The sequence below is a fragment of the Aulonocara sp. 'chitande type north' Nkhata Bay genome, linkage group LG20 (genome assembly GCF_057382095.1).
Source record: "Aulonocara sp. 'chitande type north' Nkhata Bay isolate Kocher_YH1m ecotype deep benthic linkage group LG20, A_spYH_male_GT1.1, whole genome shotgun sequence".
In the NCBI taxonomy this organism is placed as follows: domain Eukaryota; kingdom Metazoa; phylum Chordata; class Actinopteri; order Cichliformes; family Cichlidae; genus Aulonocara; species Aulonocara sp. 'chitande type north' Nkhata Bay.
In genome coordinates, this window is record NC_141363.1 from 25770587 (window position 1) to 26046143 (window position 275557).

At 40.2% G+C, this 275557-nt stretch overlaps 21 protein-coding genes, 2 long non-coding RNA genes and 1 pseudogene across 33 annotated transcripts; 7 read left to right on the top strand and 17 right to left on the bottom strand.

Annotated features, from left to right (window-relative positions):
* Nucleotides 1-12219: 12219 nt before the first annotated feature.
* Nucleotides 12220-23744, top strand: kcng1 (potassium voltage-gated channel, subfamily G, member 1). 2 transcript variants are annotated; one of them, XM_086277043.1, is made up of 4 exons: nucleotides 12220-12349; nucleotides 13303-13436; nucleotides 19183-20019; nucleotides 22185-23744. In XM_086277043.1, the coding sequence occupies exons 3-4, from the start codon at nucleotides 19237-19239 to the stop codon at nucleotides 22962-22964; spliced, it is 1563 nt and encodes a 520-aa protein (XP_086133169.1). In that variant the 5' UTR covers nucleotides 12220-12349; nucleotides 13303-13436; nucleotides 19183-19236; the 3' UTR covers nucleotides 22965-23744. The 2 variants fall into 2 exon arrangements, with proteins under 2 accessions (XP_086133169.1, XP_086133170.1); XM_086277044.1 differs by lacking the exon at nucleotides 12220-12349 and having other exon boundaries at nucleotides 12828-13436.
* Nucleotides 23745-26382: 2638 nt separating this feature from the next.
* src (SRC proto-oncogene, non-receptor tyrosine kinase) lies at nucleotides 26383-56603 on the top strand. Of its 4 annotated transcripts, XM_086276485.1 has the most exons (14): nucleotides 26383-26793; nucleotides 44825-45086; nucleotides 45205-45304; nucleotides 45983-46000; nucleotides 47032-47130; nucleotides 48046-48072; nucleotides 48254-48357; nucleotides 50211-50360; nucleotides 50538-50693; nucleotides 51560-51739; nucleotides 52106-52182; nucleotides 52265-52418; nucleotides 52701-52832; nucleotides 54088-56603. In XM_086276485.1, the coding sequence occupies exons 2-14, from the start codon at nucleotides 44834-44836 to the stop codon at nucleotides 54294-54296; spliced, it is 1659 nt and encodes a 552-aa protein (XP_086132611.1). In that variant the 5' UTR covers nucleotides 26383-26793; nucleotides 44825-44833; the 3' UTR covers nucleotides 54297-56603. The 4 variants fall into 4 exon arrangements, with proteins under 4 accessions (XP_086132611.1, XP_086132609.1, XP_086132608.1 ...); XM_086276483.1 differs by lacking the exons at nucleotides 26383-26793; nucleotides 48046-48072; XM_086276482.1 differs by lacking the exons at nucleotides 26383-26793; nucleotides 45983-46000.
* A 1862-nt stretch (nucleotides 56604-58465) lies between these two features.
* On the top strand, nucleotides 58466-81585 carry mical1 (microtubule associated monooxygenase, calponin and LIM domain containing 1). Of its 2 annotated transcripts, XM_086277196.1 has the most exons (25): nucleotides 58466-58619; nucleotides 59124-59202; nucleotides 62270-62577; nucleotides 63436-63643; nucleotides 64089-64196; nucleotides 64375-64470; nucleotides 64665-64820; nucleotides 65524-65624; nucleotides 65894-66151; nucleotides 67120-67235; nucleotides 67899-68025; nucleotides 68338-68416; nucleotides 68582-68729; nucleotides 68847-69037; nucleotides 70158-70264; nucleotides 70582-70644; nucleotides 70763-70994; nucleotides 71654-71715; nucleotides 75445-76258; nucleotides 76346-76455; nucleotides 76540-76653; nucleotides 77402-77495; nucleotides 78527-78620; nucleotides 78888-78961; nucleotides 80255-81585. In XM_086277196.1, exons 3-25 carry the CDS (start codon nucleotides 62320-62322, stop codon nucleotides 80446-80448), a joined length of 3804 nt encoding a protein of 1267 aa, XP_086133322.1. In that variant the 5' UTR covers nucleotides 58466-58619; nucleotides 59124-59202; nucleotides 62270-62319; the 3' UTR covers nucleotides 80449-81585. The 2 variants fall into 2 exon arrangements, with proteins under 2 accessions (XP_086133322.1, XP_086133321.1); XM_086277195.1 differs by having other exon boundaries at nucleotides 75445-76455.
* Nucleotides 64090-66083, bottom strand: LOC147305720 (uncharacterized). The gene is made up of 4 exons (XR_015126600.1): nucleotides 65713-66083; nucleotides 65476-65580; nucleotides 64653-64839; nucleotides 64090-64464 (listed from the first exon to the last, which is right to left on the bottom strand). It is a non-coding gene; the product is annotated as an uncharacterized LOC147305720 (long non-coding RNA).
* A 5599-nt stretch (nucleotides 81586-87184) lies between the features above and the next one.
* On the top strand, nucleotides 87185-98446 carry camk1gb (calcium/calmodulin-dependent protein kinase IGb). Its single transcript, XM_086276896.1, has 13 exons — nucleotides 87185-87343; nucleotides 89227-89338; nucleotides 92598-92723; nucleotides 92905-92979; nucleotides 93076-93214; nucleotides 94600-94723; nucleotides 94863-94938; nucleotides 95139-95251; nucleotides 95339-95417; nucleotides 96400-96487; nucleotides 96855-97204; nucleotides 97292-97390; nucleotides 97526-98446. Exons 1-12 carry the CDS (start codon nucleotides 87220-87222, stop codon nucleotides 97347-97349), a joined length of 1464 nt encoding a protein of 487 aa, XP_086133022.1. The 5' UTR covers nucleotides 87185-87219; the 3' UTR covers nucleotides 97350-97390; nucleotides 97526-98446.
* Nucleotides 98447-101066: 2620 nt separating this feature from the next.
* Nucleotides 101067-101998, top strand: g0s2 (G0/G1 switch 2). The gene is made up of 2 exons (XM_086277333.1): nucleotides 101067-101197; nucleotides 101328-101998. The coding sequence occupies exon 2, from the start codon at nucleotides 101346-101348 to the stop codon at nucleotides 101697-101699; it is 354 nt and encodes a 117-aa protein (XP_086133459.1). The 5' UTR covers nucleotides 101067-101197; nucleotides 101328-101345; the 3' UTR covers nucleotides 101700-101998.
* Nucleotides 101999-102362: 364 nt separating this feature from the next.
* On the top strand, nucleotides 102363-108149 carry taf8 (TAF8 RNA polymerase II, TATA box binding protein (TBP)-associated factor). Its single transcript, XM_086278455.1, has 8 exons — nucleotides 102363-102522; nucleotides 104276-104435; nucleotides 104724-104822; nucleotides 104908-104970; nucleotides 105076-105200; nucleotides 105314-105461; nucleotides 105573-105715; nucleotides 107382-108149. Exons 1-8 carry the CDS (start codon nucleotides 102475-102477, stop codon nucleotides 107520-107522), a joined length of 927 nt encoding a protein of 308 aa, XP_086134581.1. The 5' UTR covers nucleotides 102363-102474; the 3' UTR covers nucleotides 107523-108149.
* LOC147305724 (ciliary microtubule-associated protein 3) lies at nucleotides 105090-113511 on the bottom strand. The gene is made up of 5 exons (XM_086278456.1): nucleotides 113231-113511; nucleotides 111843-111941; nucleotides 108539-108672; nucleotides 108342-108459; nucleotides 105090-108047 (listed from the first exon to the last, which is right to left on the bottom strand). The coding sequence occupies exons 1-5, from the start codon at nucleotides 113378-113380 to the stop codon at nucleotides 107982-107984; spliced, it is 567 nt and encodes a 188-aa protein (XP_086134582.1). The 5' UTR covers nucleotides 113381-113511; the 3' UTR covers nucleotides 105090-107981.
* Nucleotides 113512-113878: 367 nt separating this feature from the next.
* On the bottom strand, nucleotides 113879-119849 carry LOC147305725 (V-type proton ATPase subunit S1-like). Its single transcript, XM_086278453.1, has 10 exons — nucleotides 119440-119849; nucleotides 118261-118381; nucleotides 117361-117435; nucleotides 117074-117267; nucleotides 116943-116980; nucleotides 116718-116803; nucleotides 116394-116620; nucleotides 116236-116271; nucleotides 114936-115173; nucleotides 113879-114828 (listed from the first exon to the last, which is right to left on the bottom strand). Exons 1-10 carry the CDS (start codon nucleotides 119556-119558, stop codon nucleotides 114616-114618), a joined length of 1347 nt encoding a protein of 448 aa, XP_086134579.1. The 5' UTR covers nucleotides 119559-119849; the 3' UTR covers nucleotides 113879-114615.
* Nucleotides 119850-121162: 1313 nt separating this feature from the next.
* gdi1 (GDP dissociation inhibitor 1) lies at nucleotides 121163-129580 on the top strand. The gene is made up of 11 exons (XM_086278454.1): nucleotides 121163-121466; nucleotides 122431-122538; nucleotides 122717-122816; nucleotides 123580-123714; nucleotides 123800-123998; nucleotides 124178-124309; nucleotides 124412-124511; nucleotides 124657-124828; nucleotides 125481-125625; nucleotides 125744-125798; nucleotides 126786-129580. The coding sequence occupies exons 1-11, from the start codon at nucleotides 121422-121424 to the stop codon at nucleotides 126936-126938; spliced, it is 1344 nt and encodes a 447-aa protein (XP_086134580.1). The 5' UTR covers nucleotides 121163-121421; the 3' UTR covers nucleotides 126939-129580.
* On the bottom strand, nucleotides 127803-140817 carry itih6 (inter-alpha-trypsin inhibitor heavy chain family member 6). 2 transcript variants are annotated; one of them, XM_086278452.1, is made up of 17 exons: nucleotides 140514-140817; nucleotides 139770-139805; nucleotides 138895-139049; nucleotides 137111-137221; nucleotides 136708-136958; nucleotides 136319-136488; nucleotides 136103-136219; nucleotides 135805-135976; nucleotides 134108-135682; nucleotides 133930-133962; nucleotides 132687-132704; nucleotides 132528-132575; nucleotides 132417-132437; nucleotides 132235-132279; nucleotides 132031-132144; nucleotides 131566-131949; nucleotides 127803-130421 (listed from the first exon to the last, which is right to left on the bottom strand). In XM_086278452.1, the coding sequence occupies exons 1-17, from the start codon at nucleotides 140631-140633 to the stop codon at nucleotides 130159-130161; spliced, it is 3633 nt and encodes a 1210-aa protein (XP_086134578.1). In that variant the 5' UTR covers nucleotides 140634-140817; the 3' UTR covers nucleotides 127803-130158. The 2 variants fall into 2 exon arrangements, with proteins under 2 accessions (XP_086134578.1, XP_086134576.1); XM_086278450.1 differs by having other exon boundaries at nucleotides 132235-132330.
* Nucleotides 140818-141087: 270 nt separating this feature from the next.
* pfkfb1 (6-phosphofructo-2-kinase/fructose-2,6-biphosphatase 1) lies at nucleotides 141088-153081 on the bottom strand. 3 transcript variants are annotated; one of them, XM_086277490.1, is made up of 14 exons: nucleotides 152944-153081; nucleotides 146641-146766; nucleotides 146456-146552; nucleotides 146155-146221; nucleotides 145959-146033; nucleotides 145164-145220; nucleotides 144928-145049; nucleotides 144623-144830; nucleotides 144291-144437; nucleotides 143610-143714; nucleotides 142528-142657; nucleotides 142347-142409; nucleotides 142187-142251; nucleotides 141088-141880 (listed from the first exon to the last, which is right to left on the bottom strand). In XM_086277490.1, exons 1-14 carry the CDS (start codon nucleotides 152993-152995, stop codon nucleotides 141821-141823), a joined length of 1374 nt encoding a protein of 457 aa, XP_086133616.1. In that variant the 5' UTR covers nucleotides 152996-153081; the 3' UTR covers nucleotides 141088-141820. The 3 variants fall into 3 exon arrangements, with proteins under 3 accessions (XP_086133616.1, XP_086133615.1, XP_086133617.1); XM_086277489.1 differs by lacking the exon at nucleotides 152944-153081 and adding an exon at nucleotides 147888-148277; XM_086277491.1 differs by lacking the exon at nucleotides 152944-153081 and adding an exon at nucleotides 147352-147876 and having other exon boundaries at nucleotides 141089-141880.
* A 2093-nt stretch (nucleotides 153082-155174) lies between these two features.
* Nucleotides 155175-169354, bottom strand: LOC147305729 (UDP-glucuronosyltransferase 1-2-like; annotated as a pseudogene).
* A 5381-nt stretch (nucleotides 169355-174735) lies between these two features.
* LOC147305730 (P2Y purinoceptor 1-like) lies at nucleotides 174736-178434 on the bottom strand. The gene has a single exon (XM_086276950.1). The coding sequence runs from the start codon at nucleotides 178396-178398 to the stop codon at nucleotides 177436-177438; it is 963 nt and encodes a 320-aa protein (XP_086133076.1). The 5' UTR covers nucleotides 178399-178434; the 3' UTR covers nucleotides 174736-177435.
* Nucleotides 178435-183254: 4820 nt separating this feature from the next.
* Nucleotides 183255-185326, bottom strand: LOC147305731 (uncharacterized). Its single transcript, XR_015126552.1, has 3 exons — nucleotides 185275-185326; nucleotides 184926-185130; nucleotides 183255-183380 (listed from the first exon to the last, which is right to left on the bottom strand). It is a non-coding gene; the product is annotated as an uncharacterized LOC147305731 (long non-coding RNA).
* Nucleotides 185327-189126: 3800 nt separating this feature from the next.
* On the bottom strand, nucleotides 189127-193027 carry LOC147305732 (P2Y purinoceptor 1-like). The gene has a single exon (XM_086277058.1). The coding sequence runs from the start codon at nucleotides 191272-191274 to the stop codon at nucleotides 190240-190242; it is 1035 nt and encodes a 344-aa protein (XP_086133184.1). The 5' UTR covers nucleotides 191275-193027; the 3' UTR covers nucleotides 189127-190239.
* Nucleotides 193028-196637: 3610 nt separating this feature from the next.
* Nucleotides 196638-198445, bottom strand: LOC147305733 (P2Y purinoceptor 1-like). The gene has a single exon (XM_086277245.1). It carries the CDS (start codon nucleotides 198385-198387, stop codon nucleotides 197374-197376), a length of 1014 nt encoding a protein of 337 aa, XP_086133371.1. The 5' UTR covers nucleotides 198388-198445; the 3' UTR covers nucleotides 196638-197373.
* A 13467-nt stretch (nucleotides 198446-211912) lies between these two features.
* Nucleotides 211913-213001, bottom strand: LOC147305734 (P2Y purinoceptor 1-like). Its single transcript, XM_086277282.1, has one exon. It carries the CDS (start codon nucleotides 212974-212976, stop codon nucleotides 211996-211998), a length of 981 nt encoding a protein of 326 aa, XP_086133408.1. The 5' UTR covers nucleotides 212977-213001; the 3' UTR covers nucleotides 211913-211995.
* A 1397-nt stretch (nucleotides 213002-214398) lies between these two features.
* LOC147305735 (P2Y purinoceptor 1-like) lies at nucleotides 214399-216422 on the bottom strand. Its single transcript, XM_086277190.1, has one exon. It carries the CDS (start codon nucleotides 216306-216308, stop codon nucleotides 215307-215309), a length of 1002 nt encoding a protein of 333 aa, XP_086133316.1. The 5' UTR covers nucleotides 216309-216422; the 3' UTR covers nucleotides 214399-215306.
* Nucleotides 216423-218702: 2280 nt separating this feature from the next.
* On the bottom strand, nucleotides 218703-220219 carry LOC147305736 (P2Y purinoceptor 1-like). Its single transcript, XM_086277254.1, has one exon. The coding sequence runs from the start codon at nucleotides 220217-220219 to the stop codon at nucleotides 219197-219199; it is 1023 nt and encodes a 340-aa protein (XP_086133380.1). The 3' UTR covers nucleotides 218703-219196.
* Nucleotides 220220-228570: 8351 nt separating this feature from the next.
* Nucleotides 228571-229648, bottom strand: LOC147305737 (P2Y purinoceptor 1-like). Its single transcript, XM_086277244.1, has one exon. The coding sequence runs from the start codon at nucleotides 229624-229626 to the stop codon at nucleotides 228634-228636; it is 993 nt and encodes a 330-aa protein (XP_086133370.1). The 5' UTR covers nucleotides 229627-229648; the 3' UTR covers nucleotides 228571-228633.
* Nucleotides 229649-233117: 3469 nt separating this feature from the next.
* Nucleotides 233118-234459, bottom strand: LOC147305738 (P2Y purinoceptor 1-like). Its single transcript, XM_086277208.1, has one exon. The coding sequence runs from the start codon at nucleotides 234413-234415 to the stop codon at nucleotides 233462-233464; it is 954 nt and encodes a 317-aa protein (XP_086133334.1). The 5' UTR covers nucleotides 234416-234459; the 3' UTR covers nucleotides 233118-233461.
* Nucleotides 234460-246745: 12286 nt separating this feature from the next.
* On the bottom strand, nucleotides 246746-248265 carry LOC147305739 (P2Y purinoceptor 1-like). The gene has a single exon (XM_086277180.1). It carries the CDS (start codon nucleotides 248219-248221, stop codon nucleotides 247259-247261), a length of 963 nt encoding a protein of 320 aa, XP_086133306.1. The 5' UTR covers nucleotides 248222-248265; the 3' UTR covers nucleotides 246746-247258.
* Nucleotides 248266-251731: 3466 nt separating this feature from the next.
* On the bottom strand, nucleotides 251732-265151 carry ccn5 (cellular communication network factor 5). Of its 3 annotated transcripts, XM_086277968.1 has the most exons (7): nucleotides 265000-265137; nucleotides 259333-259498; nucleotides 258786-259140; nucleotides 257703-257919; nucleotides 257016-257264; nucleotides 253866-254107; nucleotides 251732-253102 (listed from the first exon to the last, which is right to left on the bottom strand). In XM_086277968.1, exons 3-7 carry the CDS (start codon nucleotides 258846-258848, stop codon nucleotides 252815-252817), a joined length of 1059 nt encoding a protein of 352 aa, XP_086134094.1. In that variant the 5' UTR covers nucleotides 258849-259140; nucleotides 259333-259498; nucleotides 265000-265137; the 3' UTR covers nucleotides 251732-252814. The 3 variants fall into 3 exon arrangements, with proteins under 3 accessions (XP_086134094.1, XP_086134095.1, XP_086134096.1); XM_086277969.1 differs by having other exon boundaries at nucleotides 258786-259498; XM_086277970.1 differs by lacking the exons at nucleotides 258786-259140; nucleotides 259333-259498 and having other exon boundaries at nucleotides 265000-265151.
* Between the last annotated feature and the right edge of the window lie 10406 nt (nucleotides 265152-275557).

Below are 275557 nucleotides of genomic sequence, written 5' to 3' on the forward strand. Positions count from 1 at the left end.
CAATGTCGGGAAGCATGGTTCATTAGTGTTATTAGTTCCGAATGGGGTTTTCCATCTGTAACACGACATGAAAAATGTCTACATCTGGCAGTTTTATCCAATTTATGGTATTGTAGAATTAGTTTAGGTTTTTCAGGGGACAACAAAATCGCACTGATGATGGAGAGATTTCAAAAACTCACAAAAAACCCGTGTGTCAAATATGATACACTTGGCGTTACAGGGATTAAAATCTGGCTTGCTGCAATAATCTTGTAATAATTTTTGCAGTTGTGGAACACTTGACAATTATCTCTAATAGGGCCATATATTCTAACATTTCCTCATAATTTACTTCACTGGAAACAGTTTTAGCATAAACAGTACTGTATACACAGTTCTGATGTTTCTTTCTGTATATTAGCCCACTAATGGCATTGCATTAACAGAAGTTCCAGTGCTAGCATTAGCCTTCTAGGGGACTAGGGGAATTATGGATAAGGTTATGCGGGTCACACTGAACATTTATTCTCTGGAGAGGAGAATAATTCTCTGGGAAGAGAAAAAACAGTTCGTCCGCAGCAAAAATGCAGCTAATAACACAGTGATGAAAGCAGAAATCATTATTCTGTTACAACAAACGCATCATCTCGGGTTAATCATTTGCTTGGCTTTGACACTTTGCTATTATTGGTGCCCAATTGTGAGCTCCTGACTTATGGCCATGTGTGCTGCCAATACAGAGGCTATGACAGAACCATGGTGTCTGTGTTTTCGACTCTGTGTTATGTGAAGGCGTGATATAATCGCACTCTGTCATCAAACAGCTGCAGCTAGCTCCCCAGTGCTGGATTCTTACATATCCTCACAGTGTCATGTCGGTTTTATAAGGTCTTGTGAATTCTGGGCAATTTATTTTAAAATGTGTATTATTGCTAATACAAAAGCTTCAAACACAAAGAATAAAGTTATATTACAATTGCGATCTCACAGTGAAGCTGTAATGAATTCCTAACACGATTCTTTTGTTGTTTTTCTTCTGTCGTTTCACAGATTTCTTTGACAAAAAAAGCATTTCTACATTTAAAAAATTAACTGAACTTAATACCAATCTAATAATTCTGTTATCACACAGCGACTTTACTCCTGCATGACTACAGAAGGAATAAATAATAACTGGAAGTCAGCAGAGCTAATCTATGATTTGTAAGCAATATTTTCACTTTTCAAACTGACTTCAAGGTGAGTGTGTTCCCATTTACAGACATATTTGTTTAACACATAATCACCAAGCTTATCTTTAATTAAACAAAAGTCATTCAGTAGTTCAGATGGTGTTTTTCTAACCTGTCACAATCCATAGCTTTTCTCAGTTTTATAATTAGAAATGAAATAATGCTTTATGTTACTGCATGGTACTTACGGGGAAAATGATTAATTTAATTTGTAAAATTAATCTGAAACAAATCTAATCTGAGAGAAATTACCCTACTTACTGGACTCGCAGAGGGTTTGCAGATCTTTAATTAGGCACTTAGATTTAATTATTCCTAGAGGTACTGTGCTGTGTATCAGGTACATATACACTCAGTTGCCAGTAGGTACAGTTTAGACCCACTTTTGCCTTCACAACCACGTAATTCTTTGTGGCATAATTTTAACAAGGTGCTACAAATATTTCTGAGAGTTTTGGTCCATATTGATAGGACAGTCACACAGTTGCTGCAGATTTGTCAGCTGCATGTCCATGATGTGATTGTCCCATAGAGATACATTGACTGTGGAGGGCATTTGAGTGCAATGACATGTTGCATTATACTGGTGGAGACAGCCATCAAAAGATTTGTATAGTTAGGTCAGAAAGGTATGGACATGATTTGTAACAATACTCAGGTAGGCTACTTTATGCTTAGTTGCTACTAAAGTTGCATCAAAGTGTGCCAAGAACCAACAACCTGAGCCACTGATGCAAGCCAGGATGGAACCATGTCTCAGCAGAAACACTCAGGACAGGCAATGTTTTTCCAAACCTCTATTGTCCAGTTCTGGTGAGCCCTTGTGAACTGTAATCACAGTTTTCCAGTCATACTTGACAGGAGTGGCACCCGGTGTGGTCTTCTGTTGCTCTAGCCCAGTGTTTCCCAACCACTGTGCCGTGGCACATAGGTGTGCTGTGAGAAATGGTCAGGTGTGCCATTGAAGATTATTTGGTTCCACCTGATTAGTAATCTAAGCGAGAAGTGTGAGTAATGGGCAGAACAATTACCTTCTCTTCTACTAGAGGGCAGTACAACTACCTGCTCTAATTAAATGGATTGCCAACTGCCAGTAAAACAAAAGAAGACGCAGAAGAAATTACATAATAGTCATGCTGGGAGTGAGACAACGCAGTACGTAATAGCAATGGATAAATATTTGAAAAGAAAAAGTAGTCAGTCTGACCTGGTCCTGGAGAAAATTCTGACTGAGATGAAGGCCCTAGCATGAGTCGTGGTCAGAAGAAAGCAAATAATACTGGGGGTATACTGGGGACAAACAGAGCCAATTCCACTATACCTGGTGCGTGCCAAAAGGTCAATATCCTTTTTGTGACATTTCTTGTTTGGTGGTGTGCCGTGTGATCTTTCTAATGTGATGGGCTAGAGCAAACACTGCTCTAGCCCATCTGCTTCACGGTTTGATCTATGTGTTCAAAGATGCTCTGCATAGTTGCTTGTAAGTAGTGATTACTTTTTCCTTTCTCAGCTTAAAGCAGTTTAGCCATTCCCCTCTGACATCTGGCAACAACAAGGCATTTTCACAAATAAAACTGCTGCTCGCTGGTTATTTCCCCCTTCTTCAGACGATTCTCTGTAAACTTTAGCGAACTCCCAGTAAATCCACGCTTTCCAAAATATTACAGCAGCATATTTAGCATCCTTCATTTGGATGTTTGGTTTGAACGTCAGCAGGTCATCTTGACCAAATCTACACATTTAAATGTAAATGTATGAGTTCCATCCATGTGATGATCAAATATGTGCGTGAACAAATATTGAACGAATAAATAATAATAATAAAGTGGCTCAATGAGTCTTTGACAGGGCTTCAAGTGGGTTAGAGTCATCCAACTGTCATGTTCAGCTTGAGCAGGTTGTTCTCTCCCCTGACTGACAGAAGACGTCTCACTTTGGACTTTCAGTAAGATTTGCGCTGCAATACTCCCCTATCAGCCCGCCAAGTGAAAAGTGACATGTAAATTGCATATCAAATTTACCACTGCAGAATGTGAGGGTTACATGGCAGCTGTTAATCAGTGGAGGTTATAAAGTGATATGATGTACGGATGTATTTTTCTGTGAAGGGGAGATGGTTTCACTTTGAGCAGTGTGTGACTTGAATTTAAAAATCAATGTTTATACCAAAGGCAGCACTAAGAGAGTAGTTTTCCCGTCTCACTGCACATGCTCGTTCTGTTTATTTTAAATTTGTTAGCTTACCATCCTTCTGCTACCAAAAGTCTTCAAATGCCACGATCCCGTCATTGATTTTCCTCTGAAGACATGATCAAAGAGACTCAGAAGAAACTGTTAAACTTCCTCTTTTCACCTTCACAGGTCTGTTTACCTGGCTAAGAAAATGTCTAGCGTTGGTGAGAGGACACAAAGGTCTGCTTAGTCATACTGAGAGACTAAAGAGCAGGGGCAATGCTTCCAACTGTGGGAGGTTTCTGTGCTTTAAAAGTATTCCTCTAAATTCTTTGCAAAAAATCCATTTACAGATATCCTGTCTAATGGTCAGTGTCTAATAAAATGTGCTTCTTCAGCTTTTAAACCCTGTGCATCAGTGTGTTATTATATACTCAATGCAAAGTGATACAAGGTTATGTTCCTATGATTTCTAAGAGCCATGTACACATATTGGACTTTCCATGAGAATTGTGCACTCCTTACACTTAGTTGCATAATAAGAGGCTTTTGTTTCCTCTGTTTCAGGTCCTGGTTAATGGCCTGTGTCGTTTGAGAAAGGAAATGACGAGCTTGCTGCTTGGGAAACTATATGAGCTGGTTCACTACTTTATTTTGTGAAGCTCCCTGCTTTGTTATGCTATGAAGCCAGGCACAAAAATGTTCAGTACTGTCACTGAGAAATAAGAAAAAAATATATATACTAGAATTCATGTATAAAATGAGAGAAAATTGTTGCGCATAAATGTTTTTTCATTAGAGTAATTATGCTCATGTGGGGGTAATGTGTTAAAAAGCTCCCTCCCCTTTCAATTCTTTAACTTCTTCACTTCTATTTGGTACATGGGGATCAGTCAGGCCCGGGAGCCGCCGTCAGTTCCTGCAAAAAATTAAAAATGATAAAGCTAATAGTCAGGGCTGGGTCAGGTCATCGTAAACCTCTCTGTAGTTGTGCTGAAAGCCTGCAGTGCTGTGGGATGTGCTTAGTCCTTTCCTCGTGTGCTCTACACTCTAATTGAGAGAGAGTTGCGATAACTGCCATAGTGTTGTCATGAGACATGCTTCCAACTGAAGTGCATTAGTTTCTAATCATGATCCTTACACCAGCATGCCATCACATCGATTTAAGACCATATTTATTTGTTTATTTCTTTTCTACTCTCTGTAATGTGTGCTTCCACAATGACTAGCTAGTAAATGATTAATGATGTTTAATAAAAAGTGGTCCTCGTATAATGTGGTTCCAAGAGCTGAGCTTATCTTTACTCTGTGGTTGAGATCATTTAAAACTTTGAAAAGTATTGTGTTCACTTTGGAAAGCAATTAATCTCACTTTTGTTTCAGTCGGAGATGTTCTTGTGGTTTCTTCGCTTCCAATCTAATCTTTCTATTAAAAAAGCAATAAAACTGGAGGCAGGGGTCCATCTGTCAAGGTGTTTATAATGTTGAATACGGGCGTTGGAATAACGATATCTGATACGATGCAAAGTGTAAAATTACATAACTGTCAGTCTACTAGAGATATTTTCAATCACATACGTAAATTAACGCTGCGATCCTTAACTGCAGAATCTGGAGAGGTGTTTATAGTCAGGTGTGAGTCGGGCGAGAGGTTGTCAGAGGTTGTTTTAACATATCCAATAGGTTGATAATACTTTTCCGCTGCTCAAGATAATTTAAAACCATGCACTTGAATCTGATAAATGATCATATTTTTACCACCAACCTCGGTGTGCTCTGGCTGCTTTTAAGCCTTTTAAGCCCACTGTGTGCTCACCAGAGTCTTTGTTATCCTGCTTAATAGAGCATTACTTTGAGAGGAAGCTGTTCAAGCTGAGCTCAAATTTTAGAAACTATCCAAACTATTTTACTCAACAGATGGACCATTACATCTGCCAAAAAAGGGTTTGAAATAAATCCTTGGGTTATTTTGAAACATGCAGTTTTTAGAGCATCCAGGTTGATGATTTTATATGTTATGGACTCGAGCAAACCCGTGCAGAAAGATGGTGTGTTTTAATGCAGTTATCTGAAAAATTATATGGCTTACTGTGTGGTCATTTTAGCTTTTATATCTTACGTTATGTGTATATTGTTTCTTTTTCAATTCCTTTCTCTCTGTTATATTTAGCTTATCTGTTGTCTTGTTTTAAAAGGTCTGTTTGTGAAGATGGATGACTCACCTTCCACAAACCACATGTACCAAAGCAGCCGTCAGCAGGGCTAACACAGAGAAACAGACAACCATTCGCACTTCTATGGGCAATTTAGAGTCATCAATTAACTTAACCCCGCTAACTGCATGTCTTTGGGCTGAGGGAGGAGTCTGAAGTACTACACAGGCCCAGATGGTAGATTTAAACCCAGGTGGAGTCAGTGTTTTAACAGAAGTTATAATAATTGCTTGCAAGTTAGCTTAAATAAATACTAATTAATAGGCAGTTCAATTCCCATATTGATCAGTAGCGTCTTGTGTAACCAAAGGTGCTTACAATGTGCAGCCATTAGTGGAAGACTGCATGTTTTTTACATGTAAAAACCATTAACAGTGCATTGTTTGAAAAAACTGTGTGACCCATTAGCTGTGGAAAGTAGGCTGGGGTCACAGAGACCTCCCACACATTTACACACTGTCATAAATTGTGTTCATACTCGTCCACCCTGTGACAGCTGGCCCTGGTCTATTGTATATTAATTTTCCTCTCTCTTCTTTTGTTTCAGCACATACTGAGGTCATCTTTACCATTTTCTCACACTCAAAGAAGTTACAATATTGACACTTGTGCTGCCAAGTTGCAAAGACTTATGAGTGATCTCAGTCAAACAGACACAGCTGCGATTCTTTGGTGGCGAAATCACATTTTGGACTGCTTTTTGTCAAATCCTGAAAATTATCCATCTGTTTATAAGCTACTGTCCATGCAATTATCAACAGAGAATATTTATTACATAAAATATGTTACGTCAAGTAGTAGAAATACACTGTGACTTGTGATTTCATTGAATCAAACATACGTTTGTAAAACTAAAGATTTAGTCAGTGGATCCCAGCCATTTTGGCTTGCACTAATCAGGTTGCAGTTGTTGTGGTTTCACCAAAGATATACTGTTGAAACTGTTAACACTCACTAAACTTCTAAGATTTATAAGATTAATTTCAATAATTCTTGAGACCTCAAAAAACTGTAATAACTCTACAGCCCAACAGATTTATCGTGTGTGCTCTCAGCAAGGCCCAAATATTGTGAACTACTGCATTAAGATATTTACATTAAGTATTTAAAAAATAGTGGCTTCATATATTAGCATATGTATGCATGAAGGCACAAAGTCTGTGTGCCTTCATATATTAGCATATGTATGCATGAAGGCACAAAGTCTGTGTGCCGATGTTAATGCTACAGATTGTTGGTGACTTTTCCACACTTATGCATCCTCAGCAAACACTGACCAGACGCCTTTACTTTACGTGGTAGTTCCTAAACACTTCCTCTTTGCAGTTATACAACTTACAAAAATTGGGGAGAGAAGATGTTTCAGGAGCTGACCTACTGCAGTGAGGACTCTTTCAAAGGACTAATACACGGCAGACTGCATTTACAGGTGATTGATTTGATACACTTGCAGCAAGGGGGCTGAACAAAGTTGAAGGTATTCCCCAATATATTTATCCATATAGTGTATATTATTTATATTTAGTCTTGAAGAACAATATTTTAGTCCTAATGTGACACATTTTTACCTTAAAATTCTTCCTAGAAGACATGGATTTTTTTTTAGCTTTCTTTTGTTGGCAAATGTTGTTAAATGATCTGAATATTTCTTTCAATAATGTAACCACTGCGGCAGATTGTATCTCACCTTGTTGCACTGGCTTCATAAACCTTCAGGCTAATTCTTCCAGAGAAACGTTCTTATCCCGCCACAACAGGTCAACTAATGAGAAAATTAGACGACCGCTCTCATTTATCTCACCTACTCGCATTCAGTATCTTAAATTATGCAAGGCTGGATAGATCATACAGAGCATTATTATGAGAAGCCCAAACAGTAATACCTCGAGTATGTTGCAATTTAGTCAAAACTGGTAATAACCAGAGATAATGAGTGTGATTCTCATTAGCTTCAAGGCCTTTGTCGAACTCAAACTGCAGAGGATTTTTTAAATTAGTGTCACCAGGACCGCTACATGACCAGCATCAACTATTTGAAAGGACTGTTTAAAAAAAGCAAAGCCATTTTGGGTACTCTGTTGGCAATGAAAAGGGAAAGAGCGGCTGTTGAAACAATGCAGTTGTGCGAGTAAGACGGCTTGTTTGTTTTGTTTGAATGGAAATAAAGATCTTTCATGTTCAAAGAATGCCTCCCACAGAGTATCTTTTCCTCTTTTTCCCTTCATAGTTGAAACTGTCGAGCCAAACAGTGGCCGAAAGGCTTTTAGTACCCTGTAGCAGTTCAATGTTAAAATGCCCGTGGATAAATGCAGAGACGCTTGGACACATTTAAATAATTACCAGCAGGCTTTATTCTTTAGAACCACAAGCTTTTATAAAATCGATATTTAACTCTTGAAACGTAGTGGCTCCATCTTCACAGTTATTGTGGGTACGAATCAATTCTTATGTGCCGGGCAGTCTGAGTGATCGTGTCCTTGAGGTCAATTAGCCTTGAGGGAAATAATGAGTGTGGTGCCCCAGCTTTACCCTGCTGCTTAAGACCACTGCGGCCACACTTTAAAGACATTATTCACAAAGCATCATTTCATAGCTGTGAGTAAGAAAAACTTCCTGACTTGACAGAAAGCGCTGAGTTTATTTCACTTTGCAGAGTAATCAGAACTTTGGAGTGCTTTTCACATCAACCACTTTTGCCAAAGACTCATCCTAATTAGAAGTGCAATGTCGGATGTCTAAGATAGAAAGGGAAGATGCTACCTGAACTTCAGTTCCAGTAGATGTATAAACATAAAACTGCAGAAGTCTCACATACATCACCAACATCAGGAAATGAATGAAGGTAAATATGCAAAGCATGATGATAGATAGACAAACTGACTGAAATGGGATTCTCAATCATGCTGGTGCCATTAATGTGTTTTGGAACAAATAACATGGCTCGCTGTGAGGAACAGACTGTAGAATAATTTTCTGCTTCAGTTTTGTTGAGTGAACTTCTAATATCTCTTTTTCTACTCAGCTTTAATTAGCAGATGTGCGTCTGCCTACAACAATTTTCTCTAAAAATGAAAGTGAGACGCTGCACTGATTAAAACCTTTGAAGATAAATTAAACATGCATAAAATTGTGACAAGATGTGAAGTGATAATGCCTGATACTGTACTTGTCAGTTTTAACATGCGCATACACTTAAAATAGCACATGCAAGTTTGGAAGTACAAAATTTGAGACACAGCATGCCATTTGGGTGTAGCTTTAATACTGTGCAAGAAAGTGATTAATTTCCTCACATGTACCCAGCCTAAAAGGTCCCTTTTATATTTTATCATGTGTGGTATCTAATGATCCTATGATACTATCAGGAAGTCACTATTCATTATCTGTAAAAATTTGGAGATAAAGTTGCCTTTGAGGTCTGCATTTTATTTTTAGGTACTTTTAGGGGTTCAGAGTGTCTTCAATGAAGGGTGGAAATTCAACCCTTAAATCAGTAAACCAAGGTGAAAATAATAATCATTGAGAGAAGTGATGAAGAGGTGTAATTTCAGAGAGTACATAAATTCTCAACAAAAAGGTTAAAAGTGTATCAGCAATTAGCAATCAGCAATCAGCAAGTGAACACCTGTAGACACAATCACTGCCAGTGCTGGCTTGATGAAAACACTTCACTAAACATCCAGTTTAAGCATCCAATTCTTGTTTTATTTAGCTCTTATTGTATCATATTTGGATGATGTTCCATACTAAGTCACCCGGTGCCTGCTGCTCATATGTATGAGAAAGCACAGTGTGTCTCAATCCTAATATACTTTGATTAATAATTAATAATTGCAAATCCAACAAAGGTGGATTTGTTGCTACTGTGATTTCAGAATCTATTTAGGCCCCTTGTTTGAGCGCTGCAGCATAGCTGGAGCTCTCCTAGCACCCATAAACTGGCCCACTCAAGTGTCAAGCCAATATCTGCATATATTAAGACTTAGTCATAAAAAACAACAGGCTGTCTTTAATGGGAAAATAAAATGCTCTGCAGACAAAGACTGCAACACACACATATTTTTAGCAGCATAGCCCTAAAGGTGACCGTGTTAGTCTGTTAATGACGTAAGCATCTGTGCCAAATAGATCCAACAGAATAAATGTTCATTTTTGAAGAAACACAGCTTTTTCTACGCTGGATGATTTTCTCTATGCTTTGACTTGGGTCAGTTTTATAGAATTCATTCGCTAAGTTTTATAAAATAAAATAAAATAGCTGTGTATGACTAGTGATGGAAAAAATACAGGTAAATGAGGATGAATCAGAGACTCTTTAGGTAGGTCTCAAGGCTTAAGGCACCAGATTCACTCCTTTGTAAACTCTTGCATACTTGTAAACTTGTAAACTATGTAAAGCCACAAAACATACGAGTGAATGATAGATGTTGATATCTGCGAGATTTAGATAACTAAAAGCAGACTAAAGTCTGAAAAGGGGTTCAAACATTTATTACCAGTAAAGATTGCTGTAATGCTGCTTTCCTGGATTTACAAAAGCAGGTGTTAAAAATCCCCCAGTGAAACTATAAAATGTTCTTCCAGCACTGCTCGACATACTTGTAATGGATTTTTATATGACTGGCTTAGTTTCCTCCATTGTTGACAATGTCACTGAATAAACACTCAGTCAAACAAATGTCTCCTCACTATACTGAGAGTCAATTTTAAATCACATTCATTCATTGCGGTCTGCTTATTTTAAAATCTAGTGTCATTATTCCTTTTTATTCCTTCTTCTTTGATTCCTTTTAGCTGTACTACCTTCTCCGTTTTGTGTTTTTAGTTGACCTTTTTTTAGTGTGGGTAACACCCTTGCTCCTGTCATGTATGATCTGCCTTTTTTTGCAAACACATTTAGACCATGCATCTTGTTTGGAATTTGCTTAATCAATAAACCTGACATTCTTCATACAGGGAGTGCAGAATTATTAGGCAAGTTGTATTTTTGAGGAATAATTTTATTATTGAACAACAACCATGTTCTCAATGAACCCAAAAAACTCATTAATATCAAAGCTGAATGTTTTTGGAAGTAGTTTTTAGTTTGTTTTTAGTTTTAGCTATTTTAGGGGGATATCTGTGTGTGCAGGTGACTATTACTGTGCATAATTATTAGGCAACTTAATAAAAAACAAATATATACCCATTTCAATTATTTATTTTTACCAGTGAAACCAATATAACATCTCCACATAACACACAATACTCTGGTTTGCTACGGTGGATTGGTTCTGTGTAAACTGACGTGCAGTCTGGATTGCAACAGCGCACAGAGATGATAATCATTTAACCTTGTTTGTTTGTTTTGAGAGGAGACATATCTCTTATGCCCCTCAGTATGAGATCGGCATTGTAGAAGGCGAGGTTATTATGAGGATATTATGATTTTTTTGGCCACAGGGATTTCTGGCTCTTTTTCTTTCTAGGAAATGTTGTGAGTGTGTTATTTCCATTCCAGGACTGTATCACAATCTTTAGTTGCCTTCAGTCACCCATCTAACAGCAGCTCTAACAACTCTATTCTGAGACACAATAGCTCACAGGAATTACACCTGACCCTTTTCCTTCCAATATGTCTTTTTGAATAAAACATACTGAGCGCAACCATAAAATAATAGTACTTTTTACACACTGCAGTCACACACCGCTGACTGAGGAACAAAATTGGACTCTTACATACAAAAAAATGTGCACATTTTTTTTTTTTTCACCATTATGGGGTCATAACAGAACCGAAGGGGGAATAATATGCTGAGATTGACTTGTCACATGTGGATATATCTTTACTTCTGCAGTTTCCATTTAAGTAGATAAATAAGGGATAATAGGTTTTGTGATCATTCTCAGTGGAGGTACCATATAGCAGAACTAAATAAATCAGAATGGATTGATTTTATGTTGTTTACTCTTTTGGATTTCATTTCCTCAGTCTCTTTGTTTATTATTTTTACAGATTTATTGATGATGTTTGGCTTTCACTTCTGGTGGTTATATGCTGCTAAAACTTGGCATTATCATCCAAAGGCAATTCAAAACAAGTATTTATTTAAGAAAAAAAAATAAAGGAAAATTGCATATATACATTTGCTCCGGTTGCAATGAACATTCTCAGTATGAGCCATGCGTTCCACCTCATCATCATACTTCATGTTAACATTTCCCACCACTTGTCTAAAATTGGACACCCTGGTGAGTGTGAGCCAGCCTACAACCGGCCCTCCCCTCCTCCCTCAGCCAAGTAACCCACTGGACAAATATAAACCTTTGTGTGAGTCTACAATCAAAAGACAGTGATTATTCTCATTTTAAAGGTGAAGGGGAAGTACGGCTCTTTCTAGATGGTGGTTGCCATGGATTTCTCTCAAAAGGTTTTGGTATAATGGCACATCCCACTTCTGATGTCAGCGCTCGAGGAAGGGGAGGAAGAAGGATTCGAGAGAGAAAGCGAGAGTCGAGGGAAAAGGAAAGGGAAGGAGGGAACGAGGGAGGGAGGGCGAGAGGAGGGGAGGCAGCCTGTTGCTCATGATTATCAAATAGCGTTCTCGTACTCCACAAGCCCAGTGCCTTTGCATAGATGGACCAGAGTTGAAGGAGGTAGCAGCAGTGCCTGAAAATACACTTCACATTTTCCCTCATGTACATTCTTCTCATCGCCTTCAGGCTTCTTCAGCAAACTAACAGCTGCAGAGGAACTGATTTGAGAGCGCAGTGAGTATGGATTTTTTTGTTTACATGTTTTTAAACTTAATGCTTGTTGTATAGAAAAAAACAAACAATACTCCTTAGTTGTAAGTGACACTTTGGGAGTTTTTCTCATTCGTGCGTTCAGTGTTTAAATTCCAAATCATGTATGTAAATAGCTGCTTCCTCAGGCTTGATATTATAACTGTGTGCGCCATGTGCCTACCTGTTAGTGTTTTCGTAGGTCACACTGATGTGCTGTCAGTATTTCTTTTAAAGTAACTTGAAGGGTGCATCAGCAGTGTCAGTTGTAATCAGACTGAGCTAATTAATGGTTTCCTGTGAGGTCCACTTTTCATTGAACGAGGAATTATCTGTCTCGAACAGATGACCGAGACTTGCATGCCCGATGTGCTGCATGTACGCCATGGTAACAAGGGTGCAGCAGCATGACACTGTATGATGTGTAAACATTTACTGAGACAGGGTTCGATGCAGAGACAGATTTTGTCTGGCATGCTCTCTGAGGAGGGACATATATTTGATATATATATACATTATCTTTGCAGTGTCCTTTGAAATGAAAAACACTTTTCAAAATCTAATTTTAAACTGAAAATTGATGCAAGGGAAACTTTTGAACGTGGGAACAACTTCAAGTCCTCAAACAGCGTATCACAGCTTATGTTTCTGTCAGTGAACCCATATGAGATCAGTTCAAACACAGCACATGGTTTCATTCTGAAGATGATTTTAGATAATGGCCCATAATGTGATTAGAGTCCGCAATGCAAATCCCTCTTTGGAGACCTTGGAGCAGTGATATATGATATGTAATCCATCATCCTCTCTCCCTCCACCAGGTAATTGTGACTCTAATGAGATGAACTAATGACTTTTCCTATTCTAATAACTAATAGTGGCTCTCTGATTCTACTCCACAAAAAAGATCCATAAAGTAATTATAGTATGCTTCTCAGGTGCTTTTATGTTTAAGGTGCTTGAGAGACATCTCCTGATCTGCTGTTTCCCTGAGCACCAGTGGGTACCCAAAGAAATCTGCAGCCAGGGCTCGGACTCAATACAAATTGGGCGATGGATGTGCTTTGAAAGTGTAAGTAAGAAAAAGTCCTCGTCTTTCCTTCTGAAGTCTTTTATCTGCACAGACTTGGATGTGAATTTAGTCCATCTTCTAAAACCCTTGGCTCTTTCATGTTCTGATTTGACCGTTTAGGTTTTTAACCAGTTCAAGCTGTGGTAAAATGTAAAAATACAACTAACTTAACCAACACACAGATGTGGTGTCCTTTGACAAGAAAGCTTTTATTTTCTACACTCAGCACTGACCATCAAGTGTCTAATTTCCCACTTAAAGGACAACTGTTAGTTTACAGTCCATTTATACCATCTCATCAGCTTATTTTAAGTTGAGTTGAGTTCTTCTTTTTTCCTTGCTGAGCTTTTAAGCGACTGGTGCGAGCACCTTCTGTCACTTCAGCCTGCAGGGACTTGCGCTGCGCCCTAGTGCAGAGGTCTTTTGAAACACTCTGTCCAAAGTGACAGACAGTCGGATCTTCTCTGCAGTGAGGTTGTGATGCCTGCACACATGCTCGCTGTCTTTTATCTGCTGCTTGTGAAAAACACATTATTTACACAGCCCTGAAAGATTAGGTGGTCAGATGATTGCAGCTCGACAGGAAAAGGGCAGCAAGAGATGAAAAGTGAGTATCGGTTAATGCACGCAAACGATGCAGAGAACTTAATGTTATGCAATCTTTATATAATCAAGTTAGATGAGCACTCGCAAATGGTGAGAGTGTGCAATCATCCACTCAGGAAAATTCCTGAGATGAAAAAGAAAAACACATGCTGTCGTTATACATCGGATGTGAGTGATGGGTGTAATGTTGAGGTGTTTTGTGTGCTGACTAAATATTGTGTGTCACAGTTTGTCAGGGATCAGAGGACGGGAAGTGTTGAGGCATGATATGGAGCAGTGAGGTAGAAGCCTAGAGAGTCGGTGGGCCGGCTCAGATCGTGTCTGGGGAATAGAGCCCTTTAAAAAGGAAGGACGGGCAGAGGACAGATTGGAAAATAAACTGTGGACAGAAAATGACAGAGGTGTGATGTTTCTCATTTGCTCTTTGTTACACGACATTTTATTCCAAGCGAGACATGAAGAAGTACTTGAATTGCATTTCAATAATTGACTTTTAAGCTTTTAAAACGACATTTTTATAAAATGAAAGGTGGTTTATTTTACAGATACATTTCATTCTGTTGCTGCTTTTCACTCCAGTTGAATTGAACAGTGAACAGGATGAAAAAGAGTAGCCATTAGTGCTGAGATAGCTCATTACTGAAACATATTATCTGCACAGAATACTTCTGTACCTCAGAAGTAGAGAGCAGCGCACTGTGGTGGACCACAGACAGAGTTGGGGAGACATTTATTGCCCTGGAGCTATACTGTAGCTTCTTCCAGGGTTCTCGGCATGCATTAATACCACCCACATCCAACAAAAAAGAAACACTTTTGTTTACAACTATTCCTGCTTGAATTACTGTAAGGAAAGGTCTTCGGGGTAGGATTGCTTCTGGCATGCCTGACTGTTTCAGTGTTTAACCAGATTTCAGAGAGAGAGAGAGAGAGACAGTTGGGTCTTGGCAGCTCTTGCGGTCCATTTCTGGAAACACCATCCTCTTATAGTCCATTAGAGAACAGTGAGCTGTTAAGGGAATAGGAGCAGAAGTGGTTGTTGGGGAGAACAAAAGGAACATTGTGTGGTTTAAATGGTCATTAAGCCTGAGAGGACATGACTGACATGACTTCATTGTCAGGTGACATGCGCTTTTCTGGAACATCTCTATAGAGAGCATTTATTTTACAGCACGTTATTGCTTTAAATATGGTTGAGGGGCTACATGCAAGAAAATAAGACCGAACTCTACAGCTGCCACTGGAAAGCTTAGAGGTTTCGATTTTCATCAGAAACACTGACAAAAATCCGATACTCATCAAATTACCATGTGTCTGTATTTCACAGAATGAGTCAAGCTGAATTGCAAATCTTTGATTCAGAGACAGATTGGTAAAATCTGTCTTACACAGCACTTCCAGCAATATGGAGATATGCAGCAATAAATAGTCATCGCTAAGTAAACTATTTGTATCTCTTTGCGGGCACAAACACATAGACACTCTTCAGATGTTCATTTTTACTATTAAATTTGAATATGAACCACCCATACTGAACAAAATTCTTTAACACATGCCTCTGCAGGCAGGTAAAAAGAAAATAACAGACAGATCTCAACAGTTACAACACATTTCCTTATTTTTAAAAGCTTATAATTTTTTTAAATTGCTCTTTGATCTTGTGGTCATGATCACTAGTGGGCTCTTTAAAATGATCTCAGTCAATATTGGTGGTATTAAAAGTCTCCAAAGACTCTTGAGGAGGGAACCATGGGAAATGCATGCACAATACTGTCAGGCAACTGAGACTCACAACCCAGTGACTCACCAGGCAATCTGGAGAACATGCCCTGTGGCTTAGCTGTGATAACGCTGGCACAGAAAGAGGCCAGACCTCAGCCGATCTGGTGGGGAGAACAGCCTTCGCTGTCTTTGCAGCGTTTCATCTCTCCTTCTCCTTCTAGACTTTGTCCCCCAGAGGAAACATCAGAGGCGCAACATTGCACGGAAAGGAAAACAAAACAAAACAAGAGTTTAAAAAAATGCTCCTGTGACTGCGGAGATGGAAAAGCACAATCGGTTTAAAGGCAAAGTGAGAAATCAAACAGCCTCAAGGGGTTAAGTGTGATTTAATCTAGTAGGAGAGTGGCGTAGGCTTGTGCACATCCACACCGGCGATGCATTGTAGGCGTATTGATAACCTCCACCGCATGGAGGGAGAGTGTGAGAAGAATCGAAAAGGAGGGATTTTGCCTTTTTTGAAAATTTATTTTCATTCTTGTGTTTGGCTTTTGTTTAATGGTACTACTGTTTATTTTGCAGGCAGCGTTTATATTTAAGAAAAGTGGGAAGCGATTGAATGTGAATCTGCTGATGGCCTGCATGATTTCCCTGACTGCACTGGGGTTTTGTTATGATCTGACCTCAGGGGCATTCCACATGTGACGAGTCCAATAAAGCCAAAAATCTATATTATCAGGAAGTTAATGCAACAAGGCAGAGCACTGGAGGGAAAAGCTTCGGGCGGGTTTGCTCTGATTTCAGGGGTGAAAGATGGTGCTGACTGTAATCAGTGGCTCACACAGGCTGACAATGCAGGTGCCTAATAACCATTCAGTTGACACATTCACATCCCCATTTTAGAATCCTTACTCAGAATTTGGCCAAGCAGCAATCCAGGCACTGACATTTTAATTTCTAACTGGCTAACCTGCCTCCCCCTAAATCACTGTAATTGATTAAATTAGTTTGGACAGAGGCCACAAGGCCGTCACTGCACTGGTGATAAAGTGGTGATAAAGTGGTAAACATTTTCCAGTTCCTTCTCTTTCTTATTGCAATATAGTGCTGCTCCTCTTCTCGTGCTCGTCTCTTGTTCTGCCGAAGAGTCTTTGGTAAATGTGCATAAGCTGGCACTCGGAACAGCCTGCATAACTGTGTGATTGCACGTTAGTACACACACACCTCAACCGACACCTAACTGCGTTTTAAAGCCTCCCGCTCTAAATGTGAGAGGGCCAGAAATAGCACAGACGGATTATTAAGTGTGTTTGAAAACAGCCTCTTCAGTATCTGTAGGATAACAGTTACATCAGTGAATTACTGAGTCAGTACAGCATCACTGGGTGACAAATCTTTATACAAAAATGTGAGGAGTTAAATAGTTGCCCACATAAATGTATACTGTTAAGAGTTTAACATTTAATCATGATCTGTTACCTCAGTCAAAAGAAACTAATGCCTCATTGTTATTTGCCCTCCTTTTCAAATTGAAGTAACAGTACGACTTTGGGGTAAATACATGGAATCAAGTCTTGAAATGGGGACACAGTTAGTCAGGCTCATTCCAAAGTTACATAAATCCACATATTGTCCCCCAAAGCTTAGTTTATTCCACTCAAAACATATGACAAGTTAAACTGTTGTCGCCAAAGCATTGTTTCCCCTTCTTTGTCTCCTCATATTAAGTAAAGTTGAACAGTGCCTCTCTGTCACTCCATAATTAACACAGAAACCTCAGAGTGGTATCAGTTTTGCCATTAAACTGAGGACAAATTCTATTTTAAAACGTATAATACAGTAAATACAATCTCATGTAGCAAAGCAGGGTTGAATTTCTGTTTATGTCCACCAGATATCTTTGCCCCCTAGTGGCCATTCATTGGCTAATACAGCTTACCTCTCCAGCGTTGGGAGTTTGCATCTTGCGGCTTTATAGCAGGGCGGATTCACCGAGACCAGTGTGTGTGATCGAGCCAGACACTGGAAGGAGATATCTGCAAATATCGTTCAACGACCAGAATACTATTGTTATGTTTGAATGAGTGGAAATAAACAGTATGCAAATTAACCTACAGCAATATGTAAATGTCACCTCAGTTCATTCTCTTGTAAAGTTATGCAATTGACTATACTAAACATTTACCTCAAGGCAGAGCAACAGCAATAAATATTATCATTGTCATCATCATCATACTTTCTTTACTTATTGTTGTTGTAACAATATTCCTTGAGGTTCATGTTTAGTACATTAGATAAGGAAGCAAACAGAAGCAATAATATCAAGTTAAAATAGGTAAATTAGTAAAAAAAGAAAAGAAAAATATTTGCTGTAACATTAAAGTAGTAATAAGGAAAGTAGGAAAACGCTAATAAAATCTAAACTTTTTCCAATGGCGCTGTTCTAAAAGGGACTAGATACTAAACTAGAGTGCACTATGACAAAATAAATGTTGAAAGACATTTTTAAATTAAGGCCTTATAAAACCCAGAAAGACTTTATTTACAAATGCCTACAGCTGCAGATTCCTGTAAACCCTGAGGCACAGTGCTCTGCGGCGCATAGTTAATAAAAGCTACTGCTTCATGACTTCAGTGCGGCTCAAACTTCAGCCTGAGGCTCGAACAAGCAGGAAACACCATCCAAGTGCGGAAACGCGCATATTTTAATCTATTTAATCATCACACGTTTAAAAAGAAGAATATTAAGGTTTTATTACAAGTCAGTGTGACATATTTAATGGAAGTAATGTTAATGAAAACAGTCTTCTAGGATTTCACTAATATGTTTACACATATTAATATTATGCTCGGTGGAGTTTCCCCGCTGTAGCTTTACAATAGCTGAAAAGTGTGTTGGTGGTAATGTTTCACGCAGCTTTCTTGCTTTCATTTCTACAGTGAGTGGGCTGTTCTGCAGGCAGAGATTGTTTACATATCACTCTGCTTTTCTTATAATTTCACGTATCCATTTGAATCATAATGCAAACAGTCCGAGTGCCTCCTGCTGCAGTAAAGTGCATTGTGATGGTATTCATTTAGTAAGAGTGTACTGCTCAGTATGTTGGCAGGTGAATTGAAGTACTTCTCACAGTGATATGATGATTTTAACTGACCTGGACACCATGACTTTTTTGTCTCAAGCTTCCTTATAATTGAACCTCATAACTTTGTCTGTTGTTTGCATTTTACTCTTTATCAAATAATAATGGACTTTTCTTTCTCTGCGTGTATTACTAGTCTGTGTAATACTGCTGACTGTACCTTGGTCAGGACTCTGTTGCTAAAGAGATTTTTAAACTTTGCTTTTTAATTAGTTTGGCCGATTGTGTCAAACCTGCACTGGTGCACTAACTTCAGACTCTCTATTGTTTCTGTGAAGGTGACAGTGTGTTGATGGGAGGTTGAGCACAGGGATGTGAGCGGACCGGTAAAGATGACCCTGCTGGCGGGTGACGGCTCTGACTATGACTACAGTGCCCTGAGCTGTGCCTCTGATAACTCCCTCAACCCTCCCCTCCCACAAGAGAAGGAGGCTCACAAGGGAGCCTTCTATAAAAGGGCGCAGCCTGCCCCTGAGCTCAGCACCATCCACGATAACACACTCCTGTCCAGTGCCCGTAAACTCCATGCCATTATCAACGTGGGTGGCCTGCGCTACCAGCTGCCTTGGACCACCTTAGAGGACTTCCCCTTGTCACGTCTGGGCCAGCTGCACCTCTGCAGCAGCTTCGATGAGATTATGCGCATCTGTGATGACTATGATGTCACACACAACGAGTTCTTCTTTGACCGCAGCCCCTGTGCCTTCCGTAACATCCTGACCTTTCTGCGGGCGGGCAAACTGCGGTCCCTCAGGGAGATGTGCGCCCTCTCCTTCAGAGAGGAGCTGCTGTACTGGGGGGTTCCAGAGGAGAGCCTGGAGTGGTGCTGTCGCAGGCGTCTGCTGCAGCGCATGGAGGAGTTTGAAGCCATGGAGAGAGCAGAGGAGGAGGAAGAACTCCTGGAGGATCTGCTGGATTCAGACAGTGGCCACAGGGGACGCGCGGCTGAATCTAGACTCAGTCGGTGCATGGCTAAGCTGAGGGACATGGTGGAGAGGCCTCACTCTGGCCTCCCAGGGAAGATCTTTGCCTGTTTGTCCGTGCTGTTTGTCACCATCACTGCCATCAACTTATCCATCAGCACCATGCCGGCCATGAGGGAGGAGGAGGAGTTGGTAAGTAGAAACGTGGTGTTTGACACAGCACATGAAGATTAAAAATGATATAAAAAAGAAGAGGTTGTAAGGCTACAAAAGCAAAACAAAACGTATGGTTTCTGTGAGGTACAGTTGGGACAACAACAGGTTTTGTCCCAAAGCTTCTGAGGCTCTTACAGCTGATAAATGTGGTTAATATTGTTATGATATCCAATTTTTTCAAAATAGCTGCCCAGAAGACTCAATTTCCAGTGTCTAAAATTAAAGAACTGCTTAGCTATGGTTAAATTAATAATTAACCAATTATCTAAATGAAGACAGAAGAAGCAGAAAAGTAACTTGTGCCTAAATATAGTTCATTTTTGAAGTATTTGTATTAATAAGGAAAAAATGAGAATATCACAAACTTTGCAAATCGAGTCATTTCATTCTAAATTTGACAAACATTTCAAATATAAGAATTCATTTTGAAACCAATATAGTTAAAACAGTTCACCAAAACTTGTACTCTGTTTTAATTTCATTTCTATTTATATATTTTTAATTCATTTTAATGTATTTGTCATTAAAACTGCTTTGCACAGCCACAATACATAAAGAGATGCCACCATACTGACAATGAATATGTGAACCCAGCAGGTTTATGTCGTTTTTTCTATCCATTCTTTTTAAACTGATGTATCCAAAGGGAAAAAAAGAGGTTATGTGCTTTACAAAAACCCCTCAGCCATTAAAGAAAATGCTAATAATGTCATGTCATTTTAAAACCTCATTCCAGTAAGAGAAGGAAGGCTGCTGAGAGAGCCACAATTTTTTCCCCAGATTAGAATAAATGTTTGAAGACGTCTCAGGCTGCTTTCATGAAATGCTTCCATTATTATGTCTGACTTCAATCACAAACATAATTAGCACCCCAGCCTTTTTAGTCAAATCAAAGGAAAATTGAATATCTGAGCCACACACGTAATCTTCTCGCAGAGTAAAGTGCAAACAGGTTGTGAATTAATTAATTGATTTGTCGTGAAAGCTTTTGTGAAAATTAAAAAAGCAGGCTTTTGATAGAAGTGCAGATTGACTGCAAACTCTTTGATTTCCACTGTGGGGGAAAAAGTTTGTGTTGTTTTTTTCTTTCTTTCTGTTTTAAGTTGTTCAGATAATCAAGTGCAGATACAGTAATTGTGGGAAATGGGTGGAGTGCAAAACGTTCGCTCCTGTACAGTGAGACATTAGCTCAGGAGTGAGGGAACTCCAGGCCTCGAGGGCCGGTGTCCTGCAGGTTTTAGATGTGTCCTTGATCCAGCACAGCTGATTCAAATGGTTAAATTACCTCCTCAACATGTCCTGAAGTTCTCCAGAGGCCTGGTAATGAACTAATCAAGTGATTGAGGTGTGTTGAGCCAGGGTGAGATCTAAAACCTGCAGGACACCGGCCCTCGAGGCCTGGAGTTGGCCACCCCTGCATTAGCTGCAGATGAGTTAAACATCACCTCTGTCACACTGTTAAACCAATAACTGCCTAAGAAAACGGGGGAGGGGAAAAAAAGAAAAACAAAATTGAAAAAGGAAATGAAAAGCTGCTTGTTGTCTGATTTAGTCACTGATATATTCATCTGACACCCTTGCACTGTATTCTCACTTGAGAGTCTGAATTCATTTGTTTTTAAAATAAAGTGCCAATGATCTCATTCTAACAGCTCCTCAACAAGACGACAAAGCCTTGCATTAAAAGTACACAAGTGTTTCAGGTTATCTGGAGTTTTCAGGTGGTCAGGCCACTTCCTCCTCTGTGGGAGTATGTTTCATAATAATGATATTATTCCCTGATATGGACTGCATTCAGCGGCTATTGCAGTATGTGCTTTTAAATGCTTTGAACCATATTTCAACCACGCACTGAATCATGAAGAAAAATACACTGCTTCTGGAAGTGTGGCGGTATCGTTTTAGACGCTTTGACCTAAGATTTACTGCCTAATGACATTACTTTTTCCCCCATAACCAAAACTGGTGGTTTGATCTGTAATGAGCAATTATTTTTATTTTTTCATTGTCTTGGCTGCCGTGCTGAGGGCTGCAGAGTCCTACCACTGTTTAGCGTTTGAATTTCACACTGAGGTGGCTCCCTCTAGTGATTCGACCTCATCTACATGCTGGTGACCACATTTTGTTTCTTTCCTAAACAGGGGACCTGTTCCCAGATGTGCTATAATATCTTCATTGTGGAGACTGTGTGTGTAGCCTGGTTCTCCCTGGAGTTCACCCTGCGCTTCATCCAAGATCGCAGCAAGCTGACCTTCCTCAGACAGCCCCTGAACCTGATTGATGTGGTAGCAATCCTGCCGTACTACATTACACTAGTGGTGGACAGCACTTCCAAAGGAGAGAAGAGGCTGGGCTCAGGCAACACCTACTTGGACAAAGTGGGCTTGGTGCTGCGTGTGCTGAGGGCCCTGCGTATCCTCTACGTGATGCGGTTAGCTCGCCATTCCCTGGGCCTGCAAACTCTAGGCCTGACAGCACGCCGCTGCACACGGGAGTTTGGACTGCTACTCCTTTTCCTGTGTGTGGCGATCGCACTATACTCCCCCCTGCTGTACTTGATTGAGAATGAAATGGCCACCACACAGGAATTCACAAGCATCCCTGCTACCTACTGGTGGGCTGTCATCACCATGACAACAGTGGGCTATGGGGATATGGTGCCAAGGAGCATCCCGGGTCAGGTGGTGGCTCTGAGCAGCATCCTAAGTGGCATCCTCCTCATGGCCTTTCCCGTCACCTCCATCTTCCACACATTCTCACGCTCCTACGTGGAGCTGAAGCAGGAGCAGCAGAGGCTCCTGCAGAGGAGGACACACTTTCTACTGCGGAGCCGCATGGCCGGGCTAGGCAGCAACCTGTCCTTAGAGAGCGACATGCTCTTTCCTATTGGGTCGTCTGACATGAGAGAAATGGATGACTGAGACTGCAGGACAACTGAGGACATGAGAGAGTGGGTCTAGAATAGAAACCAAGGATGAAGGAGGTAACGCATGGGATTGAATGTGTAACTAAGACAGGAAGAGAGGCTGACATTCGATGGATTGGCTGGTTGAAAGGGGCGTCAAAAAGTGAGACACAGCAGCTTGATTTGTAGCAGTGTACACTTAAAGAAAATGATGAAGAGATGAGAGAGAAATAAGAACAGCAAAAAAGGATCTCTTTATTAAGCGCATATAAGAGCAAACATAAGTCCAGCTGACAAAAAAGACAAAATACGCATAAACCTCGAGCTTACCGGTGACCTGTAGTGTTAAAACAGTCATATTCTAAAACGTGTTTATGAACAGAAGACATGCCTGAAGAGCACAGTCACAGCTTCACATCATTCAACAACATTGTGATGTTTTTTTTAATCTCTGGTTTCAGTGGATTTGGTGATGTTGTGTGCTCTCGGGACAGTGCCAGTTAACTGAAGATGCTTTTTGCTTTTGTTAAGTCCCAAAGATATAAATTCCTTCCCAACTACAATGTGACCCTTGATCAACTCATTATTTTCTAACTGCTTTGAAAACATTGAAACTTATGTTGGGGTTCCTTAATAATACTGTGGCACAGCCAGCATCTACACATCACTTATGATGTCCTAACTGTCCTTCTTCTACACTTTGGGGTTCATATGCAATTTTTGAACACGTTCTGGAAACAGCATTATTGTGCTTGTAATTACTGCATTTGCTGTGCATAGCTGTTTATAAACTATATCTCACTTTAAATTGGATTTGAGTGGAATCTCTCCTTTTTTCTGTTGATGATTCATTGATGCCTCTTGTTTTAACTTCAACTTTTCACTTTAGAAACAGGGAAAGGAAACTGTTTTACTAAACTGATGCCTAAAGACATCATCCATGGGAACCAGACTCTCTTGGTGAGCTTCTCTTTCCAGACTGTATCAGTTATATTGTTATAAATTGATATTTCATTCTCATCTATTCGGTTACTGATGGTTTACACCAGTGGTTTTCAAACTGTGGGCCATAGGCAGTTTCACTGCAGGTGGCATGTGGACGATTAGGGTAAATCAACCCCTTCTCACTCCCAAAGCGTAACATTTTACGCTAGGTGACAAATCGTCACCATATTACGTTTTCGGCTACCCACCACGTTCCTAAATGACGACCTCGGAAAAAGAGGAAATATGAGAACCGTCTGGACTGAACCTACACATGTTCGCTCTTTTTCTTCAAATCGCTTAGAAACACGCTATTTAACATCATTAAAGTCCTGGTTAAGGTCAGGAATAAGGTTATGGTCAGGGCTAGGGATAAGGTTAGGTTTAGGGCTGGAATACAGGGCTGGAACGTCTACTACCGCGGGAGCGTCATTGCACTGGATTCCAGCAATAACCCGCCGCGTACCATAAGAACGCCGAAGGTCTCCTTTCGCGTTCCTCAGGAACGCCGCGGGACGTGACAAAACGTCGACATGTTACGCCTCGGGAGTGAGAACGCTCTGGGTAAATATATGCAATGACAGCATTGAAAATATTGTGATGCTAAATTTATTATTTATTTAGTATTGACTCTCCAATAATACATACAGGAAAAAAAACCAACAATCAAATGACCCCCTCTGAGCAAGCACTTTGGCGACAGTGGGAAAGATTCCCTTTTAACAGGAAGAAACCTCCGGCAGAACCAGGCTTAGGGAGGGGCGGGGCCATCTGCTGCGATCGGTTGGGGTGAGAGAAGGAAGACAGGATAAAAGACATGCTGTGGAAAAGAAACATAGATTAATGACAAGTATAATTCAATGCAGAGAGATCTATTGACTCATAGTGTGTGAGAAAGGTGACTGAAGAAGAAATACTCAGTGCATCATGGGAATCCCCCAGCTGTCTACACCTATTGCAGAATAACTAAGGGAGGATTCAGGGTCACCTGATCCAGCCCTAACTATATGCTTTAGCAAAAAGAAACGCTTTAAGCCTAATGTTAAAAGTAGAGATAGTGTCTGTCTCCTGAAACCAAACTGGAAGCTGGCTCCACAGAAGAGGGGCCTGAAAACGGAAGGCTCTCCCTCCCATTCTACTTTTAAATACTCTTGGAACAAGTCTGCCATGTCAGAGCGAAATGCTCTAATGGGGGTACTGACATAAATGCAGTGATGAAACGCCAAGAGGTACAAGGCAGTGATGGACTGTCTGAAGTATTCTAATTAAGTATTTGTCTGTTATATTTATGCGCTTCCTTTTCACCTAATTAATACAGTAATACCTGTCTCTGCAAATTATACTTCTTGCTACATTATAGCCGTCTTACAGCTAGATACATTCTTTATTAATATTTTTCATACAAAATCTACAGATTACAAAATAGAAGAGAAAAAAGGCAGGGCAGTAGCTGCACACTAACCAAGGGCTGTATTTGGAACACCTATACATCTGGTGCAGTTCGACAACAGTTTGGTTGGTTGCATTCAATGCACTCGATCGCTAAAGTGGTTCTAATAAGGTGTTTAGTACGTGCATAACATAGGTTTAAGTAAATTTACCTCGACATCACTCATCTAAAATGCTGGCAAAAAGCCATACATGTCATGCATGCAAGTTTTTAAATTGCCAACTCGCTACATGTGCAGGAAAGGAGGAAAATCATAAACGGTTTCCTTCCCTCTCCGTATAAGAAGAAAGATTACAGGATACTTCTGGGACAAGCCAGCATGTTTGCTTGTATGCGTTTTATTTTTTTAATCGTAGGGGCATTGTTAGTACTTGTAGGTAAACTGAAGTACTTCTTTCCTCAGAGTTTAATGTGTAAAGTTGACAGAAGCCTCCAATTCTGCAGCAGCTGCTTCGATTTAGAAATGCTGCTTCATGGCCAGCAGGTGGCAGCATTGTGTCATCAAATAGAAACATCACAAGCAAGCCTGATCTTTGATTTTCACGCTAACAAAGAGAATAATCAAAATCGAAAATTAGACTACCTCGCATTCTAGTTCAGTGATATTAGGGATTATTTCATGATGTCAGATTAAAAAAAAATTCAAACAATTTTTAAGGATCTAAATTTATATTATAGTTAAAATATCTCCATGTTTTTAGGTCAGCCTTTGAAACTTTACATGGAAAATTCAGCAGTATTTGTGTGCAGGGTATGATTTAATGGTGTGAAGTTGGCTCACATCACAAAACGTAACATGTGTCATAGGCTAAACAGTCTCAACCGCCAAGAGCAGGACGAGTAATTGTACAACGAACCGCGTTTGAACCTGCACTACTCAGGTGAGGTGGGGCTTCTATGACATGCCATTCACGCCAATCGGGCAAATCCACAGTGCAAAAACCCTCCCACCAATCAGAGCTTTCACGATGCGGTGAAGTCTCCTCCCTTTCTTGCCTCAAGCACATCCCAGTGTTTTGGTCATGATTTGGTGTTTTTGCTCAGCCTTGTCGCAAACCGGGGGTTTCTGTTACGCGCAAAGCTCGGAGTTTTTAATCAGGGACGTTCCGGTGCTTTTCTTCATTTAGACCGTGTCAGTGAAAAATGTTTCCACAGCTTCAAAGGCTTTCCCCGTCATGACTTCACCGGGCGCTCCCTCCAGTTGAATGGGATCCCTCCTCATCGCCTCTGTGTCACTCGCTTTGGCACCGACTCTCTCTTCAGCTGCCCGTCTTCTCCAAAGCCCCAGTTTTAGGAATCAGTGAAGCTTTTTAGTGTATATCATCAGTTCATTAATGCTTTGATGCCAAATCCTCCGGTCTGATCGACAGAAGAGCGACGCCGTTAAATCTCCGGTAGCCTGCGCTTCACGGTGAGTAAAGCCAACTTGTTGTTTTAGTCGCTTGACAGGCGGACAGACAGGGATTAATAAAAAATGAATGAGCAGTTGGAGCTCAGCCGTGCATCAAATAAGTACAGACAAAGCTTCACTCTTTGGGGCATTAAAACAAACAAACATCTCTAATCTAAATTTACACTCAGCATCTTATTCAGCGTATATTTTTGTAAACAAGTGCTCCTGTTAATGGTGACCAGCAGCTGGTAGTTTTCGCACCTTGTAATAAATTAAACCACGTTGCATCCACACCAGTCTGAAAGTTTATCATCACAGTTTTTCTTGAATAACTAAACTACACGAGGTGTGAGGAGTCTCTCCTCTGCTGTACGTGGCTTCAGGAAATAATCACACCACACCTTTTAGTTGCACATCCTTGATTTTAGGGCCATGGGAGTTTACACAAGTGAAACTTACTGTCTTTTGCTCCAGTTGATTTATTTATATGAAAGCTGAAATGAGTTTAGATTCATTACATATATGTGTGTATGTATGTATAGTAGGATTTTGCTTGTTCACTCGTCATGACACATATTTTCCCTCTCAAATTCCCCCACACAGTTTAAAGACATGACTGTCATATGCTTAGGATTAGTCTCTCCCACTCAACATGACTCAAAAGGTCTAAATATTGACTCTGTTGTGGTGTAGTAGCTAATAACTGAAAAACTAGGTGTGCATATTTCAAAGTTATTGTACAATCTGTAACATAACGTTGAAAGCCATGCCCCTGAGAAGTTGTAGTTTCAGTCCATAATGTTTAACATTGTGATTAGTCATTGGCTTGCATTTAGTGTACACATCAGTCCCGACTCTCGGCCAATGGCTAGGATCTGCTAACCTAGCCTTTGTGTCAAAAATTAAAACCGATTTAGTGTCTAGACGAGATTTTCTTGCAGACACTTAAATATTGGTCTCTCAGTTCCTGCAAGACGTCACCGTGCGGCATATGTGTTATCATGGCTGTTGAGATATGACAGCTGGCACAGCCCTTGTGCTCTCCACACACACACAGTTAAACCTGCTGTACCACTATTGCAGTGTGTTGTCGCAGCTTTTTGGTCTGCCTAAGATCGCAATATTGTATATAAACATTCAGCTTATTTTCTTTCTCTCACTCTAATCCTTTCTGAAACCTCAAACATTTCTCGGGAGACATATTTCAGTGACATGCGTGGAGGTTTAATGATAATAAAATTGCTGTTACATTTGATTATCAGTAGTGCATTAGACTAATCCTCTACAGATTTTCTAGTGTTTTTTTCCCTCCCATGTCTGTGTGTGTGTGTGTCTATGTGCGTGAATGTTTAGTCTTTTCCTGAAAGCATTAAAATGCTTGGCAGCAGGCAGAAAGAACATATTATTTCCCATGTGTTCAATATAAGTTGATCCAGCAACACGCAAGCTGATGCTCGAGATGAAGCAGGGCATGCTTGATCATTTCTGTTAACCACTATCTTCTCTCCTCATAAGTGTTTTCAGCTAATGTAAATACGGGTCAGATGTTGCCATTTTCACTATTATTAGCATGCTTCCTGCAACCAGTGAGTGAGAAGTGTTTCTCAAAGTGGTACGAGATGGTCCATTGTGATTTCTAACTGCCAGATTTCAGGCTCTGCAGAGGGGACCTAATGCTCCTTGGAATCCCATGAATGTCTTCAGTGAAAGCCATAGATGTTTATGTCAACTCCAATGAGACTAGTGGAAACTGGCTCTTGAGGCTGAAATTCCTGCTAATTGGCAACGTGGATGTGGACTGGCCGCTTTGTTCCCTCTTATACTGGAGTGGTTTGTCTGTCAGGGTGATGCACTGCGCCTGGCATCAATGAACTGCTTGTTTCTGCAGCTATCCAGACTGGGAGAATCAGCGTCTTTAAGACAAGTTGCTTCCACTTTCAAAAATGCCTTTGTGCACCTATTCATAGAGAAGGAAGGAAAGCGATTTGGGGTGGTCTGCAGAGAGAAACTGTTTCTCAGGAGTTTCAGCTAAGCGTTTTGTTAGTGATGTGTGTATTTGTCTCTGCCTTTAACTGCACTGAAGCAAAGTGAGCAGTGGCAGTAAACAGCTTTCACTCTAGCTGGCAGTTTGCTGAGTTCATCATTTGATCTAGCTCATGTCCCACTTTCCTTTAGGTCAGATGAGGATTAATTGGCAGTGAGCTCTGAGGACATATTGTAATTAGATTTTTTAAAGGATTTGCCTTTTGTGTATATTTATTGGTGTAGCTACATTAAAGCGGTATAATTATAATGTTAAATATCAAAACATAATTGCACACACAGAGCTTAAGCACAAAGTTGTTATATATTATAAATAAACTGATGTCAGTATTGGCATTTATATCAGTTCTTCCCACACATCGGCTTATTCATTAGGCGGGTCGCCAGAGAATATTTTAGTGCTGATTTTTAAATTTTTGTTTACTGTTTTGATCTATCTAACAGAATTGGACCAACCAAACTCATTTTACCAGTGGACAATCTTGATTTTTATTTCTAAAGCGCAGTCATCGCAAACCAATCGAGAGTTATTAGCAGTAATAATAATAATAATAATAATAATATGAATTGTGTAAATCTTTATGTTGTGCAATTTTTGAAGCCTTAAAAGAAAGCGAATTATCAAGAAACATAATAAATAATTAATAAATGAATAATTTACCCTTTCCAATAAGACTATAAATTACATACAGTGCTTAATAAATTTATTAGTCCAAGGGAAAGCGTTTTAATCTAAATGATATTTTGTAATACTAAAATATAATATAGTTATTGTTGTATGAAATAAATTTTCAATTTTAAGGTTTTACCAAAAAACAAACAAACAGTAAAGCACCTCTTTTATATTAAGATACCAAACTGTATTTTAATTTTCTTTGTTACTATATATTTTTTCTTCTTTCTTTCCAATTACAAGTTTCAAAATGTGAAAGCAAAAGTACCATAGAAAGCCATATTACTGTTATGTTCAACTGCTTTCTCAATTAAAGAAAAAAAAATACCATATTGCAGTTGTTTACTTGCATTCCTGAACAGGAAAATGTGTTATAGTGGTTGAGTGATTGATTAATTTCAGCCGGCTCAAAATGGTTATAAAGCATGAATTCAGTTGGTGACTTGCCTAATAAATAACTAATTTTTAGCTTTAAACAAGTTTTTGATAGTTTGCTTGTTTTTAATGAAAAGTGGTTTCATAAATCCGTTAACCACTGTAGTTTTAACTAAAGAATGAATGAATGAAAGCCGGAATCTCTTGAAATCCAGATTTTTTACCCTCTAAACATTTCTGTGGGCATAGGCCTAAAAAGTGTATAATCAGTGAGGCACTAATTAAAAAGAAGAAGCATAACTGTCCAGAGAACCAGAGATGAAAAAAGAATCTAAATGATCTGGGGCTTCAGTAGTAATAGGAGTAGTAGTGTGGCTGCGCTTTGCTAAAACAACATACTATTCCCCTTTGGCTTTTGAGTACTTAACAAACAAAACACTTGTCTGATGCCAGTGTCAACCCCTCTTCGGTTTGCCAACGAGATACGCGAAGCACTCCAAAAAGAGAGAAAGCGGGAAAGACTGTATCTGTGAAAAGGGGGCATGAAATTTGTGATGGCTTCCTGCTGACAAAAGCCTTTGAATTTTTCATGTTGCAGATACTAAACTTCTGTTGCTCTAGCCCAGATTTGTTGCTAATTAGTGCCCAGCCACATTCAAGGGCATACGGTTGAGCATGGGAATGCCAGTGCCACCTGTTCTCTCGTTCTCCCTGTCTTACATCACTCCCACCCTGTCACATGCTGTCTGTCTCTCTCTGTTTGGGCTTTGTGTACCATTGGCATAGTTTTGAATCCTTAACTGTAAGTCTACTTTTCATCTACTCCGTACGGTGTCACTGCTTGAATTAGTGTCTGCAGAGGAAATGCGGGTCACCGTGTATACACCAATAAAACATGAAGTTACAAAGCTGTCCAGTTCACCCAGTAAAAGCACTTGAATAATAAAGATGAAGAACTGAAGTGCTCTGACATATCCCTTCAAGGCTTCACTCAGAGGGGTCTGTGCTTGCTGGCCGTCTGAATGAAGTATCTGATAGTGGTTTGATACAGACAAACAGAGGAGGGTTTGTATCCTCCCAGGATCGTTGGCCACTTCCTGCCCCTGTGCTCTGGGAATTAGCCAGGGTGACACAGGCCACGCATCTTCTCTCAATCCACCCACTGTTGCCTCTGTGGAAAAGCGATCACTCTCACACCCTCATTCCCATCGCTCCGTTCGCATTTCTTGTGACAGGAAAAGCGTCTTTGGCATTTAAAAAGATGCCTCTCTGTGTAGCTTTGTGTAGGCGCAGCTGTGCGAGCCCGGTCAGGCTGATGAGATGCTGGGAAGAGCGCACGCTGCTCTCCCCTCCCTCAAAACGTGAGGCTGTCCATCCTCTGAGAATCACCGCCACATATGTCGACATGGGAGTTTTTACACAGATCGTGTTCCGGCAGGGAGCACAGACCATGTCAGAATCAACCTCTGGACCAGGCAAATCTTATAATCTCACCAAAACCAGATAACAGGAGCATGCGTGGAATTTGTGGAGCAAAGCTGCACTAAGGGATGAGGGTACTCAATATGATTTGTGATCCTTTCAGTGAGTCGTGTCAGGCAATGAAAAGCAAAATCCGGATGAAGAGAAATTTGCTTGAATGAAGTGTTACTGTGTTCACGACAGCTGTGTCACTACTCAAATGACTCAGTTGCGACAGAAACGACCGGGCCATGCCGGGTCATATCCTGGGGTCTTGGTTTGACTAAATCTGTTTTTTATGTTTTACAGAACCAGCTGATATAATTGGTAAATCATTTCACCATATAATTACTGGTTGCAGTTTAGATGTTGTTTCTTTGTTGCAAGTAAAAACAGGTAACGAAACTGAAATATATCAGTGTGTGGTTGCTAAACAATACTGATGACTCAGGGATTATTTTCCCAAATGATGTGATTTCTCAGTTTTAAATTTGGCTTTTTGGCTCATCGCCTGCTTTGGACTAAAATCTCTGCATCCACTGACATTTCAGAATATGTTCACAATCCACTGTGTTTATGGCAGTTTTGGATCATGAAACATGACTTCATCATCATTTTTTTTCCTTTTTACTCATCTCTAATGTAAAATATGACTCCAGTCATAGTCACAGAGATAGCAGGAATTGCTGCACCTCGTCTTTCCTGCCTCTTTCCTCTGGTTTCACTCCTGTCTGTTGTTAGGTGAGTCAGACATCTTCCTCTTCCTCAGCAGAGGCAGCTTAGTGGCCCAACCCATCTGTAGCTTATGAAACCTCCAACTGCACCATCAACTCAGTGCTCTTTACTGATTGCCTCGCAAACTGTGTCTCAGTCTCTGCTTCACCACCCCACAGAGTAACATTTGAATATTGAAATCAGGGCCTACTGAACAAAGGCTGGTTTAAAAGAGTTGGAGGAAATCACTTCAGTGTTGGGGGCCTCGTCCTCCAATCTGTTATGGAAATGTCATGGCAGGGAGCAGTTATGTTTTGATGATGAAATGTGACATGGGTACATTTGAATATTTTAATGCTTCTGCATCTCTGATGCTTTTATTTGTCTATCTCCAAGGAAGCAGTGCTCAACACTGGGCTCTTTGTGTCTTGGTTTCAGTTTGAATTCAAAGCCAAAGCAGCTATAGAAATGTAGACTGAGCATGCTTTAGTTATGCTGGGTGTGCACAGAAGTGCATAACTTTAGCTATAGCCCTATCTATTTGAAATATTCAGCTTTATCACTGAAGACAACCTAATAATGGAGGCGTATCAGCTGATTATCAGCTACAGCGTGGCATTCTTAGCATACATTTATTTCTGTTGACACAATAAGAAGTCTGGGGGTGTTTTTCGTGTGTGTGTTGCGACCTTGAATTGCATTCCTGTTCTTTAATCGTGTGAAAAATTCCTGCGTGAAGCTGCCGTTTCTTACCCCGAGAGGCAGTGGAGGGAAACTTTTGGAGTGGATGTTATGCGTGGCTGAGGGAAACTTGTGCTTTTGAACATCTAGGAAGAGACAGTGTCTCTACCTGCTCCCAATAAATTCCTGATTTGGGTTGTGTGAGCAGGAGAGCAGTTCAAACTCGTCTTGTCCTCCTCTCTGCATTCCTTAGCCATGACTGAACTCAGTCACTCTGCTGCAACAAACCTCAGATGGTAAAATGCACATCTAGCGCACTTCTTCCTGCATTAAACAGTGTAAAACAGTACATATATACGGTGCATGTTCCCTCCTGGTGAATCAGGAGCTGCAGGGATTTCTTAGTGCCTGGCTGTGCAGATGAGAAGTTAAACGGTAGAAGCCCTCGAAAAGCCTTAGCTTACTGAAGCGTGAGGCACATGGGAGTTTCTGTGGAAACTGAGAAGATCAAATACCTCCTCTTTGAAATGTGATGAGATGAGGTGAATTTAAGGTTTGCTATCACAGCAGTGGAGTCAACTGTAGGCGACATATTCTGAAGCAGTAAAACACATCCTATGTGATACTGCAGAAGGCTTTCTGATCCTGTATCTGTAGTGTCTTTGTTGTCTTTGGACCCCTCCGTTTTCTCATGTCAAATATGTTCCTCAACCGCTTTGAGCTCACTACCAGTTCAGCAGTGTTTTAGAAAAACATTGTTTTTTCCACCTCACGTGACATGTGCCTGACACATCAGTGGAAATGAAATCCTTTATTTCCACCATTTCTTGAGGGATTGGAGAAAGAATAGAGGATAGAGTGGGAGAAGGGAGATAGACCAAGTGTAAGGGAGTAAGATGGGGATGGGAAGTGGGGGTGGGGGGTTCAATGCCCTTGAGGATTATCTTTCTCTTCTCCTCCCTTCCTCTTTCTCCTCCATTTCTTGTTTGAACACATGACCGCAGCTCATCAATCTCAGTTCGCATAATGACCATATTTAGATGAGAGCTGCACGATATGAAGCTGATGTTGGAGTAAGTCCCAGAAGCCACGCAACCTGGACGTTTGTCAGCGGAGGTACCTCATATTGCAACAATACAGTAGTAAACCAGTCTATTCTTGGCATTTAATATGCCACAGTGGAACAGCGCTCTGCCTCTCACACCGTCAACACAAGTGAACACCCTCAGGGGTCTTAAATGCAGTCGCAGTACTGTGCATGCCACAAATGCCTCAGATCTCATAGTTGTTCAGGAGCCGCCGCTGTTTCGTTTTGATCCTCATCTGTATTCATCACCGGTGACACAGAACGGCCAAAAACAGTCTTTGAGGTTCAGCTGCTTGCGATGTTCCACTTAAAATCTCCTCCTCATAAACATAAACCTGCAAATGTTGAAACTGTGAAATGCTAACTATGGGTTAATGTGCTGGAATATATTTGCTGTTTTGCAACAAACATGATGAGCTAAGCAGAGGGAATTGCAGTAATGACATCGCTCTGTCTCGATTCAGCTGGGCCCCCGTCACACCCAGACTGGGGAGGTTAGTCACAGGTCTCAGGCAAATCAGGTGTAAGAAAGGTGATACTTCTTTTTACTAGTTCTGCACTAGGAAGGCTACATTCAAGTTACTCTGTTGAGAGAGATATTTAAGAAACTTGGAGTAGAAAGAGGGCATGATTTACTGAATAATTATTGAAATACATAGACTTCCACAGATTTGGTACAGGTAAGCTCTTACCTGATGGAGTTATACTGTAAGTAAGAACACAAATGTCAGATACAGCTTGATTTGACTTCTACATACTACATGTAGGTCCCTAACTGTGTGGTGCGCTAGTGAGAAGATGCACTGATAATTTATAGCTAGTCATGTGTTTTCATGTGTTTTCATGTCTCTTCCTGCGCGCTCTGCCTTAGCCTAAACCAGTAGTTAGAACATATCCAAAGCAGACCAAATCCTGCAGGGTAGGAAATTACTCTGGGTTTATGTGCTAAAATGGTTATAATGTGAACACATAATGGTTTGAAGTTTAGCGTCGATATGAAATATGTCCAAGAGCGACGTGGCTACGTCTCTGATTTTAATGACAGTGCTAGCTGTGGAAGTAGGAAGTGTTGGGCTCAAGACATAATGTAGGGAATGAATGGTGGAGCTGGTTTTTCATGAGTGAACAGAAGGATGGAAAGAAGGAACTGGAAACAAGTGAAAAAAAGTCTCCTTAGAGTTTACTTATCTTACTGGTTCTATTGGAGGAATAGTTCAGTATAATTGAAGAGACTTACCTTCTTCACTGGGTCGATCCTACTGCCCTATTTACTCCTGCCAGGTCCTCTACAGTAATGTCTTCTAAATAGTTTTTCAAGAAAAGTACTTTACAACTTGAATTTGTCAAAGTCACAGTTAAGCCATGAAATACTGCTGCATGTAATCTACCTAGAAAACAGGTTGTTGCTTTTACATTTAAGTTTGTATGCATATGAAACATTTAATATATTTCTACATCCTTAGTAAGTAGCTCTCCCTCTTTGTTACTTTGCAACCTTTGCAAAAGGCAACAGATCGCTCATGTAAAATGGCCCAGATATTTTCTTTTTGAGTTTCAATCCCAAAATAATTTGATATATGTCATACTCAGATTAGGAGCAGGGGATAAACAAAAATCCTTGAACCTGCAGTTGCTGCCAGCAGTGTTTGTTGTTTGGAAGTGGACAAAAATTCCTCTGTAAGCACGGGGTTTAAGACAGAGTGGCCAGCTGCTCGACTCCATGAGCCCAGAGATGTCAAGGCCAGGTTGGCTGTGGTGTTTGGCAGCAAAAGGTGATCTGCAGGTTGCTTTGATAACAAAGAAAAAAGCAACAACAACAAATAAAAACCCACTGCAGAGAAATACACACACACACACATACACATACATTTTCACACAGTGAAAGGGATAAGAGCTCACAGCCTCTGATCCTATTATAGAAGCCAGAGCACTGCATGCTCCTAAGAGGCAGGGAATATGGGTAAACAGGGTGTTTTTCTGTTTTTTTCTTGTGGGAATCGCCCTGTGCTATAACTGAAAACACGACAATGGGAATAATTTCTCCAGGTGATCTCACCATCTTTCTCTGAGCCACTTTTTCTTTCACACTCATCTCTCTCTTTCTCCTTTTATAATGCTTTCAGGAAGTGACACATCCCACGTAATTTGGCGAGATGGAGCCTCTGCTAATCTTACCTTTCTCTCTGTCAGATAGGCACGCTGCGCTCTCTGAGTGTTTTGGCCTAGAAAGTGCCTGCGCGTAGCTATCCTACATCTGTGCAGTTTGTTGGTTTGAGGAATGCTTGGAATTGCCTCCATGGCAACGTTTGTGTGTGTATGTGGAGCAGTAAATATTGACTTCATCACCTCCCCATCCTTGTGTCTGTCCGTGGCAGGAGCACAGCGTGGGTGGGTGGGTTGGGGGGGGTTTGGTACACACTTTATCCAGGACTCAGCAAAGTCCTGATATGGGGAGGGTGGTGTTTACCTTCAGATATCCAAACATGGTGAAGCTTTCTGGCTTTGAGTGGTTCACAGTTTGATAAAGGACGTATTCTTTGCTATGTCACTCTATTTTAGCTCAGTAATAATCAGCCTAATGAATAACGAAATGTGAAGCCTGGGCAAACGCAGATACAAACCTGTGCAGGGGTAGTACTGCTGTGCAAACATGTCCAATATGCCATTTCCTCTATTCGTGTTTGTTTAAAGAGAGGGGAAACAAGGTGACATGAAGCTACACCCAGTGTTTGTTCAGCACCAGGAAGCAGCTCACCTGTATATGATGAGTGTAAACTGTTCTCTCTGCTCTGAGTTCAGGTTTTTAGTATTTTTCCCACAGCAGATGGATTTGTTGGGACAGGATACGAGAGCTTGGAGGAATAGCGGCAGCCGCAGCCGAAGTAGTGGTTTGACCGGTTTATCCTGTCTTGTCATTGCAGCACTCGTGCTGTTTGTAGGCCCCAGATGGAATGTCCTCACTGCATTTGATGAATACGATTAGGGAATAGATGTTGATAATCTGGAGAGAACAAGCAGGCTTGGATTATGCTAGAGTTGGCGACTGGTGACGCAGAAGCCAAAGCCTCCCTACTTTTCCCTCCATAGTAATTACATAGAGAGCATTAAGATGAAGGAATACACCAGGCAGGCTGACATTAGGATCACATGCTTTCGCTCACACAGGCATATTCTCTTTGCGTGCACACATGCTTCCTAACCCCTGTACTTCTGTTCACTCTCCATTCAAATGAGCCATATTCTTTAAAAGCAAGAAACCTTGACTTTATCAGCAGCCTCTTCAGCGTGCAGGGATGTTTTTCCACTGTAGCGCGATCAAATAGAAAACCCCTTTGGAACGATGTTGCAGCTGGTCAAGTGTGAGCTTGTTAGCACAGTTCTGATTTTAACTGAGTACAGCCTGGTCACACATCCACTTCAATTCATGTGATCAGACCACTCACGCACAAAACCCCACTTTAACGGGTGGTGTCTGTTTATGCAAATGCAATAACAACATGATGTTATCTTCCTGCCTGCAGTCTGGCAGCTGTTGTTCACTCAGTGGACTTTTATTGGAGGCCTACAGATAATAAATGTCACTATGCCTCTCTTATATCATATGTCCCATTTTCCAGCATTGTGCCTGCATTCAGGATTGTAACAACTCAGCATAAATCTTGTTTTTTGATCTGTAGTTTAAATATACATTTTAACTGATAAAGGTCTCAGGGTGTAAATACAGAGGGAACTCACTATCATCACTCTTTATCAGCATCACTACAATGTTAGCAAACATCAGCCTGAGGGGGACCATCTTGCTATTTGGAGCCAATGGGGTGATAATGAAACTTTCACTCGATGGTGTGACACAAACTGCAAAAGGACACAGAGGGGGCCCAGAGGGGCCCCGGAAGAGGCCTGACCGAGCAACAGGCACCAGGCCCCGCCAAGTAGTCACCGGGATTGAGCTGGTACATACCTGAGCGCCCAGCCCTGGCCGCCAAGAACCATCAACGCACCGACCCCTGAGGGCATCAACTTTTACTTTGAAGGTGAACCTTTTCACCTTTACCAGTTTCATCATACCAAGAAGCAACTTTCCGCAGCTACTGTATTTTTCTGACCATAAGGCGCACCGGATTATAAGGCGCATTAAGCAAAACAAGCATTAGCATTCATCCTCCAGCTTCACTGTTTATGTTATGCTAACATAGCTGTGTCGCTAGCGATCATGTAGCACATCATTATATACCAGCTAGCCCAATTTCAGTAACCCTACAAACGTCACTGCTGTTTAGTTTTCTGTCTTCGTTTACGTTGGAAGTGACAACAGAACTGTACGTTTTAATTTATTCAGAAATCCCTCTTTCAGAACATGCTATATCATTTTTAGGTGGAAACTAGCAAGCTAAATTCCTGCTAACTTCTAACTCTGTTAAATTTAATAAATTCTGTTTTCATGTCACTATGCCTGGATGTTAAACTTAATTGTTACACCTGGAAAAGCAGCAACACTGATCATTTTATTACAGATGAAAGAATTTAGATAGTTTTTCAACTCGGAGGGACGGAGTTTTGGACCCAGAATACTCTGCGAGGCTCCTGACGACAGTAGCCGTAATGCTCCGGCAATCGATCAAGTCGTGCGGCTTCATAGCTTAGCAAAGTCGTACTAAAACACTTTTTGACAGATTTTTGAGCACCGTTTCGAGGTCAGTAAGCATAACCAGAATTCATACATAAGGCGCACGAGATTATAAGGCGCACTATCGATTTCTGAGATAATGAAAGGATTTTAAATGCGCCTTACAGGGAGTGCAGAATTATCAGGCAAATGAGTATTTTGTCCACATCATCCTCTTCATGCATGTCGTCTTACTCCAAGCTGTATAGGCTCGAAAGCCTACTACCAATTAAGCATATTAGGTGATGTGCATCTCTGTAATGAGAAGGGGTGTGGTCTAATGACATCAACACCCTATATCAGGTGTGCATAATTATTAGGCAACTTCCTTTCCTTTGGCAAAATGGGTCAAAAGAAGGACTTGACAGGCTCAGAAAAGTCAAAAATAGTGAGATATCTTGCAGAGGGATGCAGCAGTCTCAAAATTGCAAAGCTTCTGAAGCGTGATCATCGAACAATCAAGCGTTTCATTCAAAATAGTCAACAGGGTCACAAGAAGCGTGTGGAAAAACCAAGGTGCAAAATAACTGCCCATGAACTGAGAAAAGTCAAGCGTGCAGCCCCCAAGATGCCACTTGCCACCAGTTTGGCCATATTTCAGAGCTGCAACATCACTGGAGTGCCCAAAAGCACAAGGTGTGCAATACTCAGAGACATGGCCAAGGTAAGAAAGGCTGAAAGACGACCACCACTGAACAAGACACACAAGCTGAAACGTCAAGACTGGGCCAAGAAATATCTCAAGACTGGTTTTTCTAAGGTTTTATGGACTGATGAAATGAGAGTGAGTCTTGATGGGCCAGATGGATGGGCCCGTGGCTGGATTGGTAAAGGGCAGAGAGCTCCAGTCCGACTCAGACGCCAGCAAGGTGGAGGTGGAGTACTGGTTTGGGCTGGTATCATCAAAGATGAGCTTGTGGGGCCTTTTCGGGTTGAGGATGGAGTCAAGCTCAACTCCCAGTCCTACTGCCAGTTTCTGGAAGACACCTTCTTCAAGCAGTGGTACAGGAAGAAGTCTGCATCCTTCAAGAAAAACATGATTTTCATGCAGGACAATGCTCCATCACACGCGTCCAAGTACTCCACAGCGTGGCTGGCAAGAAAGGGTATAAAAGAAGAAAAACTAATGACATGGCCTCCTTGTTCACCTGATCTGAACCCCATTGAGAACCTGTGGTCCATCATCAAATGTGAGATTTACAAGGAGGGAAAACAGTACACCTCTCTGAACAGTGTCTGGGAGGCTGTGGTTGCTGCTGCACGCAATGTTGATGGTGAACAGATCAAAACACTGACAGAATCCATGGATGGCAGGCTTTTGAGTGTCCTTGCAAAGAAAGGTGGCTATATTGGTCGCTGATTTGTTTTTGTTTTGTTTTTGAATGTCAGAAATGTATATTTGTGAATGTGGAGATGTTATATTGGTTTCACTGGTAAAAATAAATAATTGAAATGGGTATATATTTGTTTTTTGTTAAGTTGCCTAATAATTATGCACAGTAATAGTCACCTGCACACACAGATATCCCCCTAAAATAGCTAAAACTAAAAACAAACTAAAAACTACTTCCAAAAACATTCAGCTTTGATATTAATGAGTTTTTTGGGTTCATTGAGAACATGGTTGTTGTTCAATAAAAAATCTATTCCTCAAAAATACAACTTGCCTAATAATTCTGCACTCCCTGTATAGTGCCGAAAATACGGTACTTGCCAACCTGTCGAGGAAAACATATTTCTCCCAAGCAACTGACCTGTGTGACCTTTTAGAATTTGAGAATTGTCCTTAATGGGACCACCAACAGGAAAACATCCTCAACTAACATCTCTCTTTTTTTGTGGTAACTCCAATCAAATGGGAGAGAATTCCAGTATCAACAGTGTGTCTTTGTTCCAGGCTGTAAGCATGTTTATTTCTGCACTACCATCTTAACATGGAAGTCTGTAACAACTGACACATTTGGAGCCAGTCTCGGGAGGCCACAAAAGGAACTGTTCTTGGCGCTTACAAATTAATTTTTCAGGCCCGAAGGTTTACAGAGCGATTAAAACAAGAAATTAAATTACTCTTGACATACAGTAGTTTGCATGTATCATCCACAATGTCCTTAATGAAGTGATTAATTTTAAGCTTTGGTTACACATCAGTTCATGTTTTTTTCAGCTTATTTACCTCAGGCGTGATAATGAAATTACATGGCCATTAATGCATAAAGAGTAAATAAAAGCATGTCTGTGATGCCAGTAAAACTGTTGAAAGCTCTGCAGCAAATCCCATATTGTTTGGCCTCAATATTCATCATCAAAGTTGAATAGAGAGAAAGAACATGTTACTAATAATACATTCACAGCAATAACTTAAATGTGACCTTTAACCTGGGCGGGCTATATGAAACACAGCTCTTTCCAATAAGGGTGACTGTCATAACTTGTCCAATCATGTATTAGATGCCAGGCCGACAGGAACAAGTCTCCTGAGACAGATATGAGGGGTCTACTGCAGTTGTCATGGTAAGATACAAGCCCTTACATGCTTCTTCACAGAACCATAGTTTCACGATCTGACTCAGTATTACTTGGAGTTTTCTTCAGTTTCATACTGGGAAAACCCTCATTAAACTCACATACAGAAGATCTTAAGCTAGCTTGTTCAATTTTGATGTTCGTGACTGTTTGATCCTTCCCAAAAGATGAAAAGGCTTTTTTTTAAAGGGCCAGAGCACGACAGGCTGTGTTGTTGGTGAAATGGACTAGTACCATGACAAAGACTTGTGCGGTGAATGAACGACACATCTTTTTATTTGGATGAGAGGATACCATTCAGAAATTGTAATTGTTCTCGTTTCACAATAAATGATAAAGAAAGCGGAACAGGGATAGACAGTATCCTGTTCTGGTTGGGGTAGCAGAAACCCCAGCAGCAATATTAAAAGACTATACCCATTTACCAAAAGCTCAGGAGACTTGAAGGATTTGGAATTCATTGCCAGATCTTATGCATAATTAAGCAAACCCCCCTCCCACCAACCCAGCCACACCCCCTGCCTTGCTGGAGAGATTTTCATGCAGCCATGCCTCAGACAGTTGGTGCTTATTACAGTACCTCAGCGCATTTAGGCTTTTGTTATCATTAACTACTGCAGATAGTACACGTGGAGACATGATTCCACTTACTCTGCTGCAAATGATGACAATGTTTGGCTTCATGACTTCCTTCATTTCCATATTGCCTAATGGCTGTTAGAGCTAAAACACGCTAGGATCTGGCAACCAGAAAGCCACAGGCCACAGGCTGTTTCTGTGCCTTGTTTATGCTGCCTGCTGTGAGTTGACAAAAGATGGCTTTGTTGGAAACTGAGTGTGAAGGGAAAAAAAATGAGACTCTATTAATGCTCCGTTTCATGTTTACTTGATTGAGTCTTCCTTTCCAGGGAGGTTTTAGTGTATTTGTCTGTGTCTAGGACACTGTTGGCCAAAGGAACTGAATTCTATTCAGTCTTGAAATTTGCGAAAGGTCTTAATGGCTCTTTTTAATTTGTTCACTTCATCAGATTCTATGCTGCTGCTGCTGAACCCTAAAAGCATAATTACTGAGTCAGTAAAATTCACCCGTGTTTACCAAAGTTTCTCCACAAAATTTGTTATTTAAATGCCATCTGATTGATCCTATTAAGGCAGCGTCCCTTAAGAATAAGCGTCTTGCGTGTGGAATTGGGAAGCCTCTTACAAGACTGACGACTGCAGATCAGAGAGGTCTCTGCTCTGCCTCAAACAGCTTATTAACCATGCAAACAGTCTGCTGGGGGAGAGCACAGAACACACAAAGAGCAGCTCCCTGAGCCACCCGGCATCTTTGTGTCTACTCTCTTGTGTCTGTGTTTTTGTGTTAACCTGCAACCCATGCAACCCCCCCTCCACCCCTTAATGCAGACATACCCAGGGGGTAGACTTATCGACTCTTCGGCCCCACTGCCCCTCATCCCTTTCTCCTCCCTCCTCCCATTTCACGATGATAACACCCCCCCCCCCAAAAAAAAATCAACCCCATGTTATGTTCACCTCCCTTTCATTTTTTCTCCTTATAATGCCTTTACATATTTTTTTGTATTAAATCAACCCTGGATGAGCTCATATGTGCACTTGCACATATGGCCACAGGCATCTTCTAAACTGTATACAAACTACAAACACAGAAATAACTTCCACATCTCCTTTTGTCACCTCTGCTTCTCCTCTCCTGGCGGAGGGGCAAAATAAGAGACAAGAACCAGCTTTGCAACTTCATTTCCTTATCTTGCATAGTGAACTCAGTCCTTTTATAGTAAGATATTTTCCACCATATGTCATCATTCATAGCTTTGAGTGGCTGCTATCCAACGTTTTGTAGCTGGCTTTGTTTTTGCATTCGCTTGTTAACAACAGTGGGCTGTGTATTGGCTGAGTTGAGCAGATTCACAGCCACCTAAATAACAGAGGTCAGGCAGGCCAAATAACTCGACACTATCCAAATGCACTTTTACCCTTATCTGCTTATCAGAAGTGTTTCCAAGCCATCCCACCTTAGTGTCTTTTCTAAATTAACATTTCTTAGCAGATCGCCTGTGGCTATGTCTATCCATGATAGCAGTCCTTAAATTATTCTGGGCTTAGTGTAAGGATTTCCCTGCACTAAGCTGTGGTTAGAGTTCATGAACCTCCTCAGGTGGGGGAGCTTCAGAAATAAAAACTAAGCAGCAATCCAAAATTGGCCTCCTCTGTTCTCATCTTCTTAGTGCAGTTTCTCAGTTTTGTAATTTATTGACAACTTGAACACCATCAGCACTGATGAGTGATCTGCTATGTGTAAGATGCACTAGTTTATCATTTTACCAAAAATCATCATATTTTAAATGTATCAGTTATAACTGGTAACTGGCTGTTCAGACTTAGTTATCCATTTCTGTGTTGTTCAAGTTAGCTTGCGCAGCACGATGGACCCCAACGCAGTCTGAGGGCCAGAGGACGATCACCTGCACTGTAATAACAGTATTATTTATTTACTTATTTATTTGTTTGTTTGTTTTGATAATTGTTCAGTTTTCTTGGGCATTTTACTTTGCCAAGTGGTCAGATTATCCGACTTGCTAAATAGCGATATCGTCTCCTGTTGTGATATGTCATTGCATTTAGTGTATGCAGACCAACACCTCACAGGGCCACACTGGGTTAGGACAAACACTGTTGTGGTGTACAAAATAGGTTTGCAACTAAAAATGATTTGTGTGTACTTTGTGTTTGGGCGGGTTTTAAATTAAAGAATCAGTCAATCAGAAAATTATCATCTGAGTCAGCTCTATTGTACATTTGTTTTTGTTTTTCCTGGTAACAGCTTTTACAACTCTGACATGCCCACAGGTCTAGTTTCTGAAAACAGCAGGACGCTGCTGAAAGCAAACATGCTTTGATTAACCAGAGTGCACAGTGCAGCATTTAGCAGCCTGAGAGATAACTGTATATTGGACTTACTAACACATTCAATGCAAAACACTATGGGTAATAATGCTTCTATAGCTTGTTTCAGTTAAAAGAAAATCATTTGTGTTTTTTGGTGTTTATATTATTTTAATATCTTATTTTTCTTTTGTTAAAGGTACTGAAAAGTACTCATGACAGCTGTCAGTGCTCAAACTTGCCCGCTCAGTAGTGACTAAATGCTGTAAATCCTCACATTTAAATGCTAAAACTCCTGAATGTGGGCATTACTTTAGCCACACTCACGTAATGGCTCTAAATTATTACCATAATTGATGTTTACCAATCTTCTGTCGATCGTTTACTTACTCAGCACTGCTGTTGAAATGAAGGACTTTTTCATTCCCCCTCAACAAGACATGAACGTGAGTTTTGACGCAATGGGAATGCCACCTCAAAATGCTTCAGCCTTTCTCTGGAATTATTCTGCTTCTGACACATGTTCATGCTTGCATGTGTGACATAACTGCTGTCTGTGTTCATGCTGCTGGTGGGAGTGGGGTAAAGTGGATCTCGTGTCTGTGTTGAAACCGAAGAGTGGCAGCTGCTCCAACGTCTGCTGGAGATGTTTTGCTTCTTGTGGTCCGTGTGACACCGTGTCTCTGTGGGTTTAATAGTAGTCTCCGGTCCGTCTCTGGTTTCTGCATCTGGCTTTGTGGCAGTCAGAGGAATTTTTCCAGAGAATGTATTCTAAGAAGATCACATAAGAAAGCAAGTCTATTTGATGCCAAATTATAGTGTAATTTTTCTATTACAGTGCCTGGAAATTCAATTTGAATTAAGTTTATTCTTAATCTGCTGTCTCACAGAGTTTTCTCTGTCTTTGAATGCACAACAGGCCTTGGCTATGGGGGGATCCAAGAGCAAGTCCAAGGATGTAGGCCAACGAACACGCAGCCTCGATGGCAACCTCAGCTCGGGTGGAGGGGCTGGCGGCCACCACCTCAACTCCACTCAACAGTCCTTAACACCAAACCGCAGCCCTACTGTGGATGCAGGTCTCAGTGGGAATCAGTCAATGGCTAATACTGCAGAGCTAACGCTCTTTGGAGGAGTGGACAATAACAGTGTCACCTCTTCAAACTGCATAGCACGAGCAGGTGAGAACCTTCGCTGAGAGCTTTCAGTTTTACAGTTACCACCTTGTTGTGCTGGCTATTTAAACTGTGCACTCTGTATGCTTCACTTTATCAAAACCCACACTTTATCGTCTCACAGGAGGGGTGACGACCTTTGTGGCATTATACGATTATGAATCTCGAACAGCCACAGATCTGTCTTTTAGGAAGGGCGAACGGCTCCAGATAGTAAACAATACGTAAGTAAAACATTCACACTCCTTCTCTGTCGTCTTTTGGCATAAGTTATTGCTCACCGTCTGGTTACTGTGCTCTCCAAAATTGATGTCACTTGTCTACTGAAGACTTCTGTCTTTACAGTCAAGGGAAACATTTCCTATTCCCTATACTGTTGTTGTTTTTTTAAGTACAGGCTTGCTCTTTGACTCAATAGCTATGCAGTGAACCATATAGTGTAGTCATGCACCCCCATTGCTGCCTGCCTACTGACAAATTACTGACCAAGAAGGCAGTTTGGAACAATAGTGGATTATCATTGACCCGCTAAGCCAGAGATCTGGCCCATTAATGGGTCAAGGATACTAAGAATGCTCGAACCAATTCTAAGACTTGTTAATGTAAGTGTCAGATAGGCTTGTCCTAGTTTTCTGTTTGGTCAGGTTCACTGGATTAGTAAAGCTATGCATAGTTTTTTCTCTCCCTGGCCTCATTACTGTGCCTCATTCAATACACAGTAGTTCAAGTAGTTTAGGTTCAAAGCTTTATCATATGTGCTGTGCTGAAGTCTGTTTGTTCTGCGTACTTTGCTATTCTGCCACTGCTCATAATATGCTCTCTGTATTTCTCCAACGCTCTTCTTTTTCACCATTTCATCTCTCTTTCCCATTTCTCCTTCACAAACCATCACATTTTGATAGGAGGAAGGTGAACTGCAGGTTTGTGAAGCTTCTCTACGACTGTGTTTAAATCAACCATTTGTGAGCCTGTGTTCTTTGTATCACATGAAGCATATGTGAAACTGATGCCTCTGCCCTCGCCCCGTAGCAGTTGGTTGAAAGCCTTGCAGCACTATCAATGGGAGGCAAATAATCAAAGCAAATAAACATATTGCTTTAAAATTTGACTTGTGAATATAGTGCTGCAAAGCTTCAACAGCTCAACCTCTCGTAAAGTGTAGCCTTCATGCACCATCAGTCTGCCTTTTGCAATATCCATATGTTTCTATAATTACTAGGGATGGGAATCACAAGAATATCATCCCCTGTTGTGATATGGCATGAGTACACTGACAGTAAACATCAGCATTTTTATTAAAGCGTGCAAAGGGTCTAGATGGAGTCCCTTTGCCAGTTTGACTTACCAGAATCACTGCTTCATTTACCGCAACTAATTATGGATCATATCAAATGAAAGAGGGTGAAGGGAACAGAAGTTAACTAACATGTGCTGATGGAAAAGAAACTCTCAGAGGGGAAACTAGCCGGGGGAAAGCAAATCAGAGAACTAATTAACTGAACCGACACGTTATTATATAATAATATTAATTGAATAAGGATGATAATACATACCCACACTGACACCACAGTGGTGTACATAATTGCTGCATTTTGTCATTTCAGGGATATCTTTTCCTCACTTACAGATATCAGGATGTATTGTAGGCGCATAGATCATGTTGCTGTTGTGTGCAGTAAATTATGATATTATCATTTTGTTAGTTACAGCGATTCCCAACCATAGTAATTGCATAACAGAAAAAGAACCTGGGCTGACTTTCATCAAGCTTCTCCAAGAGCCAAGAGCTGAAATACTACAGCTATTGCAGCAGTTACTAAAATTGCAAAACAAACTCTATCCTTTCATTTATGGTCTGAGACACTTGATAAACAGCCCGAAAATTCACATTTGTGTTTTGGACTTGTGATGAGCCTTGGTAAAGCTGTGTGTTATCATTTCGTCTGTGCAGAGAAGGGGACTGGTGGCTGGCGCGCTCCCTGACCACCGGAGAGAGCGGTTATATCCCCAGCAATTATGTGGCTCCATCTGACTCCATCCAAGCAGAAGAGTAAACCCCTTTATTTTTTTTCTCTCTCTCTCTCCCTCTCGATGTGACACTTATCTGTCTTTCACCAAGTGCATGGAAAGATTAACCCTCAAACTTTGTGTTCTTTGGAGCTTTCAGTATTATTACTTTTATTGTGAATTAGAAATTTGACCTTAAAGGAATAGTTTTACATTTTGGGAGGTAATTTTATTTCTTTTTTTTTGCTGATAGCTATGTAAAATTAGCACCAAAGCTACAGCGAGTTCACAACAGCTAGCCAGGTTCTCACTAAAAGTAGTGAAATACATGAACCTAACCATTTCAAAGCGACTACTGCTACATATTATTAGTTTGAAGTAATGAGGTCAGTGTATGTGGAAAATAATACTTCAGCCAAATGCTTAGGCTTCTAAATACTTGATTTCAGACAGTCTCTTATACTCTGTGCTCCGTGTAAAGGTGGATGTCTATTATATGGTCATATCAGGCACACGGCTCTGGCTGTGAGGGCAGAAGCACCACCAAATAGTCAAGTCCAAGAATGCTGGAAATGAGTGTCACAGATCCCATTTAAAGCTCACTATGAGGCTACGAAAGTAGTAGCAACTGAGCAAAAGGACTAGAAAGAGCATAAAAATTGGGCTTGCTGGCAAGTGAACTTTGTTACTATTTGACTGTATTTGCCTCTGTTACCAGTCTTTAAGGTAAGCTAAACTAAGTGAGTGTCTTTGTAATGTAACACTGACTTGATCTTGGGCTTGATGCTGGGATGAAAGTCATTACACCGAAATCTTAAACTATCCATTCAACTCGCTGTAGCTCAGAAACCACTTTCTCTGCTAAACCTCTCATGCTAACCTGCTTGCTTACAATAAAACTCACAAACTAACTTTTTGTAACAACTTCGTTTCTCACCTTTGCCTCTTTCTCCATCAGTCATCTCAAACTGGCTCTAGAGTCCAGGTAAGCAGCTGTTGCACTGTAGGCACTTGTATGCACTGCATCTGGAATAACCGAAACCTTCTGAGACTATAAGCGAGTTCAGCCTCGATTTCCCATTCCCTCTCTTTCTCCCACTCATATCTCCTTCCCCTCACCAATCTGCTCCCTTGTGTCCCATGTGTTGTGTCTTGACCTCAACCAGGTGGTACTTTGGCAAAATCACACGCCGCGATTCTGAGAGGCTGCTGCTGAGTTTAGAGAACAGGAGAGGGACTTTCCTGGTGCGAGAGAGTGAAACCACCAAGGGTAAGTTGAATCACAATTGAAACTGGAATACGGTGAAGTATCTGAATGACTTAGTTAATTTGTTCTCTAATCAGAAACTCCCTGTAACTACTATTTTGGCATTGATCATCAGACTGTTCGTTAAATATATCTGGTCTTGGTCGTAAAGTAGCTCTAAAAATGAAAGCTGTGCCAGCATCTACAACATTACTTTCCTTACTTCCTTACTCAATCGTATTTAAACATCACCTAGATATCCTTTTTAGATTTTCTAAAGTGTAGTTTGTGTACAAACTGATCCCTTAATCTGTTAAAAAAACTTTGAACAAACAAAAACATTATTGCTTCTGGAAATTGTAAGAAAGCTATAAAAGGTAATTCACCACAAGCAAGAATCAAGAGATCATGTGTTATCCCACTGATTTAGCTGATCTTCCCACTAACTCATCCACAACACAGTTTTAAAGGGATATGATTTGCATGTAGATATACATCAGTGTCGGATTGTTTTGTTTTTTTAATATATTTTGAATAAAAGTGTACTGAACTGAAAACACAGAATCATACAATATTAATATTTAATGTGCTGTAGGAGAGTTTCTGATTGGAGCTCTATTGTAGGTGGAAACACCATCAACATCTGTTAGTTTGCAGTGCAGTGTTTCCAGTTTTTAGTCATACAATAACTAGTTGAGGTGTTTCAGGCATGCAAGCTGTGTACATGTACTTTTTGTTAAGACAAGGAAAAAGTTAAAAGCTTGCCTGCATTTTTTTAGGATCTGTGATTGTTTTTCTGATTTTAAAAAGTGTTTTTTCAAAGCACACTCATTCCTATCGAACAAAACTACTCCTGAATCAGTGACTTCTGATATCCTTCAAACACCAGCCCTCGGCTTTCTCACAAGTTTTCCTTTATGACAGAGTATGAGAAAGAGTAATTGTAAATGTAAAACTTTTAGGGCCTGGGCATGTAGATTTTTATTTTTAAAACCAGTCTACCAGGGAACTTTTTTTAAAAATCTCAGAAACATAGTGTGCAGTTATTTTTACACCTCTTCGTGTATCTTTCTATGAACTTGTAAAATGTTCAGATTTCAAAATGAATTTTCTGTTCTGTGACATATCAGACTAAAAAGGCACCGAGGAGAAGAAAGCAAATTCTTTCTACAGTAAGGCAAGCCTCCGTGCTGCTCACTGTGCTCCCCGCTGTGCCGTGTCAGTCATGTGGCAACGTGGGTACAGAAGAGAAACAAATCAGGCAGATGGGAAAAGGTTGGATGTGATGCCTGTGGGACTCAGTGTAGAGAGATGGTTCTGATAGGAAGCTACTCTGATGCTGCTGCTGCTGCTGCTGCAGCAGTAAAATAGTCTCTTCGGGCTCAGTCAGTTGTGTGTATATGTCGTGTGTACACACTGGTACATTACAGGATTACTGTTATGGAGCAGATATATGGAATCTGGAGAGACTGAGAAAAGATTGAAGGTAGGGAGAGATAGGCAGAAGGGGAGTAGGTGGGTGAGCTGGAGCAGAGGCGAAATACTGGGTGAGTGAGTGAGACAGAATTAGGTCATTGTGGAGCTGAGGCTATACAACCACAGGCCATATTGCCCAGTTCAAAAATAAAGAGAAAGGCTAGGCATCGCCTTGGGCCAAATCTGTGATTCAGACTGTTTTTTGGTTGACCAGCACTGCCCTCTGGTGTTGCAATGAACACACTGCCCACAAAAATGGACTCTTCATTCTGAATGGCAAATGTTCTGTTACTTTCCACCAGGTGATTTAAAAGAAAGAACACAGATTTAACATCATTCGATGAATCAATGCTATCAATGTCTTTGCTACTTTGTGTTAATTGGTTATCATTTTCCCCCAGGTGCCTACTGTTTGTCTGTATTGGATTATGACAACACAAAAGGGTTAAATGTGAAGCACTACAAGATCAGGAAGCTGGACAGTGGAGGCTTCTACATCACGTCACGCACCCAGTTCAACTCCCTACAGCAGCTTGTCAATCATTACCGCAGTGAGTTCAGTGCAGACAAAATGCTTTTTAGCTTCCCCAACAGAGTCTTTAGTAATTACACAAATGAGCAGAGCGGCTCTAATATTCATTCACTTATTCTTTTAGTTAAACCTTTCCTGTGTTTCCTGCCCATTATTTGCTTTACCACTGACCAGCTTCACAATCTTCCCTCCCCAGAGCATGCTGATGGATTGTGTCACAGCCTAACAGACATATGTCCTGTACTGAAGCCTCAGACTCAGGGCTTAGCAAAGGACGCCTGGGAGATCCCGAGAGAGTCTCTCCGTCTTGACATAAAGCTTGGACAGGGCTGCTTCGGCGAAGTCTGGATGGGTGAGTCAGGCTTTATTCCTTTAATGGATATTCAGTTATTTTCTCTGGTCACAGCTATTGTAAGACCAAAGTGCATAAATTATTTTAGCGCTGCATGACTGAAAAATTGCACAGCTATAACTATTACTGCTGTAACTGATAGCTGATTCTGATTAGAATATTATTGCATGATCACTGTTGATGCCAGGGAAAATAAAATGCCAAACGTTTTAGAAATTTGGCCAATATGCCCTTTAAATATGCCGACGTCACTTCTGGAACATTTTCAGTGTGGCTGCTTTTTTCAAATTGTTCAGTAGATCTTTGTTTCTGTCGCTTTGCATTTTTTCCACTACAGTGTGCAATGAATCTTCTCCAGTGTATGAAAACAATGACCTGTCAGTTAGAATTTCATTTTGGGAACGTGGATGAACTGACAGGGAGGCAAATTAAGTGTAATGGAGGTTGGTGCTGGTGCGACCACAAAGCTCTTGTGTTTTCAGGCACACCCAGGTATGCTCAGGTCATACCTACTGACTGTCCTCCCACAAATGTCTTAAGGCATAACAGTAGAAATCAGCAATCATTTGTCTTTCCCTTTGGGGCAAATTCATAGTGAAAAAACAGGAGTCTTCCATTTGCTTGAGCTCTGACTAATTACTGGAAACTACCAGTAATTAGCTTTTAAGCAGAAATGTTTTGTTGTCAGAAAAGGATGGTCATGGAGCAACATTTAAAAAAGCAACCATATACAAGACTGTCCAGAGGTGCATTAGAAAATTATTTAACACTTAAATGACTTCAGTTTTAATGGGGGAAAGCTGGAGTTGAATTAAGTTCTAACAATCAATACTAATGTTATACTAATAACATTTGTTTTTAATCAGGAACATGGAACGGTACAACGCAGGTGGCGATTAAGACCCTGAAGCCCAGCACCATGTCCCCAGAGGCCTTCCTGCAGGAGGCTCAGGTCATGAAGAAACTGAGACATGAAAAGCTGGTTCAGCTTTACGCTGTGGTGTCTGAGGAGCCGATTTACATCGTCACAGAGTACATGGGCCAAGGTCAGCGTGGGGTCCTCACTTGGCCACATTTAAATATTTTTTCAGAGTACATTTTTTCATTTGTAAATGTAAATAAACATGTGTTGTACTTAAAATATTATTTGATTATGACTCATCGAAATCATATTTCTAAGTCTAATTAAAAGATGGACACGTCTTAAAAAAGGGGATGTGATTAAGCAGAAACAGCCAAAAATTGAGCTAAACTATGATGTGTTTACTGCCTGGGAAAAAAGAAAGTTCTAGACAATGAATTTATTTATAAATAAACATCATTTCTGCATACATTTTTTTCAAAATTTAAAATGAATTTCAGGAATTTTATAATCACAGTGGTGATTAACTTATTCTAATCCGCACTAACAGGTAGCCTACTGGACTTTCTGAAAGGGGACATGGGTAAGATGCTTCGCCTTCCCCAGCTGGTGGACATGGCCTCACAGGTCAGTGCAAATAATATCACGTTTTATTATTTAATTGTTTGTTACTTTTCTGTTATAAAACAGAGATTTGCCCCTTTCTTAGATTGCTTCAGGGATGGCTTATGTCGAGAGGATGAACTATGTGCACCGTGATCTAAGAGCTGCTAACATCCTGGTGGGAGATAACCTGGTTTGCAAAGTGGCTGACTTTGGTTTGGCTCGCCTCATAGAGGATAACGAATATACTGCCAGGCAAGGTAAAAGCATAAGTGTAAAAAAGACAGCATTTATTTTATCATGCTGTTTCTCGATGTGACACAGTAGCCTTTCTCTCTTTTTCTAACACCAGGCCAAATATAGAGTATTTCAAAGGCATCACATATCTAGTTGGATTTTGTTTCTTCACTTTTGTGTAAGGAATCAGTGATTTTGTGATGTCACAGCTGTTGAACAGCAGGAAGCTCTGCCAGTTGGTTTTTTGTTTCAGCCTGTTTACAATGATCTAATTTCAGCCTCCTGATAAACTTGTTCTTTTGCAGGTGCCAAGTTTCCCATCAAGTGGACGGCCCCTGAGGCTGCGCTGTATGGCCGCTTTACCATTAAATCAGATGTATGGTCATTTGGGATCCTACTGACTGAACTGGCTACTAAAGGCCGAGTCCCATACCCAGGCAAGTATAGATAATTTTGTTTAAGGCTTTATTATGGTTGAAGGAATTTGAACCTCAAAACTTAATGCTTAAAGGAAATGTATGTTTATTTTTTCCCTGTGAGAGACTAAATAACACATAAAAAAATCAATCCTAAAGGTCATTTGAGATCTAAAACCACTGGTGGGCAGATAATCCCAGATTATAAACCCACAGTAGGGGTGTCAACCTTTGGAGGTTGTTCTGAGGATCATTAACCCACTATTGGTCATTTGACCTGGATAACCTACACAGACTGTGCATTTCCTAAATTTGGTAACTGTAACATTTTTGGCTTTTCAAAAATATTCACAACCCCTTTTTAAAAAAAAGGTCATCCTGTTTTTAGTAACTCTCAGGAGTCCTTCTGTTTATGAAGTATGTCAGTTTCGTGGTCTCTTCATAGTCAGTGTTTGCTGAAGGACCAGCCACAGCTTTCAAAATGCTGTTAAAGAATGGAGAAAGCCTGCATTTGTTTATGATGTGATTGAATTCATATGTGGGTTATATCCGAGGCCTTTGTTGACTATCTAGTCAGAATGGAAAACTCCCACCAGCTCATCCTTAATAGTACTAGCCCTAACCAGATTCTTGAAAGTGGTCATCTGCATCAGTTAGCCCACCTACCACGTCCATCAAGAGTCAGTCTTAGTTTATATTTATTTTTATTATTATTATTTTTTGGCTCGCTCCTAATGCTTCATTGTATCAATCTTATTGATTTGTGGTCGTGTTTCAGCGTTCCAGTTCTTGAATATCGTGGCACCAGAGAATAATGGGTTTCTGATAGTCTTGTGTTTTTATAAAAAATGGGAAGACTGTAGAGTTTGGCTGCTTCACAATAAAAATAAAAAGTGTAACCACTAGGGGGCATCAGTTAGCATGCACTCAGAAAGGTTTCTGACTGAGTGACCTGAAAGATTTGCAAGACAGCCATAATAAGAGCTGGTTGACTTCTCTAAATGCTCTGTGACATCATACAAATATGAAAAAGTTACAAATTTTGTGTCTTAAGAGTAAGTGCTGCTGTAATGTCAGCCCTTAGGAGTTTTATTAATAACTCAGTGAAAGAAAATAATTGTAAAATATGCATAAAAATAATAAAAAGATCAGAATACACACTTACCTAATAATTCTGTATTCTGTGTATAGCATAAAGATGTCTTACTTAGTACTCCAACTATGGATATAGTTTTTCAGCTGCATACCTTTCATAATGCTTTATTTTCTCTACCAGGTATGGTGAACCGGGAGGTGTTAGACCAGGTGGAGCGTGGTTATAGGATGCCGTGTCCAGCAGAGTGCCCCGAATCCCTTCATGAGCTGATGCTGAGCTGCTGGAGGAAGGAACCTGAGGAGAGGCCAACTTTCGAGTACCTGCAGGGCTTCCTGGAGGATTACTTTACCTCCACAGAGCCTCAGTACCAGCCAGGAGAGAACCTGTAACCAAGCTGGCAACATATCTGTGCACACAGTATGGATGTGCATAACTGAGCATGTGCATCGTCTTTAAAGTGCATGGATAATTGTGTATGGGGCGGTTGTGTTTTTTGGGGGTTTTTTTGTCCAATGGGGCAAAGAACTGACACATATTTGGGTACAATCATTGATTCTGAGTGACATCAAACCAATCAGCAAAATCCAGTCTTTCCAAAGTCTCTCCAACATTTCCAGTTTGAGAGACTGTTTTCAAGGTATGGTATTATTTTTCAACAACCCAAAACAGGCAAAGAGGTGTGTCTGCCTTTTATGTGTTTGTAAGGTGTCCTAATAAGCCTTCCTCGTGGGTTCTTCCTATGTTATTTCTCCTGACTGATCTTATAATTATCACCATCAATTACACAACATGGCCTACAAGACAGCATATCAGTCAAACATGGGTGGGTGTCCAGAGAGTTAAGTTTATTGGTTACAACAGGATGTCTCTTTTCGCCACATTTTCTTTGGGATCCCCTTCGAAACGCACACGCTCAGACGCCGTCTTCCATTTTTCTGCTCAAGAAGCATCTATGTGGTACCAACATCAAATTTTAAGATATTATCGATCTCTTTAAAAAGAATTTGCTATTATACCTGGATTAACTGGAAATTTTCTATGGTAATACTTCAGTTTTTAGCACCACACTTCCCCTGTGCAACATTGAGGCTTGTTTCTGGATTGCTGTGAGATTTTGTGATGTGAAAGTCTCTTTCACCAGCTGGACTAATTGAGTTATTGCTGTGACCAACATACAGCTCAATGCAAAGAAGAAAAGAGGCCGTCCCTGTCTCTATTTGCTAATTGTGACTTTTCTTAATCTATAAAGATAAATGGCTACTGATCACTAAAGATCATCTCAGGATGGAGAAAACAAGAATTCTTCTGTGAGGATTTTTGTGCCAATGAAAAATGTCTTTTTTACTCTCTTCTACTGTGTAAAAGTGTATTTTAATACTCCGGACTTTTCTTACAATGAAGCTTGTGTTATCTAAACAGAGGTTATGCTGTTCTGTTCTTCTTAAAGGATAATCCACTGTTTGTGAGATCCTGCATCTGTGTACACTTTTGGATCACAATTGGATCACCAGCATGCATTTTAATCTGTAGATTTACTTTCAAGCATTCGCATTAAAATCAGGTGAATGTCCCCGCGCAGTTCTCAACTTCATGGATATGAAGACGATTTTTAACCAGCAGTAGTATTTCACTAATGAGTGCAAGTTTTCGGACAATGTTACACTGGAGATATTGTCATTGTGTTCTTATTGAATATGATAAACGAGCAGCAGTATGGTTATGCCTCCCTGATGCCTATAGGAGGCAGACTACAATGCTTTCCCAGGACCACGGTGGCAGGTATAACAAAAAAAAATTGGCTTCTTGAAACCTAATTGTAAATATTCTTAATGATAATATTTGTATATATCTTTATAATTTATTACTTTAAAGAATAACCCAATTGTTTATTTTGCTTTCTGGTACTTTTCTGGGTTACATAACATCTTAAAGTATAAGATTAATCATAGTTGCAACACTTCTGAGCACAGGTATGTTTCTTGTGCACGTATTTCTGTGAAACCTTTCTCAGTTGAACATTAACGTGCCAGTTGTTTCTCGCCACATACTGATAATCTACCAGCATCGATGCTTCCCATAATACAATCAATACCACAATGTTTACATCGTGATGACCTTTAGATCATTTTGATGCTGCTATACAGGCTGAGAAATTAGCAGGTAATCGCGTGTCATTCTTGTCAGACATATTGCTTTCATGAATCTGTTTGACAGTGTTGTGCTGCCACCTTCTGTTGTTCCTCGAGTGGGCTCTCCAGCCGGGATTTCCCAAAGCACTGCTGGTTAAGGCTGAGTAACTCCACGCAAAAGGATGATGCAGCTGCCATGAATAGGAGCTTGATATCTGTGTTACATCTGCTGTGTTGCACGGATAAAGAATGCAATGGCCTGCAGGTGTAGTTGGGTTGTTTGCATCGTTCCCTTTTCCTGCTGTCTCATTGAATGTTTGAGCAAAAGTATGGATAAAGTGCATGAAAAAGATCATATAGTCAGTATGCAGCCTTGCTAATAAGCCAAGGACATTTCCTGTGGGGTTCTGTGGGTCTCCTTTCTGGCTATGCAGATATTTTAAAATCAGTGATATTCCTATATATACTCTTTTTCTACTGTATCCAATGGGAATTTTCTCATAAATAACTCTTTGTTAAATCCTACTGATTACTGTTCAAATTTGAATAAAATTTGTATACTGCCTATGACACGCGCTTTTGTTTATTAACTGAACAAATGCTTCTTTAAAAAAGAAAGAAAAACACTCACACAAAGCAGTAATGTACACAAAATACTTGATTAACCTTTTCTAAGACACAAAGGTAATCTTCCATTGACCTAGAAAAAGATTTGAAAGCATATTTATAGCGACATGCAACGAACAGTAGTGTCAATTTTTTTTATCTACATATAAATAGTCTAATTACAAGACTTTTGCATAGTCTTTATTTCTTCATATTTTGTTTCCAAGGAGCCACATTTTTTCTTAATTTTTAAAGTGCTTTTAAGCAATAGTTCTTTCAAAGTTTTTCTCTGCATATCTTGTCTGGTTTTTCACTCATTTTCAGTCTAGTCCTTGTACCTGAATATTTTAAGAGGAATGTTTTTTTGTTTATTGTGCCACTTAACAATGAGCTGAATCATTCAAGCCTAAAATAGACGCCTAACTCACGGGATGAACCGGTATTGTGTCTACACATAACAACTTGACAGCTAACCAAAATTGTATCTTTAGGCATTTTGTTAGTAGATTCCTGTCACAAGAGCACGTAACTTGTTCCCATTTGTTTAATTGAATCAATGAAAAAATACCAAAGATAATACAGTTTGACAGGCATAAATTTTTTTGAACCAGCAATGTGATTCCTGAAGATTTTTAGCAAAAAAAAGAAAAAGAAAAAAAAAAGGCATATCTCAGTATGGTGTACAGTCTGTCTGTACAAAAGGTGAATGGTATCTAAAAGTCATGTCCTTAAGAAACTGGAAAAATCCCAGCAAAGAACTGACACTGGACCTGAGATATGCATTTCGCCCTTCAGTGCTTCCATCTACTGTCCACTGAATCCTCATCAAAAACATGTCTTACAGATGCATTTCAACCAGTGGTGTTGGGGATCTTCTCAAAATTGTTAGAAATCTGTCATCTAGTCTGATTGGCAGTGGCTTCATTGTTTCAGCTGGAAAATGATCCCAAACCTGGATTCAACAACAAATAATGGAAGATTATCAGCCTTTGATTGGCCTCCAAAGGGCTCAGACCTCAACACTACTGAAGTACTAGGGGGTCATCTTGATAGACAACAAAACATCTATTTATGAGCTTTGAATGTCCTTCAAGAAGCCAAGAGAATTATTCCTAATGACTACTTAAATAAACTACAAGACAGCTTGCCTGAGAGAGTTCAGGAGAGTTAATCAATAAAGGTGGTCATACTAAATACCAAACAAGTCACAGTGCACCATGGACAGGTCGCCAGTCAGATGTAGGGCTAACAGATAGAGTCAAATAATTAAGTAAAATAATTTGATAGATATAGCACAAGAAGCTTATTTCGCCTGCTCCCGTATACATACGGAATGAGAATGCATATTTATTCCGTATGCATACGGATTCCTGTCGCAGTCGCCAAGATCTTTCGAGTATTTTATATATGGGGGACTATGTAGCCTACATTATCCGTGCCATTATGAAGTAATGGTAGAAGTTGTAATTAATGTATTTTCAAGTGTCCTTTTATTTGTTTCTTTTCCCTTGTAAAAGAGAATAAAGTAGGAGTAGAAAGTTGGAAATATTCAAGTTAAATAAATTGAGTCCAAGTTCTTCTTTGACATTAAACATTGTTTCACGATATGGTTGCTCTATGCATTTTCTTAACGTGTAAAACCCACTGATGACATGTTTCACAAGTATAATTGGATTATTATTATTATTGTTGTTGTTATTATTATTATGGCAGTATTAACATGAATACTGAGCTGTGATCACAGAACGTGTCGTCCGCGTGCATCGCCTCACAGCTCGTCACGTGGGGCTCGCGCTGTGTGTAGCTTTACAGAATGTCCCGGAAGAGGCTCCACTAGTGTAGTGCGGGCGCGAGGTGCAGGTGAGGCAGTCCACGTCCCTTACCTGTAACCAAAGGAGAAAAAAAAAACGAAAAAATGGGAGCGACAGCATGGACACAGTTTCAAGGAAACCCGCTTCTAGGTCGACCTCAGAGCTGGTAATGTAATGTTGTATATTGTGCCTGTATTTTCCCCCCTCTCGATCTCTGAGGCGGGTACTTTTTCTATAAGTTTTCAAGTTTATTGATTGATTGTGTAGGTCATTACGTGCTGCTGTCTGAAGCGTATCTTTTAAAATTCTCTTCCATCATAAAACACCCAATTAAATCATTTAGTTTTTATGATGCAGCTCTATAAGATATATTTTCTCTGAACTTAAGTCAGCTCCTGTTTCAGGGTGCAGTTTGCAATCTGGTTGCTTGCATACAGTAACATGTTGGGACTGCATCCTGCTTTGGCATAGCAGAACGCGATCAGTGCCACGCCTGCTCATTTAACAGTTTCCTATGATTGTGAGATCATAAGTATTAAAAAAAAAATGCCAGCACAAAGTCTAGATACGTGTCCAGGAAATAATCTCTCTGTTTCCTCTCACGTCTTCTTCGCGTTACTCATTCTCCTTTCTCTTTCTCTTCTTTTATGTCCTTCTGTAAACCTGCCAGGCTGGACAAGAGAATATGATCCATCCACGAGTCAGCGTTGCTGCCAAACAAAGTGCACAGAGCTTACACGTTAAATAAGGTGGGTCAATCCACTCGAATCCAATCCACTGGCAGTGAGTGAAATTAGGTCAAATTACCTTTCAGTCCTGTTATTTTCTGTCTGATCATGCTGTCAGCAACAACATTCCTGAGAAGACTTGCTTCTTGCCTAGAATTGCTTAACAGAAGTCAGATGATGATGGTGGTGGTTGTGTGTTGTCTTACCTTTGTCACAGATGACACTTCTTTTCGCGTGGCCATTCTTAAACTTGTATTTTAGTGTGAGAATATTTTCTTTTTTAACATTGCAACACTTACAAAAAGGAAATATGTCTGTGGGCTTGTGGTTTCAGCTGTGCAGTTTTACATGTTTAAGAAGGGAAAAAAAAGAACATGACAACAGATTATAAAAACAGCAGCCTCCCTGAGAATTAGATCAAAGTATCAAGTCGGCCGTGTGAGCTATTTTAAGTTTTTAGATTTGACAGTTTATTTTGTCTTCAAAGAGTACCTCACTCTTCTTAAATGTTCTGTTTTTAATGGGAGGAGTGGTTCACTTCATAGCCTGCTTGGAGACAAATAATCACCAAGTCATATGTGTCTGCTATATATAGCCTGTAGCTGTGTATTCTTGTCAGTTCAATTCAGTTATATTTATATAGCGCCAAATTACAACAACACTCAACTCAAGGAACTTAATATTGTATAAGCACTTGATTACAGTGGGAAAGGAATGTCTCCTTTTATAAAGGTAGAAACCTTCAACAGAACCAGGCTCAGGGAGGGGCGGCCATCTGCTACGACCGGTTGGCGGTGAGGGCAGGGAGACAGGAAAAAAGACACGCTGAGAAAAAGAGCCAGAGATTAACTATAACTAATGATTAAACACTGACTGGTGTGTAAATACACAGAGAGTGAAACACACAGGGTATTATATACACATATATGGTCGATAGCTGTATATAATAAAATAAGATAAGATGATATAAGGTGTAATTGGAAAATTCCTGCGTTAAAGCCGCCAAAATATTACATAAAGTACTAAGGTTTAATAAATCATAGAAAATAGAAAATAAAGTTAAAATCTACATAAAATGCAAAAAGGGTAAAAATAATAAATATTTCTAAACTATGTAACAAGTTAAACATTCGAGTATTAAAGTAAAAATATACCGTTAGATATTTTAGTTGAACAAGAGCTGTTTTTGTTTTTTTCATTTGCATTGTGCCTTTTTCGTTGACGCTAGTGTTTTGCATCTCCATGGAGGTTTATCTAACACACCAACACAACTGTTTATCTTTGTGTTTATGGCAGGTTGTGATATCTCTTTAGTGACTGAAAACTGTCCTGCACAGTAACAAGCATTAAGTCAATAAACAGAATAAGAGGAGTGATTTATTTAAAATTTTTTAGCATCTTGTCATATGGACGCAAAAGCTGCCTCGTTTTGATGCCCATTTTCAGGAAACTGTAGTAAAATGTGAGGACGGGAATGTTGGCCTCAGGAAAAGCTAAAATGCAGTTGTGTTCACACGCATACGGGGGCAGTCATGCAAAGCATGCAGGTGTACTCTCTATAATGAAAGACTTTGTCTCAGGTGGAGGGCAAGAGCTGACAACTTTACAGAAGAGAAGCGTAAATACCAGTAAATGGTACAGTGATAGTTACAGGAAATGTCAGCCTCACACTTTTGGTGTCATCTGCATTTTCTTCAGCTTGCTGTTAGGAAAGCGTTAACTTGTGGTAAATTTTCAGAATTCACCTTTCAAACATTGTATTTGTTGCTTAAGGATGCTGTTGACTTAAAAGATTAGCATGTTGCTAGGAGTGCCACTAATTTTAGGTTAGTCAACAATCTTTGCCAACATTGGGTAAATGTTGACCGAGAATATATGAGCTCATAGCTCCTATTTTAAACCAAATATTTCCCACAATGAGACATGCATTGTTTAGGAGTTTACTGTTCCTTTTAACATTCTTTTGTTCTACACACATCGTAGAGGCTTCATCTGATAGACACTAGGGTCAGATGGTGTTGAAAACCTATAGCTGTACTCTTTGTACTCACTGTTACATCTGCAGTAATATAGTACAGAAATGTGGTTTCCGTGTTCTTAGTTAGGTCCTCCCCTCACAGGCCCATATTCACGCAACGCTGTGCATGACTTGCAACCAGAGATGTAAGGTTGAAAAAAGATCCACGGGCATATTTCTTTAATTGCTAAGATTCTTCAGAAGTCAAAATCTAGGCCATTATCGTTCTCTTATATTCGATTTATGTTTCATCTTCTCTTGTTGGTCACTTTTCTTTGAACCATATGACATCACTGAAGCATGTCTGTCCTAAAAAGAAATAGTTGTATATAACTTGGTTTTGCCAGGGTTAGGACAAAAGAATTACCAGCAGACCAAACACAGGAAACGTGCTTGAAATGCCAGATTGTTAATGTGAGTTTGTTGTCTACTGCCTTTCCTTTTCCCATACTTTATTTGATCATATTATAAAATATCTTTGGACTTTGAACTGTTAGGCAGACAAAGCAAGATCTTCGGAGTAGGCCCTGCCCACCATGTGTTTTTAACTACCCGTCATCAATTAATAGCAAAAGAATCAACAGATTAGCTGAGTATAACATTACATATTAATTTTCACCCCTTTTGTTTACTGAAAAGTAAGCATATAAAACATGTGTTTTAGCCACATGTTTCTATTACACTGTGTCCTCTTTCTTACAAGCAAGTAAATTTCCTGAGACTGCATGTGAGAATGACACATCAGCTGTGGGCGGGCTGTTTGGTTGTAAAAAGAAAGATAGAGAGAGCCACAGGGGCCCCATGGAGGAAGTTAGTAATGACTCAGCCAACCAGGTGACATAAAGCCATCAGTGTTCAAACATCTGGACTATAATTAAGCGCACACGAGGAGGGAAATTCCCACAACAAGGCATGTAGGAGTTTTACATAACTGGACCACCTCTAAACATTACAGCAACAAAGGCTGTAAACAGTGGGAAAACGTTTGATCATTTACATGAACCTATCCCGAGGAGGTGTTACTTCCAGGTAGGAAAAGATGATGTCACGATATAATTTCTTCTTTCACAGCTACCCAACCCAGTGACCAAAAGGAACTGGTCTTCTTGACATCCTCAGCTATGGCGAGCCAAGGTCCTGTCAACCCTTCACATGCTACGTTTGACCTCTTTGTCCAAGCCCAGACCTGTAAGGATGTAAAGCACCATTTCACTCAGCTCTGCAGGCAGCTGGAGATCGATCCGGAGGATTTCGGGAGCTTCTACGCAAAGTTAAAAGAAAGACTGAACTACTGGAAGGCCAAAGCTTTGTGGACCAAGCTTGATAAAAGAGCTTCTCATGAAGATTATCAGCAAGGAAAGGTCTGCACTAAAAACAAGGTACAGACAACTAAAGGTCATTTATTGTCATTTTCAAAAGTTAAAAGATTTTGATGTAAGAAGTTGAGATTGTGGTTCTACTACTTGCATGATAGAGATTCCTCTTTAATCGCAGCTACATTAAAAGAGTTAAATCACGTCTCGTAGCTTTTCCTGAGATTGGATCGTGTCACAGAATCTTCATTAGTAGAGGAAGTTTATCCATTTATGTCGTGGCTCATTATAGAAAGTTAAAATTCGACTCGAGTAGGTTAAATTTGCAAGAGCGTTTGCAACATGTGGATCATTAATCGATTAGGTTAGGCCATGAGTACTGCTGTCCACGAAGACTTTCTGGCATTTTATGACATTTATCTTTCTCAACTTTGTGTATTTTAATCTTCATTGAATGCTTTTTTGATGCATTTATTTTAGTCAGAACATAAACGTATCAACCTGTGATAATAATGGTGTTTCCTTACTTTTATAGAAAACATTCTATGCCTAAAACTATAACAAAAAAAGTTGTTAAAAAGATCATACAGATTATCTATAAGTGCTTTTTCCTTTCCAAGAACCTTTGCTGCACTTGCGGATCGATAACTGCAGCCATCAAACTACAATTTATTTTCAATTCAGATGTCATATTTGATTGTGGGCTGTGACTCTGTGGGTTTTTTGCATCTCTTCCCTTTAATTTCTTGTTAAATGTTTGCCCTTTATATATAATTCATGACACTCTCACAGTCATCAAATGGCTTTATACTAATTGTCCTTCAAGAGCAGCTTAAAATCGTTCTCGTTTGTCCTCACCTTTTGCTTTAAAAATGTTTTATTATCGCGTCCATGCTGAGGGTTTGCTGATTTCCTCTCTCCTAGTGCCTCGTGCTGGGTGCTGGTCCATGTGGCCTGAGAGTGGCCATTGAACTGTCCCTGCTGGGGGCTCAGGTGGTGTTGCTGGAGAAGCGGGAGACATTCTCCAGAAACAATGTTCTCCATCTGTGGCCCTACACCATCTATGACCTCCGCGAGCTCGGAGCCAAAAAGTTCTATGGCAAATTCTGCTCTGGCTCTCTGGATCACATCAGTGAGTGCCTCAGTCAGTTATTGGAGTGAGAGTCTATATATAAAACCGTTTTGAGCCAGTCTGAAATGAATTAAATAAACTCACTGCATTATCATTGTTTATGGGGCTCCCATACTTTTAGTATTACATGATACAATCTCAAATTTCAACCGTGTAGTTGTTTTTTTCACTTAATCGTTGCTAATCAAACAAAATGGGCTCTCAGATTCACAATTTCTGTATTTTTCTGTCATTCATGTTTTATGGCTTTATTACCTTTAAGTTCTGGTAGGTCAGCACGAGCAAATTTCAGACATCACATTACTGAATTTCCTTAACAGAAGAGTTTTTAAAGAGAGAATTGCAATATTAGCAACCATTTTTAATCTGTGCACGACTGATAGTATTTGTAGCATTTTGGTTATGCTACACACACATTTCTCATGACACCCACATATATTTTTAGGCATCCGTCAGCTGCAGTTGATTCTATTGAAGGTGGCACTCCTCCTCGGGGTAGAGGTGCACACTGGAGTGGAGTTCCAGGGTTTGATTGAGCCCTCAGGAGAAAATGGTATGTGCGTTTAACAACCATCCTCATCATCCTCCCTATTAAGTTTGCTTGCTTTATCCACTGTTGTTGTTGTTTCTCAAAACTGGAAATATTCATAGACCACCAACATGTAAAGCAGTAAACTTGTGATGAAATCCGCTGAGGTGCAGAACATAAAAGTTTGATGTGTTTCTGACAGGTTGGATGGCAAAACTGCAGCCCCGGTCTCATCCTGCCGCAGCCTTCCAGTTTGATGTCTTCATCTCTGCTGGGGGAGGCAGGTTTGTCCCTGATGGTGAGACAAATACTTATGCATGCTTGAATACTTTCATTTCCCACTGATGCAACAAGGGCTACTAAGCAATTTCACAAGGCCTAGTTGATACACATAGTTATTACGCACAATCCAAATTTACCCCAGCAGTCTTTTTCAAAATGTAGCATTTCATCAGCTAAGTTTCCTGTTTTTCTTCTTACCCAAACTCTCAGGGTTCAAGCACAAAGAGCTGCGAGGAAAACTGGCGATCGGCATCACGGCCAATTTCATCAACAGACACACAGCTGCTGAGACCCAAGTAGAGGAGATCAGTGGTGTAGCCCGCATCTATAACCAGAAGTTTTTCCAAGAGCTACTCAATGAGACTGGTAGGCATCCCTGTGACATCTGCAGTGATGTTTGGCAAAAAAAGAGGCAGACATCTTAATTTGCAGTGAAGCAGCTGTCTGCTCTTATTTATAGTATAATGTTTAAAAATTAAAGCAAGAAAAGAGAAAATCGCTGGCTTCGGATTAACTTGTTTTACTCCGCAGCGTTCACTAAGCTGAGTCACTGAACCAGAATATTTTTAATAACAACATGAGTGCTTTTATTTTCATTTAATTTTTCCTTTGTCGCGCCTTGCTGAATGCAAGCCTCAAGGCATGAAATAAATGTTCACACTGCTGCTTCGGGTTCAGCGTGAAGTGTGAAACAAACAGCAGTGCTGTTAATCTGCGTTTCAAACCTCATCTAATTTCCTGTCAGATTGTTAACTATTGGTTAACCTGCCTGAATCCTCTGAGCTAATTTATATCTACTGCACTTTCATATCAGTGAAACGCTTTAGAGGAACTGAACTGTGTTTGCTGTGCTCACACCCCTTTGAATGACTGTCTAATCAATCCACACTGACTTTCCCTGTGTAGGCCAATAAGCTCTCACATTTTCAAAGTGGTTAAACCAAAAGAGAATAGCAAACATTCTATTGAGAGAAATATGGCACTGAGAGAAACTGCAGAAATGCTTTTGCTTTCAGCTTACCTCATTCAACCTCTCCTCCATACTTTCTCTCTCCATTCTCCGTTCCAGGTATTGATTTGGAGAATATTGTCTACTACAAAGACGACACCCACTACTTTGTCATGACTGCCAAAAAGAAGAGCTTGTTAAAGAAAGGGGTCATTAAACAGGTGAGAATAACACATCTATTACTGAGGAAAAGTGTGATTCTTATTGGCACGAGCTCTATCTCTGGCCAGTAAAGAAAAAGAAACAAACCACGTAGATGACACAGCCCTGCTGCTGCTTCAATGTAGCGACACTAAAAACTGTCAGTCATCTCTTCTTTCTCTGCTGCCTGGCCCCTCAGCTAATGCGGAAAACCAAGTGTAAGACATGTCATCTGTGTAAGTGAAGGTGCCAGAAGTCGTCCGATACACTTCTCCCTCTATATCTGCAGGATCATAATGATGCAGAACAGCTGCTGGCCCCTGCAAATGTGGATTACGAGGCTTTGTGCAACTATGCGTGTGATGCTGCCGACTTCTCCACTGGCGGCCGACTGCCTGACCTCCAGTTTGCTCAGAATCACGCCGGCCAGCGGGATGTGGCGATGTTCGACTTCACCTGCATGCACCGTGCTGAGAATGCCTCGCTGGTCAAGGAGAGGAGAGGGAAGAAGTTGTTAATTGGTCTTGTTGGAGACTGCCTAGTGGAGGTAGGGAGCAGCAATTTGGGGTCTTTTCCCTTAATTCATATTCTTAACAATGCTAGATAACTGTGGGACAGAATATTGTATTGAATTATATTATGCTGCTTCCTAATGCCATACAGTTAATGAAACACTGGAACTAAAATAAATAAAAGTAACCTCTAGTTAACTTGCAGAAAATTGCAAGGCAATTGGAGACATCAAAGAATCAAAGAACCAAATTGGTGAATTAACACATCAATAAAAGCATCTTATTAAGCTCATTTTCACAACAGTTATTTGAATTTTGGGATTTTACAAGAGAAGTTTTGCATCATTCACGATTTAAAACAAGTAGTTTTAGCTCCTCTTCCTTTAAGGCCGCCCTTTGTTTGAGCCAACTTTTTAATTGGATGCCCTTCACAAAATTTTAAACAGCAGATTTTTGGGGTTGTGGCCAGAGATGTCCTCATATTAGTGATATCCAGTCTCACTGACATCATCAGGGTCTGATTTAGAAACAGACTACTTTATCAATCCTTGAGGAAATTAGTTTTTTTTTATTTATACCTAGCGTGGGGAAAGAAATGCATGAAACTATGTGTTTAGATGAGCATGAAGCAATTATTTTTACACACACTTGCCCCACAATTTTAACAACAGTGTTGACCATATAACGATTATAATGGTGCGTGAGTGCGCTGACTCTGACACTAAAAATTAGCACCGTCATTTTTAGTGCTTTAGCAAGCTGATGTTTTTGCAGGAAGCACAGTCTAACGTGTCTACTCACCCTGCGTCTGCCTGACTAGATAAGCCTCTGCATGAAGTTTTCTCAAAATAAGGTTGACAGGATGTTTCATTTTACACCACACAGGCTTTTACGGTTAACATATTTCTGTGGTTGATGACACGGCATACTCCATTTACTATTAATTAATTGATAAAGTGACATTTTTTGTTACAAAGTGACATTAAGTGCGTGTTCTCTGCAGCCTTTCTGGCCTCTGGGTACAGGCATCGCTCGTGGGTTCTTTGCTGCTTTCGATGCAGCATGGATGGTCAGGAGCTGGGGTAATGGGGTCCCACATCTCAAAGTCCTGGCTGAGCGGTAAGTACATTTTATACAGCTAATAATCTGCACACGGTTTTATTTCATGATCTCACATTTTGAGATTAGATTTGCTAATGTAGTTGCTGCCAGCTTGTTTACTTCTTACACTGAATGTTTATTAAAAGAAAGCTTTACTTTTTGTTTCCTTACAGCAAAGACTACAGTTCTAATATTAATGTAATTTTTGTCACAGGGAAATTACGTTAAACTTTTAAAGGAATACATCACATTGACTGAAAACTACTGAATGAAGTAGAGAAATGTCGCACTAGAATTTGTCAGCCTGCCTGTGGGTCTCATCCTCAGCAACACTACCCATCCTGACATAATCAGCGTGATGGATAGTTGTTCTGATTGCATAAGCATTATTATTATTTCAGCAGGAGTCCTTGATGTGACCAAAATAAAACAATTAGGCTTTTAGTGATAAATGTTCGTGTGGATTTTAAAACTTGAATTACATAATAAAGGAACTTTTAGCTTATTTCCTCATAAAATACCATCCTTTGGCAACAAAGTGTTAAAAAAATAAGGGTGTGTACCTGCAGATCAGCTAAAAATGGACAATGTCAGAGGCAGTTAACCAGTAATTATCCCTTACTTGCAATATACTACAGTTGTTGATTGTTTTTGGTTTTATTTGTCTTTACAAATATGCAGTGAAAGCCTCTACCAGCTCCTGTCCCAAACAACACCAGAGAACACCAGCAAAAAGTATGCTGCTTACAGCATCGACCCCAGAACACGGTACCAAAGAGTTAACTTGTCCTCCATCCAGACCCATCAGGTTAGTGGTGTTATCTTTTATTTAGTCAACAGAGATTGAAATAAAGCTTTTAAGAAATAAAGATTTCTTAAAGCCTTCATCCTAAAGTTCATTTAGGGAGGCAGAAAACAGTCTAGTACCTTCTTCAAGTGCTCTTCAAAGCAAAGCTGTGTTAAGAAATGAAACGTGAAAATTGATGAGAGCAGTTTATCAGACCTCGGCTTCTAGTCAATGCATCTGCTGTGTTAAACAAATAGATCTATGTGAACTAAACAGGTTAAACGTTGATTTATTGACTCCATCTTCTTTGTATGTACCGGTCACTCAACTTAGGTGCAGCACCTGTACGATGTTGAAAAAACTCATCCGTCGTTCAAGAAACAAAAGGAGAGTTCACTTCACATGCGTCAAGGTCAGCGACTCCTTTAGCGGTTATTCTGGTTATTCTGGTTATTCTTTCCTGGTCTTGCTAAATGAACCGGGAAACACGATTGCGATTAGCATTGGCATGAAATATGCAACTGCAAAAGCTATTAGAGGTTTCTCTGATTTATTGTCTGGTTTATTGCTGTCCCAGATTCAGCTGGCGGTTCTGAGGAGCTATTGAAATGGTGTCAGAAACACACTGCTGGTTATAAAAATGTGAATGTAAAAGACTTTACACGGTCCTGGAGGTCCGGTTTGGCTCTGTGTGCTCTGATCCACCACTTCAGACCTGACCTCATGTGAGTTCCTGCTTAGTTTTTGTTCGGCAGTACAAGAGTGCTTTGATTTTCTAATCAATCAATCATTATCTAATCAATGTAACAAACCGTCTTTGCTGTTTTCTCATTCCTTCCAAGTGATATGTCCTCCCTGGATGAGTCTAATTGTGTTCACAACAACCAACTGGCCTTCAGTATCCTGGAGAAGGAGCTGGGCATCCCCCCTGTCATGTCTCCCAACAGCCTGGCTAACACTGATCACATAGACAAGTTGACCATGGTTCTTTACCTCACCCAGATCCAAAGCGGTTTCGCTTTACCAAAAAAAGGTGAAAGTTTTAGAATAAAGAAATCAATCAACCCACATTCATACACACACACACACACACACATACAAAACTATGACATTTATCATCTATGCAAATATTAAGAAAGTCAAATTTAATCAGTGCATTTGCAAAATTCCACAGTCCATCGAACGTCTCTTTAAATATAAGCTTATATTTTATAAATATATATATATATATATATATATATATATATATATATATATATATATATATATATATATGTATATGTAGTATATATTAGTAGCTATTAGTGACAGCAATATCAGTCTTACATAACTCTGTTGCCTAGACACAGCGCAGCATTAGAATCACCTTAAAAGGTTCAGGTGTCCTCCCACTGAAAAATGTTCAAGAAACGTTCAAATCAGTGCTACCCCTTTAAGAAGCATATTACCCAGAATTCATTTGGCTTAAGTGGCTAGTGCTGTGCTCAGAGCCAGCCTCTACTGGTTGTGCTGCTCTCCTGCACTTGAGCCAGCCCAGCAGCAGACAGATCAGTCATCGTGTAGAGCTGACTTATCGGGGGTCTGATGTGAGCAGCGCCTCTAGAAGGGGTTCTGCTTTTCCTGCGCTGAAGGAAGGGTTTCCCCTGGCTTTTTGTAGAGGTACACGTACAGTTTCTTTTTTCAGTATGTGGACTTATTCAGTGTAGATGTGAGCTCAGCCTTTGGAGGTACTGAATGAGCTGAGGTGGGTGTGATATACTCTGTGATGCTGTGCTTGTGCTCCGCTGACTGATGTGCAGACAGCAGGGAGCTGTCAGTCTTGGGTAACCTTATCTGAATGATGAAAGAGTGGGGGTGATAGTCAGAACTGCAGCTGAAGAGTTTTTTTTATGTAGATTGACAAGTTAAATCCAACTGCTGCTTGATGTGACGCCACTGAAAATTCAACTAAGACTGATTTGTCATATTTCTGATAGAGACAATTTTTAAAACGGTGCCCTAAGAATATACTGGGCAGCTGTATTGAAGAGCTGCAAGTAGGCCAACACTCACATTCAGGTGTCTTTATATTAGCATTCTAGTCTAATTTAAGATGATTTTGCTGTGTGTCCCTCTTTGACATTTTGCATTTTTGTATTTTCTGTTGGCAACAGAGCCCACAGGCTTCCAGCCATCGTCCAAGTCTCTGTCTTTCTCCCGGACACAGTCAGCTGTCTTTTTCCTGAGCAAGCTGAAGCACAACTCTCTGCAAAGACGTAAGGTACGCCCACTGAGCCTTGAGTTCACTGTTTACACAGCACGGAGGAATCTTTGATAAAGATATTTTCAAACACACTAGCTTGTTGGCTGGAGTTCACTCCGGGGCCTTCGGTCTGTGTTCTCGAGCTGTTGGTGACTCACATGTCTGCTTTGTCTGGGATTCCTGTTTGTGATGACAAGATGTTAGATGTTAATTCAGAGGAAGTGGCTTTTGCTGTTCTACTCCTTGATATTGTTTAATCATGTTTGTTTTGCAACTGTTCTCGATATCCTCAACAAAATCAGGTCATGTGGTAGTTTATTTTATTTTCTCTGCAGGAAAAGCTGGCAGCTAACAAACAAGCCACTGGAACAGCGACAAGAATGGGAGATGAGGACAGTGTGAGTGTGATTCAACAACTCGTGCTGGACTATGCAAGCTTTCTGCATGATACTGATCTTTAAAAACCATCGTGCTCTGTTGTTAAATCTCAGTCTGCTGTCTGACCTTTTTCCTCAGACATTAGCATCTCCCGTCTCCTCTGAGCTCGATCCTGTCGCCGAGGTGGCTCCTGAGCCGGATACTCCTGCGCTGATGACAAACAGTGAGGAGTGTTACTTCTGTGGTGAAAGGGTTTATCTGCTGGAGCGAATCAGTGCTGAGGGAAAGTTCTTCCATCGGACCTGCTTCACCTGCGCTCGATGCAACATCACACTTAGGCTAGGAGGATACACCTTTGACCAGGATACAGGTGACTCCTAGTTGCTGAATTTATACATGTCTATATTTTGACTATACTCAAGTTTTCAACTATATCCATATCTGTCGCTCTACCTATAGGTGTATATACCATCTTAGCTAAAACCACAGATTAACATCTTATTCTTCACTCTACAGCAACTATCATTATAAAGTGTTGTTTTTTTTCTCTCAAAGCTGTTATAGAATCAAATATTAGATATCCGCCCCACGCTGACTGAAGCTTCGAGTATTTGCTGGTGATTACTGTCAAAGAGGCAGCTTTCGTCCATATCTGGTCTAACTCCTTCGCTTTTGTTGTCTTTTTGCCTATCTAGCACTCCTCCGTGAAACTGCTTGATGCTGTATTATTGTGTATAAAGTGCTTATATCTATGTTTTCAACAGCTCTTGCATCAGTACTGTGATTGTTCTCTCAAAGCCAAGATCAGATTTTGCTCCTATAAGTGAATCACCGCTTAATTATTTATATGTATAATTAATCATTTGCGCTGAGACCCTTTTCAAAGGGGTCTGTACTCAGACTAAAAGGAGATGAATAATTTAAGAAAGCAGCAGGGGTTTCCCTCTTTAGCGTTCACTTGTCTCTAAATTTCAACTTTTCTTGTTTTGTTTTTTTAACATTTTTTTTTTATCTCTGATTTCTCCACAGGGAAATTTTACTGTGAGCTACACTCTGAAGAGCTGGCAAATGGGCCTGCAACATCTTGTGAGGTGGGTCACTGAAGAGAACTGATGTAAACCATGCTGTTGCTTGCTGCTGATGACTCCAGACACCATGTTGAGTCCTCTTATTCATTATGCTCTTGTTACACAATCTTCAGTTGCATCATCTTTCTGGCTGACGGGTTCTGTGTCAGCAGGACTCGCTTGATTGCGGAGAAACATCTAATGAGAATATTTGTTTCCAAACATACAGTTAGAGCCCAGTAATCATGATAACAACAAAACAAGTTTACAATACATAAAATCATTAGAAACACAGATTTGTATGACAGGTGGAAGGTAATCATAATGAGTATGCCAATTTATAGAGGTGCATTTTGAGACAGGATTTGAAAGCAGAGGGAGAGTCTATGTTATGGATCTCTGGTGGGAGGGAAGCCACGGGTCGGCCAGAGCAGCTGAAGGCTCTAGATCCCATGGTAGTCATGTGGATGGATGCCACAGTGAGATGGATAGAAGAAAAAGACTTGAGAGTGAATGGTAATGGACTGGTTCTTATATAGCGCTTTTCTACTCTCCTGGAGTACTCAAAGCACTATACAACACGCCGCACACACCCATTCACACAAGCACTATTATCCATACGGTGAGTGCTTTCTAACTATCATTCATAAGCATTCATACTCTGATGGATGTATCAGAGAGCAAGTCGGGGTTAGTATCTTGCCCAAGGATATCTGGCATGCAAACTGGGGGAGCCAGGGATCGAACCACCAACCTTCCGATCAGCAGCTAACCTGCTCTACCTCCTGAGCTACAGCCACTCCAAAGCTTACAGCACCTGGTATTCCCAGGCGGGCTCCCATCCGAGAAATCAGAGGTAAAAAAAAAAAAAAAATGCTTAGCTTCCGAGATCAGACGAGATCGGGCGTGCTCAGGGTGGTATGGCCGTAAGCCGTAAGAGTGCGAATGGGTTTGTTGATGTGCAGAGGCTCATAGAGGTACTGTGAAGAAAGGTTAAGAATGGCATTAAAACTGAGGAACAGAATATTGAAATTAGTGCAATATTTAACTTGAGCGCTGCTGAAGGACAGGTGTGATGTGACCAACGGACTGAATTCTGGTGATGATGCAAGCAGCAGAGTTACGGATCAGTTCAAGGATGATAACAACAATATCCTATAAACAATAAGAGGAAGACCAAAGAGACAGGACTCGGAGTAATCAGTGAGAGATATAGCCAAGGTGTGAATTAGGACAGGAATACCGTTCGGTGTGAAAGATGGATGGAGACAATCAATGTCATGAGGATGGAGTGACACTACTGATGTGAGCTTGGAAGGAAAGTGTGCTGTCAAGGATGACACACAGACTCTTAATCTGGGAATGGGAGAGAGAGAAACTGAGGAGGTGTCAATGGTGGTGTTGGTGCGAATGAGGAGAACATCAGTTTCATCACTGTTCAGTTTGAGAAAGTTGGGGGAGAACTGGATTTTCCTAGAAGCTAACACAGATGGATGTGGGTGGGACAGCAAAGGAGTATTTGGTGGACAGATAGAGCTGGTGTCATCAGCATAACCTGGAAATTGATATTGAATTTATGGAAGATATGGCCAAGATGAGGGAGATAAATAGACGAGGCCCTAGGACAAATCCCTGAGGAACACTAGAAGTATTTAGAAATGGGTGGGATTTGAAGTGAGGCCAGAGAGAGAGAGAGAGAGGATTGAAACCAGTTTAAAGAGGTGTCAGTGATTCTAATAGAGACTAGAATTTTAAATACACTAGACTAAAAGTTATTGACATTGTTGGGGTCTGCTGCAGGCTTCTAAAGTATAGATGTTACTGCCGCTGGTTTAAGAGAAAAGTGTACAATAACAGAGGTAAGGGGGGAACGCATGGTGACAGTCATTATGGTGAGCAGGGTTTATTCAAGACAGCAGGAAGATGATTTCATTTACTGGTAGATGGCTTTGATTTTTCAACAACAGAGGTACGTTTCAAACAAGTGAACAGGAGGGAGGGGCTGAGGGAACTTGTAGATACAAATTTTAAGAAGGGTTACTTGTTAGTTGCTGGTGAATCTTATTTGGGCTTTTTTTTTTTTTACATATTTCATTTTTAGCTATGTGATGAAGATAAGCTTAGTGCAGACACAGTTTTAATTCAAGGTCATTTGCATCCAAATTGGACGAAGCGTTTAAGAATTACAGCCTATATGTAGCCTTGTGTTTTAGATTTAATTTAGTTTTTTTCCAAGAGGCCAAACCTAATTGTATCATTCACTCAGAAGCTGTTTTGTGGACAGTTATAAGATATTCCAAGTGTAGTATTTGGATTTTGAGGCAACGGCTGTAAACCCACAACATGAGTTCAAAGGTACTCTCCATGCAAAAGAAGCGGCCTATCCTTAATTTGCAAATCAAAACAAAGCATCAAAGAGATAGCGGGAATGTTAGGAGTGGACAAATGAACTAGCACTTTCAACAACATAAAAAGCTAAAAAATCTAGTCCATTGACCATAGGGCTGTATGATTTTAGGATCATGGGGATTTAGTCATGAGAGAAAAAGCAGTGTTCATCACAAGCTGCAAAGTGGTGATAAAATCACCTGAAAAGCCAGACCAGCTCCTGAATAGCATTGTTTGGACAGCTGAAGGGTAGGTTAACCTGTGCCAGTGTGATGGGAAGAAAAAAAGTATGGAGACATCATAAATTGCTCATAATCCAAAGTAAAACTGTGTAGGCAGTGTGATCCATGCATGGATGGCTTCTAAAAGCTCTGAGTCACTAGCATTTATTAATGATAAATGACAGAGTGACAGATGACAGAAGCAGCAGGAGGAAATCTGAAGCATACAGTACAATACTGCCTGCTCACATTCAGCCAGATGCAGAAAAGTGGAGTGGACTACATTACTAAAGAAGTGGATTATTCTATAATAGCCAATGGAAATGCCTAATCTCAACCAAACTGCACGTACATTTCTTTCATTTCATTTTCCTGTCTCGCAAGATAGAACTAGGGGGGCATGCACACAATTGAACTAAAGACAGTCCTAATATTTCATGTAACATCACATTAAATATATACATTTATATATATTTAAAAATGGCTGCAGTCACTCAACAGTTGATGCAATATTTTTGTTAATCCTTTTAATTACCGTAAATCCTGGACTACAGGCCGCACCGGATTTTAAGCCGTAAGGCGTTTCACCTGTAATATGAGATATTTACACAGAAATGCTACACGTGAGTATTTTTAATCCGTAAGGTAACATAAACATGGTAACATAAACGTTATGGTAACATAGAAAAATACATACTGCAAATGCTTTTTTTTCCTCGAACAGCGCCTGTAACACGGCTACCTTTAAGTATATGTACGTATCAGTAACACACAAATTACATTGCTTATGGTTTTTTTACAGAACAATGCACAAACAACATTACAACGTCTCTTAACAACCGATAAAAATATATACACTACTTATCATTTTGATTGGTCTACTGTTACCAGGCAAAATGTTTTTGGCGGCATGAAACAAAATGTGCATTAGCCGCAGTCAGTGTTCACAGTGTGGGAAAAAGTAGCGGCTTATGACCCGAAAACTACTGTACATCTGAGTTATTGAAACTACAATTGCATCTTCTTTCATTTCAAATCTCTAAAATAATTTGTTAATATATAGTTAAATAAACTTAACTAATTTGTATATAGTCTGTGGGCTAATTTAAATTAAACATGTTTTTCATGCTTTTTATCAATTTAGGAAAGCAAAGGAACTCAGAGAGAGACAGAAGAAGGAAACGGAGTTTCCAGTGATGAATATACTCCATCGCCGTCAGATGAGGAGTATGAAAACACCCTGGACTGTGGTCCTCCTACTCACACACAATCACAAACATCTGAAGAAAAGGACCACCGCATATATGAGTCAAAAGAAGACTCCCAAGAACCACTTGTATCAAAAACTCCCACAGACCATCCACCTAAATCTGAGGTAGCAGCAGCCATTAAGGAGGCGGAGGAGACAAAAAAAATGACTCCGTGTCCAGTTCCAAAGCCCCGTCGCTCTCGGCAGACTACTCCCAGCCATCAGCCCTCTCCCCCAGTAGCAAAGCCTCGCACAGTCCACCTCATCAGCCTCACCGTCCCAGAAGAACCTTCATCTCCGACTCCCACAGAGGAGGGCTCTAAAGCAAGACCAGACTCCCGTCCTAAACAGTCACTGCGGAAGCTTCAGTTGACCGCTGAGGAAAAAACCCAGCTGGTGAATCTTCACAGCTTCAGCGCAGACTCGGATTCAGAAACCCATGGCGGATCCTCCTCCTGCTCCTCTTCCTCAGCTAATGCAGGGCCTCCTAAAACAGAGGGCCTGGATGGGCAAGAAGAGGAGGGCTACTGGAGTGGGAGCACTGCTGGGCAAATGCGGGAGAAGAGGAATCGACGCTGCTTCAGAAGAAAAGAGATGCCAAGTGGGCAGGCCAGAGTGCGATCAAAGTTTTCTCCGTGGAATCTCTCTTCACCAAGGATCAGCAGAGACACCCGGCTGAGTGTCCACGTTAATCAGCCGGGGAGAGTGGGTAAGCTGGCAACTCATCTCTTTGGTTTTAGCTCAATCTGGAGTCATCCAGGCTTATTGCAACACTTACTCTTACTTTTTCCCACAGAAACAACATTCAGACATGTCCACCACACCTCAGAAGAGGGCGTCGAAGGAGATGAGGACGATGATGATGAGGACGATGATGAACAAGACATTGACTTGTTTGATGACCAAGTAAGGATATCGGTAGAGTTCATTTGTTTCAGTTTTTCAGGGGGAGGATATTTTGCACTAACTGTACTATTACTTTACCTCTAGTTTCAGAGTGTGCCATCAGACCCCGTGGAGGCAGAGAAGCTGGAGTTTAAGAAGATGAAGACGTTGGAGCGGCGAGCCAGGATGAGTGAATTACAGCGATTCCGCAAAGCTCAGGTGAGTGATCTAAAACTCATTCCTGGTCCGTTTTTCTACAACTTCACTTAGTGGGGCAATGAATATGCACATAATTATATATTATTATTATTATTATACAATATTGTAATTTATGTCATTTCTAAGATATGTTTTTATCATCTGTAAAGTTATGTGAATCCATGCTTACTAGTCATTTTTGCTGCAGCCAGTCATACAGTTTGCATAAAATTGAAATCCAGTAAATGCAAACACATGCAAATCACAACACAGCTAGCAGTTGGCAATCTATAGTGGAGACAAATTCATCAGCCTGTAATCAGCTGTTAATTCCACCTAAAATGTTAAGAGAAACAAATTTTTGCAGAAAATTGTTCTTAATATTAAAGAAAGTTTGCAGATGAGTCACCGTGTTGGTTTACGTTTAAAATTCAGAAGCAGACAGCCCATTCATCTGCTTCAGAGGCATTCATCCAATCAGGTGCGCCTCAGTGTTTGCACAGTTATTAGAGTATGCAGGAGAGGGAGTGTACTTGTCAATCATCTGTCTTCACACCCCATCGAGCAATGCCACGAAGCTGGGTGAACCCTTGAGTGTAACTCATCCATATCCATTTTACAAGAATTGGCTCAATTGCATGTTTTTTTTTTTTTTTATATATCTGCCCTATATGGAATTCAGATTTGTCACCAAAGCCTATTTCAAGAAATTAAAGCAATTTCATTAAAATATTTGTCAAGATGTACTTTTTGATTTTGTGTTTCACAGTCTATCCAGAGAAGACTGGAGGAGATTGAGGTGACCTACAAAGACCTGGAGGACAAAGGTGTGACTCTGGAGCGGACACTGCGAGGAGAGGCTGGTAAGATCAGATCTTCTTTTTTTATACATATTTAAAGAACTTGGGGTGTATTGTTCTATATCTCTGGACATTTGCGATGGAAAAAAAGCTTATTTTGGAAGTATAAAGTCATTCTAAAAGTGTATGCTTCCACATAAATAAAGATTCATAGTTGAGGAAGATCGATAAATTTGAAATTGTTTGTGGGAATGATGTGTGTCCTCTGGACTAAAGAGGAGAGTCAAACATCCAGTTTGTTAGCAGCTTTCACTTTAAAAGCATGCCTCTCTAATGGTATGTTCTCTATGGAATTAGCAGCTCGCACATCCGGAAAGACGGCATCAGTACTGAAAGTTGTCTATGCATGTTGCATGCTTTAGCATGAGAATGTGCTGTTGTGAGCTTTTACGACAGCTTTTACAACAACATAGCTTTGTAGTAGAAGAGTCCAGGTGCTGAACTGGTCTGCCTGCAGTCTAGAGCTCTCACCAGCTGAAAACATTCGGCACATGATGACACAAAAATATGAGATAGAAGACCCAGGACTGTTGAACAGCTAGAATCTGTATTTTCAATCGACTTTTTAGCAGTATTTTATACGAACCAAGTGCACAAACTGAGATTACTGAGATTTGTAACACACCATTTACTTCAAACTACGGCGATATTTAACACTAAACAAACCAGCAGGTCTGATTATCTGCCCTTGATATAAAAATGAACTGACTGCATCTCTGTTTAGAAAGCCGTGAAACTTTTGTAAACCACACGTATGAGCGCTATTTGGGGATTGCATTCCTATGCTATTTTGGTCTGTTTAGTAAATCTAGCCCTAAATTTGTAGGTCAGCTGAATTCTTTTTATTACAGCCTCTTGGAATCCTTATACAAGTTAGCATGTGGGCTTGTAGACAAACACTCACATGGGTGCTGTGTCAGATGCTGCAAATAAATCTGGTTCCTCCTCACCACTTTATTGAGAACCCACTCCACCCAAAAAAAACACATCTTCCTGTTTTCTTAAAGAAAATATGCACCATTTTTTCCTTGCAGAACGCAGCGGTTCTCCTGATATGATCGAACAGTGGATCCAGCTCGTTCATGAAAAGAATGCATTGGTTTCCGAGGAGTCTGAACTCATGGTGGCGTAAGTCTGCAGCCTCACTGGTTCATTCTTTATTTCATGGAGTAAAAGTTTGTCTAGTCATACAAGTAATACAACAGAGCATCTGTATACAAGTGACATGGTAGACGGAGCAGATCTCACATCAAAACACTGCGGTGACTGGCTGACCTCACAATGCTAAAAGCCAGTCTTTTTTTTTTACAGTGAAATGTCGTTTGTTGTCGGTCCTCATGATAACATACAGCGTTACTACTGACAGGACTCAGCTGATGCTTGTTTCTCTTGCAGGTCTCGACAGCTGGAACTCGAAGACAAGCAGAGCATGTTGGAGCTGGAGCTCAGGAAATACATGGAGATAAATGGTGTGTACTTTGGTGTGCACACAGAAAGACTTGTAACTAAAAGTGTCTTTGATGTAGTTAAAGGGAGGAGCCTAACTTCTAAACAGGCACCAGGCCGAGCAAGGCCCGTACTGCAGTGCATGTTTGTCCTACTAATGAGCACATCAATGCTTTCTTTGTCTTTGCCACGTTTGTTGTTGTCCCATTAACTCAGTTCTGCATATAGCAATGTCCTGCATTTTGTAGGACACTATACACTACTGGACCATGTTTTTTCTTTTACTAAATTACATATCATATGATTATTTATTGACCATAATTTCTTCCAGCATTAATGCCACTAAACTAGTTACTTACGCCCGTTCATAATGTTTCCCCTGGGGTTTCCAGGTAGTGTATTGTGCAGTAAAACAAATTTTGACCATTTTCTGCAAACAAATAACTGAATATAAGAATATATGAATATGCAGAATCTTTTGGCAAGAGATAAGACTTCTGGCACCAGAAGCATTCGGCTTCTGTTTTTAGTCTAATCACATTTAGTCAGGTTTTGGTTGCATGGAGGTAAACAGTCCATTTAAAGAGCAAAAAAACAGGGATGCACATGCCAAAATGCAGTCCCATAATCATCATCTATTACCTGATGAGAATTTTTAAATATATTACAATTAATTAACACAGACTGGTGCACTGAGCAGGAAGTTCATATTAGCCTTTATTTCCAGAAAACATCAAACAAAGGTCAAAGAGTCCCCGGTTTGGCCCAAACAGGCCACAGATTGCCTTTGAAGCACTTTCAACAGTGCAATAATGGGCTCAGCATTTCGAGTCAGACATATCAAGTAGATAATTTCCAGTCTGCTTAAGCTTTAATTAGATTTAGGTGAAATGTATGGAATGTGTTCTTCCACTGAAAGAGGGCAATGAATAGATATTTAGTTGGAAATGTTTTCTCCTCATGGCAAGTATGGACAGGAGAGGAATAACTGAAGGGACTATAAAAAAGTACAAACCTTGGCCTTGGCAATCTAACTGTTTGAAAGTTTGAAATGACTCACTAAGGGGCCTTTTGCTTCTATGGAAAAATAAAAATACATTCCTGGCAAGTCTGGCAGCCTTTCTACTCAGAAAGGTTTTTGCATCATAGTCAGCAGATGTTGGGAAGGGAGGGGTACAGTACCAATTATCCATTTTTTCCCCCTAATTAGTGAGAGGACGAGAGTTTACTTGCAAGAACCACTATTCAGCTTAGACTTGATGTTTGTGTCTGTTATTAATTAGAATTGGGTGTGTGCATATGTTTTCGTTTTCCAGATAAGACATCAGAGCAGCAGGCAGAAGAAGAGCGAATCCTTCAGGAGATGATCGAAGTGGTGGACATGAGGGACTCTCTGGTATCGTTTCTGGACGAGAAGAGGCAGAAGGAAATAAGCGAGGAGCAAGAAGCTTTCTGCATCATGGAGGCCAAACGGCAATCAAAGGGAGGATCTCAGGTTCACTGGGCGTAGGGTGAACCTGCATGTCCCGCGCTGGTGATTATTTCACATCTTCTGTGTGTGAGACTCGCTGCTTTCAGACTTGAAACCTGAAATGTACATTTGAAAAGCCAAAGATGATCGAGCTTCGTTATGGAAAGTAACACACCACAAGCACTCAGTCAGGGGATAGGATTTAGTTCAGGCTTGTGAGTCCGGAGGCTCAGAGAGTGTCAGTTGCAATCCACCCCCTAGAGGGAGACATAAGCCTGGAGATCTGAGTCTTTCAGTTGACATGCCCAGAGTCTGTGCAGCTAAAGTCTGCCTGCCATATTGGGGTCATAGCAACATAGCCGCATAGGAAAAATTTTCTTTAGTGTATACTGAACTATTGAACATCTATCACACAAATGATGATCAGTGACCAGCCTGGGACTTGGCCTTATTTACTGTCAGATATGTGACTTTAGCACTGAGCCAAGATAGAGCAGTATGAAATCACAGTGGCTGGAAAGCTGCTGTACCTGACTTTGTCTCCTTAGAGATAGTTCTAGGCTGATAATACAGGACAGCTGGTGTTTTTGAAAATAGATGTTCATGTTGATTTTACTTGTTTCATCATGGGGAGTGCTACTGTACACAAACACATGATATCCTAATTCTATCTTTAGTATTTGTATTACATAAATGTGATGGGATTGTAAAGAAAAAAAAGAAAAACTAAGTGACATTTAAACATTACAAATATTCAAACTTTGTTTTTCATTTCTTTTTGTCGATGTTGATGTTTTGTAGCACTTACAGCTGTTCACCGTGTCCTGTCCTGCAAGCACATTGGATAGTTAATCTCAGGGGTTGATTGTTCAGTCCTTTCGGGTCAGAGTTAGTTTTCCAGTGATAGTCTTGAAAAGTTGGCTGCACTTTATTAGTGGATGTAGTTAATTCGGGGTAATTGGGGGGGGCAAATATGGACAGATTTATCTATTTATAAAAACCAATATTTATTATTTGTAGGTATTCCTGTCATTGTGCAGGATGAATGGCCAAAATCTAAACAAAGACCGTTTCTTGTATAAGTGAAAAGGAGCCTTATTTAGTCATTGTCCTGCTGCCATTTTGTGCTATCTGGACAGCCATTCACAGCATATCAAATAAAGTACATGCACTTTGTCGTTTTTGTTTATTTATGCATTTAGTCTTATATTGAAGCACTGTGCAGTATAACTAATACTAACTCATAATATGTAAGGTGTTGCCATAAAGGCTTGACCTCGCCTGTTATTCTAATTGCTATCCTGTAGGGCAGCGGTCCCCAACCCCCGGGCCACGGACCGGAGTCATTTGGTACCGGGCCGTGAGACTCGGGTGTGAAATGTATGATTTTCAGGGTTTTTATCGGTTTTTAAGCGTTATTTTGTTATCGTTTTTTCGTTAACTCGGTTTGAATGGATCTTTTCACGTGTGTTATGAATAAATCTTCTTTTTTTCGGTACCGATACTAGTTTTATTTTGTTTTATTTATCCACGAAACCTTGAAGGCCGGTCCGTGAAAATATATTGTTGGGCACAAACCGGTCCGTGGTGCAAAAAAGGTTGGGGACCGCTGCTCTAGGGTGCATACTTGGCCTTGATTAAGATTTAAGTAGTGAAGACGCTCCTTCCTATTAAGGTCCACAAGTCAGTAAAATAAAATGCAGCGAAAGTCCCAAATCGTAATTTTATTGAAACGAATAAATAAATATAATCACCTAAACTATCAGAAGAACTTGGAAGTGCAGGGAAACCTTAGTCAGTGTGAGCAACAACCAGCTTTGCAGCGTCACATTCATGTCTAACAAGTACATTTTAAGGTCTTCTTTCCTTAAAAAAGTGTTTATGGGCAACATCAAGTCAGATATAAATGAAGGTTGTTACTGAGTTAATTAACAAGTGCGCGTTTGTTTGCTAACGGAATATTTATCAGACCTTGTGATCTCACGGAGGAAGTGCGGAGGATGAACACAATGTCAGATGTTTTGAATTGATACATAAAAGTGAATAATTGCAGCTCATCATCATCATTACAGGTATACTGCCCACATTTTTTACAGTGAAGATCATGTTAACAATATGCATTATGTAATACTTTTCACAAAGAAACATCTTTTTTTGGAGTAGTTACATAAAGCAAATAATTGCTTTCTGTAAATTTGAGTGCAAATGTCACACACGGGTCGCTAGTTTTCTGCAAGCACTCACTTGTATTTAATCTAAGGTTATGTAAGCACTTAATATATTAAGCAATGATTAAAATAACTTGCAAAACACTTTACTCATGCTTGTTTGGATTCAAATCCTGGTAACATTTGCTGGATCTTTTTAAGATGTATCTGCTTATATGACTTTTTCCCACATGGGAGCTGTGTAAATATAGCTCTGAGCACAGATTCCTTGATCCATTTATTGTAATCCCATTGACCATTAATTTAGCTGCAATGGATCTTAAGCGCCTGAGGTGGTGTAAGGTACTTTGTTGCACCTGTGAAGAGAATGGGGAGCTTTGTTTTACATCCCTTTAATGACATAGTCTTGGATAATCCCTGTTGCGGGGATTAAAAAGTTCACACTGAATGATGTAAGGCGACATGAGTCGCTGTTTTATCAGTCTTTGTCAACAACTACTGCATAATGTGTTGGGAATTGAAAAGCTACTGAAAAGTATCACAATTAAAAGTATTTTATGAAATTTATTTCAGAATTTGTTGTTGCAGGTAAATGATAATGATGGTAATATCCGAGTAAATGAGCTGGGAACAATTTAATCAGATTCGTGCTTCTTCCTTCTTTTTTGTATTTGAAGATGGTTTTACAGAAGATGTACATTCCTGCAGTCTTTATTTCCCGGTGACCATTGCAATTCACTTAATGTAGATGATGTTTAGATCATGCTTTAAAACGCCCTTCAAAGATCTATCTTAGGGGTCTATCTCACTTGAAGAAGAACTTTGGTGAGGGAACTGAGTAACAGAAAACAATGCAAGAATTCCAAAATACACCTGCTAACCTTGAAAATGAACATTTATGCAAAGACCAAATGGATGAGCATAATTTTCTGCAATTATTATCAGAATATTTGATTTTTCCTGCAACCCTTTCATGCATGAATTATGACAACCTCAATAGGATTTCTTTCTTAAGTATTTTTATTCATCTTTAGGCATGACAAAAAGATTTTTGAACTTCACTTTTTTAAACATGGACTTTTCAAAGAGGTTTTTACATGTCTACTTAGGTGGACAACACACATTTTGACTGAATTTGGTATGAAGTGACACATCAGTGTCCAGTGTCGTGGTTTATGTGCAAGTATACCATCAACACTGGCACAAATACAAGAAAACAGCCTTTGAGTCATGACCACTATGCGTGAAAGGGTTAATGCAATGAATTAACTTGTTAAGTTTCCTGTCCTTTCTCTGTGTATAATGTATCCATTAGCAATGTTCCAATTGATTTGCATATTAATTTACCATATCAGGATATATTGATTTTCATATTTTGTGCAGTAGGATCCAAGAGAGAGTGGGGCCCAATCCAACTGACTTTAGGCAGTAGGGTACACCCTGGAGAGATTATTTGTTAATATAGGGCTAACACAGAGTAACAAACAACTATTCACGACCAGTTTGGGATAATCAATCAAGCTTGCATGCATGACTGTTGGAAAGGTGCAAGCAGCTGGAATGAACTTGTCAGGCACAGGAAGAATATGCAGACTCTACACAGGAAGCAGCAGTGAGTCAGCATATTCACATTCACATGTGTTGCCAATTCTTAAGACTAGCCTGGTAAACTTGACATATTTGAGGCTTGAATAAAAGTAAAAATGTATATTTGCAAATATTTAAAGCTCTGTAAACACCGATTAAGGTGGACACTGAGCAACCTATTATACAGAAATGTGCCCCACAGTAAACTTAATATGAGCCTAATTTTTATTTATAACTGCTCCTCATATTAAACTCTGCCAAAGTGAGTCAAAACATCGTCCTTCAACTCATTCTTAACATGTTTTCCTACTTTCTTTTTTTCTTCTGGATCTGTAGGATATCAACGAGACAGGATATCCCTACTACAGAGATTTCTGGCACAGAGTTCCACCCACCTGCTGCTCAAATCTTTTGTTTGAGCTGGCTTAAAGGAAAGGTGGCCTCTAGGGGAGAGCAGCGAAAACAGTTTGTTTCAAACAGAGGATTAACTGCACCAAAGCCCAGTATGAGATAATAAGGATTATTTTCACATGTGAATTGTCCAAAGCTACACGAATACAAGTCCAAGAATAAAACATATTGAGCTGAAAATGAACAGAATAGGTCCACTTAAAAAATAAATAAATCTAGTCCAGTTAGTCAGTTGGAATATATAGGGTTTAAAGAATATTAAGAGATAAATCCTTGGTTGTACTGAAAACTGCCTGGCATTTAAAACTATTTTTCTGTGTAGCTCATCTCCGTGGTGAAATAACTCTAGCCTAGCAACTGTGCTAATTATGTGGAGTGATCTGTCATCAAACGTGACACTTCCATCATGAAAGGGCCTTTTTACTGCTGACCTATGTGCCTTCTCTTCTGATTAAAGAAGACGTCAACTATTTGTCATTCTTAAAAAAAAATCATCTGAAATGGAATGTGACCATGGCATCATTTTGAACTGGTAACCATGACAACAAGGCCAATTTTAATAGTCTCTGCTGCAGCACATTACAAATGTGCAGGTAGTCAAATCGATTAATTTTCTCCTGGCAGGTTAATATTGCAGATTTGGATGGCAGATAAAATCCTGCAGGATTTATCTTTAGGTTATGTCTGCATTTCTTTATTTATCAGAAAGGACTCATAGATTATAAAGGTTATTAAAGCTGAACTGGTTTGTTCTGTCTGCTAGGAAGCCTTTAGCTTAGCTAGGCTGTTTGTGAATAATTAACCTTTTGCATTTCACAAACACTGGAGTGAATACATGAGCAGCAGAGGCCTGCAGTATTATTAGTGTGACCTGTCTGTTGTCATTGCATTTCGTATGGTTCCTTCTGTGGAGGGTTACATGAGCACCTAATGCAGATTAATGCATAAACCTGTTAAGGGATGCCTCCTCAGGCTACAGATTATAATGCAACACTGTCACAGCCTGATGGTGCACTGTGGTTTCAAGCAGTTGGTAGCCAGGTGTAAAATATCTTCAACCTTCAAAAAAGCTGGGACACATTTTACAATGTAAATGAGAATGCAATGATTTGAAAACCTCATAAACCCATATTATATTTGCAATAGAAAATAGGAAACAGATTAAATGTTTAAAGTGAGAAAATGCGTCATTACAAAAACATACAATCATTTTGGAAAAGATGGTAGCAACACAGCTCCGAAAAGTTGGGAAATAACTAATTTATCACTCTCTAGCATCGCCTCTTCTTTTAACAACAGTCTGTGAACTGAGGAGACGTCTGCTGGCTGGACTCCGGGGCATTTGCCCCATACGTGTCCAATACATTCTAGCTATTGATCAATCCTAGATCTGCTTTGTTATATTTTCAATTTCATAATGTTCAAAATGCTTTCAATTCGGTGAAAGATCTGGACTGCAGAAAGCCCAGATCAGCACCTGGATTCTTCAACTTCAAAGCCTTGCTGTTGTAATAGATGTAGTATGCTTTTTAGGATTGTCTTGCTGAAGTGTGTAAGGCCTCGCTTATAAGAGACATTGTAAGGATGGGAGCATATGTTACTCTAAAATCTCTGCATCCCTTTCAGCATTATTGGGATGCCGATTCTACTAATGCACCCCCTATGTCATCAGAAGTGCAGACTTTTGAACTGAGTACTGATCAAAAACCCAGATGGTCCCTCGCGTCTTCAGTCCAGAGGATGCACTGTCCAGGTTTTACTGTAAATATTTCAAATTTAGATGTGTCTGAGCACAGAACTGTTTTCCACGTTGCTTCAGTCTGGATCAGGTTCACATATGGCTTCTTCTTTAACCTGAATTTCCCGTTGGCATGGTGATAAACAGCCTTGTTTCAGACAGATGTCAGATAAATGAGGGGTATTTTCATAATGCAAACCTGCTCTAGAGTCCAAGAATGAAAATATGAAGATGGAGCACAATAGGTCCACTTTAATTAATCATTAATATTTTACAGGTAGACAAAATGTTTTGAAATGTTAGCTCTACATCCAATTGAATTATTATCTAATTTTGCAGACAAAACTTTAATTTTGACAGGTCACTCATACACCAGGATATTATTTATTACACTGGCAGTAACTTATTTTAATTTAATATTGCTAATTAATTAAATCGTTAACCAATGTATAACTAATGTATATACTAATATTTAGTTTGTTGCTGAAGTCTTTCCTCTTCATTGGTGTCACAGAGCTGCAGAAAATCCACTTTCATTCAGCATTTAAACACAACATTAAAAAGACTCTGCATAACAACCATAACCTGTGTATAAAGCTTTTATAAATTGTCATATTTTTTTTTTTTAATTATTTTATATTGAGCATCATCAAAAATTAGTCGTCATATATTTTAAAATACAGCCTACTTGCTTGTCGTGAGCACGGCGTGGGCTGTTTTACATGAATCGTGCTGTTTTACAATAGGAGGCCGTTTCTACGCAGGAAGCGCAGTTTTCTATAAAACCTGAAACTGTGTGGAAAGATGTGATGCAGCGGCGGCAGCAGCGAGTGCACCAGCCTCAACTGTGCCACAAGTCTCAATGAGCACCTGTGAGACTCTCCGCCCCTCCCATCGACTATCTTCATGGATGTAATCTCCGACTTAACAACAGGTACTTGTAAGGTCCCAGATAAAGTAATCTCCCCAGACCTCGCTGAGCTTTTGGCAGGAGAGTCAGAGCAGAGCTCCAACCGCGCAAAGTCTCTAGGTAAGTCTCAGTCAGCGTGCTGATGAATGAACCTCTTCTTTATTAAATTAACTATACGTCTTCAGATGTCTCACACTACAGTAATTAAATCTAAAGAGCTGCAGATTGGAGATTTTTTCCGGCCTAGGATGAGGCAGAGGACCAGTGATGTGTAATTTATATTCTGCGCGTAAATTGGGTAGTTTTTAAACGTCCTGCATCTTGAATAGATCTGTCTTGAGTACATTTATGTGTGTATATTCAGAAGTGTTTCTGCTCAGGCGTGGCAGATGTGTGCTTCAAGCTTGATCTGAATATCTGATCATCCGCCTGTTTGCCGCAGAGTGATCTTTCCACGGATGCCGCAGCGAACTTGGTTCAGCTGTTGGTATGATGCACGATGCTGTATCGCGAGGCACCGCACGGGACATATCTGCTGTCATTTACTGACAGAGGAGCCTGTCTCCGTGCTGCAAGTCACGTCATTTATCGGTGTACCTATGCGTGAGATAACGTGGATTTTCTCTCCCACCTTTTTTTTTTTTTTTTTGCACGATGGCAGAAACGTGTGGCTGAGCTTTAAGCGTGAAGTTGATGAATAAATGACAAAGATAAGGTGAAAGTTTTCGTAAAGGGAACCGGATGTATTAAAATGTAAATCACTGATGCAGGTTTTGACTTTGCAAATTAGGTTTTGCGTGGCTGACTGTGGTTTTGGATCCCCCTGCTGAGTTTTATGTTGTGATCTGTGCTGTTAAAACAACAACACACGCTCAGGATGAAAAGAAGTACTGCAGGGGAGGAGTAAACAACAGGAAACCCCTTTCATATCAGATCCTCTGTGCTCATCACTGTCTACATATGTATTTATGTATATAAATCTGGACACTGGATTATTAGAATAAATATGTTTCTGAGCTTTAGGTTTTGGTAAATTTGCATATGCACTGAATTGAAACTGTTTTTTCTGCTTTATTTATTCATATAATTTATGTTTTTATACCACTGTCAGCAGATACCACTTTAGCAATAGTATACTTAATTAATTAAGATATATTGTCACATTTAAAATAATTTGTTCTAGGCTGTTCTAAGTTTTTTTTAGTTTTTTTTTTTTTTTTTACCTGTGATGGTGTCAGGTATACAGATCAGGAGTTAATCCATTATATAAGAGAAAAGGGGGCAGGAAATCAGACTGAGTAACTTGTCCTTCTAAAGTGTTCCTAATCCTCCTCAGTACATTGAGTTCTACTCAACAAGTCATTCTTGTTTTAGATGCTCATCATTTGAGAAAATACAATCATTTTTCTCATTATACTGAATATATTCCTGAGCTGCAAGGTATTTTCTTTTCTAAAAAGTTTCATTTACAACAGTTATAAAGGTTAATTTCTTTTTCAAATGATTTTTTTTTTTATGTCAGGAAACAAAAGTGACACACTAGTCTCACATTTCATTCCCATTTGCTTTTAGATTGTGTATCAGCCTTGTTGATACACAGCTTTATGATACAGCATCATGTGGTGCTGATGTGGGCCAAGCCCGGCATAGCTTTACACCTCCCTGTGTGCTAGTTACAGCGCGGATTAGTGCGCTAACCTTTTGTCAGCCAGACAGAGACCGGCTGACAAAAGCAGTCTCACCGGCTGCTCCCACCTGTAGACAGTCTGAGCAGCTCAGCAGACGCGTCAACCTTCATAGCTGCTTTGTTAGGACTTTTCAATAATCCCAGATGACTTTTTTGTTTACATTTACAATGACGAGGAAGCCTGTACACTGAGCCTGGATGGTTTTTGTTTGTTGCAGTTGTATGCAAATAAACTAAGGAAACAAGGGCAATGTGGATCTTTTCCTTTGAGTGACATCTATTCTTCTGTCTTTTGCTTTTCCTTAACATCAAAAAGAATTCCCTGGCAAAGCACCTGCAGACATGGGTCGTCAAGAGGCCGACTATGTGTGGAAGAAGAACACTGAAAACATCCAAGAGGTTTTTGACTTCATGGAAGAGTTGGGATCGTAAGTATCATTTAACTCACTGTAAGATGACTTTGATTAAAGTTTAAAAAATGTTTAAGTAACTGAACAGTTTTTTGCTTCCCTGGCGAATGCTTTGCACCATTAGATGGTTTATTTTACTGATACTGATGTGAACTGCAGTGGCTGGCATGATAATAGCCATCAGCATGCTGTTTGAATTAGAGGACAGATTACTGATTTGATTGGATTAACATGCTAAGGCTTACTGTACTTAAGTATTGGCAGCAAGATGCTCTAACTGTTAGACAACTAGGCTGATTTTCCAGAGGGATCCAGGCTTTGGCATCAGTGCAGCAGTTCATTCACAATTTTTTTTTGTAATTTTTTAAATTTGCTAATCATTGCTTTTTAGTTTTTATATGCAAACAAAACAGAGGAAAATGTAAATATTTGATTATAAATCTGGCACAAATAATAAGACAGTAGAATCGTTATTGAGGTCAGGGGTTCTCGAAGTTTTCATGACTGAGTGCCAACATATGATGGAGACTTGCACAGGAAAAATGTGATAATGTGATAACGTGATATTCTGTGCCGGGTTTAAACAATTAGTGAAGTGACTTTAAATGAAAAAAAGCAGCAGTATTTATCAAAGTTAGGACAGTTTAATTTTCTATGAAGGGAAGAACAGAGCTGGAATTAATGAGAAGTGCTTCCAAGAACCGCTGGCACATTTGCAATTAAAAAATAAAAACTAAATAAGAATCCACCTAATGTTATTGCTTTCTAACGTCTAACTTTGTGCTGTACACATTCAGTCGACACTCGCTCACCTGCGCTCACCTAATTTTTGTCACGGCGGTGATAAAAACCAGTGGCAGTGTTGAGTATTTTGCAATAGACTGGAGAACTACTGGTGAGAGACTAACATTAAATCATGATGTAAGCTAGAGTGCTGCCAGAGTGAGAAAATAGAGCTTACTGTGCTGAGGGCTGAAGAGGCTGCCAAGAGGTTTTATCTAACACATCATCAATGATTGGACTGTGAAGGAGGCAACACCCTCCTGAGCAAAGAGCGTTATCTAATTTGGTTCAGTTCAGTTCTGTTGGTCTACAGCAATTACTTTTATTCCCCCCAAACAATTTGAACACCCAAGAGTTTCACGTAAAAGTGGGAAAACAAATTTTAAAATTACTTGTAATGCGGTTATTTCTGTGGCACCTCCCCTAGAAGAGAAGACAGATTGGATTACTGCTGTCTGAGCCACCCAGTAAGTTTGCTTTCGGTGAACTCTCTGAATGATGCCTATTCCCGGGTGAACATTTTCGTTTTTTTGTGTTCTGTCACAATAAAAGCAAGAGACTCCAGAAGGGACTGGAGATTTTGCAGTCTTTCCCACTGGGCCTCATCAGACATTGTGTAAACAGCATCCTAATGGTTTCCTGGAAATAGGGACTGAGTTTATTCGGGGTTAAGAAGAACCACCAGAGTGCATTGAAAAGCAGTGCGATTTTAGTCTGTACTGAATTCTAAGCACTCAGATTCACACAGTCGGGTGAATTCTTGCAATTTCTGATCGCTCCTAATCTTTTTGATCATGGTTGTTGCTTAGCTTTCATTTTCAGGTCTTGACCGGCAATTTTTCTTGAAAGTCAAAGTATTTTTTTCAAGTAGGTCCTTGGAACAAAAATCAAAGCAATTCAGGGAAAGTAGTGCTATAATGGGAAAGGGACAGCTTGTTCCTGACTGCCAAACTGAGCTGGAATTAGAGTTTATATGAACGTGGGAAAAGTGGTCTGCCGATAGTTCTTGACACCTGCCTGTGACCTGACCTACACATGGTCCGTTGCTGACCTTCTGTGCCTGGAGCCTGCCACCGTTTCCTTTGCGTCAGGGATAAAGCACCTAATCCACCCAGTAGAACAACTATTCCCAGACAACGCTGAAGATAGCATGGACACAGGAGCACAGCGCACAATAATAAGCCCCTGACATGTGAATTGTTAAGTCACAGAGGTCCTTACAAGAGCTTAATTAAACCCTTTGATATTGCTATTTCTGCCCTGAGTTGATTTTAAATTAGATGGTCTCTAAGAAGTCCGTATCAGAAAGTTTCCTTTCCTAAATGATGTAATACGACAGGGAGAAAAAAACAAAGTCATTATTGACGGTTACACAACAGAAGCCTTTAAAGTCTTTAAATGCAATTATGGACTAAATGTTTTTCTGGTGATCTTGTTTATACAGTAAATTAGAATCAAAACCTGTATGCGCAGTTAGCTTAGCTCGACTTTTACAGCTTTAGTATTTATCTATACAAAAATACATATGGTTTATGGAAGGCTCCACACTATTCACAGTCTCTGCAAATTCAGCTGCTTATCTCAGTTTCCAAACTAAGCACAGCTAACCAGCTCTTTATCATTTATTCAACATAAACCATTTGCTCACGTTTACAGCAACCTTCAACTTGACGTTGCCCACCAGAGACGCTTGTGAGAATGCATGTATGTAGATGTATCATGTCAAACTGGACATAAATAAATATGCCAACCTCATAGTACAGTAAGTGAGTATGAGTCAATATGAGCCAGTATAATCAGTATGAATCAGTATATCCGATTGTACTCCTGAGAACAGCACAGGTGAATACACAGCTAGAGAGTAGGTGTTTGCATGCTCAATCCAGGGAGCTTAGTCACCTAAACCAAGCAGAATGTTCCAGTACTGAGAACACATCTGTGTGAAGTAATGTGAGAGAGGACATCTTTGTCTGACGTTTATGTTCTTAAAAAGAAAAACAAACAAAATAATGGAAATGAATGTTCCAGTCTCATCTCCTAACTCTGCAGGAAGAAAACAGCCTATTTCCCAATGTCCTACTAACCCTGCAGCACTTCCTCATTCAGGAAATGGGACTTGCATTATTATATTTTAAATCATAAAGAAAATAAAAATAGGATGTGTCATTAATTAAAAAATAATGTGTTTAAAACATGAGCCCTTCAAATAAAAGTTGGCTGAAAACCAATAACATTTAATGTATGCACAAATTGAGAAACTGAAAGAAGCAATAGCTTCTCCCAGTTGCACGAGAGCAATATAAAAGTAGACACACAGGAGTCCAATGTTCTGTGTTGTTAATGTGCCCATGTTTTATTAACAACAGCCCTCTAGTAATAAGCGAGAAGGCTTATTTCCCCTTACCAAGGGAGACTTTGTGTGTTGTTTCAAAGCAATCAGTGAAGGCATCATCAGTAATGTATTTTCAATATGTGTTTATGTGTTAATGAGCAGTGGGGCATTCTCAGAGGTTTACATGGTGAAGGAGAAGAAGACGGGAAAAAATTTCGCCATGAAGTGTGTGAAAAGGAAACAGAAGAGGGATCTGAATCTGGAGAATGAGATCGCTGTGCTGCGAAGGTAATTCACATGTGAATTTTTATGAGCCTCCAGCTTTCATCTCTCAGACGTGAGCACAGGAGGAGGATTGCCATTGATGTCGGGTTTTTTTGGATGTTGTTTGGGTTGAAAGTATGTGGAACTTTGTGATAGGTATAAAAGCAATGTCATAATGAAAGCATCATGTTATTTTTTCAAACAGAATTAAACATGAGAACGTTGTGGGGCTGGAGGATTTCTATGAAAGTCGAACGCATTACTATCTTGTCATGCAGCTGTGAGTATTCCAGATTTTGTGTCCAATATTATCAAATTATCACCATAAAAGGAAAAGGAGCATATAGTTTTAATGCTGGCGGTGGCTCTGTACCAGGGTTTCAGGCGGTGAGCTATTTGACCGTATCCTGGATCGGGGGGTGTACTCAGAGAAGGATGCCAGCAGAGTGATTCAGCAGGTGCTGGAGGCCGTCAGCTATCTGCACCAAAACGGAATAGTGCATCGGGACCTGAAGGTATGGCTGATAATATCCCAAACACTAGTGAAATATATGGTTTTTCTCCTTTACATCACATTTGACTCATTTGTATCATGCTTACTCCTTAAACCCGAGGGTACATTAGATAGAAAGATAGACAACATACAGTATTATAAAGAAAAGCCCAACAATTTGCCTTCTTGACGAAGCACTTTGCAGCATAATGGAGACCTCAGGGGGAAATTGGTTGGGATAAGGTGACAGAGAAAAGGGAAAAGATGTCCATGGAGAGATGAAAAATGATATGGTGTTTGGCTGGCTGATGGGACTTTTAACATCAGGAACATTTAGCTTTAAAGACAGATATATACACTCAGAGGAAAGAAACAATAATGTGCAATAGCAGGATCTAAATGAATGATATACATGTGGAGGAGACATTCTCCTTACATCATGGGAAATCCTCCAGCAGCCTGAGTCTTTAGCCGCAGGAGAGAGGATTTCTGAAGGCTCTGCCTGCCATTGTAGTTTCTAAACTGGAGGAACCACAATTAAACCTGCTCTCTGACAGCAGTTCTAAAGTGGGACAATATGCTACTATGAGGACTTTAAGACATGTTGAAGCAAAACCAATTCAGTGCTTCACAGGGAGCCAATGAAAAGAATCTAATATGGGCAAATGAAGAGAATCATTTTAGCTACTAACTCCATTGTGTGGCTCAGCTGGAGACTGCTGCAGCCGTTAGGTAACAAGAAATTACAATAGTCCAGCCTAGAAATAATAAATGGCCTGATTAGTTTCTCAGTGTCACTCTGAGACACAGTATTATGCAGGTGAAAGAGGGCCCTCCTGGAGACTTTTTATGTGCTTGGAACTGAGGTACTGGCATTCATAGAAACTATCTGGTAAGATGGTGTGTTAGAACCGTAAAAGGTAATGAATTACTGGATCTATAACTATCAGCTTATTGATGGAACAGCCTGGCAGAGCCATTGTGACTTATCCATCTGGTAATTATCCATACCTGAATATCATTTACAGGGTCATATGTTGAAGGGGTTTTTAATTCTTAGCTCATCAGAAAAACTAACTTAACCTTTGAGAGAAATTCTTAGAGAAATAATTTGACATAGTTGACATTATTTAGCATACAACTAAAGAGCGGTTTTACCTTTGCAAAACAGTAGGTACCCCAAAGCTCAACTGTTACTTGAAGTCCAGACCTCATTAATCATATAGATAATACTGCTTTGATTTTTTCCCCCTCTTGCTTTGGCTTAATTTACAATATTATCACTTTGACAGAAAGTAAGATATTAAGAATTTGTTCCACCACAGGTGAAATAACTATTTGAGAAGTTCTTCATTGAGGACATCAGTGTGTGAACAGCTCTCGTCCCTGCTTTTTTCCCTTGTGCAGCCCGAGAACATCCTGTACTACAGCCAGGAGGAAAACTCCAAGATCATGATCAGTGATTTCGGCCTGTCGAAGATGGTAGACAATGGCATCATGTCGACAGCCTGTGGCACCCCAGGATATGTTGGTAAGAAAACATGTCATTCTAGAGGAATAATCTCACACTCGCTGAGTTAGACCCTCAGAGTGGGTCATACTGCATGTTACCGATGCTTCACGAGCTTTTGAGCAATCACTGATATAGCTTTAAAATTTTCTCTAACCAGCTCCTGAAGTTTTGGCACAGAAGCCCTACAGCAACGCCGTTGACTGCTGGTCTATCGGAGTCATCACCTACATCCTGTAAGTAGAAAGCTATTCACCACCTGCTCCAGATTTTTCTCTTAGTAACAAGACGATCAGATTAAAGGCCCCAGCTGTGTCTTATGCAATGACACAGTTACCTATATACAGAAAAATGGAGCACATTGAGTCCACGCATGTACCATGTAGGGGATTTTTTTCACAGATGCTAAATGTTTGTATTTATTTGGTTTTTTCAGACTTTGCGGTTACCCCCCTTTTTATGAAGAAAGTGAGTCACGGCTCTTCTCCAAGATCATGAAGGCACAGTATGAGTTTGACTCACCATTCTGGGACGACATCTCTGAATCCGGTAATTACACTGAAAGATGGCACACACCGACTGTGTTTCTAATCAGCGTTGTCTAAGCTCTAATGTATCTATTGTTTTTTTCTGCAGCCAAGGATTTTATTCGTAACATGATGCAGAAGAATCCCAAGATGCGCTACACTACAGACCTAGCGCTCAGACATCCATGGTGACTACCACTCATACACTACACTTGTATTATGGAAACTTATTATGCTCCTTTCACCCATGTTGACATTTTTTGGACTTTTTGGCATTATTTATAGTTTACTGTAATCCTTTTTTATCTGACAATCAGTTCATTCACAGTCTTCAACAAGACAATTTAGCATTTTCTCTCTTTTTATCAGATCCTCTATCACATTAGGGACATTTGCTCTCACTGACATGACCCAATGCCAAAAGCAGACAAAAAAACAGCATTTAAACCTCATTATTTGAGATTCTGATTATATTTAATATGAAAACCCACCCCAAAAGTTGATTCTGTTCATTAGGACGTAGCGTTTTTTACAGTGGGAGAAATGTTTCATTTGCCTAATGACTGAAATTAGCACCATTGAAGGAACAATGGGCTGGGAGTTCAGTTCCTTGATCATTAATATGCAAATTCTAATGAGCATTGATCAAAGACCACTGATCAATGGCCATGAGTACCATTTGCAGAGAGTTGGGGAATGGCTGCAATCAAACCTGCAGTCCGCTGAAACTGAAGACATCACTGAAGACGCTACGTCCAGATAAACAGAATCAACTTTTGGGGATTTACTTTCCTGGATGATTGAGCATGCATCAAGACATGAAAACCCACCATTGTACCAGTATAGTTGTGACAAAACAATAATTACATATTATCTTTTATTAATGACTCCCTTTTTGTAATATAAGTACATATTTTGTGCAGTATAGTAGCATGTCTCGAGCAAAATTCACAACTGTCACTGAATTATTACGTTGTAACAGTTAATGTGTAATAGTCCATAAAATGTCATCTAAGCCTGATCATAAAATAACTTTCTACAATTAACATTTTAGTGGCACTGCACACAGGAGGCATCAATCTTCCTGCCCAGCACCAGTTACAAATGCATTCAGAATTAATCTCTACCTAAAATAAATTTAAGCTTTCTGTGCCGTCATTCGTTTTCCAGGATTATTGGGAAGACAGCTCGGAGCCAGGACATCTACTATTCCGTCAGCGTTCAGATTCAAAAGAACTTTGCCAAGTCCAAGTGGAAGGTTAGTCTGCACGGATTTCTTGGCTTCAGTGTGGTAACCTTACTGAAGACCTGCAGTTTATAGTAGATTAATCGGGTGCCAACCTAAATCCTTCCTGGCCAGGGAGACTTTAATAAGATACTGTTTAGTAATCGAGGGCACTAAGGGCTGATGTAGTGCATACACTGCCTAGGAAATCAAATGCACTTGGCTGCTCAGTGGTAAAAAAGAAGAAGAAAAGATCCTAAAATATGAATCTATAATTTATCAATCAATGATAAATGAACAAGACATTTCATTTAATGTCTACTCAATATCACCATATATAAGGACATCTAAAGTGAAGCTAGGCTATTTTTCAACCTCTTTTTTATATTCGCTTTTACAGCAAGCCTACAATGCTGCTGTTGCCATCAACCACATGAAGAAGCTGCAGCTGGCCCACTCAGAGCAGGTCCTGAGGCAGGCCAGCATCCCAGACATCAGGGTCATCGACGTGTCCTCCCCAACGAAAAACCGGAAACATCTTGATCCAGACAAGGTTGAGCCCAAGGTGCCAGAGGTCAACGGGAGTGTGCAGGGGACACATCACATGTCCTTGCCCACAAGCCATGTTGAACTAAAGAGCCACTGCCACCCACTGAAGACCAGTCAGAGCCATTGCAGTGCACAACACGCACCTACAATAGCTGAACAGGGAAAGCATGTGTACCACTCAGAGCCTGCCAACCTGAATGGGTTTGTAGCTGTTTTATATCAAATTGTGACCTTTGACCTTTTGAGTTTATAATATGGCTGACTAAAACATTTCTCTTTTGCTTTTAGATACGGTAAAAAAAACAATAATAGCAAGACCATAACTGGTGTTTGTGCCATCATGTGAAAGCTGCACAGAGTTTACATGGAAATAAAACATTTTACCTGGTAGGTACACTTAAAGCATGTGGATATAATGAACAAATACATTAAACTGTTTTTAAATTACACTTTTATTATTAAACTACAGTTTAATGGTGAAAAATGTATTTCTCACCCTGAATGTATTTCTGCCCTCTACAGGTCAGTGTTGCTGTTTTGACCCAGCATACAGCTGGTTTGCGTCAGCAGCTCCCAGGTACTGAGAACGACAAGTGGTTGATTCAAGCGGTGTGGGAGATCCACAGTCTGTGTGGAGCATTTTATTTTGGAGAGAGTGCCTAGGAAGCTTCCCCAAAACCACACCAAAGTACACAAACCACAACGAAACTCACACGCTCAGATGCACGAGTCTCATTTTTAACCAGAACATTTTTGACAGTATTCAACAGAACTGTGTGATCTAGGACGGAAAGCAATGGATTAAATGGGCTCATCTCTAGCCGGGCTTTGCATGAATATCCATGTTGTTTATGGTGACGATGTTCCTGACCACTGGTTTTTGATGGGGCAGAAGTCAGATCATCCGAACACTTTGTGTTCATGGTTCCATGCTTAAAATAATACACACAATGACGTCAATGACAATTATTGTACTTGAAGAAAACCGCATGCTTACTGCATCCAATAAGCCATACTGATGTAATTTAATATGGTAAAGTTGTCTCATATTTTTGTTACTTTCTTTAAGTTAATTGTTTCGCTAATTTATTTTTTTAATTATTTGCTTCTTTTTTTAAAAAATAAAATAAAATAGAGCAGATCAAATTCAAATTTGAAATAAAAATATATATAACAATGTATATTTAAACAAACCTATCATTAACAGTGTAAATGCCACAAGTATATTCATTAAATGCCATAAACCTACTAGAACTTTTACATTCAGGTAAAGTCTATTGTTAGAAATGTTTATTCACTTATTGTAAGCGGTTTACTTTGGGCAGTCTGCTGTTTGTCTTGGTATGTGCTTTGTAATGATGGATTTAACATATATTCATGTTATATATGTATTATGCTGGGAATCCTGTATACTCAAAAATAAAGGATCTGCATTTGTTTTGCTGTGGTTGTTTTACCTTCACTCCTGGTAAACAAATTAATGGTAGACTTTGCAAAATTAAATTAAGCTATTGCCAGTACATACACTAGCTAATCAATCACAGTATAATCAGCAGGCAGCTCAATGCATGGTCAAGATGAGAATACAAAGCAAGGTGATTTGCAGTAAGTTACTTTGAACGTAGCATTGTTGCTTGTGCCAGATGAGTTGGTCTGCATATTTTACAAAATACTGATCCTTTTTAGCACATTTAGCACCACATTGAATCCTGAAGCTGATGGGCTACAGCAGCAGAAGGCCACACTGGATCCCTGCCAGGTAGGCAACAGGAAACTCCGGCTACAGTTTGAACAGGCTTTGTTCAGACGTGTTTACTTTCTAATAATAGATTTTTTCTTCTTCTTGTTAATTTCTGCAACTTTCTGCAAACTTGCATGTTATTAAGCATCACCCTAATATAAATACACCATATTTGGGACTCATTTAACCTGAGCTGGTAACCTCAGTTAATCTAACCAGCAAGCCAATTAGCAGGCTGTACTTCTGTACTTCAGCCTTTCCAGCACAGTCAGGATTACAAGGAGCAGCGTACTTAGAACAGCACGTTCCAGACGGAGTAAATTAAGCCAAGTAAGCCAACAGATACAAAACATGTCTTTGTGACCAGGTTTAAACAGCTTTTATTATAAGATGTGAATAGGAGTCAAAAGCTGAGAAATGTATGTTGACTTAAAGGGTGCTTTAGATTATTATTCATTTCACCCCATTTATGAATTTCCTGCAAACACTGTGTTACAGGTAAAACACTCACTATTAAAATCTCTGAAATAAAAAAGTCACCGTGTGTGTAATTTTCCTTTCACATATAAACATTTTAAATACTGTGGATCTAAACTCCTTCTCCCCTTAGCTCCTGTTGAAAGAGTTTTCACATCCACATTTGTCATAAAACTTCCCCCTCAACCACAGCATGGTGCCTTGGTGAAGTCCAGAATAGAGACAGACTGTTCATTTCAAGCAGAAGTGACAAAAAAATGGAGCAAAGGTCTCCAAACAGTCTCAACATTTTCCCAGCAGAGGCAAACATAAATGCCCAGAGCTGAGTTGCTCAAAGAGGAACATTATTGACTGCGTAATTATTGCGTTATTACCTGCAATATTTTAGGCAACTCTGTAATCCAAAAGTGGACAAACGGGGTGAAAGGTTGTCCCTGGATTAGCTATGAAGAGTGGAATCAGTGTGGATACTTTTTAGCATTTTCTCCTGTATTTTACTCTGACCTGATGTATTAGTATGAAATTCTTTACATAGAATCTTCACCTCCATTTTCAGTTCAAAATCTCAAAGTACTGAAAAAATAATGCTTTATCAAATCAAATCAAATCACTTTTATTGTCACATCACATGTGCAGGTACATTGGTACAGCACATGTGAGTGAAATTCTTGTGTGCGAGCTTCACAAGCAACAGAGTTGTGCAAAATACAAGAATGGCTACATCTGAAACTAATAAATATATGTACAATATATAATAGTATATGCATTTCTGGATGTGTATACTAAATATTTTTCTACGTGTGTGTGTGTGTGTGTGTGTGTGTGTGTGTGTGTGTGTGTGTGTGTGTGTACACATAGTTTACAAATTAAATAGAGTAAACAATTAATAAAATATATAAAAATATACAGAGTTGAGACATTACTTTAATGTAATGTCATGAGTAATCTGTATAACTGCTGCATTTTACTTAGAGAATTATATTAATATGCAATGTGACAGTTACAAAACTAATAATAAGTGTAACTTATTTGGTCACTACCAGCACAGCTAAAAGTCAAACTGGATAAAATGTTAAGCACGATTCATCTGGTGTACAGATGTTGAAGCAATGTGTGGTTGTCATTTTCACTCAGTGATGATGTCTCTGTGACAAAGATCAGACACATTTCCCAACTCGCTACTCTTCTCTCATGCAGCAGGGAACTGGTTCAAAGTGCAGAGAGTTTGAGACACGTACACACGCATGTACTGTCAGCATTTTGGACAGATTTAGGTACAGGAGCAGAGCAGCTCAGGACAGCATGATTTGGGGGATTCTATCGACCCTTATCTTCTAATGAGGCTTATCTATTGCTGTTCAATAGGGGGTATTCCATGTGTAACCAATACTGTTGTCAGACAATAACTATTAACCAATAAATGGGGCTGGCTTTCCACAGCCTAGCATACTCTTATTGGACACTAATGAAGCTCTCCTGATAAAGATCAATATGCATGGTAACAAAGCACAAACCCAGGACTGTTGTTGTTCAGTGGTCCGTAACATGTTAACTGTCTGAATGTTAACATCCTTTATTTATTTATTTTTAACTTTTCTTAAACAGTGCCTGTGTGTGCTTGAAGAAGTTAATGAGTACCAACTAATGTTGCAAAGCATTACTTACTGTCAGAACAATATAATGTTTACTGCATGAACTGCACATGCAGAGTTCAGGCAACATGTCACATCACATGCATTTCATCACATACAGGGATTGGATGTGTCTGCCCTTTTACCCAAACAAGTTCTAATCTCCAACAAAACAATTGGAGTACAAGTGGCCTCATGAATATGCATTGTGTCCCCAGTGTGGGCGTTAACCTGGCCCTGCTTGGGTTTAAATATGCAGGCTCTGCCTTTGCCTCTGCCTGCAAAGCCTGATTACTCAGAACGCACAGAAAAAGAGAATAAGAGAGTTTGTGCGTGTGCTTCGACGTAAGTATTATTCTCTTTTTTTGTGGATAGTAGAATTTTTGCATTTTAATTAAATGGATTAGTTGTCAGGAGTAAATCTTTGTTCTCTTTACAGAATATCTGGTTACAATTGTTCCTTTTCTTTTAACAGACTCATCGACAACACAATATGGAAAACTTTGGCGAGATCATCCCATTTGCTAAAGAAATGCTGACACAGAGGCCCAGCCGGAGCATGCTGAAGATCTACATGCTCGGCTCTACTCTGGCAATGCTTGGCATGGTCGGGGGACTGGTAGAGATGGCTTTCCTGCCCTTTGTGGAGAGAGATACTGAGGAGGATGAACCAGCAGAGCTTATCATCCTGAAGAAGAAGGAGAAGAAGCAGGTGCTGAAGCCACACACTGCCTCTGCTGATAGTGAAGTTGCTGATGTGGTGGATACAGTAATGCCCGAGGAAAAAGCCAAATATCTTTTGACTTCAAGGCGGAGAAGCTCAGCCAACCGCTTACATGCTTCTTAAAGAAACTTTCTCCTCTTCACATAAATGGACACTAGAGATGATGGTAATGTTGGTGAATCAAGTCATTGTGCGGAAATGGCCCATTCATTATTTCAAAAATTGGTTAAATGTGCAGTTTGCTCCTGTTGACTGGGTAAAAAATGAGATGAGATACAGTGAAGACTGCGGGTTACAGTAACGTTGGCTGCTGGGCAGCAGATATTTGTGAATGTGATGTGATAGATGTGATGTAAAAGTGGAATGTGTGTGATTAAATTTGTTTTGCACCCAAATAAAAATATATTTTTTTCTCCAAACAATTGTCTCAGACCATGACTTTAATATAATCTGTGGGGTAGGTTACTTCAAAGAGCGGACCTCATGTTATAATTAGCAAAAAGAGAGAAAATGTAACTAAAAAGATGCAACTGATCTTTTAATCTCATTTTTCTTCATTTAATGCAATAATTTTAGAACTATGACTGGAAAATATATTTTAAAAAGTATCACAAATACCCTTTTCCAAGTACTTATTTTGTATTACAAATAACTAAAAGCCTGTTATATTAATTTTACAGCAGAGGATTTTCACAAATTAGAAGCAAGTTGAAGCAGGTGTAATTTTACAGATGAACACTCGGGGGCGACAGACAAACAACGTGTGTGATACGATCGTGATACGGCGGAAATAACGTCATACAGTCGTGCCGTGTTTACCAACGGCGGCTAAACGGTGTTCGGAGAGATACAAATATAAATCTGCTCAAAACAACGAGGAGATTTCCAATAACTGCAGATGGCGGATCCTGCGGTGGCGTCGGGAGGCCCTCTGAATGCGGGAGCGGTAAGAAATGTTTTTTGGGTCACGGAGAGGAGGCGGATGTAGCATGTAGAGCCGGATTCACGGTGCATGGCTAACAGTCAGACTGCACTGAAGTCCTAATTCGATTTAACAACTTTAAATAAATATGATTTAGTCCGGTGAAAGCTTGAAATACGTTTTTATAGACTATAAGGTGGGTTAACTTTATCTATGTCAGTGCTTACCCTGTCTGAATAAATGTTTGTGTCCTTACAGTGACAGGAAGAGGTACGTTTCACATGTTCTTTAGTCTTAACATATGGGCACATCCTCATCTAAATTACAGGTGTGAACAAATAGAGTCTATACCAATATCACAAACACTAAATTTAGGGAGAATGAAGGGTTTAGCAACACTTCTTGTATTTTTCATCGATATTTGGGGTAGACCAACAAACCGTTCGAGCGGTTCCCATCTGTCTGCTAACTACAAGGGATGGCTACTAATAATATTTTAGACAAGGTCAGTTTATTTATGTAGCACCTTTATTATTAATAATAAAGTGGCACAACCATTCAGTACGGTTTAGTTTTATTTATATAGTGCCAATTCACAGCAACACCCCCCCCCCCCCCCCCCCCTTAAGGCGCTCTATATTATAGACAAAAAACCCTACAATAATACAAAGAAATCCAACAGTCAGACCACCCCTAGGCAGCTTTAATGTTTGTCTGTTTTGTTTGGCCTATAAAGTATAAATCGTGCCTATTTGGATCTAAAAATGCTGGCGGAAAAAAAACGAAAATTCAAAAAAATGTTTGATCTTTGTTGATATCCCTGACGTTTACATGAGCTAACCATGCCACTACGTCTGGATTCAAAATGTTGAGGACAGTCCAGTTTGTTTGTTTGTTGTTTTTTCCCCCAATAAATACAGCAGCAGATTTTAAACGTGTTTTCTGTCCACATGGTTGGGGAAGGTTCAGTGAGCATTTGCAGTATGTGTTATCACTTTGACTCAGAACTGTTGCAGGGTCTCCAGTGTAATCAATGGAGTGAGCGTTGCAGTTTGGAGCTGCTTTAGTACCTCAGGGACAATGCAGCTTGCTGCAGTGGCAAAAATTAAATCTCTCAATTACACAAATATATCTTACAGAAACATGTCCACCATCCTAAGCTCACTAAGAACTGGATGATGAATTAGAACAATACATTTTAATATTAACATAAAATTAATCATTATAGAATTGATTCAGATAAACAAAACGTCTTTTTAAATCACCCAGAGCCCAAATATTCTCCCACTTTCACCACCGGCACTGGGAATGTTTAATATGTCTGTTCAGTAAGGACTCTTGAGAAATGTTTGTGAAATGTAGAAAATATGACGATTTTGTAGGTTTAATGGCTCCTTGCCACTATATTTGTTAAAAGTCACATTTATTTCTAACATTATAGTAATAGCCCTCATAACCGTAGTGTATGTGCACATTGTTGGCATATTGGTGTGCCCACCAAGCAAAGGGAATAACATACACTGTGTGGTAAATTTGCAAGGCTTGGGTCATTACTCTCTGTTTGTTTTACTTCAAATTACAAAAGCTAATGTCCATGTGCCCCTTAGCTGTAAGTCAATTAAAGATTCTGGAACCATGTGTCTGTTTATTTAGCCTTTTAAAGAATCCTTTAGTCCCAAGTGTGTTGTGACTATAGTGAGATATTTTTCTCATAAAGACAACAGCATGTCTATGTATTTCTGTTGTATACCCTTATTCACATTTATTTTACTTCCAGCGAGGAAGTGCTGGTAAAGCAACTTCTAGCCCTGCAGAAAACTACCTTCTGGCACGCCGTCGCACTCTGCAGGTCGTTGTCAGCGCCCTGTTGACTGAGAGTGGCTTCGAGAGTGCGGAGAAGGCAGCTGTGGAAACCCTAACTGAGATGTTGCAGAGCTGTATGTATGATTTTTAAGTGTACACCATCCACTGGGAAAGCTGTAAATCTTTAAGTGCCACTTTTACAATATATATCTGAACACCAGTGCAAGTACACCTCACTTTATTTAACCTACTTTCTTAAATAAACACCAATGGGAATAATTTTGGTTGAAGTTGGTGAAAAAAAGCTGAGAAACTGACATAACTGAGCCCCTGTAGACTATTTTCAGAGCAGACGTTTCTTGAATTTGCAGTTGGTTGTTGATTCATGTTTACAGAACTGATTCTTTTTTCTCTGTTTTTAGATATTACTGAAATAGGTCGATGTGCCAAAGCATACTGTGAACACACAGCCAGGAGCGTCCCGACACTGTCAGACACAGTGGTCACGCTTATTGAAATGGGTAAGACCTCCTATAACACATATGGATTAAACGTTGCTAAGGGAACACAATACTGATTCGATTTATTCTGCTTGTGTCATTAAAGGTTTCAATGTTGATACTTTGCCCATATATGCTAAAAGATCACAAAGGATGGTCATAACTGCCCGTAAGTAGGAACTCAGCTCTCCATTATTAGTATTAAAATGAATGACTTGAGACCTTTTGATCCAGTGGTTTTAGATGTGAAAAATGTTTTATTTTTTAATTTCAGCTCCAGTGACAAATGCTCCTGTGACTCCCAAAGCGCTGTCAGCTGGACAGAAGCGCACACATCCAGCCCACATCCCCAGCCACTTCCCAGAATTCCCCGACCCTCACACGTATATCAAAACACCTGTGAGTCAGAACTTTTCCACTTCATCATGGAGATCCCTAGAAAGCTGGATTGTGTATTATAGAAGTAGAACTGTGCTAAAAAGTAAGCCACTTAAGAGTTTTTCTTCCTGTAGACTTTCAGAGAACCCGTGTCAGACTACCAAGTGGTGAGAGAGAAAGCAGCAACTCAGAGGAGAGACGTGGAACGAGCACTTACACGCTTCATTGCCAAGACTGGAGAAACTCAAAGCCTATTCAAAGATGACATCACTACCTTCCCATGTGAGTGATTCTCAGTAAGCTGATCTTTATTTAAAGCCAGATTATGTCTTGTGATTACTGAATGAAGCATGCTGCATTTTCACGAGTTCTGCTTCCTGTGATTGTCATCAGTAATTGCAGCGCAGCCGAGCACCATCCCATATCTCAGTGCCCTCCTGCCCTCAGAGCTGGAACTGCAGGCTCTGGAGGAGACGGACTCCTCTGAGCAGGATGACCAGACTGATGGCGAGAACACAGCAGGAAACGCCATTACTGTAAGTCTCCATGTCCGGGACCTGGTGTGCCATAGGTGTATATAGTATATATGGTATAAACAGAAATTGTAAAGCAAATTAATATCTTCTTGGGATATTTCACAAAATCCTGAATCTTTGTTAAATTAAAATTGTATCACACATTGAAATTTTAAGGAACAGAAAAAAAAATTGCTGCTGCTGGCAGGCGTACAGAATCATCTGATCTCTAAATGTTTGTGGATCTTCTCTTACTGTTACTGTAGTGACAGGGAAAGATCTGTTGCAGATTAGCCTGAACAAATTTAAGTGAGAATCTGATCTATTTCATTACCGTGATAACAGAATTCCAGGGTCATTTTTTTCAGTATTAAGCTCCATTAGTTGCACAGGGTTATCAGATTTTCAGAGAGAATATTGGTCTCAGTACAGATGCTCAAGTATATTAGCAAACACGTGGGAGAAGTTTCTCAGAAAACCAGTAGATTTTCTTAGGAACTGAAAGCTACTCAAGCCTTCCATAAACTTTAATAATGGAGCTTTTGTGAACATTTATTTGAGCTAATTTCGAAGTAAAAAGAGGCTTTATGAAACTGAAGTAATTTCAACCTAGGGGTTTTGATGTCATAGTGCATTTCCATGTTCTGGTTGAGTTCTGTTGCCATCAAGACATCACACAATTTAAAGTAATTGTTTTAAAATGGGAGAGTTTTGTTTATGCTGAAAATGTATACTTGAAAGTTGATATCATCCTCATATTTACCCTTTAAATTGGACCTATAATGCTTCTTGTTTATTTTCTACCCTGTCTGTTACAATGGCGGATGCTCATATTAAAGAAGTTTCAAACAAAGATTCAGCACAGGTGATCTGTGAGCCAAAAGCCTGAGCTTTTTCGCTCACAGGGTCTTGGCTCTGTATGATGGTGAGAGAGATGTAAGAGTGGATATCCTTAACAGAGCACATAGCTCTGGCTGTGAGCACAGAAGCCCCAGCCATCTGCAGTTTGTTTAGGAGGTGCTGCCAAATTTAAGGTGGCTGGATTTTTCTGGGGATTGATTTGCTTGAATTTAGGAGGGCATACAAAGAGTCCAGTAAAAGATTAATAAGGATTATTTTGAATGTTGTGCATAACAGCCCCCCTTTAAATGTGAAAATACAGCCAAGGAACAGCTCAGCTTAACAGAGTGACTAGAAATGGGATGAATTAGCTAGCAGCTAAACTATTAAAATAAAGCTAATGCACTTCTGAAGCTAGGAAACGTGCTTCATTCATTTAATACATACCAAAAAATTAAACAAACAAATAATGTTTCATGCTCTAATTACTTATCATTAGTATCCTGGTTAATGCTGGAAATCAAACTTTCATTACTTTGATTTCAATGAATTCATAATTGTGTAAATTACTTTCAGTGTGTTGATAGGGTACCCGTGTGTCCATATTGCAATCATTATGTTCAGCTAAGCTAATCACATCTAAAGTGGCATTTATACATCTGCATGAAGCCCACACCCAGAGCTACATCATAACAGGTTGCATCCAACCCTAACTTAACTCTGATTCAAGTTTTCTATTTACCATGTAGTTATACGTTGGTACCTATGCCAACAGTTAGCAAGAAGTTTCCCAGAATGCCCTTCAAATATACCACTGCTAATATTGTTTTACATTTCCATCATTCAGGATGATCCAGGAGCTGACAAAGAGAATTCCATGCTTCCTCCCAGCGGCGTAGTTCCATCCACCAAGGCTAGCGAGGACAATGTAATCGACAATCCGTACCTCCGGCCGGTCAAGAAACCCAAAGTAAGGAGGAAGAAATGAGAAGGGACGAAAGTTAAAGAAACAGACTCATATCTGCTCCAGTCTTTGGTGCTTACAACAGTCCAGTCAGTGATTCCCTGCACAGGGGAAGTGGCCCGGGGTTGAAACCCGCTGCGTGAGCTGAGACCAGCGACTGCTTTGCCTCAGCAGCGGGACCAGTACTGCAGACTGACTTCCACAGAAGATGGCTTTTTTTTTTGTTGTGTTAAGTGTCACCTTTTCAGCTGTTTAAAAATCTGTCCTACATTATTTTGTAAGCAACATCTTTATGTAACATACAGGTCACATAGGAATTCTGTCATTTTGTAATTAAAGGAAATTAAGTTTCTTTTAAAAAAGAAAAAAAAACCTTACATGTTCATATTTTGTTTATATTTTAAGGGGAAAGACAAAAAACAAAAAACGACATCTTCTTGCTTCGCCAGTGTCATGATAGGTTTCCATGTAAGACCTTCAGGGTTAATAGTACAAACTCAGGTAGGCCACTCTGTTCCTCTGTTTAAGGTACTCCTTTTCACTGGCAAGCTGTGGGAGGAAAATAAAATATGTATATCACTATTTTTTTGGTGCAGCAACATGTAGTTTTGTACAGGTATAGGTGACGAGCACACCTAATATTACACCAAATTAAAGGCTAACAGGCTTACAGTTAGTGAGTTTATCTGAGTAATCGTGCATAGAATCAGCACATCTACAGAGAGACAACATTTCTGATACTAGAGAGATATCTGTGGTCTTTATGTATAAGCTGGCTGTGCCTTTTAAGTTTTTGTAACAGCAAAATTAAGGCCATGAAATTTCTCAACTTGCTTCGCTCACCTTCACCCTGAGTGACTTCTTGCCTATTTGAGGCAGGCTGGACCAGTCTGGTCTCCCAAAGCACATGGGCCAGCTCACTTTCCTGTTTGTCACTCTGTCGTGGGCATACGTCCCAGGGCTGTGTCACAAAATAACATCTGTCAGCTCAGTTTAGCACCGTAACATTTCTGCCACGTGTCAGTTTCTCTCTGTCTCACCCTGGACTCCTCTCAGATGTACATGGTGTGGTTTTGAACCTCTGTGCTTTTGAGCTGAAAGCTATTTTGCCAGGAGGAGAGACCCTAGAACCACTTTGATCCTGCTGGTACTGCCACGGTGAAGGGGTCACTGCCTGGTGATCAGAAGGATTATAAAGATCTTGTATTAAGCATTACATATTAAAAAGCCAGTAGCAGGTTTATACTTGCACAGAAAATGTTTTGACAACCCCCCCAACAAGTAGAATACAGCGACTTCTAACTATGTGACTTAATTTGGTTTTAATTTCACCAGATAGCTGACAGAGTAATGAAGATTTATTGCCAATACTGTAAGCAGACCAGTCATGCTAATGTAAACAGTCATAGAGCAAAGGCCCATTAAGAACCAGGAAAAGATTTCATTTTCACATCAACAACTTTATATTAAGTGAAGGGCCACTTTTATTCTTTCATACCCCACAACTTTAGCTAACTTTAACTGTGTAAAAAAAGATGAAAATTGCAAGCATAAAATACTTCCATGATAAAATTCCCAGCTTTACAGTATTTTTTAAGCATGTTTACATCCTGGAACTCATCTGAATCACTGAACCTCTTGTGTCCTCTCAGTCCTTTTCGAAGCATTTGAAAAAAACCCCCATAAAACATGGTTTGTCCAACATGTTTATACTTAATTTTAGGTGAGCAAAGTTCCAGTCTTCTGTTAGTCTGTTACTTAACACTAATTACAAAGTATATGTCTTTGCAAAGCACCTGTCCTGTCTGTTTGCTAATGACAGTTGATAAATTAGTACTCTACTCACTCATCCTAATTATCAATGGTGTAAAATTTGGATGAAGTCCTCTTATGAGGCCTTGAGCTGGGCATTTTTGCCACCTTGGTGTTTTCATATCAGATGTGATAACCGAGGAGTGGATTTAACTGTAAAACCACAAACTCATCACAAATTGAACTTAAGCTCTTTTCTGACTCTTGGAATGATCTTATTTTGAAAAACTGACTTAATCTTCTGTTCAATATAATCAGAAACTAGTGCACGAGTTCCCAAAGTTAACAGGAAAGTGTTTACTAAGGATGCAGAGCAAGGTGGCCAAAGGCCAATTTCTATCCAACTGGAAGTCCTTTTCCAGCCACAGAGGTCAGACCTGGAAGCTCCCTCCATCTTTTATACATTCTATCGTCCTAGTATCATTTTTGCTTCAAAAACCCCCAATATATTTAAAAATTACAATACCATGATAACAACTAAAAAACCTTTAAGAAACCGCTGGGCAATATGAAGATGTCCTAAGATAGTCACTTCATGGCAACATGGAAATAAATGTAGAGGTTTGGGCTAAACTGTCGTAATATATCAAAATCTGAATCTTAAAAAAGACTGAACTCATGAGAGGATTTCCAAAGAAGAAATCAAGGGAGCAGTAGAGTGGCTTTCTCACAGGCTTCTCTTTTTGCAAACCAACTTATGTTTGTAACCACTCCTGCTGGCCTTAGAAATGACACAAATTTCAGACACTTATGCAGTGGAGCTAGTTTCAAGTCCTGGAGGCATTGACCATTGTAAATACAGGCGAAGGCTGTAAGTACAGTGGGGCAAAAAAGTATTTAGTCAGCCACCGATTGTGCAAGTTCCCCCACCTAAAATGATGACAGAGGTCAGTAATTTGCACCAGAGGTACACTTCAACTGTGAGAGACAGAATGTGAAAAAAAAAAAAATCCATGAATCCACATGGTAGGATTTGTAAAGAATTTTTTCGTAAATCAGGGTGGAAAATAAGTATTTGGTCAATAACAAAAATACAACTCAATACTTTGTAACATAACCTTTGTTGGCAATAACAGAAGTCAAACGTTCACTATAGGTCTTTACCAGGTTTGCACACACAGTAGCTGGTATTTTGGCCCATTCCTCCATGCAGATCTTCTCGAGAGCAGTGATGTTTTGGGGCTGTCGCCGAGCAACACGGACTTTCAACTCCCGCCACAGATTTTCTATGGGGTTGAGGTCTGGAGACTGGCTAGGCCACTCCAGGACTTTCAAATGCTTCTTACGGAGCCACTCCTTTGTTGCCCGGGCGGTGTGTTTTGGATCATTGTCATGTTGGAAGACACAGCCTCGTTTCATCTTCAAAGTTCTCACTGATGGAAGGAGGTTTTGGCTCAAAATCTCACGATACATGGCCCCATTCATTCTGTCCTTAACACGGATCAGTCGTCCTGTCCCCTTGGCAGAAAAACAGCCCCATAGCATGATGTTTCCACCCCCATGCTTCACAGTAGGTATGGTGTTCTTGGGATGCAACTCAGTATTCTTCTTCCTCCAAACACGACGAGTTGAGTTTATACCAAAAAGTTCTACTTTGGTTTCATCTGACCACATGACATTCTCCCAATCCTCTGCTGTATCATCCATGTGCTCTCTGGCAAACTTCAGACGGGCCTGGACATGCACTGGCTTCAGCAGCGGAACACGTCTGGCACTGCGGGATTTGATTCCCTGCCGTTGTAGTGTGTTACTGATGGTGACCTTTGTTACTTTGGTCCCAGCTCTCTGCAGGTCATTCACCAGGTCCCCCCGTGTGGTTCTGGGATCTTTGCTCACCGTTCTCATGATCATTTTGACCCCACGGGATGAGATCTTGCGTGGAGCCCCAGATCCAGGGAGATTATCAGTGGTCTTGTATGTCTTCCATTTTCTGATGATTGCTCCCACAGTTGATTTTTTCACACCAAGCTGCTTGCCTATTGTAGATTCACTCTTCCCAGTCTGGTGCAGGTCTACAATACTTTTCCTGGTGTCCTTCGAAAGCTCTTTGGTCTTGGCCATGGCGGAGTTTGGAGTCTGACTGTTTGAGGCTGTGGACAGGTGTCTTTTATACAGATGATGAGTTCAAACAGGTGCCATTCATACAGGTAACGAGTGGGGGACAGAAAAGCTTCTTACAGAAGACGTTACAGGTCTGTGAGAGCCAGAGATTTTCCTTGTTTGAGGTGATCAAATACTTATTTTCCACCCTAATTTACGAATAAATTCTTTACAAATCCTACCATGTGGATTCATGGATTTTTCTTTCACATTCTGTCTCTCACAGTTGAAGTGTACCTCTGGTGCAAATTACTGACCTCTGTCATCATTTTAGGTGGGGGAACTTGCACAATCGGTGGCTGACTAAATACTTTTTTGCCCCACTGTAGACAGTCCAAGTGGAACGACCCTTAGGCTGATATACAGTAAGGCTGTTAATACACTTCTTAATGTGCTCTCAGTATAACAGGAAACTTCTTTGTGTAAACGCACCTTGTTACAAGGCGGAAAGCGCACAGCAGTCCTTGCAGAGAGACTATATCCTTTCTTACTCCCAGGTGTCTTCTGTATGTCATAAAGTATGGTGCCAAACTGTGATAGAAAGGGCAAGTTTATTAATGGAAAATACAAGAGAGAGGTAAAGAGGAGAGTGCAGGCAAGGTGGAGCAGGTTGATTTGTAACAGAAGGAAAGCAGCAAAGTTGAAAGGCCAGGTTTACAACGTGGTAGTGAGACCTGCTACAATGTGTGGTTTGGAGAAGGTGGAAACAAAGTTAAAAGGGGCAAGGCTGAGGTGAGACAGGATGTTGAATGTGAAGCACAAGACAGGAGAAAAACAGGAAGACCACAGAGCAGCTTCATGAATGTAGTAAAGGAGGATATGAGGAGGGTCTGTGTGACAGAAGAGGATATTAATATTGGGTCAGATGGATACTTAAAGGGTGCAGCCGTTAAAGGAAGAGGAAGCAGATGTTAATGAGCAAGGCAAACTATCAACAAACATTTAGAAGCACTACTTTACAAAACAAGTATGTAAATAATTATTCTGAATATACCATTCATTCACCAAAAGTCAGCCGAAAAATCAAACCTCGCAGCTGGCCTGCATCTCAATGCACTTACTGTAGCTGACTTATTTTAAAGCATCACCTAAATTAACTTTAACGGTCACGTGGACATAAAAACTGCATGCATAGAAAGAAAGGGGAAAAATATGTAAAACAACTTGTGAAAGTACCCAGTGGCGGCCCTAGCCTGTTTGGCGCCCTGGGCGAACACTCCCTCTACCCCCCCCCCCCCCCCACCCCCCCACCCACCCCACACACAAACAGACAAAACATATTATATATATTGTTTGTTTACTTGCACTGCTGTAACTGGGGCCTCGTCGTCTCGTCTCTCTATATACTGGACTGTAGCGGAGATGACAATAAAGTTTACTTTGACTTCAGCAGCAAGCAGGTGCACCGAGGGCTCTCGCACTCACTTTTCTATAGAATTTCGAAAAAACATCGGTGCAAATTATAAGTCTGTATCATAATGTCTGGTGTTTTCGTGTTTGTTTTTATTTTGTTTTATTTTGCGAGTTGGTAGATGCTGCTCCAGCTGGTCAGAGAATCCCCCGCCCTCTCCTCTCTGCGCCGCAAGCAGCAGGCGCACCTCGCAAACGGAGGGCGCCCTTACTCCCAGGAAATGGGCGACAGAAAACCGATCGGTGCCTATGCCATTCCCAATATGCGTTGGCTGACGTCGGGGCAGCATGAGTACGAGCATTTATTTATTTATTTTTTTTGCCGATGCCCGTGATGCCGCCCCGGGCAACCGCCCGTATCTAAAACCGCTACTGAAAGTACCCCTTGACTCTTTCTCTCTCACACAAACCTCGTGGTTGTCATAGCTTCCCGGGCCGACATGTGGCGGTCCCTGTTGTGACATTTGGTTTCCCAGCCGGTCTGGCGCGTAATGGAGAGGAAACAGCCTCCTCTCCAGTGAGCTCCCAAAACATACTCTCTGAGCAGGAGCGGTCAGCATCGTTGAAGCAAACGTTTGGTAACGTAACGAAAACCCAAGTAGGAGGAAAAATACTGCTAGCTACTTTCTAGCTGTCCAACACCTCTGACCGTCGTAGCGTTTCTGCTTGCTGTAACTATGGCAACCGAGCAGCATATCCTGTTCAACGCTGATTGGTCAACTTTATTAAAGCTCCCACATTTCGATAGGCTTAAATTTACATTATGCGTGGCGGATAGCTTGTATTTATGCTTGATCAAGAGTTGGGAAAACTGCACTCAGTTAATACACATCATTTTTTCATCCCAGCGATTTATGCAAAACATTGAACCTCTCTCGTTTTATGAATTTGCATATCTAAATTTCAAGACGCTTCCCCACTTAAGTAGCGATGCCCATCCTGTCGTACAGAAACATCCGCTTTACCCTGCATTTAGTTTGCAAGTATCTTTCAGCCTGTATATGACCTCAAAATAATGAAATAAAACAACTGCAACTGAGGGGCCCACAACTTCAGAATTACTTAGGAATTTATAGATTTATTTGCAATTAAACAAATCATATTGTACTTCATTGCAAATGCACGTCAATATTTTTTTTTGAAAACAAGGCACTGTTATTAAAATAGCTGATAACCCAGAAGCAAAGGGTAAACCTTAAAGGCAAATGAAGTCCTTTTATACAAATAAATTACTTGCCAAGAAAAATGGCAACACTGATATCCAATGTTAAGCCATGACAAGTGGCCACAGAACTGAATCCAAGGTATGTTATTGGGAAAAACAGCAGCACTACACAACACATCACAAATGATCATTTATATACACAGGCACTTCTTTCATTAACAGTAGTTTTTAAATTACAGTTAGGCCAGTGAAATTAAAATAAAAAATTAAGAACTGAGGTCTGAAACGGTCCTACAGCATTTAGCGATCACATTCGTATTGGCAAGGAAGTCATTCCATGATATGTGTGAAAATTATTTTAGTAAAAATACTAGCTGTATCTGGCACACGCTCTAAAATAATAGTCATTAAAAATACACTCTGGAACCTGTAAAATATGGCAATATGACGTGGAATGTGCCAAAATAACTGTGGAAGGACTCAAAAGAAACATACATTAAAGAAAAAGACCCAAAAACACAAAAGCTAGAAGGCAAAGGGATACTTTCTTTGATCAACAAAGGGGCACTCAAAAACTGAGGAGTGGATGTTCTTACTTTTTTTTTTTTTTTTTTTAAGTAAAAAAGTGATTTACTCTGACTGAGGCACTGAAATTGATGGGCCTTTGGGGTCATCGAACCGATCCATGGTGTTAATCTGCATGATCATGTGCAGACCGTACACTAAAATTAGCAGCGTAAGGAGCACAGTCACCAGTCCCATCCAAATTGCTGGGGTGAAGAAGCTTGCACAGTCACTGGCGTAGGAGAAGTTTGTGCTGTTGGCCAACCCAAAGCCCTGAATCTGTATAAAAAACAGAAAACAATTATTTAAGAAACCCTTCATCAACACACCTCTTCATGCATTGGTGTTTGACTTTAAAATTAGCAAATGCGGCACTATATTTGTACCTGGAAGTCGATAAAATTTAGCCTCCATTGAGATGAATTTGTGTCTGTTGTGTTTGTGTGGAGCAGGATATCTCCGAAGTTGGCGACAGACTGGCAATGAAAGGAATACTCTGCGGGAGCATAGATGTCACGGCTCGCGATGTAAGATGCACTGAGGTTAGCGTACTGCAGCTCAACTGCATCCAGGGAGAACCATTCTCGTGCAGAGACATTATAGAAACGCTTGCTCATTGAAAAACTGGAGATCAGCAAGAGAAGGATGGTCAGAAAGCGTATCAGTGTAAAAAGCACAATCACTGTTTAACTATTCTTTCCAAAATAGTTGTTCTAAACTCTTACATATCCGTGAAGGATTTTAAAATAAACTGATGCTAGCAGTGATATTAAAAATATAGTATATTACATTACATGGAAATAATATCTCTACTGCAGAGATTGAGAAAGTTATTTTTGCCTTTTTAGAAAACAAGAAAACTTTGTTTTTGAAAAAGAGAACTGTCTTCAAATGGAAGCCGTGATTTCAGGAATTTCAACAAAATACTTCATTTTTTGAAATGCGTTCTTACTAAGAATTAAACAGGAAGATCCCATTTATCACTTAAACATAAATCCACATTAATTTAGCAACCCTATTTATAAAAATGCCTCAAGATGATCATTTCATGAACTCTGTTGTGTGATAAGAAAGCTGTAAAAACAGTAAATTGCTTAATACTTGCACAAAGGCTTGTCCTCCTAGTTGTGTAAGTTTCTATGTTGAAACTAGACAGAAAATAGTCCTTGAGCTAAAATGTCCATAGTGACAACCCCCACTGCTCACTGCTTCCAAGATGTGTGCAAAATAAAAATAACTAAAATGCATCAGCTACAAACAAAGTGAACCAAATGACCAGCTGTTGACTCCAAGATTTTAAATGTCAGGTAAATGTCATTTTGTGTTTCAATTGTAGAACAAAGTGATCTCTTAGAGAAAGCAAAGCAACAGAACGCCTCATTCATGCCAGCACTGTGCTGCACCCATTAGTACACACTGTCACTCACAAACTTCTTTTTAAACAGGGTGTGGGCAGAAGCAGCAGCGGCTCAGCTAGATTTAAAGCCACACACACTGAAAGAACCGGTTTGGAAAAGCAGGTGTGTAGAGCATGATATCTAAACAGTAAATACAAATACATAGAAATACTATTGCTGTGGTACATTGAGCACAAAATTGAAAAGCACATCCTGGGGACATGTTAGAGTTATTAACTAATTGAAAAGGTACAATATTGAATCTTTAATAAGCAACTTTTTGCCTTACCTTAATCTAAAGCCTGATTGGTAACTAAGCACAAGCCTGAAATGAGAAAAAAATAAAACATGCAACTGATTATTTCTCTTTAAATAACAAAAAAAAAAAAAACCTAAACTCATCACAGGCTGGATATTGCTTTGGGAAATAATGAAAGGCCACTTTACCGTGAGGTACTGCCATTACACAGTGATCCAACAAAGGAAGGTACATCCTGAGCAAGGTCGATCCATGGTGAGCTCGGACTCAGTCTGACAGTGAGATTTTGAGCCCACAGCATTATGCAGGGACCACCAGATACATTAAACATGATGGGAGGCTTAACTTCAGGTCCATCTGCTTGTAGCAAGGACCGACCCACTGGCTGATCAGAAATCGGGGTTTCTGAAATCACCTGCAAAGTTATCAAAATGTTGTTCATTCTCAAAAAATACCCAAACATTGAGAATGTGTTATAATGTGGCACGTTTTGACTAATTTTAAAAACATACTCGTGATGGCTGGAATCCTGTGTATATTGCAGTGTATGGGATGTTTTTTGCTTTCATTGAACTCAGAACTTTTCCAATAATTTCATCTGTTGACAGCAAAATGCATTCAAATTATACACAAATCAAAATATAACATATAATGCTGACTACAATTATACATGTTTGTAATTGTAAATGTCATATACAGTTATAAATGTTTTTAATCCTCAGCACTTAAAAACATACCATTCTCATGTAGGACTTCCTTGCATGACTTCTGTAAGCTACAAAACAATTTAAAAATAATAGACTTTAAGTATTAATTAAAAACAGATAACTGATTATTCAATATAACTTTGAACAAAACAAAATCTCACCTGCTACAATAAGGAAGATTGATGAGCAGGAGGTTGCTGACAGACGTTTTGATAGTCAGATGTGAGAGAGTGTCTGCATCGACGAGCACAGGCGAAACACCGAGCTTCTCCTGCAGCAGAGCTGCCATGTTAAAGGAACCAGACCACTCCAAGGCAGGCAGTGTCACTTTTGAGGTAGAAGACTGCATTGCATCCTGAAAAGGATCAAGTGGGCACAATTATCAGTCTGTTTGTCTAGGAAAAAACTATATTAATTTTGGACTAACATATAGTTTATAAAAACATACCTCAATGTTTTTAAAGGCACTATCCTCCTTATTCCCAAATACGCCACCAAAGACTGTGAAGTCATCTTTGCTTAACTAAATACAAAAAAGGAAATAATTCTTGAATTCAGGAAGACTTTAATAACTAAAACATTTACCAGTCCCATTAACTCACGAGCAATTAATTTAGCAGCTAAATTGACTGAATGCCATTCATAATCAGACATTATTTTAACGGAATTCTTTTTTAATGGCTCAGTTTGTATTTATCATTCTTAAAAAAAAATACAGCCTGTACAAATTACATTAATTTGGACAATTATTATCTGCTACTTCTTTCATTTTCTTTGTTTCAGTAATACTAGGAAAAACTACATTTCAAATCTTAATGTCTGTTTGAGTGACTTGTTGTGTGTATGCATGACAGTATGCTAGTGTGCCAAAATATGAGTGAACTGGCGGCTCCACGATACCTCAATTGACAACAAACTGGAATGAAATCATTGTCACGTTCATACTTTTCACGCAAGCTACATCTAAAGGAATATCTTGTTTGTGCTTGTGTAGTTGATTAAAAGTCATAGAGGATTTACAATGACAATTTCATGACGATTACAGTCACGATTAAAAATATCACATGGGAAAATATAAATATATGGCTCAGTCACAACACTGAGTGTTCACCACCACCACAAAAAAGACCCAATGTATCACAGAGGAACAGAGAAATGGGAAGTGATGCCAAAACTCACTGTCACACCACACTGTTGCAGTGTCACATGGGAATGCAGTACAACTACCCCATTTTGCACAACTTGCATATAAAATGACTAGCTTTCAAATCAACAAATGGTGAACAATTTAGTGACATAAACATATTCATTACAGGGCCAGAATCTAGTTTATGTGTCAGGTACTGACCTTGTCCTGCAAGAACAGCAGCACAGTGTGGGAGCCAGAGCTGAAGGCAGAGGTGAGGTAGGCACTCAGCTGCTCATAAGATGCTATATGACCAGCTGTAGGTGAGGCCAGTGGTGGCAAGCTAAACATAAAGAAAAAAAAAAAAAAGATGAATTGTGATATTAAGTGGTTCAGTTGCACTGACACATTTTTTGAAAATGCTGAAAATCCCAGCGGCTTTTATTATGGCTTTATGTACTTCATTTTTAAAAGTAATAGTAATAGCATTTAAAAGTAAATGCTCAACTGAGAGCAAAGCTGTAGTGTGTCATTCATTTTTAAAAGAGACCCATTAGTCAATCAAATGAATCCTTTGAGTAGGCCCAAACAAACCTGTGTTTCCTGTAAAGCTGGCACATATATAAGAAATGTCTAAATAACAACAACAAAAATAAAAATAACGAATCGGATATTCATCCTATCATCAAAGAAAACTATTTTGGTATATCAACCTTGCTTTGTCCTCCACACCACCTCATACAGTAGTATACTTCCACATTTTAAACTCCTGTGTGCATCATCATAAGGAAGTGCAGTACCCTAGCAAAAGTCACTGTCTGTAGTGTAAATGTGTTTGATGTTACAGCTTACTTTGCTTTTTGCAGATGAAGATCAACAACAACAGAATAAACATATCTACTAGTGCTAAAGAGCGTCAGGTTAGGGGTTAAATCAGGGAGACTCGTTACTTCTATGGGTTATTTCAAAATTAAGAAATAAAAGGATGGCCATTATGAACAAATTGTAACAAAACGCACAAGCAAATCTCTACAATTTATGTGTAAATACTCCTCTATATATTTAGCATCTAGACTTTAAACGATTGGTGTTTGCTAGGTTTGCTGTAAATTTAAGTTAATTTGTAAATTTGTGTAGTAACCTGTAAATTGTAAATGCTATAAATCTTTTTCTGTCATTTAATGGTCGGGAATTGCACAGCTACAAGCATTTCACCCCCATGTCATACTGTGTATGGTTGTGTGTGTGTGTGTGTGACAAATAAAATTTGAATTTGAATTTGAATAGGTTGGGCAGCAAAGTAGCTAGAAGAGTTAGCATTCGAGTTAGCATACAAGATAACTTTGCCGGTAGTTAAAGTGAGTTTTGCTGAATGAATAAGTAAGAAAAACTAAATATTACCGTTCACTGGACCACATAAGAAAAGGCACTTGAGACGTGGCGCTCCCCAAGGCGAAAAAAGGGGCGAAAAGTAGAATATAAAGACCCATTAACCGAGTGGAGCTCCTCGAACCTGCCATTTTCGTTTAGACTTTTCCGTAACTCTATGCTCACGTGACCCCCACCACCTGACAGTCATGTGCTGAAGAGATGACTTCCTGCTTGTTTCATTCAGCCCGAACAGCCCGCAGCAGCTGCTGACACCAATGACACACTACAGCTTTGCTCTCAGTTGAGCATTTCCAGGAGAGAAACCGCTACAGTACCACCAGCTGACCACATTGCTTAGCAGAACAACTGATTCTTTAAAGTATGGTGTGCGTGTGTTTGTGTGTGCATGTGTGTGCGTTTAAACAAATACGGCAGTCTTCCATTATTACTTCATTTATATTCATATTTTCTTTTTTTTCACACTTTCATTTAGGGCGTAGACTAATTATCCAAGATACTCTTAAGCGTTTAAGAGTTAAAGTGTTAAATTCCCTCTTTGTTTCATGTCCTAACAATTACATATAAGTAATTAAGTAAATAATAAATAGATAAATAAATCAGTCTAAACATTTATTTAATTGAAAAGCCACTCCTCAAAAAAAATAAAAAAACAACAACAATCCAACAACCCTCTATGAGCAAACACTTGATGTCAATGGGAAGGAAAAACTCCCTTTAAACAGGAAGAAATCTCCAAGAGAACCAGGCTCAGAGAGGGGCAGCTGTGTGCTGCAATGGGTTGGGGTGATGGGAGAAAGCCAGGACAAAAGATTCATTGTGGAAGTGAGCCTGAGATGAATAATTACTAATAATTAAATAAACAGTAGCCTAATAACAGTTATGTTAATGCTGTAGTTACTTATCATTTTACCTGTCCCAAAAAGCATAATTATGCTAACATCTTACTGCTGAACTCCTATGTGATATTATCAAATGTAAGGCATATATAAACCTCAGCATCACGGTAACATAAAAAGGACAATATATTAATCATTCAGTGATCATGACTGCATAATTAACTCTGTATAACAAATACTTTTACTTTAGCTACTTGGGACTGTAGGTAGCGTTTCACAGCCAAAACAGACTACTTAAATAGGAATGTGACATTTACTTAAAAAAGAGGCCTAAATGCTTGTTTAGCCACTTTGCAGAAAGGTTATCCAAATCTTTTGCAGCACTGCTTTTCTTGTAACACCGTCTTTATTGGGAGACAGGGCTGCAGAAAAGACACTTTTCTTTAATAATATTTAAATCCGATCAAACATTACGACCCCCTGCCATACTCCTGGTCCCCCACCCCACACCCCTGTACCACCCCGTTAAAAAGAAAGAAAGAAGAAAAGCTTGGAAACACCCCTGCTGTAAAGGCCTAGTGCGTGCGCTCAGTCAGTGAAAGCAACTCCCATCCACACAGCTGTAGCAGCGGAAGGATATCGCTGCCTTCATCCACGCAACGCTGCGCCTACAACTGGGAAGGAAAGATAGAATAAGAAATTAGAGAACACAAACATTGTGGTTTCAAAATGGCCAAAAACAAAAGCCAAACTCCACAACAGCACAGCCCGTGTGCAAAATAAACAATCGCCAAAGCCGGCTCAAAGCGGCGTCTCTCGCTTTGCAGCTTGAGTCCATTGTGTGGCAGGATGGGAAATAGGGAAGGAGGATGCGCACTATTTGCCGACGCGCAGTGACATTGTTCTAGACTGCTCCACGATCAGGGCCATCTTTGGTCGTCCTCGCCGGTGACAGTGTGGACTGTGTATTCCATTGGCCATTTATACCCAATGATTAATAAATAATATTTTACTTTGAAGAGCAATTTAAAGGACCTGTGCAGAGACAGTGAGAGACAGTTACCCGGTTTGTGGACTAACCAATTTTATTTGCTTTCAATACCCTTCATTTCTCAAGGCAAAAAGAGGGCGAGACGGGAGAGGCGGTGAGACAACATGGATGAGGAATATGATGTGATCGTTTTGGGCACCGGACTCACAGTGAGTAGTCAAGCTTCGTTTTGTCTGCACAGAAACACACCGAATTGATTCTGTCAGCTTCCCAAAGGATGGTTTTAGCCAGATCAGTGGCCCGATATCCTCTATCCTAGCCAAAGAGTGGAAGCCCCTTGCTTCCCGGCGTGCGTGTCACATTAGAAATTTATCACAAGAGATGCGCTTTGGAAATAAACCGCACCAGCTGATCTGCTTGTACACGACGAGAAGAAAATAGTTCCTCGACCGGGAGTTGTTTGCTTTCCAGAGTCACAGCCGGCTCAGTGTTGTGTTACACCCAGCAGCATCTTTTAGGCGTAACCCTACAGTGTGTCATGGTCCTCTTTGCATAGGCAGGCCTCCATCCTGAGGTTGGCGCAGGCCTGAGCTCCGGTTTATTAAATGACAGAGCTTTTCACTGCTGCCACTATCGCCGCACTTTCCTTTCACTCATCACACCCTCTGCGGCAGAAGTGCGCTTTCTGTGCTATTCTCCCAGCTCTTTGCAGACACGGAAGCGGATATTCTGGTAGTTTTATAAATGGAATCAAATACAACGATGCATATCCACACAATTTTTCTTTTTTATGTAATACATTTTTAATTACATTATTGTTATTATTATTATTAGTATTAGTATTATTATTATCGTAGCTACGTTGTTAAGACGATGCAATCACGCATGCGTACATCTTTTCCACTGTCCCCCGCATCCTTCTGTCAGAACCTCCTTACTTCAGTGTCTAAACTAAGCAGCGTGCCTATCTCTAATCATATGCTAAGGTCTAGACCAAAATACTAGAAACATTTCTCATCTTGACAACTTAAACTACACCCCTCAATGAATGATTCAACACATCTCTAAAACACTGGAGCCTTGACAGGAGAAGGATTTATTATAGGGCTGTTTTATACCTAAGAGTTATTGATGTGATTGATGTGTTGGATAAATAAATCCGTTTTCGTGCAGGAATGCATTCTGTCTGGGATCATGTCCGTGAATGGCAAGAAGGTTCTGCACATGGACCGAAACCCCTACTACGGTGGGGAGAGCTCTTCCATTACCCCCCTGGAGGAGGTAAGGACTTCTGGGATCTATAAAACCAATCAATAAACTTTTAATGTTTCTCAGTATATCTCATTTTACTTCAAGTCCCATCTGTCACCCTTTTACTGTCTTCATTTGCTAACTGCTTTATTATCTGTAAAGCCTCAGATTCGATGGGCCTCACAGGCTTTCCTTTCCTTTTCCACAGCTGTACAAGCGCTTCAGTCTGCCAGATACCCCACCTGAGTCAATGGGCAGAGGACGTGACTGGAACGTTGACCTCATACCCAAGTTTCTCATGGCCAACGGTTAGAATCCTGTTGCTAATTATATAAAGAAATGCCATAAAAGTTAGCACGTGATAAGTACACAAGAGCCAAAGGGCTTTTCAGACTATTCAACAGGGTAATTCTGGAGCTTAATACTGTGACTGCAAAATGCTTTAATTCTTCAAGGTTGGTCACACACTAACTGCTTGTTTAGGTGACTCTGGAGACCTGGCAATGTAACCTATTTAAGTGGCCAACACCTTTGCCAGCATTAATGCTTGTGGGTGGTGTTTTACCATGTCCTGGTGTTTTATAAGCAGTGCCATTCGTGACAGGAACAAATAAAATGCTGGGACTTTTTTTCTCTCCTGGCCTTTAATCTTTGTTCCAATCAGTATTTTTTCAGAGGCCATCATATTTGTCCATGAAGTTTTTCCACTTTTTTGTGCATTTCCTCATATTTATTCTAGTAATTTTCAAAATCCCCCACCAGGAATCTGATGACATTTCTGAGTTCTTACATTAAGACGGTGGCTGTTGTCCTCTTAGTGATCCATTCAAAAACTAGGGTAAAAAAGTAGCTGGAAATGCATAGGAGGAATCGACCAGACTAAGCAGGCGAAATACAATAGCTGTGGGATTTGTTAACGCGACATATAGTTATATTTCCTGTGAGGTGCGCGTCATGTTACAGCATGTTATGTTGTAGGCTTTCAAGGGATTTGTGGTTATGTTGTATATGTAGTGTGGATTTAACACAGAGCCTGTAAGATGTTGCGTGTGTTTGCCTCCCTGATTGCAGGTCAGCTTGTAAAGATGCTGCTATACACAGAAGTGACACGGTATCTGGACTTTAAAGTAGTGGAAGGCAGCTTTGTCTACAAAGGAGGAAAGATCTACAAGGTGCCATCAACTGAGACTGAGGCACTAGCTTCAAGTAAGTCACCTGAATGTTGTCTCATTACGTTTTGCACGCGATGACGTCGACAGTAGAGTGCTGAAACCTCGGTTTGAATTCACAGATCTGATGGGAATGTTTGAAAAGAGGAGGTTTCGAAAGTTTTTAGTCTTTGTGGCCAATTTTGATGAGAATGACCCCAAGACCTTTGAGGGCGTGGACCCTAAAACCACAACGATGAGGGACGTTTACAAGAAGTTTGACCTCGGTCAGGATGTCATTGACTTCACTGGCCACGCCCTGGCCCTCTACAGGACAGATGAGTAAGAACAACATCACCCATCATCAACCGTTTAATTGTTTATTTCTGCTTAATGTCACAGTTGCATGCTTTCAAATATGAGTCACAGATGTTCTTATCAGGGAATACCAAGGGTTTATTGTTATTATGTGCTTAAACAGATACCAATGGGGTTCTCACATTGCTTTTGCTCCACTTCAGCTATCTTGATGTTCCTTGTTTGGAGACGATCAACCGTATCAAACTCTACAGTGAATCACTGGCACGGTATGGCAAGAGCCCTTATCTCTACCCCCTCTATGGTCTGGGAGAACTGCCACAGGGCTTTGCCAGGTATTTTAACTTAAATTAAACTTCTGATATTTATGATGGAGTCTGTCATAACTATCAAAACCACTCCTCGAGTTAACGGATCATACTCGTTTGTAATCTTAGGTTGAGTGCAATCTATGGAGGAACCTACATGCTGAACAAACCTGTGGATGAGATCGTGATGGAAGGTGGTAAAGTGATTGGAGTAAAGTCTGAGGGCGAGGTAAAGCAGATTCTGCCTTATTGTCCACAGCTACACAAGTTTAACAGTATCATTACAAATTTTAAAGTGGTTACGCCTAAGGTTTATTCAGCCAAATACACTTAGCAAGCAGACTCACATCATTACTGTCTCGTTCCCACTGCAGGTGGCTCGTTGTAAGCAGCTCATTTGCGACCCTAGTTACATCCCAGACCGTGTCCGTAAAGCGGGTCAGGTGATCCGTGTGATCTGCATCCTCAGCCATCCCATCAAAAACACTAATGATGCCAACTCCTGTCAGATCATCATTCCTCAGAATCAGGTTAATCGCAACTCAGGTGAGCAATATTTTCTATATTCAATATTTCTGCTTTTTATTCTTCAAAGAAATGGTGCAGATTTAGTCCCCTACAGATTAAATTTAGATTATTTTTTAACATCCCTAATCAATAAACATCAGACTCCATGTTAAATGTGACAAACTAGAAGTGATGAGCTCTGCAGTTGCCCTTAGCTCCATGGTGCCTTTTAGCACCTTTCTGCTAATAGTTTCAGTTGTACTGTTTTGATTTACTATCACTGTTACTCACCTGATTTAAACAGTAAAGTTGGAAAAAATAAAAGAAGGAAGGAAAATAAGCACTATAGACAACTTGCTTGACAACAAGAAGAAGAAAGACAATTTAAAAAAGTAACTTGTGCATATACTGGAGCAACCCTGAGATTTTTTTTTTGTTAAAAAGTTATGGAAACAAAAGCAAAGCTAAAGGAAATGAGATATGAGACACACAGCAGGTGGCTAGAAACATGACTCCAGATGAATGCTTATATAAACAGGCAACTGTTTACTCAACTGGGACGATAACGTGTCAGTGTGTATACAGCTCGTTCCTGCTGCCTCCAAGTGGACAAAAACGTCAATTAATCCAGCTTGAAGTTAACTCTTGATTTAACCATCTCTTCCTGTTAACTCCTTTGTCTGTTCTTTAGACATCTATGTGTGCATGATCTCCTATGCTCACAACGTGGCGGCCCAGGGGAAGTACATCGCTATTGTCAGCACCACAGTGGAAACCAGTGAACCTGAGAATGAAATTGAGCCAGCTCTGGAGCTGCTGGAGCCCATCGACCAAAAGTGAGTCCCACATTTTACTTCTTGCTTATTCAAATTCATGTATGTTTTTAGTTACATTGGGGGGGGGGGGGGGGGGGTGCATATATAACTGGGATAAATCACATTTTTTTCCCCACAGGTTTGTGGCTATTAGCGACCTTTATGAGCCCACAGATGATGGTACTGAGAGCCAGGTGAGACATTTTTTCCAAGGGTAACATCCAGAAAAAATATTGTATTTTACAATATAACAAATTAATATGCTGGCACAACTAATACGGCTGAGTTGAAGGGTCAGTTGACCAGTTTGTTGCAAAGAAATGTTGTACTAGATAGGTAATTATCATTCTATCATAGACTGTCCATAGAAGATGGCTGTAGTGATGATCTAGTGATGTCACTTGTATCGTGATCTCCTTTTTGGAAGCTTCAATTTTATGGGCAACAGCTGGCCCGCTTGGTTATTTTGGACCCATAAATGGGTTGCTAACCAAACTTGGGTTAACAAGTTTGGTTAGCAAGAGGCACCCATAAACTATGAGTACATAAAATAGATGCAGACACCTGCTAATTAGTGCTAAGTTCCATACAGAATGATAGAATTCACTCACCAAATGCATAGCGCTTTTAATACAGTTAAATGCAAGATATTTGACAGTTAATTGTTTTTAAAATAGCCCAAAAGACCTTAAATAAAGCCCAGATTTGTTTCTGCTCTAAAATGTTAGAATAGGAGGCTGTGGGGATTGACTCACTTTTGAAGCCAGCTTGTATGTGCATGTGAGGCGTTTAGGTGCCAGCTTGAAATTTTAGCTGCAAGCATCAGACTGCTCTAAACAATCAGATTCAGAGTTTTTTTCCCCTCTTGCCTCTGTATAATGTTACTATGAGTGGATATCCCTAATATGTTCATATTAGACACAGAGCTGTGTTGTGTTTAAACCCTCTGTTTTCAGTCATTTACAAAGCTTTGTTAGGAGATGGGAGATAGATCTGCTTGTTTCAAACAGATAAACTGTGCAGGTGCACAGAGGCCTGGTATGACAATAAATAAGGATCATGCAAAGCTACTTTTGTATATTTTTGAATAAAAATGTGAAGCTGGAAATGAGCACTGCAGCCTCACAGACCTGCTAGCAATGCTGTAAAATCTAACTCTTGTTATTGAACTCTTTCCTCAGATCTTCGCATCAAGGTCCTACGATGCCACCACTCACTTCGAGACCACTTGCAATGACATCAAGGACATCTACAAACGTACAACCGGGAGCGACTTTGACTTTGAAAACATGAAACGCAAACAGAACGATGTGTTTGGGGAGGATGAGCAGTGAGCTAGAGAGGGGGGCTTCTGAGAGAGGGCAAGGCTGGGAAAGGAGGTGGATGCAAAACTGGAGGCAACGGGGCTTTCAGTAGAGGGCCGGGGCTGCCTAAACAGTGCTTTAAAAGCAAAATGGGTAAAATGTGAGAGTGGTGGAGAGGGTGTGCGTCTGAGCCTCTGAGCCCGTCTTCAGCCGTTTGCCTCCACCTCCTCGCGTCGCTCTCTCTCGCCCTCTCTTGGCACGCATTCAGACACATAAATGCTCACAGACACACACATACACGCTTTTCAAATGCTCACATTCCCTTTCTCTGTCACTGAAAAGCAGGGTTGATATGGTTTTTCATTCCATTGTAGAATTTACAGTATAATCATGTCTTAACTATTATCATTAGAGGTGAATTTATTACTTGTTGTTGGCAATTTCCAAAGCATTTCATTCCTCCTGTAACATCGTTCTCCTCATATCAGAGGTTGGGTCGATGGAAGGTTGATGGCACCGAGAGGTCTCAACAGATAGCTCTGACATGAGAGATGTGTAACGGCTTAGTGTAGAATCCTCTGGAAGGGTCACCTCCAGTGGACGTGCATGCATCTTTTACACACAGTAGTATTGTACATAGATTCAAATGACACTGCGGTATGAAGGCTGGACCATTCCACGCATCACTCCTGTCAACCCTGCTTTCACTTTTCTCTTACTTGGTCTTTTACCTGTGTTTCTTCAATAGATGCCGCTCATTTTGGCAAAATCTGTTGGTCGGGCAAAAACAGAAAAAAAACAAAACAAAAAAAATGTGATGAAAAGTTACATATAAATGGGCTGTTCTGTCAGCTGATAGTGCTCACTTTGCAATGCTGTTGTGTTTCCTGTGCTAGCAGGCAAGCTAATCAGTGGCTACTAACTGTCAACCCTTCCCTCCTGAAAAAGAAAAACACAAAAAAAGTTTCTTTGTTTATCTCTGTTGTGTGATGTCACTTTTGAATTTGAATAGTTTACTTTCTAACATTTTAAATTATTGAAGAGTTTTATTTCTATATGCTTGGTGCACATTTCACTGGCTGAAGTTATGAAGTTTACAGAGCAGAGGATGAAACCGTGGTCTTCGAGTTGAACATTTACAAGAAAAAGGGAACATTGGGGCAAAAAGGCATGGTGAGGATTTGTCTTGTGTTAGGTGAGGGTTTCTGTGAAGAGATCTGGAAGATTTTTGAAATGGTGAAGGATAAGAATGTATGTGAGGAGATTGTTGTCTTGGCGAAGTTTCACTTGCGGGGGAAGAGAGTGAAGACTGAAATTTCGGCTCTCAGTGGAAGCACCAGATTGTGTCTTGGTTGTTTCAACCCTTGTGTTTGTCATTGAGATAAGTCATTACCCTTGGGATTAAAACTCAGAAAAAAATTGTAGTGTGACATAGAGGGAAAAGCAAGAAATTTTCAAAAGACTGTAGCATAGCATAAGTATGAAACCACAGTTCCAAGTGCCGCCCCATGAGAGTGAACCAAGATGCTTTTATTTGGTTGTAGCCTTAATTTTGGGTCTAATTCAAATGTTTGGACCCATTCAAAACATTGACTGCTTTGTTTTTACTAACATGTAGTGGGAGGCCAGTCTTGTGCCAAAACTGGTGATTCTGTTATTGGCAAAGCTCGCTGACATTAAAAGTTTGGTGGTGTATGTTGCTCTGCAGAGCTGGCTGAACACTATAGAGAGGATGCTGTTTCCTACCGAGGCAGAGGTGTTATTGTACACCTGAGACAGTTCCTCATATCTCTACAGTGCACACTCGCAGTCAGATTGATCTGTGGCTTGGCTCGTTATGGATCAAAACAAACACGAGATGCTACGATCCATTTTACTTTACTGAAAACTGAAGCGGTTCCATTTCACTTTATCCACCGCGACCAACCCCTTGACAACTCTAAACAAAGTTATCGCGTCTGGGGTGTTGACGTGTCTTATCTTTGAGCTCTATTTATTTGAATTTCGCTGACGTATCGTGGAAGGGTTTACGTCAAATGCTGAATATGCTATGCTAATAGTTTACGTTCTGATGATAAAATGGATTTAAAACGTTATGCACACCGATTTCTTTTGTTTGTTTATTTGCTGTGTCATGTGTTATGTTTACCTAATTTAGTGATCATTCCAGTGTTGCATCAGGATTTAATGATTTTTAGCATTCCTAAGAAACAGGTTTTGATGGAGGGACAACAGCAGCAGTCAGTCATAGATCTGGAGTCAAAATCGATACAGCTGTGTGTTCGCACTGTGCGTCATTTAACATTGTGTGTGCTCTTCATCCTGGAAACACATTATCTGGTGATAACTGGAATACTGTTTACTTCTTGAACATAGATATATCTGAAGCCCCCCACCCACCCTTCCTCAGCATCAGATACTATCCTCTTTTTTATTTATTGAAAACAAAAGCCTCATGTGTGGTTGTACTGTTTAGTATGGCCTTTGAAAACCACTATTGACAAATATCCCTTGAAATTGACAAAAGAAATAGACTGAGTAGTAGAAAACTTACTGTCCTTGTTTGATCACTAGTATGTGAACAATGCCTAATGTCTTGTGTAACAAATAAAATGAATTAAACTATGAATGAAATGACAGAAAAATAAAAAGCACATGGCAAACCTGGAAAAGGCTGATTTGTGTTGCTTATTAAAGATGCAATGCTGACACGGGAAGTTTATCTATACACAAATACATACATTAATGTTTTATATACACTTGTACTAAAAATACAACTTATTGAATTACACTATGAGTACAAGTAATTCTGAAAGATAGCTTTTGACTATCAAAAATTCAATCATAAAATATAAGAATAATCTGATAAACAACTTGTAAACAGGGTTGTTTTGCAAGACATTTTGGAGCATGCGCAAACTGCTGCAGCAACCATTGGATATTTTGTAGTTGCCATGCGACCAGGAGTACATTGCGTCTCTGTCATAGATACGAAGCTTGAATCTGGTTCAAATTCAGTGGTGGAGATGGAACAAGGGCACCATTCAATCCTTTGCTGTATTTACTTCTTTACAGGAAACTTTTCTTTGCAGTCTGTAATCTGTCCCACCCTTCCAGAAAGCCATTCAGGCAACTAACCCAGTTGGATCCCAGCTTTGGTTCATCCTTTTGTGATAACCTATCCACATTACCTGCTGTGACTTGAGCTGTGCAGCAAACAGACAACATGGTGGAAATGACTCGGCTAGAATTACACATGATTCACCACGTAGCTCTCATACGAATGACCCAGTAGTCTCTCTATCTCTGTCTTGGGCACCACCCAGCAGCTGCTTCGGTGGCGTTTTTGCACCGAGTCCTTCAGCGTCTTGTCTTGCAGGGTAACTGGCATTTGCTCTGATCCCCACCTCAGGATCCCTCTGGCCAGAATTTGTTCCTTCTTAACTCGATGAAGACCTTCATCCACGTAGTCTTTCACCACTGTTATATTAATGTCAGCGCGTTGAAACTGGCCTGCAGATGGATAAAGGACAGAAATGATGAGAAGTAACAACTTAAACTCACTTCCTGTATTCATCTATAAATTTGAGGTATCCGATTATTATTTTTTGACACTTGATTGAGTAAATAAGCACGTTTGATTGCTCTATTTATCATTTACATTTAACACTAAGATCATAGACTGTACATAAAAGATGGAAAGTGTCTTCGAGTCTAAAAAGTAAGGCCTTCTGTAGTGTGCTACATTCTTTTGTTAAAAGTTTTAAAATCCATGTGTACAAGAGATTGTTTACATAATGCTTGTTTGGTATATTACAAAACAGTCATCATCACATCAAGTACTGGAGTTGGCTGACAAGTCAGTACAGTATGAATATGCAGCAGCCCCCATTTACACTGTCAGGTCCACTACATTATTAATGATGCATCATACTTCAAAAAACTATGATGATGAAATGCTTTAAATGGTAAAATAGTCAAATAAAATAGTAAAAATGGTCAACAACAGGCTTCAAAGTAATGGTAATAGTGGCTACATAATCTTTTATATAGAGTCTATGATTAAGCAAAGAGACATACTAACCCCAAATCCCATTAGCTCCTTAGACTACCTTAACCTGGATGACTGAGAACCTACGCTGACACTTACGGTTGCGATGGGATTTAAACATTTGTAGCATTAGTTAGCTGATGTTTAGGTTGGCAATGGTAGAAATTAGAAAGGTTGTACATTAAACTGTTGACAGTGAGGTTTGCAGGTTTTTTTCTAGTAATCAGATCAGGAAGGAGATATTGATCCTGAATATTTTTGTTTATTTGCTATTTATTTTTTTATTACATTCAAGGGAACTATTGGCTGAGATGAAACATCTTCCAGAAAACTAAAGAAGTCCAGTTGTCTTCTTTTTTTAAGCTAGTAAGACTGAATACAACAACTCTCTTTCTATAACTGATATCACATCTAAAGAAATGAAAATTGAATGTCGTGGCCAGCTTTCTTTTAAACCACTGGGCACAGTAGCCAACAGTGTAGTATTTAAAATGGTTTTGTAAGTGGGAGCTTTTTATCTGCAATTAAGTATTTTAAGTGTTTTATGCCATATGTACCAAAACAAAACAACATATTCATTTTCAGTGGAAGCTTCAGTGTACGCACCCAGAAGGCCTTGGGTGGAGTCAGAAAGCCCTCGCCCATCTATGATGTAAAAGCCCAGGTGAGCCAACTGCAGGTAGCTTGGATGTTTATAATGATGGAACAGGACCAGGAACTGCACGCCCTCTGCCAGCTCGATCCAGCAGCTCTGGTGGTTGTCCACAGTAACAGTCACGCCTTGCCTCGTCACTGATCCCTGCTGATTGATGGGAAGCGTATCCCGCCCTTCACCTTCCAAAACTACAGCGTCCAGCGTGAGTGTGATCATGATGTCACCAGAGTTGCCCGTGACCGCGGAGATTGTGAGCTGGTCAAAGTAGTTTCGCAAACGGTCTTCAACACCATCTTTGGAGGGAGCCCCCATTAGGTGGCCATCTACAATGATATCTTGAAGAGAAAGGAGACATATGTAGACGTTTAAACACCAAAATTACAGTGTCAGATTATAGATCTTATTGCTCTGCATACTTCTCTCTGGGTCTTCCAGCAGTCTGAGGACATCATTAGCCCTGCCATCTACTGTGAAACACAGGTTTTGGTGAAGCTTTGCTAGCTGGACCACAAAATGAGGATCTCCATCAACTGCAAAAGATAATATTTAGTATATACATTAACTACTGAAATTAGTTTAAGGGCCTACTAAAGAGAAAATAAATAAAATGTTGACTCAACCTGATGAGGAGAATCCCCTGATGGCTCCCATTTTGGGTTGAGGCTCTAAAAACACAAGACATTCAGCTAAAGGACAATCCTCCTCACTCCCAAGCACTGAAACCAATGACAGGACTGTATTGCAAGCAGCATCTTTACAGTTAATGACTTTATATGCAGCTTTTGCATTCTCAAATACTCACCAAAAGTGTCAGTAATATACCCTGAAAATAAGTCAGACATGTATTGTAAAGAAACATTTCAGGTCGTAAGTGAGAGTAGAGTATTGCTTCCAATATACATTGAAAACTTACAGTTATCTTGATCGTCATCGTAATCATATTCATAGGTTGCATCATAGTCTGAGAAATGGAAACAATGTATGAAAAGCAGGTTCACTTCACACTGCACTGCTCACCAAAGGAGCTGATTTTAGAAATAACAGAATATAATGATTTAATCATGATGCTTACCTTTCACCAGGTCAATATCTATTTAATAGAAAAGATGTGCAAATTATTACTGATTTATATTCTGATATATATAGTTGTCATGGTGTATTTTAACAGCTAGATAATGTTACTGAATCTAAGAACTGTGTACAGTATTTTAAAATGCAAATTTATCATTTTAAAATATATATAACACAATTTTGAAAAGCATTTGATTAATTTCCTCTTATGTTGTTTTTATAGTTTTATAGTTTAATTTTATTTTATTTACTGTTATATTGTTTATATTTCCATTTCCTGTGTTGTAAAGCACTTTGTGATTTTTTATCTGTGAAAAGCGCTATATAAATAAATTTTACTTACTTACTTACAATTATAAAATATGTTGTTTTTGCTTCAACACTGAAAATAAAACATTTCTTTAATTCTTTAAAGCGAACATTTCCACCAGAGAATAATTTCCCCTCCAATGTTGTCAGATGCTTTAATTTCCAGAGACAATTTTATGAAGGGGAACTATTATGCTCAATTATCACTTTCTATTTTTTTTCATCCTATTTGTCCATCCCTCCTTCTTTGTCTTTGGATGAACTCGGTCAAAGTGAGGCATTTTCTTATTTTTCAAAATTTCCTGCTTTCGATAATACAGGAAAAATGTACAACAACACAACAACATCAGCTGAGTTCTTCAGTGACCTGCAGTAAGCTGAGCTTCCTTTGCCATACTGAACCAGGAAATTGGTCCTGATATGAAATAAAGATACCCAAAGAGTGATCAGGATGTCCGCATTTAGCATATCTGACCACTACAGTATGTTCACTATGTACAAGAGCTTCATTTTGGTTTTTTTATTAAACTTGTCCATAATCTCGAGTGTGTCCTAACTTTTTAGTCCTGCCCACTTGCAGTGAACCCTTCTGTTTTTGAGGTGCTGCCAGTCAAGTTTTTTTTTTTTTTTTTTGCCTTTAATTAAAGCGTGTATTAACAGATTTCAGATGGCAGATAAATTAAAGAGCTATGTCAAGGTCCAGTATAAGATGAACAGGAATTATTCTAAACTTAGACTTATGTTAACCTACTCTAGAATCCAAGAATAAAAGTACAGGGCACTACAATAGGTCCCCTTTAAGTAAATTCTATTCTTGTATATGATATAACTATTACTACTAGCTCCAGTATAAACAGGTACAAATCTATACAAATATATACAAATAGCGCTTTGACTAACAAAGCGTTTGTTATAGAGAGGAAATCCAGTTTTACCTCGTCTTTGAATTTGAATGGAAGAAGAGACATCTAGTGGAGAGACAATAAACAGTTCAATAAATGATAAACAAACAGTCTACTCCTCATCATCCACCTTATAACTCCCAGGTTGCAAAAAAAGCTTTGACTGTGAATTAAGCTCAGCACACAACAGATGAGACGAGGTGTAACCTACCCAGAAGCTGTGCTGCCTCCCACAGTTGTTCCCCATCTGTTACGCCAGGCATGGGAGCAAAGGTAGCTGACACTAGGGTGGCAATCCTCAGGTCTGTGTCAACATTTGATTTTGTGTTGCTGTTTTCCACTGCTGGAGCTGGAGCTGGAGTGGGAGAGGTTAGTGTAGATGACAAGTGAGTGAGGGAAGGAGTGCTTTCGGACAGGTGAGCATATGGAGCAGACGATGTGCTGTTCTCTGCTCTTAGAGTCACTTTGACAGGAGGGAGAGCTGTCCGTGCTGTACTGGGTAGGGGGGCAGGGTTAGTTCTGACTGAACTTAGTGGTGGTGAGAGACTGGTGGTGAATGTCAGCATAGGGGTGGTTGTAGGAGTATTTGGTTTCTTGGCATTGGGCAGGGGAGTGGAGACCTTTCCAGGTGCAGGAGGTGGTGCTGTTTTTAAAATCTTTAGCAGAGAAGTGGGTATCTTTCCAGCTGGAGGAGGAGGAGACGTTTTCAGGCCATTATGGGAAGGAGTGAGCTTTTTAGCAGAGAATGGTGCAGGGGCTGTTTTCATAGAGCTCGGACTTGAGGTTGTAGCTGCTTTTTTGGATGATGTAACCACTGATGTTTTGGGGGGTTTTAGGGTATTTGGAGGTGACTTAGGCAGGCCTGGATTTAACTTCTTATGCTTAAGGTTAGGTGGTGAGCCGGACTTCTTTGCTACACCAGCAGCTGACATTTTGGTTGTAGCTGTAGTTGTTGCTGTTGTGGTTATAGTGGCAGCTGTGGTGGGTTCTGGAGTGGTTGGACTTTGAGTTGCTTCATCTTCATCTGGCTTAACTACAACTAAAGAAGTGACTGGTGTAACAAAGTTATATTTAAGGGAGAGGTTGGTTGCTTTATCTGTTAGCAACTTTTGAGTTGCAGGATCAGTAGAATTCAGTTTAGCCAGTAGAAGCTCTTTGATAGTGAAATATGCCCAGAGGCGATGAACAAAGCTGGATATCCCTTCTAAATCTCCCGAACACTCAAGTGAATCTGTTGTCCCATTTTCTTGGGAAATAAACACGTCGTTCTCCAGCTTCATTTGCTGCTTTGAATCTATAGCTGAGACTAGCACCTTTAAATCTTTGACCCCGGTCTTAACTCTCCCAGTCACAACCAACTCAGATCCTTGGAAGTAGTTTGGAAAAAGGGAGCGGGTGACATCAAATGCTTGATCATCCAGATAAGACAGCTGTATGTCTGATAACAAAGGGCTAGCTACTTCATCATAGAAGTCCTTAAGCTGCAAGGCTGCATCTGCATCTTCATACACCATCCGGGCTACACCTCGGTTTTCCAGAGCCAGGCGTTTGAGAAGCAGGAAGTCTGCATCATCTCCAAAGGCAAGGCCAAACAGAGAGGCCGAGCCCAAAGCCTTCTTGGCATTACTGAGGATAGTCTCACTGGATGTGACTCCAATGGTTGCTTCCCCATCAGTGAGGAAAATCACCAGAGGAACACGATGAGATGAGGTGCGTCTGGAAGAGCCAGAGGATGGAGGATTGACAAGCTGGGCAGCTGAGAGCAGAGCTGCATTAATATTGGTCCCTGACACAAAGGAGTGGAAAAAGGAGAGAATTAGTTGAAGGCACAAGTTTAACAATCAGCTGATGCAATGATTCAAATTGTGTACAGTGCAGCAGTTCAGTCAGTATCAGTTTTGGACTCACATCCTTCTGCTATAATCCTCTTCACAAACTCTTTGGCTTCCCATACATTCTGCCGAGTTGCCCGCACTGTTTTGCCTTTTTTCCAAGTGTGAACCTTGTCCGAGAAGGTGATGATGTTGAAGTGGTCTCCCTCTCTAAGGTCCCCAAGGATGGTGCTCATAGCTTGCTTTGTCTACTGACAGAAATTCTTGGAATTATTTACAGAAAACCGACGTTGCTGTCATATGTGAGCAAGTTTCTTCATCTTAAGACACTTAATACAGGTCTAGCTATCCAAATGAGCCTTTGTCCACTTTACCTGCTTTATCTTATTGCCTATCATTGAGCTACTGACATCAATGACAAATATAACATCCTTAGGAACCACAGGAAGTCCCCTAGGTGCAAAGTAATGCACAAAGTAGCCATCATACACCTGACAGTGAGTGAGAAAAGAGATTGTTAAAAGCAACCTTTGCTTCTATCGGTATTACATGTTTATAGTGTGACAAAGTCAGGAATGAAAGGTGCTGACCTGAACATCACCTATGAGGTCTTTTAGATCCACATCATACTGGATGATGAAATCAGCATTAAGACCATTGGAAGAAATGCTCTTCTGTTGATTTAGAGTCGGAGTGTAGCGGACCCGAGCACACTCGGGACTCTGCTCGACATGAGTAGAGGCAGGGGCATCGGCATTAGCTGTGGGAAACATGCCATGAGGTTGGACTCAAAACCAATAGAAGAGAATTTACAAAATTTCCATCAAAGTAAGTAGACTTATTTGCATTTTTCTCACCAACCATTTAAGAATATACCATCCCTGTGTGGTATGAAATTACAGCCAGCAAAAACAAGACATTATGTTAAGTCAAATAATGCACATGTAAATATTCTGATGGCTAACCGTTCAGATTTTACCTTGAGCTGGGGTGTTGGTGACCGCTTGGCTTGTCCTAAGAGGAAGGACCTTAAGAAAACTGATGCCTGTCCTCTCTCTTATGCAGACATCTAATGTGAGGTTCTGGACAAGTTGACCGGGCCTCAGACCCAGAGTGAGCTCATAGCGGCCGAGCCGACGCTGTAACAGCTCCTCGTACGTCAGGAAGAAGGACACCCTAGCCCCTGATGGCACACTCACTGCAACACGAAACTTCTCAATTTCCCTCTCTCTGCAAAACCACAAATGTAACATTTGCAAAGTTGTATTTCTGTAAATATAGTATGATACTGCAAACATGAAAAAACTACCCCCCCAAAACAAAACATAATATTCTGCAGTTATCAAAGGTGGTAAAAAGTTCCAATTTTCCCTAAGACTGACTTGGTAGCGACAAGTCCTGCTGTTTTTCCTTGCTTCTTAGCTGTGTCGTACATTTTCCTGGCAGCAGCCCTTTCCTTCACCTGGGCCACATACACCTTGCCGCTGGAAGTGCTGATGGGAAAAGGAAAGAAGAAATACCTCTCTGTGTGACACACACGGGGATGTTAAACATGATTTGTTTTACTTTACACATCGTATTTCCACAGAAATTACAAAGCTGCCACACAAACTTGTATACATATCGAGTTCATACAACATGAAAAGGAGGTGAAGGTTATAAACAGGAAGAGTGGAAAAGAGTAATTTTCGTGTAAAAATAACAATAATGGAGCGAGAGAGCTCACAAGCTGATGATCCTCCAGGGGAGTGCCACTGTGTGCTACACCCAGCTAAATCCCAACCAAAACCAGCGCTCAAAAATGAGATTAAATTCACACAGTGCACTTTCTAGGCATCGTGACCACTGCTGGCACGTGACAAGGTGCTAAATTAAGGTCAGGTCCACAGAACAAATATATCCAAAGGGAAAAAAACATCAAGAGCTAACTAAAATAAACCCGCAGCCTTGAAGCGGGTCTTGTTTGAAAAGCAGAGCAGAATGGCATGAGAGAGCAGAGTGGAAAATGAAGGTGCTTATATTTATATGTGTGGCTGGCTGAGAGGGTGAAGGAACGGCTGTACGTCAGTGATCTACACATAGAGTTCTTAGTGTTGGAAGCCGAAATGCCAAAGAACTAACGCAATACATATACCACAACTTTTTTCCTCTGGGTATTTAGTGACATACAGGCAGTCTTATGAGTTCTGAATGTCTGTGTGAAAACATTTATGAATGTACGCAAGTCTGTGTGTGACAAGGAGTGAGAGAGAAATGTCAAGAATTATGGGTGCAAGAAGCTGTACGAGCTCCAAACTCACACATACTTAAAAAATTCAAGTCTAAATCCTCCTGTGTACACACACACACACACACACACACACACACACACACACACACACACACACGGACAGCTGATGTAAGTGTGTGTCTATGCAGCATATCTGAACTGGCAAGGTGCCTTAGTAAACTGTATGGGGGAGAAAGGGGAACTGGGCAAACTCCTATTAACTTTTGGACTTGGGTTTACAAAGCTTGGCATTCATGTACCCTCAGGTTCCTTCTCCTCCTGACCTGCTTCCGCTCCCAAATTCAACTCCGGGCTTGCTGTTTGGCCTGCAGTGTTGACTTATTTGTCTTGTTTATATTTAGCATTTTTAAAGGAGAGCGGTTTTGAAACCTCTCGGTCATAAAATTATGCATCTACTCCAGACCAGAATTCTAGTTTCCTAGAGCAAAAATGATCTACACGTACTAATTTCTACTAATTTGTCTCAAGTTTTACTTTATGATTCAGGCCACCAATGAAAACGATTACTTTTGTTCATTTCAATTTGCGTTATTTCTCAATTGTGAGATACTCTACATATTTATATTGATACTGCTTTTTTTCTATTATTTGTATCTTGTCTTCTCTCTATATAGCAGACAAAAAGCGTTTTTTTTCTTGTCCACTCTATAATGTGGGACTTAGTAGCTATGCATTATTATATTTTAATCAATATACAGTGAACACTACTGGAAGACAGTTATTCAAAAGAGTGAGACACAGATTGGGTGCTGTTTCAGGCTTTTAAAGTAAGAGCAAACAAGTAGAGAAGAAGAAAAGGAAACAGAAAGAACACAGGCACACTAACAAAGAAATGATACCATAGGTAGCAGACTTGATAATACTGGGCCGACTTACATGGTGAAGTTAGAGATGAAAGCAGAGGAGGGCAGGTCCACCTCAAAGGCAGCCTCCTTAGTTATTGGGAGCTGGTTCCACACTGAACTCTGGACTGTAGTAACAGCATAGCGGGACACCACTGAACACTTAACAAGGTAGTCTGTCACCTTCAGCTGGAGACATAAAAAATAAGTGAATAACTTAAAGGTTGGAGAAGAAAGCAGCAAACTGAAGGATTTACAGGAGATTCTCGTCACATAGGAGCAAAGCCCTGTTTTACTGTAAAAATACAAGACGTCAATCAAATCAACTGACTGCAAAAATAGAAATAAAAATAAATAAATTACAGTTTACTGTAGATTTGCCACCTGTATGAATCTTTCCCAGTTGCCACATGCATATGAACTTACTGTCAATGTGGTATCCTTGTTTTTCTTTTTTTATATATTACTGATTCTCCTGCATCAAGCCAGTGAAACAACACAAAGCAGTTCCCTGCAGGGTGTCTGTGCCCTCCTGTTGTTTACTTAGGGACTGCTGGCGCCTACTGAGACCAATCTGGTTAATGCTGGCCACATTAGTGCAGGACAAGGCGACAGGCAGGGGGCAGAGACAGCCACATCAGGCTTCCACCTCAGCGGTATTTAGGAAAGCTGTGGTTTGCCCAAGAATTACTGTATGTTACCAGGGAACTGCTACAGACTGAAGTAACCTGAAGGAAAAATCCCCAGTGGAGTTACTGAAGATATCCTGAGAGGCAGTGGTGGTTGACTGTGAAGCTTGTTGTTCAGTTCAGGTTGTGCAACCAACAGAACAGAATGAAATCTGCACAGCTGTTAGAGCCACAGAACAGCCATTACTTAGCACTATTACAAAAAAATGCACAGACTTACCACTGGTTTTGTTGGTTTGCTTTGACGTTTTGCTCTCTGGAAAAGAAACAAGGCACCACATAAAAAAACAAAAAACAAACCACACTGGTATTTCAAGTGCATTTAGGAAATGGCACATTTTGTAAGTGTAACAAGAGATTCTTGGTTCAATAACTTGTCCAAAATGTCCCATTTTTGAATCAATCTGTACAATCTTCCTGTGTGAGGGTTGGGTCAAGATTGAGTGTCATAACAGTTTGAATCAAAGTCATTCATGAATGGAGGGGAAGTGGAACTGGAAATAAATGCTTTCACTGTATGCAGGCCCGGGCCAGGGTTGCACTGTTCGGTGTCCAATGTTAATTCAATACACTAGTCATTGCTGTGTCAATACATTACCAAATATCCTGTGTATTGGTGCGAAGTTAGCATAAACAAATAGTAAGTGTGGAAACCCCCTAAAGAGAAAGTTACGCAACATTAATTATACGGGTTACAGAAAAATAGGACTATATAATAAGATCTTTTTTGGTAATCTTATTATATAGTTCTCCATTGTGCAAACTTTCACTTTAGGAAATATAGCTTTAATAAATTTTAAATATTTCGCAAAGGGTTGACTGAGATTTACTGGATTTAGATGCATGTTTGTGCGTTTAAAATGCATTAAATATAAAGCTCTGCGTCATTAATATTGTCCTAATGCAATAGGGATGATATTTCAGAAAGCAGCATTAACTGTGTAATAAAAAACCAAAATCTTACCTGTAAATTAATATTCGTGCTAACTTTTGCGTCATAATCCTCTGATAATCCCTCTCGCATGTACAAAGTGAAGAAGACTAGAACACAGGGAACCTTTAAAAACATTTTGCCCTTAATCATTTGGACTTGGTGCTGAAAAATAAGGAAATCGTCCAGTGGTCTCACGCTGACTGAAGCAAGCAGAGCACACGCCTAATTTTTACACTTTTTGCAGTGGGCAGTCCACCCCCTCTCTCGCGTCACCTAAACTGCGGCTTTGATATTGACATAAAAATACATTCAGAAAGGAGCCAAACATCCGTGAGGTGTTGTGGAAGAAAAAATGCCAAAGAGAGTGAAGTTCATTTAGAAACCTGCACGACTTTTCACGGAAAAGGAGGAGGCCGCTTCCAGCATGCATTCATATATACTGGAAACTTTGGGGACTTAACGAGAACTTCAGGAAAACACCAAAACAGTCTCCCCTCCCCAGCTTCTCCGTAACAGCGCTCCTTAAAATAATCACAGTCGTATTTTTTTCTAATTACTGCCAAATGTTTTCGTTTCACTCGAGCGACATTTCTCAAAGACCCATTATTTAAAAGAAAAAGGAAAAAAAAAGGAAACAGTAACATTGGTCATTAGGTATGTGGGAAGAATTTAGACTTTAATTGTTGCACGTGGCAATTAGAAGAATAAAACAAAGACTCCTGAATTTTAATGCGAATTTATTTTCTCACATATTGGAGATAATTATTCTTATATATTTTCTATGTACAACTTTTATTTATTTAATTTCATTACAGTAGTTACAGTCATCCAAGTATAAAGTAAATGTTTTGTTTGGGTGCTGTCCATGGTGCTGATTCCTAATTACATAACTTGATGATCAACAACACATTTTGTTATCTGTACCACAGTTAAATGTACATGAAGGCAAGGTTAAGAGTGATAATGAAAACCCATCTACATCTACAATTTTATTCTTGCCTTCAGCTCAAGACAAAGTGCATTATTACTGTCTATAAATCATTTGTAAACACTGTGTGCTTTCAGAAAAGAAAACCACATTAAGTCTGATGAGACAGAAATATTCCACAGACATCCTGAAAACAGAGCCAGCTGTAGGTTATTCCCTTTTCACTCACTCCTTGTGCTTCGGTGTTGATGCAGTCCCGTGTCTAGAATCACCTCTTCAGCTTCAAAGACCTCCTGTCTTCTATTTTCCCACATTCAGCTGTGACTGGAGTGCATCTCTAAAACTTAGTGAAGCTTATCAGTAGTAACAAATCCAGTTTCACATAACTCAGTTCTCCAGCAAACAGTGTTTATATGTGGTCAGGAACAGTCTGCAGAGCTTCCTCTGGGTTTCTGGTGATGTTGACATTCTGCAAAAATAAAAGCAACAAAAGAATCTTTCAAGACTAAAGTGGAAGTTACTGAAAAACAGAACGATGAATCAGATCTAACTTTAGTACGAGTAGTATGTAATATTACCATTTATGAATCCAACTTTACAATGTCAATAAGTTCAATGTAAGTGAAAAAGGGATAATTAAGCAAAGGCATCGTTTCTTCACAACTGCACACATATTTATTTAATCAGCACATACAAATGATACAACTTTACTGCCTACAGATGAATTATTGGCAAAGCTAAGTATTACAACAAATGTGCAGTTATGTAAACTCACCAGTGGCCTCTCTCTGTGTGTGTTGACAGCTTCAATACTGAGGAAAAATGACTCAACCTTACACCCTACAAATGAAGATGTAAGAAAAAGATTTACATAGAGTGAATGTGCGATACACTAAAGATGGGATATGATATATAATTAAGTTCTTACCACCTACCGTAGGCTATTGGTGTGAGTTTGAGCACAGTGTGAAGAGGGCATCTTAGATAAGGCAGCTCATCTTCAGAGACACAAATGTAAATATTAGAAGAAGTGTTTGTGGAATTAAAACAATATCACAAACTGTTGTATATTGTATCACATGTTTGTGCACAGTTTGGGACGTTTTTTTGTTCTACCTGCAGGTTTGTCAAGGAAATAGGCTAACAGGCAGCGCATCACAGCTTGGTGGCAAATGACCAAAACATTTTCCTGCCTCTCCAGCTCCATGATGACTGGCTCTAGACGATGGACTAGATCTTCATAGGACTGGACAAGAGACATAATTTCAAACATTTTTCCACAAGACCCAGACCCTAACCCAGGCTCATTTTATTCTGATTCTCTTAAGGTACATTTTTGGTAAAATGGTAAATGGTCTGTATTTGTATAGCGCTTTACTCAGTCCCTAAGGACCCCAAAGCGCTTTATACTACATTCACCCATTCACACACTGGCAATGGCAAGCTACATTGCAGCCACAGCCGCCCTGGGGCGCACTGACAGAGGTGAGGCTGCCGGACACTGGCATCACCGGGCCCTCTGACCATCACCAGTAGGCAAACATGGGGTTAGTATCTTGCCCAAGGATATTTGGAATGCAGCCCGGAGGCAGCCTGGGATCGAACCACCGACCTTTAGTGGCTGACCTGCTCTGCCACCTGAGCTACAGCCACCCCATTTTTCTGGAAATGGTAGGGACAACAAATTGTAGAGCTAAAAAAGAGGGGACCCAAATGAAGGAAACAGGAAGCAGGTAGACTAAGCCAAAGGCTAGCATCAATGCTGATCTGATTTAGAACAAAAAAGCAAGAGCAGGAAGAAAATCTGCTTAAAGACACTTAGTCTTTATTATTTTTAAATTTTTAAAGACTAAGTGACCTCCGACAGTGTTTGCAACATTTTGAAAGCTTGGAGCACACAACTCCTCAATTTGTTTCCTCTCTAAAGTTTTGTCAAAGCCACTCTAAAGCTTTATTTTTGAAAGACAAATATCAAAATAATTTAAATCTTTTTTAGCTCTACATTCCAAACGAAATACTCTCCCTGAATGATCAAGTCAGTGTGCAAACTGCTTCTGGTAAGCTGCTCACTGGCCAACAGAGGAAATTATTTGTACTAGAAAGATTCCAGGTGTCAGCAGTGTGTTTATTAAAATCACAGTTATGCTTCCTTGGTTGCATAAAATATATTTCTAAAACTCATTCAGAGCAGGGCTTACCTCACCCTTTGGGTACCGATAGCGATATTTGTCCTGGTCTCTTAGTGCAAATTCTTCTGGGAAATTCTCCTGAATTTCCTCATAAGTTAGTTCCTCACATACACCCTTAGTGAGAAAAATATAACACGAAAATCTTTTTTGCAAGTGTACCGTAGCATAAAAGCACAAAACCTCTAAGGTATTGAAATTTCAGTCTCTTGGAGATTTTAATCGCAGATTAAGATTAAAACAAAAATTATAACATCCACGCTAGCGACTTAGAAAAAGTGGTGATGTGAGCAAAAAGCAAAGTGTATAACTGTGCAATGGCAACATTTCCTTACTAGCACCAAGTACACAGTGAAGCTCATAGTGATGCCAGTAACCAAGATTGCAATTTATGTTTTGGACTGAAGATGGTGCTAGAGGATAAACAATGTTGCAGGTCATCTGTCAAGACACTTGATCAAATATTCATATACGTTACACTCAAAATTGCCTCTTCTGCAAACTTAAAACATTTGTGGATAATTTTATAATGTTTTTAATATACTTTGGTATATTACAGACTGAACCAAAGGGAAAAACATACTAACTGACTATGTAATCATATCAACTTGTCAAGCATTAGAAAAACAAAATAAATCATTTATTGGAATAATTGAATTAGTGTTGCTGAGGTATTATTGTTTTATAACTCACCGCATCTATCTCATTAAGAGCCTTCCACTGTTCATACTGGACTCCCAGGGCCTCTGCAGTCTGGACAGTCCTCTTCATGTGACTCGTCCACACCTTGAGGTCTATGATTTTCTGTCCTTTGATGAAGGTCGCCAGGGCACTAGCATACTAAGAGAAAGAGTATGATTTTAAGAAGCTAGTTGACCTTTTAGGAAATAGACTGGCATTTATACCACATTTTTGCAATTTTACTCACCAAATGAAATGCATAAGATTACAAACTACAGGTAACTAATTTTGCTTTTTCAGAAAATGTCAGTTCTTTATATGTTTTTATTTGTCAGCCAAATTACCTTTTGTCCTCTAGGGGATAAGCCCGTGTCTCCACCAATCCGACCTAACAGGTTGAGTTCGCTCTCTCCATGGCGGCTCAGGTAGATGGATCTTGGTGTGACGTGTATGTTCATGAGGTAGTACACTATTCTGCTCTGAATGTGGTCCTGGACCCGGTTCACAAGGTATCTACTGCCCACATCGAAGATCTTTATGTAGGAGAGTTTCCTGATCAAATTTATGGCAGTGAAGATAAAAAAAAAGTTATGGAAGTATTTTTTATGCATTCTTATCATCACTGGAAGAAAGGTGTCATAGGTCGCACCTGTCTTTCTCATCATCTATAGGCATGTAGCTTGCCCTGTAACAGTCGATGCGCTGGGTGAAATCTTCCATGGCTTCATCTATGTCACGGTCTGCATAATCAGGGCTGCCGAATTTTACTTGCTGAAATGAAAAGAAGATTCAGGTTTAGATTAAAACATTTTTTAATTGCACAACAGCTTCTGTACATACTGAAGTCTACACACAAAAAGGTTATAGCATAGATGTGCTTCTCACCCTGATATTCTCTGCAATGATTTCTGGGTCATCACAGATGGATTCAACGAAGAACACCTGCATTCAAGAAGTCAGTTGAAAAAAGTATTTTTACATCATGAGTAAATACAGTATAGTTAGTGGTTAGCTTAAAGGAACCACATGGTAAGCGTTGATATAACTCTGTACAAAAATCACAGGTAATGACATTATTAAGTAGAAGGTCAATATGATTCTTTGGACTTGACAGTAAATACAACGCTACAATATCCAGATGCTCAGCTCCCAGAAACACAAAGTAACAGCTAGCCTGGCTTTTCTTTGAGGCATACACAAAAATATATATCCAAATAAATATTTAGGTTACTCTTAGCTTTTAAACTAAAGCAATATAGGATGTTTTTAGTTGTGCAGGATTGCCTCCATTGCTAGACTCAACCACTGCCACAGCTGAAAACAATTTACCTCACATTGACTATGGCTGTATATGCACTAATCACCTAAACAGGTAAAACAGTATTAAGCCATAAAACCGGTCTCTTTAATGTTTCTCTTTTTTTATTTCTTATTTTTTACTTTTTTTTTTTATGTGAAGAAAAATAATTATAGGATAAAAATAGGTGGACTTTTGGGCTTGTAATACACGGGTAAAAATCCTGTATTGACCTTTAGCTTACCTAAGTTAACTGGTTGTGATGCATGTCTTTGATTCATGAATATATAGTGACAGAAAATTGATGTCATTTTATTTATTCTACTCTAAACAAGACCCCCCCCCCCACAAATAATTGCTTTAAATAGCCGTTTAACACTTACCTTGTAGCCCATTTCCATTGCAAAACTAACAATGATTGCCCTCCTTTCTCTTGTGGTGTTTGTAGCATCAAATACCTGCATGAGACAGGACACAGGTGTTATCATTTGGTAACAGTGACACGATTAGATAGATAGAGATAGATAGGGAAAGTTTTTTCAAAATTAGAAGGACAGTTTTAGTTGTCCTCTTACTCACGGCTACTTGCCCCAGTTCCTTTGTGAAGTACAAAGCAACATCTTTGAGTGCAGCTGCTGCACAGGCCCTGGGAGAGAAGTGACACTCGTATATGCAAAGAGACAAAAACTGCAAAAATATGAATGATTGATGAGTGTCGTGTGAAAATGAAGATAAATCAAATCTGTCACACCATGATTTTACAAAATTCTCTTCAGTTATTTACATACTGTTACAAATGCCAATATTAAAAATGGCCAGTCTGTTGTTTTAAATGAGTAAACAGGTGCACCTTTGAGTAGTTTATCTTTAGCGTACTTACTTGCGAATCTTCATGGCTTCCTCATTATCAGGTTTGAAGAATTCAAAGTTTTTATAGATCTTGACGGCCTCCCTGCGGTACTGGCCCACGTTAAACACTGATGGAGTCGATAAACAGAGAAAAATTAACTGTTTCTGTCTGACACTTATATGATTAGGACTCAAGAATTCATTTGGAAAACTGACTTTTTGTCGGAACCCCGATCCAGTTCAGGTAACGAGTGAGCTTCTTGGAAATGTATGTCTTCCCTCTGGCTGGCAATCCAACCATCACAATCATTGTGGGAGAGTTACAGAACTGAGGCACAGAGGCTGAGAACAAAGTAAACACACAAAAAACACAATGAATTCTTTCAGGTACACTTGGGACTTGTGAGCTGACTGGGTTATTCAGCATTAGAGCATCTGTTTTGTGTTCAGTGGGTCACATGCAATCTAGAACATGTTTTGTCTCTGGCTGCTGAGGTCGTTTTCATTAACAGAGAGAATAAGAGCTTCACAGTGCTGCTCAAATGTCAAGTTTACGGTTGGTGTAGTAAGTTGCATGGGTTTTGTCTGTGCACAAAACAACTGCCCAACTGACCAAAAAAAATAAAACGGACACAAAAGCAGAACAGAAATTAAATAAAACTCTTTAGGTAGTCACATCTTAGAAGCAACCAGAGAAGCACACTGCACCATACGGCTGACAGGACATAATGCCTTTAATCTCCAAGTATGTTAAAATGTCCCTGCATGTTGTTAAAGCTCAGCTCAGCTACTGCAAGAATTTCCAAATGTAACAATATTAATCTCCCTGGAAAAACCTAAATTGGTTTAGACTTTGTCACCTATTATTTATGAAGGAGCAGCAAGCAAAGGAAAACTTCATTAGGTGCCTTTATAAATGCATCTTACCTTACCAAGGAATGGTCCAGTAGTCTCAATACTACTGTGTCTCAAAGTTCGGTAATTTATAACGTAGACTGCTTTGTTGCTTGCCGGCTAGCTGTACCCCAACAGGTACCCGGATGGCCTGTGTATATGTCCATATGAGGACATGGAAAGAGTTAGCCTCCAGACTGTTCGATTATGAATGGAGTATGCAGCGTCAGCAAAATGCTCAAAGGACCATGCCAGACACTCAACTGAGAGCCAACTCAGACCTGGTTTGGTCTAGGCTGGCTGTAATCCCATCGCTGTGTCTATGTCTATGTCGCTCTCACACTGCTGTCTTTCTACGCGTCTCCCTTGAAAGGCCTGAGCTCAGTTCAAAATTAACAGGAGAGAAAGGTTAGAGTGTAAAACAGACTTGTGACTGCTGGACGTCTTGATGCTGATGAAAGCTTTTGCTGGAGCAAGAAATAAGTTGAAGCAGAGACAGAACAAACATCAGGGAAGATAATGTACTGTAATCTCATACTCAAAGTGAGACAGGCTTTTAATAAACTTACACCCTCTCCTGCGGTTCAAGTTGCCTCCACTCCATGGCACCCAGATCTTGAGCAGAGGTGTCTGTGTAAGATTTTTATGCTCTGTGGATATATTAATTGCCAAAGCCATGAGGCCTGTGAAGCAGGTCGAGGAGTTAACGACTGAGACACACAGTCCTGTGATCTGTGTGCATATTTGTGCCTCACTGAACACTAACTACTGCAGGTCAGGTGACAGTTGCTAAGGAGAAGTAAGCTACTTGGTAGGCAGGAGGGGGAGGAACTGAGGCCATGCTGCTTCTCTGCCTCTCCATCTGTTTCATGATTTAAAAGGCTTGAGAGAAGCTGCCAACAGAAGGACCCCTCATGAGCTGAGCACTGCTGGTGCTGCTGCACAAGCTGTACAGAAAGTGCAGTGCCAGTATTCTCCTTCCTTACCACTAGATGGCAGTTTAGACCATCTGTTTAGTCGCTCATAATCAAAACGGTCAGAATTTCAAATAATTAAATAATTCCATATAAGCCAACAACAACGATTAGACAGCACTAACCACCACTGCTCTGCCTAATTTAGGCCACATAGTTCATATCAACAGTCATCAAACAGTTATTTATATTATGGCTGAAGAAATCACGATAGTAGACAACATTAGACAGATCGGATTACCCCTATGAGCAAGTATTTGGTGATGGTGGAAAGGCGGGACTCTTCAATAGTAAAGGGCTTCAGACAGAAGTGGGAGGGGCATCCTACCTTTACGCTTTCAAAGTTGAGGGGGAAGAGAAGATACAAAGAAGAGCTTTGAAGGACTACAAACAACAAAGGCAACACAATGAAGCAAAAATAATGTTTTAAAAGAAGTCAGCCACTTCCTGTCAAAGCCCAATTAAAGGTTGTGTAAGAACAGAATGAGTGTTCCTGTATGTGGTTGGAACAATCACTTTCTTGAGCAACAAATCATTCAAGCATTTAAACAGCAGCTAACTCAAAGGATAAATCAGTGTTGTGTCCACCAATAACAGAAAACAAAGCAATTTTAAATATGTATCATAAGGTATTTTTTCTAGCAGCATGTCACAAAACATAATTTAGCCCAATTTGTTGAGTTGAATCTCTGAAAAATGGCAAATATAACATAGTTTGATAGGCATTAAATAACAATGTGATTCTCACAGAGTTATTAGCTGAAAACCTGGATTATATCAGCATGGTGTGCAGTACGTTCTCAAAGAATTTCAGGAAACCTGAAAAGTGGAGGACAAAAAGAAGTGGCAGGCCTAAAAAAGTATCTACAAGACATAAGCAGCATCTCAAAGCCAGGTCTTTAAGAAATAGGAAAGAAAGACCTGAAAGGCCTGAGATAGGACCTGAGAGGTGCATATGATCAATCAGATGTACGGTTCCCTAAAGCCTCATCAGAAACGTTCGAAGGAAGAGCGGCTGTCAAGAAGCAATTTCTAAACAAGGTAAACAGGGACATTATTGTTAGTATGTATGGAGGAGGTCAGGAGAGCAGTACAGCAGTGAGTGCTTACAACCTTCTGTAAAACACAGTGAAGGCTCTGTGATGATCGGGTCTGCATTTCAGCTAGACTCTTTGAATTATGAACCCAGAAAAGTTACATTACATTACATTACATGTAATGTAATCAGTTCAGCATTCAACACTATAATCCCCCAACAGCTCACTCAAAAACTGGTCCAGCTGGGGCTCAACACCTCACTGTGCAACTGGCTGTTGGATTTCCTCACCGGAAGACCTCAAGCAGTACGGGTCGGCAGTAATACATCCAGCACCATCATTTTAAACACGGGGTGTTTAAAATGATGTGTGCTGAGCCCCCTCCTCTTCACTCTGCTGACCCATGACTGCACTCCATCACACAGCTCCAACCTCTTCATCAAGTTTGCGGACGACACAACGGTGGTGGGTCTCATTAGCAACAGGGATGAGACCGACTACAGAAGTGAGGTGAGACGCCTGGCCACGTGGTGTGCTGACAACAATCTCTCTCTGAATGTGGAGAAGACGAAGGAGATTGTTGTGGACTTCAGGAGAATGCACACCCAACATGCTCCTCTGACCATTGACGGAGCGTCTGTGGAGAGAGTGAGCAGCACCAAGTTCTTGGGTGTGCACATCACAGAGGATCTCTCCTGGACGTACAACACCACAGCACTGGCCAAGAAATCACAGCAGCGTCTCTTCTTTCTCCGCAAACTAAGAAGAGCAGGAGCTCCAGCCCCCATCATGCACACTTTCTACAGAGGCACCATCGAGAGCATCCTGTCGAGCTGCATCACTGTGTGGTTTGGAGCCTGCAATGCGTCCTGCCATAGAACCCTCCAACGCATAGTGAGAGCTGCAGAGAGGATCATTGGTGTCTCTCTCCCCTCCCTCCAGGACATTTACAGCACCCGTCTCACTAAAAAAGCCCTTTGCATAGCGGCTGATCCCACGCACCCAATGCAAAGCTTCTTCAAGCTGCTGCCGTTAGGGAGGAGACTGCGGAGTCTCCAGGCCAGAACCAGCAGACTGAAGGACAGCTTCATCCATCAGGCTGTCAGGAAGCTAAACTCCCTCCCGATTCTGCCCCCCTCTCCCCTCTTCTCCACCACGGTCTCACTGAACTCTGTCACACACACACACACACTCACTCTCTGACGCACTCACTGGCCTGCTCCAGTCACTTTGTGGAGCATTGGACTGCTTAAGCATTGGACCTCATAAGCCTTTGTTGTTACACTATCTCTTACCGTACACTACTAAATCCCCATTTGCACTATTTGCCTATTTTGCACCACTATGCCTTCTTACTTGAATATTGTATATTGTATATTGCATAGCTTTTTTTTGTTATACGTAAAATTGTATTGTATTTATTTAAATTTATTTAAATTTTTACTTTTTAATTATTTTATTTGCATTTTTCTAATCACTAGGGTTTGAGAGTAACGCAATTTCTATTCTGTGTATGTCCTGTACATGTGGCAGAATTGACAAATAAAGTTGACTTGACTTGACTTGATGTAAAACCATCTAGAAAGCATCTGATTGGCAAGGGGTTTGTTTTCTTTTTAGAAATAGCAATAATCCCAAACACACTGCCAATGTATTAAAAGGTTATCTGTATAGAAAAACACACAATCGAACACTGTCAGTCTTGGACTGGCCTCCTTGGGGCCTGGGCCTTATTAATATTGAGATTGCATTATGAGATCATCTTAAAAGACAACAAAACCAAAGATCTTTGAATGTCTTCAAGAAGTCTGGAGAACTATTCCTAAAATCTCCTTAAAGAATAACAAGAAAGCTGCCTAAGAGAGCTCAGGCTGTGTTGGTAAGAATAAATGTGATCACATCAGATATTTTCAAGATCATTCAAATTATGCAAAGTCTGTTTTTGCTTTTTATGCTGTACTTTCATGTTTGTTTGCACATAATTTAATAAATAAAAATAAACTAACGCACCGATTTCCCATTTTCCTAGGAAACATATAAAGAAATGTGGGGTGGCTCATTTTTGAATTGTTCCCTGTGGCTTTCAGTTTCTCTTCTCAGTGCTAACAGTAGCTCCTGATGTGTGACGTTTCTCCAAATCTCATTTCAAGTGTCGAGAAAACCTGCAAGTTTTGAGCAGAGCACTTGAGCAAAACTTTGACTATCTGCACCACAGTTAAGTCTTTGTTTGATAAAGACACAATTTTTGTAGTTTTCCCTTGATACACCAAAGTGGAGTAATTTAATACACGCTTGAGATACTCAGTCAGGTTTGGTTTGCAGTGTGCTTTGGATCATTATTCATTATTGCACTGTGATGGACTGTGCAATTAGTTTTGCCACATTTGGCTGAATCTGAACAGAGAGTATAGGCCTGTCCACCTCAGAATTCCTTCTACCTCTACTATCAGCACTCCCATCGACAATAAACATCAGTGACCCCAAGTTGTCTTTTGTGGTATTTCAAGCCTGTTGGTGTTGCTGAGCTGGTCAGTGCACCCTTTATAAGAATATATCAGCCATCCAGATTTTAAAACTCCTAAAGATTTTCCTATCACTTCTTTAGATTTACTTTTGTTTATCAGCCTTATTAGGTGTCATATTTGAAATTACAAGAAAAAGCTACAAAATACAAATCTGAAGCTTTAAATCAAGTTCAGATATTTTGTCAAATTCATCTGTCATGTAAAGTCAAAGGAACTGGTCTCACCTGCCTATGAAACCACTTGTCAATCAACTGCCAATCAATTTTGAGCCTCTGAAAAAAAGTCTACTTGACACAGTGTACTGTGAAAATCCTCCCTGCCATCATTAGCCACTCATGACATTTGCTTGTGACACTTGCACAACTCCAAGTACTCAAACCTTAATGTCAACTACTCAAACTTCAGAGAACATCGTGACCCAGTTCTGGACCAGGTTTAAAGGGCAGCTAGCCTTGGGATAAGCTCAACAGAAGGAACATACTATTCTATTGGCTGTTTTTCTTGGTAGGAGAGGTACTTCCAAAAACAACGGCCATGCAGGATTGGAGTGCTTTATAATGTTTCTTTATATTTCGTCCAACTTAAAAGAAGTCATTTAACACGTGAGAAAATTACACCAAATAGTAAAAAAATTGAATATAATAATAATCTCTCCATGATCTCTGTGATAAGGCGCACTGATCACTTATTTGTTTGCTTGTTTTAGTTTCTGTTTTAGTTTCTTGTTTACCTGTTCAAGTGCATGAGCCTTTTATTATCTCATAACCTTACTTCACTTCTTTGTTGTTCATTCATGATCAATGTATTACCTATAAACAAGGCAACCAGTGATGGTATGGATCAAAAATAAAGCAAGCTGCACACGCAATTTCTCATTGTTTGTGGGCGATTTGTATTCTTATCTTCCTTTAAAGTGGAAGTTGATTCATTGATTCGTAGGAACACATTCAATTATTTACTCATATTTATGTTGCATTCAGTATGTCCATGTTGTTGAATCACATATTAATAGAGATTTTCTTGCAGTATTTTGTCTGGATATTGCTAAGACACATGCTCTCTTTAAAGGTAGTTAATCTGTGATCTCACCTGCGCTATCATGTCTTCGGAGCCTCGTATGTTCAAGCTGGGGAAGCTCCATTATGTGCAACACTCCAACAAAACAACCAACAGACCATCAGCACAATCAACAGACAGAATTATATGGTCAGTGGCAACAGGATTACTGCTCTTTTTAAAGAACCCGAACAGAGTGCCAAAGTATTTTCAGCTCACCCCCACTCCCACTCTTCAGAGTCCTCAACATGCTGACATATGATAGCAGCACACTGGGCTTGTCCTTTGCCGTTTGCCAGGGCCAGAGTTCACAACAAACATAATGAAAGGGGAAGCAGCACTCATAAGATGCATCATAATAAGTGCAAAGGTCTTTGAGATGGTAGTTGCTGTTTTGCAAATGAAGATATGGCAGCATTCATGTTAAATTGCTATCTCTTATCATGCACGTCTGATTTAAAGTACATCAGGGAGATCATTGTCATCGACTGTGTGATATATGTTCGGCCTCACTGGGCTTGTTGGGCCACTGGAAGCAGTGGGATAATGTGTTATTTATATAAAAGCCAGACTTAAACATGAGATAAGTCTTTAAAGCCTACCCGATATTATATTATCTAATTTTCTAGCCATCCATCAATACATTTTCTTCCACGTGGGGCGATCGTGGCTCAAGAGTTAGGAGTTCGCCTTGTAATCGGAAGGTTGCCGGTTCGAGCCCCGGCTTGGACAGTCTCGGTCGTTGTGTCCTTGGGCAAGACACTTCACCCGTTGCCTACTGGTGGTGGTCAGAGGGCCCGGTGGCGCCAGTGTCCGGCAGCCTCGCCTCTGTCAGTGCGCCCCAGGGTGGCTGTGGCTACAATGTAGCTTGCCATCACCAGTGTGTGAATGTGTGTGTGAATGGGTGGATATGTAAAGCGCTTTGGGGTCCTTAGGGACTAGTAAAGCGCTATATAAATACAGGCCATTTACCACTTATACAGGTTGCGGGGGCAGCAGCATAGGAGCCCAGACATCCCTACAACCTCCTCTAGCTTGTCCAGGGGAAAACCAAGAAATTCACACGGCAGCCAAGAGATATAATCTCTCCGGCTTGTCCTGTGTCTCCCCCCGAAACACCACACAGGAGGTGCCCAGAATTCTTTCGAGGCAGTCCGAAAGACTTTTTCCATGTCCCAGTTGTGATCTCGGTAACAGGGGATTGGTCTCCCCATGGCTGCCACCCAGCCCCTATGGCACCTCCTGTGGGTGTTGGACCTACAGGAGGGTGGGCCCATGTTTTTCTGGCTGTGCCTTGCCTGGCCACATGGACTAAGGCCTAGGCACCCTAGGCCTGGCTCCAGGGTGGGGTCCCGGTAGGGGTGAACAGTTTCCTCGATCTTCTTGTCACAGGGGTTTTTGAACTGTCTAGCAACTAGAAAAAGGGCGCAGAGTAAACACATAGAGACAGACAACCATACACACCTATGGTCCGTTTAAAATCACTAATTAACCTAATGCTGTGCATGTCTTTGGTTGGAGGGAAGAAGCCTGAGTACCCAGAGAAGCCACACAGACCCAGGGAAGTGGCTGATGGCCACTCCACTCCTAAATTAGTACCTGTTGTTAGCAAAACCCTGATATGTGCTGTCAGGTGTTCATGGAGAGCTGCTAGCATCTTCAGCCAGTAGGTGTGAGTTATGCCAGGTCCTTGTCCAGCTCTTCATACCAGAGACCCATTGCTTGTCTGCTTTTGTGTTGCTGAGTAGTTCTTCATGTAGGAGGTTGCTGTGGTCTGCTCTTAGGTCCATTTACATTTTAGGCCATATTATTTCCTTGATACAGACCTCCCCCTTGCCCCACCCCCCCCACACACACACAAAAAAGAAAAACACTTTAAACTGTATTTCACACCTGAGAGCTTATGAACCCATGAGAAACAGCACATAGATGTTTGTGGCTTTGTCCACAAGCTTCTCCCAGTAACCCCATGTCACAGAGTGTGGTTTACAGGAAGTGTAACTGAAGTTTTCTCATATCTACTTTACATTTACAGAAAACAGCAAATTGTAAAAACACAAATGTAATCAGAATAATGTGAATAACATATTGTTGTGTTTAAACTGTCATTCTATCATGTCATTTATTATTAATTATTGTCAATTCCAGTTCAGTGTAAACTTCCTTTGCGGTGCCAACATTTATGTATTGTCACAATATTTATGTATGCCTGGATTTCCTCATCCTGATCAGACATCTAATGAGAAATTTACAGAAGACACACACTAATGGGCCTTCCCACGCACCAAGTTGTCATACTGGCTAAAGATGAGAGTTATGAGTAGAACTGGCACACCATGATAAATATCTTGGCAAAACCATTTACCATGTTAAAAAACTTTGCTTTTAGGTTGGCCGATTATATAATTCGGAGGTCTTTTGCCAACATGTTACTCAGCAGGATCCCAGCGGTCATGCATTCATGTTTCTGTCCACCTGTCAAACTTTCCTAGGGCCAGTCCTTGAATAATCACTCAGCACCTCCTGTTTTAAACTTTTGTATTTTGATAAAAGGATCATCTACCCATAAACCTTTGGTAATGTAGTAATGTAGTGTATTACTGTGGGTTCCATGTGTACATATTTCTACAGTAGAACCACAGCAACGTCTCTGTGGGCTGTTTTATATTGTTTATAAAGTGCATTGCAGACCATGTTGCAGACTCACCTGATTCTCACCTCTAGCCGTGACTGTGAGCACGTATTCAAACCAAGGAAAATATATGTCAGAGCTGCTTGTGCAAAAGAACTGATGGCCTGATTGCAAGATGAGTCGATGTATAATTTTAAATGTCAGACTGAAGTTGTTCACTTTTTCTTACTTTGGTCTTTTTGATCAGTATATACAAAAGTAAATAAAAAAACATTCTGAAATTAACCAGAGCGATCAACAAATATGGAAAAACAACCCAGCGTCTGTGATGTAATCTCTAAAACGTCCATGTATTGGAGTCATTAAGATTGTGAGTGCATTGAACATGACCACTATGATAAGAAAATAAAGTGGACAGCAAAGAGCAGAGAGAGAGAGGGAAAGGGAGTGAGAGCAAGACAGAGACACAAACTTGACACTAGTAAACAGACAAAACTGACTACACACAGGTGACACTGGAGAAGACGCAAAGAGGAGAGACTAAGACTGATTGGACATGACCTTATTAATTGGTGGTCACATATTCTGTAGCATATACTGATAAACTGCATTTATCAAACAATTTTAGTTCCTAAATAATTTTTTTTTTTTTGCTTTGATTGGTTTTGCTTGTTTGTTTTTTTAAAAAAAACATTTTTTTCCCCCCTCGCCTGTCCCGTTTGGTTTTTACCATCAGAATTATTCTCTAAAGGCAAAGAAAGATGCCCAACTTTTTTTCACAGCTTCATATTTAGCCCACCATTTCAAGATATTAATCTATGTGAATTGATTATAGTTCAGTCAAGCTTCTGTGTAACTTACTTTGTGTCAGTAATGTCTGCTGTTGTATTCCAGGCCAAAGGTTTATAATATTGTTTACTATGGGTCAACCAGGACAAGTGATGGATGGAATTTTACTTTGGTCATCGAAATCCTAGACAGGGACGAGGACCAAAGTTAGAAAGTATTGCTATCAAGTAGGACAATATATTACTTAAAACGTATTTAATTTTGTAGGCTGTGGGACAGATTTACAACAAAATGCTGAGCTAGGGTGAAGGAGTGTTGTAGGCCTAATAACCAAATAATACAGTGTAAGCTCACATTTTATTCATGTGTTTCTCTCTGAAATGCAGATTAAAGAACTGCTGCTGACGAGAATAAATATATTTTTGATTTAAGGGATATATTTTCTGATGCCAGTCACTGGGCACTGTGCATGAGGTCCTGATGACTGATATGCAGGTGCAAAAGAAGATTTGTCTATAGGACAGCTGCATTATAATGGCACAGTGAACCACGCAGATCTACTCGGCCTGGGGGAGCTCCCCTCCACCTTTTTACAGGTCCCATGTCGTTAGGTTTTTACTACTGTCCACTCAGCACTTTACAGTCCATCCCTGATCATATTCGGAAGGGTATTTCCAGTCTCTTTTATAAACTACCTTTAAAAAAAAAAAAAAAAGTCCTTAGCAGACCTTCCTTCTTCCAGTAGTTGCGTGAATACCTCATCCCACGTTACCACCTTCAACAAATCTCTCCCATTTCCTCCAGTTTTTATGAAATTGGTCCATTTTAAGGTAAAAAAAAAAGTAAGTTTTTCCATTCTATATATTTCCTCCATTATTCCTATCCAATCTTTCTTTGTTGGGGGCGCTTTCTCCAGGATGTTTATCAAGTATTTGTCCTTTAAGGAGGCTGCTGATGGGATATCGCCCCAGTACACAGTACAAAAATCCAAATTTAGTTTGAGACCAGTCACCAAGTAAATTGATTCGACCAATTCACTCCAGTATGACAGGATTATTGGGCATTTCCAAAATATATGGAAATGATCTGCCATGTTTTCCCCACAGTTTCTCCAGCAGTGTCCATCTGTCAGTTGACCTTTTTGTTTGTATTTTATTTTGGGTGTTATAAAAAACCTAATAAAATTTTTCCACGTGAATTCCCTCCAATAACCCGAGCTAGTAGTTTCCATCTGTGTCCTGCATATATTTAACCAACTGTCCTCTGATGTGTTGATTTTAGCCTCCGTTTCCCATTTAATTTTGATATAATTGGTTGATTGATCCTTAAGTGATTGTAAGTTCTGATAAAGTTTAGCAATCAATTTGTTTTTAATCTGACCTTTATAAGCTTCTTTTATAACGGGGACTAGGCCTTCATTACGTTCTTCTATAGTTTTTATATTACTATTGAAATAGGACATAACTTGGAGATATCTGACAAAATCTTGGTTTTCCAAACCATAGGTGTCTCTTAATTTTTCAAAACTTTGTAATCCTTCTTTTCCTAACAATGAGCAAAATGGTCCGATCCCCCTTGTTAACCAAGTTGTATAACGTCTATCTATTTGTGCAGGGATAAATTCCTTATCATGTGTGACCCACCTGAGTTGTTTGAGACCAGCTCCTAATTTAAGACTTTCACATTCATCAAACCATATCTTTAAAGGAGTTTTAGTCCATTCATTTAGATTATTTTTCTGTTCCAAATATAATTTTTTATCTCCTAACATTGTCTGTAGTGGTAATTTTAATTGTGTCACATCTAAATATTTCCATTTTGCTTCATACGTTGGATCACACCAATAAATTAAATATCTTAATTGTGTTTGCTTTAAAATAACTTTCTAAGTTTGGGAGGGAATGTCCACCTCTTTCCTTAGGTAGTTGCAATGTTATATATCTAACTCTTGGTTTGCGGCCTTTCCATATAAATCCCGAAATCATTCTGTTCCATAACGCAAATTGTTTGGCTGGTATGTGTACCGGTATAGATTGAAAAAGGAAAAGCAGTGGTGGAAGTATATTCCTTTTGATCAGGTCAATCCTATTGTACAGATCAAGTGGCAGTAGGTTCCACCTTTGAATGTTTTCTTTCAATTCCCTTATAATTGGTGAATAGTTTATTTCATAGATTTCTGTCAGTGTTTTAGGAATCTTAATACCTAGATATTTAATTATTTTATTATTCCAATTAAATTTAGACATACTTTTGATCTTTGTTGTGGGTACGTAATTGTATGTGATCACCTGTGTTTTTTGTATGTTTATTTTATATCCAGAAAGTTCTCCAAACATTTCCATCTTTAACCATAACTTAGGTAAGCTTCTTTCTGGGTCTGTGAGGGTCAGCAAAACATCATCTGCGTATAATCCCATTTTGTATTCCGTATTCCGTATCCATATCCCTTTAATTTGTTCATCCTCTCTAATAGCTTGCGCCAGTGGTTCAATAAATAAAGCAAACAGGGCTGGGCTAAGCGGACATCCCTGCCGACATCCCCTCTGCAAGTCCACTACTCCAGTTAAGCTCCCATTTATTTTTATTCTTGCTGAAGGTAAATGATATAAATTTTTAATCAGTTGAATAAAAGGGTCTCCGAAACCAAACCGCTCGATAACCAAAAATAAATAATCCCACTGGACGGAGTCAAACGCCTTTTCTGCATCAAGGCTTAATGCAATTGATTCCGTTTGGGATTTATTCATATAATCCATTAAATGTAAGGCACGTCTTATACTGTCCTGTATCTGTCTGTTTTTGAGAAATCCTGTCTGATCTTCGTCAATAATTTCTGGTATAGTATTTTAAAGTCTTTCTGCTATTATTGAGGTGAATAATCTATAATCCATATTCAGAATTGAAATTGGTCGATATGAACTGCATTCCCTTTTGTCCTTGCCCACCTTTGGAATTACTGAAATGATTGCCTGTCTCCAGGATGCTGGTGACTCCCCTCCCTCCAACACATAGTTAAAACATTTTAATAATAGCGGTGATAATAACTCTCTAAAGGTTTTATAATATTCTGATGTAAATCCGTCCATACCCGGCATCTTATTTGTTTTTGTTTTCGCAATGGCTTTATCCAGTTCTTGTTTAGTAATTTGTTGCATTAGTCTTTTGTTTTGTTCCCGTCCAATATTAGGTAAATCCAGAGAGTGCAAAAATTTCTGAATGTTTAGAGGGTCAGCCTTTTGTGTCTCTGAATATAAGTTTTTATAATAGTTTTCAAATGAGTTTTGTATTTCTTTAGCAGTGTAACACATTTTTTGTGTCTCATCATCTTTTATACTGTAAATTCCTCTTTCTTCTTGTTGTTTTTTAATTCTCCAGGCTAATAGTTTCTTTGCCCTAGGGCCGCAATCATAATACTTTTGCTTAACAAATCTGGCTTTTAGTTCTTCTTGTCTGTCATATATATCATTTAATTTACGTTTTGTTAAATTTATCTCTTCCAATGTTTGAGAGTCTTCAACAGTGGCATGTTTAGTCTCTAAATTCTTTAATGTAAGTAGTAACTCATTAATTTGCCTTTGATTCGCTTTCTTTTTGTACGAAGACCACACTTTTTCTTCTTTTTTTTGGGAGGGGGGGGGGGGGGGGGGGGTGTTTGGTTTTTGTTTGTTCGTTTGTGAAATAAAAAGTTCTTTATTTTTCAGTAATGATGGGAACAAACGTTAGTATACAAACCTAGCTTTTTGTGTTTGCATCTTCATGTGACATTATCACGGTGTGGTTTATAAATACGTTTTCTGTGATTTTCATTTAAAAATGAAATAAAGGGTTGAATGGAAAAAAAAAGGACAGCTGCATTATATTAAATAAAATATTCCAATGTATAAACCTGAAATCTGTGTGTAACAGTTGATTTTTTTTTTTTTTGCAGCACTAGAAACAACTATCACAGGCATATCAGGCATAAGACATCCCATCTCTGTCATTAAGTTTTGTGCAATTTGCTTCAAACCTTGTTAAATTATGTTTATGCATTAATTTAAAGACATTCTGCTGAAAGGAGAACTCCTACAAAGGCATATGCCTTAAAGCCAGCTGCAAAAATCCCCCTGTCCAATGCTTTAAATCATAAAAGTGACTGTTAGTAAGCCCCTTTACTTTGCAATGGTATTTTGTTCTTCTTTACATAATTTGTGTTTTTGATTTAAGGGATTTTTTTTTTGATGTAAGTCACTGGGCACTGCGCATGAGGTCCTGAGGTTCTTTAAAATGCCACCCTTCGTCATGGTATTTTGTTCTTGTTACAAACAAGAGGGTAAGAACATTTGTGGTGAAGTTAGATGCACATTTTGTTCTTTATCTTTACCACATCGCGGTTTCAAAATGTCAGGCATCTACTATCACATTGTTGAAGAGACTAGTGAAAACACTTTTGATTCTTTGCACACTGCTCTTTTGTTTTCCTAGGTCTGTCACAATTTCCATACCCACTTTTCTTTGCTAGTTTTGAAATTTTCTTTGTGGTTAGGAGAAGGAGACAGGACACACTTTTCAAGCATATCTCATTTCTTGTTATCTTCCTTTGTTGAAAACCCAGTCAGAAGAATCAGAATCAGAATCAGATCAGAATCAGAATGGGGTTTATTGCCAAATGTTGAGCAGGTTTACAACATTAGGAAATTGCTGCGGTGCTTCAGTGCAAACATGGTGTCATAAATAACACTTAAATAGACATGGAAAAAATAAAAGTAGGGATAAGAATTAAAAGTGCTACGTGGAAAGATATGTGCATGAGATATACATGAGATATATACATGAGAGTAAGAATTAAGAGTGCTACGTTGAAAGATATATACATGAGTGCAGGTGGTGATCAGTGCCAGTTTGCTGTGTTTAGTTAGTCCTGTCACCTCTCTCTCTCACTTCTTTTTGATGATTTAATTTTGTTTTGCTCCTGTGAATTTTCCCCCATTCTACCTTGGTCATATGGTATACCTTGGTATATTTGGTATATTTTCTGGCTCCCTGTGTTATGTTCACTTGACTGTTTTTTCTTCTTCTGATCTCTTGTGATTTTGGACATTTGTTATCTTTTGGACTTTTTTTTAGCCATTAGTGCGTTATTACAGCTTTGTTTTGGTAGATTTTGTACCTCTTGTGTACTGTACTTCAGGTCCATAACATCTGCTAAAGACTTCAAGATGGACACAGACGTCCAAAAAAAACGACAGAAAACTCAACTGAGAACTGCAAGTTATGCCAAATGTCATTGCGCAAATGATCTGAAAAAGCCACACTATGCAGTTGACTGATAAACAAATAGTGTATTCACACCCCCCAAATTGCTCATCAAAATCAGGTTCTCTTTTCTTACACGTAGTAAATGGCAGCATGACTTTCTTTATCCCCCATCTGGATTACTAAGTGCTTCTCTTTTCCAATAGTCAGCTGACCTGCAGTAGTATTTGGGGAAACATCAGCATGCTATAAACTTACTTGTGGTTTGGACAATTGTTATCTTTTGGACTTTGTATTTTTGGACTTCAGCGAGCTATTACAACTTGATTTTAGTAGATTGTGTGCCTCCTGTGTACTGCATTGGCCCACAATGTCTCAAAATTCCACAAAACACTGATTACTCATATGTGTCTCCCACTCACATATGTTTACAGAAAATAAATTCTTGGAGATACACAACACAAGATACAAAAGATATATGGAAGTGAAAACCACAAATTTTGAAGGCCTTTGAAGGCTTACCTTGGAAGCCGCCGATATAGATGACATTGGGCATGGTGGGACGAGGGAACTCAAATGTAAAGTCAACCCGCATGAGCCACAGGTCAGCCTTTTGGGTTAGAGACATGAGGCTAACATTATTTCCAAAATAACGATCACACAAGGCCTAATATGGTTGTCTGGAGACATAGTAGTCCCTGTAAAAAACCATGATGTAATGGATCATATTTCTGATTCTTTGAAAAAAATCTATTTTGTCAGAGTTATGGGAAAAGCATATAGGGATGTAGGACACTGAAGAAGGAGCGACGGCAAGGTGTGCCTCTCCACTAAAAAGCCAGCGCACATTGAAAACCAAAGGCAGCTGGAGGTGATGTGCTAACAGCACACCACCTGGAAATGTAGGATCGGTCAGAAAAAGATCATATCCAGTTTTGTTTAGGTCCCCAATCAGTGTCTTATTCTCAAAGATGGTGGAAGTAAATTTTGCCACAACTTCCTGGTTTTGTAGCAAAAGGGTAAACATATTCCAGAGTGAGCCGGCATTCTTATTAATTTCCACTGACCTCTTCAAAAAAGAGCTCATGAAGTCTTGACTCTCAACGGGCTGAGATTCTTCCTGGATGATCGTGATGGAGGTGTAATAAGGTGAGAATTCAGAAATATACCAGCTGGTGGATGAACGTAGCACCGTGATTTGATGACCTTGAGAGTGAAGAGCCTTCACAAGGACTTTCATGTTAAGCCAGTGGCTTTCATCTACTGGAAACACTAGCACTTTTGCACCATCACATGGGAAAGTCAGAGTTAAATAAATAAATAAAATTCAGTTGAATCAAATTGAGCACATGATATCTACTATAGACTTCTTCTAAAATTGTAATAGTTAACCTTATCAAACACCTGCCCATTTACACAATAACTGAAGCATGGCATTTATTTTAATTATTTACATTTGTTTGTGGTCACCTTACAAATGTTCCTAGGGTCATTCCTTCTACAATTTATCAGAACATTCAACGGCCAAATAGCTGTCACCACCAGTTACGGGATCAGAAACATGTCATTTTACCAATATTTTGATAATAGGCTCATCTACCAGTTATTTCTTGTGTCAAATGCTGTGAAATGGATAAAGAAAAAATTACGGTCTATTTCCCTGTTTCCAGTATTTGTTCTATTTTTAATTTAAATATTATTTTTTTATTTACCATGGAGGTAAACTTCTGCATGACCTCTATGCAAGAAGCAAATGATGTTTGTGGCTCAAGAAGCAAGGGACGATCATGGCTCAGGAGTTGGTAGTTCTTCTTGTAACCGGGAGGTTGCCGGTTCTCGGCCGTTGTGTCCTTGGGCAAGACACTTCACCTGTTGCCTACTGGTGATGGTCAGAGGGCCCGGTGGCGCCAGTGTCCGGCAGCCTCGCCTCTGTCAGTGCGCCCCAGGGCAGCTGTGGCTACAATGTAGCTTGCCATCACCAGTGTGTGAATGTGTGTGTGAATGGGTGAATGTAGTGTGAAGCGCTTTGGGGTCCTTAGGGACTAAGTAAAGCGCTATACAAGTACAGGCCATTTTATCATGTTCTTCTTTTGCTTTTTGATCTAGGACTTTTATTGCATCATTGTTCAGGAGTTGTGTTCCTATAGGTTGAAGCAAATCCTCCTTTTTCCACATCTTCCAGATGTAATCTTTTCTCCAAAGTCCTTGAACTCTCTCATATTGATAGGAGGTGCTGGTTCTTTTCCTTAAGTGGTACAGAGATGTCGGTTGTCATTATAATTTCTTTTTTAAAAATCTTCCACTCTTCTGGTTTGAATTCTCAGAATTTACTCTTATTTTATTTTGTCTTAATTTTGAATTCGTCCTACTCGAATTATGTCGTTGTTTTCGTATTTATTTCCTGTTTTTAATTTGTCGTTACTTGTTTCAGCCTCAACTGTTATTTTGTTATTATTATCATTTTCAATTTCTTTCTCTAAATACTTCTCTTATTATTATTATTATTTTGGAAATTATCAGTATTTGTTTATACTTTATTATTACTCCGGTCTTTTTGTTAATCAATTAATGACTTAAAAAAAATCCTATCCTCAAATGAATGTCAGTGCGCCCCAGGGTGGCTGTGGCTACAGTGCAGCTTGCCATCACCAATGGTTTGAATGTGTGTGTGAATGGGTGGATGACTGAATATGTAAAGCGCTTTGGGATCCTTAGGAACTAGTAAGGCGTTATACAAATACAGGCCATTTACCATTTTACCATTTTACCATGAATGAGGTGAAACGTCTTTAAGTAGCTTAAAGAAGTCCAGACGCTTCTCTTTCCAAGCTCCTTAGACTGTGATGACCTGGATAACTGAGTAACTTCACAGACATATCTTCAAATAGTTTTTCTTAAAATTGTGTTTAATTAATTTATTTAGTGTTCTTGTTCTATTTTATTTATTCATTTTATTATTATTTTCAGTTCCACCTGCGCCCACCAGGGACTGGGGAGTGACCTGCAGTATCACCCTCCCACTGGATTGAGCCAGATAGCACATGAGCTCAGTCCTCCGACGAGTTGGCACTATTTTTTCTTTTAGCTGTAATACCCTCTTTGGATACAGGGTGTCGCACTCTGATGAATAGACCCATGCTTCCTACTTCTTCACTTTCCCTTAGCGTTCTACCACTTCCAGTTTTATTGGTTGTGCAACATAAGGAAGAAAATTAGAAAGAAAAACAAAGAACTACTACAGTGAAAGACGTACATTTACCCCAATTTGCTGTTTTTATAAGAAGTACAATATCCCAAAAAGCTTTAAAATACGTTATACCATAGAATTTTCATGATGTTGCTTTCATTATCCTCTTCGATTAAGATACTTTAAATACAGTGAGTACTTCCTATTTTTACTGTCCTCAATTTTTTTTACCAATTCACTACCTCGACTGGACTTTGATACCAATGTGGAGGTAAAATGAAAAATAAAATTGTTGTATAACAATTAAGGCCTCAACTGGACTTTGGTTAAGAGAAAATTGCTTGACACTGAGACTGGGGGAGACACACACATGGAAACAAGACAGACTGAAGAGACAGAGAAAACGAGGGACACAGAGGGGGCGAGAGACACAATGGGCAATGAAAGGGAACAGAGTAGATGAACATGAACCTAAGAACTAGAAATATAAATGATTCAACTATAGGAAGAGCAAACTCATGTCACTGAGTTTGCTCTTCACTCAAACATGAATGACACTAAATCAAAGAATATCAATTAAACCACAAAATACATAAATACTGGGTCACAGTCCCAGGACCATGACATCAGTATGCTATTACAACATGCGTACCTCCCTTATACTGCATTGTTCCATAAGATCTCAAAATTCCACACAGCACTGAATGAGAACAGTGAGAATTCAGAAATGTGATTTGATGACATTGAGAATGAACAGCCTCCACAAGGATTTTCATGTTAAGCCAGTGGCTTCCATCTACTGGAAATACTAGCACTTTTCCACCATCACATGACAAAGTCATAACTAAAAACGACAGTAAGAAAGTCCAGGCTGGATATGGCTCCATCTCTGCAAAACAGACAAATTATTGAATCAACAAATATTTTCAATTCAAATTATACAGTCCACCATTTTCAGATGTTCAAAACTCACAGTTTAACAAGATTAACCTGAACTAGAATGATGCATAACTCTAATCACATTCAGTCCGTGTGACCACCTGCCCAAGCCAAAGAAAATTTATATATCTGAGCTGCTTGTGCAACAGAACTGAGGACCTGCTGGTTGAACGATGAGTAAATGTATAACTATACATGTCTGACTAAACCTTTTCAGTCTGTTCAGTCTTTGCTCCCTTTACCCATGTAAATAAAAAATCTTCCAAAGATTACTATAGCTTTCGGTAAATGCCAAAAACAGCAGCTGTGACAGTATAGCTAAACAAGTATGCATTGCATTTTTTATATTGGGAGTGATTTGAAAACAACCACTACCACGAGAACGTATAGAAACAGAAACTTACGAGTAGTGTAGCACCTTTGCTTGCTCGTGTCATGTTCTTAATTCTTGCTTCTCAATTAATTAGCTATCTTAACTATTTGAACACTGAGATTGTCAGACATTCAGTTCAAACTGCCTCACCACTGGAAACCCAAGTCCCTGGCAAGACCTTACTATTTACCATCATTGAGCATATAGTGTGAAAGTTAAAAAATGGAGTTGATTGATCCTAATCTCACAGATTTCATAACTAAAAAAATCCATTTCGAACATTGGAACAGTTACAGTAACATTAAAATGCTATCCACCGCAGTTTTTGAGTTTCTTGTTCAAATTTTCTAGTCCTTAGTTTAAAATTGTTTTGTTTAGGTGTGCGTCTATCCTTTGCATTTGTTAGTTACTTCTTGATTTTTTTTGTGTGCTATTTGTATTTAGTTTCACTTCCCCATGCGTCATTACGTTGGTTATTTGCACTTGTGTGCAAATAATCCCGTAAGTAGAGATATTTATACACACAGCGCTACTTAGCAGAAGTAGCGCTGTGTGTATATATAGCTTCACTTTTCTTCTTGTTCCTTGTAAGAATACTTCATACTTCATACTCTGATAGATGCATTAGAAAGCAACTTGGGATTAGCATCTTGCCCAAAGATATTTGGCATGTAGTTCAATCACTAGAGTGTTGCAAAAACTGGCACTTTGACACCTAAAATCTCTGGAGTCTCTGGAGATGTAACAATAGAGGTAACATATGCAGATAAATGTTTTTTTACTTAAAGCACAGAGTACTATTTGATATGAATATAGGGAAAGTGCAAAGCAGGGTAAAAATAGAGCTGTCATGCAGCAACACATTGACTTCCTTTTTAACTACATGGAAAATTTTACTCCTTTTGAAATAATGAGTCACTACTAATTACGAGTCTTCAGTGTTCCTTAAATGTCATTGTTACACTTACTATTTTGACAAAGTTTAAGATATGCCAGGTCTCTCTTGGAAATGAGATTTTTAATCTCAATGAGATTTTTACCTGGATAAATGAAGGATTAATATAAAAAAAAATATATTTTCTACTTTATTGTTTAGAATAAATTCAAATACACAAAATCTAGTTTCTTCATGTTCATACTCTTCATATTAGTTGTTGTAGTTTAAAAAACAAACACCCCCCCCCCCCCAGAAAGGTTTACTAAGGATGCAGCTTGGCTGTGGAAAGATCACTTCAAGGATCTTCTTCTAGCATGAGCACAGACTGAGAACAAAGATCTAGTCCAACTCTCGAGCATATTTCGAGGTGTGTGGGATAAGGCTAAGGCTGGCCTTTGTAACTGATTCTGTTCATAGTATTTTATTATCAGTTCAATACAATTTAAATTTTCATAGAACCAAACGACAGCAACACTTACCTCAGACAAACCACCACAAACCAAAGACCCTTCAGTAAGAGAGAATAATTAGAATTTCTAAGCTAACTGAGTGACAGAGGGTGATGGGTTTGGTGGTTTCTTATCTCTGCATTTTGAATATAATATAGTTTAATTTCGAACTCCAGCTGACACTGGAGTGGTTTACAGAGGAGTTGGGGTGGCTGTATTTGAGCAGGTAGAGCATCTGTTAATGGGGAGGTTGGTGGTTCATTCCCTGGCTCCTCCAGTCTACTTGTCAAATGTCCTTGGGCAAGATACTAACCCCAAGTTACTCTCTGATGCATCCATCAGAGTGTGAATGGCTGTGAATAGTGTGAACAAGGCAAGCTGGCCCTCCCTCTGGTTTCACTGATCAGTTTTGACCGGCATGTTAATACACACATGCATATATTTTTAGAAATGTAGTGTTTATTAAAAACACCAGGCACTTAAATCTCTCTTAGAAACGTAGACTATGGTCCTACCTACATTTTGGTATTCTGCAAACCTCAGGTGGGTTTGTTTGCATTTGGCTATAAATATTCATATTTTCTGTGTTTGTATTTTCTCTTTGTGCTTTGTCTGTCAATGTCATGTCATTTTTCTGCTGTGAAGAAAGCTGAGACTTCCTCGAGTCTTGGCTAATTTGATAGCCAAGCTTTAAATGTTTTAGAAATACCTTAAGAAGCGTGTGACAATCAATTTCTCTACATAAAATTACAGCACATTTCGATGTTCAGATTTAAATATCTGCTGGGCTCACAGCTCTGTGTACTTTAGAAATGATCACATTATTTTTAACTGTCGTTTCCGTTACTACCGCACCCAATTGCAAAGTATACACAGGATGTAACAAAATCATTATCTAGATCTGCTGTAAGATGGATTAGATGTCTGCTAGAAAAAAAAAACTGCGCACACAGAAACTGTTGATCCCCCCGGCTTGATAACCTAAGTCTCTCTCTACTTGTCTAAACCACAAGAACCGATACACAGACGTAAGAAAGCAGCAGAGTTTCTCATAAACATTGTTATATTTGAATATGAAGAAGAGGTGTCCAAGAGAGCAATCAAGTTTCCCGCTGTTGTTGCTTCTGTTCTCCTCTTATTTTACCTAGCCTGTCAGCTGAGATAGTATAGAATGAACTTCAAATCATATGAGGTGAAATCCCATTTAATGAGTTTCTTACAGCAACGACAAATCAAATTAAATGAATCCATCCATCCATTCGCTTCCGCTTATCCTTTTCAGGGTCGCGGGGGGCGCTGGAGCCTATCCCAGCTGTCATAGGGCGAAAGGCGGGGTACACCCTGGACAGGTCGCCAGTCTGTCACAGGGCCAACACATAGGGACAGACAACCATTCACACTCACATTCACACCTAGTGGCAATTTGAATTATCCAATTAACCTATCCCCACAAATTAAATGAAAAAAGAAAAAAAAACATGAAGGGAAAGCAAAAAACAAAACACGTAACAAAACCTAAGAAATGATCCACTGAGGCCACTGATTTCTGTACATTTTTTTTCTTATCTGTGAGGAACCTTAGAGAAATTTTTGACCAGGACATGTCCTTCAATGCACATATTAAACAAATATGTAAGACTTCTTTTTTCCATTTTTGCAACATCTCTAAAATTAGAAATATCCTGTCTCAGGGTGATGCTGAAAAACTAGTTCATGCATTTATTACTTCCAGGCTGGGCTATTGTAATTCATTATTACAATAGTACTAATGAGCCTCCACAAGGATTTTCATGTGAAGCCAGTGGCTTCCATCTACTGGAAATATTAGCACTTTTCCACCATCACATGAGGAAGTCATAGCTAAAAACGACAGTAAGAAAGTCAAAGCTGGATATGGCTCCATCTCTGCAAAACAGACACATTCTTGAATCAACAAATATTTTCAATTCAAAGAGTTTTTGGGCTTCAGAAGAACAGTATCCATACTTAGTTGGTCACATGATTGTTGGCTTTTGGAAATTTCTCCTTGTTATTGTTAGGGTCTTTAACTTCCAATATAAAGTGCCTTGAGGTGACTATTGTTGCGGGTGGTTTAAATAAAAGTGTATTGAATTGAATTGAACACAGGATCTCTAATATGGACTTCTTCCAAAATGATAATAGTTAACCTTAGCAAACAACTGTCCATTTGCACAATAACTGGAACATCAAATATATTTGCATTATCTTAAGTTTCTTGTTCGAATTTTCTAGTCCCTATTTTAAAAAATGTTTTGTTTAAGTGTGCATCTATCCTTTGATATTATCACATTTGTTAGTTACTTCTTGTTTTATTTTATGTGTTATTTGTCACTTGTATTTAGTTTCACTTCCACATGTGTCATTACGTCGGTGTTTTGCAATAATCCCGTAAGTAGTTATATTTATACTGGGCTACTTATCAGAAGTAGCACTGTGATTATAAATAGCTTCACTTTTCTTTTTGTTTCTTTTAAGAGCATCTGTGTCCCTTCATACTCTGATAGATGCACTGGACTTGGGGTTAGCATCTTTCCCAATGATATTTGGCATGTAGAAGTTGAATCACTAGAATGTTGCAAAAACAGGCACTTTGACACCTAAGATGTGAGTCTCTGGAGATGTAACAATCGAAGTGAGGGCTTGAGGGGTATGTGGTATCAGGCCTGCTTTTGAGGGGCTATCTACTCCCTATACAACAGTGTAACCTTGGTTCACATTGTTGGTGAACCAAGGATACTATGAACACTGATTCTGTTCATAGTATTTTATTATCAGTTCAATACAATTTATATTTTCATAGCACCAAACCTCAACAACACTTACCTCAGGGCATTTCATATGGTAAATTAAAGACCCTTCAGTAATAGAGACTAATTAGAATTTCTAAGGTAAAATTACAGAGGGTGATGGGTTTGGTGGTTTCTCATCTCTGCATTTTGAAGATAATGTGCCTTGACTTCAAACTCCAGCTGACACTGGAGTGGTTTACAGAGGGGTTGGGGTGGCTGTATTTGAGCAGGTAGAGCATCTGTTAATGGGAAGGTTGGTGGTTCATTCCCTGGCTCCTCCATCATTCTATCATCCATTAGAGTGTGAATGGTTGAACAAGACAAGCTGGCCCTCCCTCTGGTTTCACTGATCAGTTTTGACCGGCATGTTAATACACACATGCAGATATTTTTAGAAATGTAGTGTTTATTAAAAACAACAGGCACTAAAATCTCTTTTAGAAACTTAGGCTATGGTCCTACTTACATTTCGGTATTCTGCAAACCTCAGGTGGGTTTGTTTGCATCTGGCTATAAATATTTGTGTTTGTAAGTTGTCTTTGTGCTTTGTCTGTTAATTTTATGTCATTTTTCTGTTATGCAGAAAGCTGAGACTTCCTCAAGTCTTGAGGAACTTTCATTTTCACAAAATACTTACCTAACATCTAATAGGTGCCTGAATTAACCATGAATTAAAATACGAAAATAATTTTTATGAAACATCTATTAACACACTCACTAACTCACTCACTAACACGTAATGGCGTGTTAGTGAGTGAGCATTAAGTGTCACATTAAAATAACCTTCTCCTGTTTTAATCATTGTGGTTATGTTGTCCTGATTTAGGTGTTTATTGTGTTTGGACTTAATGCAATTCAGAATAATGAACTACATGGTCAGAGTTTGTTAAAATGTCTAGTAAGGATGTATATGGGTGTTATGCTACACTGCATGCCTTGCTTTTGCCATGTTTACCTTGTTATTTCCTCTAATTATTAATTAATGACCAGCACAAGTTGGCTATAAGTTAAAGCTCTTGCACAAGCATCAAATCCTTATGTATCAGGTCTGCATTATTTAAGCATGTAGTTTTGCTCTTATACTTACAGCATGAACAACAAGATGTGCATGCAAATGTTTTAAGAAGCGTGTGACACTCAGTTTCTATATATAAATTTACAGTACATTTTCATGTTCAGATTTAAATATCTGCTGGGCACACAGCTCTGTCGTTTCCGTTATTACCGCACCCAACTGCAAAGTATACACAGGATCTAACAAAATCATGACCTAGATCTGCTGTACGAAGCTGTGGATTAGATGCCTGTAGCTTTGTGGAAAAAAAGCTGTGCATAAAAACGTGAAAAGTGAGCACACACAAACTGTTGATCCTCCACTTCTAAACCACAAAAATCGATACACAGATGTAAGAAAGTAGCAGAGTTTCTCATAAACACCTTTATGTTTGAATACTAACACGAGGTGTTCAGGAGAGCAATCAAGTATCCCTCTGTTGTTGCTTCTGTTCTCCTCTTATTTTACCTAGCTTGTCAGGTGAGATAGTATAGAATGAACTTCAAATCATAACAGGTGAGATTGTATTAAATGAGTTACTTACAGCAACGACAAATCAAATTAAATTAAAAAAAAAAACCCCAGGAAGTGGAAGTGAAAACACGTGACAAAACCTACGAAATGATCCACTGACGCCACTGATTTCTGTACATTTTTTCTTATCTAAAGTTATCAGACTCTGCCACTTTTGCAATATTTATCTGTGACTCCGTTGTTTTTACACTAAGAAGCCAAGTGTGTCTCAAAAACAGATGGACACTTTGCTCTATTCAGAGAGTGTGGCAGCTCCAGTCAGGCCTTTTGAGAAAATGAGAGATGCAGAAGAGCACATGACGACGTATCTGTCCCCAGAGACAGCAGCTAGTTGTTCAAAATGCCCACGTGCTCACAATGGTTGTTTTCCCTTTTTCAGCTACACTGGCCTCATGACCTTATGACCATGTCCAAAGAGTTAGATTCTTCTGCTCAATATGTACGCACAACAAATGGATGACACTTTAACCAGGAGGTGAGGCTATAAGCTATGAAGGTTTTTAAGAAACAAACTGTTGGTAATACATGTGCTGAGTTTTGTATTATCTTTTAAATTTGTTTGCTTAACTCGGTTTTTTTGGGGGGGTTTTTTACATGTGAAGGATTTTTATTGTTCTGCTGCACTTCTTTTCAGTGTTGCCATCTTCCCAGAGCTCTGAAATGGCAAACATATGGGCTTAATGTGGGCTACTTTTGACATAACTGAGGTGGTTATTGGAATAACCTATTAAGTTATATTTTTTTCATCCAAACACTGCCTGAAAGCTCAACTTGACCTGAGTTGCTGGTAGTATTGTATGGGCCTGATGATACCTGGCATCTAACATCTGACCTTAAATTTTTTAAGCAATAGGGGAATAGCAACATTTACCAGATTTCCCAGAGTCAATGATGTCAGTCGAGGACAATTATGGCCATAGAAAACTGTAGATGTGGGTCTCAGCAGGATCAAACGTTTATTGTTATCTGGGATTTGACTTTTGAATTTTTAGCAAAAAACAGCCGAACCCCAGTCCACCTGCTGGTTCTGTTCTTTGAAAGTAAGGTAGAAAAATATTGGCCACTCTGAAAATAAAGGTGATGATATGAAACTTTAAATAGAAATAAAAACAAAAAGAAAACAAGAAAATAAAATTAACACGAAAAACTGCTTCTTAGTTTCTTTGTAGCTTTTAATTGTTTTCACACGATAAAGTTTATTATCACATCTATTCATGCTTGGACTTCTTTGTCTTCAACAAAAACGTAATTAGACATGAACAAGAAGCCCAAACGAAGGTAATGATCAGCAAACCAAATACTACAAGGACTGCCATCACATCTAGGCAATGATAGGCATACCAAGGCAGCTTATATGACTCACTGCGTAGATGTGCTGCACCCTTGTGCCTCATGACATTCTCTATCCGGAAAAGTCAACATCCAATTTTGTCACGTCAACTATTTCAGCCACTCCCCGGGCCTTCATATGTAACAAGTTGTCCTGCTGGTCAAAAATGAGAGGAATGCCCAGAACTGGCAAGCCATGGTAGATGGCTTCGTACAGGCCATTGGTGCCCCCATGTGTGACAAAAACCTTGGTTTTAGGGTGGCCTAGTAGATCATTCTGAGGCAGCCATTCAACCAGCATGGTGTTGTTTCCCAGGGTGGCTGGTCTTTTCCCAACATGTTTGGTCCACGTTGCGGGCTGGATGGATTGATGGATGGGTGAGTGGATGGATGGACGAGTGGAATGACGGAACAAAGTTAGTTATAATTTGTATGTCTATTTGGTATTTGTTAAGCAGTATGTATGTGCATGATTTTGTTTAAGCCTGTTATGTCCATTTGTTTACATTATTTTAGAATATGGAGCATGTTTTTGTATTTTAAATGGACTTTTTGTGTTTGGTGTATTAAGATTTGACATATTTATGCCTTTTCTTTTCTAAATCTGATCATTTGGCTTATTGGTATTTTCCAATGTTTACCCAGATGCAGGACTCAGGGTATGAATAAAAAACGAAAAAAGAAAACTTGGATGCTGCTAGCATAATGGACAGGTTTTTGACGGAGCTGCTACACAAAGCAGAAGATGAAGCATCGCCAGTTTCCAAACTAACTTTCTTCCAAGCGAAAGACTAGAAAATACGATGAGGCATATCTTGCCTTTGGCTTCACCTACACAAGTACCAAGGTAGGTCTCCCCAGCAGAATTTGTTTACCCTGCGTCGGGAGCACGTGCTGGGCTCTCCAAATCACGTACCAACAGTATCCCACATTCTTGATTTTTAGTTCACTGTCAGGGACCAAGCAGTAAAGCATAAAGGACACAGGTGGTTTTAATTCAAAAAAGGGGTTTTATTGACCCACAAATATGAAAACATATTTAACAAAGTCAAAACTTAAACAGGTAGACCAATAAAAGAGGTCAACTCAATAGATTAAGCTCAAGATAATAATTAACAAAACCTCAAACAAACATATGATAAACTGACCTCCTGAAATGACACACAGGGGAACTTAAATACCGGTTTAGCTAAACCAAATGACACACACGGGGGAAAACAAGATGGCTGCCATATAACCCACTAATACAAAACAATGAAACAAACATGAAACATCCCCCAGGCAATGAAGCATGTGGTGCAATCCAATTAGGCTGTCAGTGGTACTTCAGGTCTCGCAGCCCTTTGCCACACCTTTTGCCAGACAGGAGAAGCCAACCCCCAGGTAACTCAAACAAAGAAAGATGTATTAATATAACATAAAACAGAACTTTGACCTTGCAAGGTTAATATGTGTGCACGCCATATAAACATTGGAAGGTGTGATGGAAAAATGAATACATTTAATAAAGAAACGATATTGAACAATAAATAGAATATTTTAAAGTAGTGACTGTAAATTAAACTAAAGTGAATCAACGGGTGGTGAGGTGTGGAGCTTACCATGTATGGCATGCCATCATATTCACAAACACTTCTTATAATGACTAACTACTCCCGAAATTTTGGAGATGTTGCCTCTTTACAGATAATATAATTACACCATGACGCCTCTGCCTTTATATAGTGGGGCGATCGTGGCTCAAGAGTTGGGAGTTCGCCTTGTAATCGGAAGGTTGCCGGTTCGAGCCCCGGCTCGGACAGTCTCGGTCGTTGTGTCCTTGGGCAAGACACTTCACCCGTTGCCTACTGGTGGTGGTCAGAGGGCCCGGTGGCGCCAGTGTCCGGCAGCCTCGCCTCTGTCAGTGCGCCCCAGGGTGGCTGTGGCTACAATGTAGCTTGCCATCACCAGTGTGTGAATGTGAGTGTGAATGGGTGGATGACTGGATATGTAAAGTGCCTTAGGGACTAGTAAAGCGCTATATAAATACAGGCCATTTACCATAAATGTAACTGCTCCTGAAGGTATTTCATGTTCGAAGTAGAATAAAGGGCCATGCTCCAACTGATGTTTAGCCAGTATTTTAATCTTCTTTTCACCAGCAAACACCGTGAAAAACTATGGTGAAATGATCAATGAAAAACACAGAATCAAATTTACCATCACTAGTGTGCGCTTTCTACTGAACATTCATGAGCAATTGTAGTGCATCACAAACTATCAGTTCATATTAACATATTTTGATCACAGCTGCATTTTTCCACAACTGCACACTTCATTATGCTCAACTACATCTAGGATACAGCCGATACGCTATTGATCGACATGTGGTTTAGTGTTAAACTGAGATAAAGTGCAGCTCAAGTGATAAGGGAGTCATAACAGGACAGTTTCTTCACATATGAGTTGGCTTTATGAATTAAAATAATTTTTTGTGGTTAGGAGTCATCTGCAAAACATTTTATTTGTTTTCGGCATATTTAGAGAATATGTTGTTCAGTATTTATTTTCACCAGAGGCAAAACAATTAAATATTTACCTGCAAAATTTGCATTTAATAGTCTAAAACCTGCCAGCAAATAAGATCAGCTCAACATTAAAGTGAAGGTTTTTTTTTTACTGAAGTACCTATACATTGTTTCCTAGAATGAGGCCAGGGCACATCCTGCCCATCTGTTAAATGAATGTTTCAGTTTACACTGCTGACCACATAGTCTCACTTCTGAGTATTAAATAGGGCACATGTTTTTTGTTTGCAGTGCATACATGTTGCCATTATATCATGTGCTGTATATCAAGTGTATCAAGTAACCAATGCGTTTTGGCTCGTGGCCTTGATCAAGGTCATTTGTTGCTGCACAAAAACAAGCAGAAAGCTCTGCATGTTTTCATGCTGTAGGCAGCAATGAAGCAATTCCCCTTTTTAAAGTGTTAAAGCCTGCATGCTTAGCTGATAAAAGTAAGAAATGGGGAAGTTAAAAGAGCCCGTTATTTGATGGAAACATTGCTCTTCTATACCTTTCTGGGTTGTAATTTCAAAAGTTCAAACACTTTCATGCTTTTCAACACTTTTTTTTATGTTTTGCCAGAGCAAATATGCAATAGAGTACCATGTTCATGGTTGACCAAACTAGTAATTAGGGATTAAGCAAAACTGCCTGTTAGAGTTCTTCTTAAAACTGTGCTGTGCATTATTATTGCAAGTGGAACTAACTATTGGTCTGTGGGTTTTTTTTTTTTACACCCAAACACCCACAAAAGTACAACAAATGTATCTATATCAGCAGTCACTACATCATCAGTAATGACAGCAAGCATTCTGAGGAGGATTACTAATCACACAAATGTAAATGTAAAGAAAGGGATTAAAATTTTCATGATGCCACGCTTGCTTTGAAGTGTTAAAATCAAACGGACAGAAACCCTGCAGAGCATTATGTTCCCCCACCCTGACAGTAACAATCATTTCATTACTCCAACACAACAGGGCATAACAAGTGCAGGTTTATCTAAATTATCCATTTATTTTTAACATGTTTAACATGTTCTAAACACAGATATGTGACCACTAATTCCAACACATAATGAAAAGAATGCAGTGTTTAAAGAATGAAAAACAATGTAATGTACAATGCAGTCAGTTTTTGAAGGTGTCAGTGTCACAGTTGTGCAATGACTGCTGCTTCTCTGTGGCTTGTACCGCACGCACTCAGCAACAGCCATAAAAAACATTTGATAAGAGCACGGAAGCGGTCTGTGAGCCAGCAATTAAAAATACAGTAAATATGAAATCAATTTTAATAGTATGCCAGTGTTCTCTCCTGATCTATTCTTAAAGTAAAAGTTCTCAGTGTAAGGTGTTTAAATAACACAAATTTCAAAGACTAAATTACATTTATTTTAGAAAAATAATATCATTAGCAACTGGTTGTTGATACTGACTCCGTCAAAATGAGTGAGGCTTATTCAGAGCAATTACAATCATGCATACAAAATAAAGACAATGTGTTTTAAACCAAAAGAGAAAATGTGTTCCACTGGCTTTCAGTTATTCACAATATACAAGACAACAGAACAAAAAGAGATAAAAGTATTTATATATATTTATATAGTAACTTGTGCCCAAACTGTTGTTGCAGGAAAAGAGAACAATAATTAACTGGATGAAGCACAGTATAATAAACAAACTCAAAGTGAATCATCTGTGCTAAACTCCTGTTAAACATCTGTATTTTGTGCCACTGGTACACTGCTGAACTCTGACACAAAGATCTGACGAAAATGATGAAGCATCTGTCTGATTTGAGCAGGAATATCCATGACATGGAGGTAAACCAGGGGGTTCAAAACACTATTCAGACACACAAGACCACGACTGATCTGATGAGCACTAAAGACTCCCTTATCCCATTTTGGACGCATCCTGTGATTTGACAAAACTCTTGAATAAAGGCTGAGGTTCTTAAAAATATGGTAGGGGATGTAACAAACTGAAAAGAGCAAAATCAAAATGAACATCAACTTTAAGCTTCTTTGTTTCACCACCTTATCAATGGTATTAATGCGGCAGAGAACAAGAGTCACATGTCCATAGGAGCCAAGTAAGATAAGGAGTGGCATAACAAACCCAGTGAGTGTCCAGCCCACACTGTATTTTAGGTAATCCTCCACATACTCTGTAGATGTGGTATGGTAGCATTTTTCAGTTTTATTTGGTAAGTTTTTGGGGAAGAACATATCTGGAAAACTTTGAACACTCACCAACAGCCAAACCATGACTGAAATAGCCACAGAGTTAGTCACAGTTATTCTTCCCATCACTTTCATTGGATGGACAATAGCCAGGTACCTGTACACACTTATACAGGTGAGGAATCCAATGCTGCCGTATAAATTCAAGTTGAAGCAGAATCTTGTGATCTTGCAGAAGGCATCTCCAAATATCCATTTACTGTCCATAAAGTAGTACGCTGACAAAAATGGGAGTGATGGCAGGAACAAAAAATTGGCAATTCCAAGGTTCAGAAGAAACACGTTAATGTGTCCAAGAATTTTCCATTTCTGCAGTAGAGACTTTAGTCCCCATACATTAGCTCCAAGACCAATGATGAAGCCAGTGGTGTAAATAGCAGGCAGAGTTGTATACTCATAGACCGAATGAGTCCAGTGAGTTGTATTCATTGTTTCCTAAGAAGACAATACATTAAAACTCTTCAGTGGCAGAGGTGGTTTTTGAGGGGCAGAGAAGGTATGACCTATTTGTTGAAAGAAAACTTCCTGTTTGACACATTTCAGTCATCTCAAAATCCTATTTGACATCTCAGAGTAACGCCTCATGCACAGATTCACACATGCGTATAATCTCTATGTAGGCTGTTTCCTTGTTTGTGCATAAAAAAGGAAGTGCCAAAAAAAAAAAAAAGATATACCCTTTTGGTTAAAATTCAAGAAAAGGGGATTTCTAAAAATAGGTGCTCTGCTAAAAATGTTGTTTGAAATTCTTTATGGTGTAAACCCACAGTCTATATCCACATGTTATTTTGTAAAAGGTTAGCAGTCTGTATTAATGTATATAACTAACAGGAAGAGAGACAAGTGAGCGAATTTAGCAGACAAAGGGCAGGTGCAGGTTAGCTGTACTGAATGCGAGGGTGGGCAGTTTTATGGCTGAAAAGAAAGGTAAAAATTTTCCTTCAGTTACGGTTTTGAATGTGAAAGTGGAAGTCTTAGTCTGTGTCATGATCCTTGGTTCACACACAGTGGTGACTCAAAAGCAGACTCAATACAAAATTCACAGGAATTATTTACAAATGTATTTCTTTGACAAAAATGAACAGGAACAACAAAGGGAATGATAATATAACTCAAGCCGAGGAAACCAGAAACTGAAATGCCCTGGGAAGCTGCAACAGAAAGGGGAACAATTACCTGAGTGCAGGAAAGTGGTGAGTTAACAACTAAACATGAGTTAGAATATGGGTTACAATCAGAGTCAGACCGTGGGGCTCGGAGGGGAAGGTGTCCATGTGAGAAAGTCCGAGGAGGGAGAAATGGAGGCTCAGGGAGTTCCCTTACATGCAAAACAGGCAGGAGGACTGGCAGGAGAGGTCTTCAAATGCTGGACTTGACAAAGGGTTGTGGTGACCGGTTTAACTTGCGAGACATGGAACGTTGGATGTACGAGCAGCAGGATGTTCTTAGCATCTAACTAGACCTTCTGCCCAGGCCAATATTCAGGGGCTGGGGTGCAGCATAGTGTGCGTGTCGCTTCTTGGTCTTCTTGGTCATTTATAAAATCCCGAAGCTCGTCATTGACCAAGGTTTTGGAAAACCGCAGGGGAGTTAGTTAAGCCAAACAGCAGGACCATATACTTAAAGTGCCTCAGTGGAGTTTTATAGGCAGTCTTCCACTCATCCCCCTCATGTATCTGAACAAGGTGATAGGTGTTCCATAGATACAACTTAGTAAGAGTGGTAGGCACTTGAAGAGACTCAAAAACAGAATTGATTAGGCAGTGGGTATTTGTTCTTTATGGTAATCAATACAAGGTTGCATGCAGCGACTTTTTCCCCACAAAGAAGAGACCTGCAGCGGCCCAATCAATGTGATGATTATGTTTCTGTAACCACAGATAACCAAGAATAAGTGGGGTGTCAGGAGAGTGAAGAGTGAAGAAGGGAATTAATTCATTATGGTTTACGGAGGTGATTAATTTTTACGGGTGCAGTCTGATGAGGAATGGAAGAGGTTCTAACGGCGTGAGTGTTATGTGAAGGCTGTGTGCAGGCAGGAAAAGGACCCAAAGTGCAGACTCACGACAGGCAAAAGTGCACTCCAAAACTCAGCTTTTATTGCTGGATGACAAAACGTAACAAAAACCCAAAAATGCAAAATAAACTTACACACGCAGGCAGACAGAACACACAGCATGAATGAGGGTGGATAAGGGTAGATCACGACATGGACACAGAGAAACACAGGGCTTAAATCCACAGAGGGTGCAATCAGGGAATGGGAAACACCGCTGGTATCAACTTAGGCCTAACGAGACAAAGGAAGCACAACCAGACACATTAACATGAGACACGGACTTTCAAAGTAAAACAGGAAACATAACACAGACTGAACTTACAGACACAGACTCACAGGCAGGCACTGCAACAGAGGGAACAGAGACGTAAACCATAAGACAGAACTCTAACAAAGAAACCAAAGACTAGAAATGATAAATAATATAATAAACTCAAAACTTAACGACCCAGGTATCCTAACAGTGAGTGGCAATTTTAACTCTCTTGCTAGCTTAACGTCCATTAAATTTTGCTCCACTCCATTGAAGGTCTTATTGGTGGTCACTATGGCAACAGTTAATATCAATCGGGGGTCTCGCTGAACTTAAAGCACTCCCCACCTGTATTCCTGGGCCTACCAGTGGGCTGGTTCATTTAGGCAAACCGGGCAGCCCCCGATGCAGTGTCCTGGCTTCCCGCAGTACAAGCAGTCCACGGCCCGAAAACGGTGTTCCCTTTCCTCTGGCAAGGGAACACCGTTCACCGACCACCTACCGATGGGTTCTGGAGTAGGGGGGGATGCCAAGCGGGCGCCCCTAGCTGCGGGCACAGATGGGAGCATAGGCGGTGCAGTGCAGAACTCGGGACGCAACACAGGTCTTTGAAGCCTGGACCATTGTTCAGCTTCCCTCTCTCACGGACGATTATCAATTCTACGGGAGAGGGAAACCAATTCCTCAATGGGGCTGCCACGATTAGGTGGATCACAATTATGTTGACTATCAAAATCGTCGACAACAAATTTAATAGTCAACGCGTCGTTTGATGCTTTGTAAGATCCTGAAAGACACAGGAATAAGTAGTAGAGTGTAATAACGGACTGAAACAGAAGATGGCAGCAATGCATCTACAAGGATGCCAGCTGCCATTAAACGCCAAAAAAGAAGAAGAAGAAGAAGCAGCTTTTGGTGTATCATAGCTGTGTCCAAATTCAGGGGCCACATCCTTCCCTGCTTCACTGGGTGAATGGGTTAAATGCAGAGGAACTATTTCCCTATGGGGACTAACACGGGGACTAACATGGGGACTAACACACACACTTTACACTTCGGGGGCGCATTTGTAGACCAATTATGTGACCGCGACGTGGCAAAGGCTGTCCAAATTCGAAGACCCCTCTAAATGCGGCCGACAAATGTGTCATCCTTTTCCCCAGATTTGAAGAATGGGCCGGGTGTATTCCTCACGGCTCAACCTATCCCAGAATTCATAGCACGGCCCAGCCAATTCCAGTTTCCAACAATGGCGGCAGCTACTTAGTTTTAATGCAACATGCCACATTCACTTTCTTCTATGCTTTTTCAGTGCTTTCTTAAGCTAACATTCACACTCCAATGGATACATTAGAGATCATCTTGGGGTTAGTATCTTGCCCAGGATACTTTGGATGCAGACTGGGCTGAACCACTAACCTTTCGATCAGTAGATGACCTGTTCTACCTCCTGAGCTACAGCCACCAGCAAGTAAGTGTAAAGAAGTGTTGCACAAGCAAGCATCCATTTGATTACTTCTGCAACATGCCTTTTCTGTTTACGTTATAATGTGACCATTAGGAACTATTATTAGAAGGTACAGTATACATTTTCATTTCTATGCATATATGATTCCAAGGTTTATGTATCCATAAAGTGGTGGTTTCTAGGGTATATAAAAGTAGATTTAGAGGCAAAGCCTTCAGTTTTCAGGCCCCTCATCTGTAGAACGGCTCCCAGTTTAGATTTGGGAGACAGACACCATCTCTGCCTTTAAAATTAGGCTTAAAATTTTCCTTGTTGCCAAAGCATAGTTTGGGCTGGATTAGATGACCCTGAATCCTCCCTTAGTTATGCTGCATGATTCTACTTGAGGTTTCTTCTTTTCGACAAATGCATGCATGTAGTGCATCGTCTGATTGCTAGAGTTTTGTCTGTATTGATGTAGAGTGTTTACCTTACAATATAAAGCACTTTGGGGGTGACCGTTTCTATGACTTGGCACTATGAAAATAAAACTGATTAAACTGCTTGTTCACAAGAAGTGTTTTATTCTATGACTTGAAAAGTACTAAGAAAATATAAAATATATCACGGTGGATATGTTTTGCTTTCAAATTAATTAACCAGCAGCACTTTATAATTTGATCTACTGTACAGCTAAGGCTGTAATTCTTCCAAAATTAAATTGCAAATGCAATTAAAGTGAAATTTCTGTGAAATCAGGGCATAAAATTGCAATTAAATGTCATTTTATGAAATTAGTCAAATGCTAGTCATATGCCATAATAAAAAGTGCTGCTAAACATTATGTTTTAAAATCTTCATACAGCAAACCAACAGTGAATGTCCTATGGTCTGGTTTAGCAGTTTAATTAGCAGTTAGTATTACACGCAGGTCTCTATGAGAGAATAATTCAGCATAAAAAGTGTAGACGAATAGTAATATATATAAGGTTCAAGTGTGTTTACAGGGTGACACCAGAGCAAGGACAGTACAGGTATGAGCCTCCCTCTGGTGGTAATTTAAAATATGAACACATAGTGTTTTTGAAGCATCTGTGAACTCCTTAATATTGTTTTTATTTTTTATAAATATAGAATTATACAATCATATTTTAACATCTTTTAAACAAAAGAGAACTGAAATAATCAGAATTATATTTTTGTATTGTTCTTAAAGCACTTCTTTAACCACTTTTTTAATCACATGACTATATGCTGCCACACAAAGTCCAGCTGAAGCAGGATCTGGTTATCTAACTGAAGGCATCTAATATCACTCCCATTCAAATACAGACACAATGGAGACTGCTTTATAAGATTCAGAGTCTTCATTATTCACAACCACAATTTGTTGTGAACAGATGCCGGTACAGGAGAGGAGAACAGCAGAGGGGAGTTAATCCAACAGTTCCAGATGTTTCTCTTCTGGTGACCAAAAATGTGTTGAGAAACTTTTACTCACTTGAATGAGTTTGTTTTGGGGAGGGGTCGTTGTTGAGAGCGTAGGAGGAGGAATCAGACTACAGGTGAGGGATTCAAAGTTCAGATCAGTTCCAAGGATTCAGGTAAATTGTACAGGTTAGTAATATGTTCTTGAGCCAGATGGGGTAAAGCTGGAGATAAGGAGACACAGACACAGGTTAGCACAGAGGAACAGAGGACCAACAACAAGAGTCAACAGCCACCCAGATTCACTCATCCAATAAGTGATGGACTTAGTGATGATGGATGGATCCAAGATGAACAACTGAGGAATCCAGAACCACTCCTCTGATCATGTCCTTCCCACTCCTCAAGGTATTGAAGGTCTGAGGGTGTATGCTATATGACCATAATCGTAACAGGTGGTGGGGGGTCGGCTGGAAGGCTTAAATGACTAAACAAGACAAGTTTAACCTGGCATCATTACTGTCTGTATTTCATAAGCATGTAATGTGGAGCCAGTTTCTTGGACAGAGATTTTAGAGGTATGTCTTTGGAGGATAACCAAACTTTCTTAACTTTCAATGTATTAGGTGGCGCCTAAAGGATGGACATCCCATCCGCCAACGTCCATACCGGGTTCCACAACACTTAGTGGATAAACTGCGACAGGAGGTGGAGAAGATGCTGGAGCTTGGGGTGATAGAGCCGTCCTGCTCAGAGTGGTGTAGCCCGGTGGTCATCATCTTCAAGAAAGATGGCTCCCTACCCATCTGCATTGATTTCCGGAAGCTTAATTCCATTTCAGAGTTTGATGCCTACCCCATGCCTCGAATCGAGGACTTGCTGGAGAAGATCGGAGCGGCCAGGTACATCACCACCTTGGATCTGTGCAAAGGTTACTGGCAAGTGCCACTGGAGGAGTCTTCTCGACCGTACACCGCCTTCAGGACACCTGCCGGCCTGTTCCAGTTCACGGTGATGCCATTTGGCCTACATGGGGCACCAGCCACCTTTCAACGGCTGATGGACAAATTACTACAGGGGTGTGACCCCTATAGTGCCGCCTACCTGGATGATGTAGTGATCTTCAGCAACACCTGGGAGGAGCATCTGCAGCACCTGTCCGAAGTCCTGGGAAGAATCCATAAGGCAGGGTTGACCCTCAACCCCTCTAAATGTGAGTGGGCACGGCAGGAGACCCGCTACCTTGGTTACCAAGTGGGCAGAGGTGAGGTGCGCCCGCAGTTGGATAAAGTGGAACCTATCCAGAACTGCCCTCGGCCTCGCACCAAAAAGGAAGTCCGGTCTTTCCTGGGGCTGGTTGGCTGGTACCGAAGATTTGTGCCCCAGTTTGCAACTATTGCGGCCCCTCTTACTGCGTTGACCAGCAAGGACCAACGGAATCCTGTCACATGGACAGCGGAATGTGAACAAGCCTTCAAAGGGCTGAAAACCTGCCTGTGTACGACCCCAGTTCTCAGGAGCCCAGACTTCAGGAAGAGATTTCTGGTCCAGGTGGATGCCTCCAAAAGCGGCCTGGGAGCAGTGCTGGCCCAAGGGGACCCTGGAGATGAGCATCCGGTCCTATACCTAAGCCGCAAGCTGCTGCCACGGGAGACCAACTACTTAACGGTGGAGAAGGAGGCCTTGGCTATTAAGTGGGCACTGGAGAAACTCAGGTATTATTTACTTGGAAGAGAGTTTGAGCTGGAAACTGATCATCGAGCGCTCACCTGGATCCATTCCATGAAGGACCATAACAGCCGACTGACACGCTGGTACCTTTCACTGCAGCCTTTCAGATTCATCATCCGTCACAGACCAGGCAAACTCAATGTAGTGGCAGATTATCTCTCCAGGTTGCCGCACAACGCCAACCTCCGGGTGGAAGGGGATGATGTGACGGAGTTACGCCGTCCCGGGCTGCAGACAGCTGATCTGGGCGCATACATGCACCACCACCATTAGTTTCTACAATTAACGTGGCTGCGCGTCTTTTCGTCGACCGGGCAGATAAACAAAAAGGGGTGAGAGGTATATTTTGAGCAGCGCAGAGGGTGGCCAACATATTTTCCCACTTACCTTTAATAAAGCTGGTCGCGGAGACTCGCTGTGATCGCCGATTATACGGGGGTTATGCAAGCTGATGGTATGGTGTTCCGGGGTTTAAATAGTGGGTTCGCGCGCGCTTGAAAGGTCACGCGAACTGCATCATTTTTTGGTTTGTCTTTTGTTATTGTGAAACACTGTAGGCTGCCTGGAATTGGCCATAAATGTCTGTATATACATATATGTATTGTAGGAATACAGCGGGAAATAAGCTGAGGGGAAAAGATTGTTTGGTAAAAGAAATAATAAAGAGATGACTATTATGCCTAGTGGGAGGGGCTATGGGGTATAAGAGAAGCCGGTCAGGGCCTACCTGGCGTCTTTTTTCAGTGAGATGTTACAGAGAGGGTAACATGCAGACTGTGTTTTGTATATAGATGTTTGTTTTGTGTTGACTTAAGTTAGTTTCCTATTTTCTTTGTAAATAATCTTTTGTGCACCTGGGAGGCCGGCAGAATAAATTATCCACACTGAATGCTTTCTGACTATGCCTGCATTTGTTCGGGAGAAGTTTAGGAGAGGGCCCCGCGACAGAGACTTTTAGCTTGGCGTGTTTCTTTTTTGTTATTATTTTTTTACGAGTTCAAAATGTGTTCATTACATAAATAAAATTCAATTTTCTCTGTAGCACTTCATGGATTTCATAAGCAAGGTAAAAAAAACAGAATATATACAGTGTTATCTTCATTTTAGATGTCAAAAAGTATTTGCGGCTCTCTGTCTTTTCTTTTCCATGAAAACTGGGTCCAAATGGCTCTTTGAGTGTTAAAGGTTCCCAGCCCCTGGGCTAGGTCTTTGATTGACAAGACAGAAAGAGCCCATGATATTTGATGCTAGTTTTAAATTGGAGCTTGATTCTAACTAAGGTGAGTGTTCCAAATTTTTTTCCTAATTTCTGACAAATGTAGAGTTGAAAACTTACTTGATTATTTTTATCAACAGACTGTATGCCTGACTGGCTGGAGGTGTTCAGAAGAAACAGCTGAAGATAACGGTGCAAAATGGGCAGGCAGGTAGCAGGTGCTTGTGTTATGTAACCAGCTTGCATGAGCATGAGGTTTGAATGGCAGCAGATTTGAACTCAGGATTGGCAAAGAGGATGTTTCAGTCAACCTTTCCCTGAGGGATGTACTGGAAACTGAGAGAGTAAGATTAAACAGAGCATGAAGCTGTCATGGTCCTGGGTCAAGCGACCCAGTGTTTGAGTTTATGTATCTTTTGTACTTCTGTTGTGCCTTAGCTTAGTGCACCTAGTTAATTTCTAGATTGCTGTTTAGTCTTGTTCCTTAGTTGTTTATGTCATCTTCCCCTGTACTAAGTCTCCCTGGTTCATGTGTCACGTCTGCGTGGTTATGTTTAGTTCATGTCTAATCTCCATGTTTCCTGTTTTACTTTGAAAGTCTGTATTCAATGTCAGTGTGTTCAGTTTCACCTGTCCTGTCGTTATGGTTCATGTGTGTCAGCTGTGTTCCCATGTGTGACCACTTCCCCTGATCATCCCTCATGTGTATTTAGTCTCTGTGTTTCATGTAGTCTGTGTCGCGTCGTCTGTGTTCCCACCCCCTGTGTTCCGTATCTCCAGCCATAGCTTTTCCTTAGTTTATGTCCAGTTTAGGTTTCTGTTTGAACTATTACTCTTATACTGCCCTCACTCTGGTTTGTTCTGTTCATCAGCCATGATAAAAGGCCCGCTTTTGTTTAATCCACTCCTGTATCTTCGCTTGTGTTCGCACCTGGGTCCACCACACACATTTCCGCACGGTCTGCCTCCGCAGATCATGACAGAAGCAACTAGTTGTGAACAAGTCCACATTAAGGAAGTCAGACCTGAATTTTAAAATAAAATTATACCAAACTTTTTTTTAGAGAATTTGGCTATATTCCATTCAACACAGTGCAAATGGCTTGAATACAAAAAACACAAAAGCCACAAAAAGGTCCCAAGACCATTTATGGGTTAAAACCCTTGATGCAACAACAATCTGGCAGCAAAAGGGAAGCACAAGTTGGTCTAAAAACATTGACTTAAACGCTTTTCACTGATGAGGAAATGAGAAACCAGTGTCACAGCTGAAGCCTGTGAAAAACAGAAGATGTATGTAGTATTATTTATTGTATTGTCTTATTACTTGTCATTTCTGTTTGTTGAAAAAACAAAAAACAAAACAAAAAAAAGACCCAACTATTTATTATATTATTTATTATTTTTGTTTCTTTTCACTCCGGACCGTGTGTACATAATTTCGTTCCACCTCATGTTAACATGTGATGCAAATGACAAATAAAGCTCCTTGAATCCTTGAATACGTGTTTGAACGATTACTTCTTCACCTGTGACACTGCAGTGACTGGCGAGAGATAACAATCTAATTACAGAAACCTGCATAAAGCAGTTAAAGTGGTAACTGGAGCGCCAGGTGCAGCGCTAGGAGTCAGTATACCATGGTCCACACCCTGTGTTTGATTTTGTTTCACTTTTTTTTCTTGAGGCTGGTTAGTTTCATGTTGACTGGTTAAGTTTAAGCACAAAAATCTCCCTGATTACTCTTAGTTAGACAACCAAAGGCAAATATACCAACAAACAGTTTTTTAGTGTTTCACTACTGGAAAAGGGTTCATGTTTAGTCCACTTTTATTTGTATGAATTTTTACTTTCAATATTTCTGCATTGAATAAAGGTTTATTATCAACTGCTTACAAAACTGACAGTAACACAGTTTTGTAAATGAGGGTCACAATTAGTACAAAAAAAAAGATATTTTCTATGTCTGGTTGGATAGCCATCACCAATTTGTCAGTCTGTGTCTCGAATTCCCACAGGATCATAGCTCGGTTGTTTAATGTACGCAGTTGTCGTAGTCATAGCCTGTGCTGGAAAACTGGGGTGCAACATCATGATAACAGCTTTGATTGGCAGCTGTAGTTATGTAAAAGCTATGCCCCATGCACAGATGGACACTTCTTCCTTGTTTGAGCACAAATGCTGTTAATCATTCTGTGATTCTTGAAATGCACTACACCATACACACTCTAGTGTGTAATTTAAGAAATAAGTGATTTCTAAAAGTAAATACTCTACTATAAACATGAGGTTGACAGTAGTGAATCACCCACTGCATGAGTATGTGAGTGGGCTGAGCAGCTCCTTTAGTCAGAGACTGAAACACCCTCGCTGCAGGAAGGAGCGCTTTTGCAGATCATTCATCCCAACAGCAGTTAGACTCTATAACTCCTCAATCACAATGTCATAAGTCACTGGACACTGTGAACATCCACGGTCACCACTTCATGCATATAATGGACCTTCCATGTGTACGGACATGTGCAGGTATATATGTCTGTATACGTATACATATGTATATTTAGTGTGTACATGTGTGTGTGTACATGTCTATAAATAGGAATAGTAGTGGTACAATAGCTATATCAAGCTATATAGTTTATGTCTTCCATATTTCCAACCATATCCATAATCACATACTGTGTATGCTACCATTGTATATAGTGTATTATCTTACTTTTTTCACTGATTGTACTTATTTGTATTTTTGTATTTCCTTCTGATATCTGTACCTGAGCTGAGGTGACACAAAAATTTCCCCGTTGTGGGATCAATAAAGTCTTGTCTTGTCTTGTCTTATCTTATGATTGAAACAAAAGGTTAAAGTCTCCCTCTGGTTGGGGTTTAAATCTGAAAGCAAAAGTTCTCTGAAAGCATGATGGAAGTTTCTAAAAATGACTTCATTAATCTCATGCAAACGTACACTTATCTGGAAAAGCCGTGACATTTTACAGAACATTAATATGATTAACTTCCGAGATTAGAGTTGTCAAGGAATGAAATACTTAGAACATATATTAGAATGAACAGACTTTATTCCATTTGACAGTTGTACAATATGGGATTAACAAGAAATTAATTAAAATAAATTAAATTAAGGTTTTTAATTTTAAACTGACCAATAAAAAAAGGAAAACAAAACAGAGGTTGCCACTACAAAATACATGGAATATACATCTGAACTCTGTGTCAGCAATAAACACAATAAACTTTACAGGCTTGAAGGTAGATTGAGTGTGAAGTGTGTGTATAAAAGTATGTATGTAGACCTTTTTGTTAAAAGTGTTATTTAAAAAAAACAAACAAACAAAAAAACCAGAATAATAGTTAAAAGAATGATATAAAATGAATTACATGATGCAGTCTTTAAACTCAGCTGTGCTTGAGAAAGCCAAAGTCAATACTGACAATACAACATCTGACAATACTGCCAGACCAGCTGCCTGAGCTGAGCAGGGAAATCCTTTACAAGGAATAAAACCAGGGGAGTCCAAACACTATCCAGACACACAAGACCACGACTTATCTGATGAGGACCAAAAACTCCCTCATCCCAATCTGGACTCATCCTTCATTTTGACAAAACTCTTGAATGAAGGCTGAGTTTCTTGAAAAGTGCAAAAAATACAGTAATAGCACTAATATGAAATAAATTATACTAATCTGCCAGAGCTCTGTCCTGATCTATCATTAAAGTGAAAGTTGTTGTTGTAAGAGGTTTGAATAATGCAATTTTCAAGAATTAAATTACATTTTTTTCAAATACATAACATCATTATTTAAAGACTAATAGCTAGTGAAGCTAATACAGAGCAATAACAAGGAATAACAATGACATCTTGCATACAAGATAAGGAGAATGAGTTTTAAAGCAAAAGAGTAAATGGATTCCATCAGGTTTTAGTCATTCACAGAATACAAGGCAATAGAATAGGAAACAAAACATAGACAAAGGTATATATACATATTTGTCTAAACACTTGTGCCAAAACTGTTATCCAGAAAAAGTGAGTGATAATTAAGAGAATGAAGCACATTGTAGTACATAAAGCAGTCTTTAACTTACTTACTTTTGCATGCAAAGTCATTATTTACTGTTAAGATATTGCTCTGTTTGCAGTTTGTGCCACAGGCACACTGACATAGTTTGACACAAACAAACGAGTAAATGTCTGACGAAACTGCTGAAGCAGCTGTTGGAGCTGAGCAGGAATATCCAGGACATGGAGGTAAACCAGGGGGTTCAAAACACTATTCAGACACACAAGACCACGACTGATCTGATGAGCACAGAACACTCCCTTATCCCATGATGGATACTTCTTGTTGGTTGAAAAAAGTACTCTTGAATAAAGGCTGAGGTTCTTAAAAATATGATAGGGGATGTAACAGACCGAGAAGAGCAAAATCAAAATGAACATCAACTTTAAGCTTCTTTGTTTCACCACCTTATTAATGGTATTTTTGCGGCAGAGAACAAGAGTCACATGTCCATAGCAGCCAAGAAAAATAAAGAAAGGCATAACAAACCCAGTGAGAGTCCAGCCCACACTGTATTTCAGGTAATCCTCCACATACTCGTTAGAGGTGGTATGGTAGCATTTTTCAGTTCTATTTGGTGAGTTTTTGGGAAAGAGCACGTCTGGAAGACTTTGAGCACTCACCAACAGCCAAACCATGACTGAGATAGCCACAGAGGTACGGACAGTGATCCTTCTCTTTGCTTTCAGTGGATGGACAATAGCCAGGTACCTGTTCACACTTATACAAGTGAGGAATCCAATGCTGCCGTATAAATTCAAGTTGAAGCAGAATCTTGTGATCTTGCACAAGGCATCTCCAAATATCCATTTATTCTTCATAAAGTAGTAGGCTGTTAAAAATGGAAGTGTTGGCAGTAATAAAAAATTGGCAATTCCAAGGTTCAGAAGAAAAACATTAATGTGTCCAAGACTTTTCCATTTCTGAAGCAGAGACTTCAGTCCGCATACATTAGCTCCCAGACCAATGATGAACACAAAGGTATAAATAGCAGGCAGAGTTATCTGTTCATAGACTGAACGAAACCATTCAGTCGTATTCATTCTGTCTCCTAACATGTTGTCCACAAAAAGTGAAAACCAGATGTACATGTTCTTCCTGCTTGTGACCCTGCAAGTTTGAGATACGTGTGCAAAATCTCATGCATCCATTTCCTTGCTTGTTCACAAGAACAGCTTGTTATTGTCTTTTGAAAATAATAAAATTGTGTGTGTTAGAGTTGATTTTTTTTAGATTGTCATTTGTGCTAAGATATATATAACCATTGCTTGTATGTGTTTTGATAAAATGTTTCTTCCATATTAGGTTCCCTACATAAGATGTAGGAAGCTGTCTTGTTGCTACAAGTTTCAATCGTATCTTTAGAAACCACAAGTTCCTGTTTTTAAAAATAGTCGGACTGCTAACTTCTGTTTTTGTATAGAGCGATTTGAGAAGAGATCGCGCCATGTATGGTGTGACAGGAGATGGCACACACACACACACACTTGCTCATATATGCTTGCCTTAACTGTTATGTGGTTAACTGAACTGTGTGTAACTGCTTTTTATTAATAAAAGGAGCCATAAGGGAAGTCAGGTTTGAAGCTAACTGAGTTCACATGAAGGATGAATAATTCTAAGACCCTGGCCGGACTTCCCTTGCAAGTGAAACAACAAAGAGCGCTGTGTTGTCTTGCTTTGTTTGCAGTTTGTTGGTCTCTGTTTCAGCGGGGTTTGTTTGAATAAACCCAATAGTGCGGTGTTTTGTCTGTGTTTTTCTGTGTCTCCTTTTTCGCATAGGTAGGCGTGTGCAGCAATTCACCAAACCTGGCACACCTGTCATTCATTAGACACTTAGCGTTCTTAAGGAGCTGCCCGACAGGGCTCTAGTGTCGCAGTATTGTCCTTTCTGGAGTGCCTCTAAACCGGCCCGGTTGCCTACTGGAGCTTGTGGATTTATTTTGCTTGTGACTGAATGGAGTTTTGTTTCCTCCCCAGGATTTTTGCCTCTCTGTTTCTCTGTTTAGCCTCGTCTGGTTCGTTTCCTTCCAGAGGTTTTTGCAGACAGTATCAAGTAAGCTCTACACCTCTCTCTATAAATTCTGGTTTATGTTTGTTCTCGGTTTTGGGCAAGACCCTCCTAATTCTCATGTTCCTCTCCCCTTAGATCGAGTGCGTTACTAGTGTGTGTTTCGTCCCCTGGACGTCCCGGCTCCACGTTACCATTTACATTCTGTTGCAAATACATTGTTTCTGAAATTCGCCCTCCACTGTTTTTTTGTTTTTTTTTGTCTGTCCCATTTGGTTCTTTAGCCGTCAGAATTGTTGTCTGAAGGCCAAAAAGGATACCCAATGGATTTACTTTACCAAGTGAATCATCATGGCCTTGCCGTATTGGTCCATTTGATCGACCTTTGTTATTATTATTTATGTTATTTTATTTTCAGTTCTTACAGACGGGACAGACATGACTAGGGGATAGGAAAGGGAGAAAGAAAGATGAAGGAAAAGAAAAACAGAGGGGAAGAGGGACAGTGAGAAAGGGCACTTAAAAAGAGAAAGCGAGAGAGAAAAAAACTCCTGGATCACCCATTGAGAGAAAAAGAAGAGAAAACAAGAAAAAAAAGAGAGCAACACAACACCATCGCATTAATCTAGCTAAGTGTAAACAGCAGTAAATACTAAATATTGAATGTTGTGGTGCAGCACGCAGGACCGACAGTGCACAATGTGCTTTGAGGTAGCAGCCAAGAAAGGTGTAGTTTATGTCTATGGACAGTGAACACCCGTGTGCACACCTGTGTGGATCAGCGTGCTTGTATTCAAAAGGTTTCCCCATGTAATGGTCTGCTAGAGGGTGTAGGGAGCCATAGCCCCGTCCCCCAGGGCATGAAGCAGGAATGGAGGAGATCCAGATGCCAGACATCCAGAGGCCCCAGAGTGCGAGAGCCCAAGGAGGACCACTGGAGGGGCAACCGTGCCACCCTCCTGGGAAGAGCTGAGGAGAGCCCCAGACGAGAGGTCACCCAGCAGCCACAGAGCAGAAGACAGAGGGGGCTGCACTGGTGTGCCCGCCGGCTCTGCCGGTAGCCAGCTGTGCCAGAGTGAACCAAGCCGCAGGCCCAGAGCCCGGAGACCCGAGGGCTCCCTACGCCCTGGAAGAGGCCTGACCGACCAACAGGCGCCAGGCCCTGCCAAGTAGCCACCGGGAGTGAGCTGGTACATACCTGAGCGCCCAGCCCCGGACACCAAGAACCACCAACGCACCGACCCCTGAGGGCATCAGCCACCGGCAGGGAGTGTGGTGAGGGGAGATAGGCCTCCATACTTTGGAGGGCCTGGAAGTTCCCAGAGAGGTGCAGTCTAAGACCCGACCTGACATTAGACACAGACAAACAGGCACACACATGCATTCCCACCCTCATGCACACATATACAAATACTCAGCCAACATAATAATAATGGATTGGATTTATGAGTTTTAATAAAGCTCAAGGCACCCAAAGCGCTTTACAATGCCACTATTCATTCACTCTCACATTCACACACTGGTGGAGGCAGCTACGGTTGTAGCCACAGCTGCCCTGGGGCAGACTGACAGAAGCGAGACTGCCATATTGCGCCATCAGCCCCTCTGGCCAACACCAGTAGGCAGTAGGGTAAAGTGTCTTGCCCAAGGACACAACGACCAGGATAGAGAGGCCGGGGATCGAACCGGCGACCTTCCGGTTACAGATGCGCTTCCCAATCCCCTGAGCCACGGTTGCCACATAAACACCAATGGACATTGTACACACAATCACACTCCCCAAACATACTCTATACCCCGGGTCCAGGTACCCTTGCCCCCAGAGGGGGAAACGGCACCTAGACCCAGGAGATGTTACCCTTTCCCCTGGGGTGGAGGAAAGCAGACCGCCCCGGCTCCGCAGCAGTAGGGAGGCCCCGCATCCCAGATCCCAATCGGACGGCCAACACCTCCTCCCAGAGGTGGGGTTGAAGAGACAAACCGTCCTCTGGACACCGTTAACGTGCCCACCCTCATGGCCCTATATGTATGTGTTATGTGGATGTCTAAGTTGTGGAATAAAATTGAGGCACAGGTGACCAGAAGGGGACGAGGGGGGGATGCCTCCCCTGCACCCTGGTGACACATCTGCACCCCAAGGCCCTACTTGTGTGGGTAGGTGTGGTGGAGCGGGAAGAGGGAGGCAGTCGGGGATGGGGAGGAAAAGAAGGTAGGGGCAAGAAGCCCCTCCCTGGCGCCAGCTGATCCCAGTAGGCACCCCTGTCCTCTGACACCCACCAAGCCAAGGGGGCCCAGGCCCATCCAGACCGGGGCCTACGGCAGCAGCACCGCTAAGCCCCACAGGACCCGGGGAAGCCCACCCGACCCCACCGCAGAGGAAACTTTACCCACCCCATCATTCAATCATCTCCCAGACTACACAGGACAATAGAGACCCAGGTTGAGTTTATTCTCCACCTCTCCTATGTCTCTTTAATAAAGTTCCTTCATCGCAACTCTGTGTCTTCGTGTGTTCTGCTCTCTGAGTCCACTCGCATTTTCTCATAACACTGATTTATTTACTTCAAGTATTAATTAATTAGTTAATCACTGATTGTTAGAAGACAACTAACAGTAGCCACGATTAAGACTAAAGTCTGGGAGGTGTCCTTTAGATCTAAAGATAATATTAATTACTTTTTATGTATTTCCAAATAATATATCATGATTGTGTTCAACTTATTTACAAAGGGCATATTTTATACAGTGTTTAAATACAGCCTATAGAAAGGTTTAGCTTTGAGCTCAGGTACACTGAAGAAAAAATCAAAATTATCTTTATCATAGTAATTTTTTTTTTAAACTAGGCTATTGTTAGGTCTGTACTCGCAGGCCTTTGTAGCTCAGAGACATCCCCATGAACGAAGCAAGACAATCAGAGTTCAGTCCATTTTAACTTGCGAGACAGTCTCTGGATCCTGTCAATCGTCATTCCCCGAGGGGAGTTCAGACGGTATCTTACTGGCCTGGCTTCAAATTCACGTTCCAGGGCTTTCTTCAGGCGCCCCAGGCATCCTGGCTGTCGACAGATTTTGGTGTGTCCTCACCCTCTTCGGTGGGGGCGATTTTGGGCTCCGGTTTAAAGGACCAAATAAATGTTAGGTCTGCGTTCGCAGGCCTTGCTAGCTCAGACACTTATCCCATTGGACAAAGCAAGACAATCAGGGCTCAATCCATTTTGACTTGCAAGCGAAGCCAGTCGGATCAGGATCTTGGAGCTGAATGCTCCTCTCTTGATCCGAGCCAGCTCCAAAAAATCAGCATCCTCTCACAGCCTTTTATTCAGTGACAATAGTTACACAAACACCTCGTTGTAAAACCCATATGGTGTGTCATGAAAGCAAAGACACTGTGTGTGTGTGTGTGTGTGTGTGTGTGTGTGTGTGTGTGTGTGTGTGTGTGTGTGTGTGTGTGTGTGTGTGCGTGTGTGAATTCCTGGTGGTCATAAAAGGATCGTCTCCCCTCACTCTGTATATGGCTGAACCTCTTTAATGATCCACCATATACAAGCATAGGTGAGCCCATAAATGGCAGGAAGTAAACATTCCTTGCCAAATAAGCAAACCAGAATCTTACATAAAATGTGCCTGCAGTTAAACACTATAGCTAATAGCTTCCCTCACCATCCTAGATGTAGAGGAGGGACAGAAAAATGTTTGAACATGCTGTTCAGGACAAGGTTTACAGTTTACAGGATAACATGATACCTCTTTAGCAGTCCCCAGTAATGAGCTATGCTAATTATTAATGACAAATCTTATATGCAGTAGATAACAACTGGTAAATATTGAAAAGTTCATTCATAATGGCCATGAAATGTGCATCAGAGGAATCCACCTAAATTTCACAGTGGCTCGTATGGCAGACAGGAAATCCAAAGGTTTTCTACAGAACACAGAGCTACAAGCTGGCACATGACAGAACAAAAACAAGTTAAATCTTTCACAGGAACTTAAAGGTTAAGAAGAACCATGATTATGTTGTAGAAACTGGAAGTTTGGATGTTATTAGAACAGAAGATAATGAAACAATCTGGTGAACAAAATGACAAATGAAGCAACAGCCCTTTATACCAGCTATGGCAAATATGGTCAGTGAAGGTCGCTTTAAATCTGAGGATGTATGCTTCCAATATTTTGCACAACAATTCTTAAATGTCCAAGATTTTAAACTGACCAATAACAAAAAAGAAAACAAAACAGAGGTTGCAACAACAAAATACATGGACTATACATCTGGACTGTGTGTCAGCAATAAACACAATAAACTTTACAGGCTTGAAGGTAGATTGAGTGTGAAGTGTGTGTATAAAAGTATGTATGTAGACCTTTTTGTTAAATGTGTTATTAAAAAAACAACAGAATAATAGTTAAAAGAATGATATAAAATGAATTACATGATGCAGTCTTTAAACTCAGCTGTGCTTGAGAAAGCCAAAGTCAATACTGACAATACAACATCTGACAATACTGCCAGACCAGCTGCCTGAGCTGAGCAGGGAAATCCTTTACAAGGAATAAAACCAGGGGAGTCCAAACACTATCCAGACACACAAGACCACAACTTATCTGATGAGGACCAAAAACTCCCTCATCCCAATCTGGACTCATCCTTCATTTTGACAAAACTCTTGAATGAAGGCTGAGTTTCTTGAAAAGTGCAAAAAATACAGTAATAGCACTAATATGAAATAAATTATACTAATCTGCCAGAGCTCTGTCCTGATCTATCATTAAAGTGAAAGTTGTTGTTGTAAGGAGTTTGAATAATGCAATTTTCAAGGATTAAATTACATTTTTTTCAAATACATAACATCATTATTTAAAGGCTAATAGCTAGTGAAGCTAATACAGAGCAATAACAAGGAATAACAATGACATCTTGCATACATGATAAGGAGAATGAGTTTTAAAGCAAAAGAGTAAATGCATTCCATCAGGTTTTAGTCATTCACAGAATACAAGGCAATAGAATAGGAAACAAAAGATACATAAAGGTATATATATATTTGTCTAAACACTTGTGCTGTTAGAAGAACTGTTAGAAGAAGGGGAGTGATAATTAAGAGAATGAAACACATTGTAGTACATAAAGCAGTCTTTAACTTACTTACTTTTGCATGTAAAGTCATTAATCACTGTTAATATATTGCTCTGTTTGCAGTTTGTGCCACAGGCACACTGACATAGTTTGACACAAACAAACGAGTAAATGTCTGACGAAACTGCTGAAGCAGCTGTTGGAACTGAGCAGGAATATCCATGACATGGAGGTAAACCAGGGGGTTCAAAACACTATTCAGACACACAAGACCACGACTGATCTGATGAGCACAGAAGACTCCTTTATCCCATTTTGGACGCATCCTGTATTTTATCAAAACTCTTGAATAAAGACTGAGGTTCTTAAAAATATGGTAGGGGATGTAACAGACCGAGAAGAGCAAGATCAAAATGAACAACAACCTTAAGCTTCTTTGTTTCACCACCTTATTAATGGTATTTTTGCGGCAGAGAACAAGAGTCACATGTCCATAGCAGCCAAGTAAGATAAGGAGTGGCATAACAAACCCAGTCAATGTCCAACCCACACTGTATTTCAGGTAATTCTCAACATACTCTGTAGAGGTGGTATGGTGACATTTTTCAGTTCTATTTGTATGAGTGTTGTTTGCAGAGGTTTTTGGGTAGAACATATCTGGAAGACTTTGAACACTCACCAACAGCCAAACCAAAACTGAGATAGCCACAGAGAGAGTGACGGTTATTTTTCCCATCACCCTCATCGGATGGACAATAGCCAGGTACCTGTACACACTTATACAGGTGAGGAATCCAATGCTGCCGTATAAATTCAAGTTGAAGCAGAATCTTGTGATCTTGCAGAAAGCATCTCCAAATATCCATTTATTCCTCATAAAATAGTAGGCTGACAAAAATGGGAGAGTTGGCAGGAACAAAAAATTAGCAACTCCAAGGTTCAGAAGAAACACATTAATGTGTCCAAGAATTTTCCATTTCTGAAGTAAGGACCTCACCGCCCATCCGTTAGCTCCCAGACCAATGATAAAAACAAAGGTGTAAACAGCAGGCAGAGTTACATGTTCATAGTTAGAACGAAAGAAGGAAGTCTTATTAGTTGCTATTCCTGACATGTTGTCCACACAACCTCTCTCCTTTGTAGCAGAATTAAAAGTGAAAGAAGTGAAGGGACAGCAAATGCACCTGTTGCTTGAGTCAGGTCTGAACCTTTGGAATGTGGCCTTCTGTTCCTGCGGCCTTTTGCTTCCTATAAACCTTATCTTTATTCCTGTTATTGTAGCCTGTTACTCCATCATGGGTGTAATTTTGTGCTGAACATTGGGGGGGGGGATTATTATATTCCATGTTTCAGTTTAATCTGCTTTAGGGTTTCGTTCTTAGATTTTGTGTCTTGTTCCCTCGTCTTTAGTGTAGGTTTAGTTCAGCCTCAAGTCTGCGTCTTTGTGAATTGTTTCCTGTTTTATTTTGATGGTCTCAGTCCTATGTCAGTGGATTCAGTTTTACTTCCCCGTGTCTTTTCAGCCCTAATTTCTCCCAGCTGTGTCTCCCTCTGGTTTCCCATGCCCTGATTATTACTCTGTGTATATAAGCCTGTGTTTTCCTTTGCTCTCTGTTGCTTTGTGCCCTCAGAATTGCATGTGTGTTCTTGTTTAGCGTTCTCAGTTTGGTCTCATGTTTTGTTTCATGCCAGCAGTAAAGCTGAGATTCCTTGAGTTTGCCATTGAGTCTCCACAAGTCCTACGATTGGGTCTTCCATCTCTGCCTGCCCGCACACAGAGCCCTGTTTTTTTTTTTGCATTTTATTTTCTTCAACTCATCTCATGCATCTAACTCCTGGCTTGTTCACAAAGACTGTTGATTATTTGATCTTTTTAAAAACACGAAAATATCAGTGTGGATACCTTTTTTTATCTTTTGTTGTTTAAGTAATGAAGTAACAGTATTTTATGATATGTAAAATAAAAGACAGAAAATAAAGGCAAACATGTGTGGCTTTGCACTTCCTAAAGGCAATGAAAACAGTAAAACAAAACAAAAAACAAACAAAAATAAAACAATATCAGAACATATCACCAATAATGTATAGATAGGCTTGTGTGAATAAAAAGGGTTTAAGTTTGTTTTTGAATAAACGCACAAATCTTATGTCAGCAAGCAGCTTGTTCCAAAGAACAAAACCACAATGAATGAAAGCACTCTTAGTAGACTGAGATCTATTTCTGGGAACAGGTAAAACATCTGAATCTGATCCTTGAGAGGTTTGACTGAGCTGTAGACAGTGAGCAAGTCAGAGATGTACTGGGAATGATGGTACAGCCCCCACAGAGTCCTGATCTCAACATCATCGAGTGTGTCTGAGATACATGAAGAGACAGAAAGATGTGAGGAAGCTTACATCCACAGAAGATCTGTGGTTAGTTCTCTTTTGTTCATTCACTACATTTTGGTGATGAAAATAAATGATTAACACTTCCATGTTTGAAAGCATTCTTTGTTTACAGCATTTTGCACTTTAGCGCAGTGTCCATGTCTGGATTTGTTAGTATTTAGTATTTAGTATTTATTTATTTATTGTCATTGTCAAGAACAATGAAATTGCGTTTGGGGCTTCCATACAACCCAAAAAAAAGAAGAAAATAATAAATACCCCTTAAAACCCAAGTGTACATATTTAACCCAGTGTGACTCCAATGCAATAAGACAATCCTTAGCAATAATGTTCGTAGAAATTCAGACAAAGACCTGAGAAACATGACAAAATACAACAATGCAACCCATTCAATATTATTGTACTGTGAGATATGATATCAGATATGATAGTTATCTATTTAAGAAAGGGGGGGGGGGGGCAGGAGGGGGAAGAGAATAAAGATATGATGCACCAATGCAGACCAGTTCATTGCTATTAAGAAGTTGGATATGGTTATTGTCCGTGAGAGGGGGGCAGAGAGTTCAGGAGCCTCACAGCCTGTGGATACAGGCTGTTGGCCAGTCTGGATGTTCTGGCCTGTATAGACCTGTACCTTCTCCCTGAGGGCAGCAGATGGAAAAGGTGGCGCGCAGGATGATGTTGGTCCCGCAGGATACTGTGCACCCTCCTCAGACAGCGAGTGGGGAAGATATTACTGATCTCTGGCAGACTTGTTCCAATAATTCTGCCAGCTTCTTTCACCACCCGCTGGAGTGCTTGCTGATCGGCCTTGGTGCAGCTGGGGAACCACACTAGAAATCCATACGTCAGAACGCTGCTGATGGCACAGTTGTAGAAGTTCAACATCAGAGATCTGGGAATGTGTGCGCTCCGCAGTCTCCTCAGGTAGTAGAGGCGCTGTTGGGCCTTCCGTACAACTGAGGTGATATGGTTGCCCCAGGACAGGTCCTCGGTCACAGTTACCCCCAAGAATTTAAAACTGCTCACCCTCTCCACCGCCTCACTGCCAATGAAGAGAGGCAGATGGTTGTTATGACCCCTCTTCCGGAAATCTACAATGATCTCCTTGGTCTTTTTGGTGTTTAAGACCAAGTTATTGTCGTGGCACCATGACTCTAGTTGTTGCACCTCTGTCCTATAGTTTGTCTCATCATTGTTGGATATAAGTCCGAGCACTGTAGTGTCATCTGCAAACTTAACAATGAGATTGGACGCGCAGGAGGAAATACAGTCATGGGTGAAGAGAGTGTATAGCAGAGGGCTCAGAACACACCCCTGAGGGGCACCGGTGTTGACCACAAGGGTGGAAGAGGTGTTCTTACCCACTCTGACACTCTGTCTACGGTTAGTGAGGAAGTCCACAATCCAGTTGCACAGAGAGGAGTTAAGTCCCAGTTGGTGGAGTTTGGGACGGAGTTTGTATGGCCGGATGGTATTAAAAGCCGAGCTGTAGTCTACAAAGAGGAGCCGTGCATAGGTGTTCCTGTGTTCCAAGTGCTTCAGTAATGTATGCAGCACTGTGGCGATCGCATCCTCGGTTGACCGGTTCTCCCTGTATGCAAACTGGTGCGAGTCCAGGGATGGTGGAAAAGCAGCTCTGATGTGTTTAATGACCAGTCTCTCCAGGCATTTGGCGGGAATGGGGGTGAGTGCCACAGGTCTGAAATCGTTCAGACATGTGACATTTGACTGTTTTGGGATGGGAACGATGGTTGCTGCTTTGAAACAGGATGGTACCAGTGAACAGGACAACGAGGTGTTATATATAGAGGTGAAGACGTCCGCCAGGTCCGCAGCACAGTCTTTTAGCACCCGGCCCAGCACTCCATCCGGCCCGGCCGCCTTCCTGGTGTTAATGCTCCGGAACACACGCCTCAGCTCATGAGTGCTCAGGACCGGAGCAGGGTCGGTTGAGGGGAGAGGGGACAGGACAGGGTCGGTGTTCTCCCTGTCAAAACGGGCATAAAAGAGATTTAGATCCTCAGCCAGAGTAGAACTGTCGGCTGAGGGTGATGGTGTTCTTCTTTTGTAGTCCGTGATAGCCCTGATGCCCTCCCAGACCTGCCTTGGGTTTGTGTTGTTCTCAAACCTGGCCTCCATACGCCTCCTGTGCTGCTGCTTGGCAGTCTTGATGCCTCTTCTCAAGTTGGCCCTGGCAGCACTGTATGCCTCCTGGTCCCCGGATTTGAAAGCGTTGTTCCTTGTTCGAATAAGTTGTTGAACTCCGTGTGTCATCCAGGGTGGATTATTAGGGAACACACGGAATCGTTTCCAAGTTGTTACATTGTCCACACAGAAACAGATGTAGTCCAAGACAGTTGTTATGTGTTGTGCATTGTTTGGTCTTCTAGCGTGGCATTATTCTCAACTGCTCCCTACTTTAGTTATCCAAGTTTCTATTTCCTAGTTCCTTGTCTGATTTGGTTGGTTTTCTTTCACGTCCAATCAGTCTCTATCTCATCTGTGTTAAAGAAAACTATCTACAAATCTTAAATCAACATGAACACTTCAACACAAGACCAACTGGGGCAAGAAGTCTCTACTATACTACATGAACTTGTGTATGATATTGCCCTTCTCTCCTTTTGGGTGGCAATACTTTCTTCTTAAAGTTATTTATTTTTTTCTGTACTGTTGTGGGATCTTTAACTTACAATATAAAACACCTTGAGGCAACTGTTGGTATTGTGTTCATATTTTGTTTAATTTCCGATCATGTAAACAATATACAGAAGTTTATTTAGGAAGGAAAATAAAAAAATGCTATACAAAACAAAGCAAAAATACAATAAACATATTTCTATTATAATTTAGATACTACATAAAGTACAAGTTATTGGCTGATAGATTATTTGAATATGTACCACTTCTAGCCACTGGTGTCTATGTAACATCATTTTACCATGATTTTTACATGGAAATTAAAGGATCTTTACTTATGTATTTATTGCATTTGGCAGGAGGTTCTGTAATCATGCTACAGTAGTTAATTTCAAGGATCACAAGATATTTGCATCAGAAATAAAATATTGTTATTAAGTGGCTGCTAATCTTGATGTTACACACTGAAGGGAGACATGGTTCATCCTGTCATGGTCCTGGGCCATGTTGGCCCAGTATTCTTGGTTCCTTGTATTTTCGCTCCTTATTTAGGCCATGTTTTCTGAGGTGTCCTGTTGTGGTGTTCCCTAAGTGTTTTCCCTTTGTGACTCTTACCCCCTGTGTGCCCCTCTGTGTATTTATGAGCTCTCGTCTCTCTTTGTGTTTATTCCATGTTTCCCCCAGCCTGTTATGTCTGTGTTCTCCCCGTGCTCTCTCTCCTCCTGTCTGAACCTCTGTGTACTTCCTGTTTTACTTTGACAGTCTCTCGTCAGTATGCGTCATGTTGTGTTCACTCCTGCCCTGTCTCGTTATGTTTATCAGTGTCACCTGTGTTCCCCACCTGTGTGTAATCTCCCTGTGTTCTCTGAGTGTATTTAAGTTGTGTCTTCTGTTATGGTAGTTGCTGGTTCGTCTGTGTTGTTACCCCTCGGTCTCCCTGCGTCTCTCTGTATGTATTTCCCCGGACCTCCCTGCATCCTCGTTTCTGGTTGGTCTTATTAGGATTCCCAGTTTAGGTTTCCAGTTTCATGTTTTGTCGTCACCGCTGTTTGTACTCACCCACCCCTGTAAATAAACACTCACCTGCACCAGAGCTGCCGCCTTTTGGTCCCTTTCTACAATTCCACACGGCTTGCCCCGGCAATCCGTGACACATCCAGGTGCACATGGTGGTTTAATTCAATTCAATTCAATTCAATTCAATTTTATTTATATAGCGCCAAATCACAACAAAAGTCGCCTCAAGACCCTTCATGATACAGAGAAAAACCCAACAATCATATGACCCCCTATGAGCAAGCACTTTGGCGACAGTGGGAAGGAAAAACTCCCTTTTAACAGGAAGAAACCTCCGGCAGAACAAGGCTCAGGGAGGGGCGGGGCCATCTGCTGTGATTGGTTGAGGTGAGAGAAGGAAGACAGGATAAAAGACATGCTGTGGAAGAGAGACAGAGATTAATAACAGATATGATTCAATGCAGAGAGGTCTATTAATACATAGTGAGTGAGAAAGGTGACTGGAAAGGAAAAACTCAATGCATCATGGGAATCCCCCGGCAGCCTACGTCTATTGCAGCATAACTAAGGGAGGATTCAGGGTCACCTGGTCCAGCCCTAACTATATGCTTTAGCAAAAAGGAAAGTTTTAAGCCTAATCTTAAAAGTAGAGATAGTGTCTGTCTCCCGAATCCAAACTGGAAGCTGGTTCCACAGAAGAGGGGCCTGAAAACTGAAGGGGCTCCCTCCCATTCAAAATATTCTAGGAACAACAAGTAAGCCTGCAGTGCGAGAGCGAAGTGCTCTAATGGGGTGATATGGTACTACAAGGTCATTAAGATAAGATGGGGCCTGATTATTTAAGACCTTGTATGTGAGGAGCAGTTTATTGTGCTGAAACACAGCAAAAGAGTTCTGTGTTACTGACGGCTTCCATTACAATAACTGGCCTGCGTTACTTTTGTCAGGGATTATTTTGCCTGTCACCCGTTTGTCTGAGCCGCCACTGCCACCTACTGCCGAAACTAAATATCGCCCTAATATCACATCAGGTGGGAGCAAATGAGCTTTTTGCTCTGTGCTGATGCAAACTATTGTAACAACAAAAACAAAAACAAAAAAATGGTGTGAGAAAAAAAGGATTCTATTTTTCCCAAACTTTTTTCACATGTTTGCTGTTATCAGTATATTTCTTTTGTACTACTAGTATACTTATCCCTGAGTAACAATTATGGTTACACATACTAATGACATCTGTTCAATGAAACATTTCCCACACTATGTTACATTCAGCAAATTAAAACTCATAGTAGAAGCTAATCATGATTCATGTTGTGCCAAGTAATTTTTCTTCCTCAAGGTTAATGAACAAGTTACTATGAATTTTCAACTGTAACCAGACTCAATATTTGGACAACAATACACTAAATTTGTTTACATATTAAGGCACTTTTACAGATGGTCATCACCATCATATGTTCAGCCACACCATTCTGTCCATTGTCTTTTGGTGGTGTGTTTGCTCTATTGTGCTTGTCACAATGTTCATGTTAACCCTCTGGGGTCCAGGGTATAATTGGCCGTTTTTGATTTTACCTCTATATTTTACTTTTAAAAACTGTTTATCTTGCTGTCCATGGTATCATTATTTTCAGCACAACCTCAAATATCAGAAATTTGAGTTCTTTTTTTCATTTTGACATACTATATTAGAACAATTGATCTAAATTCAGACAAAGAAAAATACAAATCAGAGTAGAAAAATAGTTATATTTTTTACTGTAAAAACCACAAACATGTTTAAAACGAAACATTTTCATAACTTGAAATGCAAATAGAAATGGTACATTTCTGAAAATTATTCACAAGTTTTTCAAACAAAGTTATATGGTACTATTTACCTAAAATGCAGCCATGGCCTCAGGAGTTTTTTATATAACCATTTAAAACTATTTACAAAACAATCAGGTGTTTTGCATCAAATAAGAATTTGTGTCCACTATAAGACAGAGGAGAACACCACAGGCCTAAACCCTGCAGGTCTGACAACAGGAGGTGTTTCAGTCCTGTTTTCCATGTGGAGACGGTGTTTACACCAGAATCTTCCTTTGGTGGCTTTTTTGGAGCAAATGTGACATTCACTTGTATAACTGACACACAAAACAAAACATTGACTACACAACACGCTAACTATAGCCTCCAAACACGCTACACGTCACTGATGTCTCACATGTGAAAACTCGCTCTCTCTCTTTCTTTCACTCACTCGCTTTCTCTCACGGGCATCACTCCTAAAATTTCCCCCTCTTCCTAAACAACCAAGTCCCACATGTTGCCATATCATTTTTTGATTGGTTGAAATGGCACACTTTAACACCAAAAGGGAAGGGGTGTTTTTTCGTTTTCCACTCGCCAGCAGAGAGTGTTTGCTAGCGCTGTCCTTAGAAAACACAGTTTTTACCATTTCTTCCCGCTGTAAACACCACTGTTTTGTTCAGAAAAAAACATTGTGTGTATTTTTCTTCATAACTCTGCTTTTACATGGCCTATCGACACAATTTAAAGACTGGTATATAGTCTGACCCAAGGTTATATGGAGTTTCTGACTCGCTGCATCTTGTAGCTGTTTCGTCTTAAATTGGTCATGTGATCTTGACGTGCCGTCACATCCGTCGACCCCAGAGGGTTAATGTCTTTATTCTGGATCAGTTTCTTATTACTGTCTCTCACACCTTGCTGGTATATATCTTCAGGCCACCAAGGCCTCCACAGTCCCTGGGTGCAAATAGCTCCCGTTTTAATATTGTCCATATCAGCTTGTCTGACTGTGGGTTGTCCTAACACGTCGTATGTCAGCAGTTTGGGCTGTTGTCACTCTCTCTTGGGGTGTTTGAGGACAGGTGACAACCCTTGTTCACTGCTCGAGTCACTGTTTCCTTGCTCATCTTGTTGTTCATCTGATATTTGCTCATCTTGGGACTTCTGTTGGTTGTAATGTTGCTCTATTGTCTGCAACTCAGGTTCGTGTACCTATTCTGTTGTCCTGTAAGAAAGGGACAACAGGAAGGGGATTACATGAAGAGACAGAAAGATGTGAGGAAGCCTACATCTACAGAAGCGGTTTGAGGCTTTCCCAGTTGTTGTTCACCCACCTCAGATTTCAGGGTTTGAGGGATAATGCTGGTGGTACTATTTTGCTGTGGAAACCTTCAGACAACCTCACCCTCATCTTCACTCTCTATGTCCTTGTCTTGCTGTAGTAGATGTTGTTGAACTTCTCCCCCCCCCACCCCCACCCCCTTTTGTCTTAGGCTTTTACATCTTTTGTTTTGCTCCTGTCTGTGTGGTTTTTCTACAGGTAGGCTGTCACATGCAAGCAACAGGTTCCTGTGTACTGTGCGGCTTTTTCCTCCACATATACTGTGTCCTCCCAGTGTGACTGAAGCTTGCCTGGGCCTCCTTGCTCTTTGAGGCTGTGGAGCAGGACACTGTTCCCTGGGTGATGTTGAGCTCCGTAGATCTGACAGTTTATCTCTTGAAGCTTCTTTCTGGGCTGCCATAGATGCAGTCTCATAGGCCTCCTTCATTCGGGGTTGCCATTTTGTCACATACTCCACGTAGCTTAATTGCTGTTCCTGTGAAGGCAAGTTGAACAAGATGTCTAAAGGAAGTCTCGGAGTACGGCCAAACAACAAAGAGTACAGGAAAAATCCTGTAGCCTCATTCCGAGTGCAGTTGTAGGCGTGCACTACTTTTGCCAGTGACTACTTCCAGTCTGCCTTTTCAAGGTTAGTTAGTGTTCTCAACATGGACAATAAAGTTCTGTTGAAACGCTCCACTTGCCCATCCTTGTGGATGATATGGGGTAGTGTGAGAACCATGCAGACCACAGACTTTTTTGCAGCTGGGAAAACATGTGATTCTCAAATCCCCTGCCCATGTCATGGTGGATTCGTGCTGGGAAAGCAAAGTTCAGAGCAAAGTGATTGAAGACCTTATCCATATATACTATAGGACCTATAGTAGGACAGGAATTCTAGGACCCAGTGGCGTGTCTAGAAAATTTTTGTTGGGGGGGCTAGGTAGGGGCACAGATTTGGAGAAGGGTGGCAGATTTAATTGGCAGATAATGTTTAAAAAAAAAATTCTACCAACCCTTAACCATAATTCAATAATCCTATAAACCTAATAACCAAATGCACTTTTAACTCTTATTAGAATGAGATTTTAACCACTACGGTGCAAAGTTTTTAGATACTGCGTTGATAAAGTACAAGAGATACAATCAGTGTTTTGTCAGTGTTTACTCAGCATTCAAGGACATCAATATTTGCATAGTATTTTTACTGACATATAGTACACATATGTTTTGGGCAAAAACATTTTTGAAAATTAAAATACGAACATTTGTAACAAACAATTGGCAAATTAGCCGATGCAAAACCAATGCCTGTTAAAAAAAGAAGATAATCTTCTCACAAAGTGGTGTTTGATTTTGAAACAGGAAAAAAGTGGAGAAACAACTGAAAAGACTAACATTTGAATAAAACCTGAAAGCAAGTAAATACTTTCTATGCTGCCTTATGGTAAACTTTGGTAATATTGATCAAGAACAACACTGGCTGATGATGAAATACAGTCAGCTGGCATGGTGACACTGCCAGTATTAACCTGCAGGGCTGGACTGGGACAAAAAAATTGGGCATTTTTACTACAGACCGACCCACCAGGTATTAAAGCCATAAAGCCTTTGAATGAAAACAAATGCTGTTGTGACAGTGATGTACAGTCTTGTTGGTATATGTATGATTTCTATACATTTTACGTCAGATAAAAACTTTGGTTGTAAGATTTAGATAATTATTTAATAAAAACTAGGTATTTTAAATGAGAATAAGAAAGAAAAGTATGTCTTTGTGCCCACCTTTCCCTGTTAATGCCCTACCTGCCCCCCTGGCAACACTTTGCTAGACCCGCCCCTGCACAGTTACCAGCTGTCAGCTGCTTAGAAAAGGATCCTGGTGTTATTTGTCTCTCAGTTATGAAGTTATGAACTCAACAGTTCATAACTTCAACTCATTCATGTCACCTAAAAGGTAAACCTGTTTCTCCATCACAGCTCTGATGATGGTTCAGTAAGGACGTCTCCTGGTTTCATCTTCATGTTTCCCTCTCACCACATATCTAAACCGATATCATGACCAGCAGCTTTACAGCTGTGGCTCCAGCAAACATCAGCTGATACTAGAAATTAATATTAAATACATTCTAACAACAGCTGATCAAGCTTAAACGTGCTGCTGTTGTTTAGCGCGACATCCACTGGTTTCCTCTTTCTGGCCCAAAGTGGGCGATAAACAAACAAGAGAGAAAAGCCGATCAGCTGATCATTGATCAGTTTCATGATTGAAGTAGCAACAGGAGAGGGAGGGGGAGAGAATGAGAGGAGAAGAGGCAGCTGTGCAGCATAAAGACAGAATAAATCCAGCTTTGTGTCTTTTTCCATTCTAGCTAAAGTTCGGGACAAACTGCGTCTCTTCTCAGCTCAATACGAAACGCGTAATATTTTCTCTGAATGAGGGACCATTCCATTTTTAAGGAGCCGTTGGCAACTCTACTAACCTTATGAATAAAATAAAGTTCACTATCAGTAACATCATAGCACCCACCCAGCTGTATAAAAACTCTGTCAAACTGGCTAGAACGCAGTACGAGTTATTGCAACTGACGGTAAAAAGTCAGCAACATGAAAATAAACTCCACCTAAACTTGGTTTATATCTGACCCAGATAGACTGCAGGTCATAACTTCTTACCTGAAGTTCAGTTCACCTGACACTCGGACTGGCGGCTGCTTCGGGGCTCTCCTCCTGCCTCCCCTTCCCTCATCCACCTGTTGCCTCTGTGGAAGCCCCGCCATAGCCACCACCAAACAACGGAGTTATTTCTACACATCGACCTGCATCTGGCCAATCCACCACCTCTCACTGTTCATGCCATTACAAAAAAAATAAAAAATAAGTCACTGGGGATATGCCCGGTATGCCCGATGGCCAGTCCAGCTATGTTAACCTGCAACCAAATCTGCAGCTCCATACAGCAATGTTACGACTTAGATGATATCTTATAACTCATAACTCTTATGTTAGCTGCCCTCAGTAGCATACTGTCTGAAATATTCCACAGCTGCAATAATTCTTTAAGTGTTATTTTTTCCTTGGGATTCTAATTTCACCGAAGTTTACTAAACTCAACAAACTTAATATTACTTACCGGGACATTTATTCTGTCCTCATTTTCTTTCACCGAAAAATTGTTTCCTGCAGTGCCATCTTTCGCGCTTGGCTCTCCTACCTTTGCTAACGTGATGCGCATAGCGCAGAAGCGATGCGGCATTCACTTACACTCGGATATCTGAGCGTCACCGTGAAAACATAATCGGACATTTGATATTTGATTGAATTTTATTGTTTTGCCTTTGGGGTGGCACCTGGGGTGGCCAGTCTGGTTTGGGGGGTGGCCTGTGCCCCCCCAGGCCACCCCGCTGGACACGCCATTGCTAGGACCCAACTCAGTTCCCCCACTGTGGATGGTGGTTTGTTTCTGAGAGCTTGTACAGAAACTATTTCCACTGTGTCCATGGTATATCCCTCTTCAGACACCATCCGACCAAGGAAACATACCTTTCTCTTGAAAATGTCACATTTCTGTAGGCTGAGTTTGATACCATGTTTTTGGTATCTCTGTAGGACAGCTCTGATGTGTTCAAGATTAGTATCAAATGAAGGAGAGTGGACTAGGTTGTCGTCCAAATATGGCTTACAGATTACATCCCGCAGGCCCCTTAAACAGTCCTCCATGCTCCGCTGAACTCTGCGGGGGCTGAGCTGAGGCCAAAGGGTATGCAGTTACACTGGTATAAGCCCCAAGGTGTGATGAAGGCTGTCAGGGTCCAGGAACCCCTGATGGTATGCTTTCCCCTGATCCAGAACAGAGAACCAGGAGCTGCCATGAAGGGAATCTAGCATGTCCTGAATTCTGGGAATTGGGTGCGTGTCTGGTACTGACTTCTGATTGAATTCCCTGTAATCACAGCACAATCTCAGTTCACCTGACTTTTTCTGAACGCAGACAATTGGAGATGAGTAGGGTGACCTGGACTCTGAAATCCATCCATGGTTCAGCAGATCTTGAAGATAGTCTTTGACCTCTTGGTGCAGAGGTTTTGGCATGGATATGTAGGTCTTTCGAACAGGTGTTGTGTCATGCAATGTGATGTGCATGTTTAAGCTGGGGATGTACCCAACATCTTTATCATCATAAGCAAAAGCATGACATTCCTCTCTTAACAGCTGTCTCACAGTTTGTTGTTCATTTTTACTGAGATGGTCCATCTTAACTGGTGGGTCCCACTGAGGTGGCTTATGGCTGGAGGAGGGTGTGTTAATATCCTCATTTACCTGTATAGGAGACTGTGAAGAAATCTGCTCCACCGAGTCTTGCGTCTTTTCAGGGGTGATGGGGTACACTGCTTTTATTTCTTCCAGATGTCCTAGAACAGTGTGAGGAATTAAGTTGACAAGACCCTCAGGCAACTCTGATGGTTCATTTGGGACAAACAACAGACTCTGTCCTGAAAACTGCGCTCCAATATGTGCACGGACATATGTCGTGGTAATCTGTTCAGCAGCCAGACATCGTCCTCTCTTTCCTGCCAGTACTGTGCCCAAACTTTGGCTTTGGTCTGGTGACTGCAATAGTTTTAGCACTGATTTAGCAGTGTTTACCAATACTGACATGATCTGGCAGATTTTTTGAATGTTGCGTGATCTTGGTTGACACTTGCCCCATTTACGCACAACTTCCTCTATTACATTAAATCCAGTAATGGGCAGTTGAGCAACACTGGGGTCACTGGATACAAGCATTGGAGCTAGAAGACAATTTTCAGGGTTACAGTCCAAATAGAATTCTGTCTCTATCCACCCATCATATGGGATTTCACTATCATAAGCTGCTAAAGCGACAGGAGGTTCTGTTCCCAAAACCTCAGCAAGTGGCCTGAGGTGGTAGGTGTTGTTTTTGCCACTCATTCTTAATAAGACTTGCCTGAGCTCCAGTGTCCCACAGGGCCTCTACTGGTGCCTTATCCAGGTGACACTGAACTGTACATCTTTTCCCAGTGAGACTGATGAGCTTGGTTTGCTGTTTTCAGGGTATATAACCATTAGATGTGTCGCTTGTCAATTTGTTGCTGTTTGGCTCTTTGGAGGGAGTTTCAGTGTGTGTAGAGTCATTTTGTGGTGCTTGTTGATGCGAGATGTTTTGCACAGAGACAGGATTTATCTGGGACCTGGATGATGAGTGGGCTACTGTGGGATGTAGCTCAGTAGCCCGCTCCTGTTTCCTGTCTAAACCCTTGAGACAGGTGACCCTCCTGACCACAACGGTAGCAGTGTCTACAGAGGTCACCAAGCTGAGCCTCTCTGCACATTTGACAACCTCTTGCACGAACACATAAGGAACACATCTGAGACTTGTTCTCGATGCCCAAAATACTCAGGGGTGCCGCACTGACTTAGTCAAAACCAGTGAAATTTTGTACAGTGGGATTACAATTACAACAAAGATGCATGCGTGTAGAGCTGGTTTATTTAAAAAAATTTTAAGATTTCTAACATATGGCAAACTTGTTAAACTTTATCAGACTGTGTCACAGGGATTCTGCCACTCCTTGATTTCGGCCAATTAAAGATCTGGCGAGTTCGCTGGAGCAGCTGTTGGAATCGAGTAGGGAAATCCTTTACATGGAGGTAAACCAGGGGAGTCAAAACACTGTTCAAACACACAATTCCACGACTTATCTGGTGAGCCCCAAAGACTCCCTCATCCCAATCTGGACATTTCCCCTGTTTTGACAAAACTCTTGAATAAAGGCTGAGGTTCTTGAAAATATGATAGGGGATGTAACAAACCGAGAAGAGAAGGCACAAGATGAATAATAACTTTAAAACTCGTTTTTTCACCACCTCCTTTATGGTATTTGCATGACAGAGAACAAGAGTCACATGTCCATAGCAGCCAAGTAAAATAAGGAGTGGCATAACAAACCCAGTCAATGTCCAACCCACACTGTATTTCAGATAATCCTCCACATACTCGTTAGAGGTGGTATGGTAGCATTTTTCAGTTTTATTTGGTGAGATTTTGGAGAAGAAGATATCTGGAAGACTTTGAGCACTCACCAACAGCCAAACCAAAACTGAGATAGCCACAGAGTGAGTCACAGTTATTCTCCCCATCATCCTCATTGGATGGACAATAGCCAGGTACCTGTACACACTTATACAGGTGAGGAATCCAATGCTGCCGTATAAATTCAGGTTGAAGCAGAATCTTGTGATCTTGCAGAAGGCATCTCCAAATATCCATTTACTGTCCATAAAGTAGTACGCTGACAAAAATGGGAGTGTTAGCAGGAACAAAAAATTTGCAACTCCAAGGTTCAGAAGGAACAGATTAATGTGTCGAAGTTTCTTCTTTTTCTGCAGCAGAGACTTTAGTCCCAATCCATTTCCTCCCAGACCAACAATCATAACAAAGGCATAAATGGCAGGTAGAATTTTGTGTTCATGGAGTTTTAAGTTGCCTGAAGTACAGGATCTGTTATTCATTGTGCTTCTAAAGTAAAGTCTGCACAATCTTCCCCCTTCATGGAGAGTTCTATGTCATAAAGTGAAATAAAACACACCCTTTTTTATTTTTTTACAATTTATATGTCATGTTCAACCTTGAAACCCTGCACACTGAAGCATAAGACTGAGATCTAAAGTAAATGCAACACGTTTAATAGATATGTATGCAATCTTAATCTTGCCTTTGGGCCTTGTTTGGAATGTGAAAGTTATGAATTAAAGTTGCTACTACCCTTTGTCTAGAATTGTAACAGGCTGCGAACACATTAGGAAACTCAGGTGTTTAAACCTGTGATAATTCTGAGTTTCTTGTAATAAAGCAATGCCTGCATGTTGTTTTTTGAGCTGGTTAAATATCTTTGACCTCTTTCCCCTGTAATGATGTAATGATGAACGCTGCGTGTTCCGCTTAGATGGGTGAAGAGAATGGAAAAACATCACTTGTTTGTAAATAAAAAGAAGAAAAATGTGTGGCGAGAGGCTCCATAAGTCTGATTATGTGTGAGCTCTCAACACAGACAGCATCGTCAGAGGAAAAGTTGATAAAATAAATTAAAAATTCAGCATTGCTCAATACATATGCGTGCCGAACCAAAAGCACTGTATTGAACCATTCAATACAGATACATTGTAGCACCCCTAAGATATATATATTCATTCCTTCTAGTTAACATTTCACTTATGATTTTACATTATGCACTTTTATGCTAATTTAATTCCTTGTTTGTTCTGTATCTGCTGCTTCTCCCATGTATCAGTGACAGTTATCTGCTTGCATACCTAGTACTTGCTTTGGTCCTATTTCTATTATCTTCCTTTTACTCTCTATGTTACTTATTAAGCACCTTGGTATACCCTTGGTTTTAAGTGTGCTTTATAAATAAAGTTTATTATTATTATAAAACATCATAAAACTGCTCACCCAACCTGTCGGCAGTTTTATGATTGAAACAAAAGGTTAAAGTCTCCCTCTGTTTGGAGTTTAAATGTGAAAGCAAAAGTTCTCTGAAAGCATGGTGGAAGTTTCTAAAAATGACTTCATTAATCTCATGCAAACATACACTAATCTGGAACAACTGTGACATAATACAGAACATTAATATGATTACCTTCCCAGATTGGAGTTGTCAAGGAATGAAATACTTACAACATATATTAGAATGAACAGACTTTATTTCATTTGACAGACTAGTTGTACAGTATGGGATTAACAAGAAAAGAATGTGAAAGTAAAATTTTGTCTTTAAATAAAAGTCTTTAAATTAAATTGAAGACTTTAAATACATTTTTTTAAAATAGTCAATTAAACATTTTACATTTTTAAGTTCAAAAAGATGGAGAGAAATACATAAAAAAATATTATAGTTAGAAATCCATCAATTACTTTCTTAGAAAGGATAACTCTTTACTGTCATTTACAGTTCAAAAAATGTTATGACTTATAAAAATAATGAATCTAGGGTGTGTTTGTGTGTGTGTGTGTGTGTGTGTGTGTGTGTGTGTGTGTGTGTGTGTGTGTGTGTGTGCCCTTGCTTAGAGCAGTATACATCAAATACTATACATTAGAATTCCAGAGCAAACTAAAAGCCAAATATTGTGTATCTTATGTCAAATATGAATCACATGTTCACTGCCAAGCTGACTTATAGTAGGCATGAAACAAAAGTTAATGTTGATTAAATTTCACCAACACTGTTCTACTGCTATACAAACGCAATAATCCAGCAGATGTTTTTTATGGGAAATTATTTTGCTGTACACATAACCTACACAAATCTAAAGAAAAGTGGTTACTAACCTGAAAACTGTGTCAGTGAACATAAAATAAATGATACTAATCTGCCAGCGCTCTTTCCTGATCTTTGCTTAAATTAAAAGTGTCACGGTCCTGGGTCTGTGACCCAGCATTTCTATTGCAGGTTAAGAAGCAGTTCCTTGTGTTAGTTACTATAGCTATTCCTCTGTTTAGCATTTGTTGAGATCACCTTAGCTTTCTTATCTGGTCTTTAGTTTCTGTTGTCTTGCCTCCAATCCCCTACGCATGTGTAGTCATGTCTCAGTGGTTGTTTATATTTTCAATGTGACAAAAAAAAATGTTGCTGTAAAGGATTTGAATAATGCAATTTTCAATAATGCAATTTTCGATGCAGGGCAACAGAAGAACAACAAACACAGAAACAAAGCTTTTTTATTTATAAATCCATTTGAGCCAAAACCGTTATCCCGAAAAAGATAGTATAGACAGTATAATACGTAAAACAGTCTTTACACTCTACTCTAAAAGACAAAGTCAAAGTCACTAATTACTGTTAAGATATTGTTGTGGTCACTGTTTGTTCCACGGGTACACTGCCGTATTCTGACACAAACAAACGAGTAAATGTCTGACGAAACTGCTGAAGCAGCTGTTGGAGCTGAGCAGGAATATCCATGACATGGAGGTAAACCAGGGGGTTCAAAACACTATTCAGACACACAAGACCACGACTGATCTGATGAGCACAGAAGACTGTCTTATCCCATGATGGATACTTCTTGTTGGTTGAAAAAAGTACTCTTGAATAAAGGCTAAGGTTCTTAAAAATATGGTAGGGGATGTAACAGACCGAGAAGAGCAAAATCAAAATGAACATCAACTTTAAGCTTCTTTGTTTCACCACCTTATTAATGGTATTTTTGCGCCAGAGAACAAGAGTCACATGTCCATAGCAGCCAAGAAAAATAAGGAAAGGCATAACAAACCCAGTCAATGTCCAACCCACACTGTATTTCAGATAATTCTCAACATACTCTGTAGAGGTGGTATGGTGACATTTTTCAGTTCTATTTGTTGAGTTTTTGGGAAAGAGCACGTCTGGAAAACTTTGAGCACTCACCAACAGCCAAACCATGACTGAGATAACCACAGAATTACGGACAGTGATCCTTCTCTTTGCTTTCATCGGATGGACAATAACCAGGTACCTGTACACACTTATACAGGTGAGGAATCCAATGCTGCCGTATAAATTCAAGTTGAAGCAGAATCTTGTGATCTTGCAGAAAGCATCTCCAAATATCCATTTATTCCTCATAAAATAGTAGGCTGACAAAAATGGGAGAGTTGGCAGGAACAAAAAATTAGCAACTCCAAGGTTCAGAAGAAACACATTAATGTGTCCAAGAATTTTCCATTTCTGAAGTAAGGACCTCACCGCCCATCCGTTAGCTCCCAGACCAATGATAAAAACAAAGGTGTAAACAGCAGGCAGAGTTACATGTTCATAGTCTGAATGAAAGAAGGAAGTTTTATTAGTTGCTATTCCTGACATGTTGTCCACACAACCTCTCTCCTTTGTAGCAGAATTAAAAGTGAAAGAAGTGAAGGGACAGCAAATGCACTTGTTGTTGCTTGAAGCCCTAAATGTTGAGTTTCAGGTTTCAGAGCTGAGATAAACATCTTTGCATCATCCCGTAACCCTCTGATTTGTTTTGATAGATCTGAACCTTTGGAATGTGGCCTCCTGTTCCTGTGGCCATTTGCTTTTTTATGAACCTTATCTTTATTCCTGTTATTGTAGCCTGTTACCCCATGATCAGTGACAAAACCCTTTTAACTTTTACCTTTTTGTTCTTTGTATGTAATTAGCAACCCTTCCACTACTCTCTGTTACCCTTCTGGTATAAATAACAGTGGTCTGGTTTACCCACTCATACCCACTCTCTGTGTCTGTAAATCCATCTTATAAAGGTATACTTTGATAAGCACACCACCACAGCAAACAAAAGGAAAAAGGACCTGAAGTCAGATTTTTTTCTTCAACACATCTCATGCATCTAATTCCTTGCTTTTTCACAAAGACTGTAGATTATTTTATCTTTTTAAAAACACTGCATGAAAATATAAAATCCATCATTGTGGATAACTTTTTTGTCTTTTTTGTTTAAGTAATGAAGTAACAGCACTTTATGATATGTTAAATAAATAAAACTCAGTGTGCTTAACACAGAAAATAAAGACAGATTTGTCTTTAAACTTCCTACAAGAAATGAAAACAGTAAAACCAAAGAAAAAACAATAACTGAAAGCACTCTTAGTAGACTGAGATCTATTTCTGGGAACATGTAAAACATCTGAATCTGATCCTTGAGAGGTCTGACTGAGCTGTAGACAGTGAGCAAGTCAGAGATGTACTTGGAACGATGGTACAGCCCCCACAGAGTCCTGATCTCAACATCATCGAGTGTGTCTGAGATTGCATGAAGAGACAGAAAGATGTGAGGAAGCTTACATCCACAGAAGATCTGTGGTTAGTTCTCCAAGATGATTGGAACAACCTACCAGTCGAGTTCGTTCAAAAACTGTGTGCAAGTGTGCCTAGCAGTATATGCTGTTTTGAAGGCAAAGGGTGGTCACACCAAATATTGATTTGTCTTAGCTTTCTCTTTTGTTCATTCACTTGATGAAAATAAAAGATTAGCACTTCCATTTTTGAAAGCATTCTTTGTTTACAGCATATTTTTTTTCACCTGCCTAAAACCTTTGCACAGTGCCGTATGTATGGATTTATTATGTGTTGTGCATTGTTTATGTTATGAAACGGCTGTGTGCAGGCAGGAAAAGGACCCAAAGTGCAGACACTCAGAGGCAAAACGTGAACTCCAAAAAGGTAACACAACTGAGACTCCAAGGGTGGCGGGCGGGCTGCACAGCAAGATGAGGGTAGATCACAGTAAAGACACAGAGAAACACGGGGCTTAAATACACAGAGGGAGCAATCAGGGAATGGGAAACAGGAGGGAAACACAGCTGGGGCAAATCAGGCCTAACGAGACAAAGGAATTAAAACCAGACACATTAACATGAGACACGGACTTTCAAAGTAAAACAGGAAACATAACACAGAGACGCATGACTTGACACAAGGATACAGCAGACAGGGGAGACAGCAACTATGGATCACAGACAGAAAACCAGAACACTAAAACTCTAACAAAACCCACACAGAAAACCTAAACTAAGAATAAACCTATAAACCATAAGGCACAGCTAGAATATAATGAAATAAACTAAATCAAAGAACCAAAAACACAAAACACTGGGTCGACGACCCAGGCACCCTAACAGTTTAGTCTTCTAGCTTGGTATTATTTTCCACTGCTCCCTACTTTAGTTATCCACGTTTCTATTTCCTAGTTCATTGTCTGATTTGGTTGGTTCTCTTTCACGTCCAGTCTGTCTCTGTCTCATCTGTGTGTACGTGTGTCAGTTGTGTGTTGTCAGTTTGCTCATCACGTCTTTCATCTCTGTGTTCTCTGCTTGTCTCTTCCTGTTTTACTTTGTTAGTCTCTGTCTGCATGAGTAGTTCTTAAACCTTTGCAATATAAGTTAAAAAAAATAATCTATAAATCTTAAATCAACATGAACACTTCAACACAAGACCAACTGGGGCAAGAAGCCTCTACTATACTACATGCACTTGTGTATGATATTGCCCTTCTCTCCTTTTGGGTGGCAAAATTCTAAAAATTATTTATTTTTTCTATACTATTGTAGGATCTTTACATTATAATATAAAACACCTTGAGGCAACTGTTGGTGTTGTGTTGATTTTTTGTTTAATTTTTGATCATGTAAACAGTATACAAAAGTTTGTTTAGGAAAGAAAAGAAAAAATGCAATACAAAATAAAGCTAAATACAATAAACATATATAATTTAGACACTACATAAAGTACAGGTCATTATCATTTCAGCATATTTTGCCACAAAGGTAAGATAATGACATTACTGTTTAACTATAGTGTTATGAGGGTCTTGGTGGCCTCTCATAATAAGCCAAGGGGTGTGGGTGAAAGCGTGTCATAGATATTAGCTGATTAGATGATTAGCTGTACCAATTCTAGGCACTGCTGTCTATGTAACATCATTTTACCAGGATGCTTTACATGGAAAATAAAGGATCTTTACTTATGTATCGCACCTTTATTTATTGATTGCATTTAGCAGGAGGTGCTGTAATCATGCCACAGTTGTCCATTTCAAGGATCACAAGATATTTGCATCAGAAATAAAATATTGTTATTAAGTGGCTGCTAATGTTGACTTAGTCAAAACCAGTGGAATTTTACACAGTGTGAATACAATTACAACAAAGATGCATGTGTGTAGAGCTGGTTATGTAAAACATTTTTAAGATTTCTAACATATGGCAAACTTGTTAAACTTCATCAGACTGTGTCACAGGGATTCTGCCACTCCTTGATTTCGGCCAATTAAAGATCTGGCGAGTTCGCTGGAGCAGCTGTTGGAATCGAGTAGGGAAATCCTTTACATGGAGGTAAACCAGGGGAGTCAAAACACTGTTCAAACACACAATTCCACGACTTATCTGGTGAGCCCCAAAGACTCCCTCATTCCAATCTGGACATTTCCCCTGTTTTGACAAAACTCTTGAATAAAGGCTGAGGTTCTTGAAAATATGATAGGGGATGTAACAAACCGAGAAGAGAAGGCACAAGATGAATAACAACTTTAAAACTCGTTTTTTCACCACCTCCCTTATGGTATTTGCATGACAGAGAACAAGAGTCACATGTCCATAGCAGCCAAGTAAAATAAGGAGTGGCATAACAAACCCAGTCAATGTCCAACCCACACTGTATTTCAGATAATCCTCCACATACTCCTTAGAGGTGGTATGGTAGCATTTTTCAGTTTTATTTGGTGAGATTTTGGAGAAGAAGATATCTGGAAGACTTTGAACACTCACCAACAGCCAAACCAAAACTGAGATAGCCACAGAGTGAGTCACAGTTATTCTCCCCATCATCCTCATTGGATGGACAGTAGCCAGGTACCTGTACACACTTATACAGGTGAGGAATCCAATGCTGCCGTATAAATTCAGGTTGAAGCAGAATCTTGTGATCTTGCAGAAGGCATCTCCAAATATCCATTTACTGTCCATAAAGTAGTACGCTGACAAAAATGGGAGTGTTAGCAGGAACAAAAAATTTGCAACTCCAAGGTTCAGAAGGAACAGATTAATGTGTCGAAGTTTCTTCTTTTTCTGCAGCAGAGACTTTAGTCCCAATCCATTTCCTCCCAGACCAACAATCATAACAAAGGCATAAATGGCAGGTAGAATTTTGTGTTCATGGAGTTTTAAGTTGCCTGAAGTACAGGAACTGTTATTCATTGTGCTTCTAAAGCAAAAGTCTGCACAATCTTCCCCCTTCATGGAGAGTTATATGTCATGAAAGTGAAAGAAAACACACCCTATTTTTGTTTTTTTTGTTTTAACAATTTATACGTCATGTTCAAGCTTGAATTCCTGCCCACTGAAGCATAAGACTGAGATCGCAAGTAAATGCAACATGTCTAATAGATATGCATGCAATCTTAATCTTGCCTTTGGGCCTTGTTTGGAATATGAAAGCAAGCAGCATATTGTTTTTGTATTTTTACTATATTTTTCAATAAATCTAAAAATGAACATCCTCACATTTTCACACAAGTTCTCAAAGTACACAAAGACACTTAAACCAAAACAAAGAAATGCAGAAATATAATATTTGAGGCCTGTCTGGTGGTGGCATGCAAGAGTGGGCAGGCATGGAATCCTAAAATTCACCAGGTGTTGCAAATGCTTTTGCAGGATAGTCAGTGTCAACAAGAACTCGTATTACTAGATGTAAACGGGAAGCTTAGGTCTCTTCCACAGAACAAGATTAAATTATTTGGAAAAGAAGATGGGGGAGGAGATAGACTGATAGTAGGTGTATCAGCTGGCATGTGTGGGGAAACCACAGTAAACAAGTGGTGGAGAGGTTGGAGGGAGTGCACAATAGAAAAGGTGAAAACTGAATCCTTCAGTGACTATAGTTGCTATGAGGTAGTGACCTGATAAAAAATTATTAGGTTTCATGATTTTGACAGACCTAGCTTTTCTTGTTCACCCTGACAACTTTGTGCTTTTTTTGCAGTCTTTCATGGCTAAACAACTGTAAATTATCACTTTTACAGTTGCCAAAATATTTATCAAAATAAAAAATGATAGATTGTTTTTAACTGTTTAACTATTAGTTTCATGTGAGTCAATATTACTTATTCTGAATCAGTAATAGATTATAATAAATCAGTAATGTTTAAGGTTTTGAAATGAAGCTTATTCCCAAGTTCAATAAGAAAGTTCTATGGCCACACATGTGTCAGCTCCTGGGTGCTGACGCCTAAATGTAAGCTTTATCAGACTTTCCCACGCTGTCAAGCCGCTTGTGTCATCACTGGTTGTTGTGTGGTGTTAGTTCAGCAAGCATTACACACACACGCAGGTAGGAACAGAGGATTACCGGAGTTGACTCCTTTCTTTATTTTTCTTTTTTCTTCTTCAAAACCACAACCAGAACAACATACTCACTAGCGCCCTCTAGCGCTTCTGGTAAATGCATCTACAGAACAAATGCAATAGTATGTTTGGACACAACATCTCCCCCTTTGAACAAGGATTTCTTATGTGAACCTGACTTCATTCTGATGTATGTCACCTAATACACGTTTAACATATTTCACATTACTCAGTAACATTCACTTTCCCATGACAAAGTCTTGGGTCCAGCAAGGTGGGTTCCTCATCCTGGTGGGCCTAAGCCTACTATCAGACTCAGAGTTAGATTCTAGATCAGTTCCTGGTTTATGACAGTCCATTGTTGTGTCAGAATCAGTACCTGCGTTCAGCTCTGACAGAGCCGATAAGTGTGAGGCGTTCCAGGTCCGTCCATCATCCAGCAAATAAGTGTTTGGTCCTTTCCTTGTCATGACAGTCCTTGGTTTGGAAAACTTTAACTCGCCTTTCTTTACCTTCCACGGCTTCCTAACCCGTACCTTGTCACCAGGCTGAAAGTTGGATGGTTTGGCGTGTCTGCGAGCATCAGTGTATTCTTTCATTTTCATTTGCTTATTCTTAACTCTTTCGCACATGGTATGCCTCTCTGTCTGAGGAACAGGCATATCCATTACCTGTAACTTTGTTCTCATTCGTCGTCCATGGAGCAGTTCTGAAGGGGAAACTCCAGTTGTTGAATGAAGGGTTGCTCTGTAGTCCATCAGGTAAGTTCTCAGGAACGATTTCCAGGGTTGTCCTTGAATCGAGGCAGTCTGTAGGCAGTCTTTAACGCATCTATTGAATCTCTCAACTTCCCCATTAGCTCTTGGGTAATACACTGAGGATCTCAGGTGTTGGATTCCCCTGCTTTTCAGGAAGTCAGTGAACTCAGCAGAGAGAAATTGAGAGCCATTGTCACTTATCAGTGTCTCAACAGATGCCTCAGCCCGTAGTCTGAGGCATCTGTTGAGACTATGGTTGGCTTACTGGGGTCGAACATCACCAGGGCAGGGCTGTGCACGATTAACCGCTTGACTTGATCAAACACTGCTTGAGCTGCTTCGTTCCAGTGGAATGAACAGTCCTTACGCAGAAGAGCTCTCATAGGTTCAACAACAGTCGCGTAATTTGGCACAAACTTGCTGTACCATGCACTCAAGCCAAGAAATGAGCGCAGGGTTGCAGGATCAGTAGGGGGCGGAGCATGCAGGATGGCAGTGACATGAGAGTCATCTGGCAGCAGACCTTCTGGACCGATCTTTTGACCCAAAAAGCTCAGAGTAGTTTGACGGAGTTGACATTTGTCAACATTGAGTTTCAGTCCTGCATTGTTGATTCTGTGTAACACAGCACGCAAGTTGGCCTCATGTTCAGCTTCTGACGTTCCGTATATGATGACATCATCAAGGTAGCATTGCACCCCTTTCTGGCCGCGTAGGATTTGTGTCATCATCTTTTGGAAGGCTGCAGGTGCTGAACTCAACCCATAGGGAACTCTGCAGTACTGGTACAGTCCTTCATGTGTAATGAAAGCAGTGAGCCCTCTACTCTCTTCATGTAGTTTCAGCTGATGGTCGGCGGATTTAAGATCCAGGGTGGAGAACGTGACAGCCCCACGCAGCTCAGACAGTATGTCCTCTATCAGTGGAAAGGGATGACTGTCAGCGACCACCGCTTTGTTAGGTTCTCTCAAATCAACGCACATGCGTATGCCACCAGTCTTCCTTCTAGTGACTACAATCGGGGAGACCCATTCAGATGCATCAATTTTCTCTATGATGCCATGTTCCTCAAGGTTCTTGAGTTCTGCGGAAACAGCATCACGGACTGACAGGGGTAAGCGTCGAAGTTTCTGCTGTATTGGCTTCACTTCAGGTCGCACCTTCACTTTATGTACAAAGTCCTTTGCACATCCGAATGCAACTGGAGACTCACATTCCTGTTTACATTGAGTGGGCAGAGCCGAGGTTTGCTGGAGTGCAGCACAGACCTTGGGACTGTCAAGAACTAATTGTCCCCCTTTTATGTGTAGCTGGAGGGCAGTCACCAAGTCCATTCCCAGTATGGGTGTTCCTGTTCTCACAATGTAGAGATCTGTGGAGGCACTCTTGCCATTGTAAGTAATGTCAGCTCTAAGACACCCTAATACATCCAGTTTCTCTTTTGAATATGTAATAAGCTGAACAGCTGGATTACTTAACTTAACTGAGCCAAAATTTGTGCTGTAAACATGTTCAGGCAGTATGGAAACACCAGACCCTGTGTCTACTAGTAGCTTAACAGTGCATGCCTGTGCAGTATTTGGTACAGTGACAGCAACAGTGCACATCAATTTAGCCGGATCACCACTGACACAATTGTCAACAGTTAAAACACACATTTCAGGAACAGTCACTTCATTAACAAGCTTATGAGAAGATTTACACACTCTCGAAAGATGTCCGATTTTCCCACACGTATTACATTTGCAGTCTTTTGCGGGGCAGGATTTATCATTGGCTTTGTGATCAGCTGAACCACAACGGTAGCACGTTGGAGCTGTATCCGTTTTTTTAGCTGCTTTGTATTTTGGCTTGCACATCTTCTTTTGTACTTGAACAGCGGCAACAGGCTTTGTTTCACCGACAGCAATGGCCTTTGCATCAGCTATTGCAGCCTCTGTACGCCTAGCAATTTCCAAAGCTCGATCGAGCGTCAAATCCTCCTCCATTAGCAGTCTTTCACGTATACGAGCATTATTTGTCTTCTCTACAAGTTGATCCCGCAACATTTCATTCTCCATAGCCCCGAACTTACATTGTTTCACGAGCTCACGCAGTGCTGCAACGTAGTGATCTGTAGACTCACCGACAGCTTGGGCTCGTTGCCTGAAATGGTATCTCTCGGCGACAACATTGACTTTAGGATGAAAGTACGTTTCCAAAGCCTTTACGGATCCCTCGTAATCATCCGTAGCGAGTGGTAAGGCGCTGTAGATTCGTTGTCCCTCCGTTCCCAAGCAGTGAATGAGCAGGGCCCTCTTCCTCTCCGTAGCAAAGTCATTACCCCCGATCGCCAGCAAGTAGTTATCGAACAACTTTTTCCACGCAGCAAATGGAATTCTCGGTTCGCCCGGGCAATCCAGGAACACAGCCGGGGGTTGCAAAGAGAGCAGAGCCATAACTTAACCACTACTCTCGTCGCCACTTGTTGTGTGGTGTTAGTTCAGCAAGCATTACACACACACGCAGGTAGGAACAGAGGATTACCGGAGTTGACTCCTTTCTTTATTTTTCTTTTTTCTTCTTCAAAACCACAACCAGAACAACATACTCACTAGCGCCCTCTAGCGCTTCTGGTAAATGCATCTACAGAACAAATGCAATAGTATGTGTGGACACAACACTGGTCTAGTCCAATCACCTTCTCGCTGCTTTCTCCAAGCCAATCGGCATTCATGGTGCATACTTTAGATTTATCTGTGAATCTCTTTCTCTTTCACAGAGGTCCTGCTCTAAACCCTGTCACAGCTGGGGTTCCGTTCTGCTCGCCGTTGGAGTCAAAGTCATGTTAATTGTTTCTAATGATCTGTCCTTATTGAAATATTCACCAGGTGTTGCAAATGCTTTTGCAGGATAGTCAGTGTCAACAAGAACTCGTATTACTAGATGCAAACAGGAAGCTTAGGTCTCTTCCACAGAGCAAGATTAAATTATTTAGAAAAGGGGTGTATCAGCTGGCATGTGTGAGGAAACCACAGTAAACAAGTGGTGGAGAGGTTGGAGGGAGTGTGCAATAGAAAAGAAAAAACTGACTCTGTGTGTGTGTGTGAGTTGATTAGTCAGAGAAAAATATTAAAATATTTCATTACAAAGAGTTCTGAGCAATTTTTCAGTTGCCATCTTTAAATATTTACAGTGGGGCAAAAAAGTATTTAGTCAGCCACCGATTGTGCAAGTTCCCCCACTTAAAATGATGACAGAGGTCAGTAATTTGCACCAGAGGTACACTTCAACTGTGAGAGACAGAATGTGAAAAAAAAAAAAAAATCCATGAATCCACATGGTAGGATTTGTAAAGAATTTATTCGTAAATCAGGGTGGAAAATAAGTATTTGGTCAATAACAAAAATACAACGCAATACTTTGTAACATAACCTTTGTTGGCAATAACAGAGGTCAAATGTTTACTATAGGTCTTTACCAGGTTTGCACACACAGTAGCTGGTATTTTGGCCCATTCCTCCATGCAGATCTTCGCGAGAGCAGTGATGTTTTGGGGCTGTTGCCGAGCAACACGGACTTTCAACTCCTGCCACAGATTGAGGTCTGGAGACTGGCTAGGCCACTCCAGGACTTTCAAATGCTTCTTACGGAGCCACTCCTTTGTTGCCCGGGCGGTGTGTTTTGGATCATTGTCATGTTGGAAGACACAGCCTCGTTTCATCTTCAAAGTTCTCACTGATGGAAGGAGGTTTTGGCTCAAAATCTCACGATACATGGTCCCATTCATTCTGTCCTTAACATGGATCAGTCGTCCTGTCCTCTTGGCAGAAAAACAGCCCCATAGCATGATGTTTCCACCCCCATGCTTCACAGTAGGTATGGTGTTCTTGGGATGCAACTCAGTATTCTTCTTCCTCCAAACATGACGAGTTGAGTTTATACCAAAAAGTTCTACTTTGGTTTCATCTGACCACATGACATTCTCCCAATCCTCTGCTGTATCATCCATGTGCTCTCTGGCAAACTTCAGACGGGCCTGGACATGCACTGGCTTCAGCAGCGGAACACGTCTGGCACTGCGGGATTTGATTCCCTGCCGTTGTAGTGTGTTACTGATGGTGACCTTTGTTTTTTGTTTTTTTTTGCCTGTCCCATTTGGTTCTTTAGCCATCAGAATTGTTGTCTGAAGACCAACAAGGATACCCAATGGATTTACTTTGCCAAATGGATCATCGTGGCATTGCCGTATTGGTCCATTTGATCGATCTTTGTTTTTATTATTTATCCATCCATCCATTCGCTTCCGCTTATCCTTTTCAGCGTCGCGGGGGGCGCTGGAGCCTATCCCAGCTGTCATAGGGCGAGAGGCAGGGTACACCCTGGACAGGTCGCCAGTCTGTCGCAGGGCTAACACATAGAGACAGACAACCATTCACACTCACATTCACATTCACACCTAGTGGCAATTTGGATTATCCAATTAACCTATCCCCACAAGTTGCATGTCTTTGGACGGTGGGAGGAAGCCGGAGTACCCGGAGAGAACCCACGCAAACACGGGGAGAACATGCAAACTCCATACAGAAAGACCCCGGCCTGATGGTGGAATTGAACTCAGGACCTTCTTGCTGTGCGGCAACAGTGCTAACCACCGTGCCACCGTGCTGCCGTTTTTATTATTTATTATATTTTATTTTCAGATGTTACAGACGGGACAGACATGAGTGAGGGATAGGAAAGGGAGAAAGAAAGAGGAAGGAAAAGAAAAACAGAAAGGGAGAGGGACAGTGAGAAAGGGGGGGAGAAAAAAAATCTCCTGGATCACCTGTTGAGAGAAGAAGAATAGAAAACAAGCAAAAAAAAAAAACCCCAAAGCAACATACTAAACACAACACCATCGCATTAATCTAGCTAAGTGTAAACAGCAGTAAATACTAAATATTCAATGTTGTTGTGCAGCACGCAGGACAGACAGCGCACAATGTGCTTTGAAGTAGCAGCCAAGAAAGGTGTAATTTAAGTCTACGAGCAGTGAACACCCGTGTGCATACTTGTGTGGATCAGCGCGCTTGTATTCAAATGGTTTCCACATGTAATGGTCTGCAAGAGGATGTAGCGAGCCATAGCCCCGTCCCCCAGGGCATGAAGCAGGCATGGAGATGGTGACCTTTGTTACTTTGGTCCCAGCTCTCTGCAGGTCATTCACCAGGTCCCCCCGTGTGGTTCTGGGATCTTTGCTCACCGTTCTCATGATCATTTTGACCCCACGGGATGAGATCTTGCGTGGAGCCCCAGATCCAGGGAGATTATCAGTGGTCTTGTATGTCTTCCATTTTCTGATGATTGCTCCCACAGTTGATTTTTTCACACCAAGCTGCTTGCCTATTGTAGATTCACTCTTGCCAGTCTCGTGCAGGTCTACAATACTTTTCCTGGTGTCCTTCGAAAGCTCTTTGGTCTTGGCCATGGCAGAGTTTGGAGTCTGACTGTTTGAGGCTGTGGACAGGTGTCTTTTATACAGATGATGAGTTCAAACAGGTGCCATTCATACAGGTAACGAGTGGGGGACAGAAAAGCTTCTTACAGAAGACGTTACAGGTCTGTGAGAGCCAGAGATTTTCCTTGTTTGAGGTGACCAAATACTTATTTTCCACCCTGATTTACGAATAAATTCTTTACAAATCCTACCATGTGAATTCATGGATTTTTTTTTCACATTCTGTCTCTCACAGTTGAAGTGTACCTCTGGTGCAAATTACTGACCTCTGTCATCATTTTAAGTGGAGGAACTTGCACAATCGGTGGCTGACTAAATACTTTTTTGCCCCACTGTATTAGAACTGCATTTGCATTGCCGCTGTGCAACATGTGCATGCAATATGAGAACAGAAAAGCAAAGTTTCGTTAGAGAATAAATTAAATATATTGTCAAAATATTTTGTTTTTTATCTGGTTTAAAGAAAAATCTGTTTTATATGATTTATGTTATTTTCTTTCACTAGAACGCACTGTGTGAACTCATGCGGTCTTCTTTTAAAAAAGATGCAAGTACAAGCCATATGAACCCATTCACAAAGCAGTTGTACTCTATGCTCTTAGGTCTTTTTATCTGTATACACACACTTATACACCAATGACCCAGGGGCTGCTTGTGAGTGTTTTAACTACTAACCACAACTTGTTAATGATTGCACTGAAAAATAAATCATGATAATCATCTCCCAGTGCTCTGCCCTGACCTTATTGTGTGCAAGTGTTGCTGTTGTGATATATGTGAATAAATGTGGATAAGAGTATATTTACATCAAAAATCTAATGTCATTAGGAACTGGCTGTTGATTTTTTTTCTCAGTCACAGCTTTAGTCATTCTCTGTTGACATTAGCTTCCTTTCACAGATCTGTCATAACACAGACACATGGAGCTGTTTCCTCTGAATCCATAGTTTATTTAAAACATTGTATAATATAGTATAAAAAAGAATGTAATAAATAAAAAAAAGGACAGCAAATGAACAGTGTAGCTGTTAAGCACAGCAGTAAAAGATGAGATCAAAGTCAACAATGAACTAGTCTTGTGTATACTGTGTCGCCTGCACACTGCCATATCTTGATACAGTCAGACGATTTAACATATGACAAGATCGCAGGAGAAGCTTATTGAACTGAGTAGAAATATCTGTGATATGGAGGTAAACCAGGGGGTTCAAAACACTATTCAGACACACAAGACCACGACTTATCTGATGAGCACTGAAGACTCCATTATTCCATGTAGGGCATTGCCCCTTTTCTAATAATCCTCTTGCATGAAGGTTGAGGTTCCTAAAAATATGATATGGGATGTAACAAACTGAGAAGAGAAGAATCAAAATAAACAACAACTTTAAGCTTCTTTGTTTTACTTCCTTGTCAATGGTATTACTTTGGCAGAGAACCAAAATCACATGTCCATAGCAGCCAAGTAGGATAAGGAACGGGATGCAAAACCCAGTGAGTGTCTGTCCAAGACTGTATGTCAGGTAATCCTCGACATACTTTGTAGAGGTGGTATGGTAGCATTTTGTGGTTTCATTTGTTTTGGTGGTGTTGTTTGTGGATGTTTTGAGGTAGAGCATGTCTGGAAGACTTTGAACACTCACCAACAGCCAAACCACAACTGAGATAACCACAGTGTTACGGACAGTCATCCTTCCCATCGCTTTCAGTGGATGGACAATAGCCAGGTACCTGTACACACTTATACAGGTGAGGAATCCAATGCTGCCGTATAAATTCAAGTTGAAGCAGAATCTTGTGATCTTGCAGAAGGCATCTCCAAATATCCAATTACTGTTCATAAAATAGTATGCTGACAAAAATGGTAGTGTTGGAAGGAACAAAAAATTGGCAATTCCAATGTTTAAAAGAAACACATTGTTTCCAACTTTCTTCTGTTTCTGCAGGATCGACTTCATCCCCCATCCATTAGCTCCCAGACCAATGATCAATACCATGGTGTAAATGGACGGTAGAATTTTGCGTTCGAAGTCATATTCAACAGAAGTACAATTATCAGGCATTGTGTGTCTGTACAACCTCACTCCTCTGTGGCAGAATTACAAATGAGGCAAGTGAAAGAAAACAAGTTCATAGAGTGATCGGTCATGTCCCTGCTTGTAAACCAGCACCGAGAAGCTGGAAAGAGATTCCTAATAATTGTGCAACACCTTGTGTATACATGCTTGTGAAACTGTCTGTTTGCTTGCTAGCGCACAAATACTGTTTACCTTTCTATTAATGCACCACACAAAAGCATGTTTGTTATTGTATTGTTATCATTTGTGTCATTCAAAACATTTTTTTAACTAAAACTTTCAGAAAAGATCGCATTTTCAAGTCCTAGACATTGAATGTTCATTATAACTTGGATTACAAGGTTATTTTTATTGCATGTAACATTCTGTGTGAAAGTTAGTTTAGCATATGAAATGCAGATGCATATTATTATTTATCAGTAAACACTTTGTTTGACAGCAAAGCTTTGTGATCTAAACAGATGGGCATCTAATAACCTCCGTTTGTGGTTGTTTTGCACACGATGGTAGCTGTATTTTAAACCATTTATGACCTAAAACATCATTTTACATAAGTAAGTATGTCACGGCTGGCGGAGTGAGCCGTGTGGTGTGGAGGAAAAGGAGGACCCAAAATGCGGCAGTGACTGATGATTCGAGTGACGTTTATTTACAAGGTGGCAGTGGCAGAAACAGGCAACGAATCGTGAGAGATTACTAACGGAAACCTAAACTGGGAGAAACTAACTGACAAACCTGAGACCATACGAAAGGGGTGCGGGGCAGAGAGACGCAGACTAAGGAACAGGATACCAAGAAACACAGATGAACGCAGTGATACATGGATGAATGCAGACGAGCCGACAAGGAACACAGACCGACACCCACTAAATATACACACACAAGGTAATCGGGTATACATGAATACACATGATGACTGGAGGACACAAGCTGAACACAATGATAACAGACACAGACCTTCAGAATAGAGAAGGAAATCCAGAACACGAGCCTTCAAAGTAAAGCAGGAAACACACAGACTGATTTGCAACACAACACGGGGACATGAACAGAGCACCAAGGACAGACACAGGTAGGGCTGAATATACACCAAACTTCAGGTTCAACCAATACAAAATCAGAATAAACACAAAACGCTGGGTCAACAACCCAGGACCAAAGTATGTCATTGCCTGGGAGTCTTGATGGGTTATTTGTGATTTCTGATTGTTGTTGAAAGTTTTCAGTTTGCTTTTAATTATTATTCCACAGCTTTAGTTTTAATTACTATTGTAAATGGCCTGTATTTGTATATTCGATCGTCTTCTTTGAATTCATTCATGTTTTTGTTTTCATGGAGTCTCCATAGTTTTTCTTGTCACTTGGTTTAGCTGTTGTCTCTGTGTTTTTCTACTGTTGCCTGTATTCCCCTGTTGTGTTATTTCCTGTTATTTTTGTAGTCATTTATGTCTTGTGGGGGGATTTTGTTGTTGTTGTGGTGGTGTTTTTTGCTTATGGACTCTTTGCTTATGTTGGGTTTTTTTTTAATGAACTACTTTTTTCTTTTTGTTGAACTCACCTAGAAATCTGCATTTAGCTCCTCATCATGCAATACATAATAGAGGCGGAAAGAAGGCACAGCAAGCTGGATAGAAGAAGAGGATTGAAGTGAGTGGGCAGAAGACGTAGTGCTTAACAGATCAGAAAGGTAAGGAGGAGCAAGGTTCTGAATGGCCTTGAAGGTTAGCAGAAGAAGTTTGAATATTATCTGGAATGGAGCCGGTGTAGTTCCTTAAGAACAGTGGTAATGTGCTGGTAGGAGGGGGTTCTGGTAATAATGTGGGCAACGGAGCTTTATACCAGTTGAAGCTTATGAAGGGATTTTTGGGGGAGACCACGGAAGAGAGAATTACAGTAGTCAAGGCGGGAGGTAACGAGACTATGGACAAGAATGGACATAGGATAGGACATAGAATGGGTGGAAAGAGAAGGACGTAATCTGTTAATGTTGCGTAGATGGAAATAGGCAGAGCAGGTGAGATTATTGATGTAAGATTTAAAGGATAGTGAACTGTCTAGAATGACACCAAGGCTCTTACCCTGAGGTGAAGGGAAAACTGTGGAGTTATCGATAGTGAGAGAGAAATGATTTGCCTTCAAAAGGTTGGATTTAGTACCAATAGGAAGGATTTCAGTTTTATCCTCATTAAGCTTTAGAAAATTACAGTTGAACCAGGATTTTAATTCAGTTAGGCATTCTATAAGGGAAGAAGGTGGGAGGGAGGAATCAGGCCTGGAGGAGAGATATAACTGGGTGTCATCAGCAAAACAGTGAAAGTGAAGATCAAATCTGAAGAAAATGGTACCATGAGGGAGGATGTATATTATGAAGAGAAGAGAGCCTAACACTGAACCTTGGGGTACACCAGAAGTGACTGGGAATAGACTAGAAAGAAATGATTTAAGTTGAATAAAATGGGAGCAGTCAAGAAGATATGACTGGAACCAAGCTAAAGGTGTGTCAGAGATGCCAAGAGACAACAGAGTGAGTGTTGAAGGCTGAGCTCAAATCCAAAAGGATGAGAATGTTGAGAAGACCAGAGTCGGCTCCGATTAGAAGATCATTAGTCACTTTAAGTAAAGAAGTTTCTGTACTGTGACATGAGTGAAAACCAGATTTAAATCTCTCCTACATGTTATTATTAACGAGGTGTGAATGATAAATAAACACTTCTAAATAAAAATAACCCTTATAAATTGATTCATTTATTTACTGATTATTCTTTCTGTGCCCCTATTTACCTCAGATAACAGATATCTCCTAAAATTTTGACTAAAAGCCATATTTTTGACTGAGAAAAACATAATCCCACCACTTTTACTTACCACTGGTGTTTGATGAGGTTCCTTTGCTGGAATGTAGCATTTTCTTTATTCCAAACATGATTCTGCTAATTTAAAGCAAATAACCTGCTAATTATAACACATTTGTGAATATCTTAACTTTAATAACAAACTATAAAGTAGTATTGCTTCTGATAAAACCTCAGAGGCTTTAAACCTTTATTAGGAGTGTATTTACTTCGCTGTCTGTGGTAAATGAACATCTGTGTAACATTTACTGGCATGGTGAGAGCGGAAAAACGGTGTTAGAATGATTTTATATGAGATATCCTGTGGCATTTACAGAGGATATCATAATTGTCTGCAGTGCAGTTAACTGTTTCACAAAAACTCTTGTGTATTCTTGCAATCTTGAATTGTATTCTTGAATTGATTTACCATCTTTAAAAATATTTGCAAAGCTGATTTTCCTCAAATATTTGGAACATTTATCTTCAGTTGCTGAAAATGTGTTGGGCTTTAAGGGAAGTACATTAAAACATAAATGAGATCTGGACAAAGCAGTTTATTTTACTTTTAAACGACAGACTTTAAAAAAACATCCACTATGCACTTACTATCAAAAATAAGGGAAATCTGAATAAAAAGCCTTTAATTATAGTTAGACAGCAGAACAACAATGAGGAGGCTTGAATTCAAATGCTTAAAGTATAGACATACAGTATATACAACATAATCAAAACTGACCTTTACTTTCAGCGTGTGTACATACATGTGACATGCTGTTAACATTAACCTTCTATCAGCAGTGAAGCATGCAGCATCATATCCTGTTTGTTCTTCAAACATTCAAGCATCACAAATGCAATAACTCGTCTTTCAAGTGTTTTTTAAGTATTATTTTTGCTTTTTAGTAAAAAGCAACATTTTTGTGTTTCTTACAAAAGTCTCAGATGAGTCTCAGATGAGGCGTACTCCTCATGTTCATCGGCACATTTCAAGTATCCGTGAGGTTAGAGGTGAACAGACTAGTGACAGCTTGGTGAACTTGTTGGAGTAGCTGTCTGAGCTGAGAACAAACATCTTCACTTACATGCAGGTAAACTAGAGGATTGAGCGCACTGTTCAGACACACAAGGCCACGGCTTATCTGATGACAAATATAGACTCCATTAGACCATTTATGACATGTCCCCTTGATTACGCTTAGTCTTGACAAGAGGTTGAGATTTTTTAATATATGATAGGGGATGTAACAAACAGAGAACAGAAGAATCAAGATGAATAACAACTTTAAGCTTCTTTGTTTCAGTACTTCATCAATGTTATCATTGTGGCAGAGAACAGCAATCATATGTCCATAGCAGCTGAGGGTGATGAACAGGGGGATGCAAAATCCAGTGAGTGTCCGTCCCAAACTGTATTTCAGGTAATCTTTAACATACTCGTTAGAGGTGGTATCAAAACACTTCTTAGTATTGTTTATGGGTGATTTGGGGAAGAACGTGTCTGGAAGACTTTGAACACTCACCAACAGCCAGACCATGACTGAGATAGCCACAAAATGAGTCACAGTTATTCTCCCCATCATCCTCATTGGATGGACAATAGCCAAGTACCTGTACACACTGATACAGGTGAGGAATCCAATGCTGCCGTATAAATTCAGGTTGAAGAAGAATCTTGTTGTCTTGCAAAAGGCTTCTCCAAAGATCCACTGATCACCCTTGAAGTAGTACACCATCAGAAAAGGGAGTGTGAGCAAATACAAAATGTCTGCAAGTCCAAGGTTGAAAACGAAAACAGAGACATTCCCCAGTTTCTCCCATTTCTGCAGCACTGACCTCAATCCCAGTCCGTTAGCCACCATGCCAGTGATGAATACTAAAATGTAGACAGGTGGCAGGAATTTTCCTGTAAAGTCAAAGCTGATGCAAGAAGACTTGTTCATTGCGTCCTTGATAGCAGTCGGTACAATTCCTCCTCCTCGATGAGTGAGAGCCTTCACTGCACAGATCAAAGCACACACACATTTATACACTTCCTGAGTTGCGTCTGTGGGCTATGAGATAACTGACTCACCTCTTTCACTGAAAACAGGAAAATATAACCATGCAGAAGTGGCAGTTTTCACACGTTTATACACTCTGTTGTTTGCTCTCATCCTGACAAAGCCATATGAGAAGTGAAAAGTGAAATAAGTTCAGCTCTAGTTTTTAGCCTATGCTTCCACAGTCTGAATCTCTGGGTTTTCAACATTTATCTTATGCCTGTTCTACAGCGTGGTTCTGTCCTGCCTGTTTAGCAACAATGAGACTGCTATGCAACAGAAAATGACCACACAATTAGCTTGTAAAAGCAGTTTCAAAACTTAAATTAACAAACCAGAAAATCATTTGCGTGGATGTTACTCTAACACATTGTTGGGTCTGTCTAGCACAGGCCCACCGCTGGAACGAGACAATTTAAAAACACAGCAAAAGCATTGAACACCAAGTAGGCAAAGTTCTTCTTGTTACTCATGCATGAGGGAGACCTGCCTGGAGCCAAGTGTCGTTCCACCACTTGACCTCCGTCAGACTCTCAGCCAGGTTCCCCATAGCACTCCTTTTATTGTGGTTACATGAATATGCATAGGGTCATTAACATATAACATCTTACATAGGTATACATGTGAACAAAGAATACTCAATACTCACACATACTGGAAGTCCAGCAGTTCATCTAAACAAAAGGCACTTAGCCTAAAACAGATATAGCTACGTTTATCCTACCATAAAACAATAAGAGAAGGTACGACCTCTCCCATGCTCCCAGAGTGCTCTCTAATGCACACAAAGTTTACAGACTATCAAGGATCAAACCTCTACCAATCTACAACTAATTATAAAACTCTAAGCATATATAAGTAGATATTTCTAAGCATAAATGACAATCAACAATACAAAACCTAACACACATACTGCCCATATTAATACTGTTGCAGCCTTACCCCAATGGTAGCAGGTTCCCCCAGCAGCACACTGATCCCCCATCTCCTTTGGGACCTGTGCAGTAGCACCGTGGGCAGACACACATAGGCCACAAAAATCTCATACTAAAGCAAATGTTTTTCATTAGTACCCACTCGGATCGACCAATGGGACTAATGGGTTTTCCATTAGGTCATAGTACCTGGTACCAGGTACCAGAGAATCTGGTACCAGGGAAACTGTTTAAATTGCTTGGAATCTGGGTTACAAGTAATCTAAACAGATCCTAAGATGTAAGTCGTCAGACTGCATGCTACCAATTGACTGGTCACTAGAGTCATTCGATGAGTCATAAGAGCGACTGATTGTCGAAAATCAAAACTGACATTTTTGAAACTCGACAACACAAGAAATAGCTACTTGAAATAACACCGTGTTCCCCCAGGTGTGACGAAAAGCTACAGACTGAGCATCAGGTATATATTCACTTCAATGTCCGCCTTTTTTCTGTTAACACGTGTTGTCGTGGTTTTCGGTAGGGAAAGAGACGACACCTTGTAGAGCAAACAACTTCGACCTTTATTTGTCACTTCCGGTACCCAACACACTTTCAACATAAAACTGGATATACTTAAACAGATAACACCACATCCTCCTTTCTCAGAAAACAACAACTTATTGAAATATTTACTGCGTAAGGGAAACTGTACTTTCGTTACTTCTTAGAACCTATTGCAGAAACATAGCTACTCTATTTTTAACTCGAGAAGCTTTGCTTTATTTAATCTCACAAGTTCAATCTTTGTGGTTTTATGACAACTCTGCCAGCTCTAGTTCTGACAAGACCTGGGACTTCTGTCTTGGGAGTCAGAGTTGTAGACGTCGATAGGTTGGGAGCTGGCAGGGTATTTTCTCTGGGACTGACGGGGGTAGATGGGGTCTGTAACTTTGGTGTGGACTCTGGCAATGGCTGGAGGTGACGTCTATTTCTCCTGATGGCTCCTGAAGGAGTCTCAACCATATAAGAGCGGGGTTTGGAGTGAGAGGAAATGACAGTCCCTTCACGCCTAGTGTCTGTAATCCACACTGGTTGCCCCGGTGCGAGTGGAGGAAGTTCAGTCGCCCGATGTCTCCTGTTGTACGCATCACTGTCCCTCGCCCTTCTCTCTCTCGCTTTTGCCAACACTGTATTCTTATTGGGCAGGCTGGGATTGAGTAGGGAAGGAAGCTGGGGAACTGGCGTGCGCAGTCTCCGTCCCATCAGTAGTTGCGCCGGGCTATATCCGTTAGCCAATGGTGTTGCTCTGTAAGCTAGGAGTGCAAGATATGGGTCTTTTGCCTTCTTTAGCAGGTTTTTCACAGTTTGGACATGACGCTCAGCCTCGCCATTGCTCTGTGCAAATCTAGGACTGCTTGTTACATGTCTGAACCCATAGGTTGCTGCAAAGTCTTTGAACTGTTGTCCTGAAAACTGAGGTCCGTTGTCAGTGTAGAAAAGCTCTGGAATTCCATGTCTGGAAAAGACAGATTTTAGGTGTACTATAACATCTTCCGATCTGGTGGGGGTAAGTTTGGCTATTTCCACGAATTTCGAGTAGTAGTCCACCAAAAGCACATAGTTGCTGTCATTGAGTGTAAAAAGGTCTGCACCAACTTTTTGCCATGGCCTCTCCGGGAGTTGGCTTGGCATTAAAGGTTGTACTGGGTTAGTACGCTCTTTGATGCAAATGGTGCAGTTTTTCACAAGTTCATTTATTTGCCCACTCAGACCAGGCCACCACACTGCCTCTCTGGCTCTCTCTCTGCATCTAGACATTCCCTGGTGCCCCTCATGTAGGGCACTTAGGACAGAGTGGCGCATAGCAGTGGGGATTACTAGTCTGGTGCCTTTCAGTAGCAGATTGTCATGTACAGTTAAGGTCTCTCTGTGTGGCCAATATGCTTTAATTGGGCCTATGAGATGGCTGTATTCTGGCCAGCTGCTCTGACAAAAAGTCATGACCTCTGAACATATGCTGTCGGTTTTTAACTGTTCTTTTACCTGTGTGATGTATGTCGAGGTAGCAGGCATGCATTTGACAATTTCCTCCACATAAATATTTGTGTCTTCCAGAAATTCGGCTGTAGCTTTTGAATCAGGGTCTTGGTTAACGGGTGCACGTGACAGTGCATCTGCTGTGAGGAGTGCTTTACCAGGAGCGTGTGAGATGGTGTAGCTGTACCTCATAAGCCTTAGGCGGAATCGTTGGATCCTGGGTGGAAGCTCGGTTAGGGCTTGCTGGCCTAACAGGCTGATGAGTGGCTTGTGGTCAGTCTCTAAGGAGAAGTGTCTCCCGATGAGGAAATCTTTGAATCTTTCACACTCCCATGTTAATCCAAGCGCCTCCTTCTCCACCTGTGCATATCTCTGTTCGGGGGTAGGTTAGCGTTAGCATTGTAGCCGCCGTTAGCTCGCTGGTTCTCTCCAGATCCATCTCCTGCTGTGCTTATCAGCAGCGCTGGTCTCATTTCCACCCAGTTCTCTGGTCTACCTGCAGACTCAGGATTTCAGACTCACCATTCACCTCGCCCTGCCTCTCATGTCAATCGTGGCTATCTGTCCCCTCTGGACCCCCTGGAGCCTTGATCCATCTCACCCACATATTTCTCCTTGTGTTCCATGTGCCTGAACCTTTCTCAATCCCCTGGTTTCCCATGGCACCTGTTCATAGTTTCTGTTAATATCCAAGCTAGTTTAAGGTGATCACTCCTCTATATATATAAACCATGTAAATATCCATCCATCCATCCATCCATCCATTTTCATCCGCTTTGTCCGGGGCCGGGTCGCCGGGGCAGCAGCCTAAGCAAAGAGGCCCAGACCTCCCTCTCCACAGCCACCTCCTCCAGCTTATCCGGGGGAATACCAAGGCGTTCCCAGGCAAGCCAAGAGATATAATCTCTCCAGCGTGTCCTGGGTCTGCCCCGGGGCCTCCTCCCGGTGGGACATGCCTGGAACACCTCACCCAGGAGGCGCCCAGGGGGCATCCTTGTCAGATGCCCGAACCACCTCAGCTGGCTCCTTTCGATGTGGAGCAGCATTTACCATGTAAATAGTTTGTGCAATTCAGTCTACTTCCCTCATGTTTCCAGTTTGTGGCAGTAAGAGTCTAAATGCGAATTGCATTCTAAAACCCACTTCAGTGAATAATATGAATCTACAAAGAGTCAAAGAGACTATAAAATGTGAACTATAGACCCCTGAGTCATTATCATTAAACCTCTGGTTGCTTCATTTTTTCTATTTTAAATCAGATACTTTAAAGGTTTTAGTAAAGTTGCATTATCATGGTGAGGCAAAGTGCTTTATGTCCCTGTGTGTCATGAGCAGCTATAAAATGCCTTTTCTTAAAGGACAAATTGGGTTTGAATTTGAGTTACAGCAGGCTGTCGCCACTGCAACACAGCCCACAGACAGCAAATAACAGGAATCGGACTCACCGTCCACCCTTGTCTACAGCAACCACCTAGCATGACCTAAAAAACATTGTCTTTCCTCATAACTATCAAAAATATAAAATGATTAGCAAACAGTGAATCTGTTACAGCTGCAGAGAGCTATGGTGGTATCTTTGGAAGCTGTTTCCATAGCTAAGAGCCAGGCTGCTCTTTGTTAACTTTAGCTCTGCTTTCAATACAGCACTCCCAGACAGGCTAATAGTTAAACTGCTGGATATCCTACTTCCTTCTACCACCTGCTGCCTGGATCAGAGACTGTCAGACTGTGTCCAGAGAGTTGGAGTGGGGCCTCATCTTTCCTCAGCCCTCAGCCTTAGCTCCCCACAAGGTTGTGTACAGTTGAGTCCCCAACTGTACACTCTGTACACACATGACTGTGTTAGTCCCAACCCAGACAACGCAGTCATTAAGTTTGCAGATGATACCACCGTGGTGGGGCTTATCTCTGGGGGAGACGGGACGGCGTACAGAACTGAAGTTCAGAGGCTGTCACATTGCTGTGTATACAACAACCTGGACCTCAATGCCACCAAGACAAAAGAACTGGTAGTTGACTTTAGAAGGAGGAAGTCTGGGCTGCAGCCTGTCAGCATCAACGGGGAGTGTGTGGAAAGGGTCTCCAGTTTCAAGTTTCTGGGTGCGCACATAGACACAGACCTCTAATGGAGCTCAAACACCTCTGCGGTTTTGAAGAAGGCCCAACAGAATTTCCACTTTCTGAGAATCCTCAGAAAAATGGACCTGAAGAAGGAGCTGCTGATTATCTTCTACTGCTGCTCCCTTGAAAGTGTACTGACATACTGCATCTGTGTATGGTTCTCCACCTGCACCACGGCACACAAAAAGGCACTTCAGAAGGTCATTAATATGGCCCATAAAATCATTGGGCATCCTCTTCCATCCCTGAAGGACCTGTACAGTACTCTCTGTCTCAAGAGGGCACGCAGTATCCTACGGGACTGCACACACCCAGGACACCAGGTGTTTAAGTTGCTGCCGTCTGGCAGGAGATTCAGGCTGCTGAGGTCCTGGACAAACAGACTCAAGGATAGCTTTACAACAGGGCAATAGCCCTAATCAATGCAAACAGCGGACCTGATTGGCCACCTCCCTGGACTTGTTTGGGGGGGTAACAACAATGACAATAATAATACTTATATTTACAAAAAGAAGAAGGTGCAATAAAAATTAATGTGCAATAATAACACTGTGCAATATAGATACATTTATTCTTCATTTTATTACTAAGTTAAGTTACTGTGTCGTGTCGTGTTGTATGTAGTGCCGACGTGGGACAGTTTTCCAATTTGATTGTATTATTGTACTATGTGTGACTGTGCAATGACAATAAAGAGTTATCTGATCTTATCTTAAATATATATATGATATGACGTAACCACGGAGACAGGGTCAGTCATGTTAGCTAGCAGTGACTGTTTACAACAGTGAATGGGATGATTGTGTGCACAGCCTTCACACACCGCACAAGGTAAAGACATTACTCGTTCAATTTTGTTTTTCCTTTCTTTCTGTTATTTACTTTCTGTTGGCCGTCACCTCAGGTTCACCATTACAGCCTACAAATGTACACCGTCTAAATATTAACACATTTGAAAGATAAAGTTGTTTACAAACATTCATGTCTCAAAAATAAGCACAGCTGTTCATGTTTGTCAGTGTAGTTTTATTTGTAAGAAAATTATTAACTTCATATTGTGTACCCAATCAAAGAACATTTGATAAGTCTGTTATATTCCTGTGCCCTATGTGAACTGGAATACATATATATCCTGACAATTATAGTTGAGCAAAATTCAGTTAAATCTTGAAACAGTAGATACGGGTAGAAATGGGATCAGAATAATCTTTGCATAGTCAAAAGTGGATACCTCCTGTTTGCATTCCATCATATTAAAAAAGAAACTACAGCACACTCCATGTGATTTTGCATCCACTTCCAAATTGTAGTCAAGCAGCCCAGTCTCAGAAATAGGTAACAGAAATGTCTCTAATGTAGACCTGTACAGTTTAGTGTAAGCATTAAAAGATCATAAAGGAAACTAACATTTATGTCAAACGAATTTAAATAAAAAATGAACAGGCACTTCATAGATGTTAAAAGAAAGGAACTGAAAACAACACTTTTAAAACAGTATTGTGGGGTGTAGGTGGTCATCGAAATAGAAAACAGAACTGAAAAATTTCCAAAAACAAACATTAGCATGCACTAACAGTTATCTTTGGAGGAAGGTGTGGGTCTCCCATGACAAGATAAAAACAATTTTCTGGGATACATAAATTTCATAATGTATGTGTCATGGTACTGGGTCGTGTGACCCAGTGTTTGAGTTTTATGTATTTTTTGTAGTCATTTTCAATCTAGTTAAATTCTAGGTTGCTGTTCAGACCTTATTTCTTAGTTATTTCTGTCATCTCCGCCTGTACTCAGTCTCCCTGGTTCCTGCGTCTACGTTTCATGTCTATGTGGTTACGTTAAGTTCATGTCATGTTTTATCTCCATGTCTATGTCTCCGTGTTTCCTGTTTTATTTTCTAAGAGTCTGGTGTTCTTTGTTCATTGTAGTTAGTGTTACTCTCCCCTGTATTGTCATTGTGTTTCATTCGAGTCAGCTGTGTCCTCATGTGTCTCCACTTCCCCCGATCACCTCATGTGTGTATTTAAGTCCTCAGTCTTCCTTTGTTCGTTGTTGCGTCGTCTGTGTCCCTCCCCTCTAGTCAAGTTAAGTGTTTTTCAGGATTCTGTGCAGTTCATGTTTGCCATTTGGTTTATGTTGTTTTTCATACAGCCGCACGATGAGGCTCCGTGCAGGTCATGTTCATGTCTGTTTCGTCACGCCATTTGGTTCACAGTTTCCATGCATCTGCACAGCAAACCTGTAAAGCATCTCATTGATATGTGAGGAATGGGATATGATAACAGATGTCTGGTCTTACATCAATAAACTATAAATACCAGGAGATAGTTATATTTTATTATATTTGTATTATAGTTTATAGCTGATAGATATTGAATTTACTAAATAGCTGGATGAGCATGAAAAATATGTCCAGAATTTAGAGTTGGATGTCGAGAAAATAGCTTCTAACCAGTTCCTCCTTTACTGGATGGCTTCTCAGTAAAGGAGTCCAGTAAACTTTACGGTTCTGCTTTTATTCACCAGGAACTATAAGGGAAGCCTTTCAGTGCCTCCAGCCTCCTCTGAAAGACTTCTGTTCCACAGTTTTCCAGTTTGATCATTTTGATGTTCTCATCCTGTGGATAACAACATACATGGATGGAGGTTTATTGTTAACTTTTGTAAGGTGTATTTATTTAACATATCCAGCTCCAACCCCACTGTGATCCTGAACTGGATAAGCACTTAAGAAAATGTGTGAATAAATGGACATACATCAGCTTACTATATTTATCCAAACAGACTGGACCAATAATGCTTCACTGAATTAGAGATTTTAATAATCTCGTCAATGTAAAAATGTCTCATGCTGATATACCTGCAAACCTGACAAAACTGTTTTTCAGACTACATGTACAGTGGGGCAAAAAAAAGTATTTAGTCAGCCACCGATTGTGCAAGTTCCCCCACTTAAAATGATGACAGAGGTCAGTAATTTGCACCAGAGGTACACTTCAACTGTGAGAGACAGAATGTGAAAAAAAAAAATCCATGAATCCACATGGTAGGATTTGTAAAGAATTTATTCGTAAATCAAGGTGGAAAATAAGTATTTGGTCAATAACAAAAATACAACTCAATACTTTGTAACATAACCTTTGTTGGCAATAACAGAGGTCAAACGTTCACTATAGGTCTTTACCAGGTTTGCACACACAGTAGCTGGTATTTTGGCCCATTCCTCCATGCAGATCTTCTCGAGAGCAGTGATGTTTTGGGGCTGTCGCCGAGCAACACGGACTTTCAACTCCCGCCACAGATTTTCTATGGGGTTGAGGTCTGGAGACTGGCTAGGCCACTCCAGGACTTTCAAATGCTTCTTACGGAGCCACTCCTTTGTTGCCCGGGCGGTGTGTTTTGGATCATTGTCATGTTGGAAGACACAGCCTCGTTTCATCTTCAAAGTTCTCACTGATGGAAGGAGGTTTTGGCTCAAAATCTCACGATACATGGCCCCATTCATTCTGTCCTTAACACGGATCAGTCGTCCTGTCCCCTTGGCAGAAAAACAGCCCCATAGCATGATGTTTCCACCCCCATGCTTCACAGTAGGTATGGTGTTCTGGGGATGCAACTCAGTATTCTTCTTCCTCCAAACACGACGAGTTGAGTTTATACCAAAAAGTTCTACTTTGGTTTCATCTGACCACATGACATTCTCCCAATCCTCTGCAGTATCATCCATGTGCTCTCTGGCAAACTTCAGACGGGCCTGGACATGCACTGGCTTCAGCAGCGGAACACGTCTGGCACTGCGGGATTTGATTCCCTGCCGTTGTAGTGTGTTACTGATGGTGACCTTTGTTACTTTGGTCCCAGCTCTCTGCAGGTCATTCACCAGGTCCCCCCGTGTGGTTCTGGGATCTTTGCTCACCGTTCTCATGATCATTTTGACCCCACGGGATGAGATCTTGCGTGGAGCCCCAGATCCAGGGAGATTATCAGTGGTCTTGTATGTCTTCCATTTTCTGATGATTGCTCCCACAGTTGATTTTTTCACACCAAGCTGCTTGCCTATTGTAGATTCACTCTTCCCAGTCTGGTGCAGGTCTACAATACTTTTCCTGGTGTCCTTCGAAAGCTCTTTGGTCTTGGCCATGGCGGAGTTTGGAGTCTGACTGTTTGAGGCTGTGGACAGGTGTCTTTTATACAGATGATGAGTTCAAACAGGTGCCATTCATACAGGTAACGAGTGGGGGACAGAAAAGCTTCTTACAGAAGACGTTACAGGTCTGTGAGAGCCAGAGATTTTCCTTGTTTGAGGTGACCAAATACTTATTTTCCACCCTAATTTACGAATAAATTCTTTACAAATCCTACCATGTGGATTCATGGATTTTTTTTTTTTCACATTCTGTCTCTCACAGTTGAAGTGTACCTCTGGTGCAAATTACTGACCTCTGTCATCATTTTAAGTGGGGGAACTTGCACAATCGGTGGCTGACTAAATACTTTTTTGCCCCACTGTATGGAGCGCCGTTAGTAAAGTGAAACATGCTGAAATTAACGGCAACATTTTTCCACATTTAGCTCTAAATCTAAATGTTAAATCTAAATGTTACAGGAAACTGAATATTTAGCTAACATTTAGCAAATTTAGTCTCCATTTCACAATCGCCGCAGCACATGTCCAGCTAAATCGCTGGACATGCTGTTAGGCAATCTAACATTTAGATTTAAATATAATATTTAGATTTAAAATTTAGATTTAACATTTAAAATTGTGTTTTAAATGTAAGAAGTTACAAATATTTTACTAAATGTTGTAAAACATGACTTGAAAAAAACATGTTTTTGTAAGGTTTTGAGCTAAATGTAGAAAAATGTTGCCGTTAATGTCAGCATGTTTCACTTTACAAACGGCACCCCATATATATGCAGCTGTCCTCCTATGTCAGCTAACACGTTGACATTTATGTCACAATTCTGCATTTGTCTGTCTGGGTTCCTATTTTTAGAATTCTTACTTACTGGAGTTCCCCCATGAATGAAATCAGTTCTTCAGGTGACTCAGCAGTCCCACAGTGATAACTGAAACTTTACTGTGAATTTGTGGCAGCGATGAATCATTTTACTGGTAACTTTATTAACTAGTAACTTAATTAGTCATGACAGAAGCTAATATTTCTGTCCTAACATTGTTTAAACAGTAACTGCTTTATCACAATATAAGGTAACGTTTACACCATAACGTTAAGCTAGCACCTTAAAGATGGTAAAACACGTAATAATAGGTATGTCCCAGTTCATAGGTCGAAGGACCCGGCCTTTGCAGTCTGCACGGGCTGTCCTTCAAAGACCGAGAAGGCTGTGAAATGGGACAGTCGAGCCTTCAGATTTGCATCACCAGCTGTCTCGGTGGAGTTTAATAAACTCAGCCATCTGCTCCTTGCTCATTGATATATAACAGGACACTGGAGTAAATACTCGACCATCTCACACTTCTGTTTAATAGTTTTCTGTTTGACGTTTATTCAGCTGTGTGAAAACTATAACTATAACCAGCTATCGAGCTAGTCGGTAACAGACGTCTCAGAAAACGTCGAAGCACTTTTGCAAATATGTGATGTCTTAATAAATCGAACAGATATTTGAAGTTTACACAGCTACATTCTCACCTGAAAATATGCTAAAAGTGTATTTTGTGACCCAGAAACAGTAATAGGAGTAATATTGAAACTAAGTAGCTGCCGCCATTGTTAGAGACTGGAATTTGCTGGGCTGCGCTATGAATTCTGGGATAGGTTGGGCCACGAAGGACACACTCGACCCATCCGTCAAATTCAGGGAAATGAAGGACGCATTTGTCAGCCGCATTTGGAGGAATCTTTAAAATGGGACAGCCTTCGTCGCCTGGCTGTGACGTAATTGGCCTTCGAATGATGCGGCCTATGAATTGGGACATACCTTTTATCTACAAATGCATCTCAAAGCTGTCTGTGAAGGTTCTCCGTCATCGAGGTCATCGTAGTCTAAGGAGCATGGAAAAAAAAAACATCTGGACTTCGTTAAATTGCTTGAGGACGTTTCACCTCTCATCCGAGAGACTTCTTCAGTTCTAGGGTCAAATACTGGACTGGGGCTCTGTGACTCTCCACCATTTGACCCTAGAACTGAATAAGCTTCTCGGATTAGAGGTGAAGCTAAACCAAGTGACAAGAAAAACTATGGAAACTACATGAAAACAAAAACATGAATGAATTCAAAGTAGAATAATAATTCTAACACAACTCAGAATGGAAGAACATTAATAGAAAGAATAGTAAAACTCAACCTACAATAATAATTACAACTAAAGCTGTGGAATAATAATTAAAAGCAAACTGAAAACTTTCAATAACAACCTGAAATCACAAAATAACCCATCAAGACTCACAGGCAATGACATATTTAGGACTTATGTTAAATTATGTTTTAGGTCATAAATGGTTTTAATTGCAGCTACTGTTGTGTGCAAAATTGCAGAATCTCCATAATAAATTTGTCTAAAAGTCATAGTTTTATCAAGAGTGAGTCTTTTTGACTGGGAAAAACATAAACCTGCCACTTTTACTTATCCAAAATGTCTGATGAGGTTCCTTTGCTGGAATGGAGCATTTTCTTTATTCCAAACATGATGCTGCTAATTTAAAGCAAATGACCTGCTAATTACAATACATTTGAAAATATCTCGACTTTAATGACAAAGTATAAAGTAGTATTGCTTCTGATAACAACCTCAGAGGCTTTAAACCTTTAGGGGTGCATTTACTTTGCTATCTGTGGTAAACGAACGTCTGTGTAACGTATACACCCATGGTGAGAGCGGAAAAACTGTGCGATCACTTCTTAGAGAGGAAAATAAATATAGGTGTTACCATAATTTTACATGAGATATCCTGTGGCATTTTAGAATAGAATAGAATAGAATTCAACTTTATTGTCATTGGACATGTCACTAGTACGAGGTAACGAAATGCAGTCAGAGGATATCATAATCGACTACATTACGGTTCTTTCACAAAAACTCTTGTGTATTCTTGCAATCTTAAATTGTATTCTTGAATTGATTTACCACCTTTAAAAATATTTGCAAAGCTGATTTTCCTCAAATATTTGAAACATTTAATTCAATTGCTGGAAATGTGTTGTACATAAAAAACAAAAATGAGATCTAGACAAAACAGTTTATTTTACTGAAAAATAAATAAAAAGACAGAAAGCATCCACTATGCACTTACTATCAAAAATAAGGGAAATCTGAATAAAAATCATTTAATTATAGTTAGACAGCAGAACAACAATGAGGAGGCTTGAATTCAAATGCTCAAAGTATAGATATACAGTATATACAACATAATCAAAATTGACTTTCAGCGTGTGTACATACATGTGATATGCTGTTAACATTAACCTTCTATCAGCAGTGAAGCATGCAGCATCATATCCTGTTTGTTTTCACACATTCAAGCTGCAAACCTCCCATGCATGACACCATGCAACTACATTACAAATGCAATAACTCGTCTTTCAAGTATTTTTTAAGTATTATTTTTGCTTTTTAGTAAAAAGCAACATTTTTGTGTTTCTTACAAAAGTCTCAGATGAGTCTCAGATGAGGCGTACTCCTCATGTTCATCAGCACATTTCAAGTATCCGTGACTGAAGTTTGGTTAGAGGTGTACAGACTAGTGACAGCTTGGCGAGCTTGTTGGAGTAGCTGTCTGAGCTGAGAACAAATATCTTCACTTACATGCAGGTAAACTAGAGGATTGAGCGCACTGTTCAGACACACAAGGCCACGGCTTATCTGATGACCAATATAGACTCCATTAGACCATTTATGACATGTCCCCTTGATTACGCTTAGTCTTGACAAGAGGTTGAGATTTTTTAATATATGATAGGGGATGTAACAAACAGAGAACAGAAGAATCAAGATGAATAACAACTTTAAGCTTCTTTGTTTCAGTACTTCATCAATGTTATCATTGTGGCAGAGAACAGCAATCATATGTCCATAGCAGCTGACGGTGATGAACAGGGGGATGCAAAATCCAGTGAGTGTCCATCCCAAACTGTATTTCAAATAATCTTCAATGTACTTTTCAGAGGTGGTATCAAAACACTTCTTAGTATTGTTTATGGGTGATTTGGGGACGAACATGTCTGGAAGACTTTGAACACTCACCAACAGCCAGACCATGACTGAGATAGCCACAGAATGAGTCACAGTTATTCTCCCCATCATCCTCATTGGATGGACAATAGCCAAGTACCTGTACACACTGATACAGGTGAGGAATCCAATGCTGCCGTATAAATTCAGGTTGAAGAAGAATCTTGTTGTCTTGCAAAAGGCTTCTCCAAAGATCCACTGATCACCCTTGAAGTAGTACACCATCAGAAAAGGGAGTGTGAGCAAATACAAAATGTCTGCAAGTCCAAGGTTGAAAACGAAAACAGAGACATTCCCCAGTTTCTCCCATTTCTGCAGCACTGACCTCAATCCCAGTCCGTTAGCCACCATGCCAGTGATGAATACTAAAATGTAGACAGGTGGCAGGAATTTTCCTGTAAAGTCAAAGCTGATGCAAGAAGACTTGTTCATTGCGTCCTTGATAGCAGTCGGTACAATTCCTCCTCCTCGATGAGTGAGAGCCTTCACTGCACAGATCAAAGCACACACACATTTATACACTTCCTGAGTTGCGTCTGTGGGCTATGAGATAACTGACTCACCTCTTTCACTGAAAACAGGAAAATGTAACCATGCAGGAGTGGCAGTTTTCACACGTTTATACACTCTGTTGTTTGCTCTCATCCTGACAAAGCCATATGAGAAGTGAAAAGTGAAATAAGTTCAGCTCTAGTTTTTAGCCTATGCTTCCACAGTCTGAATCTCTGGGTTTTCAACATTTATCTTATGCCTGTTCTACAGCGTGGTTCTGTCCTGCCTGTTTAGCAACAATGAGACTGCTATGCAACAGAAAATGACCACACAATTAGCTTGTAAAAGCAGTTTCAAAACTTAAATTAACATACCAGAAAATCATTTGTGTGGATGTTACTCTAACACATACTGCCCATATTGATACTGTCCCAGCCTTACCCCAATGGTAGTGTGTTCCCCCAGTAGCACACTGCTCCCCCATCTCCTTTGGGACCTGTGCATAGCACTGTGGGCAGACTTACAAAACAGAGAGAGGTCCACAGTGTACCCACAGTATAGCATGCATTTCCATTCTGCCCTTTGTCTTTGACACAGATGGCAGCAGATCTGGTGCAGTGCTAGCCCAGGTGATACCCGGCGGGGAGAAAGTGGTGGCATACCATAGTCGGGTCTTCAACAAAGCTGAATGCTGCTATTGTGTCACAAGGCGGGAGCTGCTCGCAGTGGTATGTGCCATACACCACTTTAAGTACTACCTCGGGGGCCTCCACTTTACGGTCAGAACTGACCATGCTGCCTTGCAATGGCTCATGCAGCTAGCACGCTGGATTGAGAAGCTGCAGGCTTATGATTTTGAGGTTGTACACAGACCTGGGGCCCAGCACAAAAATGCAGATGCGCTTTCCCGCAGACCCTGTGCCCAAGACGGATGCCACTACTGTGAGAGGAAGGAAGCTCAGGAGGAGGACCAATTGGTGCCCGATGTAAAGTGTGCTGTGACAGGGGTAGAGGAACGGCCATCGCCTCTGTCAGTGCGCCCCAGGGCAGCTGTGGCTACAATGTAGCTTGCCATCGCCAGTGTGTGAATGTGTGTGTGAATGGGTGAATGACTGAATGTAGTGTGAAGCGCTTTGGGGTCCTTAGGGACTAGAAAAGCGCTATACAAATGCAGGCCATTTACCATCTGGTCAGAGGCTGGTTGCTGTGGATGCAACAGAGTAGAGACATCAATAGGAGGAGGATGCTGACATCAAACCAGTGCTTGGGTGAACTGAGGAACAGCGACAACCCCATGTTGTCACGGGCCACAAAGGGACTCTGGTCCATGTTTAATGCCTTGTGGCGGTACAATGGAGTGCTGCAAAAGGGCTGGAAGGAACCAGCTACTGGCAAGATGAGGTGGCAGTTGGTGGTCCCGCGGGCCCTGCAGGAGATGGTGCTTCGCGCAGTGTATGGGGCCCCAGGGTCTGGCCACTTTGGTGTCACCAAAACACTCCGCCGCCTCCGGCAGGAATTCTATTGGGCCCAACATAGGCAGGATGTAGAGGAGTTTTGCCGCTGCTGCGACAGCTGTACAGCACAAAAGTGGCCTACAGCCAAATCCCATGCCCAACTGCAACAGTTTTCGGTAGGGTACCCTATGGAGAGGGTGGGGATGGACATTCAGGGTCCTTTTCCCCGCACAGAAAGGGGAAACCGCTGTATCCTCACAGCTATAGACTATTTCACAAAGTGGCCAGAGGCACACAGTTTACCTGACCAAGAGGCCAAGAAGATTGTGGATGCTCTGGTGGAGGGGATGTTCAGCAGATTTGGGGTGCCTGAAGTAATCCACACGGACCAGGGCAAGAACTCTGAGTCCCGTGTGTTTGCAGCCATGTGCGAGAAACTAGGCTCCCATAAGACCTGTACAACACCCCTCCACCCACAGAGTGATGGTCTCGTTGAGAGATTTAACCATACACTGGCAGAGCAACTGGCGCTAGTGACGGCTAAAGGGCAGGGATAGCTCAGTAGGTAAAGTGGTCGCCCCATGATCGGAAGGTCGGCGGTTCGAATCCACTTAACGGCTACCCTGAGGTACCCCTGAGCAAGGTACCGTCCCTACACACTGCTCCCCGGGCGCCTGCTTAGTGGGCTGCCCACTGCTTCACTGAGTGAATGGGTCAAATGCAGAGAAAAACAAGTAATTTCCCCATGGGGATCAATAAAGTATCCATTATTATTATTATTATTATTATTATTAAACATCAACGTGACTGGGACACTCATATTCCCCTGGTCCTCATGGCATATCATTCAAGACTCCACTTCGTGCTCCCCTGCCTCTTGATGTTGGCCAGGGAGATCCGGACTCCAGCGGAGATGATGATGGGCCGACCCCCCGATGCTGATGGGGATCAATCAGGTCCTGACTATGCGAGGAAGCTCCAGGATCGCATGGAGTCAGCTCATGACTTTGCTAGGAGGAAACTGATGAGTGCGGGGGTGCGGCAGAAGAGGAACTACGACGTCCATTCCAGAGGCCGACATTTTGACATCGGGGAACTGGTCTGGGTGTACAACCCCTATAGGAAAAAGGGTAGATGCCCTAAGCTGGACAGTGACTGGGTTGGACCCTGTAAGGTTCTGGAACGCCTGTGGGAAGTGGTGTATAGGGTACAACTGCCCCCAAGGGGACGGAGGGTCGCCCTGCACCGGGACAAACTGGCCCCCTATTGGGGCGCGGCCACTTCACTGGGATAATAGGGTGGGCCACGGACAGATCTGGACTCCACCCCTACAGACTCCACCACCATTGTGACACACAATGATGGTGGCCAGTCAATCAGATCAGCTACCAGTGACAGAGAGTCTGGAGGAGAGCATGTGTGTGGTTGGCTGAGAGTGTTTGGGGGGCGGGTGTTAGAGAATGTTGTTGTGGGTGTGTGCGGAAAAAAGGAGCGAGAGTCAGGGGGGGTTGTTTTGATTCTGGAGACTGCATTTTTCCCTGTCGTTTTGTTGTTGGCTACAGCCCACAGTAGCCTTTGTTACTATTCTTAATAAACACCGGTAACCGGAACACCGATCGTGTCTGTCTTCTGTCGGAGGGACGCTACAAGATAATTGGACTTTTAATAGAGATCACGTTCACTTTTTTCATTTCAGAATGTATCTTTATATTCAGCTGCTCATGAACCCACAACATCCTTATATCCACCACTGTAGCTTTCTAAGCATACTAGGTATTTTTAAGTGAGACTGAAAAAAACCCTTAAAGGAACAATAAAGAAATATAACACATTAAGCCAGTATCATAATAAGAGTTATTAAAAGTTAAATTTATCCACAAAGCTGCAAAAGGATTTTCTTGTTGATTTTAGTGTGTATATTGGTGTGCTACAAGCAAGTTTTAACAGCTCATCAGCAGCAGAAAGTCATGACAGATGAAGTGACATAATTAAAAGCTACAGTTTGAACAATGTAACTATTTATACAAACATAATAACCACAAAAAGCACAAAATCCAGTGGGAGTAAAAATACAGGGCATACTTTAAAAAAATCACTGTACACGAGACACCTCTTTACAGTTATTTACATCAGAATAATAAATGAAAGTGCAATGTAATCCCATTATGCCACACACACACACACACACACACACACACACACACACACACACACACACACACACACACACACAAAGTTCAAAAGTTAAAAGCTGCATTGCTCACGTCAGAGAATATCTAGAAATTGTCATTACAAAAGTTGTAATCGTTCTGTGGGTTATGTCTTTAACAAATACATATTTCTACATCACTGAAAGTTGAATTTATAGACACAAGTTACAAGTTAGAAATAAAAAAATCAGTCTTTAAAAGTATGTTCATGACCAGTTGACATCATGGTCAACTGTCTTTAAGTTATAATATAGATTTTAGGTGACATGCTTCTCTTTTTACAGGCCAGATTTCAACAATATTGGATGAGTTTAATTTGATCCATTTTCCCAAAACTGAATTATAGTATATCTACGTAGTGTTTAACTTTAGCCTAAAGATTTGGGAAAAGTCAAGATGTTTTCAGTGATTTTAAAATATTGCTTTTGATATCCAAGGCGAAACATTATTGGGAATCACTGTACTGAACAATTCTGGGAGGAAAAAAGAAACCAAATCAGTGCACATCTGAAAGTTATTTGTAAAAGTATTTCTAGAACTTACTTTGTGAGTTATACATGTATATTACAGTCCCTAGCTCTCCTACATTTATGTTTCTTTTCTCCCTTTCTTGTAAAACACGTCTACTTGTTTTCTATTGACTCTCAGATGAAGTCACAAACTGGCAGAATGATGCTTTCCAGAAGTTGTGAGCTGTAAATAAGTGCAGACATATTCATCCAAAATCACAGTTTTCTAAAATAATAATATTCTCTTTCAGTGTCCATTTGTTGTTTACGTCAATCCACCTGGGGATACTTTTATTGTGAAGCCATTGAAACATTCACTGAAGTCTATAGTTTTAGTGAGTCCGTGCTCTTACACACTGATCAGGGTCTGTATCCCCACAGAGCGGGATTTGTAAAAGGTGCATAGGGGCAGTTATTATGACAGGCGCATGACTGGATCATCAGTACAGCTCGTTGCAGCAGTCTGCCAGTGGGACATCGGAAGGTCACCTCAGCAGTGCTGGTTTGGTAAGGTGTGCAGCATCGCGAGTCAGTGCACTGACCACAGTAACGGACTCGGTAGGCATGAGTGCTGTAGCAGCCCTGGTGAACTAGCCGAATGGGTCCCGGTGACGTGTAGCTGGCCTTGCAATTTCCTTTCTGTCCCCACTGAAACAACAGTGAGAAGAAGAAAAATCAGGTAATCAGTGTAATGATTCAGTAAGGCTAAAGATTCAAGATGTTTAGGTAGACTTCATGACAATATGCATTTTTTAATATGTTATCTGCACATCAGTAACATAGGCCTACAAAACCTCTAAAAAATCTCTAGAGCCTCAAAGCCTCTAAAAATAATTGATGGTAAAAACAGTGGTTAAAAAAAAGGTCAGTGAAAGGTTGTAGTTCAGTTAGTTAACGAGTATAAACATTGACTGCAGATTTACAGGAAGGCCGACTCCACTCTGCTGCACGAAAGTGGGACCCACAGTTTTTCAGTGACTAGTGGGAACTACTTTATAAAGTCCCTTTTAGTACTTTTAACACTGAAATGTTTAATTTTTTTTTAATGTAGTCTGGGTTTAGAGGAACCCCTCCCCCATCTGATTGATGAAATCTGTTTCAGTATCATTCTGTGTCAAAAGGCAGACGAGAGAAACGAAACAAAAAGTAGAATTGTTCTGTCACAGCTTCATTGTGGTGTCTAACTAGACAGATTCTTATCATTGTTTTCGTAGTTGCCTTAAAATGTCTTTTTACCTTTTGTGATATTGTGTTAAAAATGATGACATGTCTCTGCATACTTTGTGTGACCCGGTGAACTTTCTCGTTACAGTTTTGAAAGAAGCTATACGTGAAACTGAAATCAAAGGTAAAACCTGACAGTACGTGTAAATGTACACATTTACAGGATGTGAGTTTTGTTAGCGCTCACCATGGGCTTCCTTGGGGCCGGCTGGAAAGTGTGGCAAGGTCGCACCTTACACAGGCGAGTTTCTATTTCCAGTTTGCATGCAGGATTCTGGTTAGAAACCCGTGTGGAGACCCCCGCCCCACAGCTCTGGGAACAGGCACTCCACTGGGTGCTCTGCTCTACACAAGAGGAGGCAGGCGAAAACTTGTTGTTTTGAAGGTGATGCCTCTGCAAAGATGGCCATAACTGATCCGGTTTCATTGCTGGGTGGGGAGGGAAACCAAACAAACCAATGAGTACAATAAGAGGAAAATTCATGTCCAACGTTCATGTTGCGTTAAGTAGACAAATGTGATTCTAGTCTTTGTGAAAATTTAGCACTTATTAAACTTCTTAATGAAAGTTTTAATTAATCAATAAATGTATTTATCTATTCATTTACTTTAATAAAGCTTATTACCTGTTTTCTTAGCATATAAACTATATAAAGTATTGCAATTATCTATGCATAGTGTGTTACACCCACTACTCCAACACCATTGTGAAGTTTGCTGACGACACAGTGGTGTTGGGTGCCATCTCCAACAACGATGAGGCGGCCTACACGGACGAAGTGAAGAATCTGGCATCATGGTGCCAGGACAACCATCTCCAGCTGAACATTGGCAAGACCAAGGAGCTGGTGATGGACTTCAGAAGGAGTCAGCACAGAGACTACAAGCCCATTATCATCAATGGAGCTCCAGTGGAGAGGGTGCAGTCCTTCAAGTATCTTGGTGTCCACATCTCCTCAGACCTGACATGGTCTGCCCACATTCAGGTCCAGACCAAAAAGGCTAGGCAGCGCCTGTACCACCTACGACAACTGAGGAAGTTCAGGGTCTCTCCAAAGATCCTCAGGATTTTCTATACAGGCGCTGTGGAGAGCATCCTCACACAGGACATGACATCGTGGTTTGGGAACAGCTGTGTGAAGGACCAAAAAGCTCTCCAGAGAGTGATCCGTACAGCAGAACGCTGCTGCAGGATTGCTCTCCCCCCGCTTCAGGACACCTACACCAGGAGATGCCGGACTAGAGCAGCGCAGATACTGAAGGACCCGTCCCATCCTGGCAACAAACTGTTCCAACTTCTGCAATCTGGTAGAAGGTTCCGCATCATCCGGGCAAGGACAGAGAGACTCAAGAGGAGCTTCTTCTACACAGATGCCGTTCTTCATGTGCCCTGATGGGCTGTTTTTATTTTAATCTGGGCAACTTTTTTTTTTCATTTATAGTAAGTGTATTATAATGAGCAGCTTTTTCCTTTACGGTAGTCAATTATCACATGATACTGCTCAGCCAATCAAATCATTTAGCACGGGGAAAACAGCTTACTGAGTAGACGTGATGCAGAACAGGAAACTGAGAGTAGAAGGGGTAAAGCTGAGATGATTTATATGTAGAAGCTAAGAAGAAAAAACAGAAGGGGGGACTCAAACTACACCTTTCATTATTTTTAAATCAGTTTATTTGAAGACAACTTTATCAAAAGCTCTTTCTCATTATTGAATGCAAACCTTATTATGCTTGGAATTAGCAAAGAACTTTTTAGTATTATATTATTATTAGAATAAGATAATAGTAAAGATTGTTGAAATACTGTTGAATTGTATTTTCTTTTGTGTGACAGTTCCTGACTATATACTGGCATCGATACAACTGTGTACTGCATACTTCAAAATATATTGCATTTGCTTAGAGTGTGGGACTTTATGATGTTGTGGACCCTTGTTTGAGGAAATTTTCTCAGTGGACCTCCTTAAATTTCAATTGAATATCCCTGCTCTTGCTGAAGTGATTAATCACTGTGGGATCCTGCTTTGAGGTGGCCTATTGCTAACTACCTGAGCTGCTGAGCTACACAAATACTGGAAATGCATCAAACCTTTAGATCAAATTCTAAATGCACCAAAACTAAAACAACAACAATCTGAGACTGCATCATTTCATCAATGCTGACGATTCCCTACCTACCATACAGGAATTTAGTCCTGAAACCAGGATATCTAGATGCAAATGAGTTTGGCATATTTTAGGGAAAATGAAAACCATCTCTCTAAGTTTTTATTTAAATTTGTGTCAAATCTTGCCAACTGCAATAATCCTTCCAACTCTAAAAGTTACTTTTAAGTTGGGCAAATCCCCACGTTTGCCAAAACGTTCATGGAGATCTTTTCATAACTTCTGAATAATCACACTACCAAACAAACAACTACCAGTGCAGAACTGTTCACAATCTAAGCAGCTGACTCCTCTCATTACCTCAGCACTTACATATTTATGGTGATCAGCCTGCTTATATAGCTTCCTCTTAATCCAGCTTCCCAACAGAGTTTGAAAACCTTTATTTTAAAGTAAAGTAAAATGGATCCTGTTTGGACTTTTTCACCTCTCTGGTTCTTTTTTTTGCTCACATCAAATTTTAAAGCTACATTTAGTGCATTTTTGTGCAAATAAAAGCCACAGAACTAACACATAGAAGTCATAATAACCGGCTAACTTTCAACGATGACACAGTAGGTTTTGTATCGAAGCACAAAATGTTCCTTTGCTGTTCTCATAACTTAGTTTGAGTCAGACAGTGTTTGGAATTCCAGATGTTTTCAGACTGGCTTCATTTCCCCAACACCCATCTCATGTGCTCACACACTCCCCCTTTAATGAAGTAATGAGGTCTTGACATGGCTTCATATATTTAATTGTCACACAGCTTTGGTTGTTGTTATGAAACTGAGAAGCATGGTGACTGAGGGGGAAAAGGATGTTTTCACCCACAAAAATTTGGTTTTTATTTGGATTTGGGGAGTTTTCCTTTGGCTTGACACACCCCGTTTATTGCACAAATACTCCAGTAAAAACTTCCAGACATGACCGCCGGTAACAGAGCTCATAAAAAGGAATGAAGGATTATATTACATATGGATTGATCATCAGTGAGGAGCAACTAAGACTCATACGCTACATGAACATACGTTTGGCACTAGAATCCAGACACTGGAAAATATGTTGTAGACATCCAGCTCTGATGTCAGGAAAATTTAAAGGAATCATTAAACATGTCAGGCTAGCTCTTTTCCCCACCTGTAAAACATCAAAATACATCTGTATCAGAGAGTCATGCATCCATTACCTGTAATTGCATCCTGAATGACCGTGTTTTCAAGGTTTTCACACACCCATTCCTTGCAGCATTTCCCAGGTAGTCGGATGTATTGTGGGTTGGGACAGTCTGGAGTGGGAAGACGAGCATTCAGTGGACAAGCTGGCACGCAGGTCACCCCGCCCCCCCTGCAGCGGCAGTAAGTGTCACAGGAGGGCTGGAACGACTGCCCCTCCTGGTAAAAGATCCCACTGACCTCACAGCCCAGATCCTTCTGACCTGTTAGAAACACAGACGTTGTCTTTGCTTATCCATTGATGTGGAAACTTAATCAGGAAATGGACAGATTAAGTTAGGTGGAAGAAGCAGAAGAAAACAAGAGAGAGGTGAGGACACAGGAGCTGCTGTCCCTGCAAGTGCTTGCATCACTTTATGGAAAAGCAAGTCTCTTCAGTGAGACACTGTTAAGTTGTTTTTCATTTGGAGTGTTGTCTCTGCAATTTATCATGCTCATGGGTAATTATTACAGGAAATGTGTCAAGAGCAGTCCTGAATCCACTCAGCTAAGCAGACTCTAACATTAAGTGTCAGTCTGTGTGTCCCAGTCATGCAAACTGGCTGAGGCTCTATCTACTCCCTCCCTATGTGTCCTCCACCCTTATAGCCTACCCACACAGACATGGGCCTGGTTGTTTGCTTGTTAGAAGTGACACTCACTGACACACTCCCCAGGTAACCCAGGGAAGCTGGCGCTGTAGTCGCACTGAAGCCCTCGCAGGTTGTCACAGGGAAACATCTCAGTACAGGACTCGCCTAGTTGCCGGGCACACACCTGGCAACACCGGCAGCCATCCAGCACCAGGGGTACTCCTGTGGGGCACTGAGGGACAGGATTGGGGCAAAGGCATGGCCTGTCACACAACTGGCACAGCACCTGGAGGAGCAAGAAAAATAAGTTAGAAGGTATGACAATACGACAAAACCTGAAAAGATGAGAGAAAATCATCATAAATCAGTCTTCTGATGTTATGATCATTCCAGTACCAAAATTATTACTCTCATTCCTTAAGAAAAGAAGCAAAGAAAATATTATAAGCATTCTCAGAAGCTGAATCGGTATCCAACGCAATAAAGCACTGCTTCCAATTACATGTGTCTGAAGGAGCCAAAACACAGGCGAGGTCTGGCCAAGTCCACTTTCACTTTACAAGAGAAGCCTTCAAGGTTTTACAACAAAGTTACTGTAAAGAAATGCAGTCAACAACTTTTCAAATACATAACTGCAAAAAAACACAGGTGGGACTTCTTATTCATATTTTACATCATATTCAAGGGAAAAAATGTAGTCCCCCCTTTTATGTTGTAAGAGTTTTCTGTCTGTATTTGTGATGTTACCATAACACTGAATGTCTACTGGTTTCTAACAGTCGGCTACACAAAACGAGGAGGTTGATGACAAGTAAAGTGTGATTTCACTTCAATTTCTGGCATTTGATCAACCAAAAAAAGACATTAACAACTAGGTAAAAATAAAAATATTAACAACAGTCTTGCTTGTCTAATACATCACCTTTTCTTGATGGATGACTTTAATCATCTCATCTTTATTTCAAATCATTGTAATAAAATCAAGGCAAATGTCGTCTTTCTTTCAGAAAACATTAACAAATACTTTAAAAAGGAAATGTGTTGATCAATGAAGGAAGAAAACAAACAATTCAGCATTACATACCTACAATACTCTCTGATAAAAGTCTCATTCAGAATCGATTACTGTAAATAAGCTGGAGGAGGCCTCACCTGTGTAGTCACACACAGCAGTACAGCCAAAGCAATCACACAGTCACACAGTTGTCGGTCCATGGGGGCTTGTGTTGCTGATGGAGCTCGGTCTGTCTCAGTGAACTGTGTGACGGTGTGGTGTGACCAGTGCAGCTGTTTGCTAACTGCTCCTTCTTGCACCGCCTGACATTTATAAAGTCTGGACGCTGATGTCACGGGCTGACTACTGTGTAAACAGCAACTGGACTAGTATCAGATGTTTTACATTCCTCCTCCCTGCTGCCCATTTCCACTTCCATACACACACTCTTTTTCCTCTCCTCCCTCTCTTTCCAGTCTTGCGGGGTTCTAAGTTTGCACAGCTTCACATAAGCTAAGGAGAGAAAAATACATTAGCAAGGTTGTCAACAAGTCAAACAACTTCCAGGGCTTTTGTGGTAACAATTCTGATTTAAGTGGAGAAGAATTTATGTAGCTTATGTTTACATAATCTGCTGGTCAGTCAGATATAGTTCATCTTTTCACAGAATGAATATAGAGCAGATATTTTCACGGTTTTTCATACCCAGATCCCTCAAATGCTTGTGAAGCCCAAATATGTTGAGTAGTCAGACTTAAAAGAGACTTAATCCTTCTCTTAGCTGTGGTTTCCATGGTGTAAAGGTGGCATGTCTGAGGTTTGCATGAATTTGAATCATTGTGATCTCTTGTGAGAGAAAATGAATGAGAACCTGAAGGCAAAAAGCAGAAAGAAAAGTGGCAGATGAGACAAATTCAGTTTAGCTTGAATACGAAGTACATGAAGTACTAACCAGGAATTTGAAACGTGAGGCTTATTTGAAATCACTATGATGGTGTTGTTCTTAAACATCATAATTAACGTCAGGACAGGACCATCACTGCAAGCATGTTAATGTGATGTAATACCTTTGTGACCTGTGGAAAAACACAGCAGCTGCAAAACGTTTTGGCAGAAACACTTTAAATCCAAAAACCTTTCTGATGTCTATTGAGGTGATATAAAGAGCAACAAAAAGTTAGTGTAAGAGTCCGAATGTGGTGGATAAACAATTCCATTTCATTTGGGAAACTGGACAAAAAGGTCAGCGGTGATTTTTGTTGACTTCCTCTTTTTCAATATTATTTTCATTTTCAGTTGCAGTTTCGTTATGTTCAAGCAAACAAAGCCCAGAAGTTTGAACTAAAATAAACATTTTAACAAATCCCAAATGTGTTGGAAAGTCAACTTCACGCTCACTCACACCCAACACAGTTTCAAAAAGTTTTAAGACTAGTTTTAGATGAAGTATTTTTCATCATTTACAAAGCTGTGACATCACAACAACCATTTGGTCAAATTCACCTGTGAGACTTGAGCAGTTTTAAGTCTTATGTTCCAGGAATGACACCAACATGGTCATAACAGACTGTAACAAATGAATGAATATGGAATTGCAAAAACAACCAAAACAAAACTGCAGTGAGCCAATATTCAGAAATACCCATTTTAGAAAACACAGCCTCTCAGCAGAAATAAATATGTTTACAGCCTAACACAAAAAGTCACTTTGCATTTTAGCTGCACAGCTCAGGTCGAGTGGTTTAGAGATAAAGAAGAGTTGCTTTGGACATATGCAGAGGATGGACACTGGATGCACTAGGCCAGGGGTCTCGAACTCCAGGTCTTGAGGGCCAGTGTCCTGCAGGTTTTAGATCTCACCCTAGGTCAACACACCTGAATCAAATGATTTGTTCATTACCAGGCCTCTGGAGAACTTCAAGACATGTTGAGGAGGTCACTTAGCTATTTAAATCAGCTGTGTTGGATCAAGGACTTCAGGACACTGGCCCTCGAGGCCTGGAGTTTGTGACCCCTGCACCAGGCAAAGGATGTTGACTACAGAGCTGTTAAGCAGGAGGAAAAGAGGAAGACCCCAAAGAAGGTTTATAAAATTCAGGAGGCTATGCAGAGGGTTAGATAGAGCTGGAGGCAGATGATCCATCATGGTGACCTCTAAAGTGAAGCTGTATCACAGGGTAAGCCCTTTATCACCCTTGCTAACTCTAAACCAGGGGTGGGCAACTCCAGGTCTTGAGGGCCGGTGTCCCTGGAGGTTTTAGATGTGTCCTTGAACCAACACAGCTGATTTAAATGGCTAAATGACCTCCTCAACATGCCCTGAAGTTCTCCGGAGGCCTGGTAACGAACTAATCATGTGATTCAGGTGTGTTGACCCAAGGTGAGATCTAAAACCTGCAGGACACCGGCCCTCGAGGCCTGGAATTGCCCACCCCTGCTCTAAACGGTACTATCCTTCACAAAATAAACATCAACATTTCTGATAAGACTTAGACCATGAACTCATTAGGAACCTTTCAGATATCTGTACAACAAGATTTTATTTTGAAACTGGAAGTTTTGCCCCTGTCAACCATTAGAAAGAATCCAGTTTTAAGACACTTCCCCATTAATTAGGGCTATAACTCGTGTTACAATTCACTCTGAGAGGACATGAGCAAGCAAAACCACCAAGTTACTGGTTAGACATGATTCATAACCACAATCGTTACATCATGATGGCAGCAAAAGTAAAATCAGCAGATTACCAAAGCAATTAAAAAACTGTTTAGTAACCAAGTTGGTTTCAGTTTTTTTTCTCCAATCCTTCATGCCAGTGTGGTGATATTTCCCTGGGTAAGCAGGAGCTTTGACCTGTTTCTACAGCAACGTTAAGAACATATCTCACAAAAGTGACATTAAATTAAAAAAACATTTTTTTACCACTATTATATACACAAATTATAACAATTATTCGTGTTGTGGCCACATTTGTAAAAAAAATATAGCAAAAAGATTGCAGACAGTCATCAATTGAAAGTAATTCATCATTATAAAAGAATTCAGTCTAAGGTAAACTAGGAACAGATGACTAAGATTCAACAGTACCCATTTCTCACATGCCTGGACGGTTATGCTAGATGAAAATCAGTGATTCATCAGGAAGAAATCACTATGTGTGCTTAATTTCATTTGGATGTTGAAATGTTAAGTCTGAATCAAGAAGTTTTGTTTTGATTCTAGAAATAAATATAATTTGTTTTTATAGCACTGTTACACAAAATATAACAACAACACAGTCAAAGCCACAGCGTCCCTTGACCTAAACAAAAATACTCAAGCCATTGACTTAAATAGAAAGCAAGCCTTTCATTAGAAAACAATTCAGTCAGAGGAACACTAGGAATAGATTCCTAAGTTTCAACATCAGCTTTTTCTCACATTATATGGGTGGGCAAGAAAGACATCCAGTCATAACTTATAAATAAAAGGAGACAGACATAAAGATAGAGAAGAGGAAAGAATGTGTGTAGCTTACAGGTGGACTCCAGGTGGCCTGCCAGTATGAACATACTGCTGGGGCTCAAACTGAGCTTTCTCTGAAACTATGCTTTCCTGGCCGCTACCATGTGCTTTCCATGCCCTCCAGAAATGACCGAACCTGGAAGGATTGCATTGTAATAGCTGCTAGCCCCACTGTAACATGCAGCAAGTTTAAGCAACTAAAGCCATAAACATATGTATAAAAAGTAGAGGAAAAATATGAGGTTTAAGCTGAATATGGGCAGCAAGTTCACAGACTGTCCGTCAAGCTTCATTATTCTTGTTCTTTGATCAAACATGTATGAAAGGGATGTAGTCAGCCAGTATCAGACACAGTGAAATCATATCTGCCAATTTAAACTGAGACTAGCAAAAAAGCCTCAACACATTTTTCCAAAGCCTACAGATGTTGGAAATGTCCCAGACAGTGAAGTATCACTCTCAATCGCAGTGAACTCCTTTGAAGAAACCCCCAAATCCAAATCCTGCACAATAACCCCCATTCAGTTTGGGCGAATATTGTTTTGGTATGTGACGGTATGCAGGAAAGTCTTTTGGATTCCTTGTTGATTTATGAATGCAAAACCTACAGGGCAAAGTAATGAAAATATTATTTGTCCTATAAATGTTACTAAAGAATTCATTGATCTGTGTGCTGAAAGAAAGCCCGGTCACTCTACCAAATCTGTCACTGTGAACCAGAAATGTCTAACACATGTTCAGGGAGAGTTGTCCAACAACCCCAAAATTCCTCAGCGTGCAAGTAATACAAAATACAAGGCAGGTTTAGTCTGTGGTGCAGATACTCTGTGCTGATACTCTGACATTGTAAAGTTCTTTAATCATATTTACACATGTGAAAATCAAATGGGCGTGATTTGTCTGAAATCAGACAGTACCCTGCACTCATTAAGGTTAAAAAGCGCTTCCACATTATTGTCTGTGAAGGTTCTCAGTCATCCAGGTCATCGTAGTCAAAGGAGCTTGCAAAGAAGAAGAAGCTTCTCGGATGAGAGGTGAAACTTCTTCAAGTAACTTAAAGATGTCCAGACGCTTTTCTTTGCAAGCTCCTTTGCCTTCCACATTATTTTTTTTTTATTCTTACTTGAAAATTAATCAATTTAAATATCTGATTGGCAGCTGAATATTGTTTTTCCATGTAGACGACACATCACAGAACCTGTTACACGTGTTTATTCCCATTAAATAACTAAATTAACAGCTCAGAAAACGTGTGGTGGAAACGGTTTGTTTGCTCTCTGAACAAATGTATGCTTTGTTTTGTTTCTTATTTATGAAAATGAACAACTTTAAAACACAGCATTCAGCATCAGGAAATATAATAACATGTGTATATGTTAATATCACATTTTAATGTGTATGTAAATAAACTGCACACTGAATTTGTTCTTCTTCCAAAAATAAGTTTTTGTAGCATCAACAGTTGACCGAGACAATATTTAGCTCTGCTAGTTTGTGGGTTTGGGTGGTGCCAACTAGCTGCCTGTGGCTGATTTAAGTGTCTCAGAATAAACATGGTTTGTGCTGTAAAAGCCCTGAATAATACTAAAATCTTCTCCCAGAACAACATTTGTCACGTATTCAATGAAATGCAGAGCACTTCAATTGGTGTCTAAGGTTTTGGCTCTTAGAGTCACTGAAAGTTTGCACTGGCAGGTTTGTCTCTGCCACATCTGCAGGTACTCTTTGAACAAGGTGGGCAAATCAGCCTTGAGTGCTGGAACTTCCACAAATAGCAAAAACATCCGACTTGCTGTCTAGTCATAGTTGACTTTACTAAGCTATACTGAGTCATTATTCCAGGATCGCCACCACACCCTGCAGAGGTCACAGACTGAGCAGTCCTCCATCCAAAACAAAATAAAACCTCAAACTGCCTTTTCTGTTATGTCTGATTCCTTCGGCTCTGGTGCACCTCCCCTTAGATTGTCAATAACACCGTCTTTCAGTGATGCTGAAAAACTTCTGAACACATTTCTAATTTACTGAATGAAAACTCAAGGATGCAGAGCAGGGGCTCATGAAAAATACAGTTGTCAAAAACATCTTTCTAATATGTTTGTTCAGAAGATGCTGGATGATTTCAGCAAATGCCTTTTTTTCTGGTGTATGGTTCATTAATAGTTTTTTAGGTGGCTATTACCTGTCTTGCTCTCTTTCTATCACATAAACTATGGATGAATGAAATACACAGTCCTGATTTCTTTCCTAGTTGTACGACCACATAAGTTGTTCCCACCAGCCACGACTGCCTAACTGGTACAAATCTCAGAAGCAGCCAAAAAGTGCAGCTTAAAAAAATACTTTCATAAACTTTTCAATACGAAGAAAACAGACAAGATGAAGGGGTGAACATTTAAGCAGATGTAAAACGTTCCCAAATATTTATTGAAGTGAAGCACAATAAAAGTGCTTTCAGCCCTCAAGTCCATGTGTTTCCTCTGAAATACCTTCTGCAGAGGAAGTGCCACAGGTGCAGTGCACAGCTATTACATGATGTAATGTACAACTTAGATTGAATAAAGAGGTCTACATCTATCCAAAATAAACAACTGAGACATGATTTAATTCTGCCAAGACACTTAGCCAGACACTAAATAGAGTAATTACCAAAGTTCCACACACCAGTATCTAAAAATGTCCTAAGACAGAACTGAAAACCACAAAATGAAAACCATACCAGTGAGAAAGAATTTTGATGTATGATTTAACATGATAATATGATAAATTCAGTCCAGATGTCAGGAGGCACCATAGGACACAGACGCACACTTATAGTCAGTACTCTTCCAACATGAATTGCTCTGCTGGTTTTGCTTAAAATTATACCTGAATTCCAGGCATTCCAGCACAATGTGTGAAAGTCGAACAGAGTTGCCACAGGAACGCTCGTAGCAGGCGATAAGGACATCGTCAGGTCCTAAGGTCACTTCCTGACGTACACGGGGCCGAGGTCACTGCCGTGTCCACTGCGGAAAAAGAAAAGCACCGCTCGTCTAGACACACATCCACACCCACTCACCATGACTGCTTCACTGCGTGGGTAGAGGTGGAAACAACTGTCTGTGCAATGACAAATCACAGCTCTGCACAGCTCCATGTGTCAGTTCCTCGTGAAATTATAATGGTCCATGTTAAGTAATATAATGGCAGGAATCACGTGTAGACTCAGGGCTATCCCTACTCTGGAAAAAATGGTGGCCAGATCACCATTTTTTCCAGAGGGAAATATTTCTACTATTGGATGGATTTCTGTTACGTTTCTGCACATGTTCAAGATTTTATTGAATTCACCCATGCAGTTTTACTCATATATCCAAACATTTGCCAGGTACATTTTTCAGGATCCTGAATTTTTCTGTAATAAGACCATAAGACTGACCCTAAATTAAACAAGCAGTATGCCCTTACAGCTCACCTGGTTGAGCAAGCAACCCATAAGAATAAAAGTATGAAACTAGGCAGAGAAAGCATGGGAGAAACTCTATGCGTGTAAGGGTTGAAGTCTGTTAAATAAATTGAGAAAAGCAAAGAACAGGTGGACACAGACACACGCCTTGATCAGTTAGAGAGATTAATGCTTGAGTTCCCTAAAATTATTTGTACCTTCTTTCATGTTGCTTTCAAGATGACGCACCAGCTTCCCATCAACCACAGCTCTGTACTCTGTGATTAGTGTTGCCAAAGAACTTCTAAAAACATAAGAACTTGTGCCCGCCTAACTGTTAGTTTCCTAGCATAAACATTTATCTTCCCCTGACACCACCTTGCAATCTTCTGCCTCTTTGATATTGCACCTCTCATATAGAATATATTCCACCTTTGTGTACATTCCTTCACTCTTATACGTCACCTTATGTACCTCACTCTTCATGAACTCGTCACCGCAGCCAATTTCATCCTATTTGCAAAATCTACTTCTCTCTGCCCATCCACATTTCTTTTCTTGAAACCATACCTACTCACCACCTCCTCAGCACCTCTACACCTTTCACACACATGTCCAGTTAATGTGCTCCTTTTAACTGCCCTGAAATCCAGCTTTTTGGCAGATATTCAACGTCACCCCAGCTTCAAAATCTCTTCATCCTGTTTGACTTTTCATCCACAACACTTTTCACTTGCTCTTCTTTCAAGATCCCCCTACTCAAGTTCTCTTCTTGCCTATGCCAACTAAATATTCTGAATCCACACACACACACACACATATACATATATACATATACATATACATATATACATATACATATACATATATATACATATACATATACATATATATATATATATATATGTATATGTATATATATATATATATATATATATATATATATATATATATATATATATATATATATATATATACATATACATATATATACATATACATATACATATATATATATATATATATATATATATATATATATATATATATATATATATATATATATATATATATATATACATACATACATAATCTCCAGATGCTTGCCTTTCTTTATCTCTTGATGTCTCTAACATGCCTTCCGCCGCTCATATTTCTTAGTCTTAAGCCAACAGTAAAACCCTGATGGCCATGCACCATTTCATTGTTGAAATCAAATATTTGATGTTTGCATGTTTGATTTAGCAAAGATTTTATGCTCGATGCCCTTTATGACACATACCTCCCTATGTTCTTGGGAATGACAGCAGGAGTACACTGGCTTGTGGCCCCTCTGTGGCTGGGTTAGTTTCAGTAAGGCAGGATTTATAGCAGTGGCTATGAATTAAATGACCAATTCAATTACCACATAAACTAGCGACTAGGTACCTGTCTACCCAGCATCAGTACACTAGCACTCTATTGCCAACATACAGATTTAACTCAAAGCACCACAGAGTTGCTAGGATGGTTTTAACCTTGTCTTGCTTCCTTATGTCCTATTTTTAGGTGTTAGATTTTCCCCCTTTTCCACCAAAATTACTTACATATACTGCTATCTCATCATCCTCGTGTCTGCTTACTTTTTTCATCTGACCCTGGGTTCAGAAGGGTGTTTTTGGAGAGCTGATTGTAGCAACATGAAATAAAAATATTCTGCTGCATTTGTTTACTCACCTAAACCAACAGCATATCCATTTCTGGTTTCATTTACTAAAAATAAATAAGAACAAATAAATATGGAACAAGGTCTCAATTCATGATGGCAACCACATCCTAGCATGGCACTCAGACTCCGTATTTTTAGTTGAAATTGTTGCTAACTTCAGTTAGATACAATCTGCTGCAGCTGCAGAAGTTTAAAACACAGAAAGACTGTATGCATGTATGTAAAGCATAATTTAGAGCTGTGGACTTATCTCATGTTACGCAATATAATGATAATTAAAGCAAACAATACTGAGGAACAGTTGGATGAACATTTAGCAGGAGTTCAGGACACATTTCCAATGAAATGTTTAATTTACTTTTCCGTTCGACTTCAGTTGTAAGATAAACAGTCTAGTCTTCTCTAGATCTGCATCGACAGCTAGATCTTTCACTGATGGCACGCAGGAACCTGTCTCGGTGCGTGGGAGTACTCAGACTGAGCTGTTTTCATTGTGGTAGTTCAGAAGCCGGTGTCACAGTTCCTTATCACAAGGCGATTAAAAAAAATATTTTGATTTACAGAGAGGGCAATGCAGAATAATCTGGCTTCTAAACCTGAAAGACTGGTTTTGAATGCTCTAAAGTGTTGACAGTTCTTTGGAATACTTTTTTCACTTCTCTGTTTGTTATAAGTTATATCTTATTATATCATTATATCTTACCTGCACTTAGTTTATGCTGTACCAGCGGTCAAAGGAGTAATCAAAGTTTCTGTCAGTTATTTCCAGAAAATGCATCTGAAAATTGGACCCTGAAAATTATTATAAAAATTCCAGCTTTCATTTCTTTAATATACGTTATAAAATAAGATGATTTCTTTCTTCTTTTTTGTGCCTATTGTGAAGCGTTCTAACTATCGCAGATGCTCTTGAACCACTATAAGGCGAGAGAGACCTCTAGTGGCCAGAGTGAGCAGTTTGCCCTTTATCTTTTGACTGATAAAAATCAGCTTTCTCATATCCGGACAGGCAGAGATAAATGCACAAAAACACAAACTCATCAGCGTTAAATTGTCTAACTTTGAAGCTCAGGCGTAAAACTTTTTTTTCTGACAAAGCTGATGACCCGAGTCATTCCTCTGTTTGGATCAAGTCATTCACATTTGTCTAGTCACTGTACTGGGTTTGGTCTATGTGTTGTTTGTGGTTTCTCTGTACTTATCTTTTGTCTCTGCACTTTCCCCTCACCCTGCACTGCAGATGGCTGCCCCTCCCTGAGCCTGGTTCAGCCCAAAGTCTCTTCTTAAGAAAAACATTATGTAATGCCAGCTCTGCATTTTGTTATAATTTAATCATTTGCAAAAACACCAACTAGTGACAATGTAACATCTTTGCTTTATGGCAGAAAAATAATCGGACCACTGAGCTTTTCCTTCTTACATTTAACAAATGTTGGCTCACTGTCTTATCAGTGAGGTTCTTTCTTAAGGTTGAATGGTCTTTATCTTACAATTAAAAAAACACATTGAGGCAACTTTTGTTAAGTTAGCTTAACTGAATTAAATACATGGTTCAATTTATAGATCTAAGTTCAATTTACAGATTTCACTTTCAGGGTTCTGGTATTTCCCTTATCCACAGGCAGAGCTGAGGCATGGCCAGAAGTGACTAAAGCCACAAGTGTGCCCATCTCACCCAATGGTAAGAACAAGATGAAGTCTCTGCTTTGATACTAAGGTGCCCATTAAGCAGTGATGCTTCCAAAACAAGTCATACTTGTTCTGTCTTTTTGTAGTTTCACTGTCATGAACTTGACTATGTAGGTCCGTTTTGTTTGGTTTGGTTTGGTCTTTTGCAGTTTTTGAGAATTACTTGGTCTGCTTTCCTTCCTGGGAAAACAGAAGGCAATGATTTACAAATCTGATAAACCCATATTTTTTTTACAATGGAACATAGAAAACTTATGAAGTGTTTAAACTGTGACATCGTATTAAAAACAGCTTATTTTGAATTGGATGGCAGCATCATGTTTCAAAAAGCTGGGATGAGGCAAGAAAAGGCTAGAAATATAAGGGCTGCTGCAAAGAAACTGCTGGAGCAAAACTTTGCAACTAATTTGGTTAGCTGACAACAAGTCATTAACATTAGAAGTTTTGCTGGTTGACTGCTACAGCTGTCTCAGGGCATCCTGTGCAGTTAGCCTCGTGGTAGTAAAACTAAAAAGAAGAATGAAAAATGCTCCGCTCTTCTCCTCTCTGCTCTTCTTCCCTTTTCTGGGAGGCAGTGGGGAGGTAGAGCGTACAGCCCGATCCGGCGGGGAGGTGTGGGAAGCCAGATCGGGCGCCCCCTTCTGGCTCTCCTCTCTATTCTCTCCTATCTTATCTTATCTTACTTGTCTCACTCCTCTCTGTCACCTTTTCTGTCCCTTTGAAGAAATGAGGCTCCATAAATGCTAAAGAGGTAAGTATTTCTCAGTTGCAGTGAATAGATAGAATAAACTGTAGAAAATTAAACAGGAGAAAGAAGAAGAAAAACTATTTTAACATAAACCATTGACACACTCCGGGGCCTGATCAACCCTGGCAGGGCCTCCTTGGATGAGGGTGTCTAGTGATAAACACCTGATGAATCTAAAGTCCACTACTGACGATGTGTCCCAAATTTTAACAATTTAGATCAGATCTCTAATCCCTAAACCTAACCAGGGAAATGGCAGGCTAGCTTGGGTAAAAGAACAAAGGTTGAGGCACACAATGATGTGTGCTGCTGGTACTCTGGGCTGCTTTCCTCACAACAGCCATCCCTCAAGATTTTCTCCATTAAAAGCAATGCATAGTCCTGGATTGTAACAGCTAGTCCTTTACTGAATCATTACTGGGTATAAAAAGAGCATCTTAGAGAGGCTGAGGTTCTCAGACGTAATAATAGGCAGAGGTTCATGCATCTAAGATCTGAAGATGCAAACTGTTTCAGAATAATGTTCCTAAATGTAAACTTGCAAAGAGAGAGAGAGAGCCTTTATTTGTCAGTTGGAGTTGCCCACACCGAGATGACAGACCTTGCCAACCGTACATACAATACAAAACATCACATTGGGGAGACAGGTCAGGCTAGGTAGCAAGGAAAAACACAGAAATTTGTAAAACAAAAGGTCAGACCAGGAGAAAAAAAGAATTTCTGCTCATACTGATCCCTAAAAGGAGTCAGCATGAGGAGAATACAAAATACTCCAGCACATAAAAAACACAAATGTCATCACATCTTGGTGATGGTGTGGCGTGTCAGTATCAGTGCACATGTGTGTGTGCGTGTCAGTAGGTGTGTCCTGTGTTCAGCCTGAGAAAGTGTCCTTTCACCCATTAGGCGAAGCTCCACAGTCCGCAGCCTACGCAGCTGGCCTTGAGGGATCGGGCGAGAGAGACAGTTCGTTTTCGTTATCATATCTCTTGGAAGAATTGCTGTTGTTCTCGTTTGTTCCAACCTTCAAGAGCATCCAGCTGGCGTAGTCAGGGTGGGGGGGGTAGCCGAATGAAAGATGATGGATATGTTGTTTTGGAGCGAACACGCTGCATCAATTTTACAGTTGTTCTAGCATCCATCACTGGTGTCCAGGTTTATCTCCCGTTTAAGAGCTGTAAGCTCCTCCAAGATCTTTCCCATAATACATTCAGTAGGAACAGTCTGAGCGCTTAACTCTCTTCCCACATTTTCAATCAAAGCGGCCAGTCTTGTGGGGTTTTGAACCGCAGACTTTAAATATCAAATAATCTACAGTACGTAATATCCACAATATTGATTTCTGGTGAAATCACTGTTTGCAAGGGAAAAGGTCAAAAATCTGTATCACATGCCCATCACTGGGTCCTCCAGTTGCACTGCATTAAAAACAGACACGATTCTGTCATGGAAATCTCTGCATGGCATCAGGGACACTTCCAGACATCAGTGTCTATGAACAAGGTTCACAGTGCCATCCAAAAATGCAGGTTAAAGCTCTATCATGAAAAGAAGAAGCCACATGTGAATGTGACAACATTTGTGGTCGCGTTATCTGAAATTGAAAATAATTTTTCTTTCTGGGTGTGAGCAACATATGCTCACATTTTTTTCAGGCATGTCTTGTGTAATGCATTCAATACAACTGCATGGCTTTGCAGTAGAAGGGTCCAAGTGATAACGTTGACATTACAACAACTGAAAACAAATTTCCCACGCATGGGACTAATAAAGGTTATCTTATCTTAAAACTTTTGACAAATCACGAAATGAAAGATGCAAAGAAAAGCAGCAAGACTATCAGACAACAACATTCCTCTGCCAAAATCCAGCAACTGGTCTCCTCAGTTCCCAGACATTTACAGACTTTTGTTAAAATAAAAGAGAATGCTGCACAGAACATGGGCCTGCCGTGTTGCTGACATCAAACTTAAAAAGACCTTGTTTCCTTCTTTAAAATTTTTCTCATTATTTCAATGTAAACATTTTGTTTCGCTTCATTGTAAAAAAAAAAATATGGGTTTATGATCTTTGCAAGTTATCAAAGTTTTTTTATTTAAGCACTATTCCAATTTCTTTGCAATCAGGGTTGTATTTTTTGTAATACTTTTGAACATCTGCAACATGTGGAGATGAATTCATGGAGATGAAATGTAAATGTTTTCATCAATATATCCTGTCACATTGAGGAATGTGGTCATGTTTGCAGCTTTCCTTTGCATAACATCATGTGAGATTTGTGAATGTGAGAATATTTGTGGGAGGAGAAACCCAAACAGCAAATCAAATGTGTGCCAAAGACAACACCCACCCTCCTTCTCCCTCACCATTGGTGCTGCCTGGTGTAGTTTTGAAAACTCAAGATCACCAAAATGAGAAGCAGCACCTTCCTGATGGCAGGACTAAAACTTCACAACTGAACAAGGCCTTTTGAAAATGTACCAAGTAGTTTGCATAGTTTATGGCCAGTCTATACAAAAGCATATAACACCACATGGTAGAAAGTAAATCTACCTTCGGTTTGAGTAGACATTTTAGGTTATGTTTCACTGCCACCTGCTGGAAATTTGCTGGGCTTTCTATTGGCAGCTATAACACCTGTCCAGTCTCTGCTGCACAGACTTTGCCATCATGTCCAGTCACAATGATTTTGGCAGTGCACTAATGAGTGTATAAATCCTGTCTGTTTCCAAGTGACGCCCAGCTGTGAATGTTCACTGCTGATCTGTCAGTTTCTCTTCCATTTTCTGTTCTAAACACTGGATAAGATTTACCCACTTGTTTCTGTTAAAATCAATTTAAACAGAAACAGTTTGTACTGAACTAAAGAAGCAAATAAATGTTCTCCAAAATGACTAGAAACAGCAAGCCACAAGCACATCTGTTAGTAATTATCATGTTATTCAGAGAATATGTGAAGTATTGCAAGATTAAAGCAAAGTCATAAAGTGATATTTATGACAACTGCAGACTCTGGCGTTTTGTGGGAACAGTTTGGGGGAAAACATGTATCCTGTTGACAACATGTCCGTGGTGCTGTCCATAAATAAAAGGTTGTGTAAGCTGTAAAAAGAAAGAAAGAAAGAAAGAAAGAAAGAAAGAAAGAAAGAAAGAAAGAAAGAAAGAAAGAAAGACAGAAAGAAAGAAAGAAAGAAAGAAAGAAAGAAAGAAAGAAAGAAAGACAGAAAGAAAGAAAGACAGAAAGAAAGAAAGAAAGAAAGAAAGAAAGAAAGAAAGAAAGAAAGAAAGAAAGAAAGAAAGAAAGAAAGAAAGAAAGAAAGAAAGAAAGAAAGAAAGAAAGAAAGAAAGAAAGAAAGAAAGAAAGAAAGAAAGAAAGAAAGAAAGAAAGAAAGAAAGAAGAGGTCCTGGCCAATATCACCTTTGGACTATAGTAAAACATCACAAAAACTTTTGTGGCTGAATGAAATCAAATCTGTGTAGTTTGTAGCATCCACTTAACGGCATGTCTGAATCTCATTGATTAAAATGACATGTACCATTTCCAACATTACTGTATTTGTCAAACATCAAAGCAAACTTGTCCTTTTTGATATCCTACAAGGAGCAACAAAAAGCAAATATTTAAGATATGTGTAGCCTCTTTCTTTCGATATGAATATTTGTTTATTCTTTAAGACAAAGACTTCTCTGTTTCTTATGATGATAATAAGAAGATAAAAAAGGAAATGGGAACTGTCGACCATGCATGTTTTTCTCTCATTTCTCCTGTGCCTGCACAAAAGGCTTTTCAAAACATTTTCTAATCGACCTCGCTAAAAAAAGCTTCATATGTAAGGCCTTAGAAAAAACTCTCTGTTAAAGACACATCAGATTTATAGTTTCACATCTGTAGTGCAGCTTTTTTAAAACATGATGCCATTGTCTCTACATTAATGGGGCAGATGAGCTAACAGCTGTTAACAGTTAACATGTCAGACTTGTGTTAACCAAGAGTCAGTCCAGTTCTTGCACAATCTTCCTTATCTTTATTAAATGCTGCACTGTTTACATGCTAATAAGCATGTAATGGAGACTTATTTATGGAAGAGGAAAAGAGTGAAGGGAGGCACTCAGATATTTTTTCACACTGGCTCAGTGGAATGTTTTTTAAATTGAAAATGGATTCTTTGTTGATGAAAAATTGTAGGATTGCTCTGAGCTACAACCACTTGTTGATGCTAGGAAGTGAAGAGAGGAACCTCTGTGTACGCTCGGTCTTGAAGAGGCTTTAAACAGAAACTGTGTCTTCAGCACGGGTGGATATAACAAAGTAACTCCAGTATTGCTTAAATACATATCTGTATAACCTTTTTTTTTAATGAAAATGATAAGTACAATTTCTGATCATTCTACAGTTGTTTTTAATGAAGTAACATTGTTAGTGTATGGCTTTGAGTACTTGTTGCATTAGTATTTTTACTTGAAGTATTACATAAAGGACGGGGATAGCCACTTCCTCCACCACTGGTTTTCAGTGATAAAAAGGTTCTTGAGAAAACTGCTCACAGCAAGACGGACAGATTATCTGGACAAAGAAGGACTCTGGAGCTGCTCAAATCTAATTTTCCAGCTTTAGGCCTCACAAATAAAATTCTTCTGGCCCGTTTAATTGGAAGCAGGATATTCAAAACCTCAGCAAAGAAAACTGAATTACTATCTCATAACAAAAATGCTGATAATTTATAATAGAAAAAGAACAAGGGGCTCATACAGAAATGTCACTATTATGAATCATTTTAGTGTTTTTTTGTCAGCAAACAGAAGGCTTCTGTGGATTGAAAGTAGAAACTAAGTGGAGAGTGGTCACATGTGACTGGCAATGATGATTGGGCTGATTTCAGGGGAGGTCAGCATTGGTTAAAATGCAAAATCTGCTGCCAAAGCAGATTGAAAATATAGCACGCAAGTTTGACATTCTGTTCACAGCTGTTTGGACTCAAGTTAAAAGAGGATGTGCTCACTGTCTTTAGATTCCCATGGACCAAAATGTTCTTTGTGTAAAAAAGAAAGTACGGTTTTTATAAAGTGTTGTCAAAGCAGACGACAAAAAGTTTTGATTAGGCAGAAATATTATTGCAATTTGAGCATCACCTAAAACAGGTTTTTGTACTCTTACATAACAATTCATTTTCTGCTTCATTGAATTCACATAAGGTTGATCCTCTTCATTAGAATTCACCATCGCATCCTGTTATAATGCTCACATGTCACACCTCCGCCATACACACAGAGATGTTTTTCCTTTAGGCAGGTTTCTATAAATCTCACTCAACTAATTATTATATTACATTAAAATTGGTGGAAAACAATGTGTTTAATAAAGCTTTAACGTTTTCCTTCCAAATGCAAATAATATTGCATGTTTATTGTAGAATAATGCAGCAATAATGCATGCAGTAATATATATTTCTTTCAGTTATATATAAAAAAAAATGCAAAAGGAAGCAAATTATATGATACATGATACAGCAGAGGCATCAAGCAGTTGTAATGTTGTGTGTAACATCCAACAACAGATTAAAGAGAGGCTTGATGCTGCAGTGTTACTGACCCGGGGGCTTCCATGCAGTCAAATGTTGATCAAAATGGACTAGAACTGTGATCTGATCCAGAGGTTTTTATTCACATACCTTTTATTCAAATTTTATTTAACTTTATTTAATAGTGCATCAGTTACAGTTATGTGTTAAACAGTTATTCAAACAGCTTCTTTGCGTCACTGCATTGCATAACTTATAGATTGGTTAACCAGTTGCCTGCTTTCTGCAGACAGAAATGACATTGCAGTAATTCTGCATCTATGTGAAGTTGTTTT

Bases quoted from the DNA above. Each gene is read 5' to 3' on its own strand.
- kcng1 (XM_086277043.1), top strand. From the start codon at position 19,237: ATGACCCTGCTGGCGGGTGACGGCTCTGACTATGACTACAGTGCCCTG. The intron at 20,020-22,184 runs GTAAGTAGAAAC...TTTCCTAAACAG, and splicing joins TGAGGGAGGAGGAGGAGTTG to GGGACCTGTTCCCAGATGTG.
- src (XM_086276485.1), top strand. From the start codon at position 44,834: ATGGGGGGATCCAAGAGCAAGTCCAAGGATGTAGGCCAACGAACACGC. The intron at 50,361-50,537 runs GTGAGTTCAGTG...TTCCCTCCCCAG, and splicing joins GCTTGTCAATCATTACCGCA to AGCATGCTGATGGATTGTGT. The intron at 52,833-54,087 runs GCAAGTATAGAT...TTTCTCTACCAG, and splicing joins AGGCCGAGTCCCATACCCAG to GTATGGTGAACCGGGAGGTG.
- mical1 (XM_086277195.1), top strand. From the start codon at position 62,320: ATGGCGAGCCAAGGTCCTGTCAACCCTTCACATGCTACGTTTGACCTC. The intron at 67,236-67,898 runs GTAAGTACATTT...ACAAATATGCAG, and splicing joins CTCAAAGTCCTGGCTGAGCG to TGAAAGCCTCTACCAGCTCC. The intron at 76,456-76,539 runs GTAAGGATATCG...CTTTACCTCTAG, and splicing joins TTGACTTGTTTGATGACCAA to TTTCAGAGTGTGCCATCAGA.
- camk1gb (XM_086276896.1), top strand. From the start codon at position 87,220: ATGGATGTAATCTCCGACTTAACAACAGGTACTTGTAAGGTCCCAGAT. The intron at 95,252-95,338 runs GTAATTACACTG...TTTTTTCTGCAG, and splicing joins GGACGACATCTCTGAATCCG to CCAAGGATTTTATTCGTAAC. The intron at 96,488-96,854 runs GTTAGTCTGCAC...TCGCTTTTACAG, and splicing joins TTGCCAAGTCCAAGTGGAAG to CAAGCCTACAATGCTGCTGT.
- g0s2 (XM_086277333.1), top strand. From the start codon at position 101,346: ATGGAAAACTTTGGCGAGATCATCCCATTTGCTAAAGAAATGCTGACA.
- taf8 (XM_086278455.1), top strand. From the start codon at position 102,475: ATGGCGGATCCTGCGGTGGCGTCGGGAGGCCCTCTGAATGCGGGAGCG. The intron at 104,971-105,075 runs GTAAGTAGGAAC...TTTTAATTTCAG, and splicing joins AAGGATGGTCATAACTGCCC to CTCCAGTGACAAATGCTCCT. The intron at 105,716-107,381 runs GTAAGTCTCCAT...TCCATCATTCAG, and splicing joins CAGCAGGAAACGCCATTACT to GATGATCCAGGAGCTGACAA.
- LOC147305724 (XM_086278456.1), bottom strand. From the start codon at position 113,380: ATGCTGACCGCTCCTGCTCAGAGAGTATGTTTTGGGAGCTCACTGGAG. The intron at 111,942-113,230 runs GTTTGTGTGAGA...TTTCTATCACAG, and splicing joins GAAGCTATGACAACCACGAG to TTTGGCACCATACTTTATGA. The intron at 108,460-108,538 runs GTGAGACAGAGA...TTTGTGACACAG, and splicing joins ACATCTGAGAGGAGTCCAGG to CCCTGGGACGTATGCCCACG.
- LOC147305725 (XM_086278453.1), bottom strand. From the start codon at position 119,558: ATGGCAGGTTCGAGGAGCTCCACTCGGTTAATGGGTCTTTATATTCTA. The intron at 118,382-119,439 runs GTAATATTTAGT...CTTTATGTTTAG, and splicing joins CTTATGTGGTCCAGTGAACG to CTTGCCACCACTGGCCTCAC. The intron at 116,621-116,717 runs GTATGTTTTTAA...ATAACTTTGCAG, and splicing joins CAGGATTCCAGCCATCACGA to GTGATTTCAGAAACCCCGAT.
- gdi1 (XM_086278454.1), top strand. From the start codon at position 121,422: ATGGATGAGGAATATGATGTGATCGTTTTGGGCACCGGACTCACA. The intron at 123,999-124,177 runs GTAAGAACAACA...GCTCCACTTCAG, and splicing joins GCCCTCTACAGGACAGATGA to CTATCTTGATGTTCCTTGTT. The intron at 125,799-126,785 runs GTGAGACATTTT...CTCTTTCCTCAG, and splicing joins ATGATGGTACTGAGAGCCAG to ATCTTCGCATCAAGGTCCTA.
- itih6 (XM_086278450.1), bottom strand. From the start codon at position 140,633: ATGATTAAGGGCAAAATGTTTTTAAAGGTTCCCTGTGTTCTAGTCTTC. The intron at 136,959-137,110 runs GTCAGTCTTAGG...GTGGTTTTGCAG, and splicing joins GCAGGACTTGTCGCTACCAA to AGAGAGGGAAATTGAGAAGT. The intron at 132,331-132,416 runs GTGAGTATTTGA...CATTGGTTTCAG, and splicing joins GTATATTACTGACACTTTTG to TGCTTGGGAGTGAGGAGGAT.
- pfkfb1 (XM_086277489.1), bottom strand. From the start codon at position 147,996: ATGGCTTTGGCAATTAATATATCCACAGAGCATAAAAATCTTACACAG. The intron at 146,222-146,455 runs GTAAGTACGCTA...CTTCTCTCCCAG, and splicing joins GAAGCCATGAAGATTCGCAA to GGCCTGTGCAGCAGCTGCAC. The intron at 142,410-142,527 runs GTAGAACAAAAA...GTGTCTCTGAAG, and splicing joins TTTCCTTGACAAACCTGCAG to ATGAGCTGCCTTATCTAAGA.
- LOC147305730 (XM_086276950.1), bottom strand. From the start codon at position 178,398: ATGAATACAACTCACTGGACTCATTCGGTCTATGAGTATACAACTCTG.
- LOC147305732 (XM_086277058.1), bottom strand. From the start codon at position 191,274: ATGTACATCTGGTTTTCACTTTTTGTGGACAACATGTTAGGAGACAGA.
- LOC147305733 (XM_086277245.1), bottom strand. From the start codon at position 198,387: ATGTCAGGAATAGCAACTAATAAGACTTCCTTCTTTCGTTCTAACTAT.
- LOC147305734 (XM_086277282.1), bottom strand. From the start codon at position 212,976: ATGAATAACAGATCCTGTACTTCAGGCAACTTAAAACTCCATGAACAC.
- LOC147305735 (XM_086277190.1), bottom strand. From the start codon at position 216,308: ATGTCAGGAATAGCAACTAATAAAACTTCCTTCTTTCATTCAGACTAT.
- LOC147305736 (XM_086277254.1), bottom strand. From the start codon at position 220,219: ATGAAGGGGGAAGATTGTGCAGACTTTTGCTTTAGAAGCACAATGAAT.
- LOC147305737 (XM_086277244.1), bottom strand. From the start codon at position 229,626: ATGCCTGATAATTGTACTTCTGTTGAATATGACTTCGAACGCAAAATT.
- LOC147305738 (XM_086277208.1), bottom strand. From the start codon at position 234,415: ATGAACAAGTCTTCTTGCATCAGCTTTGACTTTACAGGAAAATTCCTG.
- LOC147305739 (XM_086277180.1), bottom strand. From the start codon at position 248,221: ATGAACAAGTCTTCTTGCATCAGCTTTGACTTTACAGGAAAATTCCTG.
- ccn5 (XM_086277968.1), bottom strand. From the start codon at position 258,848: ATGGACCGACAACTGTGTGACTGTGTGATTGCTTTGGCTGTACTGCTG. The intron at 254,108-257,015 runs GTAATGGATGCA...CTCCCCACCCAG, and splicing joins CATTCAGGATGCAATTACAG to CAATGAAACCGGATCAGTTA. The intron at 253,103-253,865 runs GTGAGCGCTAAC...CTGTTGTTTCAG, and splicing joins CGGCCCCAAGGAAGCCCATG to TGGGGACAGAAAGGAAATTG.